Source organism: Trachypithecus francoisi, unplaced genomic scaffold (genome assembly GCF_009764315.1).
Source record: "Trachypithecus francoisi isolate TF-2019V2 unplaced genomic scaffold, Tfra_2.0 Lachesis_group13, whole genome shotgun sequence".
In the NCBI taxonomy this organism is placed as follows: Eukaryota; Metazoa; Chordata; class Mammalia; order Primates; family Cercopithecidae; genus Trachypithecus; species Trachypithecus francoisi.
In genome coordinates, this window is record NW_022681458.1 from 30,553,421 (window position 1) to 30,841,778 (window position 288,358).

The 288,358-nt window shown below is 36.9% G+C and overlaps 2 protein-coding genes and 1 long non-coding RNA gene across 7 annotated transcripts; 2 read left to right on the forward strand and 1 right to left on the reverse strand.

The window, feature by feature from the left end:
* Nucleotides 1-14,195: 14,195 nt before the first annotated feature.
* Nucleotides 14,196-148,046, reverse strand: CPS1 (carbamoyl-phosphate synthase 1). 2 transcript variants are annotated; one of them, XM_033230408.1, is made up of 39 exons: nt 147,975-148,046; nt 136,853-136,996; nt 120,368-120,477; nt 117,318-117,462; nt 116,281-116,370; nt 114,026-114,082; nt 111,109-111,201; nt 105,704-105,793; nt 103,584-103,712; nt 102,918-103,024; nt 101,930-102,068; nt 100,953-101,030; nt 99,308-99,406; nt 98,373-98,468; nt 94,385-94,574; nt 92,508-92,665; nt 90,850-90,978; nt 87,609-87,753; nt 85,902-86,112; nt 84,140-84,338; nt 80,730-80,906; nt 76,397-76,515; nt 54,828-54,969; nt 53,456-53,521; nt 52,938-53,001; nt 50,346-50,527; nt 46,678-46,872; nt 46,198-46,265; nt 40,702-40,777; nt 37,098-37,175; nt 34,276-34,383; nt 32,544-32,633; nt 30,615-30,785; nt 28,083-28,157; nt 25,065-25,163; nt 18,310-18,369; nt 17,441-17,553; nt 16,133-16,262; nt 14,196-15,380 (listed from the first exon to the last, which is right to left on the reverse strand). In XM_033230408.1, the coding sequence occupies exons 2-39, from the start codon at nt 136,976-136,978 to the stop codon at nt 15,282-15,284; spliced, it is 4,503 nt and encodes a 1,500-aa protein (XP_033086299.1). In that variant the 5' UTR covers nt 136,979-136,996; nt 147,975-148,046; the 3' UTR covers nt 14,196-15,281. The 2 variants fall into 2 exon arrangements, with proteins under 2 accessions (XP_033086299.1, XP_033086298.1); XM_033230407.1 differs by lacking the exon at nt 147,975-148,046 and having other exon boundaries at nt 136,853-137,180.
* Nucleotides 148,047-207,899: 59,853 nt separating this feature from the next.
* LANCL1 (LanC like 1) lies at nt 207,900-254,931 on the forward strand. 4 transcript variants are annotated; one of them, XM_033230412.1, is made up of 10 exons: nt 207,900-207,987; nt 210,689-210,785; nt 214,943-215,060; nt 231,668-231,875; nt 244,655-244,790; nt 245,345-245,491; nt 248,195-248,377; nt 249,725-249,901; nt 250,654-250,726; nt 251,547-254,931. In XM_033230412.1, the coding sequence occupies exons 2-10, from the start codon at nt 210,705-210,707 to the stop codon at nt 251,621-251,623; spliced, it is 1,200 nt and encodes a 399-aa protein (XP_033086303.1). In that variant the 5' UTR covers nt 207,900-207,987; nt 210,689-210,704; the 3' UTR covers nt 251,624-254,931. The 4 variants fall into 4 exon arrangements, with proteins under 4 accessions (XP_033086303.1, XP_033086300.1, XP_033086302.1 ...); XM_033230409.1 differs by lacking the exon at nt 207,900-207,987 and adding an exon at nt 209,458-209,653; XM_033230411.1 differs by lacking the exon at nt 207,900-207,987 and adding an exon at nt 210,291-210,378.
* Nucleotides 254,932-284,374: 29,443 nt separating this feature from the next.
* Nucleotides 284,375-286,514, forward strand: LOC117094578. The gene is made up of 2 exons (XR_004441591.1): nt 284,375-284,464; nt 285,599-286,514. It is a non-coding gene; the product is annotated as an uncharacterized LOC117094578 (long non-coding RNA).
* Nucleotides 286,515-288,358: the final 1,844 nt, after the last annotated feature.

The window sequence follows — 288,358 nt, forward strand, 5'->3', positions numbered from 1 at the left end:
AGTAGCTGCTCTGGAGAAGAGAAATGACTACCTGGGGGCAGTTGTGAAAGGATGAGATTTGTTTTCATTGTATACTCTGTTTACATTTTGAATTTTCAACCATGTGCACAAATTACTTTAAAAAGTTTTAAATTTATGATCTTTTAAAACAATTCAATATTTTCCCATTGCTCTTGGGATATGATCTAAAATTCTATTATGACCCTGCCTGATCTGTCCTCCAACAAATTCTCCAGCCTCCTTGTAAGTTCCTTTTTACTTCCTGTATGTCAATCACACTGGCCTTTATTAATACCTTTGTACGGGCCTTGCTTCTACCTGCCTCACGACTTTTACCAATGACTCTTGACTTTGTTTTCTTTCTTCTTCTTCCCCTTATAAACTCCATCATTCACCCCTTATCGTTTCCTGATTAACTCTATTTTGGGTATCAACATTAATATTACTTTCTCATGAAAGTCTTTTTGGATTCCTCAAATCAGCCTAACCCCTCCATATGTATTTTTTAGCATACTTATATTGTTACATTCTAGTCATTTTCTAACAACGAATTATAAAACTTATTTAGTATATGTTGTCCCTGGTGGACAGTTAAAAAAATCATTTTTATCATTGAATCCTCAGTCATAATGTTTGAAAAAGGTAAGCACTCAATAAGAACTTATTGAGGTAATAAATTAATAATGGCACACACCCTTATAGGCCAGTCACTAATAAGCTTGCCCTTGAGCAATTTATATAATTCACATAAGTCTTAATTTTCCCATTTCTAAAAGATTTTTGAGAGACCTCTCCAAAGTACCCCTTCTCTCTGCTTCAAAATTTTATCAATCTAAAAAATACTGTAAGATGGTGTGTTGCTTCCTCAAATCAGGCTGAGATGAGTGGCTGAATCTAGACCAGGAATACGTTGTATTATTGACTCTCTCAGAAATGTGGCTGCCTCTTCACAAAATAAACATAAAAGCCAGATCTAGACCATTTTAGACTATGTCTTTGGGCCTATGTAGTTAATATTTTTCATCTTCTCAACTGGTTTGGTGAGGTTGTCCAGTAGCTCAAATTCTCTCATCTGTTGAAAAACCTTAGCTAGACTAGAATAATTATCAAATTCTTACTCCCAAGGCAGCCCACTACCTAGAAGTCCCAAGAACCCAGGTTAGAGAAAGCAGAGTTTCTATTGGCTGACTTGACTGATGAGAAAATTCCTTGTCTCTACCCCAAGCAAAAGACCCAAAGGGAGGGGAAGAATGGCTGTATAAGCTAATCATGTATTTCACTGTCATCAACTAAGAGTGGCCTCAGTGGATAACTGATCCTGTCACCTAATTATTGTCAGAAAGTATGGCTTAATGACACCCACTCTAAAGCTTTAATAATCATTTTGGCAGACCTCCAAAGATTAATTGGCTTATAGTTAACAACTTTATATCACAGGTCAATTCATTTAGTTACCTAGGGGTATATTTTTATAACCACTTTATCTTGGAGATGTACCAGGAAAATGTCTTTGATTAATATTAGGCATTCTGGTGTTACCTTATTGATACGTTTATGGCTACCACGAATGATTTGAAACACCCGCTTTGACTGTTTTGTTTTTTTCAGAAGAAAATTATTATGACCATATTGTGTAAGTTTTATGCCAAATTCTACTTTGGCACATGATTTTGGGAACTTGAGTGTCCTTTTATTAACCTGTTGGAATAGACCTGACACTTAAAAATGCTCTGGAATCATATGGCTTGTCAAACACTGTACTCAAATTCAGATGGCAATTAGAGGTGAGGAACCTGACATTCACTGATTTTCTTACTTTCAGGTTCCTGCCAGAAAAGATATTTTCAAATTATCTAATGTTCAATTTTTAAAAGTATTTGAAAAGTGGTGGAACTCAAAGAGGATTTCAGTTACCCATTTTCCCAGATATTCTAAATTGTTTGACCTGTTTCCCATTGCTCTTAGAATAAAATCAGCATGTTTCACCATCGGTTACTATGACTTCTTGTAATTGCATCTCAACTTCTCTTCATCTCACTCACTATGCTCTGGCCACACCAGCTTCCCTATTATTTTTCCAGCTCACCAATATTGTTTCCTCTTCTGAGATCTCACAATTGCTGTTCTCTATACCTGCAATATCTTTCCTTCTAACCTTGTCATGACTGGTTTCTTGTCATTTAAATGTCCTCAAGTATCATCTTTCAGAGAGGTGTTTCTTATCTTCCTAGTTACTCCCCATTACATAATCCTGTTGTATCATCTTCATAACACTTACCATCATTTGAACTGAGTTTAATGATTCACCTATTCTCCCAACAGTATGTCATCTCTGACACCTTATCTGTCTTGTTCACCACTTTATCTTCAGTGCTCAGAACAGTGTCCAGCAAATTGCAAGTTATCAATAAATCTTTTAAATATTTTTTAGTTGAATGAATGAATAAACAAAGCTGTGTTATGAAAGGAGCAACCTACACTGAGGAACACACAGCCATGAAATCTAGCTTTTATATTATTTAAACAGCTTTGAGATTTAATACATTATATCCTTCAGTGTTCCTCTTCACGATTTATAAAAGATATTTATCTTGGGTATTTATATACAGGACTAACTAGCAACTCAAGTGCTAGCTAAGATAGTATTTCTCTTACACCCAATCTTGTTTCTATTCCTGGCTGCCAAGAAACTCAGGGCTAAATCTGAGACCCATCTCCAAAAATCAGACAGAAACTTATAGTGCATATTGGGAATCCTGAGCTCACCCCTGGAGTTATGGCATAGTGTTACATTTATCTGTCTCTTTATTTTTTATCACAAGGTACTGTGTACATTTCTGTAAGTTGTCTCAAATCCTATTTAGAATGAGATGAACTGAAAAAAAAAAACCACATAAATTATGCATGTCCATTTAATACCTCTGGGCAACTCTGGACCCCCTCTCTGCAAATCCTTCAAGTGCCTACCCCTCTCGGAACTAAGATGGCCTTTCAAGTTCATTGGTTACAACTCAATATTTGATTAAATGCTGTTTTTTAGTATGTTTTTGTCATTTCATAACTTAGAGGCCATAAGATGTTTAAGTTCTTGTGTACTTATATGTTCTTCGTAGTGCCTAGACTAGTCCCTGCCACATAACAGGTGTTCAACAGACATTTGTTAGATGAATGAATGTGCAAATGGCTTAATATGCTGTGTGACTCAATGAAGGGATACAACTACTTTTAAAACCTCTAGGGAAAAACAAAATAAGTTCAATCACTGAAACATTTTGGAACTATACCTATCAAAGCAATGGAAAATTGGGGAAATTTTGTTTAACAGGTTTCTTACAAGAACAAAGAATTGACGATGTTTAACTATATAAATATTAACAGTCTAAGCCATGTTTTCAGGATGCAAAATTTTCCTAGGCACAGATTCATCAACTATGCCATGCCTTTGTATTGATTCTAAAGTGGTTTTCAGATGAAATGTAAAAGCCATTTGCTGAGTGTGAGATTTTGCAGGCTTGGGATTGTCAATAAATATGTTTTTGCTATAATTAATAATGATATGTTCTTGCACCTGTGGAGAAGATGAAGCATCATTCTAATTTCATGTTCAGCAATAAACATGAGCAACTGTCTGCACGATTCCTCTTTTGATTCCAGCTGCCAACAGCTTGCAACAGTTTGAGTCCAGCTAACTCTACATCCCCTCATTAACTGGTGTCCCCATTTATTTTTCTGCCTAAATGCATAGAGAAGTCATTTTGTTTAGCTCATTCGGATCTATTGTGAAAGATACCAGCAAATCAACACCTGTCACTTTTCAGTAAATCCTAAGAGGAACTGGGCTTTGTGGCAGATTTGCCTTGGCAGGAAACAAAATACTCTAGGATTGCAGTAAATGACTGAATTCTATGAAACTGTTATCTCCTCCCCTAAAGTGGGGAATGAGCATCAGTCTATTATGGGTGTAATTAATCCAAATCACTTATAAGACAATAAAATTTAATTATGGGTTCTTAGAAACTAATAACCCACCAATTATTGTTAATAGGCTTTTTCTGAATTGTAGCTAGTGAGTCAAATTTGTTGAGGCTATTTTTCCAACAGTTAATTTTTTAAAAATAAAATCACTATATTTTTAGCTAAGTAGCTATGGTGTAACATTGCCTTATAGTGGTAGACAAAATACTCCACTGACCTCAGTTTAGTTCTTGTATTTTAGAAAATAATTATTTAAGAACTAAATTCCTGGATGTGTTTTTTTATGTTTGGCATTTATTGTACCTTAGAAACTTTCCATCTTTATTATCTGTTAAGAGAAGCATTTCCAGGCAGCTGGATATCTATCTCTATATTGATTTTCAGGTACCTTTGTGTTCAGGAGTGAAAACATGGAAAATATTTAAAAGTTCATTATTATTTTATCGGATCCTATGGTGGGTCAATTGTTGCATCCCTTGAATGTTTAGTAACAAAGTCATTACGGATGTAATGATCCTTTTATCTACAAAGGGTTAAGCTGTCCCCAGTGATCAGTAGTTTATTTTTAAAAAGGAATTTTTAAGAACTAGTATTTATTGAGCTTTTGCTGTGTGGCATGTACTTTTCTATTGCAGTCTTCATGGATCATTTTATTTACCTGCTTTACAATTCTATAAACTAGCTACTATTACTTCTGTCACTTCATCAATGAGTAGACTGAAGCACAGGGAGCTGAGATAGCTTGCCCAAAGTTAGGCAGCAAGTCAGCAGTGGAGACAGACTTTAAACTCAAGAAGGCTTGATTTTAACCATTATACTCTTTGTTGGCTAGAGGGTAAAAGGATGTGTATACATACACATGCACTAATTTCTTTAAAACCTATCATGTGCTTACTGTTGCAAAGCATTTTAATTGATACCAAAAAAAAAAAAAAAATCCCACATGTGTGCATGCTATGCATGGGTGCCTTGTTAGAAAAGTCTGTCCAAAGTAATGGTTAGAGCCAAGCAGACATTATCTATTTCTAGCTATGCTACTGTGTCAAAAATGTGTGCCTATAACTCTTCTAAACCTCTTCCAAATCTTTCAGGCAATGATTCTGTTTTGCTTTTGAGTCAGTCAAAATTACTATCATTATAGACCTTGACCTGAATTGACTTTAAAGTATCACCTAGCCTTCAACAACAAAATATTATTTTCTGCTATTGGGAGATAGATATGTCTTCAAATGAAAAAGAAATGCCGTCCATACACTGATAAGATTTGTGCTCTGAATAGTGCTTACAGCTGTCATGGTGACCTATGCACAGAAAACTTCAGAGTTTTGTATCAATTAAATTATTTGCAAGTCGTCTAATTGGAGTTAAAAGTATATGATTAAGTATATATGGCTGTAAATTCTTTGCTACTCCTTCCATTGAGAAATAGAGTTTAATTTCCCTCTCCTTGAATATGAGCTGACTTAGGGTTGTGTTTGACCAACAGAGTGCAGGGAAAGTGACATTCTGTAAGGTCTAAGGCTAGGTCATAATAAGACTTCCCACTTCTACTAAAGTCTCTCCAAATGCTCACTTTAGGAGGAGCCAACTGGCTTGAGACTTCCACATTAAAGAGGTCAAGTGAAGGCATCCTGGTCAAAGCCTCACCATGGCCCATGCCTCCAATCATTCTGCCCTAGGCACTATACATGTGAGTGAAGCTGTCTTGGACCTTCAAGACCACCCAAAATACCAGCTGAGTACACCAAATGACATCAGCCAATGTCACAAGAGCAGAGGAATTATACAAGTCTGGTCCAAATTTCTAACCTACATAATTATGAAATATAATAGAAGGGTTATTTTAACTCACTAAGTTTTAGAGTAGCTTGTTATACAGCAATGGTAACCAAAAGAGTATCATATGTGACTCTGCCACAGGAAATCACACCTGACATTGTGATTCTATCATCACAACCCCAAAGCCCTCGGGCCCCAAAGAAGTCACTTCACATTTATAATCAGACTTCACTTTCATATTTGGATCCATCTAAAGAAACACAGGGCTCTGACTCTCCCTTGTAATTAGGCCATCAGTGTTTCCAGTGTGAGATGGTTTAGCTCTGTATCCCCACCCAAATATCATGTTGAATTATAATTCCCAGGGTTAGGGGAGGGACCTGGTAGGAGGTGATTGAATTATGAGGTTAGATTTCCCTCGTGCTGTTCTCATGATAGTGAATGAAGTCTCACGAGATCTGATGCTTTAAAAGTGTCTGGCACTTGACCCTTCACTGTCTCCCTCTCCCGCTCTGCCAGGTGAAGAACATGCTAGCTTCCCCTTTGCCCTTCTGCCACGATTGTAAGTTTCCTGAGGCCTGCCCAACCATGCTTCCTGTACAGCCTGCAGAACCATGAGTCAATTAAACCTCTTTTCTTCATAAATTACCCAGTCTCTGGTGGTTCTTTATAGCAACGTGAGAATGGACAAATACTGCATTCAGGAATGAGTCTGGACAAGCTGGCTACTCTCTGAGAACATTTCTCTATCCTCTGGGTCCACTGAAAGGCCTGTAGCTCCCAACGCTTCTGAGTGTAGCTCACATTTTCATTGACATCTTCAAAGGATCCAAAATTCAGTTTGTGTGACTGAATGAGTATTCAGACATCACCCATTCCTTCCTGATTTGTCCATCCCTCCTTCCCGCTTCTCTCTACTCCTTTGATCTCCCTCCTGCTCTTATTTACTCTTTCCCCTGCTGTCGCAGACTCATTGCTTTTCTACACTTCCTCCCTTCACCTTCTGTGTGACCTCAGGTGGCTGCTTCACCTCTCTAAACCTCAGCTTCACATCTATAAATTAGGGATGCTGTAAGCATTAAAATGAGATCACATAATTAAAGCATTAGCATAGCACATAATAGAGTAAGTGCTGAAAACATGTTCATTATTAATATCACTATTATACTTCAGCACTTTTCCATCAAAATCTGAATTTCCTTGAGCTCATTCAAGTCCACCTCTACCATAATCAGAATGTCTCAGTAAAAGTAACCACACTGCCCAGAAAATCACAGCATGACATGCTGTGAAGAAGAATGTTCAGCCCCATCACACAGAGGCACTGTCTACCAAACTGTCACTGAAGCCATTCCAGAAATCCAAATTTGTGCCAACTAAATTATGCTTTATAATTTTATGATTATGCTCAATAAAGCTATATTACTTCTGATGAACACATTAAAGTTATTTAAAATTGGGTCTATTTTAGAATATTAAAACTTGCTATGGTACTGACATATATATTTAATGTTCAACCAAAAGTAATAATTTTTAGTTTTGTATTTCTAGAAGTTTTTTAAATTCAAGAATCTCTAAACATCTTAACATTGAATCAATTTCACTTTACATTGTTAAGGAGTCAGTGATGACTATTAGGACTTTCTGTTTTAGGGGTCACAGTTTCTCAAAATATAATATTTAGTAAGATGTACTTATAACCAAAAGCTTTCCAATTTTTAAAACTAAGTATACAACTGCCTACTAGATATCTCCATTTGGACATTCCACAGAAATAATAACAATAATAATGGCTAACCATAGCACTTGCTCTGTACCCAGTACTATTCAAAGTGCCTAATTCACATTTTCTCAATCCAACCCTCACAATAACATTATGGGCAGGTATTATTATTCCCACATGAGAGAGGAAGCTGAGATATGGGAAATTTAAGCAACCTACTTAAGATGATGCAGCTGCTGTCAGAGCCTGGATTCCAACTCAAGAAGACTAGCTCCAATGTCTGGCTTTTAATCATTGACTGGATACCATTTTCATTCTACCTCTCATAGACACCTGAAGTTCACGTGTTGGAAACAGAACTTACCATTTTCAGCCTTTTCTCACTCCCAGGTTCTCTGGGGCCAATAAAATCAGGTGACTTCTCACTGTTTTCCCACGCCAGAAATGTGTAGCTCTGAATCTGAGTACCTCCTCTCACTCATCCAAATACATTACAACAGTTCTTTCTCCCAAAAATATCATTCCTCAAATTGGTTTATCTTTCCTACTGTAGTCCAAGCAATCTCTCTCTATCCTCTCCTCTCTTTCTCTCCCTCTCTCTTTCTCTCCTTCTTTCTTCCTCCTGTATCATGATAATGGCTTCCTAACTAGTCTCTCTGCCTCCCATCCTAGTTTATTTCATTCATTCTTCATTCTGTAGTCAAACTGAATTTTCCCAAAATGCAAAAGTAATTGTCACCTTCTAATTTAAAATGCTTCAACAGCTTCTTCTTACCCTTAGCAAAGTGTTCACACTCCTTAATATGGTTTACAAGGCTCTATGATTTCCCTACCCTCATCATCAAACCTGTATGCACAATGCTCCAGGTATGCTCAGCTTCCTTCAATTCTTCAAACACAGGATGTTTTTCTTGCCTCGGGTCTTCATCCGCATAGTTGTCACTGTATAGAACACATCCACACTTCTTGGCCTGGCAAATTTTTATTTATCCCTTGGGTTTCAGCTTAGATGTTACTTTCTCATGGAAGCCTGCCTTGACCTGCCCCATCATTTATTAACATAGCCCCCTAAACTTCCCCTACAATCTCTAAAATCCCTTAAAGCCAAGCTCTATTGTAATAGGTTTTTTTTTCTCTCTGTATTCATCACTAGGCTATAAGCTTTGTAAGTCCAAAAATATTCTATTTTATTAAAGAAACTCAATAAGTATTTGTGAACTTAATGAATGAAGGTTAAGACACAAAGAAGCTTAGAAAAGTGATAGAGATATGCATGAAATGACACACTCCTAAATTGTCTATTTTCTATCAAAATATAAATTTAAGTGAATATACTGTATGAAATGTTCCATAAATTGAAATTTAAAAGTAAAAGGAACAGTAAGTGGTCATGAGCAAACCATAATGGAGAAAGAATAAAGGAAAATATAAATACATTTTTAGAGATAAATACATATTTAATACTATAGGCATAGAGATATATATAAGCCTTCATTAAATGACTGGAACAATAACTAAGACTGAAGATAACAGATCTATTTGTAGTATCAAATAGATTAAATATTTGCAACAATTAATGTTTATCAATGTTTCCTACATAAGGGCACATAAACTGCGCTAGTTTCTTAAGTACCTACAGAGCAAGGCTGAGGCTGAAGGCTTAACACAAACTGTGGTTTGAGATCCCTACAGTCAAGAGAGGAGATAAGAACTTGGAACCAAAAGAGAGGACCAAACACATCTCCCTACAATCATTTTCTAGTATCAAAATTTTGTAGATTCAATAGTTTTCGACATCAACTATATTTAAGTTCTGGGAACACAACAGACAATAAAATAAATATGTCCTTACCTTCTATAGATTTGAATTATGTACCAGAGACTCATGATTATCTCTTAGCTGTAAGTATCAGGCTGAAGAGATGCTGAAATGATGTGGAATGATTTATAGTGACAACCTTAATGGACCAAAGAAAACCACCATTGATTAAAACCCACCTCATCACATCAATGTTAGTACAATGACTACAACAACCAAGGAAGCTTTGCATTTCTTTTATTCTTGAGAATATCAGCCTTCCAGAGGTTAGCATAGCAAAACCCGATAAGGTAAATAAGCCAGGGACCATACGAGGAGGAGTCAGTCGGCCAAGTACCACCCATTTGCGTTAAGAAGTCCCTGGGGCTCCACAGATCCACAGATTTCAGCAGAACCAGGTCACTACAGTTAGTGAGGTACCTCTGAAGCAAGCAGGGCTTTGCTCAGGATTCTAACGCACGTAATGATAGATTTGGCACAAATAATTATTTGCCCTGGAGGCTTCCTCAATGTTGAGAAAGTTAACTCCGTGTTGCCTTATCTTATTCCAACCCAATTAATAAAATGTGAGCCTAATTCACATCAAATGCTTAGGCCTCATAGTTATTAAAAATCTCTACAGGGCCAGGCGTGGTGGCTCACGCCTGTAATCCCAGCACTTTAGGAGGCTGAGGCCGGCAGATCACGAGGTCAGGAGATCGAGACCATCCTGGATAACATGGTGAAACCCCCCCGTCTACTAAAAATACAAAAAATTAGCCGGGCACAAACTAGCCGGGCATGGTGCCGGGTGCCTGTAGTCCCAGCTACTCGTGAGGCGGAGGCTGGAGAATGGCGTGAACCCAGGAGGCGGAGCTTGCAGTGAGCCGAGATCGCGCCACTGCACCCCAGCCTGGGCGACTGAGCGAGACTCCACCTCAAAAAAAAAAAAAAAAAAAAACTCTACAAACTCCTACTCACTTTTTAACTACACCAATACTATTTTCCCCCTCCAGCTCCCTATATATTTTAGTTATGAGTGGGAAAGGAAGTATATCAAACCTGGAAAATAATATTGTGTCCTCAGTTTAATTAGAAAACATTTTTTAAAAAGGATCCATATGTAATTCGTCTTGAATGGGGAGTTCAGCGAAGTTTACAGTCTGATTATATTATTCCATATACATTTCATTTGCAGTATTCTATGAGGAAATATCTAAAGAGTTATGGAAAACACTTAGCAAGATACTTCTTTTATGATAAAGTCCTCAAACTCCTGCCATATTTCAACCTTCGAGGCCTTGCATAGGCAGAGAGAAGAAAGATCACTAAAGAGATTACTGAATGCCTTTAAATTTCAGACAGGAAAACATAGTTGTCTGGGCCCTGGATATTAGAATGTATCCTTTATTAGTAAAACACATTTTCTAGTGATTTATGTCCTTTAATAACATTTTGATCTTGTTGAATTCTCACTCCTTTCTAAATGTTGATCATATTTTGTCTGTCCTCACCATGGCTGCCCGACAATACTGAGCTTTGTGTGCGAAATTATCATTTGGGGACACACACACATCTTTCCTACTTTTTTTTGAGGCTGCTGGTGTTGCTTCTTCTGAACAAAAGCTCCTCACTGTGGTGTGTGTGATTCTAACAGGGAACACCTTAGCAAAATAATTAGGTAAGCTGGTCGTTTCAGGAGAAAGTAGACCTTTAGTCCTACTGGAAAACCCTATTTTGTTTGTTTGTTTTGGTCAACAATCAATGGTTTTCTTTGTGGATGTAAGTCCTTTATAAAATGAAAGTTGTAAAGACTCAAAAATGATCTTTAAGCAACAAGAAGCATACACAAATGGTGCTAATTTGGACTTGCTGAGTCTTTTTTTCCATAGGTGCATTGATCTCAACAGCTGTAGGTACTTAAATTCTCTTTCTGGAACCCTTGCACCCTACATTATGCACAAGAAAAGAAGTAGGAACGATTATTACCAATTTTTCCCAGAGCCCAGGGAGCCACTCAGGGAGGAAAGACATTCTTCCTACTACCACATTACCTTCACACTCGCCAATTGTAACAGCTTCTCATGAAATAGCACAGTAATATTAATTAGGAAAAATGGAATTTTTATATATAAGAACAAAGAGAAAGAACTAAACTTGAGCTAGTCTTTTTTAAGTTAAGGGTGTCTCAAATGATATGTAATGAAAGGTCTTTGTGGATTTGATTGGGTGTGTGTGAGCATTTATGGCACCTGTGCCCACAGGAGACTACACCAACCGCCAAATGGCAACACTGGCGTGTAATTACAGAGCACTTAACTGCATTCAGCCATGGTTTGTTTCTCTGATAATTTCCACGTTCATTGTTCAAGAGGCTGTGGCCATTGTGGAAGCTGAGGTTCAAGTACCTGCAGCTGTTGAGATAAATGACTGTTATAGTTGTTTTTAAAAGTTTCCAGTAGGAATTCTGTTTAAGAGGAAAGTTTGACAGAAGTAAAGTATTATACTTACCTTTCCAAAGCTATAAAATCCTAAATCTATAAATGGATCATTCTTTATTCCTCTTAATTTCAAAAGCTGGCTGAGCTCCTTTTCTCCCTCTTCAATAGAACCCATCCTTCTTGCATGCTATTAAATTCTCAGTATGGAAAAAGTTACTTAGCTTTGCTATTCAGCTCTACAGACATAGACCCTGTGTTGTCTGAACTTGTGATATATAATAGATTTGGATATTTAAAAATGTGTTAACATGTTTATATGAAATAATATGTTCCAAAAGGACAAAGCCTTGCCAAATCCGAACACAAATGTTTCCAATTTTCTGCATTTCTCTCCTCCAACCAAAGATCTTAAATGTGTTATTTATCTGTAGTTAAGTCTTTTTAAAGTTTGGAATGTTGGAAAACAGAAAGGCAACCAAAACAAAAACTAATGTAATTCCATTTTTAGCACCATGAGGTCTAGCCTGTCTTCTGGTTTTCCAAAGGCCTTTTGTCAACCAAAAACATAGAGTTTATATAGACACAATGTTATATTAATTATTATTAATCTTCAAATTTTACCATATCTTACAAATATCCAACTCACATTAATATAAAAATTAGGACCCTTTATTAAATTCTCACAACACAATAATTAACTCATTGAGTTTTTGATAGTTTCAGCAAACAATTGTTTATTTAAGACATTGAGTTAGATATCTAAATTGGTCACTAACAGCCTGCTCATTTTTAGTCAACATGCAATTTTTATCTTCCTCTGTGAATATATATGTGTGTGCAAGTGTGTTTAGATAGAGAAATAGATGATTGATAGAGTAGAATAAAGCAAATGAAGTAAAATATTACTAATATGTAAATCTGGAGATTTCTTTTTTACTTTTAAAATTTAAATCCAAAATTATTTTCAAATAAAAATTTTTAAAAATCCTACCTAGTTTAAACATCCATCATTAAGAGTCCAGTCTCAGCTAAAGCTACTAGCTCTTTCCCTGCACACATACCCTGAGCTCCAGTCATAACAACGTCCGTGTCATTTTCTTAAATGTCCTTACCTTCTAGTCTTCCTTGGGAACTACAAGACATTATTTAAGACAATACATGAATTCATCTCCTTAAAATGCCCTTCCCTGATCTCTGCAGGCAAATTTAGTATTTTCTTCACTGTGAGGAATGATTTCTTTTTACATGTCTACCTTCACCAGAATATGATACAAAAAAGTGAGACTGCATATCGTGTGACCTTGAGCATGTTACTTAACTTCGGTATGCCTATGTTTTCTTATTTATAATATGGAGATAACAGCACCTACTCATAGGGATATTTTGTGGATTAACTAGGTTAACTCATATAAAGTACTTACAAATGCCTGAAAAATAGTATGGACTCCATAACGTTAATTATTATGGCGATGGTGGTTGTGGTGCTGGTGATATGTAACAGAAACATCCTAGAATAACAGGAGTAGGAGAGACTGTGATATATTCTACATGAAACATGGAAGAAACTCATTAAATATTTTCAGGTGAATGAATCAAAGTGATCAGGGATTACACAATTATAAGATTACAGGGGACCAGCCTGCCCAACATGGCAAAACCCCGTCTCTATTAAAAATACAAAATATTAGCCAGGCATGTTGGTGGGTGCCTGTAATCTCAGCTACTCAGGAGGCGGAGGCAGGAGAATCACTTGAACCCAGGAGGTGGAAGTTGCAGTGAGCTGAGATCGCGCCACTGCATGCCAGCCTGGGTGACAAGAGGGAAACTCCATCTCAAAAAAAAAAAAAAAAAAAGATTACAGGGAAGATGTAATGAAAGTCTTGACCACAGGAGAACAAGGAAGAGAGAGAAAGAGAAGATGAATACTTAAAACATTCATATAGAGCTATACAAAGTGGTAATCAATTGACTGTGAGGTAACAAGGAAGAAATAAAAGCTGTTATAGCATAATTATCTTAGGACCTTCACAAAGCCATAGTTTCGGTGGTAAATTGGGGATATGGCATCAATGTGCTCATTGGCACTATTTCCATTAGACAATGTTGGTCAGCCTCTGATGGGGTTAAGTTACTTTTCTGAGTTATGTAAGACATTTGCTTGAAAGTTTACTATATATTTGTGGCAATCTTTAATCAGTATGTGGTTGTACTTATACATAAGAAAGGATCCAGGTCAAAGATGGTTTATAGCCATATAACCACATAATGTTATGATGAGACTTAAAAGTAAGGGGGGGACAAGAAAAAATGAAACATGTAACAGTTGAAACTTATTTTTAATGTTAATTTTCTCATACCCTATATGGGTTTGCATGGAAAAAATAAATAAGCAATGCAATCCTGGCCCAAAACTCTGTTTTATCCTAGAAGTAAACTGATTTTTGTACATTAATGCAAAATAAAAACAGATACAACTGCATTACCTCTTAATAGTATTTTATTTAAAAGTTCACAATTAGAGCACTTGTAATAACAGAAAACATTTAAATGTAACAAAGGCTGCCTTTGGGGAAAGACTTTTTTCTTATATGTAGAAGGAATGGTGTCCTTGCCCTTACAGTAGGTGGAATTCATAGTGCAGTATGGGACCCCATAGTTAACAGAATCCATCATCTTAAGGGAATGAACCTTACTTCCAAGTTACTCCAAAACCGGGGGAGAGTGTGAATGACAGAAATCTGATTATTTCACTTGGGCCAAGTTGAAATCCAATGATAAAAACAACAAATCTACATAAACACTGTCTACTGATATAGTCCAGAAAACAAAACTGCAAACCAATATTCCTTAAGGAAATCCATACTCTAAAGCAGGAGAATCGCTTGAACCTGGGAGACAGACATTGCAGTGAGCCGAGATCATGCCACTGTACTCCAGCCTGGAGACAGAGCGAGACTTCCATCTCAAAAAAAGGAAAGAAAAGAAAAGAAATCCATACTCTAAACACCTCTGTCACATTTCTCAACTTCAATATCATGGGAAGGGATAATATTCCTGGATTAGCCAAATGGGTGAGAATGAGTATCAAAAAAGAAGCAATACACAAACATCATGATGGAAGGTTCATAAGTTAAATCTATATTTCATTTTATCAAGTTTTTAGAGTATTCTCCTCTGTTAAAGTGTCCTGAGTTTGCAGATACTGTTTTAAAAATAGAGTATCTTAAAGTATAGAAAGAATTCAGAAGATAGGACAGCAAATTTTCCTGCCTTGATCACCATTAATCAGCACCATAAAATGTAAAAAGCTACAAATAAGCACATAGGCAAGCCTAGTCCACCAAAAATACGGTATTAGTAAATGGATGAAATCTCATGAAGAGTAAGTAACTGACGAAGGACTGTAAGGTTTTGAAGAAGTGACTGACACTTTAATTGCAAAAGATATAGAATATTAAGGCATAACAAAGTAAACTGAAATAAAGTTTAGGTATCAATATTCATCTCTGGGAAACCAAGTTGTGAATCAGTTCTTTTAGATAACATGTGGCTCGGGTCTGCATCTCTATGCTGCTTTTCCAGCACTGTACTGCCTGTAGTGGAAAAGACTCTTGGAGTCCACCTTGCGAGATTTCTGCACAGCTTCAGCAAAAAGTTTGGTTACCTGAAAGTATAATGGTAGGAATCAGCAACCTCCATGAGATGAAAGTGAATTTTTAATGAATCAAGACTGAGAAGTCACAAGTGTCTGTCCCTAGTTTTCAACGGGGTATGGAATAAAAGGCATAAAAGTTTCTTATTTGATGGAGACTTTCTGCCGCATCTCAGACCTCACCATGGGAAATCTCTTTTGTATCTCGGACGTCACTGTGAATAAGTTTATTTCTCCTCCCGTAGGGATTAAAACTGATTCTGGATAAAAAATAAACACGATAGGCAGAAAGTTAATGGGTCTCCACTCTGTTTCTCCCTGTGATAAATTCAATGGGTCATGTCCAAGTGAAACTGAACATGCCTCATGCAATCATTTTCTGTGAATTGAACAAGCACTTGTGCTACATCTGGACCACCATTAACCTGTTGCTTTTATGTGGTGGCTTTCATTTAGAAACAATGAAATAAAAGTCTGTATCTTTATTCCATGTCATGCTGTCACTTTTTATTCAAAGGATAATTGTAAGGAGAGAGCCATGGCCATTCATGGCCTTTGATTATCTCAATTGCTTGATCACCAACTGTCCCATTTAAGCCAGGACCTACCATGTTAGCATCATTATTTTAGATTACTAAAAATTCCTCTCTACTCTGAAGATTACGAAGAGGGGAAAAGAGAGATGTGCATCTACTGATTACACTATTAAGGGAGGCACAGAAATAAAACTCCCATCCAGTCTATCTCCAAGGAAAAGATTATACCTGAAAATTAGTGAGGAGAGGGATTCCACTATCAACAGCTGTCCTCCGAATCACATAATTATCATGGACAAATTTAGTGTTGTTGTTAGGAAGGTTAATCACTAGGTCAATGCTGCCATCTCTAATCAATCTGGAAAAATAGACAAATAAAAACTTAAAGACGACAAGCCATATTTTATAGTTAGTTTATAAAATACCAACATAAATTACTCTCTTAGCCATTCAAGTCAATGCCATTCTGAGTTGACTGCCATCTGCCCTCCTCTATTGCTAAGTCGATGTTTAAATTACACTTATATAGGGATTATAATTTTTATTGTGTTCTTGAAGGAATTCTGGTGCAAGTCTAATGGAATGCAGATGTTTGTTTCTCTTTAAAATGCTATCTGTTCACTCATTAAGAATTGGTAATTTGATAGATATTTACTTCTTTTTTAAAAAGAGGTGATCCCTCCACCATTGGATGCCCTTTCACCCCCATGCTCCCACTCCCACATTAAGTCTATTGCCTCCTAAGTAGTGCTAATTATTGTTTTACAACGCCCCAAACAAGGAGCTATTACATCCTTGGAAGCCTACTAAGGTTTGAACACAATGCCATTATTTTATTAAAGTGATAATAATTTATGTGTTGGCTTCTCAAGAGCGCTAACAGATAATATATTGTATAGAATGGCACAGCCATTCTGTAGACTATAATATCTTAAAATAGTCGAGAATTATCTCCCATGCACTTATGCCACATAGATCTTTAAGGGTTGATGCAATGGTATTTCCTGCAGATTCACACAATCTACTGAAATAAAATGTCTTATAAAATCTATAGTGATGACATGGTCTTAAGGCATAAAAATCTGGTCAAGGAATGACCAATTAGATAATCCAATGGATGACATCATCATAGCACTCAACATAGGTTCCTGTATGTAGTAAGTGCTCAACAAATTGATTTATTATGCACAACCTTAGTGAAATATAGCTGGTCATCTTATACTTGATATGCATGTCTATACACAATATAAGTTTGACATGAAATATAAAGTGCTGCATTACATTCTTCATGCTCTCACTTGTTTCCATCAAGGAAGCATCCTTACTAAGCAGTATTGTGAAACACGTTTCATATAACCATGTACACATGACATTATATATTCCACAGTAATGGAGAGTGAAGCTTTACAATCATCCACAAATGTATTCATTTTTAAATTTGTTTTAAAAGACTTGCAATCAAGTAAGGTGAAATATTCATGTACTGGTTCTCAAATCCTCTAAATTATTTCAGAAAACAGTATGCCCAGTTCTTACTTTCTGATGGAAGAGAGGCTGGGATTCTGTCCGTCTTGAGATGGCCATGCCACTGGGGTGGCGGGGACATTGTTGGCGTTGAGCCAGTCTGATGTGGCTTCCGTGGCAAACAGCTGCATTTAAAATGAAAAAATCAATTACTGTATCACAGTGATTTCTTATTTTTGTAGAACATGTAATTTACAACAGAAGAAGACATTACTAAACATGAGAAGTAGTATAATGCCATTGATAGAGACTCGGACTCAGAGTCCAGAGGCATGGGCACTTTAAATATTTTTTTATATATTTGCAGTGATTTAAAAAACTTAACCTCAATTTCATTTGCTTTTGCATTTTAATAATTATACATTTAATTGAATTTAATAATTCAATGACAATTTCTCATAAATTTAATAATTTCTCAGTTATTCATGGCTAATTCCTTGTTATCAGGTCAACAAATCCCCATGGCCACAGGCCCATCATAAGCCTTGGAAAAATTTTTTTTACTCAACCAGGCTTTGTGTGGAGGTATTCACTGCAAAGAAGTTTTGCCTGTAAATGTCACAGCTAGAATCTATAACCTCATATGCAAACAAAAAAGGAAAAACATATGGAAATGTATTGGAACTTTGTCTCAATTGTGCTTAAGCTAAACTTTCTCAGTTTTTAGCTGGCAATGTCTATTGAATTTGTGGTAATTTTGTTAAAAGTTAAAACCAGTCTTTTTAACGATTTTACTCTAAGTTTTGAAACTACCAAGTTAGTTAAAGCTTTCATATCAAAAGGACATATTTTGGGCTATTTCTTTTCCAATATCCTGCAATATTTTCTTTTGTGGACTGATTCCATGCTGACAGAAAACAACTTAAAACTAATGAACATACCTTGAAACCTTCATTGTGTAATTGTTCAGCCACACCAAGGAATCTTGGCCGGAATGATTGCTGAAAAGGAATTTCACAAAATTCACTTTCTGGATATACATGTTCTTCATTTAGTCATATACAACATGGTATTTCCTTACAACGTCTTAAAAGACAATGTCACCTGCTTCCAGATGCTTTATATTCAAAAATGACACGTTTTATCCTTTTAGCCTTCTATGGTGAGTATGAGTTTTAGCTATATCCCAATGTCAATGAAATTCCATCCACATTATCTTGATCTCCGCTTTTCACCTTGTTTTTAACTCCCTTTATTCTCTATTTAACCCACTTGGTCTTTGTAAGTTCAGATCCACCCCAGCTCTACAAGGACCCTTTTCCTGGTCAGGGAGAACTTAAAAGATACGTGGGTTACGAGCCAGTACCGAGTCAGGCTAGCTGTTTTACCTATTCGACCTGCTCTTCTTCTTCTTTTTTTTTTTTTTGAGATGGGGTTGTTTGCTCTTGTCGCCCAGTCTGGAGTGCAATGGCGTGATCTTGGCTCACTGCAACCTCCGCCTCCCGGGTTCAAGCGATTCTCCTGCCTCAGACTCCTGAGTAGCGGGGATTACAGGCATCCACCACCAGGCCCAGCTAATTTTGTATTTTTAGTAGACGGGGTGTTTCCATGTTGGTCAAGCTGCTCTCAAATGCCCGACCTCACGTGATCCGCCCGCCTTGGCCTCCCAAAGTGCTGGGATTACAGGCGTGAGCCACTGCGCCAGGACTCAACCTGCTCTTATTTCTAAATTCTAATTTTGTACTGCTCTTCAATAACTAGGCCATTTTCCTACTAACTCATGCACAAGTTCCTGCAATAATTCAATCATTGGAACTCATTTTTTCATTTACTCGGAGGCAATAAAAAGTTGTAGCTAAAGTATGAGCTCTAAAGTCAGTTAGCTGCATTTCAAATCTTGGCTTTCACCATTCACTAGTGGTGTGTGCTTCAAAATGTTAATGACTTTGGCCTTCATTTCTTCATTTCTAAAACAGTGATGGTAATAGTAGTATTTCTACTTTTTGAGGCTCCACACCTTATTAAACTGTGTGACCTTGAACATCTTACTTAACAACTCTATGATGCAGTTTCCTCATCTGTTACACAGGAATAGTAACAGTTCTTACATTAGTACGAGTGTTCAATAAACTAATTTAGAAGTAAGCACTACATAAGTGTTAGTACTATAATTTCTTACAGTTACTTGCCTATTAATAGTTCTTAATAAATATTAATATAATTAAAATAATTGTTTTTTCAGCCCCCCTAAAGACTAGATTCCTGCCCTTACATCCGAGTTTCCAAGCATGGGTTCCTCTACCCACGATGACACTTACAACCCAAACTGACTGCCCCCTCATTTATATGCATTTCATTTCCACACAGGCTTCTCTTATGCTCCATCTCACTGTTCAGATATTTTCCTACAGTCCATTGCTGTGTCCTTCCTAGGAACCCAGGTGAACCTGTCTAGTGTCCAGCCCTACCTTCCCTGGATTCCCGACCATTACCATCAGGGGTTCCCTAGTTCTGAATATACTTTCCGTGATCAAGAGCTAGTGCTTGCAAGATAGTGGTCAGAATGAAAGAAAAAAACACTAGGTGACCTACCCAAAGATCAAACCCTGACCTTGACTTCATTAACATGAGTGTCTGAGTAACTGAGCTAGCATATTTAAAATCATATACTGTTACAAACATATCCATTCTTCTTTAAATAGGAACATTCTTGTTGGTTTCCCTTGTAAAAAAGTTTTAAACAGATGACATAAGCTGGTTACTTCAGCAAATGTCTTGTAATCTGTTTATAAACCATATTAGCGATGGCTGGAAAAAATCAAAGATCTTATTTCAGAGTCAGAAACTAAGAACTGTGACAATAAAACACATACGATCCTTGCACAATTTTGATAATGTTTAGCCCATAACACCCTCTAATATTTACTTGCAGAGGCTTTCTGAGCACAGATCTAAATCCTAAGAAAAGACCCCAAAGACTATGTTCAAATATAAAATTCTTACAGATTCTGGTCCTCTCAATCCCAGAACTGCAGTTTTATAGGAGGAAACTATTGGCAAATAGAAAAGATAAATGTAACTGGATGAATTTCAGCTGAGGCAGGCTCAGGGGTTATTCATGACTGCCTTATAGAACATGAATTGTAACCAGGCCCAGGACGGTAGCTTTTCATTTCCACTTAGGGCCAAACAGAAAAAATGAGCTTAGATGCAAGAAGCTCATGGTTAGACATAAAAAAAAAAAAAAAGTAAAAAAGTAAAAAATTAAGTAACTCAGTGACATCAAGATAATTGGTTAGACAGAAGAATAAGACAATTCAAGTTTGATTCTCCTCAGAAAAGTCAAAGGGCTAAATTTGATGGCATATAAATTTTTTTTCATGTTTTAAGATTCCTTGGTATATAACAAATATATATATGAAATGTCTATGTATGAAATGTCCAAAATGAACTTCTGAATGTTGTTAAATCCCCCTAATATGGAATATTACATTGTGACCCTCTGCTAAACACAGAATAGACTTCAGTAAGTACCAAATCACATTAGAAGGCTTAGCATAATGATCTCCAACACTTACTACTTGAAACATCAATCATGCACTCAACTTTTCTCAATCTTTTATACTTTCCCCTAGCAAAAATTCCCTGATAACATGTTTGACAATAATAAGTGCTAACTTATTTTTCTCAATCTTTTATACTTTCACCTAGCAAAAATTCCCTGATAACATGTTTGACAATACTAAGTGCTAACATAACTTTTAACCAGGTTTCTAAAGTACCATTGCTCAAGTAGAGTGGTTCTCAAATTGTGGTCCCTGGGAGAGCAGCATCAGCATTACCTGGGAATTTATTAAAAATATGAAAATTTGAACCCCACCCCAGATCTATTGAATCAGGAACTCTGGGAGTGCATCCTAGCAATTTGTTGTTTTACAAACCCTCCAGGTGATTTGGATGCATACTTAAGTTTAGGAAAGTGGGGGATAGGGGATGGGAAGATATCCTCCACTCATTGTGTAATATGAGGTCAAGATTGCATTAACCTTAGCTAAAATCACCATGAAAAACATTGAGGGAGGAGTACTAGAATGTAATTTTTTTCTTTGCCATTTTAAAGTAAAATAAGTCAGCAAGTCCTCAAGACCTGCAGACACCAGGCAGAACCTCATTATGGAGCTGTTTCAGTGTTGTCCCCCAGGTGGAAAAGATAAATATCTAACATGACAGTATTGACAGTTCCCAGCCAGGGAAACACTCTACCTTCTGGTCTGGGTGTTGGCTTCCATAGGCACATTATAAACTTCTATCAAACATGTATTGAACACTTGTGACACATAAAACAGCCTCTCTACAAAAAGAAATTACAGCTGTCAGCTTGCATCTGAGTAGCCTCAGATTTAAAGGCTGATTGAAAATACCTATGTAAGAAACCATTTGTTACTAAAGGTGAAAAGTACAAGCTGATTTATTTTCTTGGAAATGTTTATAAAGAAGACAGTCCTTTAAAAGTGAAAAATGTATATATATTTCCTCCAATGATCATTTTCACATTTATCCAACGCCTGGCTACAGAAAAGAAAGCCAAGTTAATACTATGTGATGCCTGTGGATTCTCCGGGGACCTCGGGATTGGCAACTCTATGGTTGTTCCTAATGATTCCATATTAAAGATAAAAGGTTATTCATGCCACTTGGAGTTGTCTTTTCAAATAAAATGCTTGCTTTGTGTTTCTGAGCGATGCTGAAGCGCAGATGTCAGATTGGTGCTTGCCACTCCACAAGCATCACTGAATAGCCCAATCAGAGAGGAAAACACTGAGTGCTCTTGATCTACTCTAGAGTAAATCATTTATTGTTAAAGGGTCTTCCAGAAAACTTCAAAACAAGGCAGATTGCCTATTCACGGCAACTAAAAATAAATCCTAATGCAATGAAAGGTGGCTAGAAATATTAAAGGAAAATCAAAGATGATTTTTGTTGCCACATAAACCTCTATTATGCCTGTCTTATGTTAGAAATGCCTTGGTAGAGACACAGGGCATGTAATAGATTTACAAAATTCCTTTGACAAAATCTACATCTTGATTCTTTTATTCTAAGTCCTAGTTATAAGATTGATGTTATGAATATTTCAAACTTCCCAGGTACTTTAACCCATCGGATTTAACTTTGGAAGACCAGAAACAGAGAGTCGGTATGTGTTAAGGAGTAGGGTGGGAAATAGAAAAGAAATTTAAAAGTTAGAAAGACTGCCATATAACAAGTTCTCTTGGAACTTCATAAGATAACTCACCTTCAACTAGATGCCTTCCATTGGATTTACTATCCCTAACCCCCATTTATATATTAGCAGTCCTTTTTTGTGCTATTTTCAGTTCTAACTTCAAATATCCAGTGTTTATACAAGTTCTTCTGACCAAGTGGGATCACGTTAAATAAAATGTTTTTTAAAAGTATAATGTATCCTAAAATATGGAACCCTAATTACTTTATCTGCAATTGCTATAAAGCTGCAGTAAAAAGCTGAGATTAGATTTGGCTCCATTCTAAAAAGTAGTCCAGTAAGTTTTATAGCTATTAACTCTCTATTTAGTATATTCTGTCATGCTTTTTCAGTTTATTAGACTAAGCATTTTTAAAAACATCATTAATGAAAATTCTTCATATAGTAATGAAGAAACTACACATTAGCTGATCAGTTTTACCATGGCTGTAAATATTTTCTTAAGTATAATTTTAAGCATTCTTTAAATACTTTTTAATATATTTTTAAATCTGTGTCCATATGCTCTCATGTACAGAAAGTTCTTCTCAACAACTCATGTAGCTGCTAGAACATTTATTTATTTAAAAAGGAAAGCATTGAAAGGTAGACTTTCAATAGACAGCACTCACTGCTTTAAGAAAACATTATTTTTTCTAACCCTTTTTTCCCCTACAAAGCAAAATTCTGTCCACTAATGCCAAAATTATGCAAATACTTCATAGGGATCAATTTAATTTTTGCTTCACATTTCCCTGCAGCACTAGAACCAAACAAGGCACAATGTTATACATCACTGCCTTCTTAAGCTGGCATTTTAAGATGTTAGCACTATTATGATTGGATGTGAAGATGTGGACTAAGGGCATGGTCTCCTCTGAATGCCCCCAGGTCTCACATTAAACTTTAAGCCATAACTGGAAGTTGGGCAAATATTCTCCTACTTGGGACTTAATAATACTTAATATCCATTTATAACGTGATGAGTCTATCATATGGTGTGATTTGTCTCTAAACTGCCATTAAGCTTCACAATTGCAAGTCATCTTGTTAGCTTCTGCTCTAACTATTCACCATCGTCCTTCTGGTACCTTCATAAAGCAAAATCCCAAGTTACTCTTTGCAGAAACTTCTCCAAAGCCACTACCTGTATAGTCTCCCGAGTCTAATTTGCTAATATTAAGACACCCTAATGAGATGGAATCTAAAATAATCACCTACTGGCTTGAGAATGCCTGGTACTGTTCTAATTATATTTTTATTGATTTTTATGTAGCCATGCAGAGTTTGAGCTTATTAAAAGCACAGCGGGGATATTATATAAGACCATTTGTTGTTTTTTTATAGGAGCCAAGAATTACTAATCTAAAATAAAAATGACCAGTTGGGAAGCCTCTAGTAGTTTTTCAGGAAATTTATAAACAGGACAGTTTGTACACATTTGCAATTAGTAATAGTAATAGAAGTAGTTCCAAATAGTAATAAAAAGCATTCCAAATAGTAATAGAAGTTTCCTATCATTTTGCCCTAAGATTTATATTTAACTTACATCAGTAAATTGATAATGCTTTTTTTATTGCATAAAGATATCCATTTCACCCTACTTTGACCTAGAAGGCTTACCAATGAATAATATTTCAAGAACTTCCACAGTATACTATGAAATAAGCTGACTGTATTAGGCCCAGTAAGTCACTACCCTTCAAAAATTTTCAATCTGGAGTGTTAAGTTGAGAAATTTTATTAAATAACGTCCATGTATTCAACTTCGAATCCTTGGCATTTGGTAGTGATTGAAATGTGAAGGACTGAATGAATGAAAGGAAGGAAGGGGAGATGGTGAGGAGAGAACAGATATGATTTCAGTTTGAGAAATGTTGGATTTGAGATATTCAAGTGCAGGTATGCGGCAGATTGTTGGAAATATGGGATGGCTGAGGATGTAAATTTACAGGTGGTAGTTATAGATAGAAGAGTAGGTACTATAGACGTGGATGAGTTGGCAAGGGGGAAAAATCAAGAGACAGAGAAATATCAAGAGAAACAAACAGAGGAAGTGAGACCCAACCTCATTATAATGCCTATGTTCAGGAACTAAGGATGAAGAGCTAAGAGTAAAACATATAGAAAAGACAAAACCAAAGACTAAGGGATTCATTTTTTAAGGTACCTTGCATCCCATTTAGAACAAATATCCCTTCGCTAGAAACATTTCCTTTCTGTCTGTATTTTATTTTTGCATGAACTGATGCAACAGAAGGCAAAATCAAGAAGCAAATAGACAAAAAAATGTCCTTCTTCCTGTAAGTTGTCATAAATGGAAACGTAAAACAAATTTCCCTTCCTCTATACCACAATTAACATTCTACCCTGCTCCTCCCCACTTACCGTGTATGACCATGGGCAAGCACACAGCCACAAACCACTTACCTGGATGCCAATCAGGATGCCTTTCTGGGGTATCTTAAATCCTGTGGAAAGCATTGCCTTTAGGAAGGCTGTATGAATACCTTCACCAAAGCAAGCCACCTGTTTAGAATAAATAAAAAATTAAAATAGAGGATGCAAAGAATAGTCAACCCCTCCTACCAAAAATTAAAATACACACACACACACACACACACACACACGCACAAATGGAAAGTACTTTACTCATAGACACTTTCTGTAGATTTTATTAATATTGCCCAAAGACCATGCAATCTGAATCCAGGGATTAAAAGGCTGGCCAGGGCAGATGTATCTTATGTTTTTAATTAAGCATAATGAATGAATAAGCAATTCTTTCTCTATCCAACAACACTCAATGGAGCTACATAACTGGATTCTACTGTGAGTTATTTGGATACAAATCACAGCTTCTGGTCCATAATGTGGTAAGTTTCCGAATGTTAATATGACTTACTGTTTAAATAACAGTATGTGTCATATATACTATGCAGCCGTGCGTGAATTTACTGGTCAGTAGCTGAAATGCGTAACTGCTGAATTGGTTTGGAGTCATTTCATAGAGCTTATGAGACAGCCTTCTGAGAAATTTAATAACTCCATGAAAACCTCAAAGGAACCTGTTTTTTTTTTTAAATCATTTTTATAAAATGAACCAAAATATCCTGCTACTAGTCCTGAATACCACAGTCATATGGGGAAAAAACAATTCCAAACAAACTAATATATATATAGTAATGTTAGAGTATACAGAAGTTTCATTTAGGTTTACGGTAATTGTGCTACAATATAACTACAAGTCAAATAGCCAATGTAATTATAGAACAAGTGGTATATTTGAACCTGATAGGAGTCAATTCTGCCATGTATATCAGCATTTGGCACAGGTACGGAACCACCATTAGAGTAAATACCACTGATGGCTAAATTCATTTCTTAAGCAAATTACCATTTCTGTGCAAGAAAAGTTCTTATGACTATAACCTTCAGTCGGTCACCAGTACGTGCAACTGCTGCTTTTCTCTCCACAGTGAACATTTTACTCAGTCAAGTACTGGGCAACTAACTTAAATAAGGTCAACCTAGGTTAATGAGTCTCAAATTCTACTGAAAAGAATTGGGTAATCCAATCATAAGTGCAGATGCTACCACACAGACAAAGTTTTAAAAATTGTCTACAGAACCATAGAAAGTATTTAAATGTACCATTAAAGATCAGGACTAACATCCCCACTTTACCACTAGGAACATAAAATGTCCCTTATTTATATCAGTAGCTAGATGTTTAATCCTATAACAAGCCATTTGGACACTGAAAATGTCTCTTTGAAGCACAATTGAGATTTTACTAAGCTAGAATTCTGATTTCAGTAATAAAACAGACCTCGTAATATTTTCCTTTATGACACTTGGAAATATGACCCTTTCAAACAATGGAAGAATTCTCTTTATACTTGAGAAACACATATAACAAAGGGGAGCTGAATTTCTCATTCTTTTCCTATTTTTATATTTCAATAACTCCCATAACGTATGTGTGGATGCAGGATGAACATAAGCACTGAAAACAAATTTGCCATGCTAAAGAAAACAGCATGGGCCGGGCGTGGTGGCTCATATCTGTCGCGGGTGGATCACCTTAAGGCGGGAGTTTGAGACCAGCCTGACCCACATGGAGAAACCTCGTCCCTACTAAAAATACAAAATTAGCCAGGCATAGTGGCACATGTCTGTAATCCCAGCTACTCGGGAGGCGAGGCAGGAGAATCGCTTGAACCCAGGAGGCGGAGGTGGCAGTGAGCCGAGATTGTGCCACTGCACTCCAGCCTGGGCAACAAGAGCGAAACTCCGTTTCAAAAAAAAGGGAAGAAAGAAAACAGTATTAGGGAAAATACATCTCTCTCTCTGATCTGAACCCTGGGCCAGCTAAATCAGCATTACTAGTAGTAGTGACCATGGGATCAAGAAGAACCTGAAGACTGTCTCCTTAAACCGACTGGAGATGTAGCATTCATAGCGCCTTCATTTAAAAGTAAGGTTTTTTTGCCCTTAAATTAAAAGAAGCAACAAAGAGGCCAAATAGTCCCCTTTCTAAGAGTCGAAATACAAACAGGACAGCCATTTATTCCTGACTGCCTGCCTTCTTGTTTCACTTGGTTTCTCACCACAAATCTTGCTTGTAACCAGGCAACCATATAAAACATCACGTACTTTGTTGCAATTAAGTATTTTCTCCTTTTAGGTTTTCCTTAATACCAAGAGGAAACAATGATTGCTCCCAGTCTGATATTGCCACTCGGATGTGCACTGATGAGAATCTGAAGGTTGTATCTAGTAAATCTGTCAAGGGCTAGGTGATTCACAAAATGTCCTGACACTGACATGGAGAGAACTTTCTAGAATCTGACAGCTCTTTATAAGAAACACATTTCACAATCCTAAAGAAACCTTCAGCTGACACAGCCTCAACACAAGTGAAGAGGGACATCCAGTGGCCAATTCCATTATGGTTTTTAGGTAATCCCCAGGAGGTTAAAAGTAGTCCTGAAATTTTGTATGTATCTGCAGATTCCACAATGTTTAGGTCTATGATCTTTATAATGTTGTCATTCTCCATATTACTAGTAAAAATCAAATGATCTAATTTCATGGCAGCGAGACAGGGAATGAGGTGCTGTTACAGAGAGACCTGAGAACCTTTAAATAAAAAGACATAGAAGATACTTACTTGGATGTACAGATAAATACTTGGAAGATGTTCTCATGTGAAAATGAATTAGGAACACGTGTATTATATTCCCATGTTAAAATATAAATAAGAATTTAGACCCTATTCCAAATAGAAGTAACATATTTTTCAAATTCAAAATTCATAAGCCCTTTGAGTCTTACTCTGATGGCAGAAGTTTTTATTCCCTTTATTTTACTGTATTCAAATCGTAAAACCTTAGATTTCAAAGTAGATTTAATGAACGCTTCCATGGATTATTAACTAGTTACCTCTCCAGTGGAAGCCATTTCACATCTCAGAATGGGGTCAGCATCCCTCAACCGGGGCCAGGAAAACATGGGAGCCTGTCGGAAAAAAAACAAGGAGAAAAATTATGTGAGGGAAAAGTAGAAAATGAATAAGAGAGGATAAATATATTTAGCGAATCATCTCTCACAGGGTTCACTTAGGCTACAGTAGACATGTAAAAAATCTCTTGGGTCCAAGCATCTGACTTGAAAAATAGCTTTAAAACTCCATTCCAAGAATTTCTTGAGCTCTTGGCCAAAACTTTAGGTTAAATAATCACAAATTAATTCTGTAAATAGGGCCCCTGAGACCAGTCGGGACCAGTGTTTCTAATCTGGCCCATGCATATTCCTATTGGATTGATTTCAAAGTCCACTGGGCATTGGTCTCTCCAGACAGAGTTCAAACACATTTTTTCTCTTTGATAGGCTTTGGAAACATTCCTCTTCTTGTTCTGATCATTTGAACTTGCAACAAGCCACCTTGCCAGAAATGGCTGTCTGTAAGCCAGCTTCTGAGACATTAAACTGTTGTTGACACCTCTTAAAAGCTTTGAAAAACATTCTGCTTGGAAACACTTTTGTGCAGAACATTCATATGAACTAGAATATAAGAGTGCCTCCTTTTCATTTATTTTGCTGATGCAATTCATGAAGAACCAAGTTCTTGTTTCTTGCTATATGTCCACTTATCTGGCACATGGAGGAATTTTATCAATTTCTCCATTTATTCTGGCACCCAATCTAAATTATGATGGGAATTCTAGCTTGGGAGTCATTTCACTGGATCATCTTGGTCAAGTTACATATTTCTGCACTTCAGCTTCCCTATTTCCCCATCTGTTGATACCCACTAGCCTCACTAGGCTATTAAGATTGACAATGAATAAGTAATTTGAAAAAACTTAAGATTTATATACAATGCTAACTAGGGAATGAGTAAGCTGGAAGACACAGTGCATTTAAAAAATGCATATCTACCTGTAGTCCCAGTACTTTGGGAGGCCGAGGCAGGTGGATCACTAGAGGTCAGGAGTTTAAGACCAGCCTTGCCAAAATGGCAAAACCCCATCTCTACTAAAAATATAAAAACTAGCTGGTTGTGGTGGCATGTGCCTGTAATCCCAGTTACTTGGGGAGCTGAGGAGGGAGAATCGCTTGAACCTGGAAGGTAGAGGTTGCAGTGAGCTGAGATCATGGCACTGCACTCCAGCCAGGGTGACATAGTGAGACTCCATCTCAAAACAAAACAAAACAAAACAAAACAAAACAAAAAATGCGTATCTATCTATCAATATTATTTTTAGTTAAAAATTCATTTATCAATTTACTAAAAGAAATAAGCATACTTCTATAACTTGGAATAAAGAAACATGAACTTAAAATCCATATATAGAATCTCCAGTGAAAAAAATTTTTTCTCTATTTTTCTACTAAAATATTTAACGATATATTTGTGTCATAGTCTCCAGGAATAAAATGCCACCCCTCCTCCCAACATAAAAAGTCACATTCCATCTCAATGCACTATAAAATTCAAGGCATCCTACATTATCAGCTTAAGCAAGATTAATACAGATTTTTAAATTCACAGCTTCAACTTAAAGTTCCCATCATAAAAATCAAAAATCCAAGTCTGAGCTGTAACACAATTATGGCTGAGGTCACTAGTACATGTAGAAACAGAAACCTTTTGAAAACATCAGAAATTTGTCAATTTTACATAAATATATCAATATTAATGTTACATAAATATTAATATCATTGTGCTCTTCATCTACGTAATTCAAATACGTTTATGTATCACCAATTCTTATTCGTGTCCAACCAAGTAGTTAAATGTCATAGTTCTGTGCACAATCATAATGATGCAGCTAGAAGATCACAATGGCATTATTAAGGTATAACTTAAAATATACATAAGTATTGGAAATTTGTGAACAAAGTTTAAATTTTCCTGGTTACTCTTTATAAAGGTGTCATCAATTTCAACAACCTGACAGCACCATATACAGCAACAGCTGTCTCAATTTTTCAAATGGAAAAATTATGCCACTGAAGAAAATATGTACTAAGCAAAAGTGGTCAATGTGGTAGGAATTTAGCCAACCCCCACAGGGTAACCCTCTTTACAAAAGTCATGTAAGACTGGGCACAATTCAAGCTTTATCCTAACAAAGTATGTCCTGGATTTCTATTTACCAGCTAAACTAGCACCATCATGTGTCAGCTGCATAAAAAGCTGATAATTCACTCAGTTACTTGGTTTTGAAGTTATGCAATTCTAGATGGTTTTTAAAAATTTTTTGAAATGTACAATAGTTCACATAAAGTTGCCTATAGTACAACTGCAGTACATTATCGAAAGGAAACATAAATCTCTAGTCCAACCCTTTGGTTAGAAGGTTTTAAAAGTAACAAGAGTTTTGATGACAAATTGTTCCTTTAATTTCACTAGAACTCATAAAATGACTAATACATTTCAAAAATGACTAACATTTTTGAAAATGTTACCTTAATTGCAACATAGTCAGCAGGAATTATGGGATGGTCCAATGTTGGAAGAGGTTTCTCATCAACATTCTCTCCAATCATCACCTTGGTGGCCACATCAATGAAGTCAACCCCGAGAGTCTTGGAAACAAAGGGGAAGGATCGAGAAGCTCTCAAGTTACACTCAATCACCTGAAGAGATAAAATTCAAAATGAGAAAGAGGACATTGAGAGCCAGTAACAACAATATTAATATTCTCTCTACCACTGGTTTCCAGCTGTTATTAACTGGGAACCAGCTCTTGTTTTGCTAATCTTATCTCTTTTATCCTCAGTGCTTGGATTTTTCCTGATACTTTCAGTCAGTATCTCTGAACTCTGACTTTTTTCATGCCTTTTTCCAAATTGCATTCCCACGCACTGCTGATGGGTTTAGTTTAATGCAGAGCTCAAATAATGCCATACCCCTCCTGACAACCTTCGCTGGATGTCCACTGGCATCAGATTAAAGTCTAATCCCTGAAGGGCTTCTGTCCTCTTGCTTCAATGGACCTCACTATCTTATACTACTCTCCTGGACTCAATCTTACTTTCCCAGTTCACTCGTTTTACTCAGTAAAATCATCTGATTCAACTGAACTATTTACTGTCTCCAAATATGCTCTTTTTTCACCTTTACAGATGATGTTCTATCTATACGTAATAATCTCTCTACCATCCTTGTCAAAATTCCAACCATTTTGCAAGATCCAGTTCACAATACAAAATCTACCCTGAAGTCTTTTATGATGTACCCCTAACCAAGCATAGGATGCTCAAGTACATGTTCGTGCACACACACACTGGTGAATATGCCCTCTCTGCTCTACAAGTCCAATACCATTTTATTTGTACATCCCCTCTAGCAACTGTGATACTGTACTTTATAGTTTTCTACAAATTTATCTTCTTCCAAATCTTCACTAAATTACAGGATTTTTGAGAGCAGAGGCTTGCCTGTACATTTTTGCAGCCACCATCTGGCTGCGAGTAAGAGGTAAATCAATGTTGGTTACTACTATGGTTTGGATACGGTTGGTCCCCATCAAAACTCGTGTTGAAATTTGGTCCCCAATGTGGCCGTGATGGAAACTGGAGCCTAGTGGGAGGTTTTTGGGTCACAGGGGTGGATTTTTCATGAATAAATTAATGCTTTCCTGTTGTGGTGAGTTCTCAGTCTGGTAGGAGTAAATTAATTCTTGTAACAGTGGGCTGTTAAAAAGTCCAGTTTCTTCAGTTTCTCTCCCTCACTTTCTCTCTCACCATCTGATTTCTCTTTCCACTCCCTTTCCACTCTCCACCATGAATGGAAGCAGCCTGAGACCCTTACCAGATGCAGCTTTCCAATCTTAGACTTTCTAGCCACCAGAATCATAAGCCAAGTAAACCCCTTTTCTCTGTAAGTTATACCCAGACTCGGGTATTCTGTTATAGCAACACAAAACAGACTAAGGCAGTTACTGATTAGCTAAACTAAGAGACTAAATTAATTAGGACTAATCTAGTTCATTTATCTTTTTTTTTTTTTGGCAAATGGTATCATCTCTGGGTAAGGAGTAAAGGAGAATTTCAGTACATGTAATTTATGACTACTCTACACATTCAGTTCATTTATGATAGTCTGTCTCACTGTATCCATCTATACTATACTGTAGGTGCCATACAGTGACCTTCCCAATGGATCAGTGTGCTTTACAAAGCTGTAACTGACTTATCAGTGCCACCAAGAGCCTGGGCCTTCAAATAAGGTAGACGTTATATCCTATGCATCATTCCACACTAAGACACAAACAGATCCAGGGGTCTCAGTTGCTCTTTGTCTGGTGTTCACAGAGAAGATTACCAGAGAGATGCAAACCAACATGAGTAACATAGTGGTGGTGTCCTCTCAGGCACCTTGGCATTTCTTACCAAGACATCATTTCCTTTGACAAGAAATTGGACGTTGAATGGACCAGAGATGGCAAAAGCCTTTGCAATCTTCCGAGTAGCATCCTTCACCTAAATTAAAAAGGATAATCATATAGTGTGCTAAAGAGCATATCTTAGTTTTTGAAAACTTTCTAAAAGGCACAGTACCTTAAATTTGGATGTCTTTAATTTCTCTTTACAGAGAGCTATATATCTACATTAATAATTATAATGGAGGGCACTATTAGGCTTCTTTTAACAAAATAATATGCAATAAATACACACCAAATAATAGGAACAAAAAGAACAAATAATTTTACACGATTATCTCTCTGCCAAATTCCCCTATCTGCCTACAATTATATAACCTGGTTTTACATTGAGGGTTAAATGGAATCCTTTCAGTCTCATTGCTTTAGCACCAGAAACTGCAGTCCAACCTCTATATCAATGTAATGACCTACCTGCTGGGAGGTACAGGCCCTGAAATTACATGGTACTGCAAAGAGACCAGAGAGATTTCTTTTACTTTGCTTTTCTGTTGCCCTGGACTCTACAAGGTTAGATATTATGTTCGGAAGGAAACAGTGTTTCCCTGCAGGGAGGCCCTGCATGTCACATGCAGGAATCCCTGTATTCAACCAGAGCCAGAATGTCCCCATGCCAAGAGAGGGTATTGATTACAAAAAGCAAGAGTTCCTCTCTCATTATGCTCACAAGAGTGGTTCAGCAATGTAATTGGGTATAAAAGGAAGTAGAGTCTACGACACATTGAGCTCTGAGAGATTTCGAAAATCCTGAGTTCTGAGGATCATTTATCCTGACATGAGAAACTGCCGTACATTTGAGATCCAAGGACTTCTTTTCTTTTATGCTTCTGCTATTACAAAGTATCCTGCTACCTCTACCTTCTAGAACAAAGACCTTCAGAATCCAGCCCAATGTACAACCAGAGAGACGGGTCTGCCTGGATTCTGATGGCAGGGTCACTGGAAAAGCTCACTAAAAGGAGCTGAGCCTGATCTAATATACCTAAAGACTAATGGGACCACCTCAAAGGTTATTTAAGATGATAGGCTCTAAATGCACACCTAGCAGTGCATATTGAGAACTAAGGCAGAGTCATTATTTTTGGGACATTCTTTATAAGACTGGCTCTCAAAGAGACCTCAATTGAGATATCAGAAAGTGCTGTTTGGAGATGAAATCAAGGGTGAGGAGGGAAAACATAGATCCCAGAAAGTTTTCAAGTGACTAGTCCACACCTGTTTCCCCACTCCTAACTGAGAAGCATTGCTTCAGATGCTGCTCACCTGTGTGTGGCCCTGAACCATTAGAATCGCCGGGAGCAGCAGTTCTCTATCATCCCCAGACTAGCAGTGATAACGTCACCTTAGGACTTGTGAAAAAGGCAAATTCTGGGGCCTGATCCAGAAATATGAAATCAGAAACTGGGGGATGGAGTCCAGCAATGTGTTTAACAAGCTCTCCAGGTGTCTGTGACGCACATTCAAGTTTGACAACACTTGTACTCGCATACAACCAAAGGGGCTCAAAAGGACAGTGAAGAAAATTGTTATCTTTGGAATACCCAGGTGACTCAGAGCAAGGAAGTTAGCCTCATCATTAAATTTAACCTGAAGCATAGCTTTAAAAAAAAAAAAAAAAAAATTAGGTGTTTTTTTTTTCCCTCATTATTGCCTTTTCCCTTCCACTTTTATTTATAAATGACCTTTTCAATGGCCCCTTGGCTGATGGTTTGTGTGGGTAGCATCAGAGTGGCATCTCCCGAGTGGACACCTGCATCTTCAACATGTTCGGAGATGGCATGAGAGATAACCTGGCCAAAAAAAAGAAAAGTATTTTAGAAAGAGTTTTCAGGTACCTCCTTCAAGAATGCTACTCCCTCATCCTCTCCTTTGGTCCTAACAGATGCACTGAGCATGGACCAGTTCCCTTGCTGCATTCTTGATGAGAGCAGTAGAAAGTGCTGCCTCCGTGTGCAGTAACAGATTGCCTCTAGAGGCAGCTAAGAGTGGCTGAGAGCCTACCACCCTCATCCACTGATTAGCATTGGTATAAGTAATAGGAAAAGAGTAAAACTAAACAAATTCATATTGACGTTTAAGAATGGGATAGGAAACTAAAGCATTTGAAAAGCACTGAAAATATCTTCATCTTTTAGGCACTGGGAAAGAAAAGAAGATGAGAGAGCTCAATATCTATCTAGGTAAATGGCACAACTTAGGTGGACTAAAAATAAGTCTCAAAGATCTCATCAAGAGATCATTAAATGGAAGTTTGAAAGAGGAAGGAGTCAAAAGGAAAATATTTTAGTCCTTTTTTAGAAGTAAGGAAACAAAAGCAATGTAATAATAAATAACCCAGGTTCATGTGACTGGTATGTGACTGAGTTAGGATTTTGAATCTTATCTGTCAGATTCCAAAGTCTATGGTCTCAATCACTATAACCCATATGTTAATAATATGTGTGTCCTTGGGAAATGGCGAAGCTGAGAGTAAGGGAGAATAATTGGGTGGGTATAAAAGACTTAAGCAAATCTCCTATGTCATTTATTTATCAGATTTATAAACGTCTTAAAACAGAGTGACATTTGAGTTTCCATCCTTCTGTTCTGTGACCTGGGCAAAGTGCTTTACTTGCTTAGCCTTGGTTTATGATAAGATAGGAATAACCTGCTCATAGCATGTTGGTAAGGATAAAAGAGACCATATATAAGTAAGAGCTCATTTTTTACAAGAGCTTATTTATAAAATAATAAGAGCTCATTTTTGGTGAAGTGTCTAGAAAAGGGGAGGCATTCACCCCACCGAGCTCAGCAACAATCATAATATACCTGCAGTTCTATGTCCATTTCTTAGCATGGGAATTTAAAAACTATGTGAATAACCTGGAACATTTCCAAAACAGGGAGTACAGGACGATGTGCAATAGTTGATATCTGAGAAAACCTTAGGGAAAGCACATATCCTGGCAACCTAGAGCCAAATAAAGACAACAGACCAGCCTTATTTTACTAGCACAGTATTTGAAAAAGTACAAATGTCTCCAGGCCAGTCTTACATTCTCCACTTCCATATATAGGTATCACATTCCTCTTATTTTATATCTCAACCTTCAAATACTTAAGATGTTGAAAAGGAAAGAGATAAAGTTTTTTCTCTGAAACTCAGAAAATCAGGGATAAGAGTCCCAAGGAAACAGGACTTAGTTCAAGATAAAGAATACCTGAGATGTCGAAAAAAAAAAGTGACCACAATATGTAATCCTACAACGTATTGTGCTTTGTATCACCAAAGTGCTTAAAAGAAAACATATGACCACCTTCCAGGGATGCTGTAAAGAAAATTTCAGACTTGGAGGGTGGAGGGCTGGAATAAATTCTCTCTAAGGGTGTTTCAGCTCAAGATTATGTGATTCTGTTGTAAGTACATACCATTACCATTTTTATTAACAAGATCTACTCTGAACTGCTAATCTGGAAGGAAAAGAAGAAAAGATTTAACATCTTCAGTAGTGTTTTGAAGTATTTGCAAAGCAAAAGATGAACGCTAACTTCATATTTTTCCTTAAAGCAAGTAAAATGGCATAGACTCCCTACAACAAAACTTACTACATTTTTTTTTTTTTTTTTTTTTGAAGCGGAGTCTCGCTCTGTCGCCCGGACTGGAGTGCAGTGGCCGGATCTCAGCTCACTGCAAGCTCCGCCTCCCGGGTTTACGCCATTCTCCTGCCTCAGCCTCCCGAGTAGCTGGGACTACAGGCGCCCGCCACCTCGCCCGGCTAGTTTTTGTATTTTTAGTAGAGACGGGGTTTCACTGTGTTAGCCAGGATGGTCTCGATCTCCTGACCTCGTGATCCGCCCGTCTCGGCCTCCCAAAGTGCTGGGATTACAGGCTTGAGCCACCGCGCCCGGCCCAAACTTACTACATTTTAAGAGAAGTCACAAATGCATTATTAATACAATCATAAAACTAAAGTAAAACATTCTTCATATTTTCATTTCTCCTTGAAGTTGGAGGTATTCATTGTATTAGAAATACAAGATGTGATATGGTAAGCCAATTTCATATTATTATCCTTATCCACTTTGTTTGACTTTGCCTTTATTAACCCAATAAAAAGGGAGGAGGGTGGGAAATGAAGAAAGAAGAAAAACCAGGATTCAATTGAGAACTTCAGAAATAAAAGTATTAGATGTTTTCATAATATCCATTGAAACATAAAAGGAAAGCCACTGACAAAAGAAAATGAGAGAGAAAATCTATTCGAAAGGAATGAGGAGTACAGGATGATAATTACTTTTGAATATCATCAGAGAAATTCTAACAGTATGAAACATAGGAAATATTATACCCATGACACCTCAACTGAATTGTCAGAGAATTTGATTTTTTTAACAGCTTCTCCACTATTACTGGAGACCTATTTGATAGATATCATGAATTCTAACCTGTCAATATTTCAAGACTGTTAAAGAAAAAAAAATGATCAGAAGGCAGGAATGAAGGAGATGAGAATAAAGCACTTACCCTTCCATCTTTGCCAACAGCATCCATTTCTACTTCTCGGGCCCCTTCAATAAATTTCGTCAGCACCACTGGGTGCTCCTGTCACGAAGGAAAACAGAGGAGCAGAACATTTAGCTAACAATATGTATATAGTGTCAATAAACCATGTATCTTAAGTATTATAAGTATCAGGGCAATACTTGGAAAACACTCAAGGTTGAACGTACTACATAAACTCATTACCTAATCTATCCTGTAAGAATAAGGTTGTTCTCTGCTTACAGTGAGGCAGAGGGTCTTTCTCCGACTTTGAGTGCTCAGCAAACTGACCATGAATCCTCAAGTATAGGCATCCAGGCCAATTAGAGAAAAGAGGTGACTAAGGAGGAAGCAGAATATGGCTTCTTTCTCTGCTACCAGAATCATGAATATTTCTCTACTTTATTATTATATAGTATTATTGGTTCAGAATATTTCTTTCTTTCTACCCTTATCTTTTCTAAGCACTACAACTCCCTAAATCATATCTCTCTTTGGGAATTGTGGGAGAACTCGGAATGAGAGTTTTCTTTTGGTCTTACTGGGCCAAAGATGAAATCCTTTACCTTGAGTTGATTTGTCTTATGCCACTTCTAGAGTATGACATTTGGAACTGTAAAACCAAGTATTGTTATTTATTAATCTTAAAACATCCTTCCTTCCTTGGCTGTTTCAGACCCTTCTCATCTTGAAGTACTTCCCACACTCAGTTCCTCCATGTCAGGGTTGGGATGCCCTCCACAACCTAACCCGCACTTGCTTTTCTCCAGATTAAATGAAGAGGTTGAGGGAGGATCTCCAGGGTTTAGATATCTTCTCCTCTGTGCCATAGGCTAAAACAACCTGGGCCACTGTCTTCTTACCAGGCCCTGTGTTCATTTGCTTCCATGAGTCTCTTCCCCACATGCATTCTATCTTTTCTCCTCAGCTTCATCTTTCAAATCTCAACTCACCCTTCAAGGCCTAGGTCATACGCCATCTCCTCCCTGAATCCTTCTCTGAATATCTCTTTTTCCTCTGAACACAAACCCCTTCTGACCACTATCATGAAATACAGCATTATACAGGGCTGGCCTTCTGAAAAAAACACTTTCTTCCTTTGGTATCTGTAAACTACATTTTCGGGCTTCTTTCTTCAGCTCATTCGTGGTTCTTCTTCTCCTCTCTGCCTTAAATGCCAGTATTCCTCTGGTGTCTGTCTTAGCTGTTCCTTTTCTTCTATACTCTCTCCCTCAGTGATTGCTTTCATTCTCTAATCTTCAATTAAAATGATATGCTATTTATTTCAAAATCTATATTTACTTCTCTATCTCTAGCCGTGATCTTGATACTCAATTCCAAACCTATTATAATAACCCTTGCCTTTAAATCATCTCCACTTGGATTCCTCACAGGCAGTTCATATTCAAAAGGCTAAAAAATAAATATATAATTCCTCCCTCTAGACTTTTCTCCTTCCTCAGTGTTCCCTATCTCAATAAATGGCATCACTGTCTACCCAGTTATTCAAGGCAGAAGACTCAGGAGTTATCCTTTATCCTCTTTCACCCTCTACCTCCATTCATTTACTAATTCTTTTCAATGCACATTCTTATCATTTCTCTCCATCTTTAGTGTCATTACTCTAATCCCAGGCACTGTCATCTCTACCCTGAGCTATACCAACAACTCACTCATCTCTTTCCATGAATTTGGTCTTCCCCATAATTCACTCTGTGTACTACAGCACACTAATCTTTTTAAAATAAAAAATATGACTAAAATTCAAACTCATTATAATGACCAACAAAGTCTACTTTATCTGGTCCCTGACTACTTCTGCACCATCATTAATAATCAGCATCAAGTTTGATGTCCTAGCCATATAAAGAATGCTTTATCAGTTTTGAGAAACTCCCTACTGTTTCTCACCTTCAGGCCTTCAAACATGCTGTTCCTTTCTTCCTCCTACTCCCACAATGTAAGCCATTTGCCCAGTTAATTCTGAATCAACCATTAGGTATCAATTAAAAGTCCCTTCCTCAGGGACTAGAGCCCAAGACTTTCACACTCTCCCTCAACATCCTGTATTTTTTTCTATTGCAGTGTTCATTGCTCATCATATTTCATTGTAATTATTTGAAGTCTGTTGAGCCTAGCAAAAAGAAGTCCTATGTGACAGTAGAGAGCATATCGTTCTTTACATGAGTACAATTCCTGATACTGAGATCAATGCCACCATATAACAGGTGTTATAAATAAATGAATGCATACATAGATTAGTGATTGATTGGGGCTGGTTTTACTCTACAGTCATTGAATTTAGTATCCCAGATGCTGCTGTAGTTTGACAGGGAACATTGAACTATAAAATATTCAGTCACAACATCTCTATTATTAAACTTTGGTCCCCTGTGGATTCTATCCATATGCTAATGGAAAAATACTTTAAAAATATTGTACTGAGATCCTATGAGGAGTGTTCGAGGCAGACAAGACGAGACACCTGCCTCATCACTCATGTGAGACCAGCTGAGTACAGTTGTCAGTCCCTGAAAAGGGCCACATGGCAGGACCCCTGCCCAGGAATAAAATAGAGGAGAAGACAATTGATGTCTCACCCATTAATGAAAACTGGCCCATTGGAAAGATTCCCTTCTCAGCAATCTGATTTGCACACAAACATGAATTTAAAATCTACCTGGTTTTCTTTTTTTACACTCTTTGCCTTTCCTCACTCTTTATTCTTATCTACTCTCTTACCACCCAAACATCCTTGGGAGCAGCTATCATACACAGAAGAGGGATCCAGCGTCATGTGTACAGAAACAGTCCATGCACTTTATTCCTCTTTGAAGTGCTCCTGATTTCACTCTTCCTCCCTCCAAATTCCACTTGCCTAACATCAAACTCTTCTCTATGAATTGTTCCCCCCCTTTAAAAAAAGAAAAGCCCCAACAAGCTTTTGAAAGCTTTTAAAAGGAAAACATTACTTTTATCCTCTACAATACAAGATCAATAACCCCACTGGGTAAATCTTAAATGGATCATGCTGAGGTAACACTGAAGGAGAAAGTAAAGGCTGGGAGGAAGTGGAGGAAGGTGGTTGAGTTGCCACAAAATAAGAAATGTTTGTATTAACTCACAAATTGAATGTGCCAACATGAAAAAATAAAAAATAGTTGAGTGAGGGACTATTAAAGTTGCATGTTTGACTAAGGCAAAGTTCCCAGATGTGAAAATTAAAAATCAGGAAAGCTTTCACTTGTTAATGGTAAGCAGGGTTGAGCAGCCCTTGAGACTGGGAATTCCAGAAATACCCTGACCAGCGTCTAATTCATGAGAAGAACAAAAATCACTGTCCTTCTAGACTCCTGGAGTCTAAAATCTGTTTTGATAAAATATGCACAGGTATTCCTCTTTTTCCACCAACTTTAAAAATCTAGTTATAATTTAATACTTTCAAGTTTTCTCATTCTTATATATAGGAGACTAGAGGGTAGAAGAGGAAAAAAAGAAAACTCATTCTAACACGTGTGAAAAGAAAACATACAAAGTAAGGTTGCATTTAAGAGACAAAAGTCACTACAAAGAAATTGGACACTACCTGAGAAACTCTAGTGGCCTCTTCTAGGAATTTTTTCATCTCATCCTCAGAGAATACCACATTCATAGCAGACCCACTGGAAAAGGAGGGGGAATAAAAGCAGGTCAGGTTTGTGCTAATACTAGACTTAACTGGTTCTCAGAACAGTTCCAGACAACTTTTAGGTCCAGTCCGGGCAGAATAACAAGGTGCCTCTTGCTAAATTGAGACTTTTCTCCATTTAATCACCAGGACAATCAACCAAAGTATAAAACTGACAAAGTCCGGGATAGAAGAAGGTAAAGTGTTTGGGGCGGGGGGGCGGGGGGGGTCGGTAAACCTGTATTAATTCCCAAAGGGAATCCTGGTAGCTCCAGTAATTATAATTCTCCAAGGTTTGCCCTTTCTGATGTACTATATTAACATTCTGCCGGTTCCAGGTAATTTTTTTTTTTTTTTTTTTTTTTTTTTTGAGACGGAGTCTCGCTCTGTCCCCAGGCTGGAGTGCAGTGGCCGGATCTCAGCTCACTGCAAGCTCCGCCTCCCGGGTTTACGCCATTCTCCTGCCTCAGCCTCCCGAGTAGCTGGGACTACAGGCGCCCGCCACCTCGCCCGGCTAGTTTTCTGTATTTTTTAGTAGAGACGGGGTTTGCACCGTGTTAGCCAGGATGGTCTACGATCTCCTGACCTCGTGATCTGCCCGTCTCGGCCTCCCAAAGTGCTGGGATTACAGGCTTGAGCCACCGCGCCTGACCGGTTCCAGGTAATTCTTTTTTTTTTTTTTTTTTTTTTGCAATTTTCTTTTTTTTTTTTTTTTATTATACTTTAAGTTCTAGGGTACATGTGCATAACGTTATATCATGTATAACTCCCCAATGCAATCCCTCCCTCCTCCCCCCTCCCCCCTCCCCCTGATAGGCCCCAGTGTGTGATGTTCCCCTTCCCGAGTCCAAGTGATCTCATTGTTCAGTTCCCACCTATGAGTGAGAACATGGGGTGTTTGGTTTTCTCTTCTTGTGATAGTTGCTAAGAATGATGGTTTCCAGCTCCATCCATGTCCCTACAAAGGACGCAAACTCATCCTTTTTTATGGCTGCATAGTATTCCATGGTGTATATGTGCCACATTTTCTTAATCCAGTCTGTCACAGATGGACATTTGGGTTGATTCCAAGTCTTTGCTATTGTGAATAGTGCCGCAATAAACATACGTGTGCATGTGTCTTTGTAGTAGAATAATTTATAATCCTTTGGGTATATACCCAGTAGTGGGATGGCTGGGTCATATGGTACATCTAGTTCTAGATCCTTGAGGAATCGCCATACTGTTTTCCATAATGGTTGAACTAGTTTACAATCCCACCAACAGTGTAAAAGTGTTCCTATTTCTCCACATCCTCTCCAACATCTATTGTTTCCTGACTTCTTAATGATTGCCATTCTAACTGGTGTGAGATGGTATCTCATTGTGGTTTTGATTTGCATTTCTCTGATGGCGAGTGATGACGAGCATTTTTTCATGTGTCTGTTGGCTGTATGGATGTCTTCTTTTGAGAAATGTCTGTTCATATCCTTCCCCACTTTTTGATGGGGTTGTTTGTTTTATTCTTGTATATTTGTTTGAGTTCTTTGTAGATTCTGGATATTAGCCCTTTGTTAGATGAGTAGGTTGCAAAGATTTTCTCCCATTCTGTGGGTTGCCTGTTCACTCTGATGGTAGTTTCTTTTGCTGTGCAAAAGCTCTTTAGTTTAATTAGATCCCATTTGTCAATTTTGGCTTTTGTTGCCATTGCTTTTGGTGTTTTAGACATGAAGTCCTTGCCCATGCCTATGTCCTGAATGGTACTACCTAGATTTTCTTCTAGGGTTTTTATGGTATTAGGTCTAACATTTAAGTCTCTAATCCATCTTGAATTAATTTTCGTATAAGGGGTAAGGAAAGGATCCAGTTTCAGCTTTCTACTTATGGCTAGCCAATTTTCCCAGCACCATTTATTAAATAGGGAATCCTTTCCCCATTTCTTGTTTTTGTCAGGTTTGTCAAAGATCAGATGGCTGTAGATGTGTGGTATTATTTCTGAGGACTCTGTTTTTTTTTTTTTTTTGAGGTGGAGTCTCGCTCTGTCGCCCAGGCTGGAGTGCAGTGGCCGGATCTCCGCTCACTGCAAGCTCCGCCTCCGGGTTTACGCCATTCTCCTGCCTCAGCCTCCCGAGTAGCTGGGACTACAGGCGCCCGCCACCTCGCCCGGCTAGTTTTCTGTATTTTTTAGTAGAGACGGGGTTTGCACCGTGTTAGCCAGGATGGTCTACGATCTCCTGACCTCGTGATCTGCCCGTCTCGGCCTCCCAAAGTGCTGGGATTACAGGCTTGAGCCACCGCGCCTGACCGGTTCCAGGTAATTCTTTTTTTTTTTTTTTTTTTTTGCAATTTTCTTTTTTTTTTTTTTTTATTATACTTTAAGTTCTAGGGTACATGTGCATAACGTTTATATCATGTATAACTCCCCAATGCAATCCCTCCCTCCTCCCCCCTCCCCCCTCCCCCTGATAGGCCCCAGTGTGTGATGTTCCCCTTCCCGAGTCCAAGTGATCTCATTGTTCAGTTCCCACCTATGAGTGAGAACATGGGGTGTTTGGTTTTCTCTTCTTGTGATAGTTTGCTAAGAATGATGGTTTCCAGCTCCATCCATGTCCCTACAAAGGACGCAAACTCATCCTTTTTTATGGCTGCATAGTATTCCATGGTGTATATGTGCCACATTTTCTTAATCCAGTCTGTCACAGATGGACATTTGGGTTGATTCCAAGTCTTTGCTATTGTGAATAGTGCCGCAATAAACATACGTGTGCATGTGTCTTTGTAGTAGAATAATTTATAATCCTTTGGGTATATACCCAGTAGTGGGATGGCTGGGTCATATGGTACATCTAGTTCTAGATCCTTGAGGAATCGCCATACTGTTTTCCATAATGGTTGAACTAGTTTACAATCCCACCAACAGTGTAAAAGTGTTCCTATTTCTCCACATCCTCTCCAACATCTATTGTTTCCTGACTTCTTAATGATTGCCATTCTAACTGGTGTGAGATGGTATCTCATTGTGGTTTTGATTTGCATTTCTCTGATGGCGAGTGATGACGAGCATTTTTTCATGTGTCTGTTGGCTGTATGGATGTCTTCTTTTGAGAAATGTCTGTTCATATCCTTTCCCCACTTTTTGATGGGGTTGTTTGTTTTATTCTTGTATATTTGTTTGAGTTCTTTGTAGATTCTGGATATTAGCCCTTTGTTAGATGAGTAGGTTGCAAAGATTTTCTCCCATTCTGTGGGTTGCCTGTTCACTCTGATGGTAGTTTCTTTTGCTGTGCAAAAGCTCTTTAGTTTAATTAGATCCCATTTGTCAATTTTGGCTTTTGTTGCCATTGCTTTTGGTGTTTTAGACATGAAGTCCTTGCCCATGCCTATGTCCTGAATGGTACTACCTAGATTTTCTTCTAGGGTTTTTATGGTATTAGGTCTAACATTTAAGTCTCTAATCCATCTTGAATTAATTTTCGTATAAGGGGTAAGGAAAGGATCCAGTTTCAGCTTTCTACTTATGGCTAGCCAATTTTCCCAGCACCATTTATTAAATAGGGAATCCTTTCCCCATTTCTTGTTTTTGTCAGGTTTGTCAAAGATCAGATGGCTGTAGATGTGTGGTATTATTTCTGAGGACTCTGTTTTTTTTTTTTTTTTGAGGTGGAGTCTCGCTCTGTCGCCCAGGCTGGAGTGCAGTGGCCGGATCTCCGCTCACTGCAAGCTCCGCCTCCCGGGTTTACGCCATTCTCCTGCCTCAGCCTCCCGAGTAGCTGGGACTACAGGCGCCCGCCACGTCGCCCGGCTAGTTTTTGTATTTTTAGTAGAGACGGGGTTTCACCATGTTAGCCAGGATGGTCTCGATCTCCTGACCTCGTGATCCGCCCGTCTCGGCCTCCCAAAGTGCTGGGATTACAGGCTTGAGCCACCGCGCCCGGCCTGTAATTCTTAAGCCTTAGCAGGATTCAGCCCAGAACCTGATTTCCCCAACCTGTTTCTTCAGAGTTCATTATCAACAGCTGATCTTAGCCCACTGCTCTGTTGTCAAAGCAGGTTATGCTACTCCCTCAACCAGATTGCAGATGAATCAATTTTTAAAGTAATATTTGCTAACATAATGTACAGTATCTGAATAAAATCTTTTCAACTATATCTTTTCTTTTTAAATACTTGAGAAAAAATGCTATCTGAAATCAATTTACTCTGAATTTCAACATTTTCAAAATGGGTTGGGAGGGGAGGAGAGGAGGAGTAACAGAAAGCAAAAAAAAGAAAAAAAGAAAAATATTACTTTGCTTTTAAACAGAAGCATTTACCTCTTTTACACTACTACAAATTTCTCTTTTAAAGTTAAAATATATTTTTAATTGGCAAATAGTAATTGCATATATTTATGAGGTATTATGTGATGTTTTGATCTATGTTTTGACATTATCGAAAGTCAATCAAGTTATTTATATATCCATCACCTCACCAGTTTATCATCCTATTACAAATTTCTGCCTAAAGGGCTTTCAATTGCTTCATTTGTTTAAGAGAGGAAGGCTAGAGCAACAATGCTTATAATTCAGAGTATATGAAACTGGAACGAAAATATAGATTGCAAAAAAGGGAAAAGAAGTATGATATTTGAGCTGTTTTTTTATCCTTCCTTAAATGTGTGCATGTTTAAATTAATTTACATTAACTCCTCAAAGAGGTAGTATTATTAAACTATGGTTTACACATAATGATATTTAAATAACAAGATTTCCACCTCATTTGAAATTTTCCATTTTCATCATTTTAAAGGAACCCATATCAAATTCCATTTACACTTTCAAACTGTGCAGAGCAAATTGTGTTTCTTTTATTATCCCCTGTTTAGTGAAGTCATTCCTTACATGTGGTAACATCTGAAGAAAGTAAGTGATAATTCACAACTTCTCCTTTCATGATAAAACTTTGTTTTAAAGTTTAATATAAAAGATCCTGACTGTCCCTGTTCCTCACCATTACAATTTATCTATTAAACACTCTTATCTCAAAAACTTAAAATTTTTCAACAAAGGCACTATCAGAAGGTGCTGACAATAGTCAAAGATAAGCTGTCATTACTGGGTATCAGAAAACATGCTGGTGAGAGATACCTCAATTTGTGTGTGTCTTTTTTTAATTGTCCTGTTCTCTAATATAAAGCTACCCTCTCTGGTGAGGAGATGCCTTCCACTACACTTCTAGATGAAGAACTGTAGTCTCTTCCTATGGCCACTCCCTGAAGGGAAATCATTAAACTAGAAGACCACACATTGGTCCTTCAACTGGCTGTGATGGTTTGGAAATTGCCAATGGATTTATAAATTACTACATATAGAACCCTAGTGTTACTAACATACAGCCTGCATTTTTGTATCTCCCAATTTTTGAATCATTGTTTTGAAAAACAATATACAGTGTTACCTCAAAACATAGGAAGGCCTCAACAAGCAGGGGTAGTCCACAGACTTTGCAAATTCCAGTGCTTCATTCTAATTAATAGAAGCAACAACAAAAATGTATGAATAGTTTAAAATATGCAACAAAATTACAGAATGTATCATTAGCTCAAGTGGTAACCCAGCTTCTTTATTCTCTAAAAGACATCATTAAAAGGTAAATTGGACACTGAAATACATAAAATTCCTAGCTTTTGATTCTAAATATCAAATCTTGTTCAAAACTGGTTTGAAATTATTTTCATTGTCTGAATCTTAATGAGAATACTCCTATCAATTCATAATCAGCATTTAACTGCAATCATGGATATACACAAACTTTAAAGAAAATTCACTAATTGTATGCATTCTATGTGCCCTGTAGTTAACATATCCAATAGTCAACATTCAGGTTACAGCTCTTCAAAATAGAACGTTAAAAACAGATAGTTGTTTCTCTCCTTACCAAAGTATTAACAGCTTTCCAAGGTGCCTGAGCCACCTTCAGCTCATCCAAGACGGCTGAGAAGATGGAGCGATCCTCAGCCCTGTCAATCTGCAGGGGGCTTGTGCCCATGATCTTGACACCATTCTTGTATAGAGGAACTGCCAGGTTGTTTGGAATCTGGCCTCCAACTGATATGATGCAGCCACCACATGCCTGAAAAAGACACGCACAATATCAGCCATTGGAGTAACTTCATTATGAATGGACAACTATGCTAATATTGCATCTATTTCCTTACTGGTAATTCTTAACCTGATTGTGATATTTACATCTCTCCTACCAATGAATACTGTTAAATGATGCCACAAAGTTTTGACTTTCCAGGCACTTAGATGCTAAAATCTGTGCAAGATTTCCATACAAGTACACATGAATATCATTTGTGACATTCACATGTGTGGCAAATGGAAAGGAAAATCAAGCCAATAAATGTTTGCCATGCACTCTATGCTATAATCAATTAATTCCTGGACTACTGCTGGAATTTCCTAACTGAATACAGATTTCTCCTTTTAACACGCCCTTCTCCTGCACACCTCCACCCCAGCTCTTCACATTAAGATTAAGCAAGACTGCTTCATCGAATTGCTCCTTCACTCAGAGTTCTCCAAAAGTTTCCATTGCCTAGAGAATAAAGTATAAAATTTTGACCCCCAGGGCACTTAAGACTTTCCATCTTATCTATTATCACCCCTCTCAGACTCAAAAAGACTCCTCATTAGCCCCAACTACCTACTTTCCCACTAGCAAATTCTTTGCTCCACTGAAACTTCCCTGGCTGTTGTTTCCTTTCTCTTCTCTTCCAGCTTATCTAACCTTTAGCTACCCCTTAGGTCCAGCCTAGATCTCAGGTCCCACTTTGATGACCTTCCACTTTGATGACCTTCCACCTTCCCCGCTCCTTTGCTGAGCCTTGGTACCTGTTGACAGTACCTAGTAACTGATTTTAGTTCCTACTGCCTTACTACTTGCTTTACAAACAGTGCCAGAATCTGTAGCCTTATTTCAGATGTTGTTTTGTATACGATTTTCTTACATAAGCCCAAAGCTCCTATTAGCAGTGTGATGGTGTTGTGCAGGTCTTGCCCACACAGTAAAAGGAATTCAGTATGAGAACATATTTGTAAGATGTTAATATAGCATAGTTTTATGGAATAATCCAATCTTAAATTGATCCAACACCAAATATCACGGGACCTGTAGGAACATAGGGATGAGAACCTGGTAACCCAAACAGGTAAATCATCATCCTTATCCTAGCCATTATGCCTGAATAGTTTCAAGAAACCTACTGAAATAAAATCTTCTAAATTTTGAATATTGTTTAGTAGATTTCTAAAATATGTAGGCCCAAAATTCCATTAAGCTCCCAAAATTCCATCAATCATACCTAGATCTGTTTGCATCCTGTTTACCCATGTTAGTTTTCTGTTTTTTTAAACCTGATAGCACTAATCTACCACAGCACAAGAATATTTCTGAAACAATATCCAAGTTGCAATCATACCAGAAACATATTTTCAATAGAAAAACATTGAAAGGAAATACTTCAGGTTTATTTGAGAATATCTTAACTTATCCTGGCCACTAATCACTTTGGTTAGTCCTTATTTTTATGCACAAATTAGATGCATTATAGAAAGAATGCAACGTGAGAAAATTTATCTTTCTAACAGAAATAGTATTTGCCTCATTACAAATGGCCCTGGTTTTTGGAATTTTATGAATTATCTCCAATTTATAAAATTCTATCTGTACACCTGCCAATGAGAAGGATGATGCTTTATATTTTACTAATTTACATTTTAGTAAACGATGTTTTATAGTTTAGGCAGTATTTTAGGATTACATTTAATTACAATTAAACCAAATGCTATAAATGAACCTCAATTCTGTCTTGAGTCATGCATTCTCTAATGGGTTTTGCCTATCACTAATTAATGTCTGTCATTAATCCATTCATTTAACTTGTTTTGTGACAGAAGTACCATTGTCTACATTTATATATGTACATCATATTATGTCTTCTAGCATATTTTAAATTACCTCCTAATATATAGTAATACTATATTTTAAATACAAATTAGTTTCAAAGAAGGCCCAACTTAATTCTTTCTGTAATACTGACTTCAGTTTTAGTAAACAAATCTCATTAAGGACTACGTATAATTGTATCCAAAAGCAGTCATAGAGGTTTTTCATCTTTCTTTAAACCATTTCATGAGGACATAGTTAATCATATGCAAAAATGCCTGCTGCTATCATCTGTAATGTTTTTTTAATATTTTTAAATTAATATTTGATTTTGCACATTTATATCACAGATACTAGTTTTATTGTTAATGTCTTGAACCTGTTTTTCTAGCTGTCTATCATACTGAACCTGGATTTACAAAATATTCAAGAAATATTTGTAGCATACACTTATTTTGATGCCCATCTGTCTATCTGAAATGAATATTAAGGAGTGATTTAAAAACAACCATGTCAGAGATAGGTCTAAAAAATGCTATGTATTCTATTTAATGGATCAATTTTATGAAAGGATTAGTAGGCCAGGCCCAAGTAGACAACTATAATTATACATCTTTCCTAAACTTGTCTACTTTCTTTTGTAATAGTAAAATAGTAACATTATTCTAGCACTATACCTCATACTTTACAATCAGACTTCAGCCATAAATTCTATGTTAACTTCACAGTATTTGCAAGAGGCATGTGTTTATACTGATATGATTCATTTAAAATAAAGATAAAGCACAGAGAATTTATGTAACTTAAAGAAATCAATGAAGTTGTCAGTCAAAACTAAAATTTAAGTATTTTGGCTCCAATTTAGTACTTTTTTCCCTCTAATTGACCATATTTTCCACACAGAGACTATTTTCTGTTAAAAAGTAATAATAGTAACCGTAATAAGATCAAAGGCCTAACTACTGGACATCACTCTAAAATTTTCCAGTAGTTTTTATTTTAATTATAAGATAATTTAATTTGTGCTACAGTCTTATAGTGATCTGCAATCCCATGAATTCACAGTGAAGATACTCAGTAATATTGGGATGGGAATGGAGGAGCAACTGTAAATGAAAGCTATAAAAGAAGCAAAATTATTCACAATGAACTCATTGATCTTAAACTGAAGACTAATGGCTTCATCTGATGGAACAAGGAATTAACTGGTCTTTTGTGAGCAATTGACTATTTTCAGTGAACTGTTCATCATTAAACCACATCACACAAACTAGAAAGAGGCTGTTTATTGTTTGTCTAGATGACCAATTAAATCACTCTGTAAGATATTTATGAGGGATCATCTTGCATTAGTTAATATGTATCTGGCACATGTTACCAAGTAGAGTTTTCAATCTAGCTGAAACCCTTAGAAAGAAAAAGTAAACTTTATGTGAAAAATAATCACTCTGTGCCGGGGGCTCAAAAATATAAGAATGGAGTGATTTTTTTTTAGAGTTTTACTACAAAATAAGACAATGGATGCCACTGGCAGTTCTTTCTTCTAAGGGGAATTATAATATATATCTACATACCTGAATGCATATATATAAAGTGTATACTGCATATAGCTATCTTCTTTTTTTCTTTTTTTTCTGTTTTTCTTTTCTTACCTCCTGATGGTAGATGTCTAGGATTCTCTCCAAGGACAACTCTTCAAAGTACAGTTTGTCACACTCATCAAAGTCTGTGCTCACAGTCTCAGGATTGCAATTCACCACCACCGTCTTCTTGCCAAGTTGACGCAGTGTGCGGATACTAGAGACAGCACACCAATCAAATTCCACACTGCTGCCTGCAGAGACAATGAGATTGGCAAAAGGGGTAAGAGAAGCACAAAGTTACAATACAAAAAGAAGCAGAAATGTATCACCCGTCAGTCCAGGCTAAGGAAGCTAATAACTTTCAATTCAATGTTTAAATTCCAAAATATAAATTTCAAATCCATGATGCATGCTATATTAGTAGTAGGAAAAACAGGTACGAATTAAACAGCAAGGAAATATTGGCTTGTCATATATGCTAAATTCTGCAATAGAAAATCTCAATATTTGAAGTATTTAGAACTTCAATGTTAATGGCAGGTAATTTTAATGATAAAAATAACCCTCACCTACTGAAAAGAAATTCAAAGTGAATATATTGACCTCAATACACAAAAATAGTTAATCCAGTGATCAGGATACTTGAGCTCTTTTTTCAGCCTTTCCATTTAATCTACTGTCTGAGGGCTGAACCTAATGATCCCTGAGGTGCCTTGCAGCTCTGACATATCCTGATTGATTGAAAAGTCCTATCCTTTCCAAGCATATCCTTTTAAACTTGGCAAGGCCACCCATGCAGAGTGAGTGACCTTCTATAAAGAAATCTGAAGTGTAATAATGGCCTAAACACCTCGAAATATCGCGTCTACTGGGATGCCATAGAATTGAAAGTCCACAGACTTGTACTAATTCTTTGCATTAAGACATTGTCTTCTAAAAATTCTTGTGAAAATACGTTATTCAAATATACTGGCATATTAATGCTAAGTAAGCACACACTTGATTATTAGCTTGACTAGTCTTTGGATTCTGATATAATTAAGAATTACTGCATAAACAGGCAAAATTTGAAAAGGAAGAAAAAGTACTCCAGAGAGTAGACAGGTAGATGCTGGTGAAATGGTCAGGCTATTTAGCCATAAGATAACTCCCATGGTCTAAACATGTCCCCTGAAATCCATGTGTTGGAACACTTAGTCACCAGTGCAACAGTGCTGGGACGTGGGGCCTTGTAGGAGGATTTTAGTTCATAAGTGCAGATCCCTCATGAATAGATTAATTCCATTATAGAAAGCTTGCTAGACATAGTGGCTCCTGCCTGTAATACCAGCACTTTGGGAGGCTGAGGCAGGAGGATCTCTTGAGTCCAGAAGTGTGAGACTAGCCTGGCCAACACAGAAAAATGCCATCTCTACAAAAAATAAAAATAAAAATAAATTAGCCAAGCATGATGGCACACGCCTACAGGCCCAGCTTCTAAGGAGGCTGAGGTGGGAGGAGTGCTTGAGCCTGGGACATGAAGGCTACAGTGAGCCATGATCATACCACTGCATTCCAGCCCAGGTGACATAGTAAGACCTTGTCTCAGAAAAAACCAGGGGTGAGGGTTTGATGGAGGGAACTTGTTCCCTCTGTGCTCTTGTGCCTTCTGCCATGTAAAGACAGCATTCCTTACGGGGAGCACAAGTTTTAAGGTGCCATCTTAGAAGCAGAAACCTATGTCTTACCAGACAACTGAACTTCCTCGCACTCGATTTTGGACTTCCCAGCCCCTAGAACTGTGAGAATTTATTGATAAATTACCCAATCTCAGGTATTTTGTTACAGCAGCGCAAATGGACTAAGACAATGACTAGGGTGGTAAAGATAAACATTTTTGTCCTACTTCAAGATTTGTCCAGAGATTGGTAAACTAACATATCCTGAACCTCTTAGTTCATTGTAAAAACTAAAGTAAACTATGCTTAAAGTAATAGAGTAAGACTACCTATATTTAAATCATAGATTCTATCATTTCCATAAAATAATGCTTTGTGGAGATTAAATATTAAATCCATGTGTTGACTAATATCACTGTTCATTAAAATACCTACTTGCATTTGTAATCATCTTTAGTGGTAATTTAATTGACTGCAGAGAAATGTCATAATTTCTGGTGATTATGTTTTAATTTGGCTACATAATACTCTACCCATGCACCAAAGAAACAAGATTTTTGCATTTGATGTAAACAAAAGTCACATATGTTACATAGGATGAGGTCAGAGATGGTATCTGCGATGTAATTTCTGGCTAATATATAAAGTCCTTGAGTAAATGTAGATCCTTATGAAAAACTATGCTAGAAGATAAAAGGTCAACGTCTAATCCAATCCCAACTCCAGCGAGAGGCTCAATTCAGCTAAAAAGGGTGAAAATTAAGTTACACAGTGAAATGAGAGGAGATAGAATTTGTAGTTGAGACCTGCATTTGAATCCCACTCTACCACTAAATAGCTGTATATATTTGGGTTTTATTTTTCTGAACCCCAGTTTCCTAATGTGCAAAACATATATTATAGCATTTATTTGACATAGTTCTTGGAATAATGAAATTAACATATATGAATAAAACTATATAAATTGTGTGAAGTCCTATATACATATAATTTATTATTTTACCAATGTGATATGGTCCACAGCCTAGCACCATCATTCCATGATCATCAAAATTGATATCATGCTCCTGAGGAAATAAGAAAAGGAAGATGCAGAAATCATTATGTGTTATTATCCATTTAATTAAACTATTTGTCCTATCACTAAGTATGTATTTCTCATTCTTCCTCTTGTTAACATGTATTCTCTATTAGTCTCTGGAAACCCATAAGTATAAAGTTATACAAGCCCTACTTATTTATAAAAAATAGATATGGCACAATATTTTTAAATTAAATAGTCATGAGAACATAGTATAATTGTATGATCACGTAGTCATTGTCCTTAATTTTTCACTTGTTTGATTTCATTATCTTAAGGCAGTTCTTAAAAGACTGAGTACAGGAACATATCATCATATCTCACACATGATGTCATTTTTTATTACCTAGATATCCAAAGAGGTAAAAAATATATATTCCCTAGTGTGAACTGTCTACAAATCTAGAGCTTTCTGGATATGCCAGTTTGCCCATTCCTACCTGACCATTGTAGGTAACATAGAGATAGTTTGTTACTGACGGGTATTCTGCAGCCAGTGTATCAATCTGTAAGAGAAAACAAATAAACAAGAATGTTATTATAATTTGTTCAAGACTAAATGTTTTTTGCTTTATATATGTATATATTCCTTTAATTCCTATTACTGTAAAGTATGCAGACAGGAAAATGTATGACCCGTGGAATTGCTTTCTAATTGTGAAAATAAGAGAGAGAAAATAGTGATATGGTCTAGTTATCACTTGAGAAACATAGCGTTGGATCACTAGTAGCAGTAGTATCTCTCATGAACTTCGCAAAGTGGTCCTATAGTCGACTGGTTACTAGGAAGACTGACCCCACCAGCTCTCTAAAAGCAGCTGTATACGAAATCTAAAATCTGAGTAAAATAACCTTTATGTAAGGATCTCTTTGGTTTGCGAATTAATGCACAGGATTTAAGTTGCCTGTGGCACTGAGTGTTCGGATGACACAGATACCATAAAGCCATAGGGGATGAACAGGGGGGAGAACAAGATCTCATTGAACATATTTGGAAATCAATTCCACTCTCAAGGGCCAGTAACTCAGCTTAGTGAGCAAGAATTTGGGGCCGACAGGGCAAGCTTGTGTAAAGCAGGTGAGAAGGAAGAAAGATAATAATTGCTGAGTGGAAAATATTTAGCATCAAGCCTGAGACCTAAGGGTATGCATGTGCCCCTTGAGCATGCAGAGAAAAGTCAATGATTTTAAAGGACAAAAACCAGCTGGTGGTACTTTAAACCAAGACATCCCTTCCATTAAAGGCCAAAGGAAAAAAAAATCACAACAGCACACCTATGAATGTTCATGCGTGATTGTCATGAATACTAGATAAGCTCATTATGCCCAGCCCTATCACAATGAATACTAAATGAACCATAATGATGGGGCACTTAATATAAAGTATTACCCTGTAAAAAGTTAGTGCCAAAGGAGATAACTATTATTTTCAAGAGGGTCAGCCACCATGCTAGGAAATTTCAAGTCCTTCTATTACACTAAGGATTTCTTAACTACTTACATATTTGAACACAGGTCAAAAAGCAGAGGAAAGAGAGTTTAAATTTTTGTTTTGTTTTGTTCAGTTAGGCCAAGAAAATCAGGTACTCACTCTTATCTTTACAACCTAGTGTCCTTTCCTTCTTTCCCTTTTAAGTAAAAATTAATCATGTGCTCAATAAAATTGGTGACATTATGAGCATCAACCAGATGAGTACTGTCACTTCTTAATCCCACTCCTCTTTTATTGACAATGGCCTTTTGAATGGGTGCCTACATTTTACCACAGAAATCCTGTTGGTGGGGGTTGGAGGGAAAGGCAAACTCTTTTACCTGTTTAACCCAAGGGTGGATGTTTTTCTTTAGCCTCAGCTCCCTCGTCTGGACCTCAGTTAGCCCAAGGCATTTGGAAATCTGCTTATCTGAGAACCCAATCTCCTTTGCTCTTTTCAGGGTTTCTTCGGTAATGGACTCACTAGGATTGAATAGAAAAGAGAGATTCAAGTTTAGACCAAACACAATAAAAAGCAGTGACAAGTTCAATTTCAAAAACACCAAGGCTTCTTATTTTCCACCTTCAAACATATTTAAGTCCTGTTATCTTTTAAAAATACACAAATAATGATGAACCCACTCAATCTTCCAGCCTCTATGAAGTCTTCTATTTGCAAAGCTGACAATCTCTGATCGCCTGCTTTCGCACTCTATGTGACCTCTTCCCTGCTGCTTTTATAAAAAATGGCAAGTGCATTTACTGTTCTAATAAATGTGCTCATTAGTAATAATCGGAGACCTCACTCTCTAAATCCAGGAGCCCTTTCTCAGTTTTCATTTTCCTTAACCTGTCATCACAAGACTCTTTTGATTATCTATTTTTTAAAAAGATATTCTGGCTTCTACTAAGTGACTCCTCACTCTACTTTATTACTCACAGCTACCATTTACTAGTTTGGGTTTCCCCCACCAGGGCTCTACCCTTTGTTACCTGCTTTTGTCTTCCCTCTCTCCCTCTCTAAATTCAGCCACTGTCATGGGTGCAAGTTGCATGGCTGGTTGGCGATTCCCAAATCCATGGCCTATTCTCCAACATCCGACCTGTGCTCCAGGTCTTCATGCATATGAGCTTTGAGAATCATCTTCACCTAGGCGTCCCAACATTGCATCAGGTTGGATATCCTCTCCATAAATTACCTCTACTTACTAATATCACCCATTGGTCTATGTTGAGAAGACAGTTTTGTCATTTTATAATTGTTTTCTGCTCAAACTAGATTTGTCTTATTTTCCCCCTGCTCCTGTCCATAGCATAGACTTTATTTGTATTGTTTCTCTCATCTGTAACACCTTTGACATTCCTTTTACCTTCTCAACTTCTCCCCGACCCTCAGCAGCCCTTCAAAGTCCAACTAAAGCCAAGCTTCATTTGTGAAGCCTTTTGGTTTGCCCTCATCCACACTGAACTTCTTGTGCTTTTGACTGCCTCTTTTACTTGGAGCGATGGACATAGAACCATACAGTTTAGCATGTCCATTATCACCTGATACTTTTAATGTCTCTTAACTTTTATTCATCTATCAGGCTTTTTCCTGCTAGATTTAAGTTCCATAAAGGTAAAGAATACATTTGGCTTATTTGCCAGATTACTCCCCAAATCTACCACATTATCTGGCCCACAGAGAGCATTCAATAGACATTGATGAAAATAAATAAATGAAGGATAAATATAAGTAATATAAACACAAATAAAATACATATATTTTATAAATTAATTATAAACATAATTTATTAATATAAATAAATAAAGGATAAATATAAAAACTTCCATTCCCTAGGTTTTTATTTTATAGAAAAGACAAAGAAGTGATTGAAATTAGCTCATAACTAGATTTCAAAATGCATGCAAAAATAATTTGTAAAGAACTAAGGGAGAGGAAAATAAAATACTACTGTAAAAGCATCTTTAACCAGATACCTGTGGGCCAGCTATTTCATGTAATAGTTAATACAATACAATTCAATTATAATAGTTTGATAGTCAATACAATGAAATTAAAATAGTGTATTGCCAGAAGAACTAAGTTGCATTAAGAAAACATTTTCATGAAATGCTGTTAATAAAATGTAATTGGATTAAATCTATTGCATTTTGTTCATTCTAATCATTAATCTGCTTTAATTAATTCATATTGTGAGTGTGGAGAAGAAAAAATCAAGCTGGCGTATATAATGGCTATTTCTCTGACTTTCCAGTGTCAGTATTAGTTTACATTTTTGCAGCTACAGTTTTTCCTAGTCAATTTGCTTTTCCTATTGCACCTAAATTCCCTTCTGTCTCAAATCAGTATGTTAAATCTCCCATTGAATTTAATTTCTTCTCTTTTTATTCTTAGTTTGAATTTAGTTTTCCCAAGTATTTGATAAGCATTCTCTCAGAGCAATGCATTTTCCTCTTAAATTCTTGAATGCAATCCAATATTAAGAATTATTGCTGACTTAGTATGTGTGCCAAGCCCTGTGCTTTAGAACTGTGCCATCCAACATAGCAGCCCCTAGCCACATGTGGTTATTTAAATTGAAAAGTTAATTAAATCTTTTACAACTAAAAATTTAGATCTACAGTCACCAAAGCCAGGTTTCAAGTGCTCAATAGCCACACATGGTCAGTGGCTCCAGTGTCAGACAGTGCAGACTACAGAATATTTCATCATCACAGAAATTTCTACTGAACAGTGCTGCCCCAGAAGATACGGAAACAATATTTGAGATAATGAAATGATAGTGATTCAAAACACTTTATGGAGAGATAAGCTATGTGGTGCTACGTGAGCCCAGAGAAAGATAATAGTATGCAAGACCGTACTTGAGAAATACTATGGCAGTGGAGGGATGAGAACAGATCTATAAAGAAAGTTCAATTTGGCCGGGTGCAGTGGCTCACACCTGTAATCCCAGCACTTTGGAAGACCAAGGCAGGCAAATCAAGAGGTCAGTAGTTTGAGACCAGCCTGGCCAACATGGTGAAACCCCATCCCTACTAAAAATACAAAAAATTAGCTGGGCATAGTGGCAGGTGTCTGTTAATCCCAGCTACTTGAGAGGCTGAGGCAAAAAAATCACTTGAACCCAGGAGGTGGGGGTTGCAGTGAGCTGAGATCACACCACTGCACTGCAACCCAGGCAATGGAGTGAGACTCCACCTCAAAAAAAAAATAAAAGAAAAAAGATAGTTCAACTGTATATAGATAAAAGAGTTGACAGATGTACAATAGACAATGGCAACAATATTGGCTATTGTTTGAGAGCAACAGTGGACATGGCATGTATGGGAAACATACTGAGGATTTGTAGTTGGAAAGAGTGAACAGGAAAGTGGATGGTGAGGGTAGAGCCACATTCATTATCATTCTTTCATTAGTGCTTTAACATTTAGGGAATATGTGCTGTGTATCAGACCTGTGCTGCCTATATTAATGATGGAAGATGAAATATTGTATTCTTACATTTAGGAGGTCAGAGTATGTTAGGAAGCACAAACAGCCATTGATATGTCTACATCATGAGAGGTGCCATGAGAGAAGTGTGCACAAGTTGATGCTGTGGCTTACGGCAGGGGCCCCCAGCTTCCAATGGGGAAGTCTGGAAAGGCTTTACCCCAGAGGGGACTTTTGAGCTTAAGAGAGCCTTGGAAACACCAAAGTTTGTGGTCACTTTTAGTTTCGGGGGAAAAAAAAAAGACAGAGAGAGAGAAATTAATTTTAAAAGCAGAGGAAAGATTTTCTTTTTTTTTGTTATTGTTGCTATTTGTTTTAGAAACGTATGTTTCCTTTCGGAGGCCGAGACGGGCGGATCACGAGGACAGGAGATCCAGACCATCCTGGCTAATACGGCGAAACCCCACCTCTACTAAAAAATACAAAAAAACTAGCCGGGCGAGGTGGCGGGTGTCTGTGGTCCCAGCTACTTGGGAGGCTGAGGCAGGAGAATGGCGTAAACCTGGGAGGCGGAGCTTGCAGTGAGCTGAGATCCGGCCACTGCACTCCAGCCTGGGCGACAGAAGGAGACTCTGTCTCAGAAAAAAAAAAAAAAAAAAAAAAGAAACGTATGTTTCCACTTCCCTTGCCAAGAATATGCTCCTAAACCAATTGCTCATTTGTTTATGTGCACAGCCTTTCAGTGGAAGTGGTTGACAAATAAGCTATTTTTCTAAATTAGAACAATAACCACTTTTACTTAAATGAGTAAAATCCTAACTCTGAAGAAGAGTCATCCAGATACACTTAAGACACATGCCTTGAAAAGAACCATCACATCTATAATTGTGACCATGGGCGAACACAGTAGCACCACAAGTGCAGGTTCTTCAAGTGCTAAGATAAACAGAAGTCATGTAGTTATCTTTAGCTTTTTCAGTCAGGTTTTTCTATTTGTTTGTTGTGATAATTTTTAGGGGGTCTTTAATTATTTGTTTGCATTCCTTCTTACATGGAATACCAGTCAGTTCTTCAAAGGTCGCTATGTTGTTTAAAATGAAAAGTATAAGTAATGGTATTAAATAAGAAAAATTTAGATTCCTCACATTTCTATTAGGGATGCAGTAAATTTGCATTTGTTTCATCTACATTCAGCAATGCAGTATTTTCATGCAGGAAGGTAGTATTTTCATTTCTGGAATACACATAATTTATCTTGTTCTTTTTCACCACAAGAGTCTAACAGAATATATGTAGACATCTCTAGAAAATATACAAAGTCTTCCTCCTCTACCTACTGAATAAAACTGGACACTTACCAGCAAAGAAATAAAAATAATAAGAAAGAAGGGAGGCCGGGCGCGGTGGCTCAAGCCTGTAATCCCAGCACTTTGGGAGGCCGAGACGGGCGGATCACGAGGTCAGGAGATCGAGACCATCCTGGCTAATATGGTGAAACCCCGTCTCTACTAAAAAATACAAAAAACTAGCCGGGCGAGGAGGCGGGCGCCTGTAGTCCCAGCTACTCGGGAGGCTGAGACAGGAGAATGGCGTGAACCCGGGAGGCGGAGCTTGCAGTGAGCTGAGAGCCGGCCACTGCACTCCAGCCTGGGCGGCAGAGCAAGACTCCGTCTAAAAAAAAAAAAAAAAAAAAAAAAAAGAAAGAAGGGACAACAAGAAAGCAGAGAGAAAGAAAAGAAAAGGTTGATTGATAAGAATTGGCCTTGTGCATTAAAAAGTGAAGTGAGTTAATTTTGTACTCAGCTCTGGTGACGAAAAAAAAGTCATCTGTAAATCAGACTAACTCAATTGTTACTGCTCCGCCGTCTGTAGCATTTCCCACACCAGAGAGTTTTCATAATTTAAAGGAAATGTCTGAGAAGAGTAACAGTAACACAAACTAATGATTGTGAGTGATACTTCAGAATGGGAGTGAAAACTTTCTACATAGCCATCCCCTTAAATCATACCAGGTAAGAATTTTGAAACAGATGTACCTGCTAGACCTGCACATTGCATATCTTAATCTCACTAGTTGATTCTTAGGACATTTTCTTGGTGAGCCAAAAACTGCTTTAACGTCTGCTCAATTTTCAAATAACTAGATCAATAACATAATATGATACTTTAAAATGTCTGGAAAATTAGAATTATTAAATTGAAATAGTATATTAGTACATTCGTGTTCATCTACCTTAACTTGAATACAGATATTGGGTATGTGTGATCATTGGATGTTCAAAGTGATATAATTTCTATAGTATTCATGGTCTCTCTGGTTATTTCTGCTCTTTAGACATGACCATGAAATAGTGCAAAGCCCTTAGCAATCCTCCTCACTGAGAAATCATTGTTGATCCTGACCCACCACAGTCATTAGAGAGGCACAGACAAGTTAGATCCCTTCCCACAGTCTGTGCTGCCTAATTCCACAAGGTACTCTTAACGCCAAGACAGGAAGCAGGTCAATTTTCTGTATTGTCCTCACCTTTCCTCTCCTGTTTTCTCTTCTGTGTAACACCAGGCTGGCTGATATGTCATTATACACAGAAGAAAATTGACTTTAGTCCCAGCTTGTTCTGATACAAAATTTTATTTTGTGTCCCATTATAATCAAAGAAAAAGAAAAGACAGTTCAAAGACACAATTCATTAGTTGTGGGGCAGTGATTTAGATCAGGTAAAATCTCCTCAGAGTCAGATACAAGATGAATAATCTTAAGCAAACATAAAGCTCATTTAATAATGTGGAGACTCAGATAGATGCTCCTCGTCTTTATCTGCCCACATTGTGCTCCCTTCATTTTGTTTGCCAAAAAGAATTTCCATCACGGTGGGTTTTTGTTTTTGTTTTTTAAATTAAACTAGGTAAAAGCTTATTTTTGAAACAAGGCTATAACATTTTTATTTTTCCTTCAGAAAAATAAAAATCTTAATTTGAAACAAACTCAAAACAGAATAATTACTAAAAGAAATATAAATACTGAATTTCTAATTCAACACTGCTTTTTGAAACCTCAATAGGGAATACTCCATTTATATTATGTTGTAAATCAAGACAGCTTTATGCCCAGCTAGAAATGTGATCAGCTGAAGAAAGCATATTGCACAAAAGCACACAATTTTAAAATATGCATAATAAATTATCCTTCTGTTGTTTGATGTGTATTTGTATGTACTAGTATTTTATGTTTATTTTTACTCTTTTGAATATGTACACATTAAATCCGTATTTCAGAACAATGTCCTGTAAAATATGCTATTATATATACAACTTTTCTTTCCCTTGCCAGTTTGCTTTGCTTTGAGAGTTCAAGGGCAAACTTTACAAAAGGTTAGACTTTCATCATTGCATAATAGAATCTATACAATAAAACAACACACCAAATGGCTGTGATGCTGGCCTTTTCATAATCTTCAGTTTCTTTCTACTTAGCAGCACAAAATGACAGTTTGAAATTTTAGAAGGGGAAAAAAATTCATTAAAACCAGACCATCAGACTTTTACACACTCTGCCATAATCTTTAAATGGTGAGACAGCATGGTTCGGCTTCTACAGCAAGAAGTCTCTGGTGTGTTCTCTGGTTTACAAACAATACAAGTCTTTCTCTTCGCTCTCTAAGACTTCCAATGTAGATACTGTTGTTGTTGTTGTTTGAAATTCCTCCCTGTCATCTCTGAAACTTCCTCCACTCACACTTAGTCTTCAATAATAAATGATAAAAGGAAATGGAATAAATTCTCCTTAATGAGGAAATTTTCACCTGGCACAGAGGAGCTGGGGAAATCTATTAGCTGACTGGAGGAACGCCTGCAGCATTCTAATTATCAGGGGAGCCAGCGCACTTCACACAGTCCTCTCTTCCACTTGACTGGCTTTTATCTGATCCACCAACTCACAAGTAATACTAAACCAAATTTCCCTCCAGATTGCACAAGCTCTAATGTGAAAATGAGCACTCCACCTGGCCTACAATTATGGGATGGGTTTGCAATTTTATTATTATCCTCTTTAAAAAGAAAAAAAATAAACACTCCAAAATGGCAGAAAAAAACTAAGCCTGATGTTCAGTAATGACTATTGCTTTAATAAGAGAATTGAGTAAGATATATGTTCTCTCCCTCATGAACCCTCACTAGGCTCTCTCTTGAGTTTTTTACTGCTTCGCTTATTATTTTTGGCATTTCATAGGTTCAAGACCATGCCACAATCACAATAATGCTATCACCTCTCTTCATTCAGGGAGACAAGTTACTACGTATTTCCTTAAGAGAAATGCAAAAGACAATTTCCAAAAATAGGAGTGGCATTTAGAAAATCAAAGTATACGGGCGGATCACGAGGTCAGGAGATCGAGACCATCCTGGCTAACACGGTGAAACCCCGTCTCTACTAAAAAAATACAAAAATCTAGCCGGGCGAGGTGGCGGGCGCCTGTAGTCCCAGCTACTCGGGAGGCTGAGGCAGGAGAAGGGCGTAAACCCGGGAGGCGGAGCTTGCAGTGAGCTGAGATCCGGCCACTGCACTCCAGCCCGGGAGAGCGAGACTCCGTCTCAAAAAAAAAAAAAAAAAAAAAAAAAATCAAAGTATAAAAACCCAGGCAATTGGGTAGACAATACTATTCTGTCTTAATTTTTGAGTACCATGGCTGTTTTTATACAGGAATGAGGTCTTTGAAGGAATTCAAGAAGACCTGAATCTTTAAATTTCTTGTACAGAGCAAATAATACCTAGATCCAATGTTCACATGAAAATATGGCATCGAGAAAATTATCTAATAGTGCTAAGTGGACCCAGATTCTATCACAATAAGGCTAAAATGTTACAAGTAATCATTTTCAAAAAATGGCATACGTAAAACTATATTTCACCTTAAAGGCTAGTAATAATAACAGCAAAATCAACATTAAGAAGGAAACCTTATGAGAAACTGATAAAGTAGACATCTTTAAATAGGCAAGTTTTAATTTTCTGAATTTCATCTTCTTTTTTGTTAATCTTTAATGACCCTAATAATCCAGAAATATCATGATATTACTTTTAATCTGGTAAAGCCACTCATTTAGTATTGAATATAATGTCATAATTATGATCTATGAATACAAGGAATAATGATGAAAAAAGCTCAATGTGGGTTAATTGCAATTTTTGAGCCTTAATAAACCACATTTTGTTTTTTCATGTTTTTTTTTTTTTTTTTTTTTTTTTGAGACAGTCTCGCTCTCTTGCCCAGGCTGAAGTGCAGTGGCGTGATCTCTGCTTACTGCAAGCTCTACCTCGTGGGTTCACGCCATTCTCCTGTCTCAACCTCCCGAGTAGCTGGGACTACAGGCGCCCACCACCACACCCGGCTAATTTTTTTTTTTTTTTTTTTTGTATATTTAGTAGAGATGGGGTTTCACCGTGTTAGCCAGGATGGTCTCAATCTCCTGACCTCAGGATCCACCCGCCTCGGCCTCCCAAAGTGCTGGGATTACAGGCATGAACCACCGCCCCTGGGCCATGGTTCTTAATTTAAGATGCGGTGACTCTCTCTCTGCCCTTGATTTTACCAAATTTGAATTTTACCTTTCGTCTTTACCAAGATAAAAAACAAATGGAAACCGCCTAACCAAAGCAGTAAGTTATGTCAATTCATAGATAAGAAAGTGTTCTGTTATATTCAAAAAAAGCATGCTGATACCAATCAAATAGCTTTTGCTTGAGCCAATTGGACTAAAGAGTTAAGTCCATACTATGAAATATTGTTTCTGTTATTTCTGATGAATACATTTATTTATAATTTTAAATCTATTCAATGTATGCCTTCCCCAAAATAAAGATGTATTCAGTAAGCAAAACTCTTGATTTTCCCCTGAATGTAAGATTTTTATGTGTACAGAATTTAAATCTAACAGATAAAAAGAAACACTTTATAAGGCCTCATAGAAAATAGGGATTGAATGGGCACTCTTTGATGTTTTATAATTTGTTATGGCAAATACATTTATTTGAAAGTCCTATATTTTGAAACATCTCTATCATCTTTGTTGAAATCATCATGTTTCCACAGAGCAATTTTCCAAACATCACATAGGTTGTACCAAGCAACAAATACATAAATATAACTTTGAATATATCTTTCTTTGACTTCTAGAAAGAATTACTTAGAGCCTTGTTAAAATAAATAACTTTTTTTTTTTTTTTGAGATAGAATCTCGTTCTGTTGCCCAGGTTGGAGTGCAGTGGTGTGATCTCAGCTCACTGCAACCTCCGCCTCCCCAGTTCAGGCGATTCTCCTGCCTCAGCCTCCCAAGTAGCTGGGACTACAGGTGCCCACACCATGCCCAGCTAATTTTTGTATTTTTAGTAGAGACAGGGTTTCACTATGTTGGCCAGGCTGGTCTCAAACTCCTGACCTCGTGATCCACCTGTCTTGGCCTCCCAAAAACTTAACAGAAGCCTATCTACTAATAACTACTGCATATTTTTTCCTAGAAAAATGTAAGATATATAAGAATAATTTTTGACTACATTTTTCTAGTTCTTGAAGGAAAAAATGTAAGCCATTTTTAGAAAGGAGGAAAAGAAGAAGTTATTTTTAGGAGGATGTGGGAAAATTCTAGAATTAAATTCCCCGTGACATGTCATATTCAATCTATGTTGATAGGAGGCTTACTACCTACATGGAAAGCAGATATCTTTATTATCTGGGGTTTTTCATAAGAAGACATGTAAAATGCACACTAATATCCATGAGAGCAAAAATTATCCACTTGACACTACAACTATATACTCATCAGTTTATCAGCTGAAGAGTGGGTAGAAGGGGAGGGGTAGAAGAAGTAGCTGCAATTTGATACTGCCAGGTAGATATTGCTGTGATGGCCATTACATCATCATCATTATAGTTATATAGGCAAATAATGTCAAAATGCCTACTTCAACCTCAGAAAGGCTAATACCTTTGCCCAAAACCTGCAGTCATGCTCCACCATCCTGAGAAAAAGACTCATCAGTCAGATAAAATAATAAATGTGGTAAGTGTTCAGCACAACACCAAGAAAGTAATAAGTGCTTAATAGATGCAATTGCTGGAGGAAAAGGAAGAAGGGAAAGAAACAGACCAACAGAGAGGAGAAAGAGGAAGAGGAAGAAGAGAAGAAGCAGGAGAAGTTTAGCAGAGCAAAACTAGCAAGTTGCCTCCATTTGGCCCAGCACCTCAGCTCTCTTTGTTTTCTTTCCTCTCCTGTAGAGTATTTCTGTACTCACATCTTGAGGTGGTGAGGGCCACCATACTTTTGACTCCCTGCAAATCAAAATTGATCTTCTGGAGAGAGAGCGCTCTCAGGCATTTACTCCACTGTTGGGAGGCATGGTCGCTGCCTTACACTCTTTGGATACGAAATGCGTGACTATCCAAAGGTCAGACTTGAAGGTTTTATGCCCCATAAAGGCATCTCAAGTATAAATTACCAGGTGAAGAAATTCTGGGGTCAGCAACTAATTATCCAGCTTCTGTAATTACAGCTCGGGCAGCCTATTTTGTGTAAATTTAATTTCCATTCTACGCTCAAGAGTTATTTTACTCATACCTGCCTAAACATGGAAGACAAGGTACTTGTATTTTAAAGAAAATCTATCTATAGACATATATTGTGTATAAATACATGCAATCTTTTATTATAAATAAAGTGAAACTTAAAAAGAAAATTCTTATCCTGGGTCTTTGTACCCTTGAAAATCCTGTTTACATTTTTCAAAGGTGACTTGCTGGGGCTTTCTCCCTGCCAGACTTCCTGTGTTTTCCCCAAGAGTTTTGGAAAAGGGCAAATTCCTCACAATGTTTCCCCTCTAAGTGGGGTCAACAATGCAGGCAGCTCACGACTTGACAGCTAAGGAGGAACTGATCTCCAGCTGTCTGATTTAAAAGTCATATCTCGAAAAAGAAGCTTTTGAAAAGGGTTAGTGACTAAAACTGAAAGTGGGAGCCCTGGGCTAGATTCCTTGCTTTCCTCTGACTGGTGCGACTAAAAGTATGACACCCACCTCGTGTGATTCAGTTTCACCATCCAGAAAAATAGGATAGTGATATTTTTCACCTTTATTATAATAGAAATGTACTTTAACATCACCAGAGAAATAACAGTAGATATCTGTATTTTAAATAAGTATTTATTTTTGCCTTAACCTTCTTCACTGATTAATAAAATAATATCCTTTCATATAGTTGAAAATGTCTATGAATATTTCTCACAAAAACTTCTCAGAAAATGCAAAAATTTGAAAACGTGGATAATTTTTGAAGATCAAGAGTACACAAACACGGGTTAGTTCTCACCAAGAATTAGAGATTTCACAATATACCTATAATGCCTACATGTATATAATCTTTGACAATATAAATTAGATAAATCTACTTTTATTAAAAAACAGTTTATTCAGAGCCTTCCTAGCTAATTAGTAGATACATAACTACTTTAAAAAATTAAAACCTAGAGATGTTTGTCTACAATATTTCCCAACACAGTCAGTTTATATATTGGGCTATGTATTTTCTAATTAATAATTTTGTGAATTTTGTGAATTCAATCTGTTTGAACAACCAGAAATCATCTGCATTTTGCTCCACTACAATTCTCCCTCCTTTCCCATCACTAAGAAATGATGATTTTCACTTTCTACCAAGAATATTTATTTATTATATTATCATACAAATATTTTTGATGTTTATACAAAACACCATGTATCAATTCCCAAGAAAATATATGGTAAATAATGAATTGGAAACCATTTGTATCTGTTTCAGAAATTATGACTTATACCTTATGCCACAGTAAACTCTATTCTGCACTCATACAAATTAACAAAATTTCTTGCTAAGAAAGACCTATAATAAAAGTATATTAAGATATTATGGTATTGGGTACTTTCCCTAATGAAAATTACAACTTAATTGGGAAATGATATTAGTATATATGCAATATTTACAGAACAATGAAGTAAGATTGTGTGGCACCCACTGTTTCACCCAATGAACAAACAGGTAGCTAATATCCAATTTAATTTTTCTTCTTATATTATCTTAATTTCCTCATAGTCAGATTTTCACTGTTATGAAAAATAGCATAAATAAGATAAAGAGCAAACACAAATTGTCAGTTCCTGAGTAGAATTCATACCTTTACCTACTTCTTCTTTCTCACTATATATTTGGTCTTGATAGTCTAGCTTCCACTCCTATCTAACCAACATCAAATGAGGACTTAATTCTGTTTCTCTCTTCTCTCTCTAAACCATACAATCCTCTTGAAACTGTCTTCCTATTTCATTTATTTTAAATTCTCTCTTCTTTGGCTCCTATGACAGTGGGATATATTGAAGGAAGAATATTGTCCTTGGATTGAGGAATTTCTGAACTTAAAACCTGGCTCCAACATTTACTACCTGTAAAACTTTGGAGAATTTACTTAAACATTCTGAGTCATCATTTCTTTCATAAAATATGGGATAGAGACACATACCTTCTAAAAACTATACCTTGAGACTTGTATGAGATAACATGTGTAAGTTAGCTAAGAGCTTTTGTTTCTAACCTCCACTAAACTTTCATGAATTCATATTTCTGCTTCTCACATGTCCATTAATGTGTCCTGTTTATGTATAGCTATTTGCATAGGTTATAAACCTATATTACAGGTTCAATGACTAGTGATTATTCATCAACAAATGGCTTTGGAACTAGCACATAGTAGGTACCCAATAAATAATGACTGAATAGAAGAACAAATACCATCTGGTCTAATAACTAGTGATTATTCATCAACAAATGGCTTTGGAACTAGCACAAAACCTTACACATAGTAGGTACCCAGTACATAATGATTGAATAGAACAAACACCATTTGGTGTAATAACAGTTCCTAATAAAAATAAACGGCATCAAGTAAATATATATCCCATCACACTTAGTTCAGAGACATTAACATAGGAATAATGTAAATTATTGACTATAGATATATACACACATATTCTGAGTATGTGTTATTTTAAATCAACTTAAAATTTTTAAGTTCTATACTCTTATGAACTATCAAACATACAATAATTAATATACAGAAACATAATAGGCACTTTATGAGTCATCTGAATATTACTCTGAAAACCTTTTAAGCAAAACATTCATCTTGTCCATGCCAGACTCGTAAGTACTCTCTCACACATTCAAAAATGCACAATTATTTGCCAAAACTATGAAAACACTATTTAAATAACAAATGAAGACTCTCAGAATGTTAAATATTTGATGTAAAATGTTATATCTATCTCAATAAATTATTACTTTAAAAATTAATGGAGTCCTATCAAACCTATGACATCACCTAAAATATCCTTTTATTACATGGAACATAAAAGCAAATTAAAAATAAAATGTATTTTTGGCATTAGTTCACAGAGTTATAAAATTTACCATGGTAATACTCTTCTCTTACAAATAAATAAGTACTTGTATATGTACGCCCCAATTTTTAGCATTCCTGAAGAGGTTTATTATATAAATGGCTTGCAGTATGAAGACTGAAAGCATAGAATGGTAATATGTAGTAACTGGTAAGATTGTTTTTCTTTAAAGTTGGTTACTTTACATATAGTATATATTCAGCTAGCTGCATGGCTGACCAGCAAAATAAGAAGGGAGTTTTTGTTGTTTCCTTTTGTTTTGTTTTCACTAGGGTGAAACTGAGGCTTAGAATATCATATGAGTTAGTAGTAATATGAGAAGACATAAGACCATTTTCTGCAAGTCAAATTAATGGGTTCCGTTAAAGTGTTCAATCATCTCCATTCTTATTTCTATACCCAAAATAATAGATGCTATCACAAAAATATGTCATAGTCAAGTACCACAAACATTATAATGTAATTATATGTTATATTATCTTTCTCTAAATTACTTGTATATTTAGTAGTTTAAGATGAAAATTGTTGATTTTTTTTCTACCAGAAAATATACATTGTCATCAGAAAGTACTGACCCTTCTGTTTCTTATATCTAAGTTCTAACAACTCTTAGGTGACACTTTTCCCCCAGAAGCTTCAATCAAGCATAAGCACAAAACGTTCTTGCCCGATTTTTGCCATGCCTCATGAGCAAGTTAAATAAAAAGTCAATAGAAGCTAGCATGTGTAGGAGAGGACATTCAAAGGGAGTGTTCCAACTAAGGTGACACCTGCATTATTACATCTGCCAGAAGTTTGTGGCTGCAGGGAAATGGCCAACTTTCCTGAGCTCAATTTAGCACTTGAATGCCCAAGTGGAACTCACCAGGGTTGTCCTAGATTATTTTCCTAAGCAATAGGCACACCTATGATTTTTCACCACTCACCAATGGACATAGTTTATCACACCGAACGTAGTGATTTCGGATGGAAATTGGACCCTTCAGAAGTGCACTTTACTCTTTTTTCTTTAACTACATTGACTATAAGCCATAAAGAGGAAAGAGAATATTAAAGTTATTAGAGTGAGGATAGCAAAAACACACACACACACACACACACACACATACATGAAACCTATAGAATATTACACAAAAGCAGTATCTGGATAATTTGTAAACAAATCCGTAGTAAAGTTTATGTCAACAATAGGGAAACAGATACAAATCTTAGCTTCCAATACTTATATGGTATAAATTGTATCACAATGGTTATGTCTCCTACTTTTGAATATGCAAAATGAATGAAAATAGATGTTTTTTAAGTAGTCATCTACAACATCGCTAACATAAATAGCAGCATTGTACATAAAAACAAGACAGCAAAATGGACCATTCCAGGAAAATTGCCCAAAATGAATGGAATGCACAAGAACAAACAATCATCATAAATGGTGGAAAACCTTCACTTTGATAATTTAACACGGTATATAGCACAAGCAGAGGCTGGCCGTCTTCTTTAAGCTCATCACTTGAAGCAAAGATTCAAAACTTAATTCAGCTTAGTTTTAGCCAGTAAAAGAACAAAATTATACAATTTAGGCAGATATAATAAAATCCCCAAGCTGGATACGTCAGTCAGAAATAGCTAAAGAACCCCCCCCCCCAAAAAATAAGGAAATAAAAAATTTAAAAAGAGTTACAGCCAGAGGGAGAAACAGATGCTTAAAGCTGGTAATTAGTACTCTCACTTTTTTTTTCTTGCCTGTTCATGTGTCTTTTTTTTTAAGTATCATGAGTGTCTTTCAATATAAAATTGCCAATCCAAATTGGTATTATAAATAATAATTTTGGGGTGTAAAGTCCTGAAATAGTTCTTTCTCATAAGCTCTATTATAGTTGAATTCCTTACATACTTATAGCAAGAGGGGTCCAACAGAAGGATGTTTGTACCTGTGCTTATTTATTAATTCATTATAACTTAATTATATATGCTGGTTCTACCATGATAGGACTATTACCCCTTTATTGGCTACTGTTTCTATATTGAAGGTGTCTGTTTTAGGTTGTTTTATTTCTTATTTCCTCTAGATGTCATCTACACCCCTAAACAAATCTGTTTCTATACCCCTAAGCAAACCTGTTCCTGTGTGTATATATATGCTTACGTTTACATGTATTTAATATATTTACATGCATATTTACATACCATATACTTGATATGTAAGTATATAAGCATATACATATATATAGTATTATTTTTAAGCAGTCATCTATCGTATACAGAAATACAAATATATTGTATTTGATATGTAAGTATGTAAGTATATACTTAGATGTAAGTAAGTATTCTTTTCAAGCATCGTCTACAACATTGCTCACATAAATAGCAACATTGTACATAAAAACAATGTTTACTTTTTAATAAAAAAGGTAAAAAGTATATAAGTATGTACTTAGATATCAAATATAAGGGGTTAAATAGCAAGTATCCTGGGCTCTGGAGTCCTGCCTAGGCTTGATCCCAATTCTGACACTTATTAGTACGTGATGTAGAGGAAACTGCTGAATCTCTCAGTGCCTCAGTTTACTATCAATAAACTTAGGATGATCACGGATTTCTTAATGTTGTGTTAGGAATTAAACAAACTAATGTGCTTAAAACAGTGTTTAATATGTAGTCCAAAAATTTGGTGATTATTATCTTTACTTGGAAGGCATTCAGAATTATTAAACTAAATCAAAATTCAAGTTTCAGTATTAAGAGTTATAAATTCATTATTTGGTTACAGTAGGGAATTGGCTATATTAGAATAACCTAGTTGGTGAAGACATTTGACATCTTTATTTGATTTATCATACCTGCACTTCCTCTCTCCAGGCAGATCTTTATATGACCAAAATTGAATCTATGCACTAATAGAAAAGAAGAACTAGAGGTGAGATTTTTATAATTTCTAACAGATCACAGTAAGGATATTTTTCTTTTAGTATTTATTAAAATGCTACATGGGAAGAGCACAATGAGTGAAAGAGTCGGCAGTGGGAGAGTGAGTATGGGAAAAATAGACTAAAATCTGAGTAGCTTAGCAGTGAAGGCTAATGGACAGAGATTATGCACATGCTGTGGTTCCACTAAAAATTTATATAGACTTAACTTTCCTCAAACTCCTTGCAGGGTGATCTGACAATGTGAAGTTAAACAACCTTTGGTGACCATTAAACATCTAAATTCCAAAGCATACATATAACAAGTATTCGTATCCTACATGATACAACTTATATCACATTGAGTAAAAAGAAACTTCTCAAATCCTGAAGAAATCCACTGTAAATATGTTATCACCCTAGGTCAGTGAATGCTACTACACCAGCCTATAAATCTGGGGAACTGCCTACAACAGTCAGCTTCCCCAGCATGCCCTTGGGTAGCAATAAGCAGTTTAAGTGGAAAAGGAGAAAGTCAGCGAGCATAAGTGGGAAAGAGATTTTTTTTTTTTGGCTAAAGCTGTCTAAATAATGGTTATTACCTAAGCTGGTAAGAATAGATATTGCTTCAGAAGTCTTGTGAGGGTTGCCATTGCTACTATATTCAGGTATTAAAGACAGCATACTGAGTTCTGAGGGGGCAAGCACTCAAAGCTAGGATGCTGAGTTGATTATTCTGATACCTGTTATAGATTTTATGTTTGTCCCCGCCCCAAATCTCAGATTGATATTTAATCCCCAGTGTTGGAGATGGGGACTGGTGGGAGGTGACTGGATTATGGGAGCAGATTTCTCATGAATGATTTAGCACCATCCCCTTGGTGCTCTCCTGGCAATAGTGAGTGAATTCTTGCATAATCTGGTTGTATAAAAGTATGTGGCATCTCCCCCACCGACTCTCTCTCTCTGGCTGGCTCCTGTTTTTTCCATAGGACACAGCTGCTTTCCTTTCGCTTTCCACGATGAATGTAAGATTTCTGAGGCCTCCCTAGAAGCCAAGCAGATGCTAGCACCACACTACGTGTAAAGTTTACAGAACCGTGAGCTGATTAAACCTCTTCATAAACTACCCAGTCTCAGATATTTCTTTATAGCAATGCAAGAATGGCCTAATATACCTATCCCTCTTGTCTCATCACCCTGCAGAAAGATGAGACTTCACACATCATCATCAGCATGAATCATGTTTCTCTCTCCCCTTCAAGGAAGGGGGTTTCTTATTGTGATTTCTGCTATCTGACAGGCATAGAAAACTCATCAGTTATTTCCATGATGCCTACCTAGTTACAATCATTCTTTTGTTTTCCCCATCTCAATCTGTGAATATTTATATATACTAAATATATGAGTATATTCTTGTTTACTATTTTCCATTGTATTTTATTTTAAAATATATTGTTTGAAGTTATTGCTTAAATAAGTACATGTATTGTTTACATTTCAAACATAAAAAACTATGTTCTTGTTTTTATATTTCTTTTTTTATATTATTATTTTTTAAGTTTTGGGATACATGTACAGAACGTGCAGGTTTGTTACACAGGTATACACGTGCCATGGTGGTTTGCTGCACCCATCAACCCGTCATCTACATTAGGTATTTCTCCTAATGCTATCCCTCCCCTAGCCCCCCAACCCCTGACAGGCCCCGGTGTGTGATGTTCCCCTCCCTATGTCCATGTGTGGGTATATTCTATTTTGGACTCAAATTCTGAACTTCACTTCGGATGACTATATGTAAACACAAGTCAGAGACTGACCATCAATTTAGCGATATGCTCATCCTCTGCTACTAAATGTATTTATCGGACTTTAGAATTTGATCGATTAACAACTGTAGAGTAGGAATTTTTATTCATTAGCATAAAGGAGTGCTATTTATCTTTTGATAAGAATAGCGTTTGCATCAGTAGCTATCATTAATTGCTTCCTTTAAAAAATAGATCTGATATTAAAATAAGTGATGCATCATAAAGGAAATTAAGAAACGATACATTGCAAAACACATAAGCAAATGAAAACTGTGAGTCTGAAAATGAATCTTTAAATATCTATCATATCTACATATCTAAAATCATAATACATAATACATATCTAAAATCATAAAGTTACCTTTATTATAACAAATAGTACTTTTTATTTTCAGAGGAAAAGAAAAATTTTCTTGGGCCCTCACAATATGTCAGACGTCATTTATACTTATATAAATTAAGCTTCACAAAAAAAAACTAGAAGCAGAGATTAAGAGAAAGAACATGAAGCTGGAGAAATGAAGGAGGTAATGTACCTCTGATTCTATAGTGGGGAGGACTGTGCACCAATCTCTCTGGCTCTGTAGTCTGCTCCTTCCAGTGCACAAGGATGGAACCAGAAAACCCACGTCTAGCATTCTTACTTTTCTCTTAAGTTACTTCTCTTTTCCCAAGTGAGATCCCCACTGCCTGTCTTCCCAAGGATCTACATGAAAAGTACAAAGGGAGTGCGGCACATTGGCACCAGAGATGGATGATAAGGCAGGAGAATTCTTGAGTTCTCTCAACACACAACAAATAAATCGCTAGCTCCTAGGCCTACAGCTAAAGACAGCCATTCTAACACAGAAGCAGTTGAGATCTTCAAAGTAAACCATAAATAAATACAAATAAAAAAGAACAACTAATCTTCTCAGCCCTTCTCCAAACTGGCAATACGTAAGTCAGCTGTAGATCATTAATAGGGAGCTCTTGTTACTGTTGGAGCAGTACATACCTTGATGACTAAGCCTCCCTGGATATTGAGGGGCTGAGAAAAAGCAGAGGACTTATGACCCAGACTAATGGTGAGTATAATTAAAATAGGGCAAGGAAACTCAAGACCTACATACTTAACATTCCATCAGCTGTCATATCCTTTCAACTTCAGACCCCTATGTGCCACAAAATGATTGAGACAGGTAGCTTTAGTGGCCATCTATTCTTGTTATTTATCTAATACCACTAAATAACAATCATTATCAAATTGCTATGTGTGCATCAATGACACTTCAAAAAGAAAGGAATTAAACCATAAAGTGACACTCAGATAATGAGCTCAGGGTTTAGGTTTGCTAATGCCACGGATCATCTGTGAGGTCCACTCCAGGTTTACTTTAGCTTTTGCTATATAATAGACACTTCAACCTCTCTGGATCAAAAACAAATTTATACAGTAGAGATGGTTTTAAGTATACTTTTTTTTAATTTTTGAAATGATATAAAGCTTTTCATAAAGAGTTTTAAATGTAGATCATTATGAACAATAGAAAATATCTCTATTTACAAATATATTTATGCCAGAAAAATGAAGATTGAAAATGTCAAATTGCAGGCAAATAAACGCAACAGAATGTGGAAGTCAGAAAAATATTGTAAGTGATCTGTAACAGTGTGTTATTTTAATCCTCCAAGGACCTTTTTCACTATCAATATACCCTTATTTATGCTTAGTTAGAATCTCAACCTGCCTTCTGGTTGTAACGAAAACTATTCAATTAAAACATTGAATTTGTCCAAAAATCAGAACGTATATCAAGTGGAAATTTAAATCACAATAACATCTGTTATTTTCTACCCCAGGTCTTTTCCACTGCTGTGACTGGCATACTGTAAGTTTCTAGCACCCCCATGTGGCTTAACTGGAGTGGTTTCATAAGCATTTGAACTCAGTTGCTTTAAACTGAGAACAGGAGAAGAGACTATAATTCAAGACAGAAGTTCTGCTGGCATCATAAACCAAGAAAGAAAACTTAAGTCAGCAAAATTATAAGATAAATGTATAGGCTCAATTCCTAACTTATTTGCTATCTACTGTTCATTTTATGTGATGACTAGAAAGGATGATTTACAAGCAACAATAGCTAGTTTCATCTTCGTCAGATACAATGCCTCAGCTTTCAAAACCAAGCATTTGACATGGGCAATAATTAAATAGATGAAAAAGAACCTAATTTTTCTCAAGAAGAAAAGCAAGTGCTTTATTGCCCAGTTTGTCCACATATTGATCAGGCAAATACAGCAACCCAACTATATATTGCAATTGCTGAATAGTTGAGCAATCCAGGTTTTGAGCTCTTCCACTGTCCTCAAAGATATTTTAAGTGATTAAAGTATCTACATTTTGTCAAATCATTTGAGAACAATTTTTATGCAAAGAAAATTTTTCCTTCTCTAAGCACATCCCTAGTTTGCAGGTGAGACGTCTTTCCAATAGTAGTGTATTTCAGAGTGCTTTTAGAGGAAAGAAGTTCAAGAGGACTATATTGTCTTCCTTAATCTGCTAATAAATGCTCCTCTTATCGAAGATAGATGTTTAAAACTGATCCATGATTTCATCAGCCTAAGGTGCCCCAGCAAACAGTTTTCCCATGAAAAATTTAAAAGCAGATTTTAAGGCACCTACATTATCAAAATATTCTCAACATAAAGTGAAGTTTAAAAATAATTGGCCCTGATGGAGGTAAAAATGTAAATTAGTCAGAAGTAAAGAGTGTGTTGAGAGAAACCTGAATGTGGCTTATTTGTATGCTGAACTGAATGTCCTAATTTAAAAATAGTAGAACGCAAAAGGAATACATTTTCTCCTCAATATACAGCAATGTATAGATTGATATTAAAGGGGAAAACAGACTTCAAAATGTAGAAGAAAATTCTTAGAAAACAGAAATATTCATTTCATTGATTAATAAAATTTAAATCTAGAAAGTATTTCATAATTAAATAATAATCATAAATGTATACCAATTTTGTGCATTCAAGAGACCTTATTACTATGTCTGATGACAAGGGTGGGAATAGAAGATGATTAAAAAGATTAATGGATACATTTCTAAAGATAAACATCTAAAAAAAAAACTGCCATTTGTCTCCTGGCTGCAGGTACTATTTTCCAACATTGGCACTATCTACCTCATTGAATCACAATGTTGACCAAATGCTTAAGAGTAGGAAGAATACTCTTCAAAAATTGCACTGAAGGTGTCTGGCATGAATGAGAGCAACACTGCCTTACCTGTTGAGCCCTTTCAGTGTCTTTTCCATGTTTAAAATGTCACGCATCTTATACAAAAACCACTTGTCAATGTATGTGAGCTTCTCAATCTCATCAAGGGACATGTTGTCATCAATGGCCTGCCAAGAGGAGAAGAGATACTTTCTTTGGCAAACATTTTTCTAAATGTCTTATTTGGTTGAAAACACATAGGAGTCATGCCTGTGTGTGTTATTTAGAGAGCCTGAGACTACAGACTGAGTTATGAAACATGAAACTGACATTGACATTCCTTCCAATAAACATAAAGATGGTGCCAACTATATCCACAAATGGCATACAGAGGCGGTGCCTGCCTTGAGTTATCAGAGTGGTATGTTCTCAAAAAAATCTCCTCACAGGTTTTGACTCGCTCCTCTTTATTTGATCATGTTACCCATTATACCCTAAATTTGGTACATCTCTTTGGAACTAAAGAGAGTCTCTTGAAACTACAGTTAAGCCAAATTGGTAAGAAAATCTAGAATTAATATAATGATCACTTAACTTGTATTGCTGGGAGTTACCCTGTAGGAATAGCATATTTGTATCACCTCAGTCCACATTCACACAAACATACAACAGTCAGTGAGAATTTATGGGTCAGATCTGGCTTGGCATTATTCCTCCAGAATATTTCCTCACGGATGGCTTCAAACAAAAAATTGTTTTGAATCAGTCACTATGATTTTTGTGCTAAGGCAGGCATTTTTTAAAATCCTAATATATCCCAAAACAATGTAGTAATAACTTCTCTTCTGATAGGCAGCTCAGCCTCTTCCTCAAGCTCACTTTAGCAATTTCTCAAAAGTAAAACTAAACTATGGGTCATTAAGCTGAGTAGAAAATTCAACTGAAAGAAGAGATAAACTCTCAAAACCAAAATCTTTGTACTAAAAGATGTCTATTTTTATTCTTGTATGTATGTATGTGTATATGTATATATACCCAGCGAAAAAAATCAGAAAATATTCCAAGAAAACATATTTTAGAATAACACACTGCATTTTTAAGATCCATTAATATTATGTAACTAGTAACTCTGCCATTATATTTCAGCCCAGGGAGCTTACTTTTCATAAAGCTTTTACATAATTGTAGTATCGGAGAGACCATGATTATAATAGTTGAGCTATGGCATGGCTCATAATTTTGTTGACTAGAGTAAGATGACATTTAACAGAAATACTCAAAGCCATGTTCATTTCCTAAGTCAACTGATGTTTCTTTTGTTTAATTCTCCCTGTATTTACAGTCAGGTTCCCAAAGACTTAACATTCTGTCTTACTTTCTAAGCGATTAAAGGCACAATTAGCTGTTGGCCATCAACATTGTGAGGTAGAGAGAACTTTAAGTTACTGAAACTTTTAATAGATCAAAGGAGATTTTCACACAAGCACATACAGTGAGGGAGGGCCTAGAATCCTGTAGTCATTTCACTGGAAGGAAGGAAAGGATGACTACAGTCAAATTCATGATTTGTTTCACACACACACACACACACACACCACACACACACACACACACACACATATATATATATAGAGAGAGAGAGAGATATCTGGGATACATGTGCAGGAGGTGCAGGTTTGTTACATAGGTTTACACGTGCCATGATGGTTTACTGCACCCATCAACCCGTCATCTACATTAGGTATTTCTCCTAATGCTATCCCTCCCCTACCTCCCCACCTGCCAACAGGCCCTGGTGTGTGATGTTCCCCTCCTATGCTTATATGTTCTCATTGTTCCACTCCCACTTATGAGTGAAAACATGCGGTGTTTGGTTTTCTGTTCCTGTGTTAACTTGCTGAGAATGATGGTTTCCAGCTTCATCCATGTCCCTGCAAAGGACATGAACTCATCCTTTTTATGGTTGCATAGTATTCCATGGTGTATATGTGCCACATTTAAAAGTTCGTCATCACTGGTCATTAGAGAAATGCAAATCAAAACCACAATGAGATACCATCTCATGCCAGTGAGAATGGCAATCATTAAAAACTCAGTAAACAACAGATGCTGGAGAGGATGTTGAGAAATAGGAATGCTTTTACACTGCTGGTGGGAGTGTAAATTAGTTCAACCATTGTGAAAGACTATGTGGCAATTCCTCAAGGATCTAGAATCAGAAATACCATTTGACCCAGCAATCCCATTATTGGGTATGTACCCAAAGGATTATAAATCACTCTACTATAGAAACACATACACACATATGTTTATTACAGCACTATTCATGATAGCAAAGACTTAGAACCAACCCAGATGCCCATCAGTGATAGACTGGATAAAAAACAAATCCATGATTTCTAACAGCAAGCAAGATCCTGCCAGTCCTAAGACCTCATCTCCAAGCACTGCAGCTTTGCTATATAACACCGCTGTAATGAAGTCTATAATGACCCCAAACAAGTTTAAGGTTACTTTAATGTTCCAAAAATCAAAAATAATGCCCTGCATTCTGCCCAAATCAAAAGAGGTGATGATCCAGTCATCCTGAAATAAGACTGCTGTAAAAATCAGACCTCAGAGCAAGTTGCTCTTTTCTAAGAATCATGAAAGCAAGCAAAGATTTACACACTCCCTTCATTCTTTTTCCCCTTCAGCCCTCCACGGTCCTTACACTCTTTGTCAAAATCACCAAGTTCCTGGTTGCTGTGGAAATGAACAGTAATGATGACCTCTAACAAACAGAAATCAGTTCCTTCTCCCAGCACTCGAGCAGATCATAATTTATATGCAGACCCTGCACTTCTTGTTCATACATAGGGTACCCTGTGAAAGAAAGAACCTCCACACGTTTTTCCCAGATTCTCATCCCTTATAAGTCTGTTAGAAAAGAATGAGAGATTTGCTTGAGTTTTACAGCTTAGCTGGGAACTTGGAAATGCTTTCCTTTTTCATCTCCTTCAAAGTGGCAGAAACATGATTGCTAGACTTAAGGAAAAAATGTATTTACTGTCCTTTGCCTGAGAAAAAATTATATACATATACACACACACACACACACACACACACACAAACACACACACACATGAATGTCATGAGCTGCTTCTTAAGTAAAAGACTGAAATAGGGACAATAAATGATGAAGGTGAAATGGTTTTCTAAAATAACTTCTTATCACTGCTATCCCACCCACCACCACCAGAGACAAATTCTAATTACCTTGAAACTCAACATGGGAAAATGCCCATCAAGAGATAATAGCAACTCCCAGAATTTCAGTAGGGTTTAAATATTTTCCATTTAGAAACCATAAAAGTGAGAAGAATATGCATCGGAGGCAAGGAAGGAAATATCCCTTCCTCTCCTTCTGGTCTCTTAAGGACTCAAATATGGACATAAAAGTTGCGATGAGTTGAAAATCACTAACAGCATTTTTCTGTTTCTCCACAGGCAAATTACAAAGATGGGAATCACTTTAAAGAGAAAGTTCATGTTTTCATCTACTCATCCCACATGCACGCACACACACACTGACATACACACACACACACACACACACACAATGGTCAGTGGAGCTTTGTAGAACCAGTGCGGTTTGATACTGTTGGAGGATTAATGCTTGTGCTTCTTTAAATGTCAAAAAGCCTTTCAGGGATTTCTGACCAGACAGATTCCAGCTGCCCAAGTCACCTTTTATAAAATCAGATGAGCTGAAACTTCAAAACTCTAAGCACAGTAAATATGAAAGGAGATTAACATGGCATTTAATTTACATGAGAAGCAAGTAGTGGAGGGAAGTGAGAAATGTAGAGCCTTTTTTCCTGAAAGTAAGACCAATAAAATAATTACATGGAAAACCCTATAATCATGGGGTCCCTTTATAGTCTGTTGCTGGTTTTAAACCCAGAAAGAGAAGCAAATAAATTAAGATTATTCTAGACTCAAGTAGCACATACTAAGGGACATTATTGTATGCACCTTCCTTTCTACAATACAATTTTACACATTCAAGGAACATGTAATAAAGTTAATAGGAAAGGACAAGTCAACATTGTCAAATCTATTTAAGAGTAATAGTACTAAGTATACTTAAAAAGGGGGACATTTTATCTATTTAATCTTCCTTTAAAACTGCAATGTGCCCTTAAATCCAGGCTTAAAGTCAAATAAAAAATGATAATTTATAATTAATTGTAGAAGACCCTAATGAAATCTATAGACAGTTTAATAATATAAAATAATTAAAATTTTTCCAAAAATCCCTGATTTAAAACCACTTTGTGATTCAGTTTTATTTTAATGTCCAGACTGACTACATTCTGGAAAAACAACTAGTAGCTCTGGGCCCCCTGTAACATCTTACCTTGGCAATGGCATAGATACGGGTGCTGCTTGGTTCAGACAACTCTTTTCTGACATCTAAGTTAGATGGCCATTCTTTGTTCATTGGGAGACGGGGAGTGAAACCTTCTATAGATGGGTGGCACATCCGTAAAGCTTTCTGGAAACTCTCCTCAAAGGTACGACCAATAGCCATGACCTGTAATACATATTTAAGATCTCATACTGAAAGAAAGAGCTTATGTATCTTTAATTTGTAACTGAACTGGATGTAAAATATGTTTCATAAAACAAGAACAAAAAATATATCATAATGCCTCTCAAAAAAAGGTGATCCTTTTTTTCTTCCTCTCTCACTTTCTCCACGGTTTTGGTATAATACGTCTTCATTAGGTCAGTCTTTTACCATTCGGGGAGTTCAGCTGTATTTGCTGAGATTGATGAGGAAATCACCTGTACCTGCTCTGGACCATAGTATTAAAATAAGAAATTCAAAGTTGAAGATAGAGACCTTTTCTTAGGAAGATCTTGCTTTATGCAAATGTTCTTTAGAATGGAAGGCAAATAAAGAGAAACCAGAAATATATTAACACAAAAACAGAACTATTTGTAAATAAGTATCAGTCAGTATTCAAGACAGGTTGGCTTTCCTTATAGCTAAGCATTAATATTAATAGAACCTTGAGAGTGATAACAAATACTGATGATTATGATTTTGAACATAGGAGGAGACTAAACTTCCTATGACAAATTCAATGTGTCTTTCCGCAATCTTTACAGCTCATCTTACACTAATCAATTAGAAAAATTATGTGGTGATTTAGTTTGGACAAGTTGCATGTCAGAACTAAACTTAAATTGATCTTGCAACCTACCCAGTTATTTTCACTGGATAAATATTGTCTTCAAATCTTTTCATAGAATAATAGATTGCTGTGCATTTTTGGTCTCCAATTTAAAATAATAGCAGTCGTAATGCTATCTTCAGTAAACTTTTGTGATTCCTCAAATAGACTCAAATTACCATTAATGTCAGTTTAGGAAATCTTCATGTCAATTATGTGACAAGATACATATTCAGTGATCACTAAAGCAAAACAGATAACCTTTTCACACAGTTCCAAATTTAATTAGAAATAAGGGAAAACTCACAAGAGCAGGAATAAACAACCTGTTAACGCAATTCAGATATGCAATTTGCAAGTCATAGTGGTATCTTGAAGAGTTCGACAATATGTTTATAGACTGTCTAGCCTGGGCATGGAAAAGACTGACGGAAATCAGACATTTTATGGTTCTGTAAAATTAAGGAAATATTTTGGGTATATTTAAGAAAATTTGAGGTATTACATATTTAAAATTTGGCTGAAATTAGTTCTATAAGTAACTCTCCATATATTTTTATTATTCTTAAGCAATTCTATATAATGATACATGGGATCCATTAAAAAAAGATACCTATATAATAAAGGAATATATAACTATAAATGTTTGCTCAAAAATTGTGCTTTTCAATACTCTCTCTATACATTTTTGCTTTTTGAAACAGGTTCTCACTCTGTTACCCAGGCTGGAGTGTAGTGGCACCATAGGGCTCATTACAGGCTGGATCCCCTGGGTTCAAGTCATCCTCCCACCACATTTGCCCTAAACTATTAAAATGCACCTCCCTTGAGTGACTATTTCACATTTTCCAGTGGAATGACTGTAATGGGCTTCCTCAACCCTATTCTACTATATTCTCATAGCACCTATATATAAATACTATCTTTTAATATTTACCAGAGATTAATAATTCATCATATATTTGTGTCAGTTCAGATATTCTGAATTTACCAATTGCAGACAATGTATCTCAATTATCTATAATCTATTCATTTTTTCTCTTCCCAGTGTCTTGCATGTAGTAAGAATTCAGGAAATATTTGCTCACTGTTTGAACTAAATGTAAGGTGTTAGACAACAAAACTCCACCTGACCTTTTATTTTTTGTTTGACAACAAAATTACTTTAAAATCTTTCATTAGTATCTTATAAATTAAGGAAGACAAAATGTAATAATTCTGCCTTTCATGTGTGAATATGATTGACCAGTAAAACATTTCTTTTTCTTTTTCCCTGTATTGGTGACAGATTTAATCTATCTTTTCTGTGATTAGTGACATGCATTTCTGAAATGGCTGGTCTGGGTTTAGCCTATCATCTGTGTTATGGGACAAATAAAGAACAATATGGAACAATATATCACAAGCCTTTTACTCTGTACTCTAACCAGCTTAGATACATAGACTAAAAGCTCCCACACTGGCCACAACAGAAATAGAGATGAGATACAGATAAACTAAGATAAATGGTAGATAGACAAATGATAGAGAAAGACTGAGATTTGTTCATACGTCCACACTCAAAACCTCTACCCCTATGCAACATTTATGAATACTAATTTAATAATAACAATAATGATGGATTACATTTATTAAGGGGGGTATTATAAGAATCCTGCAAGGTAAATATTATTATTTCTATTTTGTAGGTGTGGATCCTGAAACTCAGTGTCTTGCCTGAGAGTCTGTAGCTAATAAGTGGCAATGCCAAGAGTAATATCCAAGTCCAGCTGGTTCCGAGGTTCATGTTTTCTCCACTATCCCAAACCTTCTGGATGCATAAAATGATTAGGACTTGGTGGAAGGAGGCAAGGGAGTGAATCTCAGCAAAGATATGAATTCCTTTCTTTCCTCCCACACAGAAGAACACTGCATCTTTGAAGATGCAATAATCAAAGGCTAACTTTAATTTCAAATAGTATAACACAGCACATTCTAAAAAGTCTTCTAAAGATGTTAAAAGCTTAGAACTTTTTAGTATAATTAAAGGGGGCTTAATAATCCACTATGCTCTTATCAATTTAGAATTTTAGAGCTAGAAGGACCCTGAGAGATGATCTAGTCCAGCCTATTCTTTTATAGATGTGGGAAATGAGGTCTCAGGAAGTTAAAGCCACAGTTTGCATGAATGGACTAAAGTTGAATTCTTAAACTCAGTTCAGTGGTCTTTTTTAATATATTATATTCTATATTACTTTCTGGATTTGGTTATAAAATATATTACAACTCAGTTATATATATATATGAATGTGTTTTCATATATGTATCTATATTATATACCCAGACATATGGCCTCACCTTTTGAACAGGAAGGCCTTCAAATCCAGCAAAATGGCCATGTAACATATGTAATATGTTAACAGTCAAATAGAGACTGTTGGCATATTAGTATGCTAATATCCAGGCAACTTCAACACTGTCAATTGCACCTTTAACACTGTCCATGTGTTGACAGTATCCAGGCAACTTTAACACTATTAATGGTGTCACAAATTTGACAAAATAACTGAGAACAAGAAGAAAATTAATTAATAAACCAAGGACTCACCTCTCCTACACTTTTCATAGAGCTACCAATTCGGCTAGATGTTCCATGAAAACGGTCAAGATCCCAGCGAGGAATCTTGGTGACCATGTAATCCAGGCTAGGTTCAAAGCAGGCCGATGTCTTCCCAGATACAACGTTCTTAATTTCTGGAAGTGGGATTCCTAGGGCAATCTTTGCAGCAATGAATGCCAATGGGTAGCTATGAAAAGAAGACAATTTTTTTTTTCCTTTGAGCAATTATTGAAAACAGACCAAAACATAAATTGGTCTTTCTTAAAGTTTCTGTTATTATTCTACTTCAGGGTATAAGACACTTGACTCTCTGTTCTGCATCAATATTTAGTAGCCACTTGCGGAATAATAGGAGTCATGATACAAAGTATCACAAGTCACAGGAGAATTTACTCTCTTTGTACTACATGCATTGCTACAAATCTCAACCTTCACCTCTTCAACCGAAAATCAATAGCTTTGTTGATAAATAAAGCTTAACCTCCATTTGTGTTTAACCTCCACTAAGATGAGAATCTGCAAAATATTTTTTGAGAAAATATATACATATCTGTACCTAAGAAGACAGGTACAAGGGAGCAGGCATTTCAAGTTTGGGTCCTTGCCCTGTCTCCAAAGTATGAATGACAGCAATATCATTTACCTCAATCAGAAAACAGTTGAAGACCCAAATTAAGGATTAATCTGCACTTCTAACACCATCTGCAAAGTGCAATTAAGAAGCAGATTTTTCACAGCCTGCTTGGGCCACCTAGATTTTGATTCGTTTGTGATTAGCCAGCAAACAAAGCCAGCTAGCAGTATCATTTACCTCAATCATAGTCTTTGAACTTTGGACTCCTTACAAAACTAACACTTTGAGAACTTGGCTGTCTTTATCCAGAAGGTCAGTTTGGGTTATTTTGTTTGAGAAAAGAATTCATAGAACTATAGAATTAAAAATGAATTCTTTAGTACAACTTCCATCTAACAAATGAAGAAAGTGATAAAGATAATGAGTGATGTGCCCCAAATCACATGGTCAATAGAAGAACCAAATGAGAATGCAGAATTGTGACTGCTACACAGAGGGCAACATGCCTTTTGCCACTCCATGCAGTGCTGAGGAACTAAGTAAAAAAATCTAAAGAAGTAAATATTTTGTTCATTTAAATGCCATAATTTAAGTGTAAGATGCTAAATATATTATTAGAAACAAAAGGTTTTGATTAACTTTACCTCCAATCATGCCTGCTAGTGGCTGTTACATAGACAGCAGATTTGTTTGGTTGTAACATTTACTTGTGAAAAAATTCCACACTGTTCAGTCTTGTGGAGTTTTGATAAAATAAAAGTAATGTGTATCGCATGCTTGAGTCAAGTGAACTATATTTTCTGACAACTATTTGCTATAGGGCTATATACCTGAAGAAAACAGTTGAAAACTAAAATTAAGGATTAATCTGCACTTTTAACAACATCTGCAAAGTGCAATTAAGAAGCAGATTTTTCACAGCTTGCTTTGGCCACCTAGATTTTGATACATTTATGATTAGCCAGCAAACAAAGCCAGCTAGCAGTATCATTTACCTCAATCTGGCAGCAAGCTCATTAATAATCATGTCCTCAGGGTCCTATAAATGATTTGGAGCTAACGTACAGAAAAGGGGAACACAGTTTGTAAATGCAGCACAGTCTTCCACTATCTGTCAATTTTTCATTTCTGTCTGCAAAGAATCTGCAAACTCATGGTCAATTAATCTGGTCTTACCCAGTGGCTTTTGAGGCCAGAGCAGAGCTTCGGGACAGTCTGGCGTTCACTTCAATGATGCAGTATTCCATTGAGGTAGGATGAAGGGCAAACTGAATGTTGCATTCACCCACAATGCCCAAGTGGCGAACAACATTGATTGAAGTACGTCTCAACATCTGAAACTCAGCATTGGAGAGTGTCTGGGCAGGAGCCACAACAACTGAGTCACCTGTATATCCAAGAAGCACTCGTTACTTGGTGGCATATTGAAATAACCAACTTCACCGACTTAACCGTCTACTTGCATGATGTAAGACACAGAACAGTCTGAGGGTTTGTTGGGATATATATGTGAAATCAAGTATTCCCCAATTCCTGTTTCCCCCTGTTACTCTGATACAGTACTTTTAGAAACCTCTCTAACTTTTCCCAAGTTCATCTATCTAATAAGTAGCTATCAAGGCTTCAATCGTCTACTTACTAGATTGACTTCAACTTCCCTGCTCTTCATCTCAAATTATTTCTCAAGTTCTTCCTTTCATAGAATATTATCACTCAGACTGGCTCATCAGTTGGCTTTCTGTATCTCATCCCTTTCCATCCTCACTTCTCTCATCATAGCCCCTTATATTTGCAATCTTAGTCTCCATCCCTTCTGCCTTCAAACACGGTCAGATCTTCACTGCCTCGAGAAGTCTTCTCCCAACGTTGTCAGAGGACCATACAAAGCTTCTCTCTCATTCTTTACATAAATGAGCTTCTTGAAAGTTTGCCAATTCTGTTTACCACTCGATACCATATAATTCCTTTCAACAGAGCTCCCAGAACTGACTTTGCAATGAAATTGTTCTCTTGGACATCCAAAAGAGCCAAATTAGTTAATCAGCCTTGGTCTTACATAGCATTTGAAACTGCCAAAAACAAAGCTCTTTGATAAAATAGTTCTTGCATTGGCTTAGTTGTTACAGTTCTACCCTGATTTTCCTCTTAACTCTTTATTCTCCCCTTCTATATTCAACAGTAATACTTCCTCTTTCCCCTGCCCTATAAATCTAAATGTTTCCCAGAGTTCAAAGTTCAACCCTATTCTCTCCTCTTTCTATACCTATGCCCTTGAATACTTTGTCTATGCCTATGACTTCAATTATCCCCTTTATGCCAACAGTTTCCAATGTTTTTGTTATCCATTTCTTTATTTCTATTTTATTTCTTAAATTCTATCTCCACATTCTCAACTCCCTTTTTTGAAAGTTCTGTTCACACCTCAAATTTAGCACTTTTGAATCCTAAGTTATCATCTTTGCCCTCTTATCTAACTAGTGTACTTCCCTGAGAAACTTATTTCTATTATTGTGCCTATTTTCTCATTTACTGGGTGACTAACATCTCAGTCTGCTTTAAACCTTCTCAACCTCCCTTCTTATTTTTCAACATCAGGTTTTATGGCTCTTATTTCTACCATATTGCTCACCTTTGGCTTTTCCTCAATTAAATCAGTATAATAATATCTTCCTTATTTCACAGGGTTTGTGTGAAGATCAAATTAAATGTAAGAATATTTTCAATACTGTAAAATACTATACTTGTCCAAAATGTTATCATTAGTCTGTCTACTAGAAATAGTAATTTAAAGACAACAACTTTATAAAGACTGCCATGGCCATCAAAGACATTGCTAAAATGAGCTGAAAGCACTGCTATAGTTCTTGGATATGCTTTGCCTACCTGTGTGAACACCCATGGCGTCAACATTTTCCATGCTACAGACAGTGACACAGTTGTCATCAGCATCTCGAACCACTTCATATTCTATTTCTTTCCAACCTGTCACTGACTTCTCCACCAGAATTTGGTTGGTCATAGCAAAGGCCTAGAAATTGGTGGCAAAAGATATCAAAGAGTAAGAAAAATCTCTGGCTTCAACAAGGATATTTGGCAAAATACCCTGGCATAAATCCTGGTCAGCACTGAACTCTCAAACCCCATCTCCATTCTCTCCTGCACAGAAGGCACAATGTGTCAGAAAATCAGTGAGGTACTAGGAATAGCATCCTGCAGTGAATATGCTTGATTTACATTATTGAGGCTTGCCATTCAAAGTGCTGATATGACATTAAATCAAACTAATTTAGGAAAAAGAGAAAATAATTGAGCAATCAGGCAGAGGGAAATGAAATTATTTCAGCAGCTAGGCTTCTGTGAAACCAGAAAATGTGATAAGTGTGAATAAATATGGAAAAATAAGTCTAAAGACTCTGGCTCTCTCTAAAATAGCTGAGGGTGCTTTGTGCAGTGACACACACAATAAAAGTTAGTTGATGTTGATGAGCAGGAGAAAGGAGATGATGATGGTTGTAAACAGTTAGCCAAGATGGCATATAAAACTTGAGAATTAGAAGAATCATATGGGACTATTATTATGGTTAATCACTGCCTAAATGCTTAAATACTCTGAGTCATATATCATGTATGCCTGATTAGACAGATATGAATTAGCATACATGAATTAGCATAATTATCATTTCATATTTATGGCACACCCACAATGGGTAGAATACTGAACCCAAAATAGGAAAGTGGTAATCTCTGACCTTAGGACATGCAGTGGCTGATAATCCAAGAGAGAAATGTCTCATTGTCTTGTAATATATTTGATGTGGAATAACAGTGCAAGGGAAAGTAGTTTGAATTTTTTCAAATTATTCATAGGCATTAAAATAATAACAATGTAAGTTTTTCTGTAATGTGCCTTAATATGATTTTTTAAACTTCAGTCATCACTACAGGCTCCAGCACGTGCAACTGAAAATGTGACACATTTGTCCCCACAGCTGCCCACGATGAGGTTGTCAAAGTGGTTAGAAAAATCAGTAGCCAATGTTAACAATTTAATAATGATTAATTTGTCATTCCGGTTGCCTGCTAAAAGAAGAAATCTAGGAAACAAAGGGTATAAATTTGGAAAAGTATTTTGCATTATAAAGAAGTGAAATGGGTATTTAGATACAGGGAATTGAAATTATCTTCACCTGTTTCCTCAGCTTGTTTTTATTTTTATTTTTTAAAGTCTTTGATTTTATACAAAAAGTTAACTTAGGGACCTGGGTAAGTTAATGCAGCTTTTCATGGTGCTAATTATAACCTCAAGAGAATAAGGGGATTGTTTAGGACATAATGATACAACTAATTATTCTCAAGGGAAGAGTGAGGGTTTTTCTTCAACAAGAAAAACCATTTAAAGGACTATTGATCATTTGAGCACAATGTAAATAATTGAAAGCTATCTCATTCCAAAATTCTCTTCATTATAAACTTTCTTACATGAAAAGTTCAGTCTTCAGATTGGTTTTTTTATAGAGTAAAAAAAATTAATAGAGAAAAAGTATGCATTGCCACTTTTGGCAGTTATGAAGTTGTTAATATTGAAAATATTTGGAGCATCTAACATGCTAGAGGAAATAAGCTTTTTATCTTCAAAAACATGTTTTTGCTTTAAATACATGATTCATATGTCCAGGATGGAAACAAGAAACATTTATGTTAGGTATGTTTCCCTTTTTGTAATTTTCACAACTTTAGAAAAATGAAACCCAAGTTATTTATGTGTAAGTCTGCCCATTGGAGTTATTTAAATATGCTGAATTGTACTTACCTGTTTTCAAAATTCTACGCCAACAATTCAAGGGTCTAATTTCACTTCAGTTCAAAAAGTAAGTAAAGATAAAGCAATAAGCTGTCCTTGAGCTATTTCCTAAATAATCCCCCAAATAGGCCTCACAGTAATTCTGTCAAATTCACTTCTATGACTGCCATGTAGGTTACACAGGTTTCTTGGCTGCACATGTACTCAGTCTTCAAAGGCATTATTGAGCTCCTGGTATTTCCACGCACTGTTCTATTTTGTGGAAATAGAGTATAGATGAAAGTCTCTGTTTTCCTGGAGCATATTTTCTGTGTTAGTCTCTAATTTAGTTTTTGTAGCATATCTTTACTTTTCTCAAGGGTTTTCCTCTAATAGGCAAAAAAAGAAGTCGTTCCTAATATGTTAAAGTGATTTTGATAGAAAATAAATTATAAACCCTCAAATCTCTCGTGTTTTTATGAATATATGGCAGTTGGTGGAGTTCAGTCATTTACTGTACTGAGAGGTTTATACCATGTATACTTTAGACACCTTAATTTTGAATAAAGTCACACTACTCAATGTGCTTTGTTTCACTTTCTGGATGTCATCCATGCCAGCCACATTATTTCAAAAAAAAATTAAAAATGAGACATTATGTCCTATTTTTCCTTAACCACTAAAACATATTTTAGCATTTTAAATATTTGGGAGTAGATTGTGAAACAAAGGAAGAAGGAGTTAAATTAAGTTCATCTTACTGAAGTCAATAGATTGTACTATAAAGGTGGAATTTGAGGTAAAGTGACCACCGGTTTACCTTGAACCATGTGGTTTATCATTGCATCCTGGCATGAACAGTTGCACGGCACTACTCTCTCAAAAGTGTCATCTTGGTCGGGCGCGGTGGCTCATGCCTGTAATCCCAGCACATTGGGAGGTCGAGGCAGGCAGATCACGAGGTCAGAAGATCGAGACCATCCTGGCTAAAATGGTGAAACCCCATCTCTACTAACAATACAAAAAATTAGCCGGGCGTGGTGGCGGGCGCCTGTAGTCCCAGCTACTCGGAAGGCTGAGGCGGGAGAATGGCGTGAACCCGGGAGGCGGAGCTTGCAGTGAGCCGAGATCGCGCCGCTGCACTCCAGCCTGGGCGACAGAGTGAGACTCTGTCTCAAAAAAAACAGAAAGTGTCATCTTTTGGAAGACGCTTTTGGAGAACATGATCATGATTTAATAAGTAAAGAAAATGTAATTTCTCATCTACATAACTTTCTCTAGTTGAAAAGGTATATCAAGTCAGTTTTTTTGGTTGGTAAGAATATTGTCTACAAAAATACACACCTTTGTGCTGAGATCCATCAAAGTCTCTCTGTTAGGACAGATGCCTGAGCCTAACCCGCCCAGCGCATAGGCGGAACGGATCATCACTGGGTAGCCAATGGTGTCTGCTGCCTTCAGCGCGTCCTCAATCTGTCAACAAGAACAAGGACTCAACATTTTAAAAGCTGAGCACACTGACAGGAGAGACCACACCAAGGAAGTCTGGCAATCAGGTAAACCAACTTATCTGGGGGGAGTGAATATGGAAATGTTCTATTATTCCCTCACATTATGGAAAGCAAATGCTGTTATTCAAATGTTAAGTAAAATTCGAGAAGAGAGGAGATATATATATATATATATATATATACACACACACACACACACATATATATATATATAGCTTTTAAGAAATATACTTTTGTGGTAAATTTTATCCTGTCCTATTGAAACAGAACCATGGTCAAAGCAGAAATAATCATCATTCATTTGAGAATGGGTGCCATATTGAATGGTTGGATTTTTACATGCAGCTTAAAAGTCTCTGTCTTAATGAAACCAGGTTCTCTGCTGCTGAAGCTAACTTGATGTTACCGCAATAAACCATTAGAAACACAGTATATAAAGAGATTTTTCTTTTTCAGGCTCAGTCTGAGAATAGTCCCAGAAGCTTGGAAATCTTTTTTTAACTTACAGAATACAACATATGGTGGCTATATTTTTCTGTCATGGAATATTATTACACTACCAATGGGAATGTAATTACACCTTTCCCATATGCCTGTTTCTTATCCTGGGGAAGCAAGGACATAATTAAATCTGGCAATGAAAGAATAAATGTATGGCAAGAGCTTCCCAAATTGTGCAGCAGAGTTATCCTGGGATTATTTGATTGACAAGTTTGTAACACAAAAGATACTTGGTAGCATTGTTTTCTGAAACATACAGAACCCATTTTTAGTTGTCCCAGCAGTGACTGCTTCATTCCTAAGGGCGTGCCTGTTTCTACCATGGAGAAGTTGCATTTAACACGGCCCTTGGCACCCCCACTTCACCAACTATAAGCCTGAAGTCAAAAATAAAGCCAGGGGCAAAAACAGATATAAAGTGAGTTGATTCTTTTTCCTGATAACTAGTAATAGCTTATTGATAGGCATAAGAGGCAATGGAAATAAATAATAGAAAAGTAAATCTATCTTTCTTAAATATCTAAACTACAGGTTTTCCAGTCATTTTACTGACTGGATCCATTTTATTCTAAAATGTTTATTTTCTTTCAAAAAAAATTTAAAGCCAATTTCTCATTTGCAGGGCATTCACACATGCAAAATGTGTGACTGATCCCAGAAACAAGGTAAAACTTGCTTTGGTATTGCAAGTTGATATGGTTCTTAGTTTCAGTTCAGGAGATCGGAGATTCATTGGCACTTCAAGCCTTGATAAACCACTTCATCTCTGGACTTAGGTTTCCCTTTTCATAAAGTAAAATGTTAATACCTATCATTTCAGCATTGAGTGCTGTAATTAATATACAATATTTCCAAACTATTAACACTTTTCTAGAAGAAAATGCATACAAGTATGATCATCTTAACTATTATTATTAGGCATGAAAAATCATTCTCCCTACTACCCAAGACAAATAATGCCCTCGTTTCTCCAAAGCAAAGAATCCTTACCGATTCCACTGCAAAACTTGGAGCAATCTTTTCATTGATCTCATTTAGTTTATCTGAAAACAGCTGCCTGTCCTCCGTGGCCATAATGGACTCAACTGAAGTTCCCAGGACTTTCACACCGTATTCCTTGAGCACACCTCTCTTGAATAGTTCCACTCCTAAAGAAGAACCAAATAGGATTAGTTTTTAAAATCTCGAAATTTTATGCCCTTTTTAGCAGACAACTGAATACAACTATACAACTATTTTTTTTATCTTAAAATCCAAGAAGTTACCACTGTCTACAATAGAATTGCACTTAGGGAAAAAAATTGAAATAAAAATTCTGAAGATAGTCTGACAAAATATGTTACTGATGCTACTATTACTTATATTACCATCTTCTGAAAATCATTTTTATCCTTATTAATAAATGTCATAGTATTATACTGAGCCTTAAGATTTCAATATATTCCCTTTCCTCCTAAAGTTCATTTCTATAATGAGATTGTATAATTTTAAAAATCCCAAATATATGAGAACCTACCTGGGTTAAAAAATTATTATCAAAATGGTTTGTGTTTTCACTATCTAGCCATCTAATTTTGCCTGTCTTTTTTTTTTTTTTTTGACATACAAATTATATCACCAATTGCTTACCCAAACGAACTAAAGAGATTCTTATTCATGATCTAGTTCCAAAGATCTGAATAATTTTTTTTTATTATTATACTTTATGTTCTAGGGTGTATGTGCACAACATGCAGTTTCGTTACATATGTATACATGTGCCATGTTGGTGTGCTGTACCCATTAACTCGTCATTTACATTAGGTATATCTCCTAATGCTATCCTTCCCCCTCCCCCCACCCCACAACAGGCCCCAGTGTGTGATGTTTCCCTTTCCGTGTCCAAGTGATCTCATTGATCAATTCCCACCTATGAGTGAAAACACGCGGTGTTTGGTTTTCTGTTCTCTCGAGTTTGCTGAGAATGATGGTTTCCAGCTGCATCCATGTCCCTACAAAGGACATGGACTCATCCTTTTTTATGGCTGCATAGTATTCCATGGTGTATATGTGCCACATTTTCTTAATCCAGTCTGTCATTGATGGACATCTGGGTTGGTTCCAAGTCTTTGCTATTGTGAATAGTGCTGCAGTAAACATACGTGTGCATGTGTCTCTATAGCAGCATGATTTATAATCCTTTGGGTATATCCCCAGTAATGGGATGGCTGGGTCAAATGGTATTTCTAGTTCTAGATCCTTGAGGAATCGCCACACTGTCTTCCACAATGGTTGAACTAGTTTACAGTCCCACCAACAGTGTAAAAGTGTTCCTATTTCTCCACATCCTCTCCAGCACCTGCTGTTTCCTGACTTTTTAATGATCGCCGTTCTAACTGGTGTGAGATGGTATCTGAAGAATTTTGAAGAGAACAAAGCAGTAGACTCAGAAGACGTATGTAGTAATAGTAGAAAGACTGATCTATGTTATCATGAAAATATGGTTGAGAGGCAAATGCTACAGGGCTGATACCTAAGAGCACTTAATGAATGTTAATTCTCATTTTTCATTCATAATAGTTCTCAAGACCTCAATAGCAACAGAGAAAAACAATATCCTGGGATAAAGTAGAGAAAGTTAAGAAACCTACTGGCTACTCTGGAGCATTAAAGTGAAAGGTTTCTTTGTCTCTCAGCTATTTTGTGAAATTAACTAGTAATATTCATCATATGACTATTTTAAGTGGCTGTTTGCTAACTGCTTCCTCACACATTAGAGGAAAGGTTTTATGAACACACAAAGCACAATTGTTAGATGAGTTCAAATAAAATATGTTACACAGCAGTGCATATGTCAAAACTCTGCAATTAAGCTTATAAGAACTCACCACAGTTCAGAGCTGTCTGGCCACCCATGCCCAGAATTAACCCATCTGGCCGTTCTGCCTTGATGACCTCTGTGACAAACTGAGGGGTGATGGGAAGAAAGTAGACAGTATCGGCTTGCTTTAAGCCCACCTCATTGGTCTGGACTGATGCAATGTTTGGGTTCATCAGAACAGTTTTGACATTTTCTTCCTGAAAGAAGCAAAAGAATCCAGTACATGAATATATGGTCTAAAGAAGAGAATGACCACACTTAAATAAAGAAACATGGGGTAACTAAGCTTTTAGGTTATCTGTGGGCTGTAGAGATCCATAATAGGACAAGTAAATGGAAGTTAAAGGAAGACAAGCATTTGGTGAAAGAAATGAAGACATTCTTGGAAATGAAACTATACAAAAGAATCGACTGCCTCATGAAGATTACCACAAGGTGATCTTTGCCACCATTGGCAAAGCTGGAGACCATTTCTGTACAATTTATCTAGAGATCCACAAATACTACTGAACTCTGTAGTTCAATCAACCTTAAAAGAATAACATATTCCAAAAATTTTAAATTAGTAAATATAAAATAGAACTACAGGCAATATGAAAGCTGCTTACAATTTAGAGTATGTCATGTGGTGATGAGAAGAATGTATATTCTGTTTTGGGGTGGAGAGTTCTTACAAAGATCTATCAGATCCATTTGGTCCAATGTCAAATTTACGTCCTGAATATCTTTGTTAAATTTCTGCCTCGATGATCTGTCTAATACAGTGGAGTGTTGATGTCTCCCACTATTATTGTATGGGAGTCTAAGTCTCTTTGCAGGTCTCTAAGAACTTGCTTTATGAAACTGGGTACTCCTGTGTTGGGTGCATATATATTTAGGATAGTTAGATCTTCTTGAATTGAACTCATTACCATTATGTAATGCCTTTCTCTGTCTTTTTCTAAATCTTTGTTCATTTGAAATCTGTTTTTTCTGAAATTAGGATTGTATCCCTTGTTGTTGTTGTTGTTTTTCTGTTTTCCATTTGCTTGGTAGATTTTCCTCTCTCCCTGTATTTTGAGCATAGGGGTGTCACTACATGTGAGATGGGTATCTTGAAGACAGCATACCATTGGGTTTTGCTTTTATATCAGCTTGCCACTCCATTCCTTTTAAGTGGGGCATTTAGCCAGTTTATATTCAAGGTTAGTATTGATATGTGGATTTGATCCTGCCATAGTGCTATTAGCTGGTTATTATGTTGGTTTGTTTGTGTGGTTGCTTTACAGTGACACTGGTCTGTGTGTCTAAGTGCATTTTTGTATCAGCTGGTAGCGGTCTTTCCTTTCTATACTTAGTGTTCCTTTCAAGATCTTTTGTAAGGCAAGTCTGGTGGTAATGAATTCCCTCAATATTTGCTTATTCAAAAAGGATCTTATTTTACCTTCACGTGTTACCCCCAAACCTAAAATAAAAGTTAAATAAAGCTGCTCCCCCTTCTATTTATTTGTCTAAGAAGAACATTGAATGTACATTTAAAATGCAGAATAATGTGCTCCCTTCTTGCTGGAAGCACTGAGAGCCTTCTGCTGGTTTCCATTTATTTTCCAGATTTTCATGCTTGCTGTAGTGCTTTAACAAAGAACATTATACAACTGTTTGTACATATTATATTTAGAAAACCATATGGCAAAAGAAATAAAACTATGTATGTGTACGCATGCATGTGTGTGTGTCTGTGTGTGTGTATGTATGCATATATCTATATGAAGGTATTCGTAGCTCAATCTTATTCCTTACATCAGGAGAGACCTTCAAAATAATTCTTTTTGTAGGCTACTAAGGATAATTGTATTATAAACCAGGATGAGGGTGATACTTAGCAAAATAATTATTATACAATACAGCCAGATGGTTCTAATTATTTCCTACATTAGCAGGTCAATTTTAAGTTCTTCTAAAAAGTCAACAACATATTCAGATAAAGGTATAGAAATTATTATTGAAAACCCTACATATCTTTGGGGAGGATCTGAATAAAACATTAAATATATTTCATGCTGCTTTAAATTCAAATAGTGAATTAATGCTTGTAATGTACTTTTAGTAATGTATTTGATTTTTATACCAAGACTATGAAAGAGATTTCAACCTTTTGGATGAAGAAACTGAGATTAAGTAGGGTTAAATGACTTGCTAACGGTCACATAGCTAATAAGTGGCAATATTAGGGCTCTAATTCAAGTGTTATGATTCAAATCCTATGTTCTTTCCTCAATATGAGTCATCTCTCAAGATTTTAAGAGTAATATTATTAATAAAATGTCAGGAAGATACAAACAGATAAGCAAATGCTTTTATAATATGGGATGAATTTTAATCATTGAGTCCCAACTGACAACACATCAGCAACAGAAGTTATAGAAAGCCTCCCTACTGAAGAAAAGTGACAACAAATGTTAGTATATTTAAGTATTTTTCTGAATGTGCTATACAATGAATATGGTGATTTTTTTATAAGTCAAATTATACAGGAAAAGATCCTATACATACACATGAGTATTCATTTATTTTAAAACTTATTTCAAGCCATCCTAATTTTAAATCATTTTGTTTTATTTTTCTAATTCTTGTTGCAATATATGTGCCAATTATAATATTTTTAGTTTAAAAATCATCTCTAGTTATTAACCTTCTAAGTGATCACAATATAATCTAATAATTCCTGTTCTTTAGTTAAAAATGTATAACTTTACCCAGTTGATGTAAAACACATTAAAATACAAACTATAAAAATTCTAATTGTTTGTAAAACTCCCAAATAGAATAAAAACTGTATACTAGTTAAAAGTATTCTAAACTCTGAACACACTTAGATTGTGTTCTAACTAATCTAAACCACTGGACAGTCTCTAATTATCTAATGAGAAATTAAAGCATAATACAAAGAAGTAAAACATCATTTTCAAAATGTATCCCAAAAAATATGTGAGTGTACATGTACGTGAATGGAGGAGAGTATTTTAAAAAAAAAGAAAACAAATGGGAAAAAGAGTAAACTCATTGAGACTGTGTTCTACTTCTTCAACAGACACCCATCAGGTGAAAATCTTTGACTATAGAATATTAACAAAAAGAAAACCTGTGGCCAACTGTTTGTTCCATGTTTGCTATCCTAGTCTTTTTCTGCCATTCTATGCTGCCCTCTACTAGCCTGGTCTCTGGTGAATGGCATTACACTGCAAAACCTGAGGCAATGTCACCAAGAGCTCACATTGCCTCTGAATGGCCTGATTAGCACAATGAGGGTTACCAACTGAACTGCTCAAGAGAAATACCTTAAATATACAATAGAATTTTTCTAAAGTTTTATTTTACTACAGTAAGTGTTGAGAGATCTCCAGAGGATTTAAAGAAACAGGGAGGATGTCCTTCCACACCTGTGTATCAAATCCTCTTTTCTACTTGAAAATGTTGCCATATCATCCCATTTCCCAGGCACTGATGAGAGAACTGTGTCCCCTAGTGACAGATAATAATTTCTAAAACCTGAACAAAATGTACTGTTGCCCTTGCTCCTCCAACCAGAGTTTCCCATTTCAACCACAGAGACACCCAAAGCATCCTGTAGAGCACTTGAAGGACTTTAAAGCAACAAAGATGCCCAAAATTTCTCTTTCACATAAAAGACAAGTATATTTGAAAAGCTCACTGCCTCAAAAGAAATAAACAGCATCAATAAATGTGGCTTTATATATGTTTTCACTATAAGTAGGCAATAACCTAAATAATTTTGGAGATTAATCTAACCTCAATTTACAGATGTGCACATTTGAGAAAGTTGAAATTCTTACTCGTGATCAAGCTTCTTTAATACAAGATTTATAAAGGCACAGTTAAGGAAAATAATTATAGCAACTTTGAAAAGAGGTAGTGTCATAAATCTAAATTATAAAATACTAATTAGACTCATTAAAGGAAGCATATTAATTCTAATGAAGATCATATTCTCTCACCTTCATGGCTTTTACAGCTTGAGATCCTGAGTAATCAAATTCTCCAGCCTGACCAATGGACAGACCTCCTGATCCTAGGATAAGGACTTTGGAAACCTATAAGCAATGAGAAAAAGACATTGTTATTACTGCTAAAATGGGGAAAATAAGGCATTTTCAAGAGTGGAGAAGACAAACCACATTGTCTGAGTTTCTGTGGTCATTTAAGGTCTAATGTTATGAAAAATATGTAATAGATAGGGAAAAAGACTAATAATTTAAAACATCTCTAATTTCAATGTGATTTCCAAAGTTTATTAAGGTTTTTCACTTAAGTAAAAAATTTTTGGAAGAGGTTTACATTTTATTAAACATATATAAATATCTAAAAATATGTACATATATATAAATACATCTATGTGTGGTATTTTTTCAAATACACATACATCCTTCTAAATTTTAAATAATGATGTAAGTATACAGTTTACAAAGGAAATGGGTAAAAACCTTATTACCCTCATATACATATTCAACTTAAGAATTCAATTGTTATATTAATCCTTGAATAACAGGTATTCTAGTTGAAACAAAAAGAACTCTATCATCTATAATGCTTCTGTAGTCTGAAATGTAATCTCATGTTTACATAGAGCTATGGCTTTGTGGATAATGGGAAATAAATTCTAAACTAAACTCTATTCTTTCTTATGTTATTACAACTACTCTGGAAAAAGTAAACTTTGGAAAAGACATTATTTTAACTTAAACCATGAAAGTTCCACAAAACATCATCAAGAAGGAACCAAATAATTAGTTACAAAATGACAGACTATTACAATATTATCAGTCATCTTTTATTAAACACTAGTATACCTTAAATCATTCAATTTTTAAAAATCATCACATGATAGGGACAATCCAAAATTCATAAACCAAAGACAAGCCCATATACTGACCTCAACTCGAGATGCAACTAGTGCTGGCTTCGGTAAGACTGATGTAATGGTGGTACCTTTTCCTTTCTTTATCAGTGAGAAAAAGGAATCAAACAGGTACTAGAAGAAAATACAACTAACTAGTTAGAAGCTTCAAAATTCTTCAGTTCACCAGATAAAACACAAGATGCCCAGTTAAATTTGAACTTCAGATAAGCAACAAATAATTTTTAGTATAGCATATGTATTTTTTTGCTTTTTTGTCAATAACTGCATATCTTACTAGTATAAGAATTTAATCAAATAAACACTTCTGTTCACCTCCAGTGTTATAAAAAAGAAGTTTCCAACAAGCAATGAACATATCAGATGCCTTCTGAGAATGCCAAGTTTATAGCAACTTGTATATCATTTGCTTCTTCTAAATCAAATTCTAGGTGGATATAACAATTGAAGCTATATCACTTAAGATATAGAAAATTAGAAATACTAATTTAAATTTAAATTTCTATCAGCTCTAAAAAACAATTTCTGAAGATTATTCTTAAACTTCGCCAAAGGATTTACTTCTGTTGTTTCACTAGATATGACAAATTACAGCAAAGAATATTCATTTTGCAATTATTGGAAAGACAAAAAAGAAGAATTATGTGATAGCGGATATTATTACGTATCTTAATTGCAATGTTCCTAATCCAAAGTACTAATATATGCTAATTTAAAGTTTAAATTAAAAAACTACTTAGTATGTGTTAGATGATACGCATAACTAAATTTGATTTATGAATTTCATCATGGGTTGGTAATATAATACTGATTTTGGCTATTAAGAATCAATATTTCCTAATAATATTAAAACAAGAACAAAATACAGATATCTAAAAAGGCAATTCAGACATGAGAGAGCAGAGCAGAGCTTGCAGAAAGAAAGCTCTTATTCTCTTCCCCATTTTACCTAGAAGTCTTTTCTGAGAGTTCTGACAATGAAGATTTGCTACTGGAGGTCCCTGGGTGTGGGGAAGTCACAATAGACTTCAGATTTTTCTGGATGTCACCCAAAGAATTTATTTGGAAAGATGTGCTTGAAAAATGAACTAAGAGCTCACACAAAAAAAGTAAAAATATTTAGATTAAATACAAAACTCCTCTAAGCATTCTTTGTGGTTCTTTTCTGAAGCTGTCTGAATTATCTATGTATGTGCATGCATGCCCTCTCTCCCCCGCACACCCCTTCCCCTCCTTCTCCTGCTGCTGTTTATTCTCCCTTAGTGGCTACACAACCAGTTGCCATAGGGATTTTTGTGAAGTCACAGATGGGGGATTAAAATTTCATTTCAGTCATGAGACCGAGAGAGAGCAATAGGGAATTCATTTGCATAGTACAACAATTGTAAATTTCAGAACTAAATATATTAGAATGATAATGGGTTTAAATAAAAATAGCATCGCTTCGGGTTTCTTAAGGGCTTTCCCACTTTAAATTTTAAAAAAGATAAAAATTTCCTCTGTGACATTCATGGGGAGATTTTAATACAAAATGTGTGTTTCCAAAGCACTCTTCTTGAGAATGTTCTGCTCAAGATCATCTGGGGTGATTATTTTGGTTTTTTTGAATTTCCACATTTTTTTTTTTACATACATAATAGGCCTCATCTTTCTAACATACCTCAGTGTCTGTTGGCCCTGGGGTGACCTCTGGGTGGAACTGCACAGCGAAGAAGGGTTTGCTCTCATGCATAATCCCCTAAAGGAATAAGAAATGGGAAGAAATTCCTTCTGTAATAGTGAACATCAAGTGTGGCTATGTATTATTCAGGGGACAATAAAGCTCAAATTTAAAAGCTGAGTTAGATGCTTAATAAAATTTTTGTAACTAACAGTACTATTGAGTAACATGGTCTGATCTCTTAAGGACTTACATATCTGACCATTTTGATAAGTATGGAAAATAGGTCAATGAAGACTCAACTAAATGTGTTTTCCTTTAAAATAAATAAATAACAAATTTGGTCTATAGCCTTTGGGACCCCTCTGGATTCTGTTCGGAATAAACTCAAGTCCTCATCTTATCCCCAGGTCCTAAATTACTTTTCCAAGGGTCTTCTTAAAGACTACACCAGTCCCAAGAAAGTCCCAGAGACCCACCTAGACTGGGCTCAAACAGATTTGGACCAACAGCCCACTAACATTGAACGTATAAGATAGTTGTTGATTAATAACTCATATAGTGAATCTTAACAAGTCAACTGATGAGAGAATAAGAGAGAGAAATGACTTTAAAACACAGAGGGCTATAGGAGAAAACCTATAACTGTTTTTCAACACTCAACTAAATCACCAACAAACAGTAGAAAGGTGTTTGCATCACAGTGTATTTAAAAATTCTGGGTGAATATTCTGAGTGAATAATTTATTGCACATTTCAAAACAGCTAGAAGAGAAGATTTGAAATGTCCTCAATACAAATAAATTTAAAAAGTGTTTGAGGCGATGGTCATCAGAGTCTGATTTGATTACATGTGATATGCATGTATCAAAATATCACACGTATCTCATAAACATACACAATGCTTATGTATCAATTATTTTTAAAAGCTCTGCATTTCTCATCACCAACTGAACAGGTTTATTGACATCATTTACCTCATTTGTTTGATCGTTGACATTCACAAAAAGTGGTTTCCAGCCAGCAGGGAGGGCGTTGTCCAAGGCATAGCCATGATTCTGAGCAGTAATGAAAGCCTGTCTGTTTGTGATATTCAAAACAGGCTGATTCTGCCCTCTAGAAAGAAAAGGAGAAAAACAATAGGGAAAAGAAAAAGTGAAGAGGATAATATAAATGTATTCCTTATAAAGCAGTGAAAAAGTAAAGCCTATTAAAGTTTAAAATTTCAACTGCTTAGTGAAAATCAGTCTGTGAGAAAAGTCACAGATTGTTAATCCCAATAATTTTCCCAACAAAAATCAATTCAGGAAGCTTTGTTGAGTGTTAAATACACAGGTCTATTAAATTCTATAATCAATCAGTTTTAGAAAAGGGGACATTGCGCTCATAACAAAAAGGGTTACTCACCAGCTTAACAGAAACTAAGAAATATGAGTGACTTATTTTAAGAGAACTACAATAATTTTAAAGCCAGAGAGTTATTGGGAGATAACAAATAGAGGACTGCTTAGACCTGAATTATACTTTATGTAGAGGGTGGACCATGGGGGAAAGCCTGATGTTTAATAAATTAATATTGTTTGAGGCAAAAAAAAAAATGAGAAACCGAGAGGATCTAAAGATTTCTCGATTCTAAAGTCACACTTACCTTCTGAAAATGTTACAGTGTTCTGAAATCAGGCTTAAAATCAGAACAATTTCCCTTGAAGTATCATTTGATTGAGTATTATAACCTCAATTTATGCCAAGGGAAGGAAAATAACTTTAAATTATAGCAAGGTTATCATTAGAGAAGCCTGCTTTCCAAAAACGCAATAAAAGTGGTATCAGGTAGTCAACCGTCAACCATGTAAGGTATGGCTATTTATTTACTCTAAAGAAATGGCAGGTAAGTTTTCTGAGTTCTTTGTACTTAGTTAATATGTCAGAACTGGTTTACTGTAAGCAAAAGTGAAACTACCTCACCTGTTGGCCATGGACATCTTGTAGGTTTTGGCACCAGCAGCCAATCCTGTTATTAAGTTTCCTGTACTGATTCCAAACAATGGCTCCTTGCCATCACTCTCCAAAATCTAAATCAGGGAGAATTTTTATTAACCAATTAGTACAGTTCCAAAAAATGTTGCTTCTGAATGAATAAAAACAAGGTATCCTTTTTTCTTAAGAAGGTAAAGAGAATAGTAACTGAATTAAAGGAGATAATAAAAAAAGACATGATTGACAAACTTGTAGCATTCAATAATATGTACTTTACATTCAGACTAAACTAAATCTGATTTAATATTTCTTTAGAGACCTGCAGGTCTTATGGGTCCCAAGGTCATGTTGAGGAACCATGAGTTGTCACTTCACAACTGTAGGGCAAAATACATTTGGCCATTGGACTCCAGTTCTTTTAACTCAAGGACATGATCCCAAAGTTACTTTGCCTGAAGAAAAACCCTATTTTCTCTGATATTCTTTCCTCATTGGTTCCCCTATAGAATATCTCTACTGACACTGCCTCAGAAGTCACAAATACCAGCACTGAAAAATGCCTAAATAAATAAAATGTATCACAGCCCTTTCAGGGTACAGAGCGGAAGCCCCCACCTCCCACACAGATACATGTTAATTCCAGGTTCACTGCACCTTTCTGACATTCTGAATTAGTGGTTCTGCAAGAGCTGGGTTCCCCGGTCCTCCTGCGATCAAAATCCCATCATACTCCATCTTGGTGAAATCGTGATTCCAAGGAACTAAGTGCACTTCAGCTCCACGCTGGAAAAGAGACACAAGAATGATGAATTTAATAACATGTTTCTTTGCCAAAGTATAATTTTGCTAGACTTTCTCTTGACTAACCATTCCTTAAAGGGAAGGAAAAATTTGTAAACATTTCAAACAATGCTGTGCAAAAATTTCTTTGGGGCCAGGTTTGGTGGCTCATGCCAGTGATCCTAGCACATAGGGAAGCTCAAGGTATGGGAGAATTGCTTGAGCCCAGGAGGTCGAGACTAGCTTGAGAAACAGGGCAAAACTCTATCTCTACCAAAAAAGATAAAACAAAAATTAGCCAGGTATAGTCCCAGCTACACAGAAAACTGAGATGGAAGGATCACCTGAGCCCAGGAGTCACAGGTCCCAGCGAGCCAAGATCACACCATTGCACTCTAGGCTGGACAACAAAGTGAGACCCTGTCTCAAAAAAAAAAAAGAAGAAGAAGAAAGAAAAAAAAGGAAAACAATCACCATTAAAAGTTTTGATCCTGAAAAAATAGATAATGCACTGTCCTGCACTCGAGAAGTTTCAGTGCCTATAAATGCCATGATTGGACTGACAGGAGAGTAGGTTACCTTCACACTACCAATTGCAAAAAAGTACAAATCCATTTTCTGAAAATGTTAAGTTGGCCCACATCAGAACTTTTTCAGTCTTGCCTTTTTGTCTTATCAAATTTTAACCAGCCTTCTTTCCTAGGGTTTTCTCATTATCTGTAAGATTTATATTCCAAATGAAAAATTAGAAATTTGTTTTAATATAAAAGCACATAGGAAGGTGTCTTTGAGGGTTTCCCATGAAGCATTTCCTGAAACAAGGATTTGAGAGAATAAAAGCTTATTTGGAAGGTACTTCCTTCTAATCAGAGAGGAAGTGACATCATGAAACACCCCAATAAAGTATGCATTAGCAAGCAGTTACTATTAGGGATAAGTGAAGTTTAAGCCCACTAGGGCACTCTGAGAGCCCATGTGGAATAGTTACCTTAGAGACTGTCTATCCATGGGACAAAGGAGCCACGGTAGTTAAACACTGGCTCTTTCTGCGTTTTGGTTGGGGGCTACTCCAGAGATCATTAATTCTAAGCCATTTACTGCCTGCCAATAGGCTCCAGCCATCAGGCAAAGAGATATAGATATTAGAAATTGGAAGATGGGCAACATGAATTAAAATGGTAACTTGAGAGTGAGATATAGATAGGTCATCCACAGCATCTGCTACCATGCATGCTATCCATGCAAATGTTTGTTAATAAAATTGAAAAGAATTTGAAATCATGATTTGGATATTGCTGATATTCTCTAATAAGGAGGTACAATGAAGAATCTCCCAATATGCATGCTAATTTGGTGTTATGCAAATGTGTGTGTGTGTGTGTGTCTGTGTGTGTGTGTCTGTGTGTGTATGGAGGGGAGATGTGTGGATAGAGACAGACTGAGAGAGGAGTGAGGAGAAGGAAAAATCCTAACAAAACTTTGTTTAAGAAACATTATTATGATGGTTAAGTTCTCCTTGAGAATTTTTAAGGTTTAATTTTAACTGGTTGTCTAAGAGTTGATATAAAAGCACTGTGACAGTTCACACTGTGTCAGGGCACAATTCCTACAAACATGTGGTGCATAATAAATGTAGGCCCGAAGAAGATGCTATCAGACAGGCTCTAGCTTTTTGGTCATCTCTATACCACAAAGAAAGTGAACATGATGCATCTTAGACTGTCAGTCAATTAATGACAAGAAAAGTCATAATTTTCTTCCACGTTTTAGAGGCCCTTGAGGTTTTTTTTTTTTTTTAAGAAAAACCATAGCAGTCTATATCTTTAATTTGAACAGGAATAAATGTGTTATTTTGTAAATCAAAAGCAACAAGAAGAGTGTAGACCCCTGACATTCTGAAAGAATGCATAAGTTCCTCTGTGACAGAGGAAATTGGCTGAACACTAATGGTCAATATGGCAAACCCTCACCTTTGAGATGAACAAATTACTTACCTTTACTAGCAGGCGGATTACATTGTTTTTAATCCCACAGTCTACAGCTACCACTTTTGTGGGGTTTCCTTTGCCGTACACCTTGACATCCTGCCATTTTAAAAACCAGAGAATGAGAGGGAAGTCCCAGCTATGGGCAACAGACCAAAACCATAAACACATCTGACAATGCTTTGCACTTAGATTGGTAACAGATTGACCGTTAACTACTAGGGAGTGACTGGCAGTTAACAAACAATTTGTAAGAAAGGCACAGCAAGTGCCACAGACTGTATCTTTTTTACGAGAAAAAAAAGACTTTACTGTTTTATATAAACTGTTGATTACAGTAATAACAATGATCTCTAAGAAACTGGTTGCATCCATAGTTAACCATCTTTCCCATGTTTTGCCTCATTAACAACTAGTAGCAATGAAATTTTTAAGTATTATTGCCTGATTCAGCACTAGACAGATGCAGCAATAGATACATTTAAATACCACTTGATCCTCAACTTGCACTAAAGATCGAATGGGGTAAAGCTGAATTACTGTACATTAGGCTTCTTCAGTGGAGCCTTATGGCTAAAATCAGTATGAGAGTCACAGGAATTGCTAAGCAGGTATAGACCACCAATTCCTTTAGGTTGCTGTGCAATTGTTTGCATTTAAATGGTAGATTACATGAAAAGACCCCAGAGCATATCATAATCATTATCTATGTCTAAAGCACGGCTGGGAAGCAGATCTATTTTCACAGGCATTAACCCAAGAAGCAGCTCCCCAAAGTCATAAAAGGAGAAATAATAGAAATAGAGAGAAAGCCTAGAAGGCTGGGCACACACACTGGTTCCTGCTTTGAGAGTTGTTAACTAGCACACTATGAATTTAGGATGATTTCATCATTTGTCAAAAATTTCAGATGAAAAGTACAAACTGAATATTTGAAAGAACAGTTTATTTTGACTGAAATATCTACCTCTCCACTAAGTCTATATAGAATGTGAAATTATAATCCTTAGACTGTAGTTGAGGAAAAAATATATAAACTATATGGTTTTTTTTTCCCTCCCACTGACTATTCTGAAGGAAAAAACATACCCCAATCCTTTCATGATCTGGGGGAGTTATTGCTGAATTGAATGCCACAGGTATTCTTTCTCACCAAATAATTTGAAAAAGTTTAGATCTATTCTTAACCTTAGGCTTCTGCTATAAAATAAAGCAATATTACCATCTAGTTGTAGCTACAGAAAATTGTAATTACAAGACAATGAATGAAGTTATCAACATTTCCAAGGCATGTAGCCAAACAAAACTCACAAAATATATGTAATCTCCTGATACAGATGCACATTTTATCATAGCTATAGTAACATTATTTCATTGCACTGGCATTAAGAAACAATAGAGCCAGCTTTCACCATCGCAGCATCTCCCTTGATTTGACATAGATAAAAACACAGGTATGCTCATTTTTGCTGGTCTCTACACAAATACATTAAATACTATCCATAAGAATAACAGAAGTTACACAAGACCTCATGAATACTTGCATAGATGGATTTGTGTTTGGACTTACGAGAGAGGAATATATTATGCAGCATTTTTCAACCTTGCTTGACCACAGAATTTTTTAAGATGAACTGCCCCCACACCACTGTTTTCCAATTTAGGAAATGGTAGACTAAACCACCAAAGCAGTTCTCAATTCTAACATTCTATCATCTATCATCACCCTCTATCATGCTGTGTTTCAAACTAAATCATTTCACAGGGAAATACGTAAAACAAAGGGAAGTTATATGAATAGGACCAATTTTAAAGTTAAAAATCAGAAGTGAATATTGCAAACACCATGATCAAATTCCATACATATAAGTAATTACATATCTAACTTAAAATTCATTTTCTTTAACAACACGTTTTGAATGTGCATCCCTGCCCAACATGGACATCACGACTCAGTACTAATTTATAGGAACCCCAAACCCTTGTCTCTCATTTTCATGTGGCAGGAGCCGGAATATCAGATAATATCAATGTGTGTTTCCTCTGAGTCTTACATGTTACTGATCAGCCTATTTGACTCTTTGAATAACTTTTTTTTTAAAGCCTTTAAAAACTGTTACACTGGAACTCTTCCTTACGAAATGTTCTCTATACTCCTTCTGATTGGTGCTGTATCACAACATGAATATTTTCCCAGATGAACAGGTGTCAGGAAGGGCGTGGGAACATCCTTTCTAAAGACCCTCAGTGACAAGGTTTGGTCACAGGAGGGGGTAGGATACCCATACAAGAAGAGTCTGTTTCCAGCATATTCACATATACACATATTTTACCATTTCTGATTTAAAATTCTTGAATCCTTACTCTGCATATGTAAAAGGTAGGAGTGAAACAATGTAAACTTATTTGAATATCATTACATGGTAGTATAACGATGTTTACTAATAGTATAACTGTTAGTAGTATAACCATTATTTGTAGTATGTTGAAAGGCAGTATGAGATGATGTTTTCTGAAAGGTAGACACTAGACCAAGCCTTCCTACATATAAATCTTGTGGCCATTCACACTGAGGAAGGTATTTAATCTCTCTACACCCCAGTTTCTTCATCAGTAAATGAGTTTCTAATAATATCCATTTCATATAATTGCTCTGAAGATGGAATAAGGTAATCAGTGTAAAGCATTTAGAAGAAACCTAGCAGATAATAAGTACTCAACAGATTGTGCCTATTTTTTATCAATAAGACACAGTTATTAATAATGATCATTTTATTATATCAATAATGGAGGTCATAGAACCATAAGAAACACTGATTAAAGGATTTGAAGGGAAAATAAGAATGTGCAATTTCTTTACCACCAACTCTAACTACCATTTACTGGCTTTGTATATTCCTTTATCTATTCATTATTTGTTGACCATGTACCATGTGAAAGGTACTATGGGCAGTGCTGGGGATTCAAGTAAGTAAACCATGGCCTCTCCTCTCAAAAAGCCAACCAAGACAAGTGAGAGAGACAATCTTTCCAAAGAGTTAAATTCAATATGATCCTTGTTATACTGAAGCTATTTATTAAATGACATGGAATTCAAAGGTGAGCTGAGTCATGGAAGCTTCACAAAGGAACAGTGAGCTGACTCTTGAAACCGACTTCTTTAGACAAGAAGGGGAAGAAGAAAGCATGAGAAAAGGTTCGTAGGTAGAGAAGCAAACATATTCAGACCTTGTAAGATGCAGGCCAAATAGAAAATAGGTTCACAGGGAGTCTTGAAGAGGTTTCTTGAATTCATGCAACAGAAATCTAGAAATTGAGCCTTTTAAGGCTTTTCCATCAAACCCCCATCAAAATGCAAAGAAAAATAGCATGAGGTTAGCCACAGAGACTCTGGAGTCACTTGAATTCAAATTGATGCTAAATTTGGGCAAGTTACATTTGATTTTATATAGACTTACTTGCTAAGCCTATTTCTTCATCTATGACATGGAGTTTTTATGAGAATTAACTGAGTGTTCAAAAAAACTTGGTTGTTATTATTTTCCTCAAAGACCAGAGCTACCACATTGAATAGACCATGATAATTATGAAATATCATAGGCAAAAAAGTGTATGTTTGCTATATCTAGGAATAAAATGTTGTAGTGAATAAACCTATTTAAAATCAAACTTTGTGTCCACATGTACTCTTTCTATTCCTTCCTGTCAAAGAATTTCAATCACCTTTGTTGAAATAACACTCACTTTCTACTTGGATAAAGTAGTTTCTCTGAGAGACTCCATTGCCACACTGGTGATGGAAGGGAAGTTTGTAGCCATCTCTGCTATAGTATAAATAAACCCCAAGGTAGAACCAGCCAATAACAATGATGCCACACAGGCTTCCACAGGGCTAAATTCTCCACATATAAAGCCCCGTGGTAACCGAATACATAGTCCTTGGAAAGGGAAGCTCTATTTTTATCTCCCATTGTATGTAGTAAAAACAGAAGGAAGCAATTCTTCCTTTAAGTTTCAAAGTGGATCAAAAACTTTTCTTTAAAAAAATTTCTTAGCAGTATCCCATAAACATCTCAGATATCGAATGACATAATCACTATGCTCAACCAAACTAGTTGAAATTCTTAGGTGAGAAAATAGGATGATCTTTTACCTGGCCACATTCAGCCCCTCCTTCTCCCATTTGTATAAGCCACCTAGGTTGCTATATCTGTTCTTGCTATTACTGCTCGGTTCAGGCTCTCATAAGTTTTGTTCCAATAAGTTACAATAACCTTCTAGTTGCTTGCTCTTTTATTCAGTTTTACTTTGCTTCAAAATGACACTGAATGAGTTGGCAATAGTTTCTGAAAGTACTGATTAGCCAATGATATGAAACCTCCTAGACCTAGCTTCAGTCAGTCCATCTCCACTCATCCTTGCCCAAGTGTGTAAACCAGTAGGTGTGAACCCCTTTGTTCAGCCATCCCAAACTGTGCATAACTCTTCAAACATACTATGTTATTCTGTACCTCTATGCCTCTTGGCAAACCATTCCTTCTGCCTGAAACAAAGTTCTCCTGGTTCTCCATCGACCTAACTGTTACTATCCACTCTTTGTGTCTCGGAACGAGGCTCACTCTTCTACGGAGCCTTCTCTGATCCACCTATCCCATTTCAATGCTGTCCCATGCATGCCCTTGCAGCATGCTATGCACACTCCAGTGACAGCATTTATCACAGGATTCTGCACATGGTGATTTACTTGCTTGCTTGTTCCACAACGCTCTATGTTCCCCAAGGACAGAGACTGCAGCTCAAGAAACTCACTCACACCTACATTCGAAACATTGGTTTCAATCAAAACCAATGAACTTCTTTCTAAAACGTATTCTGTACCTTTTTATAAATGTATACTAAAGGTATTTCACTTTAGGGTGACTCAGTCATCATTATGAGCATTAATTTTGAAACAAAGCTGTGACACAATAAATCTTTAGTATATGAAAAAATATTTTTCCTGCACAAAATGCCCCAGACTCTGATTACTGTACCTGATTTCTGTAAAATTCTCTTGGCTCTCTGGTAGGTTACTAGCTCTGACTCCTCATCACTTTGGCAATTAGTGCTCCCTTTATTTGACATTGTTAAAATCCTAAGCTGAAGAATCAAAAAAGGTGGAGGGAACACTAAAATAATAGTAAGAATCCTCTAAATCGGGGCATGAAGTTTCCCATGTAAGCCTGTAAGTAAAACTTACCAGCTTTAAATGCACTGATTTTGTAATGTGTATTTTAGCTGCTACGAGATCCCTTTTTTCCCTCAACACTGGTGCTTCTGGAAGATAAATTCTGCCTAAATGAAGATTTTGATATTTCAAGAAAGGTCTAAACAGGATCAAATAAAACTTAAAAATATAAAGGAAAACCCCTCACCTTGGTTGAAACCTCAGCAATCAAATTCTGTTTATTTGGATCCACAAAATCCACAGGCTGACCTTCAAATTCAATCTTCCCAAGCATGGTACCCTATCAAATTAAAAAATTTAGTTAAAAGGAAGCAACGATGAAGGTGTTGACAAGATAAACTCAAAGGGACTTAAAACAGCTGCTCCAAGATTTAGACGTCTTTATAACTACTCATAATCATCAGTGGAAGATCTTCGTCTTCTCAAACTGAAAAGATTAAGTAATTTGCACATGCATTTTGGGAAATACTCTTGGAAATACAATTATTTCTTCTAGAGCTGACACCATTGCCTGATGTAGGCAAAGTCAAAAGACATCAGAATTCAGGTCTCCAGGCTCTGGGCTGATGCAAATTGGGATATTTAGTAAACTTACACTCCTCGGTGTATATGACCTAAAGACATTTCATGAGAGAAGTGGACCAAAAAAATCTATTGAGATAATAAGGAATCTAAAAATAGCAAAAAAATAAAAAGAATGGGAATTCATTTATTATGATAGTAATATTAATTCACAAAGACGAAATGCAACATAAGTCATAAACTTCTAGAATTTGCAACAAAATATTCATTATTTTAGACACGTTCATGTCCAAGTGTTCCTAAGGGCCTGAATTTAAAGAATGTTCAACCCTTTGTAAAGTTTTCGCAAACTACCCTTGCTAGCTTGAACATGACAATGTCATGTTTTTTCAGCTATATCTTGAGATTTACTTATTTTTTAGTAAGTCTGCTTTGAACTACCTAGAAAAATGATATGCTATATTTAGTAATCGAGATTTTATTGAGGGGTAAAAATTCAAAATAATTCATTGATTTGCCCTTCTCTGACGAAATTATTGCATTGAAGGAAATAGAAGGAAGCCTTCATTTCCCTTTTAAATGTATTTCTTGGGGGAGAAGTCACTTGGGGGTAAGTGAGAGGAGAAAGTACCTATGTGTCATGCAAGCATGATGGTTATTTCAGTGCTATTATTAAATTCAGAGTGCTGCCTCTAAGTCTGGGAACACTACCTAAAAACCACCTTTCACTTCCATAGTAGATTACTAAATTTCATGGTGGCCTGTATTGACTTTTAGAATCCAAGTCACATAATCCCTTGTCTATATTTATGGATCCCTAATTTTGAAATTTGGTTTTCAGTTCTCCTTCCCCTTTTCTTAAAACATACTGAATGAAATACGATCTTACTTTTCAAACTAAGATTAATAGAAGTGAAAGCCATAATATACATTTTAATATGAACCACCATCACTGATAAACAAATATGAGGCAATACTATTTTGTCTGTGCCAATCTATTCAGCCAATTTTGAAAACCTAACTGCCTATGATAAAAGGAGGGCTCATTTTAACCTAACATATCACATGAAAGACAAGTGTGGTCTTGTAAAGTTTTCCTGAATCATTAGGCCTGACTATATTTTATTCAACCTGCCAATTCTGCCATCTGAATTGATTTTCCCAACTGTATTCCTTTCCCGCCCTTATAGCCTCGTCATTGTTTACTGCTCACACACATCACTAGGCTGAGAGAACATAAGAATCTCCCTGGGACATATAATTTCACTAACACCTATTCTCAGGAAAATCATGGTAGAGTGAATAAAATCAGAGATGGGATAGAATGATGGCGTAAACTCTCACTGTCTTCCTTCTGGTCATGGGTATTTGGACATGTTTTTATTTTCAAAGCTGTTTTTCCTTCTGTTTACAGAGAGCCTGTATCCTAAGAAGAAATCTACAAAAGATTTTTCTGAAGACTCCTTTTCCCATATGTACTTTTTTTTTTTTTTTTTTTTTTTGAGACAGGCTCTTGTTGCCTGGGTTGGAGTGCAGTGGCGTGATCTCAGCTCACGGCAACGTCTGCCTCCTGGGTTCAACTGATTCTTCTGCCTCAGCCTCCTGAGTAGCTGGGATTACAGGTATGTGCCACTACACCTGGCTAATTTTTGTATATTCAGTAGAGATGGGTTTCACCATGTTGGTCAGGCTGATCTCGAACTCCTGACCTCAAGTGATCCGTTTGCCTCAGCCTCCCAAAGTGCTGGGATTACAGGCGTGAGCCACTGCACCCAGCCCACAAGCATAGTTTCAAATTGTAACATTTATCTTTTTATTTGTATGTAATTATATTTAGCAAGAAAACTTTAGTTGCATTTGGGGAATTTAGTTAACATTAGTGAAGTAATGTTTCTTTCTGATTTGGAATATGGAAATTTCAAGTAAAATAATAATAAACTCAACAAGCAGATGGTGATGAGATATTCTCAGAGGAAGGGTCAGATGTTGTAGCAATCAGACATGAAAGCAAAAGATAACCTTCCCTTTTATCACCTTGGTCATTGATATGGTCTCAACAAAGCCTATATAATCGAAGTAACGCATGCAGGGTTTATTTGGCACATTCATGAAAGATAATGCATTAATTTAACAGATAACTCTTTAACAAGGACAAAACAAATAATAGTAACAATGCTGTACACTTCCTGGAGTGTATTTCTCAGCATATAGGTTTTCATTTCAGGCAACGTTGTTATGCAATTTGTTACCTTTTCCACTTGTTTCGCTAAAGTTCTATCACATGAGCTGAATTATAAATGCCTTGATTTGTTGGTATAAAAAACACATGGTGGACACTCAATAAACTGCCAGGTGAATGAATATCAAGTCCATTTAGTTAAAAACATACCAATCAAGTATTCAGTCTTGAAAATTACAGTGAAAATAGTAAAGCAAAATAACAGACACCCAAATAGCAGAAGCTGGCCAGATTCACTCCTTTACATATTAATGGATCCCTTAGGCATTGAGAGAAACATACATACACACACACACACACACACACACACAAACATAGATTTGGCTAAAGATGATGATTATACCTTATCCCGAATTATTTTAGTCAGCATTCTTGTGTCCACTCCATAAATTGCTGGAACCTATAAGAAAAAAATTGTAGTGACAGTGAAATTGGAGGAAATTAAATCCAGCATATTGTTTCCAAGTTACAAACTTGGCCTCATCTATCTTCTTGGGCAGTAAATAATTTCTCCACTCTTTCTTTTCTCTGACCCAGGGTGACTGTGTTGTCAGAACACGGTAAATTGTTGCTACAGTTAGGCATAGGACTCTTAATACCCAGGTTCTTTCTCAGAGTAAAAAATGAGAAATTCTGAACATCAATCTTCTGTACACTTCGGTTGCTTTTAATCCAGGATGTTAAGTAAGTTAAATCACACTGGTGAACTTCATAAGCAATAATATGCAAATCTGCAGTTTTGAGCTAAACGTTCCTGGCACAGAGTAGGCCCTCAACACATTTTTCTGAAGGGCCATGTTGAATAGTAATGTTGTTCTAAAACATGATCATCCTATTAGTCCATCATGCAAGACCACCATTTGTTTTGTTTCTTTGACTAGGTTGGATAGAGACACATGTGGTATAATGAAAGAGTTATGAATTAGGAATCAAGAAAACAGGCTCTATTCCCCTGGAGTCTTTTTATTAAAACAAAAATTTTTTAAAAGAAGTTAGAAAAATGAAAACATGTTTTAGTTTTTTTTTTCTTCCACTAATTATCTGAGAAATGTTTAAGCGATGTATTTGTTCTCAACTGTAAACTGAAGGAGGTGAACTGGTTATTATCTTGGATTCTTTTCTACTCTACATGTCTGTGATCATGAAAGAAGATCCAAAGCACATTTTAAAAACGAACTTACAAGGCATTGGTTAGACTTACACTAAAACTATTAGTTCTGACATGGAGAAGCTATGAGAACAAGGATCTTAAACAACAAAAAGGAAAAGGAAACCTTGGGTTGTGGGGGGCTGGGGGGAGAAAAGTGTTTCCCAAATGACGATTACAGAAATAAGCTGCCCAGATAAGGAAGATAAATTCAGATAATAGTTGAGAAGAAAATGACAATGGCCCAGGATATGATATGGATGCCTTCTTCTCCCTTTTAAAATTTAGAAAGAATGAGATCTAAAAAGCCAGGATCAAGATTTTTTTTTATTTGTCAGAAAGAAGCAGTGTTTACACCCCATAGATAGACACTCACTGGAGAGGTAGCACTTTCTTAGAATAAAATTCTGTCAATATCAGGCCCAGCAGTTGAACAAAAAGCAGCTACAGCAAAACTGGAGATGACTTCTAACATCCAAACAAGGCAAATGCTGTTATTTCACTAGAAATTAATATTTACGGCTGGGCGCAATGGCTCACGCCTGTAATCCTCGCACTTTGGGAGGCTGAGGCGGGTGGATCACCTGAGGTCAGGAGTTCGAGACCAGCCTGGCCGACATGGTGAAACCTCCATCTCTACTAAAAATACAAAAAATTAGCCAGGCGTGGTTGCAGGCTCCTGTACTCCCAGCTTCTGTCGGGGGTGGGGGGGGGGGGGGGGGGCTGAAGCAGGTTAATCGCTTGAACCCGGGAGGCGGAGGTTGCAGAGAGCTGAGATTGCCCCATTGCACTCCAGCCTGGGCAACAAGAGTGAAAGACCGCCTCAAAAAAAAAAAGAAAAAGAAATTAATATTTAAACTAAAAGTGTAAGATAAAGTTTTATAACCCTTTTCTGATATTATTAATACTTCAAATGAAATTATATATAATTACATGTCATATTGTTGAAGCCCAACGAGACTTGATGGTAATCTGCTTATACTCATAAGAATTAGAGATGTCACAAGTATTGCATAGAATGATTATGTGACCTGCACAAAGTTACACAACCAGTTAACAGTAGAGCTGGTACTAGAACACTAGAACCCATGAAGCAAGTTCCATAACTTTCCATAACTACATTCTAGATGAAACAGTGAAGGAGAGTAAAAGACTCAATTACTAAAAAGAGAAAATGCTAAAATTTTATCTTACCCCCTTTCTCCCAAATGTGAAATGCTACCAAGCATGTATGAGTGCCACCTAGTGGATAAACTGAAAATATGTGCTCATCAGCACTTCAGGAGGAATCCAGACACTTCAGCGTTTATAAAGCAAGAGAAGGAATCCCTCTCTGAAATGCAAAGATCCCAAACTACATGATCTTCCTCTGTCTGCTTGTCACCTCTGAATCTACAGGCACCTTCTCAATCTTCCTTAGGTGATGATGGATGCTCTATTACATTTCTCACCTTTTCTTCCTGTAGCCATTGCCCTAAACTCTTGGTAGCCAGCCAGTGGTTGTAGTCTTTACTATAATCCAGCACCAGCAAACCTGCAACCTAGAAAGACAGGCAGTCATTCTAAAGAGGTTATCACAAAATATTATCTAACTCTTGTGAGTCAATCTGCATTTGTTTTTAAGTTTTATGATATCCACTGACATGAGACTTAGGATTTTTGAAAACAAGAAGAAGCAAAAAAAAAAAAAAAAAAAAAAAAAAAAGCCCTTATTTAAAAATACATAATTATTGCATTTACCATCATGAGAGGGAGCAGGCTTACCTGGCTTGGTAAATCCTGAGGCTAAACTAGGTCCCCCTTGTGATGCATGGCAAAAAAAATTAAGAATTTAATTGACAATTACTGGTTTAATGCACATGATGAACAAAATCATTTTTAATTTACATTTAAGGGAGAGAAAAAAATTGATGGTAAATTGTGAGAAATAGTGAAAACTAAGTTAAATGATCAGCTGAAGTCATTCAAAAATGGAATGGTGAAAAAATAGGATTGAATTTGGAATATAAATTTTTGAATTGTTCATATGGTATATATTCCTAAGATAGTATTCAAAGTTACCTTGTTTAGGAAATCTTAATATGTTTACTTTTAGACTGGCATAAGAGCTATCTTTAAATCATCCCCTAGAGATTAAGATTAAAAAGCAAATAATTGATACAGAATTGATTACCAAACTCCTTTTAAAAGGTGATTCTTCCCCAATTATTTTACAGCACAGTTGTTATTTGAACTTATAACAACATTTTTTTCAAGTTAAGCCAAGTTTCATCCAATGCATTAAAATTCAAAGTGCCCTAAGAAATGAAACTCAAAATACTGTCAAATTAAAGATTATTCTCATATACCTAGGAATAAGATTGAATACTTGAGCTTAATGATTTTACTACCATATTGAGGAAGAAACTTTGGCCATCCTAATTCTTAAGAATAAGTTAACTATAATCCTTCAAATTGAGACTTTTTAAATGGCCATCACTGGTACTACCTTGACTCCATTAGACTCCAAATATTTGCTAAGTCCCAGTTCATCCAGAGCAGTAGTATCAGGAGCTCCACCATTCCCAATAATAGGGTTGGCCATTGTGAGAATCTGTCCCTTGTAGGCAGGGTCAGTAATAGCTTCTGGGTACCTGGGTAAACATGCCAGAAAATTATCAACAAATAATGTATGTAACTACAAAGCTATAATCTGCATACACGCTCTGAATTATGTAACCCTTGAAAATAAGAAGAATCCAACAAGAATGTCTCTAGATTTTAGCAAACCTAGGGAAATTTTATGACAGAATATAAAAATTTATACCATGATATAATTGATATAAAGAAAAACCAACTCATGAATACCAAGGTATATTTTCATATAAGTTTTATCCCCTCAATGTTTTAATATTTTTAAATTCCTTTAAAAATCCCTTTCTAGCATCTTAATTTTTAAAATATTGCTGCTCTATTTAAAGTTTGCAGATACTCTAAAGACTTCCCTGGCCTACCAGATATCATTGAGCCCAAACTGATATTTACTGTTGAGGGCTGCCAGTTTCACCAAGATAATAACGATCAAAAAATTGAAAAGCTTTTCTTGATATTTTTTAGGATACTGAAGAGTAGTCTGATTGTGTTAGTGGTGGTTGCATGAGTATATATGATTATTAAAATCCAATGAATATTTAAAATAAGTAAGTTAATTTATATGAAAGAATAACTCAATAAAGTTGATTTTTAAAATATTTTAATTTTACAAAGAAGCATGTAAGTTTGGGAGTTATTATCTGCTAAGAAAAAAAATTCATCTGACAGACCTGACTTGAGGCCTTTCTGACTTCTAAGTTAAAAGATGCTGATATGTAATTAGGGAGGAATGCAGGAGGGCTATATTTTAAAGTTTGGGTGAGAGGAAAAATACAAATATATCATGTGTGTGTGTGTGTGTGCATATACATATCATATGTGTATATATGCACACACACACACATTTCTTATTCTTAAGAAGAAACACTATTCCCATAAATACCAGGAGCTATCTACACTTTTTCTATGCACTGGAATACATTGCAATTCAGGGTTTTTTTTCTGCTCTCTTCTATGTTCACTTTCTGCAAAATGAGTTAAGCCAAATCTTTTTTGTGGATTACAACTGAAAGTGAATTTAGGTGCTCAGGGGGACAGAATCAACGATTTTGAAACCAATAAAGTTTAACACAGGCAGTAGTCAACATAAATTCTTCAACACCATCCAGACTAACGCCTACCAGAACTAACTTTGTCAACAAAATACTTAGTCTTCCAGCTCTGCAATCCCTAAGGTGACTCGAGGGCTGTGGTATTTATCCACAGCTTCCATCAGTTAATTTCTCAGCTGTCTCTTATCTGTCAGGAACTGATAATTTTTTAACCAAGGCCTGCCCACAATATAAATGCATTGCTTGAAGATGAAAAACAAAATAACCCCTTTAATTATCAACCACCTTACTGAGTGAGGCACGTAATGAATGAAAGCAGCATTTCTCAATGGAAAAATAAGGTCTATGGACTAATCTTATAAATGAATGCCTTTTCCTACATCAAAAAAATGCTTTAATTAATTTGATTTTACTTCTCTTTCTTCTTTCTTTCCATAAAAGAACTGACCATTCCCTTTAAACATATGCTTACAATACTCTTCAGTAAATGAATAAACACACTTTGTTTTAGAGAACTACAATGTTGGGAGCAAATTAATCCATCAGCTCCTGTTTGACTTGTGTGATGTGACAAGATTTATTACCTGTAATCTATCACAGAGAAGAAAACTCTAGTGCCCTCCATCATTCTGATCTATATTAAACAGTTGTTTGTTGGCAGGTATATTAACACAGCTAGTAATTAGTGCTGTCGAAAAGCTTAAATAATTGCCTGGTGAAGCAAAACTTTGCAAACAGGTTTCAATACACTGTAATTTAATGTTCTCACCAGTGGAACTATTTAAAAACTCATCTAATATTCTTCATTTCACACGAGGAGGCAAGAGCTTAAGAAAGAATATAAATTAATAATATAATGGAAGTTTGGTCAATTAGTATCTGTGAACCTAATGCCCCCTTGTCTTTATGAGGCTAACTCGAATTTCTCTAAAGAATTTATCAAATATTTCATAGAATACTAGTTGGATTGAATCTCTATTGTAAACCCCTTCAATCAATCTAGTCATGTTTTTAAGATACATAATTGTTTAAATCCCCAGTTTAAATTAGTATCTAATCCAGCCCCCTCACTTTTTATATGAAGAAACTAGAACTTGAAAAGCTTAAGTGATGTTCCCAATATTATATAATTAGTTATCCTTAGAACTGAGACTAGAAATCTAGCCTCCTGATTCCCAGGTGAACAAACATTTATTAACTAGGTAAAACCAGCCACTTAATTTCTGTAGCAACTCTCATTGTCATTGCTGTACATGTTAGCAGGTCTTAAATACTAAGGCAGGTCACAGTTGATAATTACTGAAAATATTAGATCTACACAGCTGCTCTCTCATTGATTAAAGATAATAAATGTATCTGTTATTTCAACTTTCTTACTAGAGTGCAAAATTACATAAAATACTCAAGGACTTTCTTATCTCCTTATAGTATTTCATATTAGATGTGCAAAATTGGTTCTTTCCTAATGAAATGACACTAGAATGTACTATCCATTCTTTTCCCTGCTCCAATTTTCACCTTAATTAGACCCATACCTCCCCTTACAGAAACCATTTGGTAATCTCACATAACCTGTGTCCTCACAATCTAAGTTTCTAGAATTCATTTTGTTCTCTTTATCCAGGGGACCACCAACATGCCCATGTTGTCTTTCATTTACAGTAGCAGGACATTCATGTCTAACTTTCTTTCAAGGACGGCTGCAGTAGGCTATGCACAAGGCACGGTGCAACTTCAGGACTATATGAAGTCTTATTATGATGCAGTGATTTCAACTTGCCACCACGAGTGAGATCATCCGGTTATTTCTCTACATAGAGGAAGAATAAAGCCTTGGAAAAGAAGCATTACTCACCCTCCCAGGCCAGTATTAAAAACCACTTCACCAGCAACAGAGGATGGATGGCCAAAGGAGTAACCTTTCATCTTAGTTCCATCTTCCAGGACAATGTGTGCTGTCTGTGCCTGAAGAAACAGTTGCATGAATCTTAGCAGAATACACAATACAAAACACACAAAAATATTCCAAAGGTAAAATACACAGATATATTAAATAAAGGCATAGCATATTTAATGAAACCACAATGCCCAGATTTCCAGTTGCTTTCCTATTACTTGTCACTTTTCTTCAGATATATGGCTCTTGTAACTGGCAGATGTTTTGTTTTGTTTTCTTGGAAGAGGAACTGAAGCATGCAGATACATTGTCTATTCTAAGCTTACTTGTAGAGTTGTTGACAAGCCAGAAATACTTCACTTTAGCTGAAATGTTATATGTCTATCTTTCCCCCTTTATCATTCTCTAGCTTTGCTCAAGAACAGCTTTAAGGAAAGTTCATGAGTTTGCAAAAACATTGTGAATTGTACCATACAGCTCATCATCACTCTGAGATTTACAGCCAGAAGGAATCTTCAAGATTATCTATCAAATTGTGTTCTGCAGAGCTCTTGTGTTTGATGGAGTTGCCCTAAGGGTTGCCCTCTCCATGCCAGAATTATGTTCATGAAGAAACTGAAACTTTATCACTCTCTTAATACTGACACAAAACCAAGCACTGTGGAACATTCTAGAAGTATATTGTATTTTACTTTTATTAGAGTTAATTATATCCATGTCTACTTCCTTCTCTATACTATGGCATTCAGAATTGGATAACTTTGCCATAATAATATTTGAGCCAGAGTCTACCAAATTCTTAGCTAAGAAGAGGAACAACTGGAAAAACATCTAAGAAGCAGACATCATCTACTCCTTATAAATACTCTAAATTCTGTTGTTGAAACCATTTAAATCTAACTCTCAATTTCCATAAAATTCAGGGGAGAAAGAAATGCTTTCAACTACACCTTGGGAGACAAAATATAGACTCCCTAAGAAACTCTATAGGACAAGCTAATTAGAATGTGATTTTTTAAAAATTAAACTATAAAGAAAAACATATCTGAAATAACTGAGGAAATTAGAATCATAAATTGATATGTGATTATATGAAGTGTAATTTTTTAAGATTGATCTTAGGATTGTAGTTATATTTTTAGTCATTGCCTTTAAAAGATATACACTGTAATATTCAAGGATAAAATAGTATGATATCTGAGATTTGCTTCAAAGTAATCAGCAATCAAGGGGATGGACAGGGACATAGAGAAAAGAAGTCTGGCCATGAGTCAAATTTCCTGAAGTAAGGAAGATCATTGGGCTATTCTTTCTGGAAGGTTTAAGTGTAGTCATCGAAGACAAAAAAACAAAAAACAAAAAAAATACTAATTCTTCATTTTACTTCCCTTACAGTTTTAGGACTGAGGCCAAAGTGCCTAATCCTTTTAAATCTTGCCACCCCACCTCCACTCCCATTACACATACACATGCACATACATACACACACACACACACACTTTAGTAGGCAGCAGGAACTCCACAAATGATTACTAGACATTTGTTTCTATGCTCCTCTTGCTTTATAACATGCACTAAACTTTTCAAATGTTAAAATGAAGAAAGCCCGTTATTTTTCTATAAGAATTCTCTCTGTAGAAATAAGCCGCCTCTTTTAGATCCGAAGCACCCGAGTCTCTTGTTATTAGAATGATTGTTTTCTGCAATGTAAAATAATGTCTTGATTACCTTTAAACCAATATACTATGTTCCAACATCTTGTTTATGTGTGAGTGTGTATACATATTAACTTACATTTACACACAAAACTATGTTAATATTTTCCATTAAAATTGATGGGATATGTTTAAGATGTTCTTCTCAACAGATAATTTTATTAGTTTCTTTTTTAAATCAGAGGTACAATATGTGAATTTCAAGTTTGTATTTCTGAGAAAGATTGAACAATGTACTGTACTGCACATTTTGTGTGTGTTTGTATATGTGTGAGTGAGCATATATGTGCGTTCCTGGGCAAGATCAACCAAAAATATCTTGTCCTTTACTTGACTTATCAAATTATCTTTGAGTTAAAGTTGTATCTATCTCCTTCGACCCAGTGTTTGAAATCTCAAGCTTGACACTTTAAATAGTTGGAGTTTGTCTTCATTAAATTTAAAAATATTTTAGAATTACTCAGCACAAAGGAAACCACAATGATTTATTTATTTATTATGAGTGATGACCAGACTTCTATGGAAGAGATGATCTTACACAGAAGTCTGAATTCTGCTTCTGTACCCAGGAAATCAACTTACATGTCACTTCTGATAACATGCTATTCTGATTCTAAATTTTGTTTTAATTTGCCAATTTTTGTCTAATTATAATTCAAGACAGAAGTTGAAGATTTTAGAAAGTAAGAGTGATAGTATTCCGTGTATTTCCAAAGATTATTATAAGCTATTCAAATATCTCTGCTAATGGGTCTGAGTAGAAGTGTGTTTGTTAGGAAAACTCCCCAGGTAACTCTGATGTGTTTTATTAGGTGAAACCTTTGGTCTAAGTAATGAAAATTTACCATCGAAATATATTTTCTACTGGAAATACTGTTTTTTTGTTCTTGAGGAAATCATGTGTAAACCTACATGCTTTTACAAAACGAAAAGAAAAAGAAAAAATTTTTAGATAAGATGTAACTTTGATAGAACCTAAAACAACTGTATTTAGTTGGCAAAATTTGGGCGTAAATTGTAAATTTCACTTGTTTTCTGTGTATCAATTTATCTTTGCTACTCTGAACCATGCTTGCTTAAGATATTACCTTGGTTTATATTTTTATTTTGCTTGTCTCTATTCTCATCTGAGAATTTCAAATTATCCGATATCTGGGTTAGAAACTTTCTAATCATTTTAAAGAAAGGTAAAAAATAACACAAGAAAATCAACACTTGTGAGCCTATTCCTATAATTCTGTTTGGTATTTTTCGCACTCCCTTCATGAAACTAGTTTTGTATTTTACTTTCCATCTCTATATTTGAAGAGACATTTGCTATTGCCTGAAATAGTCCCTGAGATTGTGTTCAATATGTCTTTTTGCTGCTTTAATTATATTTTTGGTTCTTTTGGCAGTTTTTATAGATCTTCCAATCCTCTTTCCTACTACACATTATATTGTTACAAGGCCTCTGTTTATTACTAAAGTACTCTTTATATTCCTCTTAACTACACTGGCCCCTGATGAATTTAAAATGATGAGTGCCAGTTGACTTATCTATGAATTGATGGACGAACTCTGAACAAAGAGCTATTATTTGGAATCCTTTCTTCTAACTAACAGTTCCCCAAATGCTATTTCATTCCAAGGAGTATAAAAGAAATCACCTTGTTACCATCATAAGATATTTTAGTATCCTCAGTCCTAGTTGACAGAGGTCTGCAGGCGAGGAATTAGATTATAACATTAAATTATAATTTAAGTGGCTACTGCCAGAGCACTTCACACTTTGAAAAGGGGAAATACAAAGGAAATCTTAATGAAAAGAAGTGTATATTCTTGTAGAATGTCAGGAAAAGTAACCAAAGGATTATATAAATGTGAGTCCTATAAAATAAAGGACCTTATCATGACATGATCCCTATGTGTTTAATAAAAATGTATATGCCAATAAGACCATTTAGACATTCAAGTCTCAGACAGTGAACTCCTACCAGGTGTCAAGCACCTTGCTAGGCTCTGTAGATAAAGGATGAATGTCTCCAGTCTCCTCGTTTAGTAAAAGACTAGATAAGGGAATGGATTACAAAACAGAGAAAACTTCAGTAAGGATATCACTGAGGCATCACTAAAACACATGGAAATGCAAAAATAAATATTTTTCCCTTGAGAGATTAAGCTTTAACAAAAGAATTTGCCCTTTCTTTTCCACTGATGTTTTAAGCAATAAAAATAAAATTTTCAATAAAAAAGCTTGCCAAATTTTGAATTTAAAATCCAAAATTTAAAGACTCCTTCCTCTTGGCTTAGATGTCATTTTCTCGGAGAGGTCTACCTTGACGGCCTCATTTAAAATTACAATATGTTCCCCAGCCCTCTTTCTCCTTGGTCTGCCCTTTCTTCATAGCACTTATTACCTTTTAACATACCATCTAGTGATATATTTATTATCTATTTCATCACATTAGAAAGTGAACCTCATGTGGGCAGAGTATTGGGTCTGCTTCATTCACTATTGCACCTCCAGCCTATATCGGTGGCTAGCACAGAGTAGACAAGTAACTAAGCTTTGTTCACACTTTAGTGAAATTATTTTAGTCAGATAATCTACTGACTATTTAGCAGAATATTTCTAAATGATTAAATAATGACTTTGATAAGAGAGGAAAAGTTATAATAGAAAAAATACACAAGCATATGCTCTCCTGCCCACACCCATCGTCCTGATTATTTCTTTCAATGCTGAAAATATTAAACACTTATTTTTTCATCTTACACTGCATAAATTTTTTATTCTAACCACGTTTCAAATTCTTAATTTACTTGTCTTATTATTAGTGGGATTGTTATCTAAAACGTAGATATCTAATGCAATGTTTTTTCTAGCAGTAGTTAGTCTTACAAATATTTTAAAACCTGAAATATTAAGTTTCTTGGAGTCTCCATCTCTCTCTCTCTTTGTCATATTTTCCCAGTATATCTTGGAGTTACAACTGTCAAGTCACACCTGGTGCTACAGGCTAGTTACTTAAATAATACTCCAATTAAAAATAGTTCTACCTCATCACATAGATAATAATGATAATGGCTATAATTAATAAATAGTGACCTGTTTGCTTTTAGAATTAACTTCACACTATATGAAATTGCATGACCACCCAAGACAAAAATCCCATCATCACCTACTATTGCCTCCTAATTGTTCTGGCTGTCTCCAATCTCTCCCTGCTTCTACCCATCCTATGAAGTACAGTCAAGGTTTTCTTAAACATTAATTGGATGACACTAATCCCCAAATTCCTCAATTCACATTCAAAGTCCTTTCATCTGTCCCACTCTCTATATGGAATACCTTAGATTCCCCACCTCTCTTTGTCAGTCCTTTGTGCATAAATGTCTTCCTTGTTGCCTTTTTATTTCCTGGCAATGCTTCTTAGTACCCATGGTATGTACTAAGTCAGAATTAATCACCGATTTTCTTGTGCTTCCACTGACTGCGTTTGGTGTATACTGTTGTGTGTTACCTTTTAATTGCTAACAGTATTTTTCTACCATACTAGATTCTAACTTCTCAGTGTTGCATCTAGAAAGCACAATGCCTAATTCCATGTTGTAGCCCCAATGAAATACCCCACTGTTGTCCACACAGTAATATTCTCACTACACAGTTGGTGAATCCATAGAAACGTACTTCATTATGTGACATTAGCATGTGACAGTGCTGACACTATGGTGTTTTCAAAATAATTCTTTGATGCTCACTGACTTCTGGTTATTTTACCAGTTTTCATCTTCTCCTCTTGAAAGCAAAGACAAAAATTTCACACAGGTATAGTTCATGCTAAAAGATAGAAGATGAAAGTAAGGAATGAGTTAAGTCTGGGTGGCAATTACTGCCCAAAAGGTACCCTTAGGCTTTCATCTACCAGTCAGGTGTCATATAAGTAATGTCTTCAGAAGAAGACCCTAAAAGGTGATTTCTAAATGTCATTCTTTAGGTTTCCTCATGAATTGTTTCTATCATTAATATTAATTATCTATATTATGTAGAAATCTAATCCTCCATCACTAGGGAAAAGAATAAAGCTGCATTAAGTATATATAACCCAAGCATTCTCTTTTTCTTCCTTTACTTTTCATCTAAAATGCTTGCCAAATTTTACTGTATGTCAGCAATAAATTTGTTTTAATTCACTGATGTGGTTTCATGCTTACAACATTACATTTCTATACCAAGTCCCCAACTATGTTATAACTAATAATTATCCCATTTTCTCCCTCTATTAAAAATACCAAGGCTATTATATTTTTATTGTTTTTGTTGTTGAGGTCTATGTATAATCCTGGTACATCTTTGGCATTCAATAAATGGTGGTATAATTAATTTTGGAAATAGTAACTAAAGATAATGTATACTTTAAGCTTTCTCTAGTGTGAGTTCAAATGTTAAAATGCCTCCCTTAATAAAAACTGTAATACTGATATTTGGATAAAGTAAAGCATTAACATTTCTTAAGCCTGTCTGGTAGAAGTAGATTGTCATGTCACTACCCTATTTCTACCTTCTGCCATTACTTTACTGATAACCTATTAAGACATAAACTGGGTTGCATAAATACTTATCTATGTTTATTAAAGTCTATATGTAGTTGTACAAATAAGTCGAGAATTTGGATTTGAACAATAAATTTATACTGTTCTGGGAAAGGTATCTTACTTCAAATAGAATTATGAAGCTATGTGAAAAAGTAGGGATTAGGAGCATGTTGTGTCACCAAGAACTCCATTCTGATCAATTCCCTATGACATCCTTAATAATAGTTAACATGAATGTACTGAATACTATCTTTAAAGCCATTAGTGGGTTTTCTTATCTAATCTTCACAAAAAAAAAAAGATGTAGGTAATATCGAAATCTCCATTTTACACTTGAGCTAACTGAGCCTCAGAGAAGTAAAGATCATTCTACTAGCAATTGGAGGAGCAGCGGTTTCTGAACCCAGTCTGACTTATAACCTCTTTTTCTTTTTCTAAGCTTACTTTTATTTCTGCTTTCCAATTTCTTAAGTGAGGATAAAAAGAAATTTAAGCGGCCTGACGCGGTAACTCACTCGAGTAATCCCAACACCTTGGGAGTTTATGACGGGTGGATCACGAGGTCAGGAGATGGAGACCATCCTGGCTAACACGGTGAAACCCCGTCTCTACTAAAAAATCCAAAAAATTAGCCAGGCATGGTGGTGGGCGCCTGTAGTCCCAGCTACTCAGGAGGCTGAGGCAGGAGAATGGTGTGAACCTCGGAGGCAGAGCTTGCAGTGAGCCGAGATCCCGCCACTGCACTCCAGCCTGGGTGATAGAGTGAGACTCTGTCTCAAAAAGAAAAAAGAAGAAAAGAAATTTAAGCATGAACTCTATTTAAATTTATTTATAAGAGCCTTAATTCAAAATTGCCATGGATAAGCTACAACAGGCCCAGGTCAACCAAGACCTACCTATCTATAAATCTGTAAATTGTCAGAGTGAAATGTCAAGTCATTAATCATCTGAGTCATTATAATCTGAGGAGAACCAGCAGGTTTTGAGAACAGTTTGCACTGATCCTAGGTCCTTGAGTTCTCAAGCTTTGAAGATTGTTAGAACCCTAGATGCTGTGATGAATAAGGAGATGGACCTCTCAGTCCCTCCTCCCTTTTCCCCAGTGATGGAGGACTCAATTTCTAAATAACATAGATAATTATTCATATTAATAATGGAAAGACTTGCTGCCCTGCTGTGAGGAGTGAGGTCAGCAAACCATCTCCTGCTGTCAAATTGTTCAGGGTCTGTCTTAGCTGTAGAGGGCTGCATTGCCCCATGACCTTCCTGGAATACCCCATGGCCAGTGATTCAGTCAGGCCCAGACAGAAAGGCTCAGGCCCCGTCCAGGGAAGTCTGGTGGGCAACAGCTTCCTATCCAGTTGGCCACAGCTTTATCAAAACTGCATTACAGTTTAGTTCTCTGTCCAGTTCTACTTTCTGAAGCTTCACAGAGGCTGATCCCTAATAGACAGCATGCTCCCCAAACATCATCTCAGCATTTGTTTACAGAGAACCTAACTCATGCTAGGTACTTCAACTAAATGATCAAAGTCCTTATGCCAAAGTTAATGGTACTTCCAAGTTACCTGATGTTCAAGAGTGGAGGCCACATGTGAACATTGACTTAATTTGAACAACTAAGCACAAGTTTAGCATGCAACTGCCTAAATAAAATTCATACAGAGAGAAAGAGAGATTTTTCTGTACTTTCTAAAAATCTTACTTTTTTATGAGATTTTGTTTGAATCTCATAAAACACACAAATATGTTTAAATTTTTTAACCAATATGTTTAAATTGTGGCTACAATTAATAACATTGTCTCTACCTTTTTGGAATTATGTTTGTATGTTTTTCTTCTCCCACCCATGTAGTTATATTCATAAAACATGTAAACATACCCCAAAGAAAAAGGCCAGGGATTGTAGCTAATATGGATATCAAGAAAAATGCCTTAAGGCTAGTTTCCACTAACAGTCTGGCATTTTTTAGTCTGGAGCCTACAGGTATTGTGAATCTGGGAGTCAATCAGGTTATAAAATAAGTAGTGAAAAATTATGTTCTCTTGTTACTTCATATGCATTTAAAAATTAAACATTAAATTACTAGTCTCTACAGCCTAGTAATACTAAATATTTCTTTTGTTTGCAAATCTATTGGAGGAAGATTCATAAGACTGTAGATTTCTTCACACACAGTGTTTAGAAGGACTAAAACTGAATTTCTTGTGTATATGTAATTGCTCCATGTTTAAACTTACCTTATAATTTTATTTAGTATTCCTACTTCGAAATTAAACTGAATTACAAAAATAACTATATGATCTACATTCTTATATTACTTTTATTTTGTCTTTCTTTATTTTTATTTTTTATTTATTTATTTATTGAGATGAAATCTCTCTGTCACCCAGGCTGGAGTGCAGTGACATACTCTCGGCTCACTGCAACCTCTGCCTCCCACGTTCAAGCAATTCTCCTGTTTCAGCCTCCCGGGTAGCTGAGATTACAGGTACTTTGTGCCACCACACCCAGCTAATTTTGTATTTGTAGTAGAGATGGGGTTTCACCATGTTGGCCGTGCTGGTCTTAAACACCTGACCTCAAAAGATCCGCGTGCTTTGGCTTCCCAAAGTGCTGGAATTACAGGTGTGAGCCACCATGCCCGGCCCCCATTCTTAAATTACTTTTACAATGAGCATTCTAAACTAAATTTAATGTTGCAATTCTTAATATTTGTAAAGTCTGAGGATTCTTTCACAAGTTATAAGTCATTTTTAATGAAAATACATTTTTGTGAGGGGGGTTATATATAAGTAGAAATTCCAATAAACTCTCAATGGCTATTTGTTGGTTTGTCTGCTGTGGATGTTGGTATTATTGTTTCACCATTGTCATACAATATTTCAATTTTCTAACGATGTTACAAAATAGAATACTGCAAGATCTGAAATTTCTCTAAACATCTCAACTCTTTTAGGGGTTTTAAATTTTCCTCACAATTAAAATTCATTGTAAGCCTACATTTATGGGCCTATTTTCCTTTCTTAGTAAGATGATTGATTAACTTTATGGGACCACAAATAAGTGACTCCAATTTCTCACTTTAATACTCTCAGTTTGAGATTCAGTTTAAAAGGGGAGATGTTTCAAAGTCTTTTCCAGAATAGGAATAATGCAACAGCCATTAATGAGAGTCACACAGCTACATTCCCCTTGAAAAGGGTTTGAACATGTGTCCCTGGTGCTATGCTAAACTGATTTAGAGGGCTTAGTCTTAGGAAGTAACAGCCAAAACTCAAACATAATTTATAATTTAATCTATAAAAGTTTTTGAAGCAGCCTAGTGTTTATCATTATTGTTAGGTTTTCCTTTGCATTCAGTATTATGCTATTAAAAATCATCTACTCATTGTTCATGTATTGTTTCCAACCCATCAGCATTCTGAACTAATTCTAAGGATATCGATCCTTTACTTTGAACCAGTTTTCTTTGGGTCTTTTATATCAAGATGGAAAACAAGTCAAAATGAGACTTTTCTTGCAGCCTAAAATTGCATTAGGTTTTTGTATATGTGGAACTTACAGGACTATAAGAGGAAGAAACACATTGAAACTGAAAAACAGCGTGTTATGTTACAAACACATGACAATATTTAGGTTGAAGTGGAAGAAATATGTCAACTATAAACAGCATTGCCCTAAAATGTCCTATTTGTAGAATTGTTGACAGCCATATAAAGCGAGAATCCTTACTTATTGTGTGTTTTAAACAACATTTTCTCAAAAAAAGAAAAGGAAAGGAAAAATTAAATTTGTGTTATGTTGCGATAACATTCACTATGTAAATGAGCTCTTCAGTAAGCAATAAAATAACAGCAGAGAAATGACTTAGAACATTCTGAAGCCAGGTTAAACAAAAACTATGGCATCAGATGTACAAGTACAATAACAAAACTTCAAATTAAAAAGACCCATCTGTTGTTTGAAGCCTAATTAAAATTCTAACCAGATTTGCTAATGTTTATTTTGTTTTATGTACAAAAACAGGCAGCCATGTGTCCTTGTTTTAACTGCAGCACTTACATATCTGTAAAATGGGAAGAACAGAAATGTTTCTTCTCCTGGATAAAAGACTCCACCACTAAAATGTTCTGGATGTAAAGCCTTAAGCTAATTCAGCAATAGATTTCATAAAAGGTTTTAAAAAAAACACCATTATAAAGTCAATAATCCCCTTAAGCTAGTAGTAAAAATGAAAATAATTTACTCTGGGATTGCTGTATTGCTGTTGAATCATTTATCTACGTAAATTATTTGCACATCAGAAAAAATAGAGGCCCCCACATGTTTTTTTTTTCCATCTTCACCAAGGCCTAAAGCTGTATAACATACTTGCCTTCTGGCTTACCTGATGTTTCTTAGCTATTAGTATGCCTCAGTACTTATCCTCTTAAAAAATAAATCTGAACTAAGCGCTGGAAAGTAGAAAGCCTAAAGCCAGAATTTATTTTGGGTAATTATTGTGCAGATAATATGGTAAAAAGTTACAATCAAGTAAATGAAATCTTATTTTTTTATTGTTGGAGTTATACTATTAAGATACAGATATTTGAAATTTAGAATTTCAGTACAATTTATCTTTGAAATATTTCATGAGACTTCTCTGCAGTTACAAGGCCTAACACTTCAAGATTTTGAAGCACTGTAACAGCAGTAATCAATTAGGTCTTACCACATTCTAAGTTAATAATCTTACAACATTCTAAGTTAATATTAAGTCATCGGTCTTTGGTTAAACATAAGCCAACATTAGGGGGACAAAATCACAAGGTTAATTTACTTGACTACTTTTATGTTTGAACATTAATAAACAAAAGATTTAGATTCATGAATTATTTTATTCTAATAAGGTTTCTCATTATAAATGAAATATAGCACTTATAAAAACTTCATTACAAAGTATGTTCATAAAGTGTAGGATTATTAATATGCCTTACTGAGCATCTGCTATGTGGCAAGTTGTTCAGAATCCTGGAGGAACCTAGCTATCATAAGCTAATTTTTACTGTATGGCGATAAATTAAAATGGTCTTATATTTCATTCTGCATTATAGAAGAAACTTAGAAAAATTCTTTAGTAATGGAGCAACCCTATTGATTCATTTACAAGAACTTCAAATTAGTCAATTACCTCCCAGTGAAATTTAAAAGATCAATGTATAGCATTTAACAAGTTGAAAAAAATAAAAAGAAAACAGAGTAGCCTTGAAAATATTTTTATAAGTTAAACTCATTTAGATCACATGAAGAAAATCAAATGGAAGCTAAAGATCCCTAGGGCTGAGGAGCCTAACACAAATTTTGACCTTGGCCTGTGCAGCTTTCTTCAGGCCTTCGTTCATTGCAAATGCCCCAGGAACTACGAGTCACATCAAGGGCAGTCAGTATAGCACACCAAACTCCTCCTGAAGGCTCGAAGTAAATTCTAGCATGACCATTGCCTAAGAGATATTGAAAACTTTTTACAGCACCCTTCAATTTTTGGAACAAGTTGGAAATACGAAGAAAATCTAATAGAGATGTAAAGGCAGAGGAATGGTCTCCATTTCCATAGCAATAAGACCTAATGTCGCCTCTAGATCATCAGAAAGTCTGGCTAGACATGAGCAAATTGGAATGAGGGAGAGGAAGGCATAGGTCAAGATTAGTACTAGTCCCTTAGGGAGTTCTACAGCCAGAATGCTTAGCTTCTGACCCAAAGCTGGGACTGGGGTACTGAGTGATGTGCTTAGGGCCTAACACCCAAAGAGGTACTCCATGACACTAACAGTGACAGCCTCCTTAAATTTTGCATCTCAGGTATCTATCTCACTCACTTAACCTAGTCTATGACATTTAACCTATCGTTTTTTCAAGGGTTTTATGTCAAGAAGCTCATAATTTCGAGGCATTGTTGGTGACAAACAAATGAATCTATATTTTAGAAAATTGGGGATATAAAAAATGGAGAAAAAAAAATGTTCCAAAGAAAGGCCATCTCCCAATTAGAGAAATATTGCACGCCAAAAATATGTAAAGTTGTCCATCAGGCAAACTAATTCTGCAACCGCTTATTTGGGACCGAACCCAATTAATATTTCAAAAATGTAGATTGCCATAGATGAAATCCAGTCCTAAAAATGTGTCTATATGTAGTAAAAGTCCAATAAAATAGTTATTTTTAAAAGTGTGTGATAACCTTATCCCCATTCTTACATCTAATGTGTACAGAGGCTCCGATATAATAATGAGTTATATTTCCTGTGAATATCTTTAAAGCTACTACAGTATAAGTAAATGATTCTAATTGTAGGAGTTTTTATAGTTGCCAATTTCTAATCAAATGACAATAGCTCCTTAAGACTGAACTGAATAGATACTTCTATGTCAAAATCAGAATATAAAATCTTACAAAATGAATGCCTTTCAAAAGAAATAATGACTCCCAGTGCTTATTCGTAGCTGAAGTATCAGAGAGGACACTTGGATTGTTAGATTCCTAGCTTAATTATAACACAGGTCACCATTGTTAAAAAATGAATGGATTAATGTTAGAAGGAGTACTTATTGAACACTTTTCTATTCATAGGGAACTTAACCTTTACAATTTAATACCTTTGATTTCCAAATCCATTTACAAGTAAAAATAAAACTATTTAGTCTTGATGACTTTCCCAGATTTGAGAACTCAGAATTCTTAGGTCTGTAAGTTTCTTGAAATCAGAGACTATCCTCTTATGATCCACTTACTTCTATTTATCATTCTTCCTGTATACTCCCATGGTAGAGGTTCCATGTTTATTAAAGAATAAATGAATGAATAAAAGAATGAATTAATAAATGAATGAAATAGGTTATTATGGTGTCTATTCTGCCTTTTGGAATTAAATTTGCCATACTGAAAAAAAAAAGATTAGTTGCTTTATTTTCCTTGAGTCTGATTTATTATAAGAAATACCTTCTTAGAGATGTTTAATATAAGACAAAGGTGAACAAATCATTATTATAAATATTTGAGAATTCTTATCAAATATCTTGTCATTGCAACAACTTGTAGTCCATAAAAAACATAAGGACTCTTTGACGTAACCCTCTACTAACTCCTTCTACTATATAGAATGGAATTTTTTTAAATATCCAGTTTTTGCTTAAAAATGTTCAGTTTAATGGTTTAAATTTAAAACTTTAAAAATTTTTAAAAATTTTTCATGTGTGACAATCACATACTTTTTTGAGTAAATCAGTCATCATTTCCACTATACAGATGACAAAACTTAGGTTCAGAGAACATGTGACTCGTCCAAGATCAGAGCATTAGGAAATGCGTAACAGGGGTTAGAATCCAGATCTTTTTGTGCCCCATCCAGAGTATATCCCACTATACTGTTGCAACCTGTAATAATGAGCACTGAACCTTTTCAATACTAACGGAAAAAGATTATGGTCTCTAAAACTTTAAAATACAGAGAGCTGTGAAATTCTTTCCTCTTTCCTGTAAATAAAATACAACTGTGTCAACTGACAAGGCACTCTATAAATATTAGCCACCGACAAATACCCAGGGAAAGGCCACATAAAATTATAAGTGCATCATTGCTGTTGCCAAACCCACCCTCTCTGTCTGTCATCAATGAGAGAGGAAAAGCGACCTCTAAATACTTCGAAAAAGCAACCCAATTTACAGGGCAATGATTATAGATGTGACCACAGCGTGTCCTTTACAATCCATTTACCGTCTATAACTAGACATAATGCTACTAACCTTTAAAGTGACTGTTCTCAGTGCCCTTCACTGACCATTATGTAACTACATCCTAATGATTTTAACTGTCTTTAAAAATATGATGTCTATCTAAAAATAGTAAATTTGGCTACATTTTTCTAAAAGAGTTGAGTTTTTAAAGTGGAGGCAGGAAGAAAAGTAGGTAGAGGACTATTTAAAATAAGTGAATAATAACACAAGTCCCCTTGGGCTGCTCTATGGAATTTTAATTCACTATTGTGAAGTTCAAGAACTTCTATTTTTTGTGCTTGGCATTCCTCCAAAACTCTGGCCAGTAATGATTGAATGTGAGTAATGGCTTTTACACCATGAAATGATGGCTTAGTCCTCCTACAAATTTGTCATTCTTAGCTGTGCACTGTGACAGACCCTTGAAACAGATCTGTCACCATGAGCTAGAACTGCTTTCACAGTAATCCATCCACATAATTAGACCATTTTGTCGTGGTTGTGATTGTGGTGGTGGTTGTATGGAGCACGTATTGTGATCTTGGAGAATTGGATTCTAATCTCAATCATATCTCTGCCATTTTAAATCAGTACTCACTCAATTTCACGGTTTCTGGTGTCTGATGAAGATGCACCTATCCTTACCTACATATCTACCTTCTCACAGAGTGAGAAGAAGGTATTTCAAGTCACCTAACTTTGAAGTATTAGATGGCACATATAATCATACGGGATAACTTTCATTACTATTGATTTTCTCTGAGCTGATACATGAGTACGCTTGAGGTATTACTAACAATAAATTCTCATAGTTTACATCTAGTTACAATGTCTTTGATGTTAGTTAGGCTTTCCCATCTTTTCCTATAATTAAATTAAATTCAAGAAAATGTCTATAACTAGACATAATGCCACTAACCTTTAGTGACTGTTCTCAGTGCCCTTTATGGCCACATGTAACTACATCCTAATGATTTCAACTATCTTTAAAACATGATATCCATCTAAAAAGAGTAAATTTGGATATATTTTAATATATAACTACATAAAAGACATTTTCTTTTCTGGTTTTGTTAATTTAAAATGGTAATTTCCTACCCTCTTGTTAGCATCTTCTCAATGTTAAAGGCTGACATTGTTAACACACCACTAAGGCTACTATATGTATTTCCTCCTTTTTTCTGGGATCTTGAGCTTATTTCTCTCTCTCTCTGTCTCCCCCTCTCCTCCACCATCCCTCACACTTCTCCCCTCCTCCTCTCCCTGTCTCCATCTCTCTTCCTTTTCTTTTACTCCCATTCCTTTCCCATTCCTGTCCCTGGTGGCCACAAGAATCTATGAGTATTCCTTGGCCTTGCAGGTGTCAGGACCAAAACCCCACTGAATCCTGACTTGAGCAACTGAGACAATAGAAGCTTAGTCAACTCAATGAGCATACAAAGTATAAGCACAACACTCCAAACTATGAGATCCCATTTTCACATCAACAGAGGTTTTCTTTTGTTTTTTCTACTTCAAATTTTACAGCTTTTACTACTAAAGAAGCAATATATCTAAAGATAATATGATTGCTTAAACTTATAGTCACTAAAGATTATTTTCATTGGCAAAGTTCCTAAGGAGTAATTTCAGGTTTCTCTGATAATGAACGTCTTCATAAAGTTATAGGAAGGAGCAGAGGTTCCTACAGGAATTTCATAATTCAATGCGGGGTGGGCAGGAAGAAGGGTAATTAATGTTTCTTTCCTGGGCTTGCCCCCTCAATTATAGATACCTCTGGAGGGAGAGAATTATCAGCTGCTATCTGCCTCCATGTATTACTCTACAAAATGAAATTAATAAATTTGGCCTGTCCAAAAAAACAGCCAGAAGGAAAAGGAAAAAGCTAAAGCAGTGTCTACATGATGACCTGCAAATATCAAAACCGCATATTTTCTAATAATATTTTAAAATTTTTAAATGATATTTCAAAAGAGAACTTTTCAGTAAGCCCTTTTTACAGAACAGAGATTAACACACTGTATACCCTAATGTGGCTCACACATATATGAACAGCTCCATTTTTTAAAATCCAAACTGTAAGCAATAGTATCTAGGCACAGAAAACTATCTGTGAAAGAGAAGATGTTTCTTTTCCAAGCAGTGCACTTACATTTTACATGTTCACAGGAATTGTCATCATTCTTTATGTTCGGTAAAAATTACTGTCATTTTACTCAAATAAGATAAAAACTAGCATTTGCTAACTCAGTAGGTTCCATAGTAAAGGAAATATTAATACATTAGTACTTCAGAGCTACATTCAAAACTGTATTTGCTTTGTAAGGGACACCTTTGCTTCACTGCTAAACTGTACCCCATACTATTTTATTAGAAACAATCAATATGGATATTACCTTGATAGAAAGGAGCCTGATGCCAGGTCTTGAAAATTTCCATTTTTGGTGTGCAGTCACATTGGTAAAGCCAAAACCAGTCTTCACTGTCCTCACCACTTTGCAAGCTGTCAAAATCCTCGTCATTTTGAAGATGATTTGTGACTAAAATTAAATGAAATTACATATATTTTATGAGATTGTGTGATAAGACCTTTTTTAGTTAATGTAAAAGAAATCTGGGAGGGGGTGCAGTCAGTGTTTAAGGCTGACTGCACAGCGATCTTTGAATTTCCATTCATTCTGCCATTAAATGTCTTCAGCCACAGCTCCTCCTTCTCTTAACCCCTCCTCCTGAGGTAATGTCCAGAGATGTTCCATGGGCATGTAGCACAAATTGCAACACATCAAATACTACCTTCTCTTGCTAAAATAATGCTGGGGTTGTAGAAAACCAGCCATCCATCAAAGGAATTGCTTATGCAGCTGAATGGAATTACCTAGACATCATGGACAACCTTATCCTAAAGAGTAGCAACTTTCAAGATGCTGAGGACCATAGGCTTTTACTTGTGTCACATGTGATACCTAATATGCCTCATAAGAGATTGTAGATTCCCAAAGAAAGCTGAACCCTTGCCATTTTCTGCTGGGGTAAAAAGACAATGTTCTTTTTACAAAAAGTAAAAATCAGAGCATCCTACAAGTAGCACTTTTACTATTTATAAAAAGAATGTTAGAGTAAACTTTTCTCCACAAATATACAATATATTTTGGGTTAATAGAGTAGTATAGTACATTATGTTTTGGGTTAATAGAGTAGTATACTACATTCTTACTATAGCATTGTTCGTGTTTCAAAGCTAAAGCAATCAGTAGTATTAAGTAAAACACAACTAGAGCAAAGTGGACTATTGTATCCCTCTTATGCCTCTTAAATATGTAAAAACTTCATGAAATGACAAACACTCATTTTAATATAAGCACTATTCCTAAGTTAAGTTTTTTTTTAGTTATTAAAATGTTATATATAAAATTTTCAAAACTTCAGCATTCCTATTTCAACATGAATAAAAAGTGATTCACTTAACCGTTCAATCTCATGTTTAACCAGGCTGTCAAGGAACCTCATTGGCTGGCACATGCTCTTGCTTAAGTCACATGACTATGTAGAACAGGAAGTACTGCAGCATTGTTCTTTCACACCCTTGCAAAGAAGGCCAAGGAATAAAGGCAATAGACTCATTCCTAGGGCTTCCCATAACAGAAAAGATGACATAAAATGACATAAAGATTTTAAGTTTCAATCACACAGAATCAGTGCTAGAGTTGGGGTAAGGATATTTTTTAGGGACAAAGTTTAATTTAAATCTTCACGCTGCCTTAATATATTCACGTATGAACATTATTTGATTTCAAAGTGCTTCACGGCTCTTGGTGATAGAAAGCTAAACAAAATAGGCTCCTACTAATTTATACAAATAATTAATAAAATAACTAGTGCCATGAAAGTTGCCCAAATGCAACAGGAAAATAAACTGGGGAAAATAAGAAAGAAAGATCAAGTTCCTTGTGCACGTTCAGTAAAGTTTAAGCATAGAATTATGTTGAGCTGTGTTATATTGAAGGACACAAGTTCACCAAGTAGATAAAGGGGGGAAAAACCCCAGAAGGGATGCCATGGCATGAGCAATAGCATAGAGGCATGAAGTCATGTGGTATATTTTGTAAAAGCCTAGATGCAAGGTACAGAATGGGAAAATGAACAGGTACCATATCATGGGAGACTTTGTATGCCTTAAAATGTTGAGCCAATAGTATTCATGATAGTCATGGAAGTATTTTGAATAAGAAGTAAAGGTGAAATTTGTGTTAAAGGTCACTGAAAAATGATTTGGAAGAGAATGAAAATAGCAAAACAAAAACTCCCAACCTAGAGAACTGAGGACTGAGAAGCAGTACTTACTGGCTTAGTCCAATACCAGTTTATGCCTCGATCTCACCTCTTGGCTTTTTATTTATGCGTGTGTGTGTGTGTGTGTGTGTGTGTGTAGTGAGAGTTGTCTTTCCTTAATTAAAAAAAGGATATAAACTCAATCCTCATTATGGAAACTTTTCAGGATGCAAAATAAACTTAAATCGGTCATAGTCCTATTACCCTAAGGTACCCATGCAATGAATACTATAGCAGATTTCCTCCCTTCATCACTTATGTTTTAATCAAATATGACAGTGGAAGTACTGAGGAGTCCTGAGCTTGACCAAGGAAAAGACTTCATCACCATTTATAAGTTGACCACAAAGCATGATGAGTTAAACATGTTTTTCCAGAGAAATGTCAACAATTCTAGGATAGAATTCTCCTACTCTAAAGCCTAGAGAGAAATGTGGGCATGAGAGTTTTAATGGGCTTCATTTTTATCAGTAAAGGGTCCCGGATGCAGACTATGGTGTGTGTATATATATATTATGGTCCATGTCTTTAGTCATCAGAATGAAGGAGGAGAAGGCAGAAGTTTTGTAAAATTTGGTTAAATATTCTGAATTAGAGACTTGGAAAATCCATCCATTATAATCCCACAATCATCTTGGAGATTGGAACAGCCAATAAATAAAATAGTGGCTAGTTTCATATTTGAGTGTTCAGACTAGACTGAAATCTATAACCAAACTGGAAAAGAATATATTACACATTAGTGAGGTAGTTTACATTAGGACAAATCAAAGGAGTTGAGACTGTAACAGTCAGTTGGTAGGCAATGTTAAAGTCAAGCATGAAAAAATTTAGTGGAAATGTTACACTTTTATGACAGATTATTTTTCAAAGCATTTTAAAAAGCAAGCATTTTTCTGTTGGGAATGATTTTCTTCTCTGACCACATGTACACAGTCCTGCTTCATATAAGCTGTCTGCACACAGCTGAGCAGAGTGACAGGCATGAATGCAGGCACACACATCAGGCTGGGGACCCTGTGCACTTGGAAGTATACTCTTTGTGAGCCAGGTCATCAAAGATTTTCTAAACTTATAAGTCACTCGCTGATAAAATGAAAATATTTTTTATAGATTTAGTCTTCTTTTCTATTAATACATTTTAAAAAATAGAAGCATTTAGTCTGTGAAATTCCTCAGGGCACTTTATTTTATGAATTCCTTATTGACATACCTGGTATTGAAAATGTTAAACTGTCACGTACTAAGTTGTATTTACTTTCATTTGGTATTTAAAGAAATATGGAAATACGGAATAATAGATAATAACCCACCCCACAAACACAGTATCTGTTAACACTAAAGTATTATTTTCTAGCATTTATGTCAATGCTCAGAACATAGTTTTGAGAATTGTCATTGACTTGCATAATGCTTTTTGGAGGTAATATTATGTTAAATGTATTTTGATGTTATTACAAAGTTCTTTTAAAACCTTACTTGAAATGGGTACAAAACATTTCATTTTCATTGCTTTTATTCCTGCTACAATGTATGTCAATATTGCCATCTTTGATTAATATTTAAAAAGTTCTCTCCAAAGAGGCTGTACTTACCTACATACCAGTGCAATACATGGGTGTCCCTTTAAATATGTCCTCACCAACATTAGGTATTATCTTTGGTTTTATTTGCTCTGAGGCAGAAAATAGTATTTTGCTTTCATTTCTATTTTAAATCACTGGTGAAGTTGAATACTTCACAGTATGTTTTCAATTGATACTATTCTTTTTTCAACTACTGTTTACATTTTTGTTTCCATTAGCTCATTTATATTAATCATTATGAAAATGTCTTTAAAGGAAACATAAAGAAATACTGACAGCCTGTGTATATACTGATTTCCAGTATCCTCTTCATTTAGACAGTCCACTGACATAAGCAAGGGAAGACCTGCTACAGATTGAAAAAAAAAAAAAAAAAAAAAAAACATGAAAACAGGATGTCTTAGAGAATAAAGTTCTTAGGTTTTGGAATGAAGAGAAAATAAGGGTGTTAGTAATTCCTTCTTCGAAGGTACAGAGACTGCCAACTGCCCTCTTGAAGTGTGTCTAAGTAATGAATCAGAAACAACCATAAGAAGTTGGTGCATCTATCAAAAATTCTCTAACATAGCAAGCATGCAAGAGATGCTTCTGGAAAAATGACTGAATGAATGGATTCCTATGTGCTTAATTCCTGCCTGATCAGTGATGATTATTTAAGCAGGAACAAATAAAATTACATCAGTTAAGCATGAGAGGAAATAAGGATGCTTAGGAGTCATGAAAAAATATCCTGGCAATCAATAATTCTATAAAGTCTATTTCTGAAGAGATACATTAAAGCAAGGAGTAAGGTATGACTGGAGAGCAAACAAATTCAGAGTAAAAGGAAGTGCAATAACTCCCTGAAGAAAGTTATACTGTTTTGTGTTTGACCAGAAATGTGTGAAAATAGAATGTAAAAGGTAGAAGTAATTAGGTTCAGTCTATGATTTTTATTAGCCTTAGTATCATAACAAGGAACACAGCACACATGAAGATATGGATGAAGAAGGCATCTCTGAGGGAAAGTAGTGTGGATTGTATCCACGTAAAAGGCACACACTTTCTCCTATCACAGAAACTAGGACAAGCTGGTAGGAGGATTCCCCTAAGTTAAGACTTAAAGTTGTTTGAAAACCTTTCCAATATGTCAAGGATTGATAATGACAATAGACAGATATCAGGTTGTTAGATGATGGGAGTTTAAAATAATCAGATATCCTTGGAAATCCAATCAAGTAAAACATATTCATTAGGATCCAATTGGCATTTTGAGGAATAGAAAGTGAGGAACAAATTATGATGCATATGCTTATCAATCTAACATTTGATAACATAAAGTTTGGAGTGATGCAAAAGAAGGTGAAAAATGAAGCTGGAAAAGAGACCTTGTAAAACTGGTTTCACATATTAAAGCTCAGGGCACATGTGATTTATTCTAGAATAACAAAAAAGCTATCATTCATAAGACCCCATTTACAAACACCTTAAGGAGAACAAGTTAGTCAGTAGAAGGAGCACATATTTATAAAGAGTAAATCTGGTCATGCTAATTTCTGCTTGAAAAAGACACTACTACCAGACCAAGTAGACATGTTAGATGTTTATTCAAGAACACGGATTATATATTCTAGGCCAATGTTATGTGCATACACATTTTCTAAAGAATGTATATAAATGAGTTATTGCAAATGTAAAAGGACAGAGCGGATTAATTCATCAAGTTTCTTGTGTATTTGTGAAATGAGAAGAACACTGGGAAATGCCTTAGAAAGTTGATTCAGAATTCAATGACTTTGGAAAATTGAAGACATAGCCAAACACAAAGTGCAACCAAAGGGAGGTCACGTGTAAGTTAGTCCAAAAAGAGAAAGAAAAACAAGCTGTAAATAAATAAAAGTTGTAGAGGATTGATTTATATGGAAATGAGTCAAAAAGCATATGTAGCAATTATAAAATATAGCAAGAGGCCCAGAGTTAGTCATGTTAAGCTGTAATTTGAAAATCCAAATATAGAAAGCAGAACTTAGAGTGGGATTTAAGAAAAGAAACTCAATGTTCACATAAAAAGCTAAATATTGAATAAATTAAAATTCTAAAAATGAAGTTTGACCATGAACTGACTATCAAATTTAAAATCATGTCACATAGGAGTCCTAAGCAAAGTTTTTCAATCTTCCTGAAAGTAAAAGATAATAACAATTATTATTCTTGGATAATAAATAAGAAAGACCCCACAATAGAAACTAAAACATTGGAAGTTATAACCATAATATATTAGCATATTATCTGCATCTATATAGTGAGATATATAAATATGTACACCACTTGCTATGCCAGTAGGTGAAAATAGGTGTTTAAATAAATCTGTTTTATTGGCTCCAGGGATGATAAGTATGATCCTGCCTAAAAGTTCAGGTACTTGCCACGTGTTGATCCCCTGAGCTAGGCATTGGTATGCCTTCCTTGCTAATTTTAAAAGCAACCCGTGAAATAAGCTAATGCTATACCTATTTTATAAACAATAATGATGAGTCTCAGAGAATTAAGTAGATTGTTCAAGGTCACACAGCTAATAAGTTGCAAAGCCAAGACCAGAAATCAAGTCTTAGTCAATGTCCATCCTCTTGGAGCATGTCAACTATATCTGGAGAAAACAGGGGCAACAGCATAGAATGAACTGGAAAGAGTGACCTGGTTAAGATTCAATTTGATAGGAAGAATACATGAGTATGGAGGTAGCAAAGGCTGGATTTCTGATGCTCAGAAATGTTTGCATTTCCTGAAAATCGGTAAAACATAACTTCAGTAAAAGTCGAACAATGAGACAGAAGAAAGTAACCACAACTTCTCTGGTTTATTATGTTTTAAATTAAATAAATGATAAGGTAATATGGAAATAAAGCTATTATTTTTTCAGTAATCCACCTAATAATAAAACTAATTCACCAGGAGCCACGTTTCTAGCTGGTTAACTGATTCAGCTGGACTTAGCTAAAAATAGCAAAGAATGTCTTATATGTTTCTATCTTGCATCTTCTTGCTCGAAGTTATGTATTCCAGAACCATGGAATCTGGATAATTTCATGCCATTAAATTTTTATGATTGTTCAGAAATAAAATCTAGGATTTCTAAAAGAATAATCAATTCAGGGATTATGTATTGAGTAGTTTCTATGTATCAGACACTGTATATCAGGAAATGGGATTACTTTCTGCTGAAAGATGTTTTGTAGAAAATTGAAAACCTAGTAAATGTATTCCCTAGATAGTTTTCTATAGCTAGATGAAATCTTCAAAATTATTTTCTAATTCCTTTGTTTTATAGATACAAAAACCAAATATCTAAATAAGCCAAGATCATCTCATTATTCTTGAGTTATTTAATATTCGATCTAAAGCTGTTAGTAGACATCAGCATAGAAATGCAAGTTCTGAACAATTACTGCATTTCAAATAGAAATAATTTTGTAAATGATGGAACAACTAGTAAAGAAACTAACAATTACACAAATCAAACTCAACACTTAATCTTGGCTGAAGCATTTTCTTATAACTTGGTCTAAATATGCCTACAATATAAATTTTACAAAATAAAATGACTAAATCATTAGACAATGTTCATTCTAAATAGCAAAATACTGTTAAGAAACGATAAAAAAAAATTCATCATCAGCCTTCTTTGCACAATGATTATCATTGCAAAAAAAACCATCTTCTAACATGCTGAACAGAATAAACACCTCTGATGGGCTTGTTTTCTTAACTTTTGTCAAGAGTAAACAAATGGTTTTGCAAGATTCTAAAGAGCAACCCTAGCTGTGAGGTAGATGGTTATCTATGGCAATCCGGATCATGTGCCAGGACAGTACTGGACCCTCTTTAAATTAAACATATTTGAGGATCACAGAGAAATATGTGGTGTAACATGTCTTGAAGTTACCGACTTCGTGAAGTAAGGGGCAGCAATTTACACCGGAATGACGTAGAGAACAGGTCACCTACGCACATTCCTACTCCACCCCCTTTTATAGCAAATTTGTTATATTAAACCTGATTTCTTCCATGGCCTCCTATTTTCAGTGGAATGTGATTCAGGAAGATGTATTCCACCCTCCTGGAAATCGGACCAGTGCTTTCACAAACATTAAGTTCCATCTTCCCTAAAATTTTATTGCAGTTCCCCAGGAATGGATCACAGAGCTACTTCTTCCTCCAGATTTGTAGATTTCTAAGTCGAGTCATAGGGCAGGAGTACCTTTTTTTATTTTATATAGGCTAAAAATTTTCTGGAGAAGATTAGTGATCTGGCTGGAGAGGGGGAAAAAAACAAGAACAAGAAGGAGATGAAGAAGGGGAGGAAGAAGAGAAAGAAAGACAAAAGGAAGCCAACCCCAATCCTTGAATTCTACAAACTACCAACAATTAGTCAAAAGCGCCTACTTGGATTTCAATACCTGACATGCCTTTGAGTGTTGAAGAATTAAATGTCTATTCTGGTATTGTTTTTTGATGTCATTTATTTTTAACCTATACTTGCCCTCATCAATATCATTCTCAGTTGATAGTAAGAAAAATATATAATACTGTTGCTAATTTATGTTGCATTAGGGAACTGTTATTTCAAAAGAGCATTCTTGAACATCTTGTAAACTAAAAAAGCAAAGAACTCGGTATGAGGAAGTTAAAAACTATGTCACGATTTCAAAAATGTGTGTATAAAAATTAATTGCCATATTAGAAGTCGAGGTCAAGCAGTAATGATAGAAATTTTGTGAAATGATGATTAGATATAAAATGTAAGACAAATGAGAGAAACAAAGGTACACAATAGAAAAAGTATTATTAGTACTGTATTAATTACTCTGAATGGCATAAAAATATATAACTCAGAAAAAGAAATTCTTTTCACATTAGAATAATATTTATGCTAAAAATAACTGCATTCATCCAATTATTAAAGATTTTGACCCAAAAAATTTACTTGTCTATAAGTGTTTGTTTTTCTATAAATTAAAAAGGTTAATTAGTGCTTGATTAACTAATCAACATTTATCTTATTATAACACATATACACTTGAAACAAAGATAGCTATAGGACTTTCAGGGACCAGGGCTGTAACATAGGAATATGAAGGCCCAGTTATAAAATTTTGCCACTCCCAACAGAAACTAAGGATTCTCTTAAATATATGTAGTGCTCCAAATTTGCAAATAGAATTGCACATTTTCCAGGTAAACAGATTCACTGATAAACTTTTAAATAAATGACAAATAAAAATACTTTAAAAGACTTTTTATTAAACATATTTTTTTATTTTCTATTCATATAAGGTTAAAAGACTTAAAACCTAATGAAAATTATTAATACCTTCAACTAAGGGTCTTTTAGGAATGCAGTTTTTATTTGCATGCAAATCAAAGCACTTCTGACGACTATCCTGTGAATCTTACACCAAGAGAATTGCCATCCACTAGACAAAATAATTCTTTTATTTTTGTTCACTTTTAATATACTGGGTAAGAAAAATGAAAAAAAAATATTGTGAAGGTAACCCAATATTTGTCTTGATAATATTTAAAACAAATTGAAATATTACAGTGAACTGAAATATCAGACTCAAATATGAAAATAAACTTTAACCCCAGGTTAAATTCAGAATTTTCTGCATTTTTACAAATTGTCTTTGCAGCTAACTCTGCTTAGAAGCCAGAATTAATTTCAATGAAAATCAGTTATTTAAAATGAAAGTGCTTTTTAAAATAATGTTTACATTTAAATAAAGTTTATCATATTTACTGACCAAAAAAATAAAATAGCACATACGTTGATTTAGCACCATTTTTTAACTGCTATTTTCAGACCTTGGGATTTATACATATGTAAATTCTTTGGCTCAGCTCTTAGGCAAACACAATGGTGTGTGGCAGGGCTAGTAACAGGCCAAGATGGCTCTTCAACACTGAAAGTCCAGCCTGACTCCTGGCAGGGACCAGGGCCATCCAGTTATATTATGGTATTCTTTCACCACCTCAGTAATGGCAGCCGGCTGGATTCCAAAATGTTTCAGTACTCCCAATCTCTGACTACCTTTTTCTCTTCTTTTCCTCATCTTGCCCTACACATTTATCAAAAGAAAATATTTAGGATGTGAAAGAAGGGGTATAGATAAGAAACGAATCAAAGGAGAAATGTGTGATTATAAAACAATAAAATATGTAACTGAACCTTACTGTGGCTTAACACACAGCCAATAGTGTCAAAGATCATATAACTTCTGTCTGCTGAAGTTTTCTCTTCATTAAATGGCATTGACAGAGAAAAACTATAAATAATAATTAATTGAAATAGACTGCAAATCACTTAGCCAATATAAAATGATGCAATATTTTATCTGATGAAGAAACCTAAAGTTAAGTATTTGTTAGATCATTTTATCAATTTGTCTATATCCTATCAATCCTTCAAAGCCATACGAAATCATACTCTTTTAATGAACTTTATGTATGTATATCTTGTTTGTATCATACTATTAATATATTATCTACATACTCTTATTTCACACATTGATATCTTCCTGGTTTAAATCATTAAATAGCTCCACATTGCTCAACTACAGTGCAAAGTTAAAAATATATTGATTTTTCCAGCGTTTTAGGCTTTTGTTTGCTTCATTCACGTTGTGTGATCTAAATTAGTATCTTCACTGTCTGTTTAATATCGACAAATTAGAAAGAGTAACAACCATGACCTCTCATAGTCCATAAGTAATAATTAATTCTTCAGTTCCTTCTATAAACACTTATTAAGGCCCTTTTACATGCCAAGCATGGTGCTAGATCCTGAGAATAAAAATAAGACTGGAACACAGACTTGTCCCTCAAAAGCTCCCTCTTGAGAAGCCTTTCAGTTTTATTCTTAGAAGTGGACAAAAACGTGTATTTTCTACTCTCAAGACTGAACAATAAAGAATAACAAAAAGAACTAAAACTCTAAGAAGCTCAAGACCCCAAAGACTCAACCATAACAGGCTAAATCGATACTCCTCTCCAGCAGCTCTCCCAAGATGAAATGTGATCACCTATTAATGCACTTCACAAAATAAAAAACCTCCATGCCATCTTTCATCTCATAGGAGTTGACCCACACCCTAGGAATCACTTCAGATCCAACAATTTCTCAAGAGAACAAAAAGAATTTACACTTTTTTTCCCAGTCAATATTGTCTAAAAGGTCTGATGATCAACACTGAACAAATTAACTTGAGTAAAATTGTAAATATCCTCTACACATGTGACTACAAAGACAAGGTAAAAATTGTGAAATCTCACATTAACATATTTTAGAAAACCAAATATTTTCTAATAACATATAAAAGATAAAAGCATGATAAAATATATCTCGACATGAATTTAGATTAATATTAAATGCTATAAATACATAAGGCATCATGTAAAAAATAGTAAGTCTTAAAACCGATGAAATTAAACCTCAAAAACCTATGAAATTATAAATCTATAATGTATAAATTCATACATTTATAAGTTATTGCTACTACCACACCCAATAAGAATGCCACAATATAATTACAAAAACACAGGGAAAAAATGTAAAGGCTCATACCAAAGTTATATTAAAGTTATACAGGTTTAAAACTCAGGAATAATAAAATTTCTGAAGAACTCCTTATCAGAATCCAATTAATTGCTCAGCTCACCACCGTTCCTTCTTTTCCAAATCTTGAATATGAGCAGCTAAGAAAAGATGTGCCACATCAAAATCAAAGCAAACAAACTTCTGACTGTTAGAGCTTATACACAGGATGACTGGAAACAGGATTGCCATGACCAGACCCAAGTCAACAAAGCCCTGTTTTAAGGAGATTAATCTTTTTCTTCAGACTTGAAAAAACCTGTGCTATGTCTGGGAAAATAACTACTCCACTACCTTGATACTGGACTCCGTGTTTCTTCCAGACCTAAGATAAGACACATTTTCTTATCTCCTCTAAAGAAAAGAAATGGCTTCAAAGTTCAGGAGACAGGTCATACTGTAATACCAGTAGGATGAGAGGCCTTGTCAGACCACCTGACTTAGAATTAGTATGAGGAGAAAAAAAAATGTACTAAACACTTCAACTCCATAAACAAATTCTCAAAATCAATGTATTTCCTCAGTAAATACATTCTCTATATATCTTAAGTTTTAAGACTAAATATAACAACCATTTTTACATACCTGTTATATTATAATTCAGAATGCCATACCCCAGTTTAAATTAACCAGCAGAATTCGCCTCAAAATTTTATCTGCATTTACATTTCAAGCCTGAAGAAAAAGACTGTCAAGGAATGGCTACCCTCTCAAACTAGTATGAGGAGAACTCAAATTAAATCCAGTTGAAAATAATTTGTGGCTTTAAAACTACTTCAAGTAATATTTACATATATAAATGTTATATGAAGAGTTAAGCTCAGCAACAAGCAGAATTAGGAGTTTTAATATTAAATATATAAAACATTCTTGAAATGAAGATGGAAAACAGCTACATGTTTGTACAGGTCAACTAGATGCCTCAGAGCTGAGGTTTGACATGAATTCATTCTATTACAGTGGCTGAGTTATTTAACCTTTCTGTGCATCATTTTCTCATAAGAAAATTGAGTAGGATTAATCATCAAGAAGAGTTCTTGGCCTAAAGATGTATCTTATCAAATGAGCTGTGTGCAGAGGAAGAATATTTACAGTAATACATTTCAGAAGGAAGTTTCCAGGCTTACAAACCTACTGACATGGACTGATTCCCAATATGTTTTCTTTAACTGCTAACAAGTGTGCAGCACACTAAGCTAGTCAGTATGTAGAAGCACACTCTATCCCTGGCTCTGTCATAACCTCATTCTATCCTCAGCCAAGTCTATTAATCTTCCTATTTCCCAGTTTCTCTAAAAACTGCACAAGTCAGTGCCACAAAAATGGCAGGGATGTGTACGAGTTAATGAGAGAATATCCATCAAGCCCTATGATCCCAGAAGAGAGCACCAAAGGAAAACAAATTTGATTAAACCTCTCGTGTCCCAAAGCTGATAGCCCTAGGAGAATTGTTAAGGAATAACTTGTGGGAGGGGGGAAGTGATTCTTTCTTGACCTCCTAATTTTGTGTATCTAATTTATTCATCATTTATGCATTTATTTATTCATTCAACGAGTTGAGTATCTTTTATTACATACCAGATACCCCATTAGGCAATGGTGAAATGAAATGACATGGTCGCAAGCCTCATGATACCTCATGGGAGATGCTAAAGAAACGTAAATGAATTGGAGCTTTCAGTATATTAAGACAGCTTAGTAATCAATCTCACAATATATAATTACAAATTTTATTATAATATATGATTACAAACTCTGCAGGAATAAAGTAGGCCGTTTTGCTAGAAAATAATAGTGGAGAACAAAATTTAGATTGGGTGTTTAAAACAGTCCGAGGAAACTGAGATGTGAATGATTCATATTAATTAAACGGGTCATGTGGGAGGAAAAGCACTCCAGTCAGAAGGAACATCATATGTGAAGGTTTTGAGCTGGAAATTGATGATATCTTCCAGGAACTGATTGGTGAAACAGAAGGATATTGAACCAAGCAGGGAAGATTATCAGGAGAGATCTGAAAGGCAATAAGACTCCAGACCCTGTAGGTGTTGGGCAGGGCATGCTAAGATATTGATTTGCCATTTATAGTGCAACAGGAAGTCACTGAAGGATTTTAACATGGAAAGTGAAATTGTTTTATTAATGTTATGAAAAAGATTAATTACTGTATAGAGATGCAGTGCATGCAAGGTAAGCCCACACAGGAAGCCAACTATGGTAGACCTGTTGGCTAGGTCTACTACCTAGATCCTATTTACGGGTCTAGTGCCCCCTCTCCCAGCCACTGTGGGTGACGGTTGCTAATTGCTCACACCTAAAACCTTTCCCAGGCACTCACCCTGATTGAGGAGTGTTTCTTTAATCCATTATAGAGGCATGAGAGGCCAAACTCCTTTACCTCAAGAGTGAACAACTCTGCCATGTTGCTTGTGCTCCAGAACCTTCCCTGTGGATCAGGCTAAGGCTAGAATATACTTGAAACCATGTATCGAATTTACTCAAGTGATGGAGTTAGAAGTGAAACTGAAGTAGATCAGAGAGTGACTAGGATGTTAAAAAATAGACAAAACGGCCGGTCGCAGTGGCTGAAACCTCTAATCCCAGCACTTTGGGAGGCCAAGACGGGCGGATCACGAGGTCAGGAAATCAAGACCATCCTGGCGAACACGGTGAAACCCCGTCCCTACTAAAAAAATCCAAAAAAGAAAAACTAGCCGGGCGAGGTGGCAGGCACCTGTAGTCCCAGCTACTCGGGAGGCTGAGGCAGGAGAATGGCGTAGACCCGGGAGGCGGAGCTTGCAGTGAGCTGAGATCCGGCCACTGCACTCCAGCCTGGGCAACAGAGCGAGACTCCATCTCAAAAAAAAAAAGGAAAAACATGAGAAGAAAAGCAGCTAAGTAAAAGAATAGAAACTGCATGCGAATGTGGAGCCAAGAAGGATTTTGTTTGTTGTTTTATGTTTTTTATTTTTTGATGAAAGGTGACCAGGACACATTTGTAGGCTGATAAGCCTGCTCTACCTGAAAAAGAGACAAATTTGCATGAGAGAAAGAGTATAACCAAAAAGTGAAGACTTTGCGAAAGAGAGACAAGATGGCATCTAAAGAGCATGAAGAAGGATTGGTTTTTGATAGGAGTGGGGACCTTTGCACCCTTTTAACAGGAGGGTAGGAGGAGATACAGGAAATATATCTTCTATTACTGAAGGCTTGCTGATTAGGTAGTGTGAAAATGGGAGCATGACCCTTGATGGTTTCTACTTTCAAATAAAGTAAGATGTAGACTTTTCAACTGAAGGTTGGAAAGTTTAAACTAATTTCTGTGAAGAGTAAGATCATGCTGTCATTAGAGAACCACAGCAGGAAAGCCAAGTCTTGGGTTCCCATTTGAGATCAGTGACCATGAATTTATAGTGACATCAGAATGTCCATGTACATGGTTTTCTTCAGCCATTCTCAAATACAAGGGCACAAGCATAGAGATGGAGGATTTTGCACTAAAGGTTTGAGTTTTGCCAGGCCAGTTAGAAACTGGGGTGTGGAAGTTGAGGGTATCTAGACAGGAATGATTATAATGATAGACCTTAGATTTTAAGCTAGATAAGAAAGAATGCTCAAAGAATTGTTACACTAGGAATACTTGAGTATATGAGATCAAAAAATAAAGGAGGAGGGAAAAAGGATATTGGAATTTTGAAGGTGGTACAGTTTCTGGTAAAGGGTGGTCTAGATGTGGCCACATCAGTTGGCACTGAAGTCAAAGGGGTGGCATACGAATGGGATGGTTTACTAAAGCTGCTCTGCATCATACCTTTGGTTCACACAACCCTGGTACTCCATGATCAACCAAAATCTGCCAAAAAACATGAATTATCTTTACAAAAATACTTAACCATCATTACATTACAAAGCAATCTGAATGAGTAAAGTGTGCTAAGTGAAACGCAAATATTTTCCCATTTTTCCCTTGGGGGGAAATGTACTTCACATCACAGAAATATTGGTTTAAATAAAGTTCTAAGAACATTTTCTTTTTGCTTTGTTTTTTAGGGCTTAATAGTACTAATGTGGCCTTGGACTTCTCTTAGTCAGCACAACTGATCAATCAGCATTTCACTGATTGCTTAATTCCTCCTTCTCTACATAAGAGGGGTAAAAGCCCTTGCAAAATGTGTTTGTTCTGTTTGTTATTCTGGACAAAGCCGATAACGAGTTGCAGCTGCTGTACAGAGTGTACTGCTTGCCGAGGCCATTGCTTTAACTTATAGATAGAAAGGAGCAGCCAGAGATGTGCCTCGGGCTGAAGCCAGTGCTGCAAATAGGACAGTGCTCTCAAGCTACAGTATATGCATTTAATTATCCAACAATTTGTTCTGGGAGGACATTTTGATTGGCCAAGCAAGAAATTCAAAATGAGAGACTTTTAAATATCACAACTCAGCTAAAAGAGCTCTTCTGTTTTCTGACCCGAGAAATTCACTTCTATCAGTCTCAATAAAGATGCTTGTAATATTAGGTGATGCAGACTCTGAACATGTGTCCCTCTGGACAGAGTGCAGCCCTGATGATCTGAGTTTTGGGGCTATGCCTCAGGCTTCAGGACTCCTAGTGTGAAAGCTGCTTGCATATCCACCCCTCCATCCAGCTGGGTTTTGTTCTGCTTTTCTTGTGTAACTAATGACTGTGAGTCAAAAAGATGGGAAGTCAACTACTTGCCCTTGACCATTAAATAGGTGTTTAAGCTAAGCTAACTAAGGAATAGCATCATTTTTCCATTTTGTGATATCATTTTCCATTTTATCCTAGGTTATTAACTAGGATGTGAAGAATATAATAGTAGTCAATATTATAAAGTTTAAAAGAATACAAAGTAGTCAATATTATAAACAGAGACATATTTCTAGAATGGAACAATAAATGGTAGGGTTCTATGTTTTATTTTAAAAGGTTCCAAAATTACCCACTTACTGTTTTGTGACCTCGAACAAGTTGCTTTAACTCTGAACCTCAGTTTCTTCATATACAAAATGGGAATACACCGCTACAGAGGTTTGTTGATAGAATTTAAACAGAATAAATTTCGTAAAATATCTGGTGTTAGTAAAGAATTCTCTCAGTGACTCATAGCAAAAGTATAAATTGGTCTAGTCACTTTGTAGCACAATTTGTCATTATACAGTTAAATGTAAAATGTGCATACCTTGTGGCAATTACATTTTTTCCGGATGTAACTCAGAGAAATACTAAAACATGTGCACAAAATGATAGATACATACATAGATATATAGATATTCATTGCAGCATAAATGAACCAGTGGGAATAATATTTAAATGCATGAATGTTCTTTTCTCTTTTGAAATTATTTTTACTGACCTTCTCCACAAACTCACCTATTTCTTTCGGATGGTTTGGAATTATTACAACAGGAAGGCAAAGAGAAAGAAAAAGTTAATATTTATCTTCTGGTAAGGCAATGGGATTTTGCAGTAAGAACATAGTGCTAACAAGCAGATTTAATCAGGGAGAGGGGAATTCTTTAAATTCTTAAACTGTTTTAACTTATCATAACTCAGTCTAGGAGATTCAGATTATATGAATTTTTCACATCTGGTGAAGTGGTAGCAAGAAGAATGAAAACACAGAAGTCAGATCAGATTATTTCCACTTCCACTTCCAACCCCTGATCCAGGACCACTCTTTAAGGAAGTAAAGGAGTAATGCAGCAGGAATGACAGCAGCAGGCCAGCAGATACATATTCCTGAGACAGAGCCCATGGCATTCGGGGCCTGGAAACTGGGAACCCAAAATAACCCAAGTCTCACTGTGACAATACAGAGGTTCTGAGAATACAGGAAGAATTAAGAGGCTTGGGGACAAGGTAGAAAACCACTTCAGGTAGATCATAACAGACAAGGGACAAATGACCGGACCCCCTAACACCCCAAAGAGCAGATGGCACCAGCACAGAGAGCAGACCAGCTCAGCTGCTCTGCAGATATCAAGGAGGACTCAGAGGATACATCAATCTGGTTACCCTTTCCTTCTGCACCACCAAATCATGTAAACTAAACAACCAGATGACATCTTGAAGAGGAATAGGTAAGCAGGTCAAACTCGGAAAAATGGAACAAGTTGACCAAGCAAGGACAGGGTTACCTAAATGGAGTATTTGGACTGCAGCATTGGACTCAAGACAAAATTTACCAGATTAGACTCATAAATCAGATCAGTTATTTAAAAAATAAATGAAATAAGGTACTTTTCTGCACATTTGAACCTACTATGGCTAATTCCAAATCTTGCTTGAAAATCATCAATAGCGATTATTACAAAACACAATATGCCAATTTGTGAAATATTTTGCAGCAGATGAAAAGATTAAAGCAGATATCTATACACTGAAAATAAGAGCAAATACTGACACGGCATTTATTGTATGACAGGCTCTGTTCTGAAAGCCTCACAGGTGTTCCCCATGTCACCCTTCAGCAGTACTATGAGGCAGATTCTGTCATTACTCCCATTTTACATATGTGGAAAGTGAAGCACATATGTGATCTTCTTGAAGTTCCCCTACAAATTAGTCATGAAGCCTAAATAAAAAGAATTCTAAGACATGCCAGTGAGTGAGGAAAGCAATTTATACAACAATATACACAGTAAAACATTAATAAAACACACAATGTACCAACCAGTACTATAATTTTTATCTGTAAGTGACTAGAAAAAGGTCTGAAAGGGTATATTAGTAATAAATTTTTCCTCTGATAGAGGGAATTATGTTTTTCCCATAGGAAGATCTTAACCTTATTTGTAATGTTTTAATTTTTTCACATGGAGAACATAGCAATACACTACTCATGTTACTGAAACTCGATAAAACATATGAAGCTAAAACTGGTCATCTAAAAGTATGATAATACATAATATTTATTTTCTACTTTATCTCCAATATACTTATCATACAGAAATTATAACAAAACACAAGTAAATGTTTTGGATAATTTGAAAGTTAATAAGTTGTACACTGTAGCCCTACCATCCCCACTGATGTCAAAGGGCTGATTTTTAATTATGCAATAGTAATTAAATAGGGATCAATGTCATTACCTGAAAAAACACCAATACAGAAATTGTTATTGTAGACAAGATAATTTCTATTTAAAAAAGAAAATGAAGTAAACGATTAAAATTAAAATGAATAAGTATATCATTTTAATATATTAAATAAGTTTATCTAACACAAAATTCAGTTCCCCTGAGTTCTCTTAAAGATCACTTGAACCTCCATTCTGGGTTATTTCATGCAATCTGTAATATACAAAAGTAGGATATTTCAAATGTGGCGTTATAATTATGTATGTATCTGCATAAATATTGAAAGAAATAAGGATACAGGTTTTATTATAATGGGAAATATAGGCCCTTATAAAGTTTATAATGACTTTTAAAACTTGAAGAACATATTAGAACAACATAAAAAATCTGAAAATGGCACCTTATTAATTTTGAATTTCATTAAGTAATTATACAACCTGTATTCCTACTTCAAATCCTGCCACAAACAAACAAAAGTGGCTAATGTAGAAGAGATAATGAATCATTCTGTGCTCCCCAAGACCAGAAGGATTGAAGAACCCATATTTTACAGGAAGATAATCCATTGCTAATTACCAGAAAAACACAGTTAAGAGTTACATGGTTTTAGCATAATACCTGATCTGTATAGCAGAAGATATATACATATATACAAAAACATATATTTAACATTATATATAGCCTGTAGTTCTATCTAATACAGTGTTGTTCTTTAGCCTTAAAAAATTCATAGTACTGGGGAGTAGTGTGGAAGAGGAAACAGCACATGTCTTGTAGGATAACAAATTACTTGGAGTGTCTGCGCAAGGCCAGACTAAGCACAAATGCATCATCTATCAACGGTACCTGGTGAATCACAACATCTCTGATCCTAAAATAATCATTGCTGTTTTATAATTCTCATATAAAATGGCATACTGTTCAAAGAAATGTAGTGGCTTACTACAAATCAATGGTGTTACTACATTCACCTTGGAATCAGGCTATCATATTTGATTAAGACTGCAATTGAACAGCACTTGAACAGTACACCTGTAACACCTAGAAAGCATTCGGGTATGTCAGTGCTTAATACTTCAGTGGGCTGTTTTGGCAGATGTTATTTATGCTATTTATGTGTGGCAGACACACCACTGGAGGAGGATGGCAGTTCATGGTAGAGTGTAAAATCCCATACACAAAGCCTTTGCTAACCCTATGCCTGTCTCTCCAACCAGACTGAATTGCACAACTGTCATTCCTCCAGAAGACACAGCAAATGCAAAACAAAAAATATTATTCACATGGAAAGAGTTTTACCAATTATAGCTGGGTGTTTCCCCTTTTCTTATAACTAGTCCTTCTCATCACTCATTGGTTTGAAAATTAACCCTTAGCAATGTACTGTAAACTGAACCTGCTGTTGATTTAAGGAAATAGAAATCCAAAACTCATAATTCATCCTTAGCTAATATATAGTATCATTCTGCATCTTATCAGCATGTCAAAGTACAAAAGTTTAAGAAATTCCTATTAAAATGTATCTGGTATCATTAAGGAAGTGAATGGTGGACTTTATATCTTTTTGGGTTTCTGGTGTGTTCATGAATATGACATAAATTCATGAGTGACTTTCAACTGATTATATCTCCATCATGTGAAACAGTGAAATCACCACATGGGCTTCTTTCTTTTCACGTTTATTTATCTTGTACTATTTAACTTTAAGAAGTAATCTAAATTTTTTTAAGGTTTCCAGACAGTAATTTATTCTTATGTTCTTTCTCTCTTACTCTCATTTCTGTCTTAACGGATATAAGATCTATCAGGCTAATTAAAGTGTTCTCTACAAGTGTTATTTATGACAGTAAATATCCACAGTTGGTATTTGTAGTTCTAGTGTTCTTTGAAGATCTACTAGTTCAATTTGGATTGCCAATCCATGGGGTTTACATCTAAAGAAGTACCTAAACGCGGCCGGGCGCGGTGGCTGGTGTCTGTAATCCCAGCACTTTGGGAGGCCACGGCAGCTGGAAAATGAGGTGAGGAGATCATAGCCATCCTGGCTAACACGCTGAAACCCCATCTCTACTAAAAATACAAAAAATTAGCCGGGCGTGGTGGCGGGCGCCTGTAGTCCAGCTACTCGGGGAGCTGAGGCAGGAGAATGGCGTGAACCCGGGAGGCGGAGCTTGCAGTGAGCTGAGTTCGCGGTATTACACTGGAGCCTGGGCGACAGAGGGAGACTCCGTCTCAAAAAAAAAAAAAAAAAAAAAAAAAGAAGTACTTAAACACGATTTAAATCAAAATACATATATTTAAAACTATCCAGAAAAAAAATCGAGGTTATTAGTAACTAGAGAACTGATTTTCTCTCCAACTTAAAAATTGTATGCAGTTTTTAAAAATTGTATATGCATAGTCATTTTGCAGGAACTTAATCTCCATGTAGTCTATTCAGGATAGATTTAACTTAATACATATATGATTAAGTCTGAAATAGACTTGCATTGGAAATGGCAGGATATTGTCAACAGACCTGAGCATGAATCCCAACTTTGTCACTTAGGCGCTGAGTGAATCTGGATGTAATCTCTCCAGAAATGAAGGTCATAATAGCACCTCCCTCATAGTTGGCACCCACTTTAGATGGTCGGTAGATGGGCAGCAATCTGACTTGGAAAAGCAGGAGTTATCCTGTGTAGAACTTTACCCAATAATGAGGAAGTTTCAATGTCATTATCAAAAAAACTAAAGAAGGAAAAAGGGGCCGGGCACGGTGGCTCAAGCCTGTAGTCCCAGCACTTTGGGAGGCCGAGACGGGTAGATCACGAGGTCAGGAGATCGAGACCATCCTGGCTAACACCGTGAAACCCCCTCTCTACTAAAAAATACAAAAAACTAGCCGGGCGAGGTGGCGGGCGCCTGTAGTCCCAGCTACTTGGGAGGCTGAGGCAGGAGAATGGCGTAAACCCGGGAGGCGGAGCTTGCAGTGAGCTGAGATCCGGCCACTACACTCCAGCCTAGGCGATAGCGTGAGACTCCGTCTCAAAAAAAAAAAAAAAAAAAAAGAAGAAGGAAAAAGGGAGAAGGGCCTAAACTTTTTTAAGTACATGTAGTAAGAAAGAGAAAGTGTTATAGCTGGGACAATGTTTTTGAAATATTAACAGATGTATTTTCTTCCCCAGGAGTCCGTGTGTTTCCTACCTTACCCATTGAACCAAACACCAGCATTCCTTATTTCTAGAGGAGAGGGTAAGTACATCAGAGAATCACATTGTCATTCATCAGTTTTGATCTTCAAATCTGGCTTTTTTAAAGTCAGTAGCTGAGACCAACCTGGAATGTTAGGCTTTCTGGTATTATTGTGAAAAAGGGGATTTGTGGGTTCCAATGAGCCAGAGCTCAAATGACTCAACATAGTATTTATAGTATAAAACTTAAAGAAGGGATGAAACATGAGGTTTTTTAAATGCAAAAAAGTAGATAGAAAGCTTTTAATGTGTGGAGGGTTTGGGAGGGGAACCGGGTGAGAGAGATTGAGCCTATTGAATCATTCTGACAGGGGTAGATGCCTAACCTGCTCTCAAAACATAGTCAGAAAACAGTACAAGCTCTTGGGAAAACCACTCACTCAGAATAGCACCAAAGCAGCATGGCAGGCATGGTGGAAGGACCACCACAAAAGCTGGGGAATGTTTTAGGTAGATGAGCTTAAGAAGCCTCCTAGAGTTTCAGAGTCTACTTTCTGCACAGAAAGTAGCCATGAGTTCTTCAGCATCCCCTGAGGAAAGACAGGGAAGTGCTCAGCAGGCCTGTTGCCTAAAGAGAGCCAGAGTTAGGGCATGAGGTGTAGAGCCTGAACATCTAGCCCAGAGGCCTAGGCAGGCCCAGGCAGACCCAGTAAGCCAGATGCTATATATGAGGTCCACAAGCTAGAAGAGAACTGCTATGTCTCAGCAAAAGCCTGCAAGGACCAGAGAAGACTCAAGGAACAGGACCCTCCTCCCCTCCTGCCAGGATGACCTATCAGCCACCCAGTAACTTAGATCACCTATAAGGATAATCAAAGAAGGGGCCAGGAAGAGAACATAGAATTTGATTGAATAAACTAGATGTGACTAAATTAAATTGAAACAGCAAAAGTAACTGTTTTCAGCCAACTGAAAAAATGGGGACTTGACCTAAGTTACGTTCAGTAACAGAAAAATAAAATGTTTCATTTCTGTATACTTGAGTTATGACTGTAAATTTTAAACCCATTACAATGTCTCATCAATTATATATTTTCATGTCAAGTAGATTTACTGAGACCTCTTCAAAATTTACTGCCTATTCCTTCTAAGATACTTTCAAGTTAACAAAAACATGCAATCAATGCTACATAATGCAGTCAATAACTGCCACAGTGGGACAATCCTAGAAATGTACAAATCTGGCCCACAGCAACATATAGTAATGATTTTGAGGAGTTGTTATAGGAGTGGACGGTCATTTATCTTTCCAGAGTGAGTTTGCATTAAGCAGAAGAGAGATGAAGTGATTATTACGGTTCCTCCTCTTTCAAAGGTGCCCTTCATCCCTTTCCCAGCACAAGTGAAGATATACCAGAAGGAAGCAGAACATCCATCAATCACTGCAGGGCTGGCTGTATGCCTAAGCAACATGTGCATCCATGAGCAGTCCCTGGCAAGCAGTCTCTTTGCCATCGAAACACTGCGTATTTCCCCACAGGGTATCCTGACACTTCTTTTAAGAAGCTGTGTGACAGTAGCAACAGAGTGCTAACTCATCAGAATATGTGGCAGGAACATCCAACATGGCTGTATCACTCAAATTACACTTTGACTAATCAAGGAGCAACCAACAAAGGGCAGCTAAGGACATTGACTTAATTCAACAATTCACTGTCTGATTAAACCAAGGGGAGAGAGTTCTAGCCATTGGTTGCCCTGTTTCCCAATGGCTATCCTTTGAAGAGATGGAGGAACAAAAGATAATTTCTGATTACTCTGAAATGAACTTGCTCCCACAGTGTTTATAAATGATCATTTGATTAATCCCCCCGGTAGGCCACTGTCTGGTGCATGATCCCTCAGGTTCCTTCCAGAAACAGCAGCAGGGATCATCCAAGAAGCCTCTAAATCGCAAAACTAGGAAATACTTAAAGTGACTAGTTTCCAGAAAATATGTGTTTGTATAGTTATACAGAGTCAGATAAAAAGCATTTTATCACTGTTTACAGCCCAATGAATCTTGATATTCACAGCTTCAACTGGTACAAATATGTCTTAGGAAATGCACTCCTTTGTGAAGGTAGTACCTGAGAACACAGACTCAACAGCCTGACTTCCTGGTTCATATTCTGGCTCTACCACTTGCTAAATGAGTGAACTTGGGAAAATTGCCTAATTACCCTCTTTGTACCTCAGTTTTCCATCTGTATAATTAGAATAATGATATTATCTATGTCATAGCATTGTAGTAAAGATTAAATGGGTGATTTCTAGGCAGAGTGCATGCAACAGTGTCTAGCATATAGTGTCATAGAACTATTAGCTACTCCTTGCTGTTATTGTAGTTATTTTTGCAATCTCAAGACCCTATTCATGGGGTTTCAGTTCTCCAAATCCCTTACAGTATCTACATTTAACCCTTCAGAAAACCAGAAACTATTTCCATGGATTAAGGTCTTCTTCGAGTCCAGACGACTCACCTATATGAAGTAGTATGGGAAAGACAGTGATAGGACTCGCCAGGTGGCAATTCCCTGTCCTTCATGGTCACGCTACTCTCCAAGAAAATCTTACACCTGTAAAGTGACTTTCCTCCCCCTTACCATTGCTCTTCCCCACATTTCTCAAGTTAATTGGCCCCTTGTTCTCACGGTGTTGTCCACTACCCACATTAGCTTGATAATAACTGAAATTAGTTCTTGCAGGATCACCTTCTTGAAGACCTGTTTAATCTAGGAGGCCTGGTCAGTCATAATCAAAGAGTATGATCTTTAAAACTGAGTACTGTGTCCTATCAAAACTTTAAAAAATATTTCCCATTTGGACTGTTGGTTGGCTCTCTGTCCGGTTGGTAGATCTGCTTACCAGATATAAGGCACCCTAAATAGGAACGGTTTTATTGGCATTAAACTCGCTGGTAAACACATATGTTTATTTAGAAATAGTTATTTCCTAAACCAAAGATTTTAAAAAATAATTTCAAACTAAGTGAGCAATTCAATTTAATAGAGCAATTCAAAACTTTGAGCATTAGGACATATACCACTACAGGAAAGTTTAAAGCATTTGGGTATCTTTCTTGACCAAAAAACTTTAATTAAAAAAAAAAAAAAGACACAGCTATTAGCTATTGCTATTCTTATTCCCTTTCTAACCATCACCCTAGTCCTAAGAAGATACAGTATAGAAATAGAAGAAACTGCAGTTACCTCAGACTTACATATGGCTATTTCAAAACAAGAGTAATTTGGAATTTCAAACTGCTAAGTATAAAGCCATTCATTTAGTAGTTTATCAGGTGCTCTCTCCATTCTTCAGACTAATTTTTAACCTAGTATCTTCCAAGCAATGTATTCCCCTTCCAAATAGCTCCAAGGTCAAAGACTAATTAGCCTTTTCTCTTGAAATGTGGCAATGATACAGACCTTGTTGCTTCACTTCAACGTTTTGAGCTCTCTTATCACCCTCCAAAATTATTTAAATACTCTCTAAAATGCCTCATAGTTCTTTGTGGTCTGGTCAAGACTAATGAAATGCCTAAGCTTTCACCTCAGGGCCCCTAAATAAAAAAAACGTGATGCAGAAATGTAGTGTTAATCAGAGACCTAACTTTAAAAGAATACCAAAGAATTGTGTGATTTTTCAGAGTTAACAGTACTCCATATCCTTGGAATAAAGTATCATATAAACCAATCAGAAACTTACTCTCACTGACTTAGGAAACTTGAGCTGCTAACTTAATATGGAAGTATACGTCTTCCCAGCAAATAATAGAAAAAAAAAACTATGTTCAAGTTGTTCACCTCACAAGAACAATGCAGTCTAGAAAACCATGTACCACACAAAGAAACATAAAAAATAGGGTTTTGACTATCCATGCGTACTTAAACTTTAACATCCAGGAGATCCTACCGTCTAGCTAAAGTTTCACCTCATATCAAGGGCAAATTATAATCTTGTTTCCAAATCCTTTTTGGTGGTGGATTGTAAATAATCTAAGCACATCATCTGTCCAAAGAGCATTCTACTATTAACTCCTCCCCATAAACGACCTTTACTTCTGCAGCTCAAAGTTACCGGAAATTCTCTCCTCTTTTTTGTCCTTTCTCATTGAGTAGGCCAAGTAAAACAGAGCTGGTAGGCATAACCTCCTCAAATTTGAACAAACACTTGAATGCAAAACTTCGGGTTGGATTGCCTCATTAAAATGTTCCCGATTGATTACTCTTATTGTTCAGTTTTTCAGTAGGCATGGAATAACAAGTACCAAAGAAACAGAAATCCTAAAATAACTAGTAAATCACTTGACAATTGGGAGACCATTACACAATGCTAAATAGAAACCACAGGAGCCAAGGCTGGCAGAAGAGTACTGTTCAAAATTACAAACTGAGCAGAGAATTATCTGTTCTGCAGAGCTCGTCTTTTTTTTCCCCCCATCTTTGCCCTCTGTGGCTAAAATTGATTCCCCAGGGTTTTCAGCCCCAAGGCCGTGATCTCTCAACCTGCTGACAAGTTGTGCCTTCTGTTATCATTTTTTCTATATTAGGGATCAGAAATTTTAAGTCACATCCTGGAGAGTTTTCAAACCTTGTAGTTTTATTCAACTGATGACATGGCAAGAGTTTTTAGGGCAATATTACCAGTTATTTGTCAAAGTATTTAAACAATACTTAAGAATAAAGATTTTTTAAAGTTTTCTTTCTCATGAACATTTTTCTGATATTAACTAAGGCAGTTGTTGTCCAAGCTTACTGTGCATAGTAACTGCAAGGAATGATTATTAGAAATGCATATTCTCGGGCCACACTAGATCTGCTGGATCTAAATTGCTACAGTTAGAGGTAGGGATCTTTATTTTTAACAAGTTCTTCAGTTGATCCTGAAGTAGGTGGTCATCAGCTACATACATAACAGAACTAGAGTGTGAATGGAAGTTGGGGCATAAAGAAATAGAGAGGCAATATTTACGATGCTGCAGTAAGTTTCTTAAACTCAGTTTAACAGCTGCCTTTATCACTGCCACTCACAGCTACCACCTTAGGTTAAACTAAATAACCTTCCTCAGCCTCAGCTTCTTCATCTAAGGAATGAAAATAATTATACCCACCCCAACACATTGTTTTGTGGATGAGTTTACAGTGTTGAAAACACTTACTCCCTCACGTCAAGCCAGAACCAAAAGAATCTCATGTAAATCTCTCTCTTGTAAAGTGGTTAGCAGAATTCTACACAATGCTCAGTAGTTTGGCTATTATTGCAACATAAGAAAGGAAATTTGATAGAAAATAGTGAATAATTTTATCTTTATAGTTGAGGATAGAAGAAAAAGTATAAATTATTAAAAATCAATGGAATTTTTAAAAAATCATTTAGAAATTATTGGCATTTTCCACAAATACATTTCCAAATCAGAAGAGTCTAATCTATTTGAAAATTTCAGTAACTACACTCATCAAAAACTGTATTACTTAACAATAGAACAAGTCATTTGTACATGGATTTTATCACTTTGCCCAACTTTTAGCTAAATCACTCCATGCCTTTATCCAAGTCATTAAGTTGCCTTCAGAATCAACTTTCCTATTAATGGAAATAATTATAAAGTGGTAACCCTTACCAAGATATATTATGCTTTTAATAAAATGTTTAAAGTCTGCAAGTTGAAAACAGTTACAAGCTTAAATTCACTACAATTTACTACAGGAAACATGAAATGCATAAGAAGAGAAGACTAATCTGGTGACAAGATTTGAAAATGCTTTTGACTAAAAATGTCTAGCATTATATTGTGTGTATATCTCAAGCTGAAATAGAATAGAATTGAACTGACATGGAGCAATGAATGGGCAATAAAATGGGGATAGAATAAATGCAGTTAAGATGAAACCAAATGGAATCTGTATTTTATCCATCCTCATCTATCTCCACAATACAGTCACTTATTATCAGGATGTCTAACCCAGTTTCTACTTCTAATGTGAAGTAAGACATTCTGTCTTACTTCTAGTGGAAGTATTGATTAAGTAGTGAAGAGTAAGCAAAAATATTCTGGGATGCTATCTTCGCAGACTTTTTCTTCTTTTTGTCAGATTCAAAGGAAAATGCAGGCTGAAATGAATCCCTCATTGTTTTCTCTCAAGATGCTAATGTTATGGCTTAAGCAACTCTAATGCATTTAGTCCAACAACCAAGAGAAGGCAAATGAAAAAACCTTTCCCAAATTGCATAAACCTGACTGGAGAAAACAAATGGTGCAAGTTGACTCTCTGGTTATTAAAGAGGTAGACTCTAAAATAGGTTTATTCTGGCAGAGCCTTAAAAAGGAAGGCAACATTTTGAACTAGTTGCAAGAGAAAGTGGAAATTATTCTTGGTTTTCTGGTCTTTTCTCCCTGAGTCAACTCAATTTAATGTCTAAATAACGTTTTTTTTTTTCCCCACCTACTAAGTGCTAAGCCTTAGAAGATTGAAAAATGATTAAGGCTTGGTTCCTATGTTTAAAGAAATGAGAAGAGTCAAAGACATATAAAATTAGCTCTAGAGAGAGTTATTTCTTTCTCGTGATTGTCCTAACACTAGCTTTATATTCCCAGTTCTATCTTCACTATAACTCCCTTTAAAAATCTTAATGGGGACATTTCACCATCTTGCATTCAAATATTCATAAAGCCAAACATATAATAATCTCCTCCCCCTAAAAAAGCACTCCACATTCCAAATTTACTCAGGACACTACTGTTTTCTCAATAACCCATGCTGTAAAAGTTAACATTTTTTTATTCATCCTTTTGTTTCTTGGCTCATATTCAGTTAGCCACAATGTCCTGTCAAATTTTCCTCATGAATTTACTCCAAAAAAAAAAAGTTGTCTCGATTTCTACTACTAACTGCACCCTATTTCAAATCCTCTTGACCTTTTTCTATTATAGTCAGAAATAAATAGGAAAATAGAGATCTGCCTCCCCCACACCCATGAACTTGGAGCTAAATGAATAACAGTGTAGTAGATGCCATTGCAATGGCTTCCTGGTTCACAAGGTTCACAACTGAGATCCCCAGACTTGGCACCGTTTCTGCCTTTCCTAAGGCACTATTGTTTGGTTAATCCAGCCCTTCTTTGAACTATCTTGGTGTATTTCTGATAAATTACCTTAGTGACTTACTGATTTCCATTACTTTCGACCAGAAGAACCTCAATCTTATACAAAAAGAAATAAGATTGAGCACTAAATGAATTAAATCAATACATAAGAGGAGATAGTCTCTCAAATGCATAATATTTTACTTAAAATATTACCAAAAAAGCTTAATTGTGCTGTTGACACACAGAAATCATGTATAAGTGTAAAGCAACTTTTTATGGGGATCTAAGGTAGTTCTGGGTACATCAGAGAGACTGCAATTGGGTCACTAAAAAAGTTTCTGTTTCCTATGGTGGGGTAAATATATTTTATCTGATCACGAGGCAACCTAGATAAAATGTGCCTCAAGATCATCACCTTCCATTTGTTCTAATTATATGCCCACTAAATAAGTAATTGAGTACTACTTTAAGTCTCCACAGACAGGGTGACTTGTGTTGAGGATGTAAGCACTTTAAAGAGACAGCTTCTATTTTAAATTAACAATATCCTTATGTATTCGGTTACTGTGAACCTCATACCAAGAGTCCTATCATTCCTAAGAACACCAATAAATGCAAGCTTATGGTCCTCAAATGCTAGGGAACATAACATTAAGTGTCATTAATTCACAAGGAAAATATCAGTCTCTGAGCCCCTGATGCAACCTTCTCCCACTCCACTACATCAAATTTTAAAGCTGTATGACTGCCTCTCCCCCACAAAAATTCGTTTATTCATTTATTTTTCAGCCTTTTTTTTATCTGTCAAGAATATATTAGGTAAAGAAGTATCATGGCTACAAAGATGGACAGTAACAAATAATTTATTAATATTATGCTAGTAAACACAACAAAGAACAAATAGAAGGTTCTATTAAGACACTCAAAAAGGGACTTATCCTGGTCAGGGGTATCAGGAAACACTTCCTGAGGAAACTGCATTAAAGTTGGACCTGAAAGATGGCCCCAGGTTACCCCTTCGGAATCTATTTTTCTGTCGTCACCAGTTTAATATTTAATAGAACTTTCAACACTTCTCTCATGTTCAAAATCTCTACCCACTAAGACAATGATTAAACTGAGGTGACATCTTTAGGGACCACCAGACTAGGTGATCTCTTAGATCCCTTGTAGATCTAAAGATCTCATGATTAGTTTTCAATATGTGCATAATGTTCCATTTTATGGGAGTTCTGCAATTAGCTGGAGGTCCCTTTTATTTTTGTATGTAAGAAAAGTAAATTGCAAAGAAATGTATGTGACTGGCCTCCATTTCTAGGAAAATGAACAACTTAGTATAGGTGTTTTTGTTTATATAGTGTCTTATGAACATAGAGAAATATGTGGAGAAATAAACCAAGATATTAATAATGGTTCCTTAAGAGAAAGAAAAAAGGTAGAAGGAAATATAGAAGAGGAAAAAAGGCTGTTGAGTAACTTAAAAATATCAAGGCTTAATTTTAATAAAAATTCAAAGACACATATGCCATCTAATTGTGGGTTTTGCCATTACTTTTAACGCCAAAAACAATTACTTTTGCACCAACGTAATATTTCTGCAAATCTGTAAAAATTGGAAATAGAGATTTTGGCATTTACCAAATAGAAATGACATGGATAAATGACAGTATTGATTGATTAGTGACAAGATTATAGCAATTTGTATCATTGTTATCTGTTTTCATTTCAATACTATGCTTGCAATTGAGTAATGTTTAAATCTTTGTGATTTTTAAATACAATCTGTGCTACCTATTCAAAGGCTCTCTTGAATTCAGCTTCATTCTCCCTCTTCAGTTTCCTACTGCTTCCCAAATGTATCCACCAAGCACTTTTTATCAGTAACCTCTAGTTTTATGGTTCTTGTGATAGATTTCAGGGTGTATGGGGCAGGGGCGGCAGGTAAGTAAGGAAAAAAAGTCTTTGAATTCTGCTATGCAGCAGGCCCCATGCTAGGTGCTTTTCATTCATAAATCCATTTAGTCTTTTCAATATGTTAAAACGGACATGTTACCACCTTCTCTCTTTTACAGATAAGAAAACTGAGTTGAGTAACTTCCTTGAGTCCATGGCACTGAAGGAATAAAGCTGGAATTTTCACCCATGAGAGCCTATTTATAAAACTCATTCTTTTTTTTTTTTTTTACTATTATTATACTTTAAGTCCTGGGATACATGTGCAGAATGTGCAGGTTAGTTACATAGGCATACATGTGCCATGGTAGTTTGCTGCACCCATCAACCCATCATCTACATTAGGTATTTCTCCTAATGCTATCCCTCCTCTACCCCTCCACCCCATGACAAACCCCACTGTGAGATGTTCCCCTCCCTGTGTCCATGTGTTCTCATAGTTCAACTCCCACTTATGAGTGAGAACATGTGGTGTTTGGTTTTCTGATCCTGTGTTAGTTTGCTGAGAATTATGGTTTTCAGCTTCATCCATGTCCCTGCAAAGGACATGAACTCATCCCTCATTCTTTACTCACCACACTTTGTCCTCTGCCTCCCTTTCCATGCTTGTCTCCCATTAGTTCCCCAATGGACTCTTCACTGCGGTCATAACAGTCATGTGGGACTGCTTGCATTTTCTAGTACGTGCCATTCTTTTCTCTCACCCAGGCTCCTTTTCCCAACCTTGCCCTTGTCCTTGTCTTTCTCTTTGTCCTACAGGTGCTCCTTCTTCTCCTTCCTCCTCTCTTTCTCTCTCTCTCTCTCTCCATTTTACTTTGCTTGGAATGTACTACTCCTACTCCACCTGTATATTAAGCAAATTTCTATTTTTTTCCTAAGGCTCAGCCCAGCTATCCTCTCCTGCAAGCCATCACTGGTATGACATCTCCAAACAGACTCAAGAGCTTCCTCTGTGCTCCCATGATGCCTACTTTTAGACCTCTATTGTGTCCCTTATCACTGCCAAAATTATTTGATTATTTAGCCACCAGCTCACTAAACTTTTACCTTCCCCACTCTAAGTGTCAGTCATCATCACGCAGAAGCTGTAAGTTCTTTATAATTTCAAAGCCTCATGCAGGACCTGGAGACATGAAAAATTTAATAAATGCATGCTAAATGAATGAATAAATTAATTGTTCCCTTGAGTTCAGTACACAAATCTAGAGTAATGTAGAGAGGACAGGTGAGTGAACAAGACAGAATGAACATGATAGTTTGAGCTGTTCTTAAAACACAGCATAGTCTCTCAGATAAGTTAATTATCTGAGGGAGGTTTTGCATCAGAATGATAGCTGGAAAGTACAAAATTTCAGAGAAATTATATGTGCTTATATATACTAAGTTTTACATGGTGTGCCTGTAGAAGCTGAAGCCTAACTCAGCGATACTCAGCCATACGAAAGATTTCCTTGTCCTTGGTGTGGCACAGAAGCTGGGATAATAGGTATTTCAGTGACCCAAGTAGAAAAATGACTGATGATGATGAGAGACTCCTTTGTTCTTATCACTACAGGAAAGGAGGATCTCCTATTCCCTTCCAATAAAAATTGGGTTTATTTTCCTGTCTGTTCAGTGGATGAGACCTGAGAATTGAATTTGAATAAATTGAGATTTTAAAAACTGATACTTCTTCCTTTACCAGATTTGATATAAGTTAGGACTACTGGATTCCAAGCAACACAAAAGTACAGTCAGCAACTTAAATAAGAAACACTGAAGGAGGTTTTGCACAGAAAGAACAGCCAAAAAATAAAGCCTTGGAACCAACAAGAGCTAGTAAAGCTCTGAGGTTCTAGGAAACAGGAGTCAATGACCTTGTCAGAGTGCCGTCTTTGAGCTGAATTCCCTCCAATTATTTTCTTGTTACTCAACCTAACAGAGAATCTCGCTGGTCCAGCATGGTCCAATATGTCCATGAATTAGCTAAGGGAGATTGGAGTACTTCTAGGTACAGTCCCACTAAGACTCCAATCACATAAGGATGACAAGTTCCCCATAGGAATACTGGGATACAGAAACCATAAAATGAGAAAACAGATAAATATATTTGGGATGACAAAAATAATATATCCACTACTTAATTTTAGTCCTACTTCGCATTATTTTGAGTGTAAGCTCCATGGAGACAGGAACTTGGATTAGTTTTGTTTCCTACTATATCCTCCTCACTATAATATTAACTAGCATACAGTAAGCATTCAATAAATATTAGTTAAGTTAAGTTAATACCTTGTTTCTAAATAAATTGCCTTTTGGTTACACTAGCTAGATATCATGTAGGTTCCAGAAAGAAAAATATGTACAGTCAGTAAATGTTTATAAAACTATAGAAAAAAAATCAAAGCCTAGGGCAGATTCAAACTGAGAACCCTGAATGGTCAGAGACCCGTAAGAGGGCTCCAGAGGTTTATAAAAGATAAAGAGCATAGTACATGTTAGAAGGAAGGCATGGGGAAGCTGGGAGAAGGGAAGTTATGTTCATTGAGTGCCTGCATTCTAACAGCTGTTCTGGTAGGTGCTTTTGCATATATTGTTTTATTAATATGGTATACCAAAACTTTGGGGAATATACAAAAAGTAATGACCATCATAGAATGCAGACTGTATTTCCCTCATAGTCATCTATATGGCTAGCCCTTGACCTCAGGTACCCTCCACTAAGCACATATTTGATTTGCACAATTAAGCCATTGCCTCTAGTAAAGAGCAAAGGGTCGGTATTGCTGGCCAAAGAAACGTCAATCTTTCTGGTCCATCTCTGCCTCACCTTCAGGCACACCCACTGCAGGAAATAATGCCAAGCACTTTATATGTGCCTGCATGAGCATTCATTCTTTGGATTAAATAATGTGTACACGTGGGCACAGAGTGTAGAATAAAAGACACTGGAGACTCAGAAAGGTGGGAGAGTAGGGAGGTGAGAGAGGAGAAATTGTTTAGCAGGTACAATATACATTACGTAGGTAATGGTTACACTAAACCCATGGATATACTGCACCATTACGCAATATATCCATGGAACAAAACTGCACTCGTACCTCATACATCTATACAAGAAATTTAATAAAGTGTGCAAACACCACAACCAACTTACCTTTTCAGGTTCTTCCTTCTCCAGTATCCCCCAAAGTTGTTAGCAACAAACTAGTCACTCTGTCCTAAAATAAAGTCTGCTGGTTTAAGCCAGTGAAGAAGGTATTTCCAGTTGGTTCTCCATACTGATAGTGAGGTCCAGAAAAAACATAAAGAACTTCACATTACCTCACCCATGCTTATTTTACAGATGACAAAACAGAAGCTTAGATAAAAAAAGAGAGTTGCCCAATATCTCACAGCTAGTTAGTGTTAGGGCCAGGACTTTAACCTGGATCTCCCATTTTCTAATTCAGTTCTTTTCTTATTTCATCAGAGTTTGCTCAGATGTTGGAATTCCATGGTAGCTTTAAGTTGTTTACAGTAAATAATGGATTAACTGCCTTAATTATGGATTAATATAATTTTTCACTTAATTTAATTATTGATCTCTGTCAGAACATTTTTCACAATCAAATGATTTCCAATACAACAGAGCACTTTTACCTGCTCATAAGAACCCAAGACCAAATCACGGATTTATCATGAGGTATTTTAATTTGGAGGTGTTCTTTTTGTATTTGAGGTCTCACCAAGATGGCAGTATGCTCTTTCTAATTATATAAGATGGTGATGAGGTCCATGAAACCAAGAAGTGATAGCAACTGTCCACTATTATGTCTGGAGATTTTTTAGATCGATACAACCTCAACCATTCAGATAAGGATGTTCCTTGGTAGCCAATCCAATAGCACCATCTGGTTGACAGAAGCAAAGGCAAGCAACAGCAACTATGAGTCCAGAATAAGTTGTTATGATTCCAGAGTATCTCACTCACATTTTAGATTCAAAATTTAGAAACTATAAGTCCAGAACAAATTGTTATGATTCCAGAGTATCTCACTCACATTTTAGATTCAAAATTTATGGAATGAAATTGTACTTCTCTTGGCCTTTTTCTTTAATTATCATATCAGTTACATTTCTCACTTGCAAACAACAAAATCTACTCTGGCTAAACTTAAAAAAAAAATTCTTAAAATAACACTTAACTACACCAAAGCTTGATCCTTAAAATACAAGAATGATAAATTGGACTTTATCAAAACTTAAAAATTTGACTTCAAAGACATTGTTAAGAACATGAAAACATAAAACACTGACTGGCAGAAAATATTTGTAAATCATATTACTGGAAAAGACATGTATCCAGAATGTATCAAGAACTTTGGTGATCTGCAGATGGTCTCCCTGAAGTATTCAACACTTGCATGTGAAGAAGTTACCCAAGGCTAGAAAAAGAACCACCTGGAAAGATCAGAGGGAACAGAAAGACTAAAAGACCTAATTCACAGAGTACTAGAATCAGAGAAGCTTTGTTTTAATAGTGGGAAATAATTAGCCGTAGTCTATATATGGGCCTGATTCCACCTAAGAAGTTATAAGAGCAAGATCCAAAAGGCTCAAACTGTTACCAAGTAATTAGCTGTGACCTATAACAAAACTCAAGGATATTTATTATAAAACAAAAATCTCTAGCATCAAATAAATCAGTATCTGACATCCAATAAAAAATTACCAGGCATGCAAAGAAGCAGGAAATATTCATAATGTGGAGAAAAATAAGTCAATCAAAACTAACCCAGAACTGATCCAAATTTTAGAATTGATAAGGAAATTAAAGTAGTTATTATGACTGAATTTCATAGGTAAAAACAGTTAAGTAGAGTCATGAGAGATATTTTTAAAAACAAGCATTGAACTTATGGAGATAAAAACTAGAATGTCTGATATTAAAAATCTGCTGGATGGGATTAACTCCTAAGTATATATTGCAGAAGAAAAGAGCAGTGAACTCAAACACATAGCAATGGAAACTGTAAAAAATGAAACATGAAAAGAAAAAATTTTTTTTAAAAAAATAAACAAAGCAATAGTAAACTGTTAGGCAACTTCAAGTGGTCCAATATATGACTCCCCAAAAGGGAGAAATTAGGGAACAGAAAACTATGTGAAAATCAGTGGTTAAAATCTTCTAAATTTGATAAAAACTATAAACCAATAGCAGAAGCAAGCTCAATGATCCTCAAGCACAAGAAACGTGAAGAAAACTACACCAAGGAATATTATAATAAAATTGCCCAAAACCATTAATAAAGAGAAAAATCTTGAAAATTGAGAAAAAAGGAAACATGTAGAAAGAAAAAAGATGAGGATGAAAGGATGATTAAGGATTAAGGATAAGCATATTTAAACTACTAGAAAAAAAGTCTGTCAATCTAGGATTCTGTAACAAGGAAATCTTTCAAAAACTTAGCCATTAGAGAAATGCAAGTTGCAGCTACCATGAGATGATATTACCTACCTATAAGGATGGTTACAATTTGAAAGACTAGCCATGGCAAATATTGGTGAGGTCTTCAAAGAATTGGAACCCCTATATACTGCTGGTGGGAATATAAAATGTTACAACCACTTTGGTAAACAATTTTTAAGCTTCATAAAAAGCCTAACATACACTCACCACATGATCCACCCATTGGATCCCCCTTTTCCCCCAAGAGAAATGACAACAAATACCCATAAAACATTTGCATACTAATGCTCTTAGCAGCTTTATTTTGTAGTAGCTAGAAACAAACCCAAATATTCTGATATTCATACAGATGAGTGAGTAAAAAACATTGTAGTACATTCGCACCATGGAATACTCAGCAATGAAAATAAATGAGCCATTGATTGCCAAACACAACAACGTGGAGGGACCTCAAAATAATTATGTTTGGTGAAAGAAGCTAGACAAAAAGATAATCCATACTGTATGATTCCATTTATATAAAGTGTTAGAATTCAAACTAATCTATAGTGACAGAAATAGATCAAGAGTCAACTAGAGACAGAGAGGGTAGGCAAAAGGAGAGATAATGAAAAGGCATTAAGAAACATTGAGTGTGCATGTTCTCACTTATAAGTGGGAGTTGAACAATGAGAACACATGGACACAGGGTGGGGAACATCACACACTGGGGCCTGTCAGGAGGTGGGGGCAATGGGAGGGAGAGCATTAGAACCAATACCTAAAGCGTGTGGGGCTTAAAACCTAGATGACAGGTTGATGGGTGCAGCAAACCACCATGGCACATACATACCTATGTAACAAACCTGCATGTTCTGCACATGTATCTCAGAACTTAAAGTAAAATAAAATAAAGAAACATTGGGTGTGATGGATAGATTAACTATCTTGACTCTGGCAATAGTTTCACAGATGTATACATATGTAAAAGTGCGTCAAATTAAATACTTTATAAGTACAATTTATGGGATGTCAATTATACATTAATAAACTTTTTAAATACCTGTGTAATATATTTATCAAAATTATAGAAATTTAGCAAAATTAATACCGAGGCATATATCACCATCTTAGGATAAACTGGAATACACGAATAAATCAGAAATTTGATTTAAAAATATAAGTAAATAAACAGTGATGGTTTGTATTTCTCAGAACTTACCTGAGGAATATAACAATAAGTGTATAGATGTGTTTCCAGGAACATGACAGAGACAGGCTGATGAGAAAACCACAGCTACCAGAGCTGCCTCTGAGCACCTTATGCTGGAACTCATCTCTGATTATATCACTACAACCCAGAGCAATGTCATTTTTTCATTAGGAACTTTTGCACAAATTATTCCCCGCCCCACCCCGGCCCCCGCCAAAGTCAAATACTTCTTCCAACATTTGCATCAGGAAAACGCAAACTTCACTGCTCCCTCATACTGGATGCTTTTGAACTGAAGTTTCAGTTGGGTTCATCTGACTGGTGGGGCTTGGGTCATGTGCCTGTATCTAGATGCAAGCAAGGTTGGGAATTCAAGTTCAAAATCCATGTAGGGCAGGAAATACTCATGTGTCAATTTCTCCATCATTTCTGAAGGCCATTTAGAAGATAATGGGTAGCTATAAATAATGATAGTTGCCAATTACAATAATGATTTGGAATTAGACCTATGCCAAACTACTAACATTTCTTTAAGCATCACTTTCTAGGACAGAAATTTTGTACACTTCAGTATTTCAAACTTTAGATGCAACACTTTTTTAATGTTTATTATTGATACTAAAGAGATGAATTACAGTTTCACTTTCAGAATGGCATCAGAAGAATATGACATATATTAGGAATACTTTAGATGCACATAGTCTATTCATTTTTAAAGAATTTTCATATAACTTATCTGTAGTTTCAGAAAGTGGGATTACACCTTGGGCAAAATGCAATCAGTTCTCCAGAAGTTGAATTAAAGTATTAAATAGCAACTCTGGTAAGGCAAAATTAATAATTAATGTGTAAAAGATGGGACAGTTATACGAAGAGCAAGGAACAACTTCGCACAAGTTGATAAACACATCTAATTTTCTACAGAAACTCATGGAGAAACTTAAGATTGTGTTCTGATTTTGTTAAGACCATTTCAGAAGAAAATCTTAACTCTGCTGATTTCACTCACATAATTGGTGAGAGAAGGGTAGGAACTAAAGATGTTTTTAAAGCTTTCATTTGGAATTAACAAAAACTTTAAAAAACACAAGAGGAGAAAATTTTAAGGTTAAGATAATAAGCTGAATTTGTTAAATTTAGATTGAAAGGGTGCAGGTCACCCACCTGGAAAGGTTCAGCATTCAGAAATGTTGGTTGGGAATTTAGGAAACATGGAATTGTCAGTGTCAGTTCTCAATCTTTATTTTGTTTGTATTTTGTAATAATGAGACTTTAGTTCAGAAAAAAAATAGCTGAAGCTTAAATAAGTTAGAAACTTAGTTCTCTCACACATCTGTTAAGTACAGCAGTTGGGCAGCTATGAGGCTCCACAGAATAAGAGACTCTGTTCCTTTTCTGATGTGACTTCCTTTCCCAAGGTCCAACATGGCTGCTGGTGCCTCAGCCATCGTATCTGTATTCCAGTCATCTAGAAAAAAGAAAGAAGAAAAAATAGCAAGCCATTCCCTTTGGAGACACTTTCTATAAGCTGCACATTACTTCCACCTCCATTCCATTGGCCAGAACATAGTAAATGGCCACATCTATCTACAAGAATGGTTGGGAAATACAGTCTTTATTCTAACCACCCATCTATCTACTTGAAAAAGCTGGTCTTCTTTTACTAAGGAAAAGAAAGAGAGCAGATATTGAGCAACAATTAGCATTTAGCTAACATACCTAGGACAAGTGGCTCTAGCAACACTAGCAACACTGTCTCTCCCACTAAAGAAATTAAATGGCAGTAACAGCATCATCATCAAGATCGCTGCAAATCTAGTCTAATTTACAAAACTAGAAACTCATAATATTAGGTACCTTGAGAAATATTACTGGCAAATCTCTGGCAAGACACAACAGACCACAACATATGAAAATGTCAGGGCATCGTGACTATACAGAACCATGTATGGTTCTTAAACCATATGGCACTTAAACTATCATAGCACTGCCATCAGCAATCTACTGCTACTAATCACTTTTTATAGGGGAAAATGAAAAAATTTCAGTCACATAGATAGCATGTATAATGGCCTGGGTCTGATATATAATTATGATATGAAATTAAAAATGGTGGCTAACAGTTAACAAAGGTATAAAACTCTAATTTTGGATGACCACTTCGTTGGTCAGTTCAAACTACAGCATAGCCATAAGAGTTTTGACAAATTATTTAAGACATCCTTCTGAGAACTTTATGCTGTTTTATATCACACATTTCTCTAGGAAAAAAATTCAAAGGCTACGTGCTCTGATTATTCAGATACAAAAAGAAAACTGGAAAAAACAGCAATCAGAAAGAAGAAAAAAGGCTAAACTCTGTAAATGGAATAACTGCTATCATTTTTCTTTGCCATTACCTTGACAATAAAAGGGTTCTATGGAGGCTCCTGATTTATGGTCCTTTCAGGCAGTCACTGCTGCACAAAGCCACATTGATTTCCTGGATTCAAGGTGGGGCAGTTCAAGGCCACTAACAATTGCAATTCACACGTCTATTGGTTGATATCTATGAATTGCATCTGACCCAGACCAAATTTATGAATGGGGCTGATCTTAGTCTATTTGTCTTATCATTGACAAACAGAAACCTTTACTTTACAATAAGTCATGAGCACGCCGTGGACTTCTGACCTATGCCTGTGCTAGCTCTCTGGTATGGAGACCTTAAAACTCTCTTTGAAGATTATGCACCAATAAAGTATATTAGTCTTTGATACAACTAAACGTTTAACTGCTGAGAACAGTGTGATTACAGCAAGACTAACTTAAAAGAACTTAGTGAAAAAGTTCGATGTGTTTGTCTTGGGCTTTCCTTAGGTTAGTGTTATTATTAAAGTGGAATTATGAGGTCCTTTATGAAATATTTCCTCCTTTATAAAACATCATATGGAAAATATGTAGAGAAATAAAATAGGGATATAGAAAAGACTAAGCCAAAACTCAGCACCTATAGACATATATTAATATATGCATAAAGACAAAGAATAGAGACAGGAAAAGGACATTAGAAAAAAATCAAGCTAATATTTTAATAAATAACTGATATAGAATAAGAGAAGCCTGATATCATAGATGTGGTAAAGAGAAGAATTGGAAAAATATTGAAGAAACGAGGAAAAATTGAAGTGTTAACTACATAACTGGGGTAAGTGGGGTCTATCGTTTAAAAGCTTTCTGCAGAAGATAGCATGAGCTGAGTTGTGAAGGACAAGTAGGGACTGATAGAGAGAGCAGCATATATAAAGATAGCAAGACCTGATCCAGTAGTCCATCTGGAGCACTGCATGCAAAGAATGACGTAGGGGTATGAGGTGGAGATAACCGGAGTTCAAATCATCAGGTGCTTAATTCAGTAAGGCAGAGTTTAGTTTTGTCCTGAAGGCTCTACATAACTACTGAAGGAGTTTAAACAGAGAAGTAATGTGATCAGATATGCATGTTAGAAAAATCTCCAAAGCAAAGAGAAGAGCACGTAGGAATGTGGTCAGTGGAGACAGAAAGACAATAATATAGGTTAGAAGTGAAAAGATTGTGAACTTAAAGACACTGGTAAAGAGGAAAAGGCAATTAAATTAAAGAGTTATTTAGAAAATTAGAAGGTGTAGGCATTGTGAATCAATTGGATGAGGTGGTGCGAGAGAAAGAATAAGAAAGAGAGAAGTAGAAGAAGTCATCAATCGAACTTAAACCCCACTGACAGCATTAGACAGATCATTGAGGCAGAAAACTAACAAAAAAATTCTGGACTTAAATACGACACTTGACAAATGGTAACTAATAGATATCTACAAAATACTCCACCCAGCAACCATAGAATGTACATCCTTCACATCTACACACAGAACATACTCCAAGGTCAACCACATGCTAAGCCATTCAAATTTATTGAATTTCAATAAATTCAAAAACATAGAAATACTCTCACACCACAGTGGAATGAAACAGAAAGCAATCTCTCAAAACCACAAAATTACATGAAATTAATAACAACCTGCTCCTAAATGACTTTCTGGGTAAACAATGAAATTAAGGAAGAAATTTTTTTTCAATTTTCTTTAAATAAGTGAAAACAGAGATACAACATAGCAAAATCTCTGTGATGCAGCAAAAGCAATGTTATGACAAAAGATTATAGCACTAAATATCCACCTCAAAAAGCTAGAAAGATCTCAAATTAATGATCTAACATCACACCTACAGGAACTAGAAAAAGATAAAAAAACTAACCCCACAGCTAGCAAAAGCAAAGAAGTAACTAAAAGAGTGGAACTGAATGAGACTGAGACACAAAAATTTATACAAAGAAATATCAACAAAACTAAAAGTGGATTCTTTGAAAGAATAAACAAGATCAACAGACCACTAGCTAGATTAACAACAAAAAGAGAGAGATCCAAATAAGCACAATCAGAAACAACAAAAGTGACAGCACTGATCCTACAGAAATACAAAAGATTCTCAGAGACAACTATGAACACATCTACACACCCAAACTATGAAAGAGGAAATACATAAATTCCTAGAAACACACAATCTACTAACATTTAATCAGAAAGAAATATTGAAACCCTTAACAGACCAGTATCAAGTTCCAAAATTGATCAGTAATTTAAAAAACCCTACAAATCAAAAAAAGCTCCAGAGCAAATAGATTCACAGCAAAATTCTATTAGACGTACAAAGAAGAGCTTGTTTCAATTCTTTAGAAATTATTCCAAAAACAGAAAGAGGAAGGACTCCTTCCTAACTCATTCTGTGAAGCCAGGATTCACCTGATACAAAAACCAGGTAAAGACACAAAGAAAAAAAAGCTATAGGCCAATATTCCTGATCAACATAGATACAAAAATCCTCAACATGATACTAGCAAATCAAATTCAACAGCATATTGAAAAGTTAATTCACCATGATGATGTAGCCTTCATTCCTAGGGTGTAAAGCTCATGCAACATACACAAATCAATAAATTTGATTTACCACATAAAGATAATTAACAACAAAAAACCCGATCATCATAAAAGAGGTAGAAAAAGCTTTAGACAAAATCCAACATCCCTTCATGATTTAAAAACAAAAAAAAGAAAAACTCAACAAACTAGGCACTGAAGCAATGTACCTGAAAATAAGAAGAGTCATCTATGACAAATGCACAACCAACATCATACTAAACAGACCAAAAAAAGAAAAAAGAAAAAAAAAAGCATTTCCATTGAGAAGTAGAACAAGAGAAGGTTGCCCATTCTTACCATTCCAATTCAATGTCCTACTAGAAGTACCAGGCAGACTAATCAAGCAAGATAAGGACATAAAAGGCATCCAAACAGGTAAAGAAGAAGTCAAACTATCTCTCTTCACTGACAATATGATTCTATGCCTAGAAAACCCTAAAGACCCTGCCAAAGGCTTCTGGAACTGATAAACACCTTCAGTAAAGTTTCACAATACAAAATCAATATACAAAAATCCATAGCATTTCTATATACTCATAATGTTCAAGCTCAGAGCCTAATCAAGAATGCAGTCTCATTGACAATAGCTACAAAAAAATAAAATACCTAGGAATACATCTACCCAAGAAGGTGAAAGAGCTCCACAAGGAGAACTACAAAACACTCCTCTAAGAAATCATAGTTGACATAAACAAATGGAAAAACATTTTATGTTCATGGATTGGAAGAATCAGTATTATTTAAATGGCCACACTTCCTAAAGCAATCTACAGATTCAACACTATTCCTATCAATCAACCAATGTCATTTTTTACATAACTAGAAAAAACTATTCTACAATTCATATGGAACTAAAAAAGAGCTTGAGAAGCCAAAGGAATACTAAGCAAAAAGAACAAAGCTGGAAACATAACATCACCCAACTTAAAACTATACTATAAGGCTACAGCAACAAAAACAGCATGCTACTGCTACAAAAACAGGCATATAGACCAATGAAACAGAATAGAGAGCCCAGAAACAGAGCCACATACCTACAGCTGTCTGATCTTTGACAAAGTCAACAAAAACAAGCAATGGGGAAAGAAATTCCTGTTCAATAAATGGTCCTGGGATATCTGACTACCCATACGCAGAAAAAATGACACTGGACTCCTACATTTCACCATATACAAAAAGTAACTTAAGATGAATTAAAGATTTAATGTAAGACCTCAAACTATAAGAATCCTAGAAGAAAGCCTAAGAAACACCATTCTGGACATTGGCATTGGGAAAGAATGTATGACTAAGTCCTCAAAAGCACTTGCAACAGAAACAAAAATTCACAAGTGGGACCTAATTAAACTAAAGAGCTTCTGCACAGCAAAAGAAACTATCAACAGAGTATACAGACAACCTACAGAATGGGAGAAAATATTTGCAAACTATGCGTCCAACAAAGGTCTACTCTCTGGAATCTATAAGGAACTTCAACAATTCAACAAGCAAAAACCAACTTAACCCCATTAAACAGGCAAAAGACATGGACAGACATTTCTCACAAGAAGACATACACCATATGTCTTCTCATATGTCAGCAAACATGAAAAAATGCTCAGCATAACTTAGAGAAATGCAAGTCAAAACCACAGTGAGATTCCATCTCACACCAGTAGGAATGGCTGTTATTAAAAAGTCAAAAACCAACAGATGCTGGAGAGGCTGTGGAGAAAAGGGAATGCTTATACACTATTGATGGGAATGTAAATTAGTTCAGCTACTGTAGAAAGCAGTTTAGAGATTTCTCAAAGAACTCAAAGCAGGACTACCATTTGACCCAGCAATCCCATTATAGAGAGAGATATATACTACTGGAGGATATATATGTATCCAAAAGAAAATAAATTGTTCTACTAAAAAAGACACATGTGTACACGTGTTCAATGCAGCACTCTTCAGAATAGCAAAGACATGGAATCAACCTAGGTGCCCGTTAATGGTAGATTGAACAAATAAAATGTGCTACATATACACCATGGGATACTAAACAGCCATAAAAAAGAATGAAATCATGTTCTTTCCAGCAATGTGGATGCAGCTGGAGGCCATTATCATAAATAAATTAATGTGGGAACGAAAAAAACAAATACTGCATGTTCTTACTTTTAAGTGGGAGCTAAACATTGGGTACTCATAAACATAAAGATGACAACAAGAGAAACTAGGGACTAGTGGGAGGCATGGGGACAAGGGTTGGAAAACTGTTGGGTACTATGCTCACTATCTGTGTGATGGGATCATTTGTATCCCAAACCTCGGCATCACGCAATATACCCATGTAACGAACCTGTACACGTAAAGTCTGAATCCAAAATAAAAGTTGAAAAAATAATAATAAAAGAAAAACATGAATAATTATTTACACGCATAAAATTCACCATCCATGTTTCGGGCTTGAGAAACAATGCAGCTGGTTTTGTCATTCTCTGAAATGTGGTCTCTAGGAAAATGAAGAGAGCTAGGGGAAAATGGTAAGTTCACTTTTAATGATGTCCAACTTGAGCTGCCTCTGGTTGGCAAGGAAATACCAGGAGGCAACTAATCGGTGAATCTGAAATTTGGCTCAATTTGGGATTCAGTGACTCATGTGGAACAAGACTTAAGAGAAATTCTTTAGAGAATGATATTGATGTGAATAAATTTATTGAGGATTACTGAAACCACAGTGTGTAAATGAGAAAAATATACAAGGCATATATGCTTGCAATTATAAAATATTTCAGTCGGTTTTGAGTTTAGTCTATAGTCCTCCCTTATTAAGGAATTGGTATTTACCCTCAACCAGGTAGATCTGGTAATAGCGCCTTTCTATGTTGTTCTAGGCATACCCCATTACCGTCCTTGTCTCATTAGGTTTGACCAGGAGTGTGATGTTAGCCTATTGCTGAGTCTTAAGCTTTGCTTATGAAGTTGTAAAAGTCTTTGAATACTGAGTCTCTCTTCATCAGCTCCCATGGACGTTTGCCCTATGATTCTGCTGTTTTCAACTGAGTCTTCTAGCTCTTAGATTCTTCTATTGAGATTGTCATTGTTTACTAGCAAGGACTGTGCTTCTTTTCCTTCTTCATGATATTAGGTTGGTGCAAAAGTAATTGTGGTTTTAGCCACTATCAATGGTAAAAAACACAGTTACTTTTGCACCAAACTGTATGTTGATTGAAAATATTTCAGAGCCCTAATTATGGGATGAATTTCTTCCTTCTAGATGCTTCCTTTGCAATATGATTGTACTTCCTCAGAAATAACTCATTTCAGAAAGCTGTCTGCTTTCTTCATGCCCAATGTAACATGAATTACATTAAAAACACACTCTTAGGCAGAGTGAGTGGTGGCCTCCTGCTTCCAGACTTCTGTTGACCTAAAGAAGTTAACATATGGCCAATGGGAAAAAGCTCCCAAACGCCTTATATATCGGCCCCTATTCCTGTGTACTTTTAAGTAATGTAGAAGTGAGTCAGAAAAAAAAAAAAAGTCATCCTCCCAATTGTTCACTTTCTAAATTCATTTAGGATTGTGCAGACACACTAAATGATCCCAGTCACAACTGAGAAGGAAGTTTCCCTCCTCTTAATTTTTCTGCCAGTAAGAAATGGGTATGCCACGATGTACTTAGGTCTCCAGAATGGGGTAGAACTGGGTTTGGAGCATCTGTTCAATCTTATACCAAAAGAAATATACCTACCTTAACAGGACATACACCATTTTCTAGCAACTATGCAGTTGGAGAATCTATCCTTTATTTGCTTGTGACTCCAATACAACTCTTTGGAATCTAGATATAGAGTAAAGGTGTACTGTGTCAGATTGCCTGGAATCAGAGCTTGGCTCAGCAACTTATCAGCTGCACGACATTGAGCAACTTACTTAACCCTACTTTTACTCAATTTCTTCATCTGTAAAATGGGGATTATAATAGGACCTAGCTCATGACATTGATGTGAGGATTAATGACACAACATGTGACAAGTGATTCAAACAGTATCCAGAGTATAGTATGCACTCAATGTTAGCCGTTAATGTAAAAGTTAAAAAAGACTTTTTTCTTGCATTTGTGGCGGTTTACTTTGCATTGCTTGTGGGGTTTTATTTGTTTGGTTGGTTGTTTTGTTTCTTAACGAAGATGGGAACCTGATGCTGCTAGAAGGAAATTAGGGAAGAATAAACAACGGATCATCTCGGATAGACACACACCATGCCTTGTTCCACTGTTTCAGGCAGTGACCCATCAGTACATGTCACTCAGGGAAGAAGAAAACACAGTGGTATATCCTGGCACCGAGAGCGCAGTATCTCCCTGAATGACAAGCAGCTGGGCTGGAACAAAGCCAAGGAAGGAATGCAATCTCTTTGAAAAAAAAAAAAATCACAACACATCTTCCCATTCTGACAGCCCAGGGGAAAGAGGCAGCTTTATGGAATAAAACAGCAATGTACTATGAGGTCTTCCAATGAAAAGCATCAGAGAAGCACACCCTATTATTGTGCAAAAACCCCTGCTTGTATGTACACTAAGAGCTTTGGCCGTCACTCGAATTGTGCTGTAAAGAGGAGAGGATTTTGACTGTTTTTCCCTGATACGGCATAAAATTCTTTCTTCCTGGATTTGGCGGGTGCTGCCACAGCTGCTGCGAACAAACAACATTGCAGAGGAAGTCACCTGAATAAGAATTTTTCCTTTGTAACCTGAATGTGTTGACCTTCTAAGAATATTGCGTAGGTATCGTTTTTGGATTCCTAAAATTTTTATCTACCACAAAGGTGGCAAACTAAGATTTAATCCACCTGTAAATTCATCATAACCAGTTTATGAACAGTGGTTACAGACAGAAACCAAGAAAAGAGAAAAGATAAAAAGAGGTCACCAACAAAGAGTAAGAGAGAGAAAGACACAGAGAAGGGAAGAACACACACCTGCGGGAAATAATAAGAAAAATGTGAACTAATATTTATGCCGGGGGTTTTACTTTCTCCCTTCAAACGATAGAACATTTATTTAATGAGTCTCTCTCTATCAAGTTGCCAAGCAGAACAGCTGTACCTTCTGGGCCTCAAGCTTGGGGAAAGGAGCTAAAGTGTCATTCCCCCACGAAGCTTCTTAAACTGGGTGTCTCAAGTATATTGCACGGGGAAAGTGAAAATCCCAAATAACCAGAATCTCCTCCATCCCAAGAATTGCCTGCGCCATCTAGTGGCAGCACGTAATATAACCTTGAAGAGGTTATCAATGCAATCTCTAGTTTCTTTTTCTGTAGAGTTAGGAAGAGTTAAATTATCACCTAGTCACAGGATGTCAGTGCTGGAGAGATCTTAGCAAAGCCAATGGTCTCAATTCTGCCTGCACAAGAGAACCATATAGAGAACTTTTAAACATTAGATCAGTGCCTGGGTCTTCTGCCAAATAAAAGGAATCAGAATGTCTATGACAAGGGCCAAAGAAATTGGGATTTTTAAAAAGCTCTTCAGTCACTTTAGGTGAATCAAACCGTGAGAACCACTGAGCTAATCCAACACGTCCTTGTTTTAAAGTGTAAAGATGAGGGACAAGTTACCCTTTTTCATTTAGTTGCCGGGAGAACAGAGATAGAAACTGAAACCCTCACTCAAATGTAGATATCTTATTAGAGCAATGTGAAAGTCATGAGACTATGAAGGGTCAGGGCAGGAGGGAAGCAAGAAGCACCACTCAGACCCAGAAATGATCACTTCCCTTTAAAGTGGAGTTGTTTTCCTCTTTGCTTTTTTCTCTCTCGTGTCCTGAAATCCACTCCAAAATTGTTCAAACTAAAACTAAATCAACATATGCAAGCAGCATTTATTTGAAAAGATGCTTTTTAACATTATATATATATATAGAGAGAGAGAGAGAGAGAGAGAGAGTGCTTTATTCCCAAGACGGTGGATGAGAAGCTTTCAGTGTGCCTCAGCCACTTGGAAATAGCGAGATAGTGCATAAAGATCAACAACTCTGTGAGCATGAATTCAAGAAGGAAAATGGGTAATATGGTTTGGCTCTGTGTCCCCACTCAAATCTCACCCGGAATTGTGATAACCTCCATGTGTCAAGGGTGGGATCAGGTGGAGATAATTGAATCATGGGGGCAGTTGTCCCCATGCTGTTCTCATGATAGTGAGTGGGTTCTCACAAGAACTGATGGCTGCATAAAGGGCTTTCCCCATCCCTCGGCACTCATTCTCTCTCCTGCCACCCTATGAGGAGGTGCCTTCCACCATAATTATAAGTTTCTTGAGGACTCCCCAGCCATGTGGAACTGTGAGTCAATTAAACTTTTTTCCTTTATAAATTATACAGTCTTAGGAATTTTTTTCATAACAGCATGAAAACAGACTAATACAGTAACTTGGTACTGGGTAGTGGGGAGCTGCTGTAAAGATACCTGAAAATGTGGATGTGACTTTAGAACTGGGTAACAGGCAGAGGTTGGAACAGTTTGGAAGGCTCAGAAGAAGACAGGGAGATGTGAGAAAGTTTGGAGACTTGTCAAATGATTTTGACCAAAATGCTGACAGAGATATGGACAATGAAGCCCAGGCTAAGGTGGTCTCAGATAGAGATGAGAAACTTGTTGGGAACTAGAATAAAGATGGATCTTGCTATGCTTTAGCAAAGGGACTGGTGGCATTTTGTCTCTGCCCTAGAGATCTGTGGAACTTTGAACTTGAGAGAGATGATTTAGGGTATCTGGTAGAAGAAATTTCTAAGCAGCAAAGCATTCAAGATGTGACGACTTGGATGCTGTTAAAACCATCCAGTTTTACATATTCACAAAGATATGATGTGGAATTGGAACTTATGTTTAAAAAGGAAGCAGAGCATAAAAGTTTGGAAAATTTGCAGCCTGACAATGCAATAGAAAAGAAAAACCCATTTCCTGAGGAGAAATTCAAGCCCATCACAGCAATTTGCATAAGTAACAAGGAGCAGAATGTTAATCACCGAGACAATGGGGAAAATGTCCCCAGGGTATGTCAGTCACCTTCATGGCAGCCCCTCCCATCACAGGCCCAGAGGCTGGAAGGAAAAAATGGTTTTGTGGACCAGGCCCAGGGCCTCCCTGCTGTGCGCAGCCTAGACACTTGGTGCCCTGTTTCCCAGCCACTCTAGCCATGGCTAAAAAAGGCCAAGGTACAGCTCTGGCCATGGCTTCAGAGGGTATAAGCCCCAAGCCTGGCAGGTTTCACATGGTGTTGAGCCTGTGGGTACACAGAAGTCAAGAATTCAGGTTTGGGGACCTCCACCTAGATTTCAGAGGACATATGGAAACATCTAGATGTCCAGACAGAAATTTGCTGCAGGGGTGGAGCCCTCATGGAGAACCTCTGCTAGGGCAGTTTGGAAGGGAAAGGTGGAGTCAGAGCTCCCACACAGAGTCCGCACTGGGGCACTGCCTAGTGGAACTGTGAGAAGCGGGCCACCATCCTTCAGACCCCAGAATGGTAGAGCCACCAACAGCTTTCACAGTGCACCTGGAAAACTGCAGACACTCAGTGCCAGTGGCAAAAGCAGCTGGGAGGGATCTGCACCCTGCAAAGCCACAGGGGCAGAGCTACCAAGGCTGTGGAAGCCTGCCCCTTGCATCAGTGTGACCTGGATATGAGACATGGAGTCAAAGGAGATCATTTTGGAACTTTTAAGTTTTAATGACTGCCTTATTGGATGTTAGACTTGCATGGGGACTGTAGACCGTTTGTTTTGACCAATTTCTCCCATTTGGAATAGGTGTATTTACCCAAGGCCTTTACCTCCATTGTATCTAGGAAGGAACTAACTTACTTTGGATTTTACAGCCTCATAGGCAGAAGAGACTTGCCTTATCTCAGATGAAACTTTGGACTTGGACTTTTGGGTTAATGCTGGAGTGAATTAAGACTTTGAGGGACTGTTGGAAGGGCATGATTGTGTTTTGAAATGTGAGGGTATGAGATTTTGGAAGAGCTGGGGTGGAATAATATCATGTGGCTGTGTCCCCACAGAAATCTCATCCTGAATTGTGATGTCTCAGGTGTCGAGGGTGGGATCAGGTGGAGATAATTGAATCATGGGGGTGGTTTCCCCTATGCTGTTCTAATGATAGTGAATCAGTTCTCATGAGATCTGATGGTTATATAAGGGGCTTCCCACTTTGCTTGGCACTCATTGTCTCACCTGCCACCCTGTGAAGAGGTGCCTTCCACCATGATTGTAAGTTTCCTGAGGCCTCCCCTAAAAACCTTGGAGAACTGTGAGTCCATTAAACCTTTTTTCTTTTTCCTTTTTTTTTTTTTTGAGACGGAGTCTTGCTCTGTCGCCCAGGCTGGAGTGCGTGGCATGATCTCGGCTCACTGCAAGCTCCGCCTCCTGGGTTCACGCCATTCTCCTGACTCAGCCTCCCGAGTAGCTGGGACTACAGGTGCCCGCCACCACGCCCGGCTAATTTTTTTGTATTTTTAGTAGAGATGGAGTTTCACTGTGTTAGCCAGGATGGTCTCGATCTCCTGACCTCGTGATCTGCCTGCCTCAGCCTCCCAAAGTGCTGGGATTACAGGCATGAGCCACCGCACCTAAACCTTTTTTCTTTATAAAGAAGGTCTTATAAAAAGAACCTCCCTCTGTTATTCACCTTTCCACTGGGGTTCCCAGCAACCCAGGCTGAGGGAGAGCACTTTTTTTCTCCCAAGTCCTGGAGCTAACTTGGAGAGAGGCTTGGCAGTGCTGAGAGGAAAAGACACAGAGAAAAGCTGCAGGCATTTTCTCAGACCCAGGACTGAAAGCAGGATGCTATTTTTAACCCAAGTGCATACAAAGTCAGCCATTCTTTGACAATCTGGCACCATGGCTGCACAGACATTTTTGTCTTGGGCCAGAGATTGGAGTGCTTGCTCTGGAGTGATGTAGAGGTCTCCACAGCCAGAATTATAGAAAGTGCCTCATCAGTAGGCACTAGAATTGTATTCTCCCCTGTCAAGCTGCTAAAGCTGCGGTTTCTCCTGGATGAGGAGACTTGCAACCAGGACCAGGTTGGAGACATGAAACAGGTTTATGTGTATCATTTCTTGGTGGCCCAACCTCCTTCTCTGAGATCATGGTGCAGTGGGTCCCTCTCTACTCCACCCCCAGGCAGAAATCCAGGTATTTGAAACACCTGGTGACATTGACTAGCAACCTGAGATACCCCCCCTGCCTGTGCAAAGATCATGGTGCAGCAGGGCCCTCTCTGCTCCATGCCGAAGCAGATCTCCTAGCAGTTGCAGCTACCATTCACCCAGATCAGCATACCAAGCCACCATTACTGTATAGAGACTGTGGTGAAGCCCAGGCCCTCAACACTCCACACTCTGGCAGATCTCCAGGCATTTGGAGCACCCATTCACCTGAATCAACAGCCTGAGCCAGCCCACCCATCCGGTTCAGACACCACGGTGAAGCACAGGCCTCTTTACTCCATGCACAGGCATATCCCCAGGCAGTAAGAGCACCTGTTATCCCGGCTTGCCAGCCTGAGCTCTCCCACCCCTTCTGTGAAGAGATTGTTGTCCAGAAAGGCCCTCTACCCTCCACACCCAGTCAGATCTCCAGGCACCTAGAGCACCCACTCTCCTGGAATAGGAATTTAGGCCACCTTCCATCCCCATGCAGAGAACTTGGGGCCAAGAAAGTTTCCCAGCTCCATGCCTAGATAAATCTCTGGCTTGAAGGAAAGAGAGGGAAATAAAAGGCATCCAAATAAGTAAACAAGATGTCAAACTGTCTTCACTGATATGATTTTATGCCTAGAAAATCCTAAAGACCCACCAAAAGACTCCTGGAACTGATAAATAACTTTGTAAAGTTTCACAATACAAAATCAGTGTCAAAACTCACTAGCGTTTCCATACACCAATAACACTCAAACTGAGAACCAAATTAAGAATGCAATCCCATTTATGATAGCCACAGAGAAAAGTAAAATAAAATACCTAGAAACATATTTAACCAAGGAGGTGAAAGATTTATACAAGGAGAACTATAAAACACTGCTCAAAGAAATAATAGATGACACAAACAAGTGGAAAAATATTCGATGCTCAAACCCCATTAAAAAATGGGCAAAAGATATGGACAGACACTTCCAACAAGAAGACATACAACATATATCATCTTCATATGTCAGCAAACATGAAAAAAATGCTCCACATAACTAATCATCAGAGAAACCCAAGTCAAAATCAAAATAAGATACAATCTCATACCAGTAAGAATGGCCATTATTAAAAAGTCAAAAAACAACAGATGCTGGTGAGGCTGTGAAGAAAAAGGAATGGTTATACACTGTTGATGGGAATGTTAATTAGGTCAGCCACTGTGGAAAGCAGTTTGGAGATTTCTCAAAGAACTCAAAGCAGAACTACCATTCAGTCCAGCAATCCCATTACTGCATTACTGGATATATATATACACACACACACACACACACACACACATATATGATAAATTGTTCTACCAAAAAGACACATGCACGCACATGTTTATTGCAGCACTCTTCAGAATATCAAAGACATAGAATCAACCTAAGTGCCCATTAAAGGTAGATTGGATACAGAAAATGTGCTACATGTACACCATGGGATACTAAACAGCCATAAAAAAGAATGAAATCATGTTCTTTCCAGCAATGTGGATGCAGCTGGGGCTATTATCCTAAGCGAATTAATGCAGGAACAAAACACCAAATACTGCATGTTCTCGCCTATAAGTGGAACCTAAACATTGAGTACTCATGGACACAAAAATGGCAACAATAGAAACTGAGGACTGCTGGAGTGGGGAGAGAGGCATGGGGACAAGGTTGAAAAACTGTTGGGTACTATGCTCAGTATCTGGGGGATGGGATCTTTTGTATCCCAAACCTCAGCATCACACAATATACCCATGTAACAAACCTGCTCATGTACCCCCAAATCTAACATAAAATTTGAAATTATAAAAAAAGTATAAACCTCCCAAGGTAAATAGGATATGAATATTTTTAACATTTTGTTACATTTTGCATATCATATTCAACTTAACATATCCTATGTGCACTAACTTCACTGGTTGTAGGAGATAGAAGAATAAATTCTTCTTTATGACATGCCTTTCTTAAAGATTATTTGAAACAAAAGTAGATATAAAACAGTAATACATTTTTAAAAATTTTAAATCAGGGTCAAAGGTAATGATGACCAAATAGTAAGATGAAATCTGGAAGAGTTAGCATACAAGAAGATACTCCTTAATTAGATCTTACACAAAGTTTGCTGAGCTTATTAGAGCTAATTCCAAAAAAAGAAGGAAAGATGTAATCAGTTAAAAGAGTTCCATTCCCTATTTGATTTAAAAAAAGACCAGCTTTCCAGAATATAGTTATTTTTCTTTGGCAGAAAATAAATGACATAGTTAACACATAGTATTAGATAAATGCAATGAAGGAAAATAAACTAGGGAAGAAAAAGGTATAAGAAGTTTAAGTATTAAATAGGGTGACCAGGAAGGATCCTGCTGAGAAGGTGAGGCACTGAGCCATGCCGCTATCTGTGGGGCAAACGTCTCAAGCAGTTAGAAGAGCAAGTACGAGAGCCCTGAGGAGGAAGTGTGCCTGCATGTTTGAGGAATAGCAGGAAGCTAGCAAGAGAGTAGTGCAACTAAGGTTACGTTCTGTGTAGGTTATGTCACTTCTCTGTTCAATATCCTCTGATATTCTCATCTCATTCTGAGAAACAGCCAAATTCTTTGCAAGTAGGGCCCTAGATGATCTAGCCTCCATGAATTCATTGTCCTTCTCTCTGGCCGAGATATATGATCTGCTGACATCCAGACATCTTTGCACAGGAGCTCCTCGAGAAGATCCAATTTGCTTGTTAATTCCTATGTTAGCTCTTATTTGTGTCTGGAAGAAAAGGAAATGATTTATTCAAGACACCCAAGGAATAGAGGCAGGAAATGCTGATAGCAAGATGGGGATTATCAACCACCATCTGAGAGATAGGAGGAGCAAAGACAGAAGGACTTGCTTCCACCAAAGGCTCTGGAGACAGAGAGACATACAGAGTTTTGGTTTAATTCCTCAGATAGTAAAATGCGGAGTGGAAAAGTTGAGCATTATCTTGTGCAAATCAGAGAACCCAGGGACAGATGCCACAGAAGCTTCTCGTGCCCCTACTAGGAGGAAGTTTTTGGTGAGGTGCAAGTCCAAGAAATTCCCTGTATAGAGGACAGGGCATGTTGGCAACAATAGTATCTGAGTATTTGAGAAATAATAAAAAATATCTTAAGTTTCCTACCAATTTGCCTTTATTTTGCAGAAAGGAAGGAAGGACACAGGGAGGTTTCTAAAGAGGGGAGGATGGTAAGGAAGGAGGGAGGGAGAGAGGGAGGAAAAAAAAGAAAAGAGGGAGGGAAGGAGACCCTTATGGCACTCCATCCCTTCATGCACACACACACACTCACCCACACACACACATACACAGTCACATATACCTCAAGCAGGTAGTGAATTCTATGCTGACAAGAGAGAAATGGCAACGTAGACATTGGAAGTTGCCTGCTGAATATTTTTCTTCATGTACTTTTTTCCAAAACTTTATACCTAATATGGAAAGAGGTGTACAAAATAATGTTCTCCAGAGTAGAGTAAATATGTAAGACAGAAACACAAAAGGAAAAATATTTTTCCTGGATTAAATGACATTTTCCTCAACTTGAAGAGACAAGCAGGAAGAAACTGCAGTCTGCATATTGCTACAGAGGCAGTATTTCCTACCACAAGGAGAAAAGCTGGGGACAGAGAGGGTACTGACACTGTTTTTATTTAAACTTTTGATATTTTGTTCATTGTGGATTTTTTGCATTAATTTAGATATCAGTAATTATACATTAAAATATGACATATGTGACTACTGAGTTTTATGGCATCCCTTAGCCTTAGACCTAGTCTTTGAGTGGAGGCACAACACAGAAAGATGCCAGTTCTCCAAGCATGCCACACCACTGGACCAAAAGTGTCACGTTAATGGGATGATGGACATCCAATGGTAACTTTAGTGGACAGATGACTTACAAATAAGAGGTTCCTCTGCTCAAAATTTTGCACTGCATAAGAACTCTGAACTACAGAGTTACGTAAACCATAAAAAAGAATGAGGTTAGTAGCAAAATTGAGGCTGGGAATAAAAAATTAAGTTCTGCTTCTTCTGCATTTGAGTTTATGGACTGATATTTGCACCCATTTTCAACCCTGGCTGCATATTAGAATCACCTGGAGTGCTTTTAGGATATATCAAAGACAGAATCCCATCCCAAAAGGTTCTAACTTAATTGGTATATTTTAGAAGCTTGCTAGGTTATTATAATGTGCAGCCAGAGCTGAAGGCCTTTGCCTTATATTGTCAAGCATCAGTGTTGCATGCCAGGTGCACCCCAACAATTGAGCCTCATAGAGAACCAGCAACTGTGGCAGACTCCCTCACTGCCTTCCCAATCTTTCCTTCTTATGTGGCTTCAAACAAATCTCAGTATGCAGTGCATACTTCAGTGAAGTATAAGACAAAACAGAGCTCACTACAAAAAGTAGACAGCTTGGGCACACAATTAAAATAACAAATAATTTTGTTAGCCCTAGCCCCCAGCCATGATCCTGCCATATTTTTTTTACTATTTTTTGCATTCATTTATTGAAATGCTATTTAAGTGCTCACACAGGATAGGTGTTTGCCTTTGCATCTCCCACACAAATCTCGACAATGGGGCCGTTTAGGGTCTATGTAGAGAAGTCTTACTAGCCAGCAACATCTAGTTTGTTTACAACTTTGATTGCTGTTATCTTCCCTTTGGTATGAGTTATAAGACTTCTGACAAGTTTTGTAAAACTTTGAAGTAGCTCTTGTCAGGTCTCTGTACACACCACACATAAGCACTCTCCCGTTGGATGTCACAGTCCTTGCAGAATCCCTTCACCTAAAGTTCTATAAAGTTTTAGTTCTTTAAAAAAGTTTGCACTTATGTGATGATGTTTTTGAAGATGTCAGAATCATCTTATAATTAGAAAATAAAGGAAACACATTTCAGAATAAAATTATACAAACCCATTTTTTTCTCATGAAACAAACATTGTCACAGCTTACACGTTTTCTTTAAATGTTCTAATGACTGCATGAAAGCAGCAGATGCCAAGCTACCTTCACTTCTTGAAGACTGAAAGTAAAGCCTACCTCGCTACTCTGTTGCTATGGCTTGGGTTTAGATTAGGTTTAATTCTGGTTTTCAAGGTGCTTGTAACCTAATAGTCTATTGGTAGTTCAGCATTCAGCATCATGACACCATGATGGTTTTCCCTGAAATAGTCTCTGTACCAGGTTACAACTTCAGACAGCTTTATTAACCCATCTGTTCACTCATATGAATGAAATAATTCCTCTACAAACTACAAATAACTATCACCTCAAATGACAGTGCTGTAAACGAGATGTTCAACTTGAAGGAGTATTTGCTTGCCCCTAAGGAAACGTTACTGCCAGGAAAGGTAAAACCAACAGCAAACTGAAAAACCACTACTTCCTTTGTTTGCCAAATGAAACTTACAACTGACTTATAAATAGGCAAGACAAACAGCCAATCATTAGGTGACTGAAAGGTGTCAGTAATGGCCAAAAATATCACTTTACCCATCTATCCTGGGTAGATCTCCAAAATCCATTATTGGCATTGGAATTCCTTGATTAAATAGTGCCACTTCCTGTAGAATATATGTAAATATATATATACTTAATACATCCATGGGAAGACTAAAACATTGTGACTAACAATTACATCTAATTGAATTGTTCATTTCATTCAGAAGCACTGAGCACCTGACTTGGAGGAAGATGATGCAGAAAGGATGGTGAGTGGGACCAAAGGAAAATTTTATTACTTTATAACTTGCTTTGGGACACCCAGACTGTGTTCTTACAGAAGTCTTCTGCTAACTCCCCTCAATTCCCGTCCAATGAATTCATCATTTAGTCTCCTATTTGTAACCAGTATTTGAACATCATCTCAGAGAAGCGAGTGATGAAAGATGAGCTGAAAATCCAACAGAAGACTTCTTAACCTTGAACCCACAGAAAGGAGTCCAGGGAGAGAATTCAAAGGATCCATAAACTTGAATTGAAAAGAAAAATTCCATCATTTATTTTCACTAACATATAACTGAAATTTAGTTTTCTGTTCAAATATAAATGCAGGCACCAAAACACAGTCTTATTAGCAGAACCTGTGACTTTATCACAGATAGGACTTACAGATGTTTTTATTTATTATTACAGTTGTTGCAGATGTCTTGAAAATCTGTGTGTGTCAGTACTTTACATTTATTATTATTATAGCCCAGCCACTAGATTCTGTTTATAATGTGTAAATAAGAAGCATACACATTATGTTTATCACAATGTTTTAAATTATTTGTATAACTGTATTTCGATGTGATATGTTTTCTTTGAATCCTTTGTATTTTATATCGTTTGTTAAAACAATACTCCAAGAGGAGTTGATAGGCTTCACTAGACAGCCAAAGCCATCAAGTCACAAAAAAAGTTTTAAAAACCCCTGCAATATAAACTTCTTTTCTTATTTTAGTTATTAATAATTCAATTTTTGTGCACTCTTATTACATATCTTGAGTATATAGCCTTTCTCAAAGAACTTACAGATTCTAAAATTCATACAAGCAAGACAGGCAAAGACCAAAATATCTTCCACTAAATTCTGTGCTACTGGTCGCCCTCTAGGCTTCATGGTGAAATAAAGAAGGCAGATACTATCTATGTATGCTTCATTCTAAAGAACACATTAAAAGTTATTTTCTGTAGATGATCAAACTTCAATGAGAGTAAATGCTTTTACATGCATTTCTTAAAAAAGAAAAATTAGCCAGTATCTATCCACAGTAGCGGTCCTATTTCTGACTTCTATAGAGACTTGCTAGAGGACTACAGCAATTAACTTAACCTTTTGGAACCTCTACTTTCATATGTACATAAAGCAGAAAGTTTTGGGTCATTAAACTATATAACTATGTCTAAAGGTTTTCCAGCCATCAAGTGCTCCTATATCTTATAACTTTTTTTGAGATTTCCAAATGATGAATGTTATATAATCATAAAATGGTATTGCACAGAAAAAGAATTCTGAAGGGATAGTGAAATCTAACTCTTGTCTACTTGTATTTTGGTAGGCCTCAATCTAAATTCATAGCAGTCAACTTTGTCGGCTTCTGCCCAGCCACCAGGTTCCTGGTTATCTAGCAACTCCCTTACAATAGTGTTGATTGCTGTAAGTGGATCATAGGCACTCTCACAAGCTTTATTGCTACCCCCCTTAAATCTCCACTGAATTCCCTGCTAAGGTAAGAAACAAGAACTGAGAGAGTAGAATGATATGCCTATTCCTCAGGTTAACAGAATGAAGGGAAAGCCTGTGTTCCAGCTGTTATAGGACCCCCTCCCCTAACCTAGCAGAAAGTTCCTCTTAGGAGACACGTATCTGAAACTCACCAGGGCGACAGATCTGCTTAAGGTGGTCCCACCTTTCTTAGGGGGCAAGAGGTAGAAAATTGGTGCCTTAATATTCGAGGTGAGATGGTAACTTCCCATTGCCACAGGACACTCAGAACACCAGGAAAAACCAATCATGTCCAGGTGCAGTGGCTCACACCTGTAATCCCAACACATTGGGAGTCTGAGGAGGGCGGATTGTGAGGTCAGGAGATAGAGACCATCCTGGCTAACATGGTGAAACCCCGTCTCTACTAAAAATACAAAAAATTAGCCGGGCATGGTGGCACGCACCTGTCGTCCCAGCTACTTGGGAGGCTGAGACAGGAGAATTGCTTGAACTGGGAGGTGGAGGTTGCAGTGAGCCAAGATTGCACCACTGCACTCAAGCCTGGCGACAGAGCAAGACTCTGCCTAAAAAAAAAAAAAAAAAAAAAAAAAAAAAAAATATACAGACAGCAAATGCATGCTTTACAACCAGAACATTTCAAAATATCCAACAGTTAAATCATTCCTGCAGGAACTCAACACCGGCAGTAATTTCACCATCCTAAGAAACAAAACAAAAACAAAACTCTTATAACCAATTAAACTCATTCAAGTCAATTATTCAAATAATTCCTGCCAATACACAATTCAAACCTTCACTTCAAAAGGATTTGTTTACAAACCTACTAATTGCCTCCAGAAATTAGCATCCTGGAAGCATTATAAAGTGTTCTAGTCTGGAACATCATAGTCCTCAAGGGGATTTTCCAATTTTGCCCCTAGAACATTTTATATCCTATAGATGAGGGACCCTAGGGACCACAGAGTTTTAAGGGACTTCTCTGAGATAAGAAGCAGAAGCAGAACTAGACTCCCAACCTAGGATTCTGTGGATAATATTATCTCATCACAAAAAGTATAAACTGAGATTTTCATGAATTACATTAACAGACCAACAGTTTCATTGTGTACATGTGTATCATGGGGCTCATATTTTAGATCCCAGTTCGATGGTACAAAAATTGAACAATCTCATTTTTCATTTCCCAAGAAATCCACCTTTTGTTACTTATAGCCATGGTTCACCATTGAATTAAGACAGCCTCTCTTTTATTTCCACTTTGGATATATCCTATTACCATTAACTAGACCAATAAATGTCCTTCACTATCCCCCCACAAACTTCCACAAGTATTCTGGACTCCTCTCTTTACGAGAAGAGGAGCTCAAGGGTAAACTCAGATGTTGTTAATATGGATCATTTTAAAAATTTTGATTCTGCAGCCAAATCACCTGGTACATACTTATGGATTTATCCAGTAATATTCATGTACTAGATGCAAAATTATTTCAGACAATCTAGGAAGGTCACATAAGCCTACACAGAGAAACCTCCCGTGGCTATGCAGAAGAGGAAAAAAGGGATTGTGCACAATTACAGTCTCTATTAGAGACAATTTGTAGGTCAGAGGTAAGTCTATAAGCATATATATCTCCCCATAATTTTCCAGAATATTACTACTAGCAATAGGCTCTAGCTCTACAAGAACAATTTTCTAAATGGTATTCCTGAGTGGTCACAGAGAAAGCTGAGAGTAGTTAAATCACTCTCCAACTGAAGCAAGGCTATGTATAAAGTGAAATATATTTAGTTTTTTCTTCATCCTTCCTTCCTTCTTCCTTCCATCCTTTCTTCCTTTCTTTCTTCCTGCCTGCCTTGCCTGCCTAGTGCAGTGGTGCCATCTCCACTCACTGCAAGCTCCGCCTCCCAGGTTCACAACATTCTCCTGCCTCAGCCTCCCGAGTAGCTGGGACTACAGGCGCCTACCACCACGCCCGGCTAATTTTTTGCATTTTTAGTAGAGGCGGCGTTTCACCGTGTTAAGGATGGTCTCAATCTCCTGACCTCCTGATCCACCCGCCTTGGCCTCCCCCTTCCTTCCTTTTTTATTTTATTCTTATCATAGTGTGGAAGAAAGCAAGTATGATTGAAGTCCCACAGCTAGTTTGTAGCTCTGTCTCCCCATTTTATGATTTTTTTGGTTTAAACCAAGTTTTCTTCTTTGACTGCTCCTTAAATAGTATTTATTTACTTACTCCTGTGACCTCCAAATTAGAAGTGTCCGAGTGCTAGCAGGTGTGTGTGCCAGGGAAGAAAAGTTTCCTTCCTACTCACACATAAAACTAGAGCAGCTCTGTTTCTGGGTCACTCTATTAGTGTAAAGTCAATGTGCAAGGAGGAAAATATTCATCCCTGGGATGTGCCAGTAAATGAACCAGCACCAGCATGCATCCACCTGTATGATACCCAACAGAAGATTTGCTCTGTCCTCTGAAACGCTCTGTAGCCAGAAATTCAAAGCAAGGTCAGCAGCAGTTAAATATCTCACCCCCCAAGTCAGACTGACCCTAGATGCAAAGAGTATCCATTGGGAGATAGGAGAGAAGATCCTTTTCTCTTTAAATTCTGCAATATATATTCTTCAGTACTGAAAGGTAAATTAAACTCGAGATTTCCTTTTTCATGGCTATTTGAACTGATCCAGGCCTTAAAGATAAGCTTTCCCATCATCTATAAATTTGCAGTGCAGGTAGACCAAATAATTTTTCAAATGTTAAAATAAGCAATTTTCTTGCTAAGCTCTCCAATGAATAAATTTTCATAATTCTTAATAATCTAGTGTACCTCTAATTTCCAAGGTTTGAATAAAAGTAAGAATTAAAAGAATATTCATGAGTATGAATCTGAAGCCCAGCAAGACTTCTAGTTTTGCTAGAAAAATCTCAGTAAACCTACTTAGGATTTTTTTTTACTGTATAATATAAACAATTAACTTATTTAGCATTTTTCTGGCTATGAAATACAATTATAAATCAAAAAGTAGAAGGAATGAAGGAATGGGGAAGAGAAGATAGGCATATTTATAAACATAGTTTTTTAACCCACAATTCCCAAAGAAAAACATTACTTTCCCAAGAGAGATCTTTCAGTTATTGTCCAAAAGATAGGTGGAATTTGTACAGTCACTGATAAATCCATTGGTTTATTTCTGCTCACAATGTGCGCCCTTAATCTCTGAAGGCAATGGTACCTATATACACAAAACAATCACTATCACAGCAGGTGCAGCAAAAGTAGAGGGAACAGGCAGCATGTTAATAAGGCGACAGTTGGAAAACTACACTCTGTCAAACCTGGAAAAGAAATGTGGTCATGAGCAGGTTCAGGCAGAGTTTTCACTGTATGGGTCTGAATGATAATCAATGACCCAGTCATATGTTATCATACTTCCTCACTTTTCAAATAGAAACTATGGCTTTGGAGATGTTGTAATAGTACTTTGCATTGACAACTGACTCTTCTTCCCTCTAAGCCAGAGGAGGTGAGTTCTTTCCACCACCACAAAAGGGAATATTATATCCATGATCTAACAAAAAGTATGATTCAGTTCTGATTTTTTCTCTTCTTTTTTTTTCTTCTAACCTTGAAGAACATATGATTTCTGCAATTAAAAAAAAAAAAAAAAGCATAATGCAAGCAAGCCAAAGAATAAGGTGGTAGAGCAAATCAGATTTTTAATAAAGAGAGGAAAAGGCCATTTCAATGCAGATTCAATAAGTCTCAGATCCAGAGGTTTCCCACAGGTCCCCAGCACAGACCTGTAAGTTGTACTGAGAGAGGTTTAGATGCCCCTTTTTAAAAAGAACTAGGACACATCCCCATGGTCCATGACACAGGCAAGAAAACTGATTTAGTGGCCTAATTCCATTCTCAAAATTTGAAACTCTAGTATTGTGTTGGTGCCTTCTGGGCATTTTCCTGACATTTCACTGATGCTAAACTGTTCTCTATTTGGCTTTTTACAAATTGATATGTACGGCTGGGAGCACAAACATGTGCAAAGGTAAATTTGCTATCCTAACACTTGAATGAGAAAAACCAAACTGTGGAGAAAAGAATTCTAAAAAATAAGAAATCAGATTTAGTTAAAAAAAAAAAAAAGCATCACAATGTACTAAACAACTCCTAAAATAATCTTAAACATAAGGACATCAAGTCATTGGAAGAATACCAATGTCAAGTCGTGGCTTGGAGGAAGATCTGTGTAATTTCCACCAATGTCCTCACCCCTCATTCCTTAATATGCATAGCTGATGCTTTTCTATCTTATGTAAAGTGTTTTGCAAATGCAGGCTTAGAAAAGCCCACTGTGTGTTCCAACCCACAAGACTGTCGCCTAAGCCACTTCTTTCACAAATTATGGAGCTGCCACAAACCTCAGGTGGCTCATATTGAATCTGTTGTATATCAAGGTCCATCTATCATTTGTACTAGCTAGATGTAAGACAACAGAGAGCAAGTCCTCCAACTGCATATCTAAATGGCTGAGGTCAGAGGGCAGAGAGAAGTGACAGTAAGCCAGCAGGGAAGAAGCGGGGTGGGGTGGGCACTCCAGTTGATGCCATATGAAGGGACAAAAGGGTGACACGTCGTTCAGTAGATCCTTCTGAGAAAGTTAAGAATAGCTTTTTTAAGGAAATGAGAATGTAGGTTAACAATATTCTTGAGTTATACTTCATTTCCAAAAAATGTAACTAGGAATAAACAAAGACATGCTTCAGTGCATATTTTTATGTGTGTAGACAGCACAATTAATTTACAGAGTAAGAATTCAAAGCAAGCAAAAAAAAAAAAAAAAAAAAAGCCATGGTCTTGTTTTCAGGCTTGGTTCCTGGAAACAAACTTAAGGTAGACATGGGCATGTAAGAGGTTATGGTGGAGTGCCCTTTGGAATAAGAGCTGTGCAAAGCCAGAGGGTGAAGAAGGCAGATTGAGCAAAGGAGAAGTTGACCTACAGTGAATTTGAAAAGAGCTAGCTGGGCGCAGTGGCTCATGCCTGTAATCCCAGAACTTTGGGAGGCTGAGGCAGGCAGATCACCTGAGGTCAGAAGTTCGAGACCAGCCTGACCAACATGGAGAAACCCCATCTCTACTGGAAATACAAAATTAGCTGGGAGTGGTGGCACATGCTACTCAGGAGGCTGAGGCAGAATTGCTTGAACCCAGGAGGTGGAGGTTGTGGTGAGCCGAGATCATGCCATTGCACTCCAGCCTGGGCAACAGGAGTGAAACTCCATCTCAGAAAAGAAAAGAGGCTTCAGCCCATCCTATGGGTACTCTGGATATAAAATATAAGATCATAAGATGATATAAGGACATAAGACGGTCCTAGATTGAAGCAAGGGTGTTGGGCACGTGTACTCCTGTGAGTGACTAGTCATTAGATGCTCTTCAAAGACACTTAAGAGAATGAAAAGACAAGCTAAAGCCAAGGAGAAAACATTGACAAATGTTTTTACATGTATCTCATAAATGACTTATACATAAAGAACTCTCAAACCTATTATGAATAATATTAAGTAAACAAACTTCCCAATTTAAAAGTTGGGAATGGGGGGAGGGACTAAGGATTTGAACAAACACATTACCATATATATACACGGTGTGTGTGTGTGTATATATATATATATATATACATTTCATTGACAAATAAGCATTAAAAATTTTAACAGCATTAGTAATTACGGACATGAAAGCTAAAATCACAATGCAACACTACTACAAATCCACCAGAATGCTAAAATTCAAAGGACAGAATATACCAAGTATTGACAAGTAAGCATGTGGAGGAACTAGAAATTTCATAAACTGCTGGTGGGAATGTGAAATGGTAAGATCATTTTCAGAAACAGTTTATTAGTTTCTTAAAGTACACTTAACTTACTATCCAGCCATTACACTCCTAGATGTCTACACAAGAAAAATGAAAGACTGTATCCATACAAAGTATGAACATGTTTCTTGTAGCTTTATTTGTAATAGCCAATGGCTGGATACAAATACATCTTGATAAACAAATTCATACAATGGAATAAAACTGACAAATAGAAATAAATTGACTATTAATACCTGCAATATAGATAAATCTAATAATAATTATACTGAGTGAAAAAAGTCAGAATTACGTACTATAAAATTCTATTTATTCAAAATTCTAGAAAATGCAGAAATTCTATATTGACAGACAGCAGATCAGTCATTGTCCATAGTTAGGAAACAGAGATTGTTACTGAAAGACAGGAAGAAGGGATTACAAATGGTATGAAGGAATTTTGGGTGATAAATGATCATTATCTCAATTTTGGTGATGATTTTATGGGTATATACCTAAGTCAAAACTTATCAAATGGTATACTATAGATACTGTTTACTTATGTCCCATAAGATCTATTTTTATTTTGTTTTTTGCTTGTTTTTCCTTTTTTTTTTTTTTTTTTTTTTTTTTTTTTTGAGATGCAGTCTCACTCTGTTGCCCAGGCTGGAGTGCTGTGGCGTGATCTTGGCTCACTGCAAGCTCCGCCTCCTGGGTTCACGTCATTCTCCTGCCTCAGCCTCCCAAGAAGTTGGGACTACAGGCACCCACCACCATGCCAGGCTAATTTTTCTTTTTGTAATTTTAGTAGAGACAGGGTTTCACCATGTTAGCCAGGATGGTCTCAATCTCCTGACCTCATGATCCGCCCACCTCGGCCTCCCAAAGTGCTGGGATTACAGGCGTGAGCCACCATGCCCGGCCAAGATCTATTATTAAAAACTGTTACTGAAATGCTAGGGGTTCAGTCTAGATCCTGCTGCATGCCACACAGAAAACCAATCACTGAGACAATGAGTATTGCCTGGAAAAATGCTTTAATCAGGTGCCAAGGAGATGGAAAATCAGTCTGAAGTCTATCTCCTACACCTACTAAAATTAGGGGGATTTATAGCAGGAAAGAAATGTAATCATATGTGGGAATACAGAATTTAGGGGGGGTAAGGAAGAGCAGTTTGTCAACAGAAAGCAGGTATCAGTTAGGTAGTCATGATAGGTGAGCGTTCTGGCATCTCATCGTCCAGATGTGCTGATCTGGTAAGCTACAGTTGCTTGATACTATCTGAGAGGCTTGATGGTTGGTTTCCTGAGAAAGGAACTCAGATAAGACAAATGTAAATTTCTCAAGTTTTAAGACCAGGAGGGTCAATTTCTATGTTTATTCAAAATAAATCATAAACATCAGTTCTATGGGACAATTGGCCAGTTTCAAAATCATTCCATGGTTCTCTATTGTCTTTAGGATAAAGTGTAAGCTCCTTGTTATGTCTTATAAGAAGTTCCAAGACCACTGTCTCTCTGCAACTTCTTTTCTTTCTGGGACTTGACCCCTCTCTGTGCTCCAGCTGGGCTACTGGCATTTATGTGAAAGTGCGATGACTTTGCCTGACTCATCTTTGCACAGGTTGACCCTTCCATCTGAGATGTTCCCCTGGATCACCTTCACTTGGCCTATTGCTATGCTTCCTTCCAAACTCAACTCAGATGTCACCTTCCATGAAACCTCCTTGACTGCCTCAGGTCAGGTAAGGTGACTCTCCCACCATGAGTTCTCATTGTATCCTCAGTATCTTAAAGCATAACACTTATGCACATTGTAGTCATTTGTTTGCTTATTCAGTTTCTTATTTGTGAGATACTTTAGTTCAGAAGCCACTCCCCAAACCTAGAACACAATATGCACTCCATAGACACTTTGCAACACCTATCTGAAGAATAAGTAAATGAATCAATGAGTGAGCAAAAGAACCAACAAATAAATCAGAAAATGTAATTCAGAGACATTTTAGAGGCCCAATCCTGACACACCCAGGTAAGGCCAAACTTGTGAGTAAACAAGATACATGGAAACATATAATGTGATTTTTGCAGACAGATGTAAAAGGTTTGTCTGGCAATGTATATAACTATACCAGTTTATTTGAACTGTATTCTTAAATATTCAGAGTGAGGGAAATACAGACTTGGAGCAGAGAGAGTAAATTAGGAATTTATAATGGAGAGTGGGAGTTACGAGAGGACCCATATAGTCAAGGCAGCATATAAGAGCTCTGATGTCCAGCAGGGAGAAAAGGAGGAGAAAATGCTGGTGGCTGGAGCTACCTGGGCAGAAGGAGGAGGACAGTAGATGGTTAAGCATATTGGCTGTCAAGTCAGAAGGTTTGCGGTCACCACTCACATGATAGTGACCTTGGAACAGTGTGATAACTATGCAAGTCTCTGTTTTCTCACTTGTAAAAGAGGGATGAGTAGTAGTATTACTCATGAGACTACTTTCCAAAGATGAAAGGAAATAGTTCGAGTAAAGTACCTAGCCTACAGTAAAGGCTTGTAAACAGTAGATGCTGTTATTAGGAAGGAGATGTGGATTAATCTCCCCTTCTTGGCCTTTATGTGTTCCCACCAACACCACCAACTGCTCTGGAAGGTTTATGAGTCTTTACACACAGAGCGACGGCATGCCTCCTGGTACCCTCAGTGTTACTTTGCCTACCCCTGGCTTAAAGGTAAGGATGTTTATTAAAGAGCTTAGGCCCCAAGATGAAAGGGTGTAAAATTGAATTATTCCACCTGAAGAAGATCAAATTAAACTTTCATAACTTAAAAACACTTATCTTGACTAGTTGCTCTTTATTCTGCCCAAAGTATATTTAAGCTTCTGGTTGATCAATATTTAGTCTAGATATAAGAAAAAAAACTCCTGGAAACATGAGGGTATTAAAAACCTTAATTGACTGCCAAAAGAAGTTATGAAAGCTCTTTTTCTGAAAGCATCTAGGTGACATAACCACCTCTAAGTACACATTGGGTTAGGCTGCAGTGAAAAGATATTTCTTTTTTTCTTTTTAAACATTAGTCTAGGAAATACTTTAGGGACTATGATGTAACAAATATAAATTGATGGGCATGATAACTCACAGAATTTCAGTGTGTTAACCTTTAGAACCATGGCTTTTATATTCAGAATTGTGCTCGCTCTCTCTCTCTCTTTCACCAGCATATGTCAAACTCTAGTCTATAGTCTGCAAAACAATCACATTAAGATTAAGATTCAGGCTGGGAGCAGTGGCTCACATCTCTAATTCCAGTACTTTGGGAAGCTGAGGTGGGCGGATCACTTGGCCAGGCGGATCAGCCTGGGGAATATGGTGAAACCCTGTCTCTACTAAAAACACAAAAATTTAGCCAGGTGTGGTGGCGCGTGTCTGTAATCCCAGCCACTAAGGGGGCTGAGGTGGGAGAATTGATGGAACCTGAGAGTGAGCCGAGTAAGCCGAGATCGCACCACTGCATTCCAGCCTGGGAGACAGAGCGAGACTCCATCTCAAAAGAAAAAAAAAAAAAGGATTCAACGTAGTCTCCAAGTGTTTCATATGAAGATTTTTAAAATGCAAATTCAACCCAAACCTCCTGAGGTCTGGGAATCTGTGTTTCAAACAAGAGCCTGATATAATGTATGAGAATTACTGCTTCTGAACTTGGAATTACCCAGGAAAAAAATTTTATATAACTCCTAGAATGCCAAGTCCTGTCCCTCAGGAGGAAGGAAATTAGTCCTGAGAATTTCATCCTCCCTTTCTCAGCCAGCTCCAAGAACAGTCCTGGGCCCAGGCTTTGAGGCTCAGCCCAGGTGTTATGATGATGTATAAGAAGCCAGTTAAAGAAGCCAGCTCCTCTCTGCAGCTGCAGCCCTGTCTGTTGCCATAGCCACTGGCTGACCAGTAGCATGGTCAGTTCAAGATGATCCCACAAGGCAATCACAAGATGAACCAGCTGGATTCTTGAAGTGTCCTTCTAGGTGTGTAAATTCCACTGCTAAACTCCTATTGTCCTGAAGTAGCAGCTTCTCCCACTTCTTATGAACTACATTCTACTTACAGTTACTCACCTATACACCTGAACTCAAGGCAAATAGAAAGGAAAAATGAAGTACAAATAACGTGGCTACTAGGCAAGTTGGAAAATGTTAAGGTTGCTCTTTCAAATGATTGAAAAGCACCTGCTGTGTGGCAATTCCAAATCTTAAAAGAAGGACTGCAAAGGCCTGATTATCTCTCTGTTGGCTGCTCTCCCCTGCCAGGGTGTACAACTATCAGATATGCCAAAAGAACACATCAGAATGGGACAACGCAGGGCTTCGGTAATATATCATCTCTTTCCATGACTGAGTTTTGTGTGGTTGGATGGGATGGAAGCAAAAACAATCCACTTGATTAACAATTCATTGTCCTGAGAAGACCCCTCCAGTAGGGGATATTTTCTATCCTTCCCATCATCATGAAATTCGATCATATAGGGAACTGGGGACCTGCATAAATTTAACAATGCAATATAGACATAGTTTCAACAACAAAGGGGGAAGTCTCCTTTTCTTTTTGCTCGTTAAAGACGCATACTAACACTGCTTGATAAAGAGCCCATCACAAGTGTTAGGTGGAGAAAGGAAAAAGCTTAAATGTTTGTACATCTTTTACCAACTTTCTGTACTCACAATATTTTTTAATCTCCCAAGGAAACCCCAGCACACCTGTGTTCCACATAATAGCCACTCTCACCCAGCAGGTACATTGAGAGAAAGGAATCTGTCAGCACACTCATAACATCCTGACAAGGCAGGGAGGAAAAGCTGTCAGCGCTGTAAGAAATACTGTCTCCAGGAAATTAAAAGTGTTCCGTAGCACGCTTGGTGTACATCTGTTTATGTTCTTGTTTCCTCCACTGGCAATTGCTCCTGTCAATCCCTGAATTCTGTACTATGAACGAAACAGAAAATTGCTTCAGTAGTACACAGTCCCAGCTGGGTGTTAAACCAGCAGTGTGGTGATAGTAGACTCAAGCTTAGATACTCTTGCTTTATACTTCTTTGAGCTGAAAAGAAAATAAGGTAATCTCAACAACAAAAAAAGAGACAAGTGGTACTTAGGAGAAAAGTGAAAAAAGTAGAAACCTTTTGCCTGATTTGTATGTGTGTGTGTGTGTGTCTGAGTGCATATATGTGTGTTTGAAAGCAGGTGGCGAGTTTCTAGAAAAAATACAGGATATGGAGTCTCAAGATCTATCTTTTACCCCAAGGACCCACCAGCTAACAAGGATCAAGGGAATAGGTAAGAAACAGAGCAGGCATGGTTGCTAGAAGGTTAGAGGCAAAGGGAACACCACAGACACTTAAGCCTGCTGCACCTTTGCTGGCAGATAGGTGCTATCAGTTACTAAAACTGCCATTATGTTTTGGAGGACACTAACTGTCCACCAAAGTCAGTCCTCCCCTTCTTTCATTATAGCTGAACACACAGCTGTTCAGCAGAGAACTTCATTTCACAGCTTCCTGGGCAGCTAGGGGTGGCCAAGTGACTAAATCCTCACCAGCGGAATATGAGAGAAATGACAAATCCCACTTCCTGGTCTGCACACTCCTCTGGGTGTGCCTGGTGTTCTCACAAGCCGCCATCCCGACACACCTAAGACCAGCATGGACTTGCAGAGCGCATCACACACTGAGGGAGGCGGGAACAGAGATGGAAGGAATCTGTGATCCTGAATGGCCACATGGAGTAAAGCTAATCTGAACTAAGAAAAATACATCTCTATGTATTTTGGAGATTATGTTTTGAGGCCTCTTTGTAACTAACATAGTTTTCACCCTAATACACATTATAACATTTTGAAATTAAAGTCTGATAATGGAACTAAAATGCCCTCAGATTATAGTTGTTTTTCTCTGTTATCAATCGTCCCAGATCTCCAGAAGTATTCAGTTTTAAAGGCAATAATACAATGATTATTTCCTGAAAGTTCACACAAGACAGCTACATTGATTAAAAGAAGGAACACTACATTTTTTAAAAAATCATCCTAAATTTATCAAAAGTAGAATGATCCTTAAAAAATTATAACTGTCAAATTTGTGTTAGCCACAAATGTGTTCAGCCACCATAGCCACAGGTGAAAGCATACGTACTGTTTGGGGCTAAATTGTTGCCCTCCAAATTCATACGTTGAAGCCCTAACTCTCAGTATCTCACCATGTGGCAGTTGGAGATGGGTCTTTAAAGAAAAGTAAGGTTAGCCGAGGTGGGCTGATCACTTGAGGTCAGGAGTTCGAGACCAGCTTGGCCAACATGATGAAACCCCGGCTCTACTAAACATATAAAAATTAGCTGGGCGTGGTGGCGCGTGCCTGTAATCCCAGCTACTCTGGAGGCTGAGGCAGGAGAATCGCTTGAACCAGGGAGTCAGAGGTTGCAGGGAGCCAAGATCGCGCCACTGCAGTCTACCCTGGCGACAGAGCCAGACTCTGTCTCAAAAAAAAAAAAATTATAAGGTTCAATGAAGTCATAATCCACTATGACGGTGTCGTAAGAAGAGGAAATTAGGACACAGACAACACAGACTGAGGGACAACCATGTGAAGATAGGAGAAGACGGCATCTACCAGCCAAGGAGACAGGCTACAGATGGAATCAGTCCTGCCAACATCTTAATCCCGGACTTCTATCCCTCAGAACTGTGAGAAAATACATTTCTGTTGTTTCAGGCCACTTTCTATGGTTCTTTGTGTGGCAGCCTGAGTAGACAAATACAAATAATAAATGTTAAGCATTTTTCTTTTGTATCAGAACCAAGGAGGGATTCTCTGGGTTGGTTCTCTGACAAAAAGGAAGGAAGAAAGAGAAGGAAAGGCGGGGAGTAGGGGAGGGAGGAAGGAAGGAAGATATTATTTCCAGCAATTAAAATCTTTGGGCGTTTACAAGTCACATGCTCTGACTATATTTAAATTCTAAATAATTCTACTTCCCTTCCCAAAGTTTGGACCCATGCCTCACATCATCTTCAAAAGTAAACTACAGGTAAAGCCTTAAATATAAGAGATAAAAAGCTAATAAAATAAAATGTGGGAAGTCATCTTTGCAGTCTATGAGTAGACAAAGACATTTGAATATGAAGCTAAATCCTCAAATCACAGTGTCACAATTACATGGGTTTAACTTCATCAAAATGAAAGATTGTGATTCAATAAAGGATATCCTAGAAAATGTGAACAGACTAAAGAAAGTATCTACAATAACTAAAGTGAAAGATTAATGTATAGAATATACCCCACACACATGCAAAAAAACAAAAAAAAAAGAAACAAAACTCTTTCAAATCAACAGTAAAACAATGCAATAACCAATGGAAAAATAAATGAAGGATATGAACAGGTAAAGCCCAATTGTCAAACACATATGTGAAGGAAAGTTCAACACCATTAGCCACAGAAAAATGAAAAGATTAAACATTACTGAGATTCTACATTATTCATTAGAATGGCAAACATTAGAACACTAGATAATACCAAGTGTTGGAGAGGAGATGGAAATGATATAAACAATTGATATGCTGGAGTGAATACTCTTGGAGTAAACAATAGATACTGTTGGAGGGAATATAAACTAGTCCAGCGGTTTTGGAAAGCAATCTAACAACACTGGGGAAATTAAGTACAGAATCTCATATGATCCAGCAATTGACTGCTGGGTGTGTGTCTCAGGGATACTCACACAGATTCATACAAGCACATGTTCCAAGAATATTATCTGTAGTACGGAAGTTAGAAACAATGTCCATCATTAGGGGAAAGGATTAGTAAAACAAGATAGAGGCATACTATGAAAATATACAGTTACCATCCTGCCTTGCTTAACAACAGTAATATTTAATTGCTTAAAGACTGTGAGTGGGATAAATGGATAGTAAGCCTTTAATCATTAAAGAAAAAAACTGATAAAATGTCTCTCCTTTTCCTTTTCTGTCTTGTGAGTTGCTCCTTCAAACACTCATCTTTTACAACATGAGGGATATCCAGTTTAAGATTCACTATGGGCCTCGACTAAATCTTCATGAATTTGATGAGGGAAAGAAAAGAACTAAGCTTCCTAAGAGGGTAACTATTTTAAAACAGCAAACCTGGGTGTGGAAAGGGATCAGGGGTAGTGTTTGGGATGGCAGCCTCAGAAGGACAAACTTAGTCCAAGGTGGGAGGGAGTTGGGGTGGAGATCGGGCTTCTCCAGTTGGAGGTCTGGAGCTAGAACCCTTCATTGAAATCGGAGAAAATGAAAAGGAGAGAGTGAGGGTGACTTTTTAACTGAACTCCAAAATTCTCAGCAATAGAATGGGCCTAATATGTACCAGGTAGGATTTAATTTTAAATGAAAGAAAAATGTTTCAGATAGCAGGGACTGTTAAACATTGAAATTGAATGTTGTGTAGCTCCTGCTTTGTTGGTCTTCAATATTTTTTAAAGAGCTTTGTTATCCAGTATTATCGTCCAGTTGAGGCTAAGGAGCAGAATAGATTTCCTGAGAGCTGTAATTTGTGTTTTCATGTGCTGTCCCCGAAGTATTATCAATTGCTATTTGATATCCTGTCCTTTGGACATATTGTTGTTGTTGTTGATAATCATGGTGGTGTTTTGTTTTTGTTTTTTTTTAAGAAATGAAAGAAAAAGTTTGGCACGTCCCTGGAGAGACATTACCCCCGACCCCCCGCCAATTTTATCTATTGCAAACAGCAGAAATACCAGTGTTCAGATCTAAAAGCAGTCTTTTTCTTCTCCAGATTAAAAAACAAAATCTATTTCTTATGACTCTGGACTTAAATTTGACTTCTTAAAAATAAGAAAAATTAAAGAAGAGTATGAAATATTGGTCACATCTCCGCGTGATTCTAGGTCCTCACTTCTGCTACCCCGTAATTAAAATACCCTGTGTTATCCTTTAGAAATTACACTCCTGTCTCTTTAACAAACTGTAAGCGAGAAGGGGGAGGGCCTCGGGAGCGGCGAAGGCTCTGATTGGTCTTCCTGGCAGAAACTGGGCGGTAAAAGAGCCTCTTCTGTTATTGACCGGGGCTGCTGGGTGAGAGGCCAGGGCCGAGGAGGGCTTCGGGACGCGGGAAGCGCCCTTGCTTTAAGTCGCGGGCGTGGGAACGGGGTTGCAAAACGGGTCCCCTTCATCCGGGTGGGTTAAGGGCCCTGGCAGCCTTTTCGCGAAGGCGCCACGCCCTAGCAGTTGGGCCGCAGTGGGCCCGAGGGCCACTCGGACCGCCGAGACCGCTCGCTGGCCGCGGAGCTGGAGGAAAGGGGATACCTGGGCCCCGGCCGCCGCCTTCTCAACTCGGCCGAGGCCCCTATCTCAACCTAGTTTCTCTTTTTCCCCTGTTCTGCAGACTGGCTTCCGGCGTCATGGCTCAAAGGGCCTTCCCGAATCCTTATGCTGATTATAACAAATCCCTGGCCGAGGGCTACTTTGATGCTGCCGGGAGGGTGAGTTCGGGATATGGCTGCCTGCATCCCTGCCTCTCCCCACAGTGTTCGGAAAGGAGCTCATTTTTGCCCGAAAGAAAGAGTTGAGCATCCCCCTTTAAAAATATACATGATTCGACGATAAATATGTAAATTATTTAAAAATACATGTTAATATATACAGTTGGAGCTCCAACATAATGTTGAATACGTCATTGTTAACATTGTTGAAATAAGCTCAATTATTGATAGTATAAATTTTAAAAATTGGCAAATATGTAGTTTACTATGTAATTGGCATTTTTTATGTATTTTGGTTTGCTGCTTAAAGAGGTGAAGAATCCTAAGAGTATTCACATGTGCCGTGTTACTCCTTTGTGATTACACACAAGTGTGGTCAGGGTAATGAGAGCAAACGGTGGTGTGTGGTAAGGACATCTTCAAACTCTTACTGCTAAGAGAATTTGGGGACATAGGAAAACTGAAGTTTGTACCAGTGTCACTCCACAGGACATACCCACAGCTGGGGGGAAAAAAAAAAACTTGTAAATTAAACTGGTTAGCATGTCACAAAATCACTGTGCAAAAGAGAACCTGGATGTAAAATACTAGGGGCCTGTGTTTTCTCATGCCTTTTTGAGTGAACGTAATGGTTAAGAGGGAATACAAATATTTTAAAAAATACCTAGTTTTGGCTGGGTGCCGTGGCTCACGCCATTAATCCCGACACTTTGGGAAATCAAGGCAGGAGGATTGCTTGAGGCCACGAGTTTGAGACCAGCCTGTGCAACCTAACAGGACCTTATCTCTACTAAAACTTTTTTAAAAATTAGCCAGGTGTGGTGGAAAGCTTGTAGTCTCAGCTACTTGGGAGGCTGAGGCAGGAGAATTGCTGGAGCCCAGGAGATTTGAGGCTATAGTGAGCTGTGATTGCACTACTGCACTCCAGCCTGGGTGACGGGGAGAGACCCTGTCTCTAAAAAATAAAAATAAATAAAAATAAAAATTTTGAAAATGAGTTAAGCTGGAAACAGGGCACACACTTTAAAAATTTTACTAGTTTATTTCTTTGGAACTTGTCAGCCATGCAAAAGGCATTTTATGTGATATAATGGCCTTACAGATTTCATCCCTGTCAAATTAATCTGTGGGTTTGATGGTTCTGTGTTTTTTCCTTAAAGCACTTGTCACTTTATAGATTAACTTGGGTCAGTAATGCAGGTAGGAGGAATCAAAGAGATGAAGAAGAGGTGTAGGGTACAAGGCTACCAAAATGTATATGGAGTTTGAGTCAATCTGATTATTTTAAGACTAGTATTAGGCTGCCCAAACAAAGCTTTTTATAATTATCTTCAGGTCAGATGGATTCCCTCTGGCCATCTGGGTCTGCATTCTTCCTAACTGTGCAGATTCTCAAGGTGAAGTATATGTCTTGTCTTGCTGGAGGAGGACTTGCTGCTTCATGCTGACTTGGCAAAGAGAACACTTGAGGATTGTCCTAGTGACAGAAACCTTCAATAAAATGTAGCTGTTTAGGCTGCCTATAAAGTAAATGCTTTTCATGAATTTAACCCTTTCTTTCTTTCTTTCTTTCTTTTTCTGAGATGGAGTCTCATCCTGAGCCCAGGCTGGAGTGCAGAGTCACCATCTTGGCTCACTGCAACCTCTGCCTCCCAGGCCCGTGATTCTTGTACCCCAGCCTCCCGAGTAGCTGGGATTACAGGTGCACAACACCACGCCTGGCTAATTTTTAGTAGAGGTAGGGTTTCACCATGTTGACCAGGCTGGTCTCGAACTCCTGTCCTCAAGTGATCCACCCATCTCAGCCTCCCAAAGTGCTGGGATTACAGGCGTGAGCCACTGTGCCTGGCCAAATTTAACCCTTTATTTCTAAGGGGAAAAATGCACAAATTTAAACCCTGACCCAAGAGTAAGAATGTAATTTATTTCCTAATGTAGTTTTTGGACAGATCCTAGAAAGAAAGTAGCATACCAGTTCTAAAACTGTGTAATGTTGAACACAGGGGATCAAACCCTGGAGATCTGTCCTCCTTAATTTCTTGGCACAAGATTTCAATAAGGAACTGGTCTGTTTTCTGGCATCGGTCAGGAAAAAAAAAAAGGACTTTTAGAGACTTCAGATTATTGCTAGAGTTTGAATAATTTGGTGGTCTACCACAAGCAATCAATATTCTCACAGAGGTCACCTTTATTAAATGCAGAATGTGCCAAACAGAACGTAACTTCCCTTCATGAGGCTGAGACATTCTCATTATTCTTGATCTCTTGAAGGCCAGGCAAGATGATAAATTATATATGATCTATATACAGTAGATGATGTGTTCTCAATGTAGATGCACTCTTCTATCTAGCTGAGATTTATAGGCCTTTTATATTAACACTGAAGTATATTTTATCCTACTAAATGTATTTTCAAGTCTGGTTGAAATCTTCTTTGCAGAAATTGTTAAATAATGGGAGTGTGTCTGTCAAACAATGTAGTTTCTTCTAAAGAGTGTGAAATAAGGGATCATAGTGGTGCTCTAGATTAAATAATCCAGATGCGGTTGAAAGTCTGATTTGCCTTATCAAGGATGCTCCTCCAAAGTGAATCTTAATGTATTTTTAAACTATTGTTAATTCTGATACTGCCTTCTTGCTGTTATCAGTGTTAAGATTTTATCCCATTTTTAAAAATGAGATTCTGATGTGAGTGGTTAGGTTTATTTCTGCAATCCTTACATGGTAAAATAAAGTGTTTATACCCTTGTAACATCCACATTGTTCTGAAATTTTAATTGCTTTGTGAAATTCAACTCGTAGAATCACAGCAAGTTCTGAAAATTATTGAGGGATACAATAAAGTGACTTTTTTTTTTTTTTTTTTTTTTGAGATGGAGTTTTGCTCTTGCTGCCCAGGCTGGAATGCAGTGGCACAATTTCGGCTCACTGCAACCTCCGCCTCCCGGGTTCAAGGGATTCTCCTGCCTCAGCCTCCCTAGTAGCTGGGATTACAGACGTGCGCCACCATGCCTGACTAATTTTGTATTTTTAGTAGAGATGGTGTTTCTCCATGTTGGTCAGGCTGGTCTCAAACTCCCAACCTCAGGTTATCCACATGCCTCGGCCTCCCAAAGTGCTAGGATTACAGGAATGAGCCACTGCACCCGGCCTAAAGTGACTTTTTAAGACACTGATTCAGTGTATGCAGAAGTTTAAAATTATTTTTCACTTGCCTTTAAGAAGAATAACGTAATGATTGTGTGAGCCTCACTATTTGCACAGCATCTGTGGACCTTCATATGGGTGGTACTGACCCCAGAGCCCCAGCCTTAGTGGATTTTTCAATCCATATCTAAACTATTACTTGCCTTAGACCCTTGATCTGCTGAAAAATTAGTAAAAATGTCAACATTTACATCCCTGAATGAGAAAGACTTATAATACACTATTTCATTTAATCCTCAAAGTACATTTTGAAATTGGTAGGGCAGGTATTATTATCCTGACTTTATGGAGGTAATTGAAACATAAGTTCTGAGTTGAGCAAGATCACTCAGCTAATAGCGGGTAAGGATGCAGACAGGCTCGTTCATTGAGAAACATTTGTGAAGCCCCATTCTCTGCCAGACACTGGGTTTATGATGGTGAGTTTGATATTTGTTCTATTCTGCTTGAGGCTCTTGATACACATGAATTTGTTTTGCTTTTCTTTTGCTACTTTATTTTTTTTAATCACTTTTTTAAAATAAGAGCAATTAGATGTTTCTTTAGGGAATCTACCTTGCTGCAGCTTGAATACTAAAAATCCAGTAGTTTGAAAGCAGCAGATATATGATTTGTGCTTAATTTAATAAAATGACTATTATTATAATAAATATTGGTTTAAATAATAGGCGATTACTATTAAGTGGAAAATTACTGTGAGCCAGTTTATCATTGGCAGTCTGTTTTCATATTTAACTAAAAATTTTATGTAAAACATAAGTTACAACAGTATTTTATAAATTTTGTTAATGTGATGTTGTTGTTAAGAATAGGTAATAAATTGTTCAGTCTCCCAGGTAGAAAAATATGTCATAAGTGGAAAAGAAATACCTCTCTGTCTTTGATAGCTTATAGTCCAGCAAGCTGGGTGACCCACATTATTTTGATATTTGTTTTCCTTTAATATCTAGCTGACTCCTGAGTTCTCACAACGCTTGACCAATAAGATTCGGGAGCTTCTTCAGCAAATGGAGAGAGGCGTGAAATCAGCAGACCCTCGGGATGGCACCGGTTACACTGGCTGGGCAGGTATGAAGTGCTGACTGTGAGCTGGCATAAGCATTGTGCTTAAGAGCCAGAGCATTTTTCCAAGAGCTGTCTCTCTGAATGGTACACCCTTAAATGCTTCCTGCATCTGCATATGAGTAATTGCTTCTGGGAGAGTGCTGTGCCCTCAACCCAACCACAGTATCTTCTGGGTTTTTAATAGTGCCCTGAATTTAGGACATGGTAAGCATATTCATGTAATTCATGCCTGACATTTGGATGGCTGCTATACTTGTGAGGAGAAAAATTGATTTTCAATATTACATAGTTAATTTGGAAATGTAATTTCAGTGGGAAGAATTGGGAAGAGTTCCAAAATACATTGCCTGAAGCAGAGGTAGTGAGGATTGATCTCAGGAGTAAAACATGTCCAGAAGCATTTTAAAAAGTTAACCCATAACAGGAATCCATACAGAAACACGGGGTAAAGTATTACTTCCATGAACTAATCCTCCTATGTGGTCATTGCTGGTTGGTTTGCAATTGCTGCATTGCCAATCTCAATCATTGAGAGGTTGGAGGAGGTTTAGAAAGAAACAGTGCATTGATGTCAAAAAAGGTGAGAAAGAGAAAAAGCAAAGAAGAGACTGGGCTCGATGGCTCACACTTGGAATCCCAGCACTTTGGGAGGCCAAGGTGGGTGGATCATGAGGTCAAGAGATCAAGACCATCCTGGCCAACACTGTGCAATCCCATATCTACTAAAAATACAAAATTAGCTGGGCATGGTGGCTCATGCCTGTAGTCCCAGCTACTCAGGAGGCTGAGGCAGGATAATCGCTTGAATCCGGGAGGTGGAGATTGCAGTGAGCTGAGATTACGCCACGGCACTCCAGCCTGGTGATGGAGCAAGACTCCATCTCAAAAAAAAAAAAAAAAAAGTTAAAGAACTGCAATTAATTTACCAAATTTAGAGAAACAAAAAGACAGCTGTGTAATCTGGAAGAAAGCATAGTCTAGAGACTCAGTGTTTCCCATTCCCTTTAAAGAGTGGGCAAGGAGGAATAAGCTTGCAATCCAAGGAATTTGAATTTGATTTTAAGGGAGTGGAATTTGTCATAAAAATGGCCTCATAGCAGAGATTCTGATTCAGTAGATCTTGAGCAGAACCCAGGAATTTGCCTTTTATAACCATCAGTGGTTCTGATGCAGATGGTGATCTATGGACTGCAGTTTGAAAGCTTCCTGAGAGAAATTTATTTATAATAGCAATCTCTTAGTCTTCCTCTTTAGTACAGGTTGAGGATCCCAAATCTGAAAATCTGAAATCCAAAATGCTCCAAAATTTGAAGCTTTCTGAGCTCTGATGTGACACTCAAAGGAAATGTTCGTTGAGCATTTAGGATTATCAAAACTCAGATTTGGGATACTCAACTGGTAAATATAAGGCAAATATTTCAAAAATTGAAATCCAAAACACTTGTCCCAAGGATTTCAGAGAAGGGATACTCAGCCAATAATGACAAATGATTCTATTTTTTAACAAGGGTAGGGAAGACAGATTGAACCAGTAAAATTACAATCTCAGGGACTTTTAAAGTCAATGTTTTGTAAAAATAAGACTGGACTAAATAATGTTGGACCATTCCTTTTATTATTTTATGATTTTTATGAATTGTAGAAGCTTCACACAAAATGAGAATGAAATGAAAGGATTTTCTTTCAAGAAGGAAGGTATAACAGCTATCATTTATTATCTACTGTGTTCCAGGTGTGATGTGGTTGATAGATAATGTCATCAGTCAATGTTGAACATTACTATTTATTTAAAGTTATTGGGGTTTGAACAAAACAGGGCAAGCACAATACACAGTTGTCTTGAGTTTTCCTCTTGATTGCCACATTGTAATAATATATAAGGCTCAAACTTACAGATCTGTTTCTAATATATGGCGTTTCTATTATTTTGTTATTCCTGGCAAAAAAAAAAAAAAAGACTGAAACAGATCACTAGTTAATTCTAGCACTGATTACGAAAGAATGACTTAAACTTTTAAATTGGCCACTCAGATGTACTCATATTATTATTGTGAGGTGCTTTGCTTTAGGGGGAATATAAGAGGATTGATTTCAAGTTTGAATTAAGTTTGACAATGTTGGAAAGAGTCATTAGTCAGACCCTTATATTGCTAGGGCTAGTTGAGAAACCAAAAGTTAAAGTCTTTGGAAATAGCAAAGAAATTTCACTCCAAAGTAAAATGCAAGTTTGTTTAATTTTTTTGGGGGGGGTGGGGGCTGTACGGGGTTTCTGACTTCATCTCTTTTGAATGCCAATATCCTTCAACCTTTTATCCTCAAGTATCTATGATATTCATTGCTGGCTCCTGAAAGCAGCTTATATGGCAAGCATCTGAGGCAAATTGGCATACTTAGCAGTTTAGGATGTCTTCAGTGGCTGGTTGTTTTAGGATGTAACGTAAAATCTTCTAGATAAATTTGCTAATTTTCTAATTTGCTAGTTTTCAAGGCAAGCTTCCTAATGTCTCCTAATCAAACACTGTTAAAAAGCCATTATTCCCACATAAAATAGACTGCCTCCTCCAGTGTTTTGATAAGTAAAATGCTACCTTGTGCCAGTGTTGAGACAGTCTAAATAACATAAAGCTCTGAGTTGTATAAGAAACTAAAACTGATTCAACCCCATAAAATCACAGTGTTAATACCTTCTTCTCCTATTATGTTATAGTTTACAAAGTATCATTTATTCATAACTGCAATTTTATTACCAAGAAATGTATTCACAGACATAATAAAAATATTTGGTGCTTTTTGTCAAAGCAATGTTTATATAATTATGTGTAGATTTTTATGTTACTTTGTGTCCAATGTTATCTTTCAAAACAAATGACACTCTTTAGGAAACACGCATTATATTTCTTTAACTTTGTTCAGCATGAGAAAACTGCATGGTTACTGCAATTAGTTAGAACTTTAACATCTTATTTTGTTAAATGTCATTCTCCAGTATAAGCATGGGCTGATAGCTAATACTAGTTAGATAGGATTAGGATTTGGGACAGGATTAGGTTCGGCTGTCTATACCCCAAAAAAGAAAACAAAAGTATAGTGGTTTAAATAACAGTGCATTTTTCTCTCGTAAAAGAAGGCCAGAAAGCGTCGGTCAGTCCAGGCCTGATAGTTAGCTTCAGGATGTTAATAGGAACCCCAGTTCCTTTCTTTCTGCTCCATCATTCCTCAGCCTCTAGCTTTTACCTCTTGTTCAAATTGACTGCTAAGATCCAGTCATTACATCAGCTTTTCAGGCTGCTGGAAGGAAGAAGAGGCAAAGAAGAATGCATTAATGCATGCTCTGCCTTTAAAAAGCCTTCCTGGAAGTCCCACTCATCATTTAAGTTGTGCTTACTTTGCATGGGCTGGGACGTAGTCACTCTTGTTAGGAAGGAAGGGTGGGAAATGCAGTCTTTTTTCTTGGGTTCTGTTAATAGAGGAAGAGGAGAGTCAACTTTAGGATAAGACCTAGTAATCTCAGCTATAACTTCTATATAACAAGAAAAATGATTTTTTTCTTGACTCCTGTATTTTGCACAAGGCTTTTGGACAGTGAGCCTCAATTTTTATGTCTGTTAAAGGATCTCTTCTGTTCACTTTTGGGGGATTTTTGGGGTGAATAAATTTACCAGTGTCTATAAAATATTTTGAAGTTTTCCAGGCAATATTTTGTCTCTTCTTTGTTTCCAAGGAGATTGATTTGGGTTTTGATTCACAACATTTTTACTCTTTTAAGGTTTTTTGTTTTTTTTTTTCCCATTCAGTAAGTAATAGTCTTTGCATAAAGCCTGCCACAGAAAGGAAGTATTACAGGAATGCCAAATCATAAATAATTTTCCTAGAGCTAAGTGTAACTTAAATCTAGAAGGGATTACAATTGATTCTAAACTTAATACTGTAAAACATTACTATCTTTATAGCTTTATTAAACAGTTATTTGCCGTTCTTTTCTGCTTTCTCCTAAACTCTTATTTTCTGTTGCAGAATTATAAAGTTCCTAATTTGTACCATACATCAATTCATACTAAACCCCATAATCGTATGTCTTTGTTTCTACTTCATGAATCTAAAGAAAGCTACAAAACTGGGCCGCTCAGCTTAATACCTCATTCATGGTGTGTCTAGATTTGTCTCAGTTGTGGTTGCTCAGTTGATCTTGAAAATGAAAGGGTTCTAGTGAAGAGATGACACATTCGTGTGTTTAGTGTTAGATGTATAAAGTTGACCCTTGAACAATGTGCAATTTAAGGGCACAGGCCTCTGACACAGTCAAAAATTTATGTATAACTTTTGTCTCCCCTAAAACTTAACTAATAGCTTGCTGTTGAGGAAGCCTTACTGATAAATAGTTGATTAACTATGTATCTTTTATATGTTTATATTATCTTTTATATTTATATTTTGTGTGTTACATTTAATATGTACTATATTTTTACAATAAAGTAAGGTAGAAAAAAATGCTACTAAGAGAATTATAAGGAAGGGAAAATATATTTACTATCCATTGAGTGGAAGTGGATCATTATAAAGGTCTTCATTATTTTCTTCACATTGAGTAGGCTGAGGAAGAGGAGGAAAAGAAAGGGTTGGTCTTGCTCTCAGGGGTGGCAGAAGAAGTGAAGGGAGGTGGAAGGGAAGGCAAAAGAGGCAGGAACACTCGGTGTAACTTTACAGATATATGTCGTAATTTCTGTCTGACATTTTTGCTTTTTCATTTCTCTAAAACTATCTCTGTGCATTGTCAGTTCTTCCACCATTTGCTTTAGTGTCAGTGCCCATACCATGTATGAATCTGTGTCAGAAAAGAAGTCAAAAGCAGCATTGAATAATCAAAACCCTTTTGCCAGACTATCTAACGTCAGTTCGTTTTCTGGCACTGCTTCTTCTGTATCCTCCTCATCCTCTAGCACTGGTTCATAAGAACTCATCTTCATCAAGTTGCTTTCTATTAATTCCTGTGGTGTGGCATCTATTAGCTCTCGAATTTCTCCAAGATTCATATCTTGAAGTCCTTCATCCCCATCCCCCCACCTTTTTTTTTTTATTTTTTATTTTTTGCCATATCCACATCTCTTTCATGATCTCCTTGATTGGTGCCTGTGAAGTCATGCACACTATCTGGACCCAGTTTTCTCAAGCAAGAATTTATTGTTTCAGCCTTGATGGTTTTTGTGGCTTTATTGTATCAACGATAGTGTCTCAATGGTGTAATTCTTCTAGACTTTCACGATGTTCTATCTGAGTTGTTCCGTGAATAGGTCACATATGCAAAGTGGCCCCCAAATGCTGAAGGAGCTGAAAAACCAAAGGAGACAGAAAATCCAGTTTGTTAGTAAAGGCTGTTTTATTGGAGAACTTGGAGACACCAGCCTGGTCTTGGTCAGCCACAAGGCAGGAAGATCTCAACACTGTTACTCCAGAGACCCAGGGCTTACATACCATAGGGAAAGGCAACCCTCCAAAACAGGCAAGACTACTATGTGTATCGCAGCCTATAATTTGTGCAATAGCACCAAGTTTCCTTTGTTCTTACACTACGGACAGTAACGTAAAAATCAGGAGGCATTCATGAGGCCAGGGCTAATCAGAAGTTAGCGCAGAGAATTAGCCTACAAGATGGAGTCACTTTTGTCTCCACAGGGTACTCCATAGTATTGACAATCCATTCCATAAAGTACTGTTTATAATAAGCCTGAGAGTTCCTTATGAACCCTTGATGTAGAGCCTGAATTAGAGACCTGTTTGGGGCAAGTAGACCACTTTGATGCCTTCAGTGTTGAACTCTTGGGTTCTGGGTAGCTAGGGGCATTGTGCACTATTGAAAAAACTTTAAAAGGCAGTCCCTACTGGCAAGATAATTTCCCTACATCAAAGAGAAAGCATTGGTGGAACAAAACCATTAAAAAAGGTTCTTGTTGTCCAAGCTTTCCTATACAACCAAAAGATTGGCAGCTGGTGCTCATCTTTTCTCTTCAAGACCCAGGGGTTGGCAGCTTCATAAATAAGGGTAGTCCTGGCCAGGCGCGGTGGCTCAAGCCTGTAATCCTAGCACTTTGGGAGGCCGAGACGGGCGGATCACGAGGTCAGGAGATCAAGACCATCCTGGCTAATACGGTGAAACCCCGTCTCTACTAAAAACTACAAAAAACTAGCCGGGCGAGGTGGCAGGCGCCTGTAGTCCCAGCTACTCGGGAGGCTGAGGCGGGAGAATGGCGTGAGCCCGGGAGGCGGAGCTTGCAGTGAGCTGAGATCCGGCCACTGCACTCCAGCCTGGGTGACAGAGCGAGACTCCGTCTCAAAAAAAAAAAAAAAAAAAAAAAAAAATAAGGGTAGCCCTGATCATAAACCCTACTGCATTTGCATAAAACAGTAGAGTTAGCCTATCCCTTCCTGCCTTAAATCCTGGTGCTCATTTCTTTTCCTAACTAATGCATGTCCTTTGTGGATTCTTCCCCCTAGAATAGGGTTCAAAAACTTTTCAGGCAGCTGTCCTTTCCCCTCAATTGTTCTTCATCGTACCTGCCACCTCTTGGTTGGCAGAAGCTGCTGCTGCTGTTATCTTGACTTTTTTTTAAGCCAAATCTTTCTATAATTATCAAACCAACCCTTACTGGCATTAAATTATCCAGCTTTAGATTTGTTTTGTTTTGAGTTGCCATATATTGACTTCACATTTTCTTGAATCATTTTAGAGTCCTGCACCAACATAAAGGCTACATTTTCAATATGTACTGCAGTTTCACTAAAAATGCAAGGTTTTTGTGCCTGCTGCTGTAACTGCAGTGATGGCTTCATGAATTTCCTTTTCATTCTTTACAATGGTCCTTATGCTGGATTCATTTATCTTAAAATGGCAGGCAACTGCAGCTGCAGACCTCAATCAATGGTTACATTATATCAAGCAGTTCAGGTGTTTCATGTAATGTCATGACTTTTCTCTGCTTCCTGGAAGCACTTTCAGCATCACTAGTGGCACTTTGTATGTGTCCCATGGTGTTATTCAAGGTTTACAATGTTGCACTAAACACAATTAAAAATACGCAAGAATCACAAGAGATTACTCCTTACTGTGATATGTAATTTACTGGAGAGACAGAGATAATGATCTCAAGCAGAGATAATTCACATCACATGTTATTTTAAGTGGAGCAACACTTGATTTCACATAAGTAGCAACAGGAGGTGGCTAAGAAGTTATTGCTGTAATACAGTGTGCACTAGAGTTAATTTACGAAGTTATTTAATATTTCATCTTTACATTTCTCTTGACTGCGGGTGGTGCCATGTACAGTCTGTATGCATAAGCTTTGATAAATTTTAACTTTTTATAATAGATTTGTGTATATTTTATCCTAATGATAAACTAGTAACTACATATATTTTGTGTATTCATGACACACCTTTTTCTTAATTTTTTCGATATTTCTGGTCTACACAATTCATCTGCAAGTTTTTTCAAATTGTCAACAAATGCCCAAAAAAGTTTCCACTATATATATGTTTTAAATCTGTGTACAAGTAGACCCATGCAGTTTAAACCCATGTTAAGAGCCCACTGCATTTGGAACTGAAAAACTGACTCCTTTTTTTCCCATCTATCTTTTCAACAAAAATTAAAACTAATAGAAGGTACTTTTTGGAATTCTGCTAAAGTACTTCTGAGTGTTAAACATGCTTAGTAAAATGATTATTATAATTAGTTAGGAGTTTACAATTTTATTTTGTTGTTTCATTCCCCAGTAGTATGTAGATGGTCTGATAATTAACGCTGGTTCAGATAAGATTAGGATTTAGGATAGGATTATTCCAAATAATTCGTATATACAAAATGCTTTGTTGATAACGGTGATCTGTACAGGTTTAAATAGAAATGTAAAAGAAGTAAATAATTGCTTAAGAAAGTACTTTACACTTACTTTACAAACTGTTTTACAACTGAAATTATCTTGGCTTTTATTTTAAGATTGAAGCAGAGGGTATGATATAGTGAAGAGATTGGTTAACACGAACTTTTAATAGAACTCAAACATCATTTCCACTGAAGCCTATGTATTTACACCCATGAGTTGTCATAGTGCAATTGTACAAGCTGTATCCCTGACTTTTACCTTTTTTATTCACAGCACAGGTAAAAATGCCCTGACCGTGGGAAAGAAAGGGAAGAATTTTTAAAACCCTGTAGCTGTCTCATATTGTCAAAAGAGGCAGTCATTACCATAAATCCCTCTGGTCTCTCTCATGCTCATTCAGGAATGAGATGTTATGATTAATCAATTTTTCAGACAGTAATTTAGACTTAAATTACTTCTATAGTGTTCAAAAAAGAATAATAAAATAGATTGACTGAATGTCCATTCCCAAGGGAATAAAGATCATCAGTTTGCAGTTTTATGATCATTTGACTGTTGGAGGACAGGAGTAAGATTAAAACACTCTTCCTGTTGATAAAACGTTATTGCAGTTAACATTTGAATGACAAGACGGTGCAGGCACGTACACCAATAACTACTGTTGTATGCCAGGCACCGTTTTAAGTGTGTTGCATTAATTCAGTAATCCAAACCTCAAAAAAGCTTTATATAGCCAGGCGTGGTGGTGGGCACTTGTAATCCCAGCTACTCAGGAGGCTGAGGCAGGAGAATCGCTGGAATCTGGGAGATGGAGGTTGCAGTGAGCCGAGATGGTGCCACTGCACTCCAGCCTGAGCAACAAAGGGAGACTGTCTCAAAAAAAAAAAAAAAAAACCTTTATGGCCAGAATACCATTCATATCCTCATTTCACAGATGAGAAAAATGAAGCAAAGCAAGGCTGAGTACTTCATTCAAGGTTATACAGCTAGTGACAATGCTAGGGTTCAACCCAAACAAGCCTGGCTCTTGAGTCCTGTTCTTTACCCTATGAGCATGTGTGCATGTGTGTGTTTACTCTCAGCTTCTACATATGAGTTTATTCTGTACACTTTATAAGTGAAGAAGGTTTACTCATAAACTATAAGATGGAGTAGTTTGAACAATGACAACATGATACTCATGCCATACAAACTTCATAGAAATGGCTAATGACTAGTCAGATTTAAGTGTTTTATTAAAAGAAGAGTCAGAGTAAGCCCTGATAAAGCATGAAGGAAATTTGGTAAGTAAGAAGGAAACAAGGCTTATTAGGCAAGAGTAATTACTATTTAAAAAATTATTTACAATTGAACATAAAATAAACCCTGAGAAGACTTATGGGCATTTGCAGCTAGAAAAATGAAAAAATCTCCAGTGTTTTTCTATAGAAGGTGTTTTTTCCCTTCCTAATCTTGTATTAATATATTCAGCATGGTTTCAGGATAGAAAATTAATTGGGCCAAGACAGAAGCTTTTCCTCATAATTGCTTGTTTTTGAAAAGGCTTAAAGATCTTCTCAAGTAAATTATCATCCATAGTCTGAAATCAATTGGTAGCTCTTGCAGCTGTTAATAAGTGATATTTTGAACGAACAGCCTCAGTTCTTTTCACCAAAATTCTCCTTTGTAAAATTTAGTACATGGGAGTGTAATGCATCGTGATATTGATGTATGACATATGCCTGCAATAAGCATTGAGTTGTTCATTTTTAGCCTTAATCTTTTCCCAGTAGACTTACAGGAACTATGTATTCACGGCTTGTGTAGCAGGGGACACATTTTAGTTATTTAGGAACCCCATTAAGAGTTGTTATATATGACTCTACACATAGCAGCAGACAGTACAGAAAAATAGCATGACTGGAGGCCCCTTAAGATCAAATCTACTGGTCAGCTACTGAGTGGTTCCCAGTGGTGTCCAGAGATCGTTGGGGACTCACCAGAGAACGTAATGCTACCTGCCATGGAGCTGGTCTGAGTTTTGATCCAGGTAGACTGTAGGTGCTAGGGGGGAGAACATTCTAAAGTGCTTTATAAAATGGAAACCACAAAACACTGGTAAGGAATTGTTATTATAAAGGATTAAATGAGCAGATAAAGTGTTCTTGTGTTAGAAATAAACATTTAATCAAAAGGATTGCTTCCCTTGCAGATAACATAGTAGAAAAGTTAAGTAAACCCAAAGGATGGCTGATCTCACTACTGTCTTTGAGAGACAATGAGGGAAAATGCTAGCCCTTATTTCATTTTTTTCCCACTCTTAACTATGATGATTCTTAGGGGAAAGGATGATCAGCTCACACTTAAAAAAAAAAGATTCATACAGGACTCTAGGGACTTTAGTTCTGAGAGACATGACCCAGTCTTCTGTAACCGACTCACAAAGTTAATGAGGCTAAAATTGGCATGTATTTCCTCTTTTCAAATATTAAATAACATTTTAAACAAGAGGATATGTAGCATAATCCCTAGAGTAATATTAACTTGCACTCTAAATGCAAGTCATTATAGTGTTTCAAGATGCTGTTCCTCTGATCTACCAAATGTATGGCCTTTGAGCTGCAGATTTAGCATGTGAGTGTTAGTTACTGCTGACACCAGACTGACTTGAAAGGAGTCACTCTGGCCAGGTGTCTTCTCTTTGCAGTTTGATCTCTTTGTAAGTAGCTCTTCATCAGAGCCAGCATTTCAGTGTTTAATTTGAGCCCTGACCAAGTGTCCTTCACCTTCATTAGATGCACCTGTCCCACCCAGCCAGCACTGTTAGGACAAGTAGAAAGAGCCACAGGCATGGATTTACACTGGTTAGAGCACTTCGCAATGGCCACTAGATAAATGAATGCAGTTGTAGAGTTTAGACACCACCAGTGGGGCTTGAGTGAAGCAGAGTAGGATGAGAGTGTGATACAGATCAGAAAAAAAAATAAATGGTAGGAAGGAAAGAAGACCTATCTAACAATTTGACTTTTACAGCCAACACCAAGAAGGCTGTTTGTCATTTTCATTCCAGTAATGCCAGCACTTAGCACAGTGCCCAATTCATAGTTGGTGGGCTGCAGGGCACTGCAGGAAGGAAAAGCAAACAATGTTTCCCTGTTTTTTTGTTTTGTTTTGTTTTGTTTTTTCATCTCTTTTTCTGTTGGACAGTCAGCTCTGAAATGAAAAGACACATTTTCAGAATATTTATTTGCCCTCCTTATTCTCGTTTTTACTCACTTGTTTGGAGCAATATTATTAAATTAAAGGTGTGGAGTCATGACTACTTTCCTCCCCAGATGACCTGTTAAAGCACTGAAGTGTTCGAAAGCCACAGTCTACGATGCTCCACTTTAGTCGGACAGCTGGGCAGATGTCCTACTCTGGATTGTTTACAGTTCAGGCATGAGGAGAGTGCTGTGCACAGTAATGACAATGCTCTAAAGACAAATGTGATTTTGTTAAGGAATGGAAATGCACATGGTCAACATTCAGCACAAAATTGAGAAACAGTTACAAAAGAACATATTAGAAATTATTAACCTGATATGGAAAGACAGGTGGTCATACTTGCAGAATACTTTCACTTCTTACTGTTTCATAAATCTGAAGAGAAGAAAACATAATAATTGATGAGCTGTTAAAGTTTCAAGTAGGGAAAAATGTATTTGAACTTAGATTGGAACACCCAAGTGCCCCTCCTTTAGAAAGTTCCTGTCTCCCTATCATTCTAAACTAATGAGTATTAGTTTAGCACCCCTGGTGAGCCTTGTAGATCCAAAATCTGAACATGATTTTCCCTAGCAGAGTACATGAAGGGAGTCTCTAAATGGCCTTGAACTGCACGAAAATGCCTTGTGGGGTTAAAGTACCATGGCACAAAGCTTTTTACATCACTGTAAGCTGGTTGTAAAACCAGTGAAAAATGTTGAGGAATAATCTGTAGAATGCAAAATCGCAGAAAAGTATTTTGAGAGATATATCTGTGGAGATTTTTATCTCCATATGCATTTGAGACACAGCAAGGTCTTGATTGGTCAAAATGAATAGGACTAATGATCCCTCAGAAATTCAAAGGCTTACTATTAATTACTTCTCAACAGCTGGCTGTATTTATAGTACTACTTGGCATAAGTTGCTGAGTAAGGAAATTGCAGATTTAGAAGTGTCCCTAAATAATGTACCCTCCCATCCCAGGGTAGTAGCTACAGGAAAGAAAAAAAAAGAAAAATCTAGTTCACAGCTTTCATACTGAAGCCAGGACTGATTCCTATTACAGAATTTTATTTGGTCCTCATAGCATGTTTTGTTTCTTTTTGTTATTGTTTTGTTTTAAATAGTTATCAACATTTCAAGACCAAGCAATTCTTAGGGTAAACTGAGAGACAGTGCCAGACTTCCTGAACTTCTTGTACAGAATGACATCTATTCCTGGTCTTCAGAGCAGTTCTATCATTGGAATGTTCTGCAGTAATGGAAATGTTATTTCCATCACAACAGCCACTAGCCACGTGTGGCTATTGAACATTCGAAATGTGGCTAGCGTGACTAAGATTGAATTTTAAATTGTGTTTACTTTTAATTAACTTACATTTCTATAGACATTTATGGTTAGAGGGTATCATACTGGACACTGCACTTCCAGAGAAACCAGACAGGTTGCAGGAGTAGTAATTCAAAGTACTACACATCTGGATGTGTAGATTTTCTTCTATGTTTTCTTCTAGTTGTTTTACAATTTCTGATCTTAAGTCTAAGTCTTTAAGTGTGAAATGAGGTTCAAATTTCATTCTTCTGCATGTGAATATACAGAATATTCATACTTATGACATTCAGTAACACCATTTATTAAATATAAAATAATTCTAAACTCTAAATCAGTTTAGAGCAGATTTTTACAATTAAATTCAATCAAAATTTAAATCTCATTCAGTTTTTTCTGGTCTAGAAGAGAAGATGAAGGGAAGGAAGCATGTCTCCATTCTACTTTTTGCTTAGCAGACAGCACAAAAGGAAATATAATGTGATATTCAAATTTAAGCCTAAGAATACACTTGGCTAAAATTGGCTTTTGTCACATTTTAAAGTAGATGCATATTCTGCGATAAAAAGATGAAAGAAAATGCTAAAAAGATGAAACTCCCTACATCATTCTTTGTCAAAACTCAAACAATTTTGGCTGTTATAAGTCAGTAAAAGTGTTTTTTTCACATTATATTAAGTGTCCTTCAGAGAATAGAATCATTTGGGGATGAATTTATTAATGGATACAGCTGTCCTCTTTCCTCCCAAACCTGGTTCTCCAACAGAGGGGTTTACCACCTCAGTGGATGGCACCGTTGCCCATCTAGCTGTTGAAGTTACTCATCAGGAGGCATTTTGACATCTCCACCTCTGCCCATCCCCCCACCAGGTTCTGCTGATTTTACTTTCTAGACAGGTATCTTTCAGTTCATTCTGACAACATCCGTATTACACCACCCACCCTGTGTCTCGCTCCTACTCCTGAAGCATCCTCCTAACTGCTCCTCCTGCGTCCACTGTTCCATACACTCCCTTGCACACCTCACAGTGCAGTTATGGTGAACTTTTAACAAATCTAAGTATATTCTTCCCATGCTTAAAATGGGTGCATTTCAAATGAAACTCCAAATCCTAACTGGCCTGCTAGACCCTGTGTAATGTAGCTTCTGCCTGCCTCTCTAGCTTTGAGAAGAGCTGTCTTTAGGATTAGGGTTACCAGGACATGGCAATACAATACATCTAAAATAACAGTGGCTTTAACAAAACTGAAGTTTATTTTTTTCTTGTGTAAGTAGGCAATCCACGGACTGGGTGGCAGCTTCACAGTCTGCCAGGATCTAGGTGGCTTTGATCTTTGAAACTTTACCACCCTCAGCACAGAGCTTCCAACTCACGGTCCTTAGACCATGGCTGCTCTAGCTGCCCCATCACATCTGCATTCCAGCCAGGAAGAAAGTAGAAAAGGAAATAAATGGCCAGTGCCTTCCCTTTAAGAACATTTTCCCAAGTTGCCTCCACTACTCCCACTGCATCCTGTTGTTCAGAACTTCGCCACATAGCCATACCCAGCTATGAAGAAGATTGTTCTTAGCAGCCTGTGCCCAGCTAAAATCCAGGGCATTATTGTTGAGAGAAAGGCAAGATACATTTGGAAAACCACTTAGCAGTCTCCATCACAAGAGGTAACGCCTCATTTTCTAGAGTAGAATATGAGTCAGAAATATCTGACATAGAAAAATTAACAGATAGTACATAAGCATATTGTTAGAAATAGAGAGGCAGATACTAGAGAAAATGGCAGAAACTGTTGAAAATGGTTGCCTCTGGGAGGCGGGAACACAGTGAACCAGAGGACTAGTGTTTTGCATATTAAGTTTTTCAGTGCTGTATAATTTTTTCCATGAAGAGCATACATATTTTGATAAACATTGCATTTGAAGGCATTTCTTAAGGCATTGACTGAAGCCAGGCCCATGAGTATGTATTAGGACTGGGTGATTTTGCCCTGCAAAGCCCCTGAAGTTGTCTTTTTATTTCCCACCTTGCCAACCATCCCTGAGTCTTTGGTATTTATTCAAAGGTGGTGGTATATGCATGGTTATTGTCAAGGGTTGAGGATCATAAACATCAGGTTTAAGACATTTGGCCACAAGCAGTTCCCCCTTTTTTCTGTTATTAGGACCCATTATATTGTTTTCTATTATATAAAATACTGATGAGGCATTAAATGTCTGTGACTTAATGCATTTTGTCTTATTTTCCTGACCTGGGTTGATTTATCATAAGCATGTGCAGGAAACTTTCTAATTGGCAGCAGCACTCACCACTTAAAGTCCTTTTCCTCCATGGATGTTCTGTGACAGGGAATGTAGACACAGTAAACTATCATCTGCAGAAGATTACTTACCAAAATTCACAGATCCAGAGGCCCACGAGAGGTAGGGGAGAACTGGAACATGAGGTTGTGGAATCCCAGACACTAGAAAGATAATTCTTTGCCGATCAAAAAGAAAGTTTTAGTCCAAATGTATTCTTGTGAACTTGAGAAATGATTACCTGTTTTTCATGAGAAATACACCAAATCTTACAATTGCAAGCCTTAATAGGTATTGTTTGTTAAATAGTTAAGCCAAGAGGAATTGTTGCTAATGAGAGACAAAGGTCTGAAAGGAAAACAATCATTGGGCTTGTATTTAATCACTTTCTATTTTCTCAGATCTCCATCATGTCATTATCTGGCTTTGGTGCTTACATAACTTAATTAGGAGAGTTCAGGCAGCAATGGGAATAGGAGGGCAAAATGAAAGGGTAACAGTTTAAATGGATCACCTGCAGATGCGTGATATGGATGGAGATGAAGCCTATTAAGGACCTAATTTTAGAAGAAGCTCTTGACATCAGTCATTTGTGAAAAGGGGATTTTTTTTTTTTTTATTACCTACACACAAGGTTCTGTACACTTGTCTACAAACCTTAAGCATTAGTGCATCTGATCATCAGCTTCTGGGATTACTAACACCAAGCCACTTTGAAAGAGCAGTCAAGGTTATTAACTTTGGCAGGAAATGAAAATTTGGCCTTAATATACATGTGAAATTGAATTGTCTGTAGCACAAAGCTTTGGAGATTACCCATGCAAAATGAGAAAACTATCCAAATTTAAAATTGTCCTCAGTACAGTGGAAAGTAATTTTGCAGACAGCATTTTTACCGCATTGAAATCTGTGAAAAGATTGGCTCTATTAATTTAAATTTAAACAGAGGTTCTGTGTCTTCTAAAAATGGCAAATGAGATGGAAAATGTACTTTAAGGGAAAAAATGGGTTTCTGGAAATGCTGCAGGCAGGCAGGCTTCCTACTCCACATCTTTGAGTCTGCCCTGAGACCAGTTGGCTTCAGAGGGAAGGCTCTTTCCACTGTGACAGGCATTTGAAATAAGGACATGCAGACAGTGCCTCTATTACATATTTCAGGCTTCAAGAAGAGGGTAAGAAACTGATCGAGTAAAGCCCGAGGCAAAAGTCATTGGTGGCTTTTACATTACAGTTACCAAAGTAGGTGGGTCCTTGACAGAGAAAAAAATCAAGGGGTTGAATATTTTTTCTCAGCTATCAAATAACTTTCTTATAATCCCTGCCTGGAAGGATACTGGGGCAGGGGATTTGGTTACATTAACTACCTTTTCACAAAAAAAAAAAAAAAAACCCCACACACACACTCACAAACCAAACTTTTACGTAAAGAGAAATTGAAGTTTTCATTCACTAGTCTTTGAATTTCTTTAGTTCACAACAAACTATTTCTTATTATTGGTGAATTGATTACATTTATTTGGAACCCTAGTTTAACGACACATCATTTCGCCATCAAGAAGAATACATTAACACAATAACCAGAGTACAACAAAGATTAATAATAGGCTGTGTGTCTCTTTATTGGCCAAAGCCTTAGAGACCTTATTATTTAATAGAGTTGTCATAATGAGGAAACTGAGGACAAGTGGTTGGCTTATGCTGGTTTGTAGAGTTGCTTACTAATAGAGCTGAGCCTAGAATTAAAGTCACCCAAACTTCCAGATCATTAATACATTTGCTACAGGTTATCAAAAATCACTGCTGAGTAGACACCATGCCAAAATAATAAAATAACTGCCTTTCCTCATCTTTACATTGCTTTCTTTTTGTTTTTCAGGTATTGCTGTGCTTTACTTACATCTTTATGATGTATTTGGGGACCCTGCCTACCTACAGTTAGCACATGGCTATGTCAAGCAAAGTCTGAACTGCTTAACCAAGCGTTCCATCACCTTCCTTTGCGGGGATGCAGGCCCCCTGGCAGTGGCTGCTGTGCTGTATCACAAGATGAACAATGAGAAGCAGGCAGAAGATTGCATCACACGGTAATCATGTTTCTACATGAGGGTTATTTTCTAGACATCATTATGCATTAATTCTGCATATGTTAACAAAAGAACATTCTAGTGAGTTTACTTTTCTCTTAGCAGATAAATCTCACTGCTGTCATTTGATCAATTCTCATATTATTCCTGTGTTGTAGTTAAGAAACAACAAATATAATCCTTATTTTATTGCAAAATATAAGACACTGTCATGTTCCAGATTAAATATCAGTTCAGTAATGTAAATGAGATCAAAAGCCTGAACATATGATTACTAATCCAAAGTGCTATCCAAGATCTGTAATTCAAGGAAATGCAGTTCAATTCCTACACGTGGGCTGAAAGTCCTTCTAAGGGACCACAAACTGATTCAAAACAGCCTTTCTTAGAGGCAGTGACATGCACATCCTGATTTTCATTTTGGTATAAATTATGGTGGTCCACTAGAAGCTGGTGAATTATGAAGAATTATTAAATGTTTTTACTAATAGACTAATTGTTGCCTTACCAGAGTTTATTAAGCACTCTTTCAGAGTTCTAAGAACGCTGGCTGCCATGCGACTCTGCATGCATTGCTCTTAGGCTCCCACTGCGCATGCTAACACTCCAGCAACGTTTTAACCAGTGACTGTGCCCGAGTTGACCATGGTGTTTGACTCCCACTATTCTTTCTTATAGATTACTGTTAGGATGGCATTACCATCACCGATTTAGTTTGTCTAGGATCCCTTGGTCAATCTTTACGCTGTTTGCTGGTGTATATTTCAACAACAGGCTTTTTGGACTTTTCAAGATGTGATAGTGCCATATTCAAAAAAGAAATGATTTATACCCCTATTGTTTAGGCGTGTGTGTGTATATGCATATATGCCTTCTCTCCCAATCTTTTCCCATACAGTGATATTTTCTTATTGTAACTTTTTCCACTGGAAATTGTAACAAAAAGAGGGGGTGGGAGTCTTTTGCTCCACCCATAATGATTTGGGAATCATTATATTGGATCATTTTCTGAATTGACATATACTTCAAAACACCTTTTTTTAAATACACGCCTATGCTACATTTCTTAGGGGCTAGACATTACACAGTATAACTTTAAAACACATTACTTAGTGCGTCTAGAGGAAAAAAACTGAACATTCCATTCCAGAGCTGAGAAGCTTTTAATATAAAACCTGTCACCAAGCTCGACCAAAATGAAAGATGAAACAAAACAGTGATTTCCCCCAAAGTTTAATGAAAGTGTGTTCCTTCCATAGTAGCTGACTTGCATAAGACTTGCCAATACAAAAACTGTTCCATGCTCACCTAAATTTGAAACACAGAGACTACCTTTTAATTTTTTTTTACGTAGCTGATGTTTAAAGCCATCAACCAACTGTAGTACATACTCTTTTTCCCTGTATTACATACTCTTAACCTTGAGCCTCTGAGAATCTTAGAGTTTCTGGAAGTGTATAAAACCTCCAAATTATATTCAGCAAGGAGAGAGCATTTGTGCTTTTCTTAAAGGGATCTATAACTCCCCAAAAGGAGGGTGTGTGTGTGTTTTCATCCCACCCATTTCTACATATTGGTGCCACAACATGAATAGAGTGTGTGGTCTGTTCCCAATTAGATGGCTAACCTGACATATGTAGTGCTTTGGGGCCAGTACTTAGAATGATGAAGCACTGTGGCTTTCCTGGTCCAGAAATGTATAACCTCCCTTCTTGTAGTGTGACAAGTCAAAAGGGATTTAAAAATATTTATTGTGGTAAAATATACATAATATAAAATTTGCAGTTTAACCATTTTTAAATGTACAATTCATTGGCATTAATTATATTCACAATGTTGTACAACCATCAGCACTATTTATTTTCAAAAAATGTTTTATTACTCCAACAGAAACTCTGTACCCATTAAAAAGTAATTCTCCATGCCCCCATACCCTCACACCCTGGTAACCTATATTCTACTTTTTCTATGAATTTGCTTATTTTAGATATTTTATGTAAGTGGAATTATACATTTGTTCTTTTGTGTCTGGCTTACTCCACTTAGCATAGTGTCTTCAAGATTTATCTATGTTGTAGAATGTATCAAAAATTAGTTCCTTTCAGTGACTGAATAATACTCCATTGTATGTATATACCACATTTCTGTTTTTTTTAAAGGCTATTTAGTAGGTTCTGGAGAAGGAAGCCTGGAGCCTATATAGCCAGTGTAGGGCTGTGAGTGCTGTGGGGGCTTTGGAATTCCAGCTGCACTCCCTACTATATGATCTTGGGTAAATTACTCTAAACCTCAGTCTCTCATCTGTAAAATAGGAAATAATTTATGGAAATCACTTAGCATAAATTATAGCACCTAAACTAAAAACGTGCTTATGAATGTTACCTATTATTTGGCTTGTAAAAATCATTGCTTATGCTTCTACTTTCTTTTTTTGTTATTATACTTTAAGTTCCGGGGTACATGTGTAGAACGTGCAGGTTTGTTTCACAGGTATACATGCGCCATGCTGGTTTGCTGCACCCATCAACCTGTCGTCTACATTAGGTATTTCTCCTAATGCTGTCCCTCCCCTAGTCCCCCACCTCGATAGGCCCTGGTGTATGATGTTCCTCTCCCTTTGTCCACGTGTTCTCACTGTTCAGCTCCCACTTATGAGTGAGAAGACATGGTGGTCGGTTTTCAGTTCTTGTGTAGTTTGCTGAGAATGATGGTTTTTAGCTTCATCCATGTCCCTGCAAAGGACATGAACTCATCTTTCTTATGGCTGCATAGTATTCCATGGTGTATGTGTGCCACATTTTCTTTATCCAATCTATCTGATGGACATTTGGGCTGGTTCCATGTCTTTGCTATTGTGAACAGTGTTGCAATAAACATACGTGTGAATTTGTCTTTATAGTAGAATAAGTTATAATCCTTTGGGTATATACCCAGTAATAGAATTGCTGGTCAAATGGTATTTCTGGTTCTGGATCCTTGAGGAATCGCCACACTGTCTTCCACAATGGTTGAACTAATTTACACTCCCACCAACAGTGTAAAAGCATTACTATTTCTCCACATCCAGTCCAGCATCTGTTGTTTCCTGACTTTTTAATGATCGCCATTCTAACTGGCATGAGATGGTATTGCATTGTGGTTTTGATTTGCATTTCTCTAATGACCAGTGATGAGCTTTTTTTCATATGTTTGTTGGCCACATAAAGGTCTTCCTTTGAAAAGTGTCTGTTCATATCCTTTGCCCACTTTTTGATGGAGTTATGTTTTTTTTCTTGTAAATTTGTAGATTCTGGATATTAGCCCTTTGTCAGAGGGATAGATTGCAAAAATTTTCTCCCATTCTGTAGGTTGTGTGTTCACTCTGATGATAGTTTCTTCTCCTATACAGAAGCTCTTTAGTTTAATTAGATCCCATTTGTCAATTTTGGCTTTTGTTGCCATTGCTTTCGGTGTTTTAGTCATGAAGTCTTTGCACATGCCTATGTCCTGAATGGTATTGCCTAGGTTTTCTTCTGGTGTTTTTATGGTTTTAGGCCTTACATTTAAGTCTTTAATCTAACTTGAGTTAATTTTTGTATAAGGTATAAGTAAGAGGTTCAGTTTCAGTTTTCTGCATATGGCTGGCCAGATATCCCAGCACCATTTATTAAGTAGGGAATCCTTTCCCCATTGCTTATTTTTGTCAGGTTTGTCAAAGATCAGATAGCTGTACATGTGTGGTGTTATTTCTGAGGCCTCTGTTCTGTTTCATTGGTCTATATATCTGTTTTGGTACCAGTATCATGCTGTTTTGGTCACTGTAGCCTTGTAGTATAGTTTGAAGTCAGGTAGTGTGATGCCTCCAGCTTTGTTCTTTTGGCTTAGGATTGTCCTGGCTATGCGGGCTCTTTTTTGGTTACATATGAAATTTAAAGTATTTTTTTCTAATTCTGTGAAGAAAGTCAGTGGTAGCTTAATGGGGATAGCATTTAATCTATGAATTGCTTTGGGCAGTATGGTCATTTTCACAATATTGATTCTTCCTATCCATGAGCATGTAATGTTTTTCCATTTGTTTGTGTCCTCTCTTATTTCCTTGAGCAGTGGTTTGTAGTCCTCCTTGAAGAGGTCCTTCACATCCCTTGTAAGCTGGATTCCTAGGTATTTTATTCTCTTTGTAGCAGTTGTGAATGGGAGTTCACTCATGATTTGGCTCTTTGTCTATTATTGGTGTATAGGAATGCTTGTGATTTTTGCACATTGATTTTGTATCCTGAGACTTTTTTGAAGTTGCTTATCAGCTTAAGGAGATCTTGGGCTGAGTTAGTGGGGTTTTCTAAATATATAATCATGTCATCTGCAAACAGAGACAATTTGACTTCCTCTCTTCCTATTTGAATACGCTTTATTTCTTTCTCTTGCCTGATTGCCCTGGCCAGAAATACCAATACTGTGCTGAATAGGAGTGGAGAGAAAGGGCATCCTTGTTGTGTGCTGGTTTTCAAAGGGAGTGCTTCCAGTTTTTCCCATTCAGTATGATATTGGCTGTGGGCTTGTCATAAATAGCTCTTATTATTTAGAGGTATGTTCCATCAATACCTAGTTCATTGAGAGTTTTTAGCATGAAGGGATGTTTAATTTTATTGAAGGCCTTTTCTGCATCTATTGAGATAATCATATTTTTTTGTCATTGGTTCTGCTTTTGTGATGGATTACATTTATTGATTTGCATATGTTGAACCAGCCTTGCATCCCAGGGATGAGATGAAGCTGACTTGATCGTGGTGGATAAACTTTTTGATGTGCTGCTGGATTCGGTTTGCCAGTATTTTACTGAGGATTTTCACAATGGTATTCTTCAGGGATATTGGCCTGAAATTTTATTTTTTTGTTGTATCTCTGCCAGGTTTTGGTATCAGGATGATGCTGGCCTCAAAATGAGTTGGGGAGGAGTCCCTCTTTTTCTATTGTTTGGAATAGTTTTAGAAGGAATGGTACCAGCTCCTCTTTGTACCTCTGGTAGAATTTAACTGTGAATCTGTCTGGTCCTGGAATTTTTTTGGTTGGTAGGCTATTAATTCCTGCCTCAATTTCAGAACTTGTTATTAGTCTATTCGGGGATTCAACTTCTTCCTGATTTAGTCTTGGGAGGGTGTATGTGTTCAGGAATTTATCCATTTCTTCTAGATTTTCTAGTTTATTTGCGTAGAGTTTTTTATAGTATTCGCTGATGGTAGTTTGTATTCCCGTGGGATCACTGATGATATCCCCTTTTATCATTTTTTGTTGTGTCTATTTGATTCTTCTCTCTTTTCTTCTTTATTAGTCTAGCTAATGGTCTATTTTACTGATCTTTTCAAAAAACCAGCTCTGGGATTCATTGATTTTTTTTGAAGGGTATTTCATGTCTTTATCTCCTTCAGTTCTGCCCTCATCTTACTTTTTTCTTGTCTTCTGCTAGCTTTTGAATGTGTTTGCTCTTGCCTCTCTAGTTCTTTTAATTGTGATGTTAGGGTATCAATTTTAGATCTTTCCTGCTTTCTCTTGTGGGCATTTAGTGCTATAAATTTCCCTCTACACAGTGCTTTAGCGGTATCCCAGAGATTCTGGTACGTTGTGTCTTTGTTCTCGTTGGTTTCAAAGAACTTATTTCTGCCTTAATTTCATTATTTACCCAGTAGTCATTCAGGAGCAGATTGTTCAGTTTCCGTGTAGTGCGGTTTTGAGTGAGTTTCTTGATCCTGAGTTCTAATTTGATTGCACTGTGGCCTGAGAGACTGTTATGATTTCCATTCTTTTCCATTCGCTGAGGAGTGTTTTACTTCCAATTATGCAGTCAAGTTTAGAATAAGTGTGATGTGGTGCTGAAAAGAATGTACATTCTGTTGATTTGAGGTGGAGAGTTTTATAGATGTCTATTAGGTCTACTTGGTCCAGAGCTGAGTTTAAGTCCTGAATATCCTTGTTAGTTTTCTGCTTGTTGATATAATATTGACATTGGGGTGTTAAAGTCCCACACTACTATTGTGTGGGAGTCTAAGTCTCTTTGTAGTCTCTAAGAACTTGCTTTATGAATCTGGGTGCTCCTGTATTGGGTGCATACACATTTTGGATATTCAGCTCTTCTTGTTGCATTAATCCCTCTACCATTATGTAATGGCCTTCTTTGTCTCTTTTGATCTTTGTTGGTTTAAAGTCTTTTATCAGAGACTAGGATTGCAACCCCTGCTTTTTTTTGCTTTCCATTAGCCTCCATCCCTTTATTTTAAGCCTATGTGTGTCTTTGCACATGAGGTGGGTCTCCCGAATACAGCATACCTATGGGTCTTGACTCTTTATCCAATTTGCCAGTCTGTGTATTTTAATTGGGGCATTTAGCTCATTTATATTTAAGGTTAGTATTATGTGTGAATTTGATCCTGTCATTATGATGCTAGCTGGTTATTTTGTCCCTTAGTTGAGGCAGTTGCTTCATAGTCTCAACGGACTTTACAGTTTGATATGTTTTTGCATTGGCTGGTACCGGTTGTTCCTTTCCATGTTTAGTGCTTCCTTCAGGAGCTCTTGTTAGGCAGGCCTGGTGGTGACAAAATCTCTCAGCATTTGCTTCTCTGTAAAGGATTTTATTTCTCCTTTGCTTATGAAGCTTAGTTTGGCTGGATGTAAAATTCTGGGTAGAAAATTCTTTAAGAATGTTGAATATTGGCCCCCACTCTCTTCTGGCTTGTGGGGTTTCTGCATAGAGATCCGCTGTTGCTGATGGGCTTCCCTTTGTGGGTAACCCAGCCTCTCTCTGGCTGCCCTTAACACTTTTTCCTTCACTTCAATCTTGGTGAATCTGATGATGATGTGTCTTGGGGTTGCTCTTCTCAAGGAGTATCTTTGTGGTGGTCTCTCTTTCCTGAATGTGAATGTTGGCCTGTCTTGCTATGTTGGGGGAGTTCTCCTGGATAATATCCTGAGGAGTGTTTCCGACTTGGTTCCATTCTCCCTGTCGCTTCTAGGTACACCAAACGTAGGTTTGGTCTTTTCACATAGTTCATTATTTCTTGGAGGCTTTCGTTCCTTTTTATTCTTTTTTCTCTAACCTTGTCTTCATGCTGGATTTCATCAAATTGATCTTCAATCTCTGATATCCTATCTTCTGCTTGATCAATTTGGCCATTGATACTTGTGTGTGCTTCACAAAGCTCTCAGGCTGTGTTTTTCAGCTCCATCAGGTCATTTATGTTCTTCTCGAAACTGATTATTCTAGTTAGCAATTCCTCTAACCTTTTTTCAAGGGTCTTCTCTCCCGTGCATTGGGTTAGAACATGCTCCTTTAGCTCAGAGGAGTTATTGCCCACCTTCTGAAGCCTACTTCTGTCAATTTGTCAAACTCATTCTCCACCCAGTTTTGTTCCCTTGCTGGCGAGGAGCTGTGATCCTTTGGAGGAGAAGCAGCATTCTGGTTTTTGGAATTTTCAGCCTTTTTGCACTGGTTTCTCCCCATCTTCGTGGATTTATCTACCTTTGGTCTTTGACGTTGGTGACCTTCGGATGGGGTTTCTGAGTGGATGTCCTTTTTGTTGATATTGATGTTATTCCTTTCTGTTTGTTAGTTTTCCTTAGTTTTCCTTCTAACAGGCCCCTCTGCTGCAAGTCTGCTGGAGTTTGCTGCAGGTCCACTCCAGACCCTGTTTGCCAGGGTATCACCAGTGGAAACTCCAGAACAGCAAAGATTGCTGCCTGTTTCTTCCTTTGGAAGTTTTGTCCCAGAGGGGCACCCGCCAGATGCCAGCTGGAGCTCTTTTGTTTGAGGCGTCTGTCGACCCCTGCTGGGAGGTATCTCCCAGTCAGGAAGCAGGAGGGCAGGGACTCACTTGAGGAGGCAGTCTGTCCATTAGCAGAGCTCGAGCACTGTGCTGGGAGATCCACTGCTCTCTTCAGAGCCAGCAGGCAGGAATGTTTAAGTCTGCTGAAGTTGTGCCCACAGCCACCCCTTCCCCCAGGTGCTCTGTCCCAGGGAGATGGGGGTTTTATCTATATAGCCCCTGACTGGGGCTGCTGCCTTGTTTTCAGAGATGCCCTGCCCAGAGACTGGACATCTGTTTTTAAAAGTTACAAACCTTTTGAAAATACAAGGCCAAAAACTATCCCCAGTTACACCCTGAGGAAGTACTGTGAGGCGTGGAACAGAACTATCCTGTTTGTGTGTCTTTATTCTTCCTTCAGTGACATTTCAGTGACTTGCTTATCTCTTCTGTATTGCATTAATATCAACATATCAAAACAAATAAATGAAGCTGCAACAAAGTGCTTGTTGGTTTGAGAGTTTCTGAAAACACATAAAATAACCATTATGACTTATCAGTGATGTCATTTCTTTATTTTATCTTGAGAATGTAGCATGCACAACTTGCAGTTAAGTCCTGCTAATCATTGAACCCAACTAATGAATTTTAGCGATTTGAATTCAAATCCAGAAAAAAAGGGATATACTTCCTTTATTACCCTAAACTGTATTGTTTTAATAAGATGCTCCCAGCAGTACTTCATTTTAAATAAATATTTGAAAGGTATTTGCTACCTACTTTGAATGTTGCAAATGCAAATGTGTTTGGCTGCAAAGTAAATAGAATGCTAATTATATATTGCCACCTAGTGGTAATGTATGTCATAACATTGGCAAAAAAGGAATGGAGTTAATGCAGTGGTTCAAATATTTTATTTCAGTTGGAATATCATTGGAATCAGTGCAGTAATTCTGTGTAATACTTCCATAGAGCAGCGTGTGTTTAAAAAAATTACAGTAATTGTTTTGCATAGTTCTTTCAGTCTTTGCAAAAGTAAATCAAAATTACTTTATATTGAAATTCTATACACTTTGACACATTTATATTAAAAATAGGTTCATACCAAAACTTGAGACATTCATTGTTTACTGTAACAGTTGAGTTTGTATCTAATAAACAGATTTTGTTTTCTTATGGCCCCAACATTACTGAGCTCCCAGTTCTGGCGTGAGAAAAAAAATTCTTTTTTTTTTTGAGACGGAGTCTTGCTCTGCCACCCAGGCTGGAGTGCAGTGGCCAGATCTCAGCTCACTGCAAGCTCCGCCTCCCGGGTTTACGCCATTCTCCTGCCTCAGCCTCCCGAGTAGCTGGGACTACAGGCGCCCGCCTCGTCGCCCGGCTAGTTTTTTGTATTTTTAAGTAGAGACAGGGTTTCACCGTATTAGCCAGGATGGTCTCGATCTCCTGACCTCGTGATCCACCCGTCTCGGCCTCCCAAAGTGCTGGGATTACAGGCTTGAGCCACCGCGCCCGGCCGAAAAAAAATTCTTAATAAATGTTTCTAAACATTTAAAACTTGTATTAAAAAATTAAAAATTTCCTTTAAAAATTAAGGGAGTCTGTGTGCGTAGATACATATGGTATCGAAGTAGAAAACAAAATGGCTCATGATTCTATCCATAAGCCCTGTTATTTTAAGAAGGTCAAAGTATACAAGAAAATGTATTAGAAGAAAAAGGAAAGAAACCTCTAACCAAGTTTCTTGGTTATCGATTTCTTAGTGTATCTATTCCTAAGATAACCACTGTTTCACTATGAATTATTATTGCCTATATTTGTAGAAGAAAAAATGGATGAGCCAGCATTTGCATATTTCACTAATTTGAGTTGCCTCAGTTTGATGAGGGTATAATATGAAAAAGTTTAAACTTTTTCACTAACTGCAACTAGCCATGCTTTTTCACCCCTTTCCTGCTGAGGAGTAAGTTCCCTTAAAGACTCCTTCATTAGTTTCTCTCAGTCTTTCTTTCATAACTGTCAGCCACTTTCACTCACTAAAATCATCTCATTCTGCTTTTTTAAAACCTATCCTCTTAATTTTAAATGTTTTCTCCTCCCCTCACCACAAGCGTGCGGAAGTAGTGGAGAGGGAGATGGGAAAGGAAGATTGTTCTCCTTCACATCTACCCTCCCTGCTGAGCTAGGATGTTTTCACTGTATCTATAGCCTGGTGATAACAATTGTTAGATTTTTGTTTGCTTGGGATTTTGTTTGATTTTGTTTTCGTTGTAAATATTGGTGGTCTCCAGAGATTGGCAGTAGAGGCTGTAGACCCCCTCAGCTATACCCCTACCTACTGTGCTCAAATGAAAGCACACATGGGTGCCCAATTCTGCCAAATGTGCAAACACTTTAGGAAGAAGGTACTCTTTAGAAGAAGATACTATTTAGACATACATACATACATACATACAGTCTCCTACCCTGTTTTTGTAGCTCAGAGAAAGTCACATTGCTCTCAAGCCCTTCTTAGACTTTATTCACGAAAGAGTGGGAAAGCCCGTACCATGTCCCAAACCTCCAGCCCATCATTACCACTCACTCCACCAATGAAAAACCATTTTCTATCAATCCTTAATAACAACAAATTCTCTGGTGTAGATGTTGATAAAGTTCCTATATGAAAAAGAGGCACTTCAGTGCTGAGTACCTCTGAATGTTGACTCCTGCTTCGAGTGCTTCAAATACATCACTTTGGGGCAGGGGTTGGAGGGACCTGATGTTTGGTACTTCAAATGCTAACTAACCATCCCTAGTGTATAGACTGAAGTTAGATGACAGACATGCACAGGCACGGCACACTGCTTATACTTAACTACTTTAAAAGTAAATTTCCATATAGATAAACAAGATAATTTCTAAACCAGAAGGGACTATTTATTTCACAGATGAAAAATTTTAAGAACAAAGATTTAGTGTCCTAAGCTACCTGATAACATTTGTTAGGGCTAATGTCGTCTCATTACTACTCTTTTCCAGAGTGTCATTGGATCTTTGTGCTAATATTTTGTTAAGTTTCACCAAAAATTAAAATGTTTTAAATGGGATCATATCAAATTTATAGGCTAATTTAGGGATGATTGAGATGCACTTCAAAATTTCATGTGACAACTCTAAAATATCAAGGACATTTTTCTTCCCTATCGTATTTGCTGCCTACTCCCCTCCCCACCAAAAGGGAAAAAGGTTCATTCTCAGAGGTCAAACTACCAAATAGAGTTACTTTCCTAAACTGACTTCCCTCTGTGATCTCCCCTACTTGCTGGTTCCTGAGGCTTCCCTTTTTGGTCTCTGATGAAAAGGCTGGGGCTTTGGTGACCCTGCTCTGCCACATCTATGACCGCATGCATCTGGGGCCAGGTGATGTGGAGGACAGAGAAGTAAAGCAATGGGGGCTTACAATCCCCTCCTGAGACTGCAGGTCCTCCAATCTGGGGAGAAGTTTCCCTTCCTCAGAGTTTAGACTCCCAGGGCTCCCCTTGCCTTCGTACCTTCTCCCAGCATGAAATTGCCTGTAGCTTGGGGCACAAGAGAACTGAGAAAAGGAAAATAAAGAAAAATGGAGGGTTAACCCATTCCTTCTGATATTAGGAGTTTGTTCAGATAGCACTAGAGGGCTTCCTCTGGGTCTCTACCAGCCTACTTGTGTCTACTTTTGGGTTTTGGGCTGTACTAGTTCAGACCAGGGGAATACCAGAGAGAAAAAATGGTAAACTCACCAATGGTTTGGTGGTACTTCAGATTCCTGTCCTCTTCCTCTTTTTGTGTGTTACTATTTGCTTTTCAGAGACCGCAAATAGCTGCTCTATCCTGTCCAGGTTTTAGAGCCACATTTTGGGGGAGAAACAAGGTGCAGAGCATGTTTACTCCATCTTACCTGAAACCAGAACTGAAAGTAACTTTTTCTGAGAAGCTGAACTGAGTCTATCCGTAGGGATTGAATCCGTAGGGGTTGATTCTATGCAAGTATTACAAAGAACGTGACTACTCTGTGTGCTGTTATGGAATCATTGTCAAGATGTATTGTTAAATAGCAAACTGTAGAATATTTATAAATATGTATATTTATGCTTATGTGTACATAGAATCTAGGAATACACACACACAAAAATGGTAACCATGGTGATTTCTGAGGAGAACTAGAAGGCTGGGAGATTGAGGAGATGGAGACCTGACTGACACCTCTGTGCTATTAACATTTGCATGTATTGGCCGGTTGCAGTGGCTCACGCCTATATCCCAGCACTTTGGGAGGCTGAGGCAGGCGGATCACCTGAGGTTGGGAATTGGAGACCAGCCTGACCAACATGGAGAAACCCCGTCTCTACTAAAAATACACAATTAGCCGGGTGTGGTGGTGCGTACCTATAATCCCAGCTCCTCAGGCGGCTGAGGCTGGAGAAGCGCTTAAACCTGGGAGGTGGAGGTTGCGGTGAGCCGAGATCATGCCATTGCACTCCAGCCTGGGCAACAAGAGTGAAACTGTCTCAAAAGAAAAAAAAAAAAATTACATGTATTATTGACTGTGGTAGATGAGACCTACTTCAGGTAGGCCTGGTGACACATTAAGAAATAAACCAAGGAAGGAGGTGATGGGCCATTTGTTAACCTAGTCCCCTCTCTGGGCTAAATGCCTCAGAGCCAGCAGTTCTTGGCTTCTCTGACCCCAACTGCTAAAATACTCACCTTAGGGCCTGCCTGCATGAGGAACTAGGGAGATTTCGGATAACCTCAGCCATACGTTTGTATTCTTTCGTTTTATGAATGTATTTGTCAGTTCCATTGTTAAGTGAAGAAATTTAATGGAGGGCTAATCTGTGAACCGTAACTGTTCTATAGATAGATATTATGTATGTATAAACACATATTATGTGTGCAGGTGTATTTTTTCAATGTACCATTTTTAAGTATACACCAATACCTGATTCCTTTCAAATTATTTTGGGCATGTATTTTTATTTTTAGGCTAATTCACCTAAATAAGATTGATCCTCATGCTCCAAATGAAATGCTGTATGGGCGAATAGGCTACATCTATGCTCTTCTTTTTGTCAATAAGAACTTTGGAGTGGAAAAGATTCCTCAAAGCCATATTCAGCAGGTACCACGTTTTTGTGTTTTTAGGAGTCTCTTTAGGATCCCATTTACTTACTGTCTGCCTAAACTATTGTTTGTGTCTCTCCAGTTAGCACATTCCAAATAAAGGAAGGTGTATCTGGACCTCTAAAGGTTGGGCACAGTCCAAGAACCAATAGCTTCCTACGGAGTGCTGTTGGAAACATTTCTAACTCAGTCAGAAGGCCAGTCTGCTCCATTTCAGAATTTTAGAGGCCCTCTCCAAAGAAAATTAGAGCCAAATTTCACCTCCCAGATGAAGGGTCTGCTTTGGTGGTGCCTAGAGGAGTTTATGCTTTTCTTTGACAGGCGAACTCGTAAACTGTAATGCAAAGAGCTCACGATCTTCTATGCCCTCCCCCTTCTAGGCTGAATATAGTCCCACTCTCTGATGAAGAATTAAACTATGCCTTTCCCTGGCTGAAAGCTAGTGTCTAATTTGTCGTGTTCCTCAGTACCTCGTAGCAGAAAAGTCATTACCTCCTCCAGGAAGGTTTTTGTTCAGTTAACTTGTTATTTTGGTTGGTTTTCTCTCTGCAGATTTGTGAAACAATTTTAACCTCTGGAGAAAACCTAGCTAGGAAGAGAAACTTCACGGCAAAGTCTCCACTGATGTATGAATGGTACCAGGAATATTATGTAGGGGCTGCTCATGGCCTGGCTGGAATTTATTACTACCTGATGCAGGTAAGGAGTGATTGTGGTGGAACTTTAAAATGTCCTTCCTGACCCATGTACTATCATGGGTGAGAAGACAGATGTTCTAGTTCTAGTTTGTCACTCTGTCAACCTCTGCATTACAGTACTCTCCTTGTAATTAACTTGACCTAGACAAACAAAAGTAATGTTTATGAAGGTGCCTTTAAAAATGTATAAACATTAAAGGCCTTGCATTTTGAGATGAAGTTTGATTTACAGGTTACCCTACTTGCCCACTTAGCATCACTTGGGCAAACTAAAGTAGTTTGACCTATAGTTCTGCATGAAGCGCCTCTGCTCTGCTCTTGCAGCCAGTGCTTTGAATTAAAAATATTATTCCACATTAAAAGGCACAACTCATTCCAACAAATTCCAGTAATAGGAACCAAATCAATAGAAAACAAATGAGCGCTTGTTGCCTAATGCTTACTTAGAGAGCAAAGCTGAGGAGACTTTTACTTACCTGAAAAACAGCTGAATATGCTCTGCCCAGCAGTTCTTAGGATCTAATACTATTGGGGCACATCAACCAAAGTCAAATAGACTAAAGACAAATAGCATTTACTGCAGCAAACAGAACTTGGGAGAGATCAGAAGAGGACTTCTCATGAGAGCATCGTTTTGGGAGACTTCTGAAGCACTCCTTAAGGAGAAATTGGCACTTGTGAGTAAGAATTCATGGCAATTGATTTTTAATGGCAGCAGAGGTATCCCTGTCACCTTCCCAAGGCACACTGTGACATAAAGAAAAGTGTTTCCTGAACGTGTTCAGCAGGAGTGCTTGGATATACATACTACCAGCTCTTTGAGTAGCTGACTCTTATAATGCAAGATCAGTGTTGGACCTGCCCTCTGCCTATAAATAAACAAGGACAACAGAACTGAAAAACTCAAGGTTATTATTACTTTTGAATGCAGAGTCACACATTGAGTGTTAGTGGCAATCAGAGGCTAACTGGCGTATTTATTCTACACTTTTCAATTAGAGGTTATATAATTAGGATGTTGACATTTAGACTTAAATTTCTTTATTTTTCTGGTGCATGTCTTCCTCTCTATTCCCAGTAGTAAATGTGGATTCCTAAAAGTTTTCAGGAAAGAAGAGTCTTCTGAAGTTTCAAGGTTAGTTAGAATCAAACATATTAGAGGCACTCTCCAAAGAGGATTAGACAGCCTTATTGAACTTTCATTGAAACAAATAATCAGAACACATAGTGACTAGACAGCCTCATCAAACTTTCATTTAAACAAATAATCATGAGACATACTCTCTCCTTGTGTTAGCTGTAGTAAGAAATCTGAAAACCCAAGTATTGATTTTTTCATTTGCAGGTTATCATCTATATGAAATGATTTAATTTTTAATCCTGAAAGTCTATTCTAGTAGGTACCCCTTCATTAACATAAAATGAAACATTATTATTTTTAGGCCATGTTGGGTAATTCCTGCAAGTTTGAGGAGAGTCCACTCATTCTACTGTAACACTTCGAGCTTTAATGCTATTCTTTGTATAAAATGAAATCTGTCTTTTAAATAACTCAGTGCACTTTCAGAATCTTGTGGAAGTCGTATTGTCAACATTACTGTGACCCCACCACAACCACCTCCTGCCTGTGCTTCACACCACTGCCACCCCTCACCACCACATGCCCCACACCTTGCCTAGCATAACAGCACTTTGACTCTGTTAAAGACATTAGCAGTCATTGAATTAAGAACAGGACCAAAAGGAGAAACTAAAACAGTATCAAAAATGGTAGCTCATATGCTCTATGTCAGTATGTCCTTTCGATCTGTACGTTGTTATATCAAAATAATGTGGCATTTAGATCAGTCCTAAATCCTCTGTAAAAAGACAGACCTGATCTAGAGGCATGCTATAGTTTGGAATCTAGATTCCAGGTCTCTTAATGTGTTAGTATCCTTTTTCTGTTGAAAATACCACCTATCTCCTCTCTAAATGTAATAACAAAAGTCATGCTTGGTTTGTCTAGTGCCATCTCTTTGTGACTTTTAAAACTTGCTTTATATATTGAAACCGTGGGAAACTTCTCTCACACTCACATTCTCAGACATTGACTTAGGAAAATTACTTATATGTATGTAGATAACAATATTGAAAAACAATATATACAAAAGGTTGAGCACAGTGGCTCACGCCTGTTATCCCAGTACTTTGGGAGGCCGAGACGGGCGGATCATCTGAGGTCAGGAGTTCGAGACCAGCCTGGCCAACATGGTGAAACCCCGTCTCTACTAAAAATAGAAAAATTAGCCGGGCATGGTGACAGGTGTCTGTAATCCCAAGTACTTGGGAGGCTGAGACAGGAGAATTACTTGAACCCAGGAGATGGAGGTTGCAGGGAGCCAAGATCGTACCATTGCACTCCAGCCTGGGTGACAAGAATGAAACTCCATCTCAAATAAAAAAGAAAAATAATATATACAAAAGACCCTAAGAGTTAGCTAATAGCCCAGTTTTATTTTGTCCCATTGTTTAAAGTTTTTAAATGAAATCACAAAAGGTTAAAATAAAGGCATCCAGTAGGTGGAAAAATTGAATGAAATCCAAAACCTCTTAATGACCTTCCATTTCCTCTTAGCCATGCTTTTTTTCTGGTTTAAATATACTGAGATCTAGGAAGGTTTGTTTGCTTCAGCAGAACTAATAATTTCCTTCTCATTTTTAGCCCAGCCTTCAAGTGAGCCAAGGGAAGTTACATAGTTTGGTCAAGCCCAGCGTAGACTACGTCTGCCAGCTGAAGTTCCCTTCTGGCAATTACCCTCCATGTATAGGTGATAATCGAGATCTGCTTGTCCATTGGTGCCATGGCGCCCCTGGGGTAATCTACATGCTCATCCAGGCCTATAAGGTACTGTGTGTATTTTTGAAAAAAATTTTTTAATAACCAAAAATTTATAATTTAAAATTAGTTTTACCTTAATCCATAAAGGAACAATAAATAAATCTCTTGTGGGACCTAAGATCACTTTGCTAAATGAATTATAATTCATTCTCACCATCTTTCTGTACCAAAGCAGGCATGGTTTCATAACCTACTTTCAACAACACTTAGGTTGCAATGAGATACTGTTTATGATCCAGCATATTATCTAGCAATTCCACTCCTAGGTGTGTACCCAAAAGAACCAAAACCAAGGATTCAAATAGATACTGTACACCAGCATTCATAGCAGCATTATTTATAATTGCCACAAGGTGAAAATAATCCAAGTATTCATCAAGAGATGAACTGATAAAGAAAATATCATATATACAATGGAACATATCACAATGCAATGGAATATTATTCCGCTATTAAAAGAATGACTTTCTGATACATATTACAACATGGATGAACCTTGAAAACATTATGCTAAGTGAAATAAACAGATATAAATAGACAAATATTGTACGATTCCATTGTAGTGCATAAATAACACTAATAAAAAGCATGCCCTCACAGAACTGCAATCAAAGGTTTTTAGTTGAGGGAAAAAAAGATGTCTATGACCATTGGTGCCAAATCAACAAATTACAACTCTGCAGATTATTGCTAGGCACTGGCATCTCATAAATAAGCTGCCAGTGTATCAAATTCTACATTTCAGAGAATTAGACACATTCATATTGGAAAAACTTTTTAAACTGCCTTATCCTACTTTTAAGAACACTTAGGTTGCAATGAGCTATTAAAAATACCTACTCAGAATATTTCCTCAGTCTTTGATGAAGATACAGGAGGCCGTAAAAATTGTAAAGGTCTATTTTTCTGACAAAGTCTACTGTTTTATACTCAATTTGCATATTTCCTAAAGAACAGTTGTTCTCCAGTGTGTAAAGAAACTTCCTAATAGTGAAGAGGACATCATAGTTACCAAAGAAGAGAGCATGTGTTCTTTGGAAGGTCACTCATGCTAACAGCAAGTTGCAAGTTAAATAATGCTGCTTCCTCAGTAACATCCATATAAACAAACACACATGCACAGAAAACTTAGACTGTACATACCAAAGTCATGCACAATTTAAAAAACAAAGAGCCAAACTAGTAGATTTTAGTAATTGTCACTAGCAATATAACACATCCCTCTGTCACTAAATCCTTTACCTTTTCTTGCCAAGCCATCTCCCTCTTTCCTCCTTACCTATCAGGAAGGAGTATCAATGAAACTTTCTTTTATATCCGGTATAATAGAATGCATGTCCTTTGCCTCTGCAGGTATTCAGAGAGGAAAGGTATCTCTGTGACGCCTATCAGTGTGCTGATGTGATCTGGCAATATGGGTTGCTGAAGAAGGGATATGGGCTGTGCCACGGTGCTGCAGGGAATGCCTATGCCTTCCTGACACTCTACAACCTCACGCAGGATATGAAGTACCTGTATAGGGCCTGTAAGGTAGGAGTCAGAACCACCAAATAGAAGGCAGCTCAGTGGCTCATACCTGTAATCTCAGCACTTTGGGAGGCTGAGGCAGGTGGATCACCTGAGGTCAGGAGTTCGAGACCAGCCTGGCTAACGTGGGTTCTACTTAAAATACAAAAACTTAGCCAGGTGTGGTGGCACGCGTCTATAATCCCAGCTACTTTGGAGGCTGAGGCACGAGAACCACTTGAACCCGGGAGGTGGAGGTTGGAGTGAGCTGGTATCATGCCATTGTACTCCAGCCTGGGTGACAAGAGTGAAACTCCATCTTGAAAAAAAAAGAAAAAAAAAAGCAGGTCTCCCAGGAGGTTGTAGAAAGGGTTCTAGTTCATCTGATTTAATTCATTTATCCCTAAAATCGTAGGTCTTGGATAACAAATACCATTATTTAAGGAAAATCTTCAAAAACCTTTCAATTAAATTAGCATTCCTTTAAAGGGACATAATTCTACTCAGCAGCATTTATGGGAGAAAAATAAAGATGTAGGGTGATTTAGTGCCTTTCTTCTTAAATAACCTTGGAGATACGTGACTCAGACAGCTCATTAAATTCCTCCCACGCTGTGTACTCTCTTTCAGACCATCCTTTACTCTGCATTAGTCTCCTTTCTCTGATGTGAAGGTAGTGTTTGACTTTTCAGAGTAATTTGTAGAGACAACCTCTTAACTTTCGGGAGGTCTCTGGAAGAAATCACTATACTAATTTAACTTGGTCTCATTTTCAGTTTGCTGAATGGTGCTTAGAGTATGGAGAACATGGATGCAGAACACCAGACACCCCTTTCTCTCTCTTTGAAGGTATTTTGTACACTTTATTTATTTGCCTTATAATATCAGCATCTACTTCTCTGCTTGCTAATTAATGTATTTGAATTTAAGTTTTATCAAAAAATTAAATTATTCTTAAACTACTTTTTTATTTCCTAATATGCTAAATCGATATTAAAAATCAATTAGCACGTGTGCTACCACAGTCCCAATACTAGTAGTCATCGAGTTACTCCCTTTTATGGAGCCAGGCACATGTGGGGCATTTTGCAGATGCCATCATAAATCATTCAGCAAAAAACATACAGGCACTACTACCTTCATGTCACAGCCGAGGAGACGGAGGCTCAGGAGCTTACGTTTGGTAAATGGCAGGGCTCTGACTTAAACTTGTCTGGCTCCATTCCCTCTCCAGTCTTCTACTGGGATATAAGGCTGAGCACCTCACTAGTGATCTCTTCTAATGTTGAACTACAATGTCTGTAAACATAGACAGAGTTACACTTCATTTAAATCATTGCCATTAATATTGTAATGTTGTTAATGTTAAAAAAAATGGAGCCATCCTTTGTTTTTGCAGAGTTGTAACTGCTCTCGGGGGGTGTCAGTGAGGTGGGGAAAAAGCCATAGGATGCTGAAGGAGGAGGGCCAAGAGGACATCCCCACCCTCCCCTCCAGTGTGGCCTTGATTCAGACCTTAGGGACGAGGCTGTCACTGGTGGGCACCCTTTGTTGATGTTTATGTGTTTGAATAGACTGAAATGCTGTTGACTTGTGGAGGGAAAAAAAAGCCATCCTATGAAATGGAGTCATTTGGTATAATAACTTTTGCCTCTTTCTCTTTCTTCAGGAATGGCTGGAACAATATATTTCCTGGCTGACCTGCTAGTCCCCGCAAAAGCCAGGTTCCCTGCATTTGAACTCTGAAAGGAAAGCATGCCACCTGCAACTCACTGCATGACCCTTTCTGTGTATTCAAACCCAAGCTAAGTGCTTTTGTTGCTTTCCAGGGAAACAAAGAGTCAAACTGTGCGCTTGATTTTGTTAGCTTTTTTCAGACTTTGTCTTTCATTTGGTTCATTTCCATTATCATTTACTTTTACTTAACAGTATCCAAGGAAGTCTTTTAACTTTAATTTCCATTTCTTCCTAAAGGGAGAGTGAGTGATATGTACAGTGTTTTGAGGTTGTATATATATGTTCCAGAACTTGGAAGAAATCTTATTTAAATTTATGAATATAACCATCTGTTACTGTTCTAAAAATGTTTAAAAGAAACTCAATATAGATAAAAATAAATATGTGACTATTATTGGGTATTGCACTTCACTTTTCTTTAATATTTTTCCTCCAATTGGAGGGCAAACAATTTTATGACTTGCTTTTCCCTAGGTGTTTCATTTTGAAAGGGGACAAAAATATAATGAAATGCTTCCAGGAGAAAAATTCCAAGAATTGCAATCTGGACTTGGGACCTAAATATCATTTTTAAAATTCTTGATGCCTATTTAGACTAGAGGTAAACATACTTTCAGGTTTGCCTGTTTTTGTCAGCAAGGCATACAGGCTTCAGAAGCCAACATTTTTAATCAAAAACTTATAAAACGTGATGATCATTGTGAAAATTCTGAGTCGAAGGTTAGTTCAAGTTAAGCTAAGAATAACAGTTTGTGTTTTCTCTAAAATAATCCGGGTTTTTTGGAACTCTTTATTTAAATATGTTTGTTTTTCAGTATTCATATAAGATCAGGAAGCTAATTTTCTATGTAGGAATATGCTTTGACCTAGGATTTCCGTCCACTCTGACTGACTTTCTAAACTTTAACTTGAGTTTTTTACAGTGACTATGCACTAGTGCTGACTCTTTGGTATAAGCCATAAAATATTTTCCTTCTTATCAATTTATCTGAACTTTGATCTTTTCACTAAATAGTACAGTATTCTACTTCGCTTTAAAAAAGGGGGATGAGAAAGGGAATACTATGTAACCAATAACTTGAACAAAAACACTAAGCTTTTAATAGAAATGCTTTTTGTTGAGGAGGTATTATCCAGAGTTCATGCTTAGAACAAATGCATCTTTGTGTATCCTAGGCTTAACAATTCAGCAGTTTCTGAGACCACAGAATCAGATTTTCTGTACTAGATAAAGACTCCCTGGTGCTTCAGATTCTGTACAAATGTTTTGACTCATCAGCTTTTACTCCTCCTCCTTCCAATACTGCCTTTGCCTGGCTTGTTTTGTCTCTTTGCAACTGATTTTGCAAAAGAGATTTTGCAACTGATTTTGCAAAAAAAAAAAAAAAAATTGTAGCTTTAAAATAACAGGGTCTAAGTATTTTAAATGTGCCTATTTCACAGCTCTCTTGGTGACAAAAACATGCTATTTTTATTGGAACTTCAAACCAAATCCCCACTGAGTGTGTGCTGGTTCCTGCAGGTAGCAGTCTCCTATTATCTCCTGTTTAGCACCAAAAGAGCTAATATTATTGGAAATCAACCCTTTAAAGGCCACTGGCAGTAGGATTTAAAAAGCAGCCCACTGCTCAATTTCTAGGATCAGCTTCCTCCTTCTTGACTTGTGTAAGTCGGCACTACCTTGTGCCTCTCAGATTGCTGAAGTGCTACTGGTAAGCATGTGCATGCTCTGCCTTTCTTGTGAAAGTTTTCAGTCAGCGACATCAGCACTTACAGTAAGAAGTAAAAGTAGTGCACAGCAAAGCTAATTTGCCTTTGTCTGTGGTATTCAGCTTGAAAGAATAAAGCTCATTTGGTTTAGTTAAATGTCTTACTCTACTGTGCCTATGCTTTTAGCTACGTTACTAAGCAAGGGAAAAGAACACTTTCTTTGAGCCAAAGGAGACTTGATCACAGTTCTCCAAGTATCGTGATAGCAATGCTTAACCCCAGGAAGATTTCAAGGCAGGGAGAAGAACATTTCAAGTAAGATTCTTGTTAACCCATTTATGCCTAGTGTTCCATTACTGGAATGCTAAGTTTGTGGGAGTCATTTGCATACTACTGCTCAAAGTCATTGCCAAGGTCTGATTTTTCACACAAAAAATTGCAACCCCCAGCATCAATGGGTTAGCTATGGTCATCTGTTAGCAAATTCATCCACACAAACACAATTCAAGTTTGTTTGTTTGTTTTAAGCTTTTGAAAACGTATTAAACTGGCACAATTTTATATGTATACTATTTGTTGTATTTATGCTTAAGAGCAAAAAAGTTTTGATGGGATTTTAAACTCAGGCAAAGCCTACAACGCTGAGACAATCCCCTAACATGGTAGTAACTAAAGAAACTTATACTAGGCTTCTTAGTTTTAAAAGGCAGTGGCATCATTGTTTCAGTTCTAGTTCTGTTATATTTTTCTCTCGGATATTTTTCTTCTTGGTAAAAATCCTTCCCAGAAGTTGCTTCCTAGAAAACTCAATACCATCTCTCATCTCTGTACAGGGACTAGGTAATAAAACCTTCAAAGGTTACCAAGCAGTCAGTGTTCATTTATCCCGTCACATGTTTCTGTTTCTATAGTAATTTAGAAATTGCAAATAGTTAACTTTTCATCTTGTAAAAAATGTTAACATTATCCTGGCTATTTCCATAGATACCATGGACTATTATTACTATCCTATTTCCATAGATACTATGGACTGTAATGTGGCCTGAGTTGTCAGTCTTTAATCCTGAGTCATGTGGCTCTCTTTTTATCTTTCATGTCAGTTCCAATTATTTGGCATCAAAAACCTTCATGGTAGGTAGAGTTTTAGGTAAAAGTGGATCTAGGGTTACTTTCTTTATTAACATTTCCTAAATAACTGAATTGAGAGACATACTCTGCTACTATGTCCCTCAGGTTAATTTTTGTCTGATCTTATGATGGTCCTGCCTTTTACTAGCTACTTTAGAAACAGAAAATGTGAAGAGTGACTATTTACGCATACACTCCTTTGGCTACTAGAACTCATCTGTAGTCCTTTATTATTTACACTGAATTCCAATTTCATTTCTGCTTGCGCTAAATAAGAGCACCTCATTCCTGTGTTTTCTGTACTATTGAGCTATAGACGAACTGTTTCTCTAATTATAAAGCAAACTGTTTGGGATATTCAGGAAAACTGCCCAAATGTTATATTGTCATTTAATGGGAAAGGCTGGGATCATATGTATTTTCATGTTCTGTAAAGGATTTGACTTACTGGTTCTCAATAAAATTGTATTAGGACTATATATCATCATGTGCTTTTTGTTTGATTTGGTTTAAACTTGAGAAATATTTTCCATCAATGGCAACTGAAGGTTTTTTTCCTCTATACACCCATTTCCTAGGCTTTGTTCTTTTTTCCTCATTGTTGGATAAAACAAGATTTTCTCTACTGTCTGATAATAGAGATTTATAAGAGGAAAATATTTTTAAATCTGATCATTATAGAATTAGGAGGAATCTACGAGGCTTCAAGAATAACAGTGTATTAACCATCTCATAATATAAGAATCTGCTGCGGGGTTAATAACTAAAGGCCTAATTCTAGAAATTGATTTTCCTGCTGACCAATTCTGCTTTGACTAGAAAAGGGGGGATTAAATGAGGCATAATCATAAAATATATGTGCAGAGGTTAGAAAAATTTTGCTGAGTCACTTGGGATGACTTTGTGCCACTACTTTTTATGACACAGCTAGTTAGTGTGACTTAGCACAACAGAGATTTGACAAATTATAGAATACTCGTTTTCATCTCTAAATTACAATTTGTGTGCTGGTACATATGATGAAAATGTCCTTCATACCCAAAGTCTGTTTATTGAATGATAATACTGAGGATAAATGCAGAGTTACATTTATTTCTCTTATTTGAATGAAGTAAAGGTATGTATGGTAATATCAAGACTCTGGATGTAGGCAGTGAGGCATGGGGAGGACACTGCCTTGCAAAGGCCACACAGAGATTCCCAAATGATGCTTAGAAAGGTCCTGCTAACTCTACGAGGTTAGTTTCCATTGGCAAGGCCAGCTCTGGTTGACTGCTCGGTGGCTTCTCCTCCTACTAGGAGGAAAATAATGACAGGCACAGTAAGTTGCACCACAGTCGTAACCTCATGAACAAAGAAAACTTCAAGATATTTGTTTTTTTGACTTACCTATAGTACATTTTTTCCTAATTTTGCACTGGAAAAGATCCTAACCTTTCTCCTCCTCTTCACACTCTCTGAATAGAAAAGAATAATTTTGATGTCATTCTTTTTTTCCAAGATAGTTCCCACTGTGGATTCAGTTATTAAAATTCTCATATCTTCTCTATTCTATTAAGCATCATTTAAACTGAAAAGCTACAAGTTAGTCCCCTGAAAATTTGCTTTCTCATTGTTTCTCATCCAAATTTGCCCTCTTCCTTCTAAAGCTGTGGGGTCAATTAACAAAACAAGAGAACTCAGGCTTTTTTTTTTCTTTTTTTGTAACAATGGCAAATATATTGGCTTCATTGGTCCCGTGATGTAAACTGTCTAAACACTGTTTTCCAGAAGCCCTGTGCTAGTGCATCCTCAGGGACTTATTTGGCAATTTTGTTAGTAATAGGAGAAGGCAGCAAAGATAATAAGCCAAGAGATGAAATAATGAGGATTGAGAAATAGATCTTAGCAGGGCTGCTGCTCATAGTCAACCAGTTTAATTTCACATTTCTACATTAACTTTTCAACCACATGAAAATTACAACATAGTAAGATTAAGTCTGCAACTAATGTTCTAATATTCAAAAATAAGTGTTAGACAAAGCATTTCTGAGGTACTTAGTCATTATGTAGGGAAACACGAGACTTTATAAGTCAGTTTAGAAAATAGTGTCCCAATTGCCTCATTTCTCTTTGATGGAGCTGGGATGTTAAGAAAGGCATTTATAAGCCAGAAAATACTGATGTGGCTCACTGTGAAAGATGATACTGTTTTCTCGGGATTCAGCGTTCAGAAATGAACATGCCCCCTCTTGCTGATACAGTCTGAACTGCTGGCACTTTCAGTTTTTATGATGCAGACATGCCATTTTATTAATCATACCATGACCAATGCCTTAAAATCAGTTATCCCCAAAATTCATTAAACATGCTATCTTTATGTACAAGGTACTGGCTGTGGGATCTGTTTGCATAAGGTAGACATCTCTACTTTGGCAACTCAGTCTGGTGAAGACAGGTGACTGGATAAGCAATTGCAAGGAAATGTATTATAATTATCCTATCGCCATTCCAACTACTCTTCCCATTATTCCATAACTTCATGTATATTGGGTCTCTCATATGGCCTGCAGTTTCTATCTATGGAGATATTGGCGTTTAGAACTCTAATAGGAAGAAGACAATTTGAAAGCCAATCGGCCAGCCCAGAAGCACTCGGAGTTCTTTCATTTGGACCACCTTGATGTTGGGCAAGGTAGAGGGAAATTTGAAGACAGAGTCCTTTGCCCCCAACATTATTTTCATTCAGTTGACCAACTTCTCAAAAATTCACAGTTACTATTAATAATTTAGGCTAAATTCATTTTTCTTCAGGAATCCTCCATTAAGATGCAAATATTTTAGAATAGTTACTGATCCTGCTATGTCATAAGCATCTTATTAATTGGTTCATGACCTAGAGAGACGTTAACTTGAACTCAACAACACTGTGTTGCTAGAACGTGCTAGTAATAGCATCTAGCTAAGATTAAAAAGATAATATAATATCTGCTCATAAAAGACTGTTTAGATGTGATGATGAGTATAAACAAGTAATTTCAATGTGCTGTAGAACTACACCAGCACTACCATGTTATGAGTAGCAAATGTATATAGTAGACATGTCATTTTTCTTTATTTGCCATCATCTGGCATTCACCATGATTCATATGGAAGAATTTCATAAAGTGATGGAGGGGTCTATAGTGCCTCAGAGGTCATTTATCGAGGGATACTTCAGTGCTTAAGAACAAAGCTGACCCAGAAAGTATATGTGAGTTAATAAAACTGGTTAAATAATTTTGACGTCAGGGTTTCTCAACCATCAATGTGCATACAAATTACATGGGGATCTTTTAAAGTAATTTCTAAAATGCAGGTCAGGAAGTGCCTGAGATTCTGCATTTCTAACAAATTACCAGATAATGCCCATGCTGGCCAGAGCCTACTTTGAGTGCCATGGAATTAAATTATCCATCATAAATTTCAACTAAATAGAAAAAAAGTAAACTCAGGAGTTGGCTTATGAGTTGGAAGAAATTAATTGATGTTTGTGAAATCAGAGGACTATGCAGTAGAAGCAGGAGTATGAAAGAGCTGGGATGATTGGGGTCTGATTTCTGATATGACACAAATTCTTATAATGTCAAGGCAAAGGGGATGGTCTTGAGGTGGCCAGTATTCTGTACTGGTGATTTCAGGAAGTAAAAGAAAATTAACTGGAATAAATATGTGTTTGTAATTTGAATCGGATGATTTTTCAATCCAAAGAGTCACATGCTTCTGGTATAATATTAGAATGATAGGAAAGATATCTATACTAAAGAATTCACTTGAGTCATCTAGAATCATCAAGGCTCATATGGGAAAAATTAGGTCCCTCTGCTTCTCATTTAGAATTTATAAGGAGTCAAGATTAGCCAACCAACTTTTTAAAGATATTAAACACAAAAGTAGAACAATCACATTCTTTAAAAAAAAAATCTTAGCATATTATGAGTATTAGTTGTATACTAGAGGTGTCATTTTTCTTTATTTGCCATCATCTGCCATTCACCATTATTCATGTATAAAAATTTCATAAAATGTTGAGGGTCTATACAGTGCCTTAGAGGCCACTTATCCAGGAACACTTCATTGCTTAAGGAAAAAGCTGACCCAGGAAGTTTGGAAACTTAATTATAAATAGGAAAAACTCATTATTCCTCAACTCCTAAATTGAAGCCTGATACAATGAGTGTGATTATTAATAACCCTATCTTCCTGTTCACATAAGCATATTCCCTGGATGTTTCATTTTTAGAATTGATCCAAGTTTGGATGATTCACATGATCAATGCATTTGCTACCACTTATAATAGTGAATGTCCAACATGTTTTATTTGATCTCTTACAAGTTCTTACCTACCCAGTTAAAAATTGAGTTGCTAGGAAGTGACATTAGCAAGATGGCAAAATAGGAAGTTCCAGCCCTTGTTTCTCCACAGAAACACTGATATAACAACATGCAAACCGAAATACCTTTAGGAGAATTCCAGAATCCAGGTAAGAAGTTGAAGTACCCTGGCAGGAACAAAACCAGAATATCCACACTGAGATAGGTAAGAAAAGCAATTTCATTTTACCCACATCAGCACAGCTCAGCCCCGGGAGAGAACAGCCCAACCAGGAGAGAACAACCCAGCTTGTGACTTCCCCTAAGGTGGGAAAAATTAGTGGTGAATGCATGAGTTCAGCATTCAGGGTTTTTGGAAGACTAACCTGGTGACTGATTTCTGTCTTACCCCACGTATCATTTGGATGCTTGGGGTGGGACAGGAGTAGGATCACTGAGAACAAAAACAAGTGGAGGGAGGCTTGCAGCAGCCAGAAACACTTAGTGTGATAGAGAGAAGGTATGCAAGTTGAGGCTTTTCTTTAGGGAGGGAGGGAAAATAGTGAAGCATGTATCCAATATTCTGACTCTTTGGAGGGCTGCCCCAAGGGAATGGTTTCTCCCTTTACTCGGACTACTGACTTAACCAGCATAGTTTATATACCTGGGGGGTCTCTGAGAACAAAGGAGAGTCATGGGTCAGCTTGCTGCAGCTGGCATGACTCAACACAATCAGAAGCTGCACAACTTAGGGTGTCTTTCTCAAGAGGGAAAAGAAGTGGACTGTGCATTGGACATTCTAGAGGACTGAGGGATATCTGCCTCTCCTGATGCAGGGCGCTGACAGGAAGACAGCATACTTTGGATTCCTGGTGGCCACTGAGAACAAGTGAGAGTGGAGCAGATTGTTATTATAGGACCAGAGTATGTGTAGTCCTACATATAGACACCAGAGAGAGAGAGAAAGATTACAAGCTCAAAAAAACAAACAAACAAACAAAGGCAAGCTTCTCTAATTGAGAAATTATATGCACAGACCCAGAGAAGTTGCATCTCTCCCAAAAAGGTTTTGGAAGTTCCCAGAATGTCTAGCTTGGTGAAGGTCTTCCTTTGTATGAAGCCAGTGTGTAAACACAGGGAGATGTAGCTATCTCTTCAAATGCATAGATCCTATCACAAAGTTGAGTCACATAAAAAAACAAAAACAAAAACAAAAAACAGGGATATACAGTCCAAACTAAGAAACAAAATAAATCTCCAGACAAATCTAATAAAATGAAGTGATACAAATTACATGGCAAATAATTCAAAATAATTGTTGTAAAGATGCGATAAAACATCAAGAATACAATGCATGAAAAAAATGAGAATGGGCCGGGTGTGGTGGCTCACGCCTGTAATCCCAGCACTTTGGTAGGCTGAGACAGGAGGATCATGAGGTCAGGAGTTTGAGACCAGCCTGATCAACATGGTGAAACCCCATCTCTACTAAAAATACAAAAATCCCCGGGTGTGGTGGTGAGCGCCTGTAATCCCAGCTACTCAGGAGGCTGAGGCAGGAGAATTGCTTGCACCCCAGGAGGCGGAGGTTGCAGTGAGCTGAGATTGTGCCACTGCACTCCAGTCTGGGTGACAGAATGAGACTCCGTCTCAAAAATAAAAAAAAAAAAAAGAAAAGAAAGAATTGGTGAACTCAAATACAGGCCACTTAAAATTACAGTCAGGGAAACAAAAAGAGTGAGGAAAGCCTAAGGAAATTATGAGACATCATCAAGTGAATCAAACTATGGGAGTTTCATAAGTAGAAAAGAGAGAAAATGGGGGTAGAAGGCTTATTTAAAGAAATAATGGTTGAAAATTTCCCAAATCTGGGGAAGAAAATAGACATCCAGATTCAAGAAGAACAACAAGCTCCAACTAGGATGAATCCAAAGAAATCTACATTGAGACACATTATGCAGATGCTCCTCAACTTACCATGGGATTACATCCCAATAAACCCATCATAAGTTGAATATACCTTAAGTCAAAAATACATTTAATACACCTAACCTATGGAAGATTATAGCTTGGGCTACTCTATCTTAAACATGCTTAGAACATGGTTAGCCTACAGTTTGGCCAAATCATCTAACAAAGACTATTTTATAATAAAGTGTTACATATTTCATGTAATTAATTAAATGCTGTACTGAATGTGAAAAAGAGAATGGTTTTATGTATACTCAGTACAGTTTTTGCTGAATGTATATTACTTTTTTGCCATCATAAAGTCAAAAATATCAAGTTGAATCATCTTAAATCAGGGACCATCATAATCAAATTTTCAAAAGTCAAAGAATTTTGCAAATAGCCAGGAAAAAAAAAGTAGCTTGTCATATGCAAGGGAGCCTTCATAAAACTATCAGCAGATTTCTCAGTAGAAACCTTATAGGCCAGAAGAGAGTGATGATATAACCAAAGTGCTGAAAGAAAAACCAGAGTGCCCACTACCAATATTATATCCAATGAAACTATGCTTTAAAAAATAGAGAAATAAAGATTTTCCCAGATAGATAAAAGCTGAGAGATTTCATCACTAGACCTGTCTTGCAAGAAAGCCTAAAAGACATGCTTCAATTTGGAAAAGACACTAAAAAGCAATATGAAAGCATATAAAAGTATAAAACTTGCTGGTAAAGGTAAATATATAGACAAATACAGAATGCTATAATCCTGTAATAGTGATGTATAAATCACTTCTAATTCTGGTATAGAAGTGACTTGACATGAATGTTTGTCTCCTTCAAAACTCCTTAAAATGTCTTTGCTGGCCGGGTGCGGTGGCTCAAGCCTGTAATCCCAGCACTTTGGGAGGCCGAGACGGGTGGATCACGAGGTCAGGAGATCGAGACCATTCTGGCTAACACGGTGAAACCCTGTCTCTACCAAAAAATACAAAAAAAAAAAAAAAAAAAAAACTAGCCGGGCGAGGTGGCGGGCGCCTGTAGTCCCAGCTACTCGGGAGGCTGAGGCAGGAGAATGGTGTAAACCGGGAGGCGGAGCTTGCAGTGAGCTGAGATCCGGCCACTGCACTCCAGCCTGGGCGACAGAGCGAGACTCCGTCTCAAAAAAAAAAAAAAAATTTCATTGCCATTGTAACAGTATTAAGAGGTAGAACACTTAAGAGGTGATTAGGCCATGTTGGTTGCCCCTCATAGGTGGGACTGGTGCAATTATAAAATGATAAGTTTGACCCTCTTTTTCTCACTCTTGCCCTTCTGCCTTCCACCATACAACAAGGCCCTTGCCAAGTGCTGACCTCTCAATCTTGGACTTCCCATTCTTCAAAACTGTGAGTCAAAAAAAAAAAAAAAAAAAACTTCTAATCACTATTGAGATCTGCTGATAAGAAAAAAAAAAAAAGATTTCTTTCATAAGATTGCTGTTCTTTGACATTGTACTTGGTCACCCAAGTGCTCTGATGGAGAAGTACAGGAGATTAATTGTTTCATGCCTGCTAACATAACATTCTTCCTGCAGCCTGTGGATCAAGGAGTAATTTTGACTTTCAAGACTAATGATTTAAGAAATACATTTTGTAAGGCCATAGCTGCCATAGACTGTGATTTGTGTGATGGATCTGGTCAAAGTAAACTGAAAACCCTCAGAAAAGGAGCCAGCAATCTAGATGCCATTTAGGAACATTTATGATTCATGGGAGGGGTGAAAATCATCAACACTAACAGGAGTTTAGAACTTAATGTAACCCTCATGGATGACTGAGGCATTCAAGACTTCAGTGGAGATTACTGCAAATGTTATAGAAACGATAAGAGAACTAGAAAGAAGTAGACTCTGAAAATGTGACTAAATTGCTGCTATCTCATGATAGAACTTGAATGGATGAGCAGTTGCTTTCTATGAATGAGCAAGGAAAGTGGTTTCTTGAGATGAAAGCTCTTGTGATGAAAATGCTATGAACATCATTGAAATGACAACAAAGCAATTAGAATATTACATAAATTTAGTTGATGGAGCAGTAGCAGGATTTGAGAGGACTGACTCTGATTATGAAAGAAGTTCTACTGTGAGTAAAATGCTATCACATGCAAACAGCATCATATGATACAAAGAAATCTGTCATGAAAGGAAGAGTCAATTGATGTGGCAAATTTCGTTGTTATCTTAATAGATTACCACAGCCACCCAATCTTCAGCAACCACCACACTGATCAGTCAGCAGCCATCAAGATCGAGGTAAAACCCTCCACCAGCAAAAAACTCAGATAATTATTAGCATTTTTTTAGCAATAAAGTATTTTTAAGATATGTACTTTTTAAAGACATAATGTTATTGCTCACTTAATATACTACAGTATAGTATAAACATAACTTATATGCACTGGGAAACCATAAAACTTGTGCAACTCACTTTATTGCAATACTTCATTGCAGTGGTCAGTAACCAAACCTACAATATCTTCAAGGTATGTTTGTATATAATAAGGGATGTCTTAGTCTGTTTGGGCTATTATAACAAAATATCTTAGACTGGGTAATTTATAAACAACAATTTTATTGCTCTTAGTTTTGGATGCTGGAAAGACCTAGATCAAGATACCAACAGATTCTGTGTCTGATGAGGGCTCTCTCTCTCTGCTTCAAAGATGGTGCCTTCTTGCTGCATCCTCACATGGCAGAAGAGGCAAACAAGCTCCCTCAGTTGTGTCCTGTAAAGGCACCAGTTCCATTGATGAGAGCTATGCCCTCATGACCTAGTCACCTCCCAAAGGTTCTACCTCTTAGCAGAAACACACTGGGGATCAAATTTTAACATATGAATTTTAAAAGGGCACAAAATTCAGAAAATAGCAAGGGGTTAATATCTAAAACATGTAAGGAGCTCCTGTAACTCAATAGCAAAAAAATAATAAAATGGGCAAAGTATCTGGATAGATACTTCTCCAAAGATGATATACAAATGATCAACATGTATATAAAAAGATGCTCAACATCATGAATCATTGGAAAAACGCAAATCAAAATTACAATGAGGTAACATATCACACCTGCTAGGATGACCATTATTAAAAACAAAAAATACAAAAAAAAAAAAAACAAACAGAAAATAACAAGTGTCAGCAAGGATGTGAACAAATTGGAATGCTTTCACACGGTTAATGCAAATCTAAAATAGTGCAGCCATTATGGAAAACAGTATGGAGTTTCCTCTAAAAATGAAAAACAGAACCACCATGTAATTCAGGAACACCACTTCTGGATATTTTTCCAAGATAACTGAAATCAGAATCTCAAAGAGATATCTGCCCTCTAATGTTTATTGGAGCATTATTCACAGTAGCCAAGTGGTATAAATCTATCCATGGATGAATGGATAAAGAAAATGTGGTATGTACATACAATAGAATATTATCAGCCATAAAAAAGGAGGAAATTCTGACATATGCTACGACCTATATGAACTTTGAGGACATTACACTAGGTGAAATAAGCCAATCACAAAAGGATAAATACTGCATGATTCCACTTATATGAGATACCTAAAATAGTCAAATGCATAAAAGCAGAAAGAAGAATGATGGTTTCTAGGGGCTGACAGGAGGGGAAAAATTGGAAGTTCAATGAGTATAGAGTTTCAGTTATGCAAGATGAAAAAATTCTAGACATCTGCTATACCATATTGTACTTAAACAATATTGTACCATACATGTAAATATCACTTCGTTGCTTTGAGTTTCACAATACTTGCCATACATTGAGAATTTTGTGCCAGATTGGTCATTTTCAAGCTCAAGTCTGAAGCAATTCTGAAAACATTGTATTAAATTTCATTATTAAAAGTGGATTTTTGAGATTGCTGGCAAGATGGCTGAATAGGAACAGCTCTGGTCTGCAGCTCCCAGCAAGATCAATGTAGAAAGCAGGTAATTTCTGCATTTCCAACTGAGGTACCCAGTTCATCTCATTGGGACTGGTTAGACAGTGGGTGCAGCCCATGAGGATGAGGCAAAGCAGTGCAGGGTGTCGCCTCACCTGGGAAGCACAAGGGGTCCGGGAATTCTCTCCCCTACCCAAGGGAAGCCATAAAGGCCTGCACCTGAGGAATGGTGCACTTCAGCCCAGACACTGCACTTTTCCCACAGTCTTTGCCACCCGCACACCAGGAGATTCCCTCCAGTGCCTACACCACCAGGGCCCTGGGTTTCAAGCACAAAACTGGGCAGCCATTCGGGCAGACACTGAGCTAGCTGCAGGAGTTATTTTCTTTTCCATACCCCAGTGGTGCCTGGAATGCCAGTGAGACAGAACCGTTCACTCCCCTGGAAAGGGGGCTGAAGCCAGGGAGCCAAGTGGTATGTCTTGGTGGGTCCCACCCCAAGGAGGCCGGCAAGCTAAGATCCATAGGCTTGAAATTCTTGCTGCCAGCACAACAGTCAGATCGACCTGGGACACTCGAGCTTGGTAGGAGAGGCGTCTGCCATTGCTGAGGTTTGAGTAGGTGGTTTTACCCTCACAGTGTAAACAAAGCCATGAGGAAGTTCAAACTGGGCAGAGCCTACTGTAGCTCGGAAAGGCCGCTGTGGCCAGACTGCCTCTCTAGATTACTCCTCTTTTGGCAGGGCGTCTCTGATAGAAGGGCAGCAGCCCCAGTCAGGGACTTATAAAAACCCCCACTCCCTGGGACAGAGCACCTAGGGGAAGGGGTGGCTGTCAGCACAGCTTTGGCAGACTTAAACATCCCTGCCTGAAGGCTATGAAGAGAGCAGTGGATCTCCCAGCACAGCATTCGAGCTCTGCTAAGGGTCAGACTGCCTCCTCAGGTGGGTCCCTGACTGGGAGACACTTCCTAATAGGGGCTGACAGACACCTCATACAGGAGAGCCCTGGCTGGCATCTGGTGGATGCCCTTCTGGGATGAAGCTTCCAGAGGAAAGAACAGGCAGTAATCTTTGCTGTTCTGCAGCCTCCACTGTTGATACCCAGGAAAACAGGGCCTGGAGTGGACCTCCAGCAAACTCCAGCAGACCTGAAGCAGAGAGGCCTGTTGGAAGGAAAACTAACAAACAGAAAGGAATAGCACATCCACTCAGAGGCCCCATACAAATGTCACCAACATCAAAGACCAAAGGTAGATAAATCCACGAAGATGTGGAAAAACCAGTGCAAAAAGCCTGAAAAATTCCAAAAACCAGAAAGCCTCTTCTCCTCCAAAGATCATAACTCCTCACCAGCAAGGAAAAAAAAAAAAAAAAACTGGATGGAAAATGAACTTGATGAATTGACAGAAGCAGGCTTCAGAAGGTGGGTAATAACAAACCCCTTCAAGCTAAAGGAACATGTTCTAACCCAATTCAAGGAAGTTAAGAACCTCGAAAAAAGGTTAGATGAATTGCAAACTAGAATAACCAGTTTAAAAAAGAACATAAATTACCTGATGGAGTTGAAAAACACAGCATGAGAACTTTGTGAAGCATACACAAGTATCAATAGCCAAATCAACAGCCAAATCAATCAAGAGGAAGAAAGGATATCAGAGATTGAAGATGAACTTAATGATATGAAGTGAGAAGAATAGAAAAGGAACAAACAAGCCCTCCAAGAAATATCAGACTATGTGAAAAGACAAAATCTACATTTGATTGGTGTACTGACAGTGACGGGGATAATGAAACCAAGTTGGAAGGCACTCCAGGATATTACCCAGAAGAACTTGCCCAACCTAGCAAGATGGGCCAACATCCAAATTTTAAAAATACAGAGAACACCACAAAGATACTACTCGAGAAGAGCAATCCCAAGACACATAATTGTCAGATACACCAAGGTTGAAATAAAGGAAAAAATGTTAAGGGCAGCCGGAGAGAAAGGTCAGGTTACCCACAAAGAGAAGCCCATCAGACTAACATCAGGTCTCTCGACTGAAACCCTATAAGCCAGAAGACAGTGGGGGCCAATATTCAACATTATTAAAATTACGAATTTTCAACCCAGAATTTCATACCCAGCCAAACTAAGCTTCATAAGCGAAGGAGAAATAAAACCCTTTACAGATGAACAAATGCTGAGAGATTTTGTCACCACCAGTCCTGCCTTACAAGAGCTCCTGAAGGAAGCACTCAACATGGAAAGGAACGAGTACCAGTCACTGCAAAAACATACCAAATTGTAAAGACCATAGACACTATGAAGAAACTGCATCAGAAATGGAAAAAATAACCAGCTAGCATCATAATGACAGGATCAAATTCACACATAACAATATTAACCTTAATTGTAAATAGGCTGAATGCCCCAGTTAGAAGACACAGACTGTCAAATTGGAAAAAAAGAGTCAAGACCCATTGGTGTGCTGTATTTAGGAGACACATCTCATGTGCAAAGACACACATAGGCTCAAAATAAAGGGATGGAGGAATATTTACCAAGCAAATAGAAACCAAAAAAAAGCAGGAATTGCAATCCTAGTCTCTGAAAAAACAGACTTTAAACCAACAAAGATCAAGAGACAAAGAAGGGCATTACATAATTGTAAAGGGATCAATGCAACAAGAAGAGCATATATATATATATATATTCTTAGAGACCTACGAAGAGACTTAGACTCCTACACAATAATAGTGGGAGACTTTAACACCGCACTGTCAATATTAGACAGATCAATGAGACAGAAATTTAACAAGAATATTTAGGACTTGAACTGAGCTCTGGACCAAGCAGACCTAATATATATCTATAGAACTCTCCACCCCAAATCAACAGCATATACATTCTTCTCAGTGCCTCATTGCACTTATTCTAAACTTGACCACATAGATTGAAGTAAAACACTCTTCAGCAAATGCAAACAAATGGATATCATAACAGTCTCTCAGACCACAGTGCAATCAAATTAGAACTCAGGATTAAGAAACTCACTCAAAACCACACAACTACAAGGAAACTGAACAACCTGCTCCTGAGTGACTACTGGGTAAATAATGAAATTAAGGCAGAAATAAAGATGTTCTTTGAAGCCAATAAGAACAAAGACACAATATACCAGAATCTCTGGGACACATTTAAAGCAGTGTATAGAAGGAAATTTATAGCACTAAATGCCCACAAAAGAAAGCAGGAAATATCTAAAATTGACACCCTAACATCACAATTAAAAGAACTACAGAAGCAAGAACAAACAAATTCAAAAACTAGCAAAAGACAAGAAATAACTAAGATCAGAGCAGAACTGAAGGAGATAGAGACACAAAAACCCTTCAAAAAAGCAATGAATCCAGGAGCTGGTTTTTTGAAAAGATCAACAAAATAGACCACCAGCCAGACTAATAAAGAAGAAAAGAGAGAAGAATCAAATAGACACAATAAAAAATGAAAAAGGGGATATCACTACTGATCACACAGAAATACAAACTACCATCAGAGAATACTATAAACACCTCTATGCAGATAAACTAAAAAATCTAGAAGAAAGGGATAAATTCCTGAACACATACACCCTCCCAATTCTAAACCAGGAAGAAGTCGAATCCCTGAATAGACCAATAGTAAGTTCTGAAACGGAAGCAGTAATTAACACCCTACCAACCAAAAAAAAGTCCAGGACCAGACAGATTCACAGCCAAATTCCACCAGAGGTACAAAGAGGAGCTAGTACCATTCCTTCTGAAACTATTTCAAACAATAGAAAAAGAGGGACTCCTCCCTAACTCATTTTATGAGGCCAGCATCATCCTGATACCAAAACCTGGCAGAGACACAACAAAAAGAGAAAATGTCAGCCCAATATCCCAGATGAACATCAATGGAAAAATCTTCAATAAAATACTGGCAAACCAAATCCAGCACCACATCAAAAAGCTTATCCACCATGATTACGTTGGCTTCATACCTGGGATGCAAGGCTGGTTCAATAGACATAAATCAATAAGTGTAATCCATCACATACCCAGAACCAATGACAAAAACCACATGATTATCTCAATAGATGCAGAAAAGGCCTTCGATAAAATTAAACACCCCTTCATACTAAAAACTCTCAATAAACAACATATTGATGCAACATATCTCAAAGTAATAAGAGCTATTTATGAAAAACCCATAGCCAATATCATACTGAATGGGTAAAAACTGGAAGCATTCCCTTTGAAAACTGGCACAAGACAGGGATGCCCTCTCTCACCACTCCTATTCAACATAGTATTGGTATTTCTGGCCAGGGCAATCATGCAAGAGAAAGAAATACAGAGTATTCGAATAGGAAAAGAGGAAGTCATATTGTCTCTGTTTGCAGATGACATGATTGTATATTTAGAAAACCCCACCATCTCAGCCCAAAATCTCCTTAAGCTGATAAGCAAATGCAGCAAAGTCTCAGGACACAAAATCCATGTGCAAAAATCACAAGCACCCCTCTACACCAATAACAGAGAGCCAAATCATGAGTGAACTCCCATTCACAACTGTTACAAAGAGAATAAAAGACCTGGGAATACAAAGGAAGGACCTCTTCAAGGAGAACTACAAACCATTGCTCAAGGAAATGAGAGAGTACTCAAACAAATGGAAAACCATTCCATGCTCATTGATAGGAAGAATCATTATCATGAAAATGGCCACATGGCCCAAAGTAATCTACAGATTCAATGCTATCCCCATCAAGCTTTTGTGACTTTCTTCACAGAAATAGAAAAAAACTACTTTAAACTTCATATGGAAATGAAAAAGATCCCACATAGCCAAGACAATCCTAAGCAAAAAGAACAAAGCTGGAGGCATCACAATACCTGACTTCAAACTATACTACAAGGCTACAGTAACCAAAACAGCATGATACTGGTACCAAAACAGATATATAGACCAATAGAACAGAACAGAGGCCTCAGAACTAACACCACACATCTACAAGCATCTCATCTTTGACAAACCTGACAAAAATAAGCAATGGGGAAAGGACTCCCTATTTAATAAATGGTGTTGGGATAACTGGCCAGCAATAGGCAGAAAACTGAAACTGGACCCCTTCCTTACACCTTATACAAAAATTAACTCAAGATGGATTAAAGACTTAAATGTAAGACCTAAAATCATACAAATCCTAGAAGAAAACCTAGGCAATACCTTTCAGGACATAGGCATGGGCAAAGACTTCATGTCTAAAACACCAAAATCAATGGCAACAAAAGCCAAAATTGACAAATGGAATCTAATTAAACTAAAGAGCTTCTGCACAGCAGAAGAAACTATCATCAGAGTGAACAGGAAACCTACAGAATGGGAGAAAATCTTTGCAATCTATCCATCTGACAAAGGGCTAATACCCAGAATCTACAAGAAACTTAAACAAATGGACAAGAGAAAAACAACCCCATCAAAAAGTGGGTGAAGGATACGAAGAGACACTTCTCAGGAGAAGACATTTATGCAGCCAAAAAAAAAAAAGTATGAAAAAAAAGCTCATCATCACTGGTCATTAGAAAAATGCAAATCAAAACCTTAGTGAGATACCATCTCACACCAATTAGAAGCTATTTATAAAGGAGTGTAAAACACAGATTCCAAGGTATCATGTATCAAATTGCAATCATTAAAAAGTCAGGAAACAACAGATGCTGGAGAGAATGTGGAGAAATAGAAACACTTTTACACTGTTGGTGGGAGTGTAAATTAGTTCAACCATTGTGGAAGACAGTGTGGCAATTCCCCAAGGATCTAGAACAAGAAATACCATTTGACCCAGCAATCCCATTACTGGGTTTATACCCAAAGGATTATAAATCATTCTACTATAGACACATGCACGTGTATGTTTGTTACAGCACTATTCACAATAGCAAAGACTTAGAACTAACCCAAATGTCCATCAATGATAGACTGGATAAAGAAAATGTGGCACATACAAACCATGGAATACTATGCAGCCAGTGAAAAGGATGAGTTCATGTCCTTTGCAGGGACATGGATGAAGCTGGAAACCATCATTCTCAGCAAACTAACACAAGAACAGAAAACCAAACAGCACATGTTCTCACTCATAAGTGGGAGACGAACAATGAAAACACATGGACACAGAGAGGTAAACATCACATACCAGGACCTGTCAAGGGGTGGGGGTCTAGGGGAGGGATAGCATCAGGAGAAATACCTAAAGTAGGTAAGGGGTTGATGGGTGCAGCAAACCACCAAGACATGTGTATACCTATGTAACAAAACTGCACGTTCTGCACATGTACCCCAGAACTTAAAGTATAATAAAAAAATAAATAAATAAAAGTGGATTTTAAGCTCTTTGCAAACCAGTGTAAAGCACAGATTCCAATGTATCATGTATCAGATACGAGTAACTTAGGTACCTTCGACACTTTAACTTGAGTTAAAATAAGATTTTAAAATAAGAAGATAGTATTACATTGAATAATAGGAGTTGCTTTCACATTTTATTGAGGTATCTTAAAAGACCTTCTGTAGGTTTGGCTTTGATAGATTTTCTTCTCCTTCCTTAAAAAAGCCAAATTCATCATCTTTTCTATTTCCCACTCCTCTACGTTGTCCCTTCATCTGAACTCCCTAAGACCATTAATAGTATTACCAAATACCTGGGTGTTCAAGGCAAAAAGTCACATGTTGTCTCAGACCATCGGTTTTCAAAATGCAGTGTGGAACAGCAACATGGATTTGTATTACCTAGAACTTGATGGAAATGCACATTCTAGGATCCAATCAAGACCTACTAAGTCAGAAACTCTGGAGGCAGGGAATAGCAATATGCCTTAACAAACCCTCCACGTGATTGTGATCTTGGTCAAGTTTGAAAAGCACTGTTTCAGTATCAGTAATCCCTCTATTCCAGTTTCAGCTATAGTCAGTCAATCAGTCATACTTCTGTGCTTTTGCTCATGCCTTCTCCTCTCTTTAATACATCCTCCCTTTGAGAGCATGCACATCCCAACCCCTTTTCTACTTAGCTTCTGTCTTAATTAAAAGGCAATTAAAAGATCGTCATATTCTCTCCCCACATTACCTCAGATACATTAAAAGTGCATGTAATTTCACTTTTTTAATTAAAATTTTAATAAATTTTTAAAAGATGCTTATGCTTTTCCTTTTGACAATATTTGGCTACAAATATTGTTTAATGGTTTTAATAATTGGCTGTGATTTTTCAGAACTCATCACACATAACCAGGAATTCCTAAGAGGTGAAGGTGTCTAACCTAAAATTCATGAATACTAAGTTTTAAAAATAGGGAAGTTAACATTATATTTTCCATAGACATTTAATTTGAAATTTGGTAATTTTAATTTTCTGTCGTTTTGTTGTATTTTAGAATGCACACTCATATTTATAGGCCCATGAAAAATTCCTATGCCCAAAGAACTATGTCTGTATTGCTTAATAGACAAAATGATCCTGCTCTGGTTTGTTCCCTCCACAGTGACGTTCTGGGAACAATGGGTACAGGATCACCCATTGTGATGCTGACAGAAGGCAGCTTGGATAGAACACTTGTGAAAAAATCTGTTTATATATACGGTATGTCTTCCCCACCAGACCCTCCACTCCTTTCAAGAAAGGACCTTGTTATCTACACTGGACCCTCTGAGTACATGCCGTATGTAACGCATATGGGTGCACAGAAAATGTGTTTTAAACCACCAAATTGAAATAACAATTTCACCAGCTAGAGAAATGGACTTAGAAACGTTTACTTAGATATATTACATGTGAGTTAATGATGCTATGTTTAACTTAGTTTTACTTTCTATTTTGTTTAGTATAGCTTTGCTTCCTACTGAACAGTAACCACCTAGTTATTAAAACCGTCTGATTTTTGAGGCAGATTTTGTCCAGCAGATGTCAGTATAGCTCAGTTTAATAACTTCAATTGTTAACAAAGTTGAAAAATTAATGGAGCTGATAGGAGAGAAAAATATTTGCACCCAGAATGGCATTTCTTTGTTGACATTTGAGGAAATTGTGTCGAATAAAAAAATCCACATAACCATTCAAGCATATTGGAAATGCTGGAAGTATTGACTTCATAGCAAACATGGTGTTAATACAAAATTTCTTCCACTGTGAAGTTCAAAGTGGTTTAAACTAGATGTCAGGTTATTGTTAGCTATAGCCAAAATCAAAGGCTGAGAGACAGTGCAAGGCTATGTGTGTGTGTGTGTGTGTGTGTGTATGAATGTACAAATGTGAGTTCTGTTGCAGATTAAGACTGTTTTATGAAAATAACTTTATTTCACTTTGCCAATTATTTACACGTCTCTTCTTTCTCTAAAGTAATATTAACCATCCTTCTATACCTTTTAAAATACAAAAGCTTTTCCATGGCTTTGAATTTAAAAGGAGAGCAAAGTAAAAGGAAGCCCAGTTTTTTTAATTGAAGGAAAATTCACATAAAATTCACCAAGCCCAAAGTGTTTTGAAAGAGACTCAAGCCATCACACTAGCAAACTATTATAATTAACATTATTTATTATTATTAGGCTTTTCGTAGCTCTGAATAATATCTAATTTTCTTATACCTAATAAAAATTAGATCTTTCTAGTAAGCTTTAAAAGGCATGTTTTTATATAGAAGTTGTCCTGAAATCAGGCCTTGTAACTTTTGGCCTCTGAATCTCTCTCCAGGCTCATATCTCCCTCCAGCCACCAGTGTTCTCCTCTCTGCACTCCAAGCACACTTTCATTTCAGTTTCTTGATGACAGACACGTGAATTCCCACCAAAGGGCCTTGGTAGTTGTTGCATAGAGGCCTCTCAGGGCCGCTGCAGAGATGGGGCATAGGTATGCATAGAAGGTGGACCAAGAGGCTTTCAGGCTTCCCACCAGTCTAACTAGGGGAGATCAATTTTAATCAAGTGGCTATAATGGTAGCTATTCCCACTTGTATTCTTATTCCAGCCAAAAGTAGATAAAATGGCTCTTTTGATGCTCAATCTTCCCCAGCACACATGAACAATCTGAGACTCAGAGCTCTGTCAAATCTTTTTCATATTCTCCTTCACTCTTTCCCACCCATAGTCCCATCAAGCCTCAAATTGCCCTAAGAGACCCTAATGTACCATTCACGATGGATAGCCACTTATATAAAAATCACCTTCCTCTGCAGCAGCCTATTTACTGTACTTTTAAATTACCATATCTTAATAGGGAGAAAGGAAGTTTAGGTTCTCAGCAATATTAGAGGATAAAAAAAGACAAGAAGCAACTGACTTTTATTAATAACTTTGCTGGAAAGCAGCAAGGCAACATCTGGAATACTTATTACCCACTTGGCATGCTGTTCATCTCCATGGATAAGATTCAACATGACAAGCCCTGTCAAAAGGAAATAAGCTCCATCTAGTTAAATTAGAATGATTAGGGTCATTTAGACAGAGGAAGTTTAATTTGTATGAATCTAGAACTTTTATACAAACTGGAATACCTAAGTATTTAATCTTCCCTGAAGCTCAATTTAAAACTGAAAGAGACTATTGCATAGATCCATAATGAAATGAGACATATTAGAAATTAATTTAACTATTACCAGTTAAACTATTACTAGTACTGCGAGCATGCAGCCCAGGAAATCAGACTATTTCACTTGCAGTTTGTTCACAACAATAGGAGAAAATGTTCTGCTATAATTCATTAATCACTGTTTTATTTTATGAACTCCTTAAATGGACACTTAAGTATCCAAAGTAAACTTGATTTTTTTTTCTATTGCTTTTTAAAAATTCTCCTATGAAACTATGTTATGCAGTGAACGGCAACAGAATTCAATCCTAACCTTACCTTCTACAGTGGAGGTTTTCACCTTTCTGGTGTCATTGACCACTTCAAGATCCCCTTAAAAGCTATGGATCCACTCTCAGAATAATGTTCTAAATATATAAAATAGCACACATAGGATTTTGTGTTAAATATGTAAATAACACTTATAATATAGGGAAAGCAACCGATTTTTAAATACAGATATCAAAATATTTCCAAATGCGTGATGTAATAGTGTATGTGCTCCTTTATTAGCACATCTAATAACTACTATAATTTTGAAGTAATTGTAAGCAGAAATAACTGCTAGAATACAGTATAAAAATATAGATGATTTCTATCAATGACAAAAAGTTATCAGGTACCCCCAATACAATTGTGCTTGTTGCCTGTATCAGTAATTGAGGGAAATACTTCAGTTATAACTTAGTGAAAATGAATATGTGATTGTTTTCCATCCATGTTCATCGGCCAGCAAATCTTTTCAGTGAGCATCAAGGGTTGGTTAAGAACCCTGGTTCTAGAGTTCAGTAGATGGGTATGATGTAATTAAGAAGGCTAAGGATGGTCACTATGATAGCTGACATCTGTTGACAGTAAATAATACACTACAAAGGGGGATTGTCAATTCTTCAGATAGACCAATTAAGAGCCCACACAGGAAAGAAGACTTAATTACCAGTCTGGATCACAGCAGAACCAACAAATCTGTTTCACTTGATGCCATGTTGCCAAACCACTAGACCATCCTAAACTTGTGTGAGAATCGTGATTCAAATTACCTGGTTTCAATAAGTGATCAGAGTCCCTAAATCTTTTAGCTAATTCCATGTCTTAAGATAATCTCTTACTTAAAATAAATTTTCACCTGTAATGTAAGAGGAATAAATCTTGAAGTGCTCTTGGAAACTCCTTATTACCTCCTTATTACCTTATGTAAAGAGCATAATATCTTCCTTGAAAAGGTTGTATTTCTCGCAACATTTATTCAGTGCCTATTCTGGGCTACGTGCTGAGAGGACTGAGTGCTGGAGAACCAAGACTAAAGAAGAACTTGGAACTGTCCTGCTTCTAGAGAACTCAAGAACTAGGTGAATTCGTAAATTACTAAATCCAACACCAAGTTGTAATTTTCATAGTAAGTTATATATCAAGCACTGTTGGGCCCCAGAGGAATAACAAGCCTTCCAAAGGAATAACAAGCCTTCTCAAGTTGGAAGAATAGTAAAGAGAGGAGCCAGAATAGTAATCTGCAAAACGTAGAAAAATGTATGAGACAAAAAGGAACAGGCAGAACTGTTGGGAAATTACTATATGCAGAGGTCATGCAAGACATGAAAAAGAACAGCATGTTTGAGAAAAAAGTGAAGAGATGGGAGATGCAAAGTCCTAATTGTCAAAAGGTCCTAAGTTTCTCGTTAAGCAGTTTGGACATTATTTTGTTGATCAGTAGTTACCAGAACCAGCATCATCAGTATCACGTGGAAACTTGTAGGAAGTACACATTCACAGACTCCACCCCAGACCTGCTAGCATGGAAATCTGGCAGTGGACCCTAGCAAGCTATATTTTAATAGCCCTCCAGATGATTCTCTTACACAAAAAGTTTGAGAACCACCACTATTGATATGAGAGAACTATATCACCAGTGATAGGCTCAGAAAAACCACCAAAATGTAGAAAAACCATCCTCTTCTAGCTTCAGGAGTAAGCAATGAGGTTGGATCTGCAAATGGAACAATTATTTATGCATCCATGTGGAAGATGAGTTGAAGAAAAGAGAGAATGAAATCAGGAAGACCATTAGGAGGCTGTGCCATGGGCCAGGGAAGGACCAAAACCAGTGAAGTGGCAGTGAAGATGAGCAGAGGAGACAGACTTGTGAGAGGATTCACAGATGCAGCCAGTTAGACATGGAAAATAAGGGAAGAGAAACGTCAGAAATGACTTCTTTCTTGAGCAACGTCCTTGAAAGGCTTGCTTGAATGTCCTGGAGGTTTATGCCTGGCCTTTGACAATGTGGCCAGAACTCATATTCAGGGTTCCTTTACAATTGCAGTTTCAAAAAGGTATACACAGGCCCGCTTCAAGTGAATGATAATGCATATGTTTATTAGTTTCAGGAAATAAACCATTGAAGGCCCAGAACTTTAGAAACAAAGAGAAGAACACACCAATCACAAAAACCTAATATCAGGCTTCCTGGGAAACTGATTCCAGAGCTGGGAAAGGGAAAATATAAGATGAGCTTGGAACCCTTTTGGTGCCACAAAGTAAAGAAATGCTCATAAAAAGGATGAGGGCATGTTGAAATGATAACAGGAGCCAGCCTAAAGTAGCTTCAAAAGACCAAGGTTGAAACAATTTAGCAAGAAAATAAGTAATGATACTGGATTATGGCCTAGGAGCACAACATCCTTTCGGTAGTATTTGTGCAAAAAATGCATAGCCTCGATCTATTCGTAAGAAAACATCAGACAACAGAAATTGATAAATATTCTACAAAATACTTAAGCAAGACTTTTCTTTGACAGAGTGCAATGGCGCCATCTCGGCTCACTGCTGGGTTGGAACTGAGGTTAGAGGAACATTCCTTCAGCAGGGCTGGGGAACCTCCTCCAGGCAGGTATGTGTTCAGAACACTTGATGCCTGAAGACTTTTGCAGTGACTGCAGTCTGTCACGGTTTCACAGCAACTCCAGGTTGAAACCAAATCCACTATTAGTTCCTCCCCCATCAATCTGGAGGCAAGTAGCTGGGATTACAGGTGTCCACCACCACACCCAGCTAATTTTTGTATTTTTAGTAGAGACGGGGTTTCGCCATGTTGGCTGGGCTGGTCTCAAACTCTTGACCTCAGGTGAACTGCCTGCCTCGGCCTACCAAAGTGCTGGGATTACAGGCGTGAGTCACTGTGCCCTGCCTGCAGGACTCTAAAAGCATCAAAGTCGGCAGGGTGCAGCGGCACACGCCTGTAATCCCAGCACTCTGGCAGATCACGAAGTCAGGAGATCGAGACCATCCTGGCTAACACGATGAAACCCTGTCTCTACTAAAAATACAAAAAAATTATCTGGGCATAGTGACACATGCCTGTAGTCCCAGCTACTCGGGAGGCTGAGACAGGAGAATCAATTGAACGCGGGAGGCGGAGACTGCAGTGAGCCGAGACTGCGCCACTGCACTCCAGCCTGGGCGACAGAGCGAGACTCTGTCTCAAAGAAAATAAAATAAAAGTATCAAGGTCATGAAAGTTAAAGGGAGATTGAGGGACTTACAAGTAGGAAGAGACTGAGGAGACATGACTGCTGAATGCAGTGTGGGATCCTGATTTGGATCCTGAAACAGAAATAGATTCATGGTGAAAATTTGGTTAAAAACCTGGTAAGATTTGAATAAAGTCTGTAATTTAGTTAATGGTATTCTAAGAATGCTTATTTCCCAGTATCAACAAATGTACACTGTAAGGTGTTAACATAAGAGGAAGGTGAGTGAAGTATGGACACTCTACATAACATTTTTGCAACTTTTCTGTAGGTCTAAATTTAATTCACGATAAAATTTTAAATTAAAAAAAAGTGTTTCCATTTGAATCCTTTTGCTAGTAGAACTGTTTCAGGTGGGTAAACAACACCAAGTAGCTATTTTCTTGTAGGTCTGATGGCTGTAAGTCACTGCAATTTACTTGGGTATGGAAACCTTGTCTTATGTGTCTTGAATCCCTAAAGAATTTAGTCAGAGGCAGATTTCTGTGAAGCTTCATAAACCTTAACTTTCCGTGCTGTTCACTTGCACAGTCCCCACTAAGTGTGGTGCATTGCTGGAAGCTATAGAATATTCTGTCTAGGTAAGGAGGGGAAGCCAGGTTTCAATCAAAAGCATTTCTATGTAAACAATTCTGATAAATTACTTAAAGGGAGCTCAGAAAAAAGAGATTTGAATCTCTAAGACTCTGGTAACTTGCTGTGATTTATTTTCTCATTCTAGAAATATTCACTCCTAAGTATTCACTTTGTACCTAATTTTTTTACATAGATAGATAGGTATAGGTATAGTAAAGAGGGCCCCCTGAATCAAGAGATTCTGGCCCAACAAACCTGGATAAGCTTCTAAGCTTCTGTACCTAGCAGAGGTGCTCTATAACCATTTCAGTTAAGTTACTTGAAAAATCATCTACACAGCTGTAAAATGGAATTGATAATATTGGCCAGTCACTGCTAACAGCAGAATTGGAAATGCTAATTCTGGGAATTTTTTAAATAACAATGATCTATACATCATTTTTGACCTTTAAAGGTATTTTTACATTTACACTTATAGCATGTTAGTATTTTCAAGATCCTTAGAGATCTTCCAAACATTTTCTTTGTGCAAATGAATGGTCAGTCCCAAAGAGGTTGAGCAATTCAAGGACACACAACTAGTGGTGAGATTGATTGAGGACTGGGGCACAGGCATATTGATTTTGAAGAGGGTTAGAGGAGGGTTATCAGGATTTCTATACACCGCCTGAACACAAAGTCTTCAAATTTTTTCTCCTACTGGCAATTGCTATCCCAGACCCCAGAACATCATAAGATAGCTTTGTCCCTCTTGGCGCCCTCCACAGCAACTGCAATTTTAAGAGACAATGATTCCGTATTAAACTAGCCTAGTATGCATTAACAACTTCTAGGCAGAATTCTTAAGTCCAAGCAACTATGCTTCTGCATTAAAAAAATAAAGCATAATAATATAGAATAGGAGTTGGAGTTGGGTTGGGACTGAGGTTAGAGGAACATTCCTTCAGGGCTGGGGAACCTCCTCCAGGCAGGTATGTGTTCAGAACACTTGACGCCTGAAGACTGCAGTGACTGCAGTCTCACCGTTTTGCAGCGACTCCAGGCTGAAACCAAATCCACTATTAGTTCATCCCCATCAGTCTGGAAGCAAGCCTAGAAATAGTTCCACTGCTGCCTTAATGGCATTTGGGATAGGAGCAAATGTTCTATGTGGTGGCGCCTGTTGGCACTAATCAGATAAATTAAGGAGTTGAGCATGTTTCCACCATTTGGTTTAGTTTTATTTTAGTCTCCAAGTCCCTTTGCTCCTTTTTAAGACCTGGCACTTTCTCACTGGTGAAGGCTACACTGCCTTATCACTGAGAGAAGCTTCCTCAAGTAGAAGCACCACATGCCACATTCGTCCTAAGGGACACAGAGTGTCCAGCAAACCAAAAGTGCAGCTGTTCTCTAACATTACAGAGGCCACCTCTTTGTCTCAGCATGCTTAAAATTGTCTCCCTTCAAATACAAATTAAAGAAGTCTGCCAGAGAGAGTATACTAGGTTATTTTTTTAGAGTGGAAAAGATCTCTTTTAAGATCAGGATGTAAAGCTTGGATAAATAGGCTTTGGTTTTGTTTACAGAAACAAAATAAGGTATAGAGTTAAATAATGAGACCTAATTTTATCTTTGAAGAGAGTGACTACTCAAATCACAAATTTTCTGCCATTGCAGTTCTTTTCAGTTAAGGCATATTATCTTGCTGGTATTCTACTGTTTTTTACCTATAAAAACTTCAATTTTATATGGTTCAATCAAATATTTATTTATATTTCCAGATAATCGATTCAGCTCTCTTCTTTTTAACTTCCCTGTGAATCTATCCGTTGACATTCCTAGTGGTAAGTGAAATCCCATGACCACAGTAACTGCAAATGAAATCATCATGCAGTTACTAGGAAGCCTCTCTTACAGTTGATTTGCTGCTGACATGAAACAGTTTTCTTTGCAAGTTCATGTATTGTTCTCAAAAATATAATAAAGAAAATATAGGCAGATGAATACACAGAAGCAGAAAAAGAGGGCAAGCACAATTGTAACAAGGTTTGTCCACCACCTTTTGCTATCTGCTTAACTAGCTGTAAACCATGAACTAGAGCTATTGCCTGGAGAAAATTTATGCCAATCAAATTATTTTGCCAATGATTTATCTGTTAAAAACTCTTTAGATCATGGGGAAGATAAAATTTTCACCTGGAGAAATGAATAAACTATTCGGAAGTGATGCACAATGCCTGGTTACTCGCAACATAGAAAAGCTCAATGTAACTAGGTAGTCATACAAGTTAGCACAGAATTAATGAATACCAGTTTGTCCCTCATCAATGAGCTAACTTCGGAAATATCTCCATATAGTCTCTATTTTAGCCTATTAAATAGAATCACTTTTCCACATCTACTTGTAATTCTTCATGTGACTACAGCCTTTTAAGCTGTGTTTCCAGACAAATATCCTGTACCAGTCCAGGCTCTTACAAGGAGTGCTTGCAAGGGGTACTGGCTTTGTCTTGTTAGCATTGCATTCATGTGCCAGGCATTGCACATAGTAGGCAGTCAGGAAATATTCATTGAATTAATGTTAAAAAACAGCATTTTTTTACAAAGCGCTTCTTACAAAATTAGTGACCTGTTCTTATTAACTCCTGTACTTACTCATTAAAGAATGGTTAGAAACATTTTTGTCTTTTTACAAGAATTTGCAACTGAGAAAACTGTATTTGTGTGATTGAGTGGTTTATTTTAGGTCACACAATGTACCGAAAGTTGATCTGCTATCTTTGTTCCCATTCAGGACTCTACCCACCTTCCGTAAACACTAACACTTCTTGATAGAATGACCATATAGTTTATCTTCCAAACAAAAAAATTTGACAGTGAAAAGGGCAGACTAACTAAGCATGACCAAGGGGCACAAATCAGGATATTCCCAGGATAGGTGGTTACCCAACTTCTTGATACCCTACTATGTGCCTGCCATTATGCTAAGTCTTGAGGGAAAAAAAAGCGAATATGTCTGCCTTTATAGTTGACAGAATGGTACAGTCATGGGTGAAATGCACCAGCACAAAGTAAATTCTGATTTTCACTTCATTCACCTCCAAAAGTCTCATTTCTTCTACCAGATATTTTCATTCTAGATAGGAAGGCTGAAAAACACTATGCTTTCTGGTCATGCTTGATTCCCACCTGGTGAAGTCTTTATTAATCTTTGAAGTCTTTGCCCCAATCTATTCAAAGATATTAACTGTCAATAAAAGGAAGCACGAATTAGAAAGTAAACTTCTAAAACAAATCCACTTCTTCAGTAATTTAAAAAGTAAAAATATAGATTCTAAGACAAAAATCAAGTCATTTTTCTAATTTACCTTTTTATTAAGGTATCACTTATACAATGTGCACATTGAATTTTTACTGCCTCCTAGAGCAAGACATAGAACAGTCTTGATACCTCAAAAAGGCCTCATTGTGACTGCTTGGGAAGACACTGTGAATGATTTCCAGATCAAGTTGCTATTCAAAACTTATTGTCATATTTTATATTTGGGCTCAGGCCCTTTGAATCCAAAGGCTCCTGCAAAGCCTATAGCAGCAGGGACTGGTAGTTTCTTGCCGTGACTCCATAGAAGGTAGGTAAGAAATTGAAGGGGAAAGGAGCTAAAACTGCAAGACACGAGGATAAACAAGGAGAACAGGCATTGTCCAGCTCCTTTTCTCATTTTCCCCAGAAAAGATAAGCATCTAGCTATGTGCATGTTTAACATCCTGTTCTCAATAAAATTAGTAAACAAAAAGTTTAATTGTGCATTAGCAGGGAGGCAGGAGCCAGGCACTGTGCTAGAGACTCTGTGTACCTTGTTGAATACTCACAACCAGCCTATAAAGTGGAGACCAGTGTCATTGTTTGTTTTACACTTGAGGAATCTGGGGACCTAGAGATATCAAGCAATTTACTCAAAATCATACAATTTGTAAGTATTGGAACCTGGATTCAAACCTTATCTGCCATTATACCAGTTTTCTGCTAGAAATGCGTTTGCTGTTGTAATGCAAACTCACCATCTACAGAGAAAGAGATGGACTTGGTTGTTCTGGAGGTGCTTTCCAGCTTCAAAACTAGGATTTCATGAGAATAATTTTTAAGTCATGGGTAAATTATACGAGAAATTTCTTAAATATGCTTTCCCTTCACATTCTTTTGAATATAATTCACAAGGAGACAAAATACAAGAAAGTTTAAATATACAAAGCAACATATTATTTAACCTTTCTAAATCAGACTCGTTCTTTTCCTAGGAAGTCAAATCTCCTGAGTGATTATAAACTGATATCTGGTCATTGATTTTGCTGCCAGTTGGTTCACAGGGGTTATCCTTGTTCTTGTCAAAGATTGCTTCTACTTTTGCCCTTTTCCAGTATTCAGGTTTATCATTTCCCCTTCCTAAAGACAAAGAAATTCCAAAATCTCATGAGATTTCTGGAATTCACTCTGGAGAATTCTCAGCTTCATAAAGGGATCAAAACAAATCTGCCACGGAGCACCTACCCGAGGAGCTCAGAGAACTCTCCAAGGATTCTTTCGGCAGATGGGCTTTTGCAGATCTTGTATGCTAAGATGGGGTAGAGAAAGGAAAGAGCTGGAGAATGGGGTGTGGATTCTGTCACTTTTTAAAGTAACAAGTTCCTCTAGAGAGCAACTTGGTTCCTCTAGAGAGCGACTCATTACCTTCAGAAAGACTTTCCTAAATTGTGACTTATTCTATCAACACTCTTCTTAGTATTGCAAAGTGACTTAAACCAATTTGACCTTCACAACTGGCTGGTCATTTTGGTAAATATCAGTAGCCTCTACCAATAAGAGAAAAGTCAAGAACCATATCTCCTTGTAACCTGGCTATCAGGTTTGCACATTATCTAAGAAAGTAAATCTCAGACTAGAGTCTGTCACTCATCCAAATATCAAGGGGCCAGCAACCACAAAAGTAGGCATGCAGCCCATTCTGGGAGCTTTGTGAAGTCCATCTCACTGTCCTTTGGGCATTCGGACAACCACCTTAGGGAAAAAAAAGTGTCCTGAGGCAGAAGTAATGATGCTGTCACAGCAGGATCAACTTTCTGGTCAGGAAAGGAAATGGAGTTTCCTGTTAATTTGTGGAGACCAGGAACAAATGGGTCTTAAAAATAGAGCACCTTTCAAAGGGTGTTAGGTTATTGGTTTCTTAATATTTTTAAATTTCTTTCTAGAAGTACCTGTTCTATATTTCTAGCCAATCTACATGTCTTTAACATCACTCAAGTTATCATTGAAAGAATATCTCTAACTTCCCTCATGCAAGCTAATGAATTCTAGTGTATGTTCAGAGAGCAACATTTAAAGTACTTACTGCCTCTGGGGTATCAGTTCCTGAATAGGGATTTTCAAATGCTAAAGAACCACTGAGGCAATGAGTATTTCTGCTCCTAGGATATATATTAAAATAACATGCATATATATCATATTCTCTATGTATTTAAAGAATGTTAAGAACTTTAAATCACAAGCAATGTAATACTTGATGTGTGTTTTGCATTTTTTGGCTTTGACTATTGAGAAAATGGTAGGAGGGAGTCTCCAAACTCTCTCCTCCTCCACCTCCATTCCCAGGAGCAGAAGCTAAGATATAAGCCTTGGGAAAAATAAAGTCATCAGGGACATATATATGAACCTATATATTTTTCTAGGTCATAAATACTTCGTGGAAAGGCCGTAGGGCAAACACTTTCTTGTAGACCTCTGTTCCTCTGCAATCTCCCTTACATATTGTTTTTTCTATTGCCCTCCTCTTTCTTACTTGCAGCTAGCCAGTGTGGTAACTGAGGCCTGGAAGTATCTCTCATCTTTTAGATGACAGACAAGACCTGGTTACAACCAGAAAAAGGGAAACTGGGGTTAGGGCCAGTTCTGTTTGGAAAATTAAGGGATCTTGATCTCTCTTTCTCACATTTATCTTCTTCTCTAGTAATTACGTGAGCTCCAAAGCCTCATAAGGACCTTGGCAAAAAGGAAACAGAAATGAGCCCTTTTCACTACTTCACATCTAGACATTAAGGTAAAAAAGTAGAAAGAGTTATCAAGACTCACAGTGATCTCACAAAGATGAGAAACCAGGAGGGATTTAGGGTCCAATCTCCAGATAGTCATAAGGTATGCAAATGCCTGGAGCATCTTCAGGATTCTAGCAAGTGCAATCCTACAGTGGCTGTCAAGATCCCACTTTGCACCTATGGCAAAATGCTACATACACCTTAGGCACTCATCCCTGTCAATGATGAATAGTTCTTGCCATTTAAAGTCTGTCCGAGCAAGAGTTATGACAAACAAGAGAGAGAAGAAAAAAAAATGAACCAATGGATACGCCAATAAAACTCAAACTTGTCATGGCAAGTATAAAATGTTAAACATTCTGTAATCATATCACCACTGCATTTGTTAAAATGCCAGCTCCCAGAATATATGTCACTGAGTGAGATCAGGCAACTAGTAGCCTCCAAACTAAAGTGTATTTAAAAGATAAAACACATTATTATTGAGCCATCTAGATTTCTAGCAGAAAAGTCTTCTCAATTCCAGATGTCATATTGTTATGAGCATTCCTCAACCTTGTTTTCCTGGACTGTTCCCTTTATTCATTTCAATCTGATCTGCTTAGGAGAAAAAATCATTGTTCACATAATCTCTGAGAACAGAGAACAAATAGACTCAGGAAAGAGAGCTCAGAAATATTCAGCTGGTTATTATTTTAATACTATAGCTGGAGCTTTGCCCCTCTTTTCTCTTTGAATCTCTCCCGCAAACAACAAGATGTATTTTAGAACTAATTACACAAATACCAGCTTAAACCTCATTGTATTCTACAGCAGCCTTCAATTATGGTACTGTATTTGGAAGAGAGCTTTGTACTGCCTCAAAAGCTCCAGTTGGAAAGAGAATGTGCATGTCTAGAGAATTTCATGCTATGTATTAAATATTAATGCTCTCAAAGACACCTTCAGAACTTTAAAAATGTAGTTATTAAATGTAGTTATTAAAATGTAGTTATTAAATGTAGTTATTAAAAGCATTTTTAGGCATTTTGAAAATGTTTAAATGATTGGAGATGAATATTAACTCTTGCTACAAGTTACCTATATTTAGCAATATTTTACTGAATAAATATAAATGGATATTTGTATTTCAATTACAGAAAACACACTGCAACTGTTGGATACAGAATCATTATGAAAATACAAAAACACTAAGAATTCTAATCAGAAAACTGTAAACAAGGGAAGTAACAAAGATGAACTGAGGCATTTTTGCTGAGTAGCATTTTCTTACTGTAGGAAACCCAACGACAGTTTAGCCCTATTCTAATGGGAACTCATGCATTGTTATTTATTAAGCACTATAGTCAGGTCTATTCTGGTTCTGACACTCACAACCAAGTTTGACAGCAGTTTTTCCCATACCCTGGGAGCACTTGAGGCATTTTCAAAATATATGAGTGATCCTTACTATTTGGATATCTGAAAAGGCTGGATTGTAGTCAACTATATATGGACTGAGAAACTCCACAATAAAATGTTCATCCCAGAGCCACATTTTTAACCTCTCCTGCTCCCAATTTTTCACCAAAATTATATAACCAATGTAATAAGAAAATTCCTGTATCTCTGAGGGAATTGCAAGTCCCATGAAAAACATGACATTTTAAGTGAATTCTACAGGAAATATGACAAGAAAAAATCAGAAAAATGTCAAAACCTATCATCCCTTATTAGCAGAGAGGAACCCAACCAAACAAAAAAATTGACTTTCCCACCATTCACACTAAAATCCCTTCAATCAGAAGATGAGATGGGGATGAGAAGGGGATGGAGCAATAACTGTGAGACGAACCCCCATCTTACCTGAGCCTACAGATGGATGCAGGAATTCGTATATAATAGGAAGGGGTGCCCGTGAACTTCCCACAACTCACAAAGGTTTTATGGTTATGAAGCATTGGCAGAAATCTTGTCTTGAAATTTTCATTCAACAATGTGGGTTATACAAATCAGAAAAACTTTGGGAAGATGAAGATATGAAATATAAAATAAATTTTAGAATCATGCAAATGATTGTTGATGTTTAGAAATGTTTTTTGAAGATGCATAAAAATAATAATCTTGATATACAATGTTAGATTATGTCAATGAATTCTGGAAAATGGGAGGGAGAAGGTAAATGTGTACATAAGTATTCAGTTTTCTCCGGGGGAAGCCACTAGAAGCTACTTAATTGTTGAAGTTGATACTAAAATATATTGTACATATATTTAAAGTTATCCAACAATGGGTGTAAAGCATCTAAGTAACTAACTCAAAAAAATGAAGAAAATATAATCGACTCTCAAAGATTGGTTTATATACATTTGATTCATTCTTTCATTAAATTATAGTGAGATGAAATACACAAAGTTGTTACTAGTGACAGTAATCTCCCTTCTTTAATGGGATTTTATTGGAAACAATACTACCAGGAAGCAACAGAAGGTTGGCTTCTGGAATATTTTACCATCATGTCACTTAGCATAGACATGTTGTGTGAATATTAATATAGCCTGATATCAGGTTGTTCGCAGCAGTGACCTTCAAGCATGCTAAGTATTCTCCACAAGCTTGAATTTCGAGAAAGAGATCTAACAGCCAAGAGTCTAATTTCTTCTTTATGGAAAAGTGAGGGAACTGAGGGAATGAAGAGGTGCTTGGTCTCTTCTATGGATCATTGATTTAATACTAAGTGTATTGTTAATTTAACCATAGTTATCAAAATACTCAAATATAATATTTCTTCAAAATGGAATAATTGGGAAAATCATTATTCTATGTTTTATAGTTTTCAGTGTAGAGATCTTTCATCTCCTTGGTTACATTCATTTTTAAGTTTTTTTGTAGATATTAATTCCTGCTTTTTCATACAGTTTGCTGTTAGTGTATAGAAATGCTGTTGATTCTTGTATGTTGATTTTGTATCCTGCAACTTTACTATATTTATTAGTTCTAATAGTTTTTGGTGGAGTCCTTAGGGTTTTCTATGTATAAGAGTAAATAGTCTGCAAACAGGAACAATTTAACTTTTTCTTTTCCAATTTGAATGTATTTTATTGTGTTGTCTTCACTAACTGCTCTGGCTAGGACCTCCAGTAATATATTGAAGTGGCAAGAGTGGGCACTCTTGTCTTGTTCTGAATCTTGGAGGAAAACTTTCAACCTTTCCCCATTAAGTATGATGTTGCTTGTGGGTTTAACATATATAGCCGTTACTTGGTTTAGGTGTGTTCCTTTTATATCTAATTGGTTGAGAGTTTTTATCATGAAAAATGGTTAATTTTGTCAAATGCCTTTTCTGCATTTATTAAAACAGTCATATGGTTTTTGTCCTTCATTCTGTTGATGTGATGCCTCACATTTATTGATTTATGTGTGTTGAAGTATTCTTGCACCCCTGGGATAAATTCCACTTTGACCATAGTGAATGATCTTTCTAATGTGCTGTTGAATTCAGTTTGCCTGTATTTTGTTGAGGATTTTAGCATTTTTATTCATCGGGGTATTGACCTGGAGTTTTCCTTTTTTGTAGTTTCTTTTCTGGCTTTGGTATCAGTATAATGTTGACCTCATATAGTAAGTTCAGAAGTATTCCCTTCTCTTCAATTTTTTAAGCATTTAAGAAGACTTAGTATTAGCTTTTCCTTAACTGTTTGGTAGAATTCAGTAGTGAAACCAGTCAGGTCCCGGACTTTTCTTTAATGGAAGACTTGCTACTGATTCAATCTCCTTACTCATTATTAGTCTGTTAAAATTTTCTATTTCTTCATTATTTAGTATTGGTAGGCTGAATGCATCAATAAATGTATTTATTCTAGGTTATCCAATTTGTTGGCATATAATTTATCATAATATCATAATCCTTTGTATTTCTG

What these genes read in the sequence shown, in the direction of transcription:
- CPS1 (XM_033230408.1), bottom strand. Translation starts at nt 136,978, where the DNA reads ATGACGAGGATTTTGACAGCTTGCAAAGTGGTGAGGACAGTGAAGACT. An exon ending in GTATCTATGCCATTGCCAAG is followed by an intron (nt 76,516 to 80,729) that starts GTAAGATGTTAC and finishes TCCTCTTGGCAG; the next exon opens with GCCATTGATGACAACATGTC. An exon ending in AGCCTCTCTTCCATCAGAAA is followed by an intron (nt 16,263 to 17,440) that starts GTAAGAACTGGG and finishes CTATTTTTCCAG; the next exon opens with ATTGATTAGAGATGGCAGCA.
- LANCL1 (XM_033230409.1), top strand. Translation starts at nt 209,634, where the DNA reads ATGGGCCTAATATGTACCAG. An exon ending in ACTTTGATGCTGCCGGGAGG is followed by an intron (nt 210,786 to 214,942) that starts GTGAGTTCGGGA and finishes TTTAATATCTAG; the next exon opens with CTGACTCCTGAGTTCTCACA. An exon ending in CTCAAAGCCATATTCAGCAG is followed by an intron (nt 244,791 to 245,344) that starts GTACCACGTTTT and finishes TTCTCTCTGCAG; the next exon opens with ATTTGTGAAACAATTTTAAC.